The 251,323-nt window shown below is 46.8% G+C and overlaps 16 protein-coding genes across 26 annotated transcripts; 5 read left to right on the plus strand and 11 right to left on the minus strand.

Moving 5' to 3' along the window:
- The first annotated feature begins 8,479 nt into the window (after positions 1 to 8,479).
- Positions 8,480 to 24,386, plus strand: LOC308119515 (putative carboxypeptidase X1). Its single transcript, XM_080479560.1, has 13 exons — positions 8,480 to 8,953; positions 9,831 to 9,940; positions 11,499 to 11,638; positions 11,854 to 11,938; positions 13,215 to 13,365; positions 13,510 to 13,598; positions 13,955 to 14,078; positions 14,521 to 14,717; positions 15,177 to 15,356; positions 19,726 to 20,020; positions 20,662 to 20,801; positions 20,875 to 20,977; positions 22,380 to 24,386. The coding sequence occupies exons 1-13, from the start codon at positions 8,587 to 8,589 to the stop codon at positions 22,757 to 22,759; spliced, it is 2,361 nt and encodes a 786-aa protein (XP_080335686.1). The 5' UTR covers positions 8,480 to 8,586; the 3' UTR covers positions 22,760 to 24,386.
- On the minus strand, positions 24,118 to 32,874 carry wdr32 (WD repeat domain 32). The gene is made up of 7 exons (XM_080479561.1): positions 32,168 to 32,874; positions 30,191 to 30,304; positions 29,911 to 30,108; positions 29,207 to 29,409; positions 28,126 to 28,206; positions 27,894 to 28,039; positions 24,118 to 25,609 (listed from the first exon to the last, which is right to left on the minus strand). Exons 1-7 carry the CDS (start codon positions 32,548 to 32,550, stop codon positions 25,238 to 25,240), a joined length of 1,497 nt encoding a protein of 498 aa, XP_080335687.1. The 5' UTR covers positions 32,551 to 32,874; the 3' UTR covers positions 24,118 to 25,237.
- A 2,246-nt stretch (positions 32,875 to 35,120) lies between these two features.
- hhipl2 (HHIP-like 2) lies at positions 35,121 to 48,083 on the plus strand. The gene is made up of 9 exons (XM_080480449.1): positions 35,121 to 35,648; positions 36,591 to 37,243; positions 38,890 to 39,033; positions 42,715 to 43,046; positions 43,189 to 43,315; positions 44,421 to 44,566; positions 44,635 to 44,716; positions 45,723 to 45,805; positions 46,526 to 48,083. Exons 1-9 carry the CDS (start codon positions 35,307 to 35,309, stop codon positions 47,626 to 47,628), a joined length of 3,012 nt encoding a protein of 1,003 aa, XP_080336575.1. The 5' UTR covers positions 35,121 to 35,306; the 3' UTR covers positions 47,629 to 48,083.
- Positions 48,084 to 52,133: 4,050 nt separating this feature from the next.
- Positions 52,134 to 60,501, minus strand: marc1 (mitochondrial amidoxime reducing component 1). The gene is made up of 7 exons (XM_080479441.1): positions 60,163 to 60,501; positions 58,543 to 58,725; positions 56,927 to 57,089; positions 56,262 to 56,402; positions 56,039 to 56,100; positions 55,168 to 55,239; positions 52,134 to 53,107 (listed from the first exon to the last, which is right to left on the minus strand). Exons 1-7 carry the CDS (start codon positions 60,408 to 60,410, stop codon positions 52,981 to 52,983), a joined length of 996 nt encoding a protein of 331 aa, XP_080335567.1. The 5' UTR covers positions 60,411 to 60,501; the 3' UTR covers positions 52,134 to 52,980.
- A 5,461-nt stretch (positions 60,502 to 65,962) lies between these two features.
- kcnk3b (potassium channel, subfamily K, member 3b) lies at positions 65,963 to 69,587 on the minus strand (the record flags this gene model as incomplete). The annotated part of the gene is made up of 2 exons (XM_080479722.1): positions 65,963 to 66,849; positions 69,305 to 69,587. 2 exons carry the CDS (start codon positions 69,585 to 69,587, stop codon positions 65,963 to 65,965), a joined length of 1,170 nt encoding a protein of 389 aa, XP_080335848.1.
- Positions 69,588 to 73,623: 4,036 nt separating this feature from the next.
- On the minus strand, positions 73,624 to 92,029 carry ezra (ezrin a). Its single transcript, XM_080479723.1, has 13 exons — positions 91,912 to 92,029; positions 89,951 to 90,034; positions 86,640 to 86,735; positions 85,671 to 85,945; positions 84,574 to 84,657; positions 83,529 to 83,675; positions 81,898 to 81,994; positions 77,914 to 78,077; positions 77,717 to 77,847; positions 76,113 to 76,273; positions 75,939 to 76,031; positions 75,335 to 75,616; positions 73,624 to 74,283 (listed from the first exon to the last, which is right to left on the minus strand). The coding sequence occupies exons 1-13, from the start codon at positions 91,921 to 91,923 to the stop codon at positions 74,119 to 74,121; spliced, it is 1,791 nt and encodes a 596-aa protein (XP_080335849.1). The 5' UTR covers positions 91,924 to 92,029; the 3' UTR covers positions 73,624 to 74,118.
- A 2,699-nt stretch (positions 92,030 to 94,728) lies between these two features.
- On the minus strand, positions 94,729 to 97,710 carry nenf (neudesin neurotrophic factor). The gene is made up of 4 exons (XM_080479354.1): positions 97,576 to 97,710; positions 96,821 to 96,881; positions 96,232 to 96,335; positions 94,729 to 95,691 (listed from the first exon to the last, which is right to left on the minus strand). Exons 1-4 carry the CDS (start codon positions 97,702 to 97,704, stop codon positions 95,515 to 95,517), a joined length of 471 nt encoding a protein of 156 aa, XP_080335480.1. The 5' UTR covers positions 97,705 to 97,710; the 3' UTR covers positions 94,729 to 95,514.
- Positions 97,711 to 97,966: 256 nt separating this feature from the next.
- Positions 97,967 to 107,829, plus strand: pacc1 (proton activated chloride channel 1). Its single transcript, XM_080479353.1, has 8 exons — positions 97,967 to 98,438; positions 99,000 to 99,177; positions 99,428 to 99,637; positions 100,897 to 101,051; positions 101,972 to 102,114; positions 104,686 to 104,827; positions 106,945 to 107,052; positions 107,124 to 107,829. Exons 1-8 carry the CDS (start codon positions 98,331 to 98,333, stop codon positions 107,283 to 107,285), a joined length of 1,206 nt encoding a protein of 401 aa, XP_080335479.1. The 5' UTR covers positions 97,967 to 98,330; the 3' UTR covers positions 107,286 to 107,829.
- Positions 107,830 to 109,436: 1,607 nt separating this feature from the next.
- znf106a (zinc finger protein 106a) lies at positions 109,437 to 130,854 on the plus strand. The gene is made up of 22 exons (XM_080479940.1): positions 109,437 to 109,533; positions 112,409 to 112,491; positions 113,648 to 113,709; positions 115,863 to 116,057; positions 118,695 to 120,470; positions 120,565 to 121,030; positions 121,721 to 121,790; positions 121,881 to 122,035; positions 124,393 to 124,453; positions 124,551 to 125,024; positions 125,588 to 126,254; positions 126,435 to 126,475; positions 126,692 to 126,837; positions 126,911 to 127,045; positions 127,153 to 127,269; positions 127,671 to 127,862; positions 127,950 to 128,012; positions 128,087 to 128,206; positions 128,792 to 128,863; positions 128,940 to 129,011; positions 129,096 to 129,239; positions 129,715 to 130,854. Exons 2-22 carry the CDS (start codon positions 112,438 to 112,440, stop codon positions 129,769 to 129,771), a joined length of 5,139 nt encoding a protein of 1,712 aa, XP_080336066.1. The 5' UTR covers positions 109,437 to 109,533; positions 112,409 to 112,437; the 3' UTR covers positions 129,772 to 130,854.
- A 10,332-nt stretch (positions 130,855 to 141,186) lies between these two features.
- capn3a (calpain 3a, (p94)) lies at positions 141,187 to 161,221 on the minus strand (the record flags this gene model as incomplete). Its single annotated transcript, XM_080480601.1, has 20 exons — positions 141,187 to 141,213; positions 143,713 to 143,771; positions 144,707 to 144,823; positions 147,389 to 147,467; positions 148,139 to 148,207; positions 150,105 to 150,169; positions 150,257 to 150,314; positions 150,876 to 150,953; positions 151,130 to 151,166; positions 154,335 to 154,543; positions 154,698 to 154,709; positions 156,146 to 156,315; positions 156,407 to 156,726; positions 156,825 to 156,919; positions 157,593 to 157,676; positions 157,747 to 157,915; positions 158,955 to 159,088; positions 159,276 to 159,394; positions 160,676 to 160,745; positions 160,970 to 161,221. 20 exons carry the CDS (start codon positions 161,219 to 161,221, stop codon positions 141,187 to 141,189), a joined length of 2,223 nt encoding a protein of 740 aa, XP_080336727.1.
- Positions 161,222 to 162,127: 906 nt separating this feature from the next.
- Positions 162,128 to 175,821, minus strand: ganc (glucosidase, alpha; neutral C). Its single transcript, XM_080480524.1, is given in 25 exon segments — positions 162,128 to 163,134; positions 163,304 to 163,407; positions 163,517 to 163,629; positions 163,828 to 163,941; positions 164,021 to 164,095; positions 164,162 to 164,238; positions 164,330 to 164,394; positions 164,513 to 164,581; positions 165,341 to 165,515; positions 165,933 to 166,034; positions 166,108 to 166,204; positions 166,299 to 166,442; positions 167,459 to 167,538; positions 167,615 to 167,741; positions 167,815 to 168,050; positions 168,190 to 168,334; positions 168,502 to 168,685; positions 169,257 to 169,353; positions 169,780 to 169,830; positions 169,998 to 170,015; positions 170,018 to 170,193; positions 170,788 to 170,912; positions 173,352 to 173,454; positions 175,154 to 175,216; positions 175,650 to 175,821. Coding segments are annotated over 25 exon segments (2,685 nt in total). The 5' UTR covers positions 175,676 to 175,821; the 3' UTR covers positions 162,128 to 163,015.
- A 63-nt stretch (positions 175,822 to 175,884) lies between these two features.
- Positions 175,885 to 178,329, plus strand: mrps26 (mitochondrial ribosomal protein S26). The gene is made up of 4 exons (XM_080479736.1): positions 175,885 to 176,362; positions 176,865 to 177,011; positions 177,107 to 177,230; positions 177,609 to 178,329. Exons 1-4 carry the CDS (start codon positions 176,142 to 176,144, stop codon positions 177,738 to 177,740), a joined length of 624 nt encoding a protein of 207 aa, XP_080335862.1. The 5' UTR covers positions 175,885 to 176,141; the 3' UTR covers positions 177,741 to 178,329.
- On the minus strand, positions 178,077 to 208,724 carry loxl3b (lysyl oxidase-like 3b). Of its 11 annotated transcripts, none has more exons than XM_080479730.1 (16): positions 208,478 to 208,724; positions 201,998 to 202,342; positions 201,372 to 201,535; positions 198,015 to 198,229; positions 196,118 to 196,183; positions 192,120 to 192,176; positions 190,111 to 190,318; positions 189,835 to 190,015; positions 186,809 to 186,963; positions 182,063 to 182,218; positions 181,528 to 181,687; positions 180,949 to 181,192; positions 179,957 to 180,072; positions 179,681 to 179,817; positions 179,293 to 179,404; positions 178,077 to 178,724 (listed from the first exon to the last, which is right to left on the minus strand). In XM_080479730.1, the coding sequence occupies exons 2-16, from the start codon at positions 202,332 to 202,334 to the stop codon at positions 178,651 to 178,653; spliced, it is 2,382 nt and encodes a 793-aa protein (XP_080335856.1). In that variant the 5' UTR covers positions 202,335 to 202,342; positions 208,478 to 208,724; the 3' UTR covers positions 178,077 to 178,650. The 11 variants fall into 11 exon arrangements, with proteins under 11 accessions (XP_080335856.1, XP_080335850.1, XP_080335855.1 ...); XM_080479724.1 differs by lacking the exon at positions 182,063 to 182,218 and adding an exon at positions 185,548 to 185,718; XM_080479729.1 differs by lacking the exon at positions 182,063 to 182,218 and adding an exon at positions 185,548 to 185,718 and having other exon boundaries at positions 201,998 to 202,339; positions 208,478 to 208,684.
- Positions 208,725 to 209,545: 821 nt separating this feature from the next.
- Positions 209,546 to 216,286, minus strand: pank2 (pantothenate kinase 2). Its single transcript, XM_080480435.1, has 7 exons — positions 215,947 to 216,286; positions 215,175 to 215,527; positions 213,199 to 213,452; positions 212,308 to 212,484; positions 211,400 to 211,523; positions 210,737 to 210,862; positions 209,546 to 210,650 (listed from the first exon to the last, which is right to left on the minus strand). The coding sequence occupies exons 1-7, from the start codon at positions 216,137 to 216,139 to the stop codon at positions 210,600 to 210,602; spliced, it is 1,278 nt and encodes a 425-aa protein (XP_080336561.1). The 5' UTR covers positions 216,140 to 216,286; the 3' UTR covers positions 209,546 to 210,599.
- Positions 216,287 to 216,868: 582 nt separating this feature from the next.
- Positions 216,869 to 223,652, minus strand: mavs (mitochondrial antiviral signaling protein). The gene is made up of 5 exons (XM_080479457.1): positions 223,566 to 223,652; positions 222,063 to 222,185; positions 221,749 to 221,929; positions 219,864 to 220,480; positions 216,869 to 218,876 (listed from the first exon to the last, which is right to left on the minus strand). The coding sequence occupies exons 2-5, from the start codon at positions 222,183 to 222,185 to the stop codon at positions 218,259 to 218,261; spliced, it is 1,539 nt and encodes a 512-aa protein (XP_080335583.1). The 5' UTR covers positions 223,566 to 223,652; the 3' UTR covers positions 216,869 to 218,258.
- A 13,721-nt stretch (positions 223,653 to 237,373) lies between these two features.
- On the minus strand, positions 237,374 to 239,134 carry LOC308119373 (G-protein coupled receptor 151). The gene has a single exon (XM_080479334.1). The coding sequence runs from the start codon at positions 238,978 to 238,980 to the stop codon at positions 237,664 to 237,666; it is 1,317 nt and encodes a 438-aa protein (XP_080335460.1). The 5' UTR covers positions 238,981 to 239,134; the 3' UTR covers positions 237,374 to 237,663.
- Between the last annotated feature and the right edge of the window lie 12,189 nt (positions 239,135 to 251,323).

The following is a 251,323-nucleotide window of genomic DNA, read 5'->3' on the forward strand; positions in this document are numbered from 1 at the left end:
GATACGGTTTAGTATATTTTTACTTTATGCCTGTAAATCCTGAAAACAGCGCAACACCAGTTCGACCTGGACCTGGAACCGTGACAGAACCTCAGCCCTGGATCAGAACCTCATCCCAGGATCAGAACCTCAGCCTAGGATCAGAACCTCAGCAATGGATCAGAACCTCAGCCTAGGATCAGAACCTTAGACCAGGATCAGAATCTCAGACCAGGATCAGAACCTCAGCCTAGGATCAGAACCTCAGCCCTGGATCAGAACCTTGTCCCAGGATCAGAACCTCAGCTCTGGATCAGAACCTCAGACCAGGATCAGAACCTCAGCCTAGGATCAGAACCTCAGCCCTGGATAAAAACCTCAGACCAGGATCAGAACCTTATCCCAGGATCAGAACCTCAGCTCTGGATCAGAACCTTAGACCAGGATCAGAACCTCAGCCCAGGATCAGAACCTCAGACCAGGATCAGAACCTCAGCCTAGGATCAGAACCTCAGCCCTGGATAAAAACCTCAGACCAGGATCAGAACCTTATCCCAGGATCAGAACCTCAGACCTGGATCAGAACCGGAGTCAAATACTTCCGACCAGTTTCTTGTAGGAAACTCAAGTTTTCTGCTTCTGATGAGAAGAAAGTTCAGTAGAGAAGCTTTTTGAGTTTTTATTTTTCTAAAGTTCATGTTTGTTTTTATACAACAACAACAACAACAACAACAACAACAACAACAACAACAGAGGTTGTCGTTGTTTCACAGTCAAAGTTGTTCAAAACCTTCAGTTTGTTGTTTAAAACCTAAAACTGTCCGATGAGGACGTCTTGATCTGATGGACAGTTTCTATGCTGACGACTCCACGTCACTGGTAAATTTGACCAACGAGCCTGAAATGCAGACAAAGCTGCTGATTGATGAGAGGAACTGATAGTTTCCAGCCTGAGTCCCAGCAGCTCGCTAACGCACCTCGTCCATACGATGTGAGGTTACGCCCGGCGTCCACGTGGCTTCAGGGCGACGCCGTGATCCTGACGCCACGACGGGAAATTATCAAGAAGACTTAACTTCTCACGATCGGGTCGATAGCGTGACGCAAGAACATCGTGAGAACGGTGGACGAATGATGGAAATGTTAACGAGTGAAACTGAAACCATAGAAATGTTCCTGTTGCGGGTCTGCGTGGTTCTGCTCTCCTGAGCAGACGTCAGGACTCACACAAGTTCCTTCCTCAGGTGAGTTCGGTCTGGAACCACGCAGACGAACCGCAGTCCATCAAAACCTCCAAAACAAAACCAAGAGAACAGAATTTGTTCTGAGGCGCGCGCGTGTGTGTGTGTGTGTGTGTGTGTGTGTGTGTGTGTGTGTGTGTGTGTGTGTGTGTGTGTGTGTGTGTGTGTGTGTGTGTGTGTGTGTGTCACCTGTCGTCCTTCACAGTGTAAAGCCCATCACAGGAACATGGACGCCTCTGGAGACCTCCTGGTTTGAAGTCACGCTCGCTGCTGCATGAAAATGGAAATCAAGTGACCGCTGCAGCGTAACGGCTGAGATAAACAGAGCTAATGTGATTTGCGGAGACATGTGAAGCGGATATCATGAGCAGAGCCTGACTCGGTGTGAAGCCGCCTGAGATGATGTGCTGCTCAGGAGATAAACATCAGACTCGGTGACACGGCGACTGTCAGTTTGTCGTCCGAACAGAGACATGGAGACCGCTTGGACCCTCCGAGTTGTTCTGATTAAATGTTTGCAGCGAAGCTAAATGGCTGCTGACTTTAGTCTAAAGACGACGTGAAACATGCGAGAGCCGCGACTAATCACTCTTCTAAAGGTCAGTAAAGAGCAAATAATCACTTTTCCCATGGAAAAGATGCAGAAACGTCTTCGTGACGTTGATTTATCACCTTCTACTGCTGGAAGTTCTGCTTCAGCTGAGACACTGAACACTCCCAGGATCCACCGATCCAAACCGATCAGTGATCAATCATTGACTCAGACAGGTTTCAATGAAACCGATCAGATATTAAACAATCCACATTGGATCATTGTGGGTTTATATTCTGCTACAGAGGCAGCGTGGTGTTGAATGAGGCTTCTGAGATTAACTCTGCTGTGGATTCACTTTGTCTTCAATGCAACAGTAACAGACACAATCAATACAGGATCAATAATCTGTACAGCTTCAATAATCTCTCCAGGATCAATAATCTGTACAGCTTCAATAATCTCTCCAGGATCAATAATCTGTACATCTTCAATAATCTGTAGGATCAATACATGTTTGGTGGTTGGGGGCTGACAGATGAGAGGAAGCAGCAGAGTCTCTCAGTGTTTCCAGATGTTGAACCTCTGCAGCAGCTCAGTGGAAACATCGACCTCCTGACCGTCGTCCATGTTAATCTCATCAGGTCGTCGCTGCTGTTTTAGGAACTTCAGCACAAAGTTAATGGTTGAATTGATGAGAGTCACAACTCAGTAACTGGAAACAGCTGATGTTTACAGTCGCTGCTCATCCCGGGGGGGTCGATTCAACCTGGGGGGGCCGCATCAGTGAGTCAGCACCGCAGTTTCTAGACGAAATGCAGAGGAACCAGTACCAGGAGAACCAGTGCCAGGAGAACTGGTACCAGGAGAACCAGTACCAGGAGAACCGGTACCATGTAATTCCACCAGGAGTGTAAGTTTAAGCTTTGTTGGTTTAAAATGGAAGTTTTGTCTTGATGACTCCTCCTGAAGAGGATACTGACCGTCAGGCAGGAGAACCTCTGCTGGACGGTTTGATACTTCTACTTTAACAATCCTGCAGGAACAGAAAAACACTCCTGAAAAGTTCCTGATAAGTTCCTGAAATTCTCCTGATACGCGCCTAAAAATTCCCTGAAAATTCCTGAAATGCTCCTGAAAGTTCCTGAAATGCTCCTCAAATGCGCTTGAAGAGTTCCTGAAAGTTCCTGAAACGCTCCTGAAAAGTTCCTGGACAGTTCCTGGAAAGTTCCTAAAATGCTCTTGAAGAGTTCCAGATAAGTTCCTGAAAAGTTCCTGAAAGTTCCTGAAAGTTCCTGAAAGTTCCTGAAAAGTTTCTGAAAAGTTTCTGAAAAGTTTCTGAAAAGTTCCTGGAAAGTCCCTAAAATGCTCTTGAAGAGTTCCTGAAATGCTCCTGAAATGCGCTTGAAGAGTTCCTGAAAGTTCCTGAAACGCTTCTGAAAAGTTCCTGGACAGTTCCTGGAAAGTTCCTAAAATGCTCTTGAAGAGTTCCAGATAAGTTCCTGAAAAGTTCCTGAAAAGTTTCTGAAAAGTTTCTGAAAAGTTCCTGGAAAGTCCCTAAAATGCTCTTGAAGAGTTCCTGAAATGCTCCTGAAATGCTCCTGAAATGCGCTTGAAGAGTTCCTGAAAGTTCCTGAAACGCTCCTGGAAAGTTCCTGGAAAGTTCCTGGAAAGTTCCTGGAAAGTTCCTAACATGCTCTTGAAAAGCCCCTGAAAGTTCCCGAAAAGCTCATGGAAAGTTCCTGAAAAGTTCCTGAAAAGTATCTGGAAAGTCCCTAAAATGCTCTTGAAGAGTTCCTGAAAGCTCCTGATAAGTTCGTAAAAATCTCCTGAAAGGTACCCGAAATTCTCCTGAAAAGTTCCTAAAATGCTCTTGAAAAGTTCCTGAAAGTTCCTGAAACGTTTGTGAAATGCTCCTGATAAGTTCCTAAAATGGTCTTGAAGAGTTCCTGAAAGTTCCTTAAATGCTCCCGAAAAGCTCCGGCTCCTCCACTGATGAAACGACCTGGTTACGTAACAGACTCAGTGTCGTATGGAAAGTAGAGCAAACATAAACACGGCCTCCGTCCTGAGCTCATTTCCAGGCTGAGGTTCTAAATACTTAGTTTGTTTCATGAAACTCTGATTCTCACTGAAGTTAGATTTAACATTCAGCAACTCATCGGGGATTAAACAAGCCCAACATCTCAATCTTCTAACGGGTTGAAGTTCTAACAGGGCCCAGTTGTTCAAAACTGGGTTATCATTTAACCAGCCATTATCTTTAACAGCACTGTTATCTTGTTGCTCAAAACTGGGTTAACTTTAACCAGGTTAGTTATCTTGATGTTGAAGTTAACCTCCACTAACTGTTTACCAGTGGTTAACTCTCACCATGGCGTTCATGATACCAGTTGAACAAAGGAAGGACAGGGTGGAGCGAAGACTGAACTCTGATAGAGTCGATACTGGAATGAAGAGTTACGCCTCTATGGAGCCCCGGAGTGGACATAGAGAAAAAGTATCTATTAATAATAAAAAATATATATATATATATAAAAAAAAAATATATATATATATATATATATTTTTTTTTTTTTCTTCCCTTCACCAATGCCGCCACCATCCCGTCATATTTGCTGCTCTGGAGCTTTAAGAGCCTCGTTTCCACGGAGCTCATTAGATCTTGGTGTTTTCTAACTAAACATGTGAAGTCCAGACGAGTTAAACTCTCCTTGGTCCAGAAAGAGAAGATCTAATTCTCATGTCTCCTCTTTATCAGGAAGAAATGATCTTGGGTCTTATTTTTCACCATTCCAACATTCCATAGTGACTTTCTGCTCCTTTCACTTTATTTCTGGACGTGTCTGAATCAAAAGCTTCAACATGGAGGAATGGAGGTGTAGAATGATAGAACGCTGCTCTACAGCCGTTTCCATGGTAACCTTGGTAAACACTCTGATTAAAGTTCTCTTTCACATGAAGCCATTAAAAGGCTCATTTTAGCTCTAAAAACTCCAAGTTTTCATTTCCAGTAGTTTGTAGTTTGTTTAGTAGTTCCTGAGGAACCAAAAGTCTGGTTCATTATAAAGACGTTCTGTGGAGCGTCTCATAGCGGAGCGCCCCCTGCTGCCTCATGCAGACCTCAGCCTTCGTCAATCCAGAGATTAAATGATCTGGTTCCCTCGTTCTTATTATTTGTCTCTCTGGCCACTCAGTCCACTTTCTAGATGGTTCTCTCTAGATGGTTCTCTTTCTAGATGGTTCTCTCTAGATGGCTCTCTCTCTAGATGGTTCTCTCTCTAGATGGTTCTCTCTAGATGGTTCTCTCTAGATGGTTCTCTTTCTTGATGGTTCTCTCTAGATGGTTCTCTCTAGATGGCTCTCTCTCTAGATGGTTCTCTTTCTTGATGGTTCTCTCTAGATGGTTCTCTCTAGATGGTTCTCTTTCTTGATGGTTCTCTCTAGATGGTTCTCTCTAGATGGTTCTCTCTCTAGATGGTTCTCTCTAGATGGTTCTCTCTAGATGGTTCTCTTTCTTGATGGTTCTCTCTAGATGGTTCTCTCTAGATGGTTCTCTCTGGTCAAATTAAAAAAGAAGAGGCACCATGATGCCGTCGATCATCCAGCTCAGTTTTCATCTTCCACTTTAACATCCTGGTAGTTTGTCATGTTTTAGTAGTTTTATAGAGCAGATTGAAACACTGGCTGCCTCCACCACTATGTTCAAGATATAACATGGAAAAACGGAGACTTGAAAGTGGGTGGAGCCTTGGGTGGAGCCTTGGGCGGAGCCTTTGGCAGAGTGGCATCAGGGAGGCTAACCACTGTTGTTAACCTCACTGTTAACTTTGATGGCCACGTTAACTAACAGGATTACTAACCATGTTTTAAACTACCCATTTTTAACAGTTGGTTAGCTGATGGTGGGTTAAGGATTTAACCGGCAGTTAGGGCTTAACCAGTAGTTAAAATAACCCAGTTTAGAACAACTGGGCCCAGCTTGTTATAGCAGGTTGTTCTAACAGGTTGAAGTTCTAACAGGTTGAAGTTCTACCAGGTTGTTCTAACAGATGTTCTACCAGGTTGTTCTAACAGCTTGAAGTTCTAACAGGTTGAAGTTCTACCAGGTTGTTCTAACAGATGTTCTAACAGGTTGTTCTAACAGCTTGAAGTTCTAACAGGTTGAAGTTCTACCAGGTTGTTCTAACAGATGTTCTAACAGGTTGTTCTAACAGCTTGAAGTTCTAACAGGTTGAAGTTCTACCAGGTTGTTCTAACAGATGTTCTACCAGGTTGTTCTAACAGCTTGAAGTTCTAACAGGTTGAAGTTCTACCAGGTTGTTCTAACAGATGTTCTAACAGGTTGAAGTTCTAACAGGTTGAAGTTCTACCAGGTTGTTCTAACAGATGTTCTAACAGGTTGAGGTTCTAACAGGTTGAAGTTCTAACAGGTTGAAGTTCTAACAGGTTGTTCTAACAGATGTTCTACCAGGTTGTTCTAACAGGTTGAAGTTCTAACAGGTTGAAGTTCTAACAGGTTGTTCTAACAGATGTTCTAACAGGTTGATGTTGTAACAGGTTGAAGTTCTACCAGGTTGTTCTAACAGATGTTCTAACAGGTTGAAGTTCTAACAGGTTGAAGTTCTACCAGGTTGTTCTAACAGATGTTCTAACAGGTTGAAGTTCTACCAGGTTGTTCTAACAGATGTTCTACCAGGTTGAAGTTCTACCAGGTTGTTCTATCAGATGTTCTAACAGGTTGAAGTTCTAACAGGTTGAAGTTCTGCCAGGTTGTTCTAACAGGTTGAAGTTCTACCAGGTTGAAGTTCTAACAGGTTGTTCTAACAGATGTTCTACCAGGTTGTTCTAACAGGTTGAAGTTCTAACAGGTTGAAGTTCTAACAGGTTGTTCTAACAGATGTTCTAACAGGTTGATGTTGTAACAGGTTGAAGTTCTACCAGGTTGTTCTAACAGATGTTCTAACAGGTTGAAGTTCTAACAGGTTGAAGTTCTACCAGGTTGTTCTAACAGATGTTCTAACAGGTTGAAGTTCTACCAGGTTGTTCTAACAGATGTTCTACCAGGTTGAAGTTCTACCAGGTTGTTCTATCAGATGTTCTAACAGGTTGAAGTTCTAACAGGTTGAAGTTCTGCCAGGTTGTTCTAACAGGTTGAAGTTCTACCAGGTTGAAGTTCTACCAGGTTGTTCTAACAGGTTGAAGTCAGTTCCCTTCCAGCAGCTCTCTTCAGTTATGTAACGTGTTTTGAAGCAGCAGTTGGACGCCGGCCGATGTGTCACAAGATGTGAAGGGTCATGAGATGAATCCTGACACACAAACTTTGTGGAAAAGTGGTTTAACTGAAACGACAAGGTTTAAAGGTTTCTTCAGTGTTGTGGCACAAAAAACACTCACAGCTCTGACAAGCTGTGAACTGTCCCTTTAACAAATCAATAAGAACAACGTTCAATATCAATATATACTGGAACAAAAACTGAAAGCACTGGTGTACTAATACACACAAACATTCCAAATGTAAAGCTGGAAGCTAAACGTTCCAGACGGTAGAAGAGCTGAGGTCTTCATGGAGATCGACGTCTCAACTCAGCCCTTCACAAGCTTTCTGATTGTGGCCTGAACCAAGACGATGTGACTCTGAGGGTCAGGATGTTAAACTGAACAGTGAACGTGGTTCAACCTGAACTTCTCCTGAGATCAAATCTGTGGCGCCATCTAGTGGTGAAGCAGCTGCTTACAGACTGACAGTTTCCAACATGCAGTTTCATTACTCTCATGAGTAAAGTAACTAAAACAGTGCAAACACTTCGGATGTGAAGCAGCATGAAGGTGAAGGTGAAGAGACTGATGAAGGAGAAGAGACTGATGAAGGTGAAGAGACTGATGAAGGAGAAGAGACAGCTCCACCGTGTGGCCTTTAGAGGGAATCCTCTCTGCTGTGTTCAGGAGCTTCAGCTGGGTGGATGAGCTCCCTGGTGTTGGAATGGAAATGTCTCTGGGTCCGTTTGTGTACATCTCAGTGTGCAGTTTGCACCTTCTCCCTGTGCACGACTTCCTTTCACCGTCTGAATATGTGACCTGAAGTCTCTGGTTGTCCTATCAGTGTCTTTGTATGAACCTTGTGATGGAGTGATGTCCTGTTGGCTGAGCTGGGCCTGGAACTGTAACGTCAGCAGGATAAAGTGGTGCATAAGGTGGACGGATGGACACTGACTGACATGGGCAGAGAAAAACCTCCTCCAGAAATGGGAAGTTGTGAATCTGAAGTCTTCAAGGACTAATGTAGGAAGACATTAGAGACACTGGGGACAGTAAAGACACTGGAGACAGTAGAGACACTGGGGGCAGTAGAGACACTGGGGACAGTAGAGACACTGGGGGCAGTAAAGACACTGGAGACACTTGAGAGCGTCTGTTTGACAACAGGAAGTGGATTTAAGTGTTTTTAAGGGAGCCGTTGCAGACTGTGTAGTTAGAAGCTCATGAAGCCGCGGCGTGTTCAAACTCAACTGTTTGTTCTTGTTCCAGGTTTTCCTGTGGGAATCAGGCTGGAATTCTGTCGGGAGGGAGGGATAGAGGGAGGGAGGGAGGGACAGAGGGAGGGAGGGAGGGACAGAGGGAGGGATAGAGGGAGGGAGGGTGGGAGGGACAGAGGGAGGGAGGGAGGGAGAGACAGAGGGAGGGAGGCTGGAGGAGAGGGGAGGGAGAGAGGGAGAGGGGTGGGAGGGCCGGAAGGAGGGCCGGGGGAGGAGGGTAGGATGGAGGTCTGGTCTGTCAGCTCCACCAAGCAGCAGTTTTCCTTCCTCTCACTCTGCAGCACAAACAAAGAGTGAGATGGAAACGGTTGTTCTGACTGCAGCTCTTCTTCTGGGAGTCGTTTCTCTCGGAGCTGAAGAGGAGATCAACCATCCAGCCCCCGAGCTTTCCCTCAGCTCCACCACCCTGATGGAGACGAGCACCCAGGCCTTCAGGCTGGAGGACCAAGCCGGAGACCCAGCCTGGTCCTCCAACTGCACCTCCAGAGACCCAGCCTGGTCCTCCAACTGCACCGCCAGAGACCCAGCCTGGTCCTCCAACTGCACCGCCAGAGACCCAGCCTGGTTCTCCAACTGCACCGCCAGAGCCCGAGGAACGGACAGCACAGACTCCAGGGCAGAGGAAGAGGAGAAGCTGCAGCCTGAGGAGAAGAAGCCTGAGCTGGGTGAGGAGAAACGTTTCGCTGCTGGTTTATTGATCAGTTGATCAGAGTGAAAGGAGAATTGAGTGCGTGATGCCTTCAGGGACACTCCGGGACTGGAACTTCACACTTCGGTTGTTTTCACCACAAGATGAGTAGAAATATTCAAGTTACTCGAGAAGGAAACTGTTCTTTAAGGTCAAACTACAAGAATAAGCTTCTCCTCTGGTGTCTCTGGTAGAAAGGGTTAAAAGTGAGGCTTCACACATTCAGGCACGTCAGCATGATGTTTAGAATATTTCCAAAATGTGTCAGACACAGTTTTTATTAATAATAGATCATTATGAGTAAAGTTCCAAACCTGAAGAATGTGAGTTTCTTCAGCGACGTAGAACATGATGGAAGAGGACTCGTGTCTTTCTTCAGGCTCTGGACTTTATTGATTGAGTCCTAAAGCTCCGTCTTTGTTCCACTCAGAACTCAATGACACAGTGAAGAGATTCGTTCAGAATAAAAGCAGTTTGGATCCTTCGTCCATCGTTCTCACTGTTATTGATCAATCCTGATTACTCAGATTCATGAGGTCAGAGGTCAGAGGTCAGAAATCCCAAACTATAACAAACTCTCACTTAACTTTCATGAAACCTACAATCACTCTGGATTACAGTTTCTGGATTACAGACGTCTCAGAGCCATAGACTCTGCTTCACACGACCTCCGGTCCCCAGCTCGGCTCATGTTACATACTCAGATTACTTTGAGTCCTCCTGCAGGAGGAGGAACCCAGGACCTCCCAGTGAGCCAAGCCGAGCCGATTTAAGACAGAACCACTGGACCGGCTGTGAGGAGAGTTTAACCCTTCGCTGTCTCTGACGGCGTGGTTTCTGCTCGCTCCCCCCAGACTGTCCTCCCCTCGGCCTGGAGTCGCTGCGGGTCGACGACAGCCAGATCCAGGCGTCGTCGTACGAGCGGATGGGTCTGGGTCCTCACCGAGGGAGGCTGAACATCCAGGTCAGATCAGCGGACCCACGCTAACCTTTCTATCAAACCAGTAATCTGATTCCAAACTAACAGCAGCATTAACAATCCTCCAATCTAATCCTCCAGTTTAAACTACTGGAACGTTTCCAAATGTAAATCTGACATGTGACTCAGGCCATGTTTCCACGTACCATGGTATTTAAAAAAACTGTGATATTTCTCTGCGTTTCTTACATTTAAACATAAACCAGCTACGACAAACGATGATTCCTGAAAACTCTGGCCACCGTGGAGATCTGGATAAACTCCATGTCTCTAGTTACGTCTGAAGAGGGGAGGCAGATATTCACCTCAGAATTCGTGATGTTGTGTTTTTTTCCAGGATTCTGATTGGCTATCATGGCTTCATGCTTCTCGTTACTGCCCCCTACAGGTCTGGCTGCTCATAGCAGCTCTGAACCAGGTGGACATGCAGGTCCATCTCAATGGAGATTTTTATTTTTGAACGTAGAAGGGAAATATCAGTTTTTGTAAAAACCCGGAAAGCGTGTAAACGTGGCCTGAAAGGTGTGGATCATTTGAGCTTTCAAACAACAAAGATTCCATCTACGTTGTGTGACGTGAAAAACTGTTTCAATAAAATCTGTATTATTTGTAATACTTAATATATTTATGACTATTGCTCTTTCAAGTCGCTGTATGTTTCCTTCATGTTCAGGTAATCCACAGTATTTTGTTGTTTACTTTATTTACCTTCGCCAACCAACGTTGGGGCGAAGGTTTTGTTTATGTTTTTGACCCCGTGTATTTATTGGTTTGTATGTATGTATTTTGCAAACGTTTCTCAAAAACTAGTCACCCGAATTGCATTAAATCTTCCGAGACGATTTGTCATCATCTAAGGACCAATCCATTCGATTTTGGCACGTTAACGACCAACCGATTCCAAATGAATCCCAGTAAACTGCGAAAAAATGTCCCGTACAAAGCAGATGGGAGGGGCATCACATGGAGGAGATCAAAAGAGATTAGAGGAGATCAGCATCTGTTGCCATGGAGACGCACTGGAGAGCTGCAGCGCTCTACCGAGTGTAGCTCTAGTTTGACATGTTGGTTCGAGATGCAGCATCTTTTCAGTGCAACTGGAACCAAAAACAGTTCAGACTTTGGTTCTGATTGGTTCCCATTCAGCAACTCGATCACTGCAGTGTCCTTCCAATATGCTTGTCCTGCTTGTAATTTGACCCCAGCCTCAAGTCCTGCTCAGACTGTAGTAAGTCTGACCTTTGACCCCAGAGAGAGAAAGTTTCTGTCCTGATCCTCCTGCTTCCTTCAGGTTTTGTCAGCAGGTCAAATATCGAACAAGCAGAAGATTCTTCTGAAGTATTGTCTTTGTCGATCACAGTTGTTTTCCTGGAAATGGAGAATCAAGTGTTTCAGAGTTTGTTCTTTATCGCAGCCACGCAGTCGTGATGTCACACCAGGTCAGAGTTCACACGGAGGAACTTCCTGGGGCTTCCACGGCTCCTCTGCCGGATTCTGCTGCAGAACACAGACTCTGTAATGAGTTCTGCCTCTGTTTCCTCAGTCTGGCATCGAGGACGGCGACCTGTACGACGGAGCCTGGTGCGCTCAGTTCAAGGACCGCCACCAGTGGCTGGAGGTCGACGCCCTCCACCCGACTCTGTTCACCGGGGTCATCCTGCAGGGCCGCAACTCCATCTGGAGGTGAGGGAGTATCCACATTACTCTCCACTGCACACACAAACTATGAAAGCTGAGAAATCTGTTAGAAAGCAGTTAAAGATCTTCTGCTGTGCTGACAGGGCGATTGACTGGTGATTGACTGAATGAATGAATGAATGAATGAATGAATGAATGAATGAATGAATGAATGAATGAATGAATGAATGAATGACTGTGGCTCCTCTGCTCTGTTCCAGTTGGGACTGGGTTGAAACCTACAGAGTTCAGCTGAGTAACGACTCGGTGAGATGGCAGACCTGCATGAACGGCACCAAAGAAGCGGTGAGAAACTTTTCTGCTGAAAGAACTTTTTGCAAAAAGAAAAACAACAAAGTCCAAATAAAACAGTTCCAGCTGTTGAGCTGGAATTTGTTCTTGACTCTACAAGATGAAACTGCTTCTGTTAGTCCCAGGAATACTTCTCCATATCCGCCGGCGATCTGTTGTGAAAGAAAGCTGCACTTTGCAGTTTGAATTGAACTAAAGTTCAGTTTGAGGAGAACTTTCAGCTCAGATTTCCACATGTTTTGGTTTGAATGAATCTCGTCCCCTTCAGGGAACCAGAGCAAACGTCTGTTTGATTTTACCAGCCGCCAGCTGAGGACCATGGAAAGTGACATCTCTCCTGCCATATTCTGTCTCTCATGCGACTGGGAGCCGTCTGAAGTTTGACCTTCTTCTCAGGAACATATATACAGAAGGGTTTTCAAAGTAACAACAAACTAAACACATCATGAGAGAGTACAACTCTTGTACTTTCCAGACAGATGTTACTTTTTATCAGGATATAATTTTTTTACCCAGAAAGTGTTAGTTTTGTTTCATGTAGTTTCCCTTTCTTTTGTAAGAATGAAACAAGACCATTTTCATTGGGCTGCTGGCACTATAGCGCCCACTACTGGTTTGGCATATATCATGGTAGCTTGTGTCCATGGCAAGCAAAATAAGTTTTGTTTTAACTCATCAGAAGGATCACATATGCAAAGTTTCACTGAAATCCGCTGACCTGGACTTTCCTCAGTCGGCAGCTCTAAAGCTTCTTGTTGGTATAAATGGATTCAGTTTGCATTTGCTGAATATTCTCACTTGTTACGAAATGTTTGTATTTCAGAGACGCAGTTTATATTCACATGTTCATATGTAGGTGAGACATTAAAGTCTAACTGAGCTGCGTCGATCAATAAAGACGCTCCAGGCCAGTGGGTCAAAGTTCAGGCGACACAGAAATCAAAGACTGAGACCTGAGGTGACGACAGGAGTCCAGGAGACGCTTCAGATGAGATTCAGTTCTTCTGTGATGAAGTCCAGGTGAACACTGAAGGTCTGGACGGTGTTTGAACCCACAGCACCCTCACTGTGAGGCCACAGAGCTGACCACTGCTCCACCGTGCACACCGTCCTGGTGCATCCCTCCGTTATTGCTTGTAGATCAACACTGATCATTAAATCTGGAAAAGTAAAATAATCCTGAAAACTAGTTTTTACCTTCAGATCGTTTAATGTTTGAGCTTTCAGGACTCTTGTCTCTTTGTAATCTTCTCTCATGAACCTGGAGCAGATATTTGCCGGGAACCAGAACCCGGAGACTCCGGTTCTGGGGATGCTGCCGGTTCCCACGGTGGCCCGGTTCATCCGGATCAACCCTCAGACATGGTACTCCAACGGAACCGTGTGCCTGCGGGCCGAGATCCTGGGCTGCCGGGTCAGAGGTCAGCCTTTGTGTGTGTGTGTGTGTGTGTGTGTGTGTGTGTGTGTGTGTGTGTGTGTGTGTGTGTGTGTGTGTGTGTGTGTGTGTGTGTGTGTGTGTGTGTGTGTGTGTGTGTGTGTTGACTGTGTGTATTGTGTTCTTGTAGATCCAGATGATCTTTACTCCTCGGAGCAGGAACCAGGTTCTAAAGATGATCTGGACTTCAGACAACACGACTACAAAGAGATGAGAAAGGTTGGAGCGACGCACCACGAGGGACATGGCTTCCTGTAAACAAATCCACTGTTATTACTCACACACACACACACACACACACACACACACACACACACACACACACACACACACACACACACACACACACACACACACACACACACACACACACACACAAGCTCGTGCTAAATCTGGCATATTTACAGTAACCTGGTGAAGTTAATTAACATATTCTATTAATGTGCTCTTTATATGGCTTGTTCATTAATAGCACTGTCCCGTCCACATAAACTACTAAATGAAACTAAAACAGTTTTTGCACGTCACAGATTTAGTCCTCTGAGCTTTTCACTCTGTTTCTTTGTGACTTGAAGCTCATGAAGTCAGTGGCTGACAAGTGTCCTGACATCACCCGGATCTACACCATCGGGAGGAGCTACATGGGCCTCAAGCTTTACGTCATGGAGATCTCCGACAACCCCGGCAAGCACGAGCTAGGTGAGACCGGTTCCACTGGGGGCGCTCGTACAGAAAGCCTCTGGTTCTTGTGTGTGTGTGTGTGTGGGGGGGGGGGGGGGGGTCAGAGGGGGCAGAAAGCCAACACGGTATAAACACCCTGCACACACTTGGATCAGTGTGTTTCTTTGTTCTCTCATTCGGTTCGGGCTCAGAGGACCAACTCTGTGAACACATGAAGTGATTCGGCTTTTTCTCAGACAAAATAACAAACACATTGTAGAAGTGAATCAGCTTCAGCAGCTGCTAATACCTCCAGTGGGTTTAGTGGCAGAGGAAGAGGAGCAGACAGGCGTGAGAGGTGAACGTTCACAGTAACGTTCACCTCTCTGGTCTCCAGGGGATTCGTGTTGAGCGTGACCACTGAGAAATTCCTCCACATGTGCAACGTGACAAACGGTAACCCAGGTCTCTGGTCCTCCAGGCGAGCCGGAGTTCCGCTACGTGGCCGGGATGCACGGGAACGAGGCGCTGGGCCGGGAGCTGGTGCTCAACCTCATGCAGTACCTGTGCAGGGAGTTCCTGAAGGGGAACCAGAGAGTCGTCCGGCTGGTCACCGACACCAGGATCCACCTGCTGCCCTCCATGAACCCCGACGGCTACGAGGAGGCACACCGCAAGGTCGGTCTGGTTCTGATGGTTCTGGTGTTTCTGGTTGTCAGGTCCAACCTCTGAACATTTATTAAATCTGCAAGACAGAACACACACAAGTTAAGATTTGGTTTTACTCATGAGGAGAAACGGACAGAGAGATGTTTCAGGTACAAATCTCCAACCCGCTCTGAAAAACCTCTGCCGTTTCCTCTCCATTTATTAGGGTTCCTCCCATCTGAAAACACAACACTTCACCATTTGCTGACCACTTCTCCTTATCATAATAGATCACAGGGGTCCTCTTATCTTATTACAAGGACTTCCCATCTGCAGACCATATTCCTCCTTACCATAATAGATCACAGTAGAGAAATACAAGTCGTAGCAGATGAGAAAGAATGTTAGTACAATGAATGTGATAACTTTTGTAAGATTATTCCAACGCTGGTTCTGGTGGTGTTGATTGTTCTGGTTCTGTTGGTAAAGGGATCAGAGCTGGCGGGCTGGGCTGATGGACGCTACAGCGTCGAAGGAATTGACCTGAACCACAACTTTCCAGACCTGAACAACATCATGTGGGACGCTCAGGAGGCGGCGGGAGACCGGACCAAGACCCCCAACCACTACATCACCATGCCGGAGTACTACACTCAGGAGGATGCCATGGTGAGGACCCTGACCCTGACCCTGACCCTGACCCTGACCCTGACCCTGACCCTGACTTCAGAGTTAAATAAATACATAAATGGGTTTTTGTATTTCTCAGTGATGCTTTGTAATTCCCCCGAACTCATAAAGTTAAAGTGAAAACAGCTGTTGGCCTCGCTACACACACACACACACACACACACACACACACACACACACACACACACACACACACACACACACACACACACACACACACACACACACACACACAGTGATTTAAAACACCTGGATGAGAACGAAGTACTTAAACAAATATAAAGTAACATAATGAAAGGAGGTCCCGGCCAGCTCAGTAGGTAGAGCATGAGGTTTTTAGTATCACAGTTCAGCTGTTACACAAGTAGACTTTAATCTGCCTCCAAACCTCCTCCTGAGTCCTGACCCACTGACGGACTCACACCACAACATTCTGCACGTCAGCGTTTTAAACACTTTCCACACTAAGTTTTGAAACGTGATCACAGTGAGCAGCGGATCCATACGACTGGAAACACGGCACGTGTGTGTGTGTGTGTATGTGTGTGTGTGTGTGTGTGTGTGTGTGTGTGTGTGTGTGTGTGTGTGTGTGTGTGTGTGTGCGTGCGCGTGTGTGTGCTTGTGTGTGTGTGTGTGTGTGTGTGTGTGTGCGTGCGCGTGCGTGTGCGTGTGCTTGTGTGTGTGTGCGTGTGTCAAGCGAGGCCAACAGCTGTTTTCTCTTTAACTTCAGGAGTTCGGGGGAATTACAAAGCATCACTGAGAAATGTGTATATATTTTAGTGTATATTTCTGTGTGTGTGTGTGTGTGTGTGTGTGTGTGTGTGTGTGTGTGTGTGTGTGTGTGTGTGTGTGTGTGTGTGTGTGTGTGTGTGTGTGTGTGTGTGTGTGTGTGTGTGTGTGTGTGTGTGTGTTGTATCTCTCAGGTTTTGTCAAAGATAGTTGGGGTTAATGGCCTCAGCTCTGGCGGTGGTTCCAATGGGACGCCTGCATATGAAAGGAATGCAATGCTGGGTTGCTTCCCACAGGCTGGACCAACACCATCATGGCTCTCACAAGGTGCAAGTCACTGTGACCTGCGCTGCAGCATTAATCCCATGGAGAAGCGTGACACTTCCTCACTCAGGGAGTGCCAATGGGGGTTATTCTGTGCAGGAAGGTGGTCACAACGGACGCGTCCCTGTTGGGCTGGGGGGGGGGGGGGGGGGGGGGGGGGGCTTGTTCGAAGGGAGAACAGTGAATGGGACCTGGGATCCCCACATGCGCTCATCCCACATAAATGATCTAGAGTTGCTGGCTGTTCAGCTGAAACACTTCCTCCCTCTTCTGATGACAGATTCCTGTACCCATTTCCCCCCAATGCCTCTGATTTCTCCAACCCTCACCAGGGTGAGGGCGGAGGGTCCCACGATGATCCTTATAGCCCCTTGCTGGCCTGCAAAGCACTGGTTGGCAGAAATAACCCAGCTCCTTTACCAGGAGCCATTAGCTCTGCCAATACGCAGGACCTGTTGTCTCAGGGGAGGGAAGAAATATTTCATCCCCATGCAGAGAGGCTGGCACATGAGTGGTTCAACCAGAGGACTGTGGGTCTTCCTCTGAATGGAATTGACACCACCCAGAATGCTCGGGCTCCTTCAACGAGGACCCTGTATAAGACCAAATGGTACATTTTTGAAAATGGCGCTCAAAGTTACAACAAATTCCCTTCCAGTGCTCGGTGGGCGGGATCTCTTCTTTCCTACAAGACATGGTCGATAAAAGAAGAACTTTATTTGGCAGCAATCTCAGCTTGACATGTTGGCTTTGAAGGGACGACTGTAGGACAACATCCCTTGATCTGCCAGTTTATGAGGGGTACTCCCAAGGTGCTTGACGCCGTCTCTGGTCCACCTTTCGAACCACTAGAACAGGTGGACTTGAAAATGGTGACCATGAAGACAGCTTTACTATTGTCTCTGGCTTCAGCTAAACGTGTGGGGGAGATTCATGCTCTGTCACGACATCAAACATGTATGAGGTTTTCCTCAGGGAACTTAAGGGTGACCTTACAACCTAATCCAGCATTTATGCCTAAGGTGCTGGGGTCATGTTCCCAGATTGACCTTGTGTCATTTAATCCCCCCAGAGGAGCAAAAGCAGTTACATATGTTGTGCCCGGTGAAGGCCTTAAGTGTCTATATGAACAGAACAAAAAGCTGTAGGAAAAGTGACCAGCTATTTGTGTCCTGGGCTAAGAACTGCTTGGGGAAGCCGGTCTCGAAGCAGCGGCTCTCCTATTGGATTGTTGGAGTTATTGCTTTGGCTTATAGCTCCAAGGGGCTGCAGCCGCCAGAGGGGCTACGTGCACATTCGACCAGGGTCTCACTACTTCTTGGGCCCTTTTCAGAGGGATCTCCATTGAGGAGATTTGTGCTGCAGCAAGCTGGACATCTTCACACACCTTCGCCAGGTTCTACAGGCTTGATGTTACAGCCCCTACATTAGCCCATTCGGTGCTGAGTGTGGTGTGTCCCGGTGAGGCTCGTTTTAAGCCAGTTGACCCCAGAGTAACATCTGCCCAGCAAACCGGGAGTCAGGATTTCCCAATGTGAGACACGAAACGAATGCGAAGAGGTGTGCATTTGTTTTGAACGACAGACAGCGCAGTGTCAAGCCCTTTTATAGGGGAAGGGGCTCCACCCCCTGGACACCGACACGCTTGATTCCAGCCAATAATGGCTGGCAGAATATAATAGGAGCTTCTGATGTGGTCACGCTGTAGGTGTTCCCCAATGTGAGACCCTCACTCATGCTACTCAGAGAACCTGGGTTATGCCAGTTACCTAAAGCTTCGGCGTGTGTGTGACGGTGTGTGTGTGATGGTGTGTGTTTCGGTGTGTGTATGTGATTCGGTGTATGTGTGACAGTATGTGTTTCGGTGTGTGTGTTTCGGTGTGTGTGTGACGTGTGTGTTTTGGTGTGTGTGTGACGATGTGCGTGTGACGGTGTGTGTCTGTGACGGTGTGTGTGTGATGGTGTGTGTGTGTTTGTGTGACAGTGTGTGCTTCAGTGTGTGTGTGATAGTTTGTGTGTGACGGTGTGTGTGTGTGTGTGACGGTGTGTGCTTCGGTGTGTGTGTGTGTGTGTGTGCGTGCGTGCGTGCGTGTGTGTGTGTGTGTGTGTGTGTGTGTGTGTGTGTGTGTGTGTGTGTGTGTGTGTGTGTGTGTGTGTGTGTGTGTGTGTGTGTGTGTGTGTGTGTGTGTGTGTGTGTGTGTGTGTGTGTGTGTGTGTGTGTGTGTGTGTAGCGAGGCCAACAGCTGTTTTCACTTTAACATCAGGAGTTCGGGGGAATTACAAAGCATCACTGAGAAATGTGTATATATTTTGGGGTATATTTCTGTGTGTGTGTGTGTGTGTGTGTGTGTGTGTGTGTGTGTGTGTGTGTGTGTGTGTGTGTGTGTGTGTGTGTGTGTGTGTGTGTGTGTGTGTGTGTGTGTGTGTGTGTGTGTGTGTGTGTGTGTGCGTGTGTGTGTGTGTGTATGTGTATGTGTGTGTGTGTGTTGTATCTCTCAGGTTTTGTCAAAGATAGTTGGGGTTAATGGCCTCAGCTCTGGCGGTGGTTCCAATGGGACGCCTGCATATGAAAGGAATGCAATGCTGGGTTGCTTCCCACAGGCTGGACCAACACCATCATGGCTCTCACAAGGTGCAAGTCACTGTGACCTGCGCTGCAGCATTAATCCCATGGAGAAGCGTGACACTTCCTCACTCAAGGAGTGCCAATGGGGGTTATTCTGTGCAGGAAGGTGGTCACAACGGACGCGTCCCTGTTGGGCTGGGGGGGGGGGGGGGGGGGGGGGGGGGGGGTGGGGCTTGTTCGAAGGGAGAACAGTGAATGGGACCTGGGATCCCCACATGCGCTCATCCCACATAAATGATCTAGAGTTGCTGGCTGTTCAGCTGAAACACTTCCTCCCTCTTCTGATGACAGACGGTGTGTGTGTGTGATGGTGTGACGGTGTGTGTGTGACAGTGTGTGTGTGTGACCGTCTGTGTTTGTGTGTATCTGTGGCGGTGTGTGTGTGACAGTGTGTGTTTCTGTGTGTGTGTGACAGTGTGTGTGTGTGACCGAATGTGTTTGTGTGTATCTGTGACGGTGTGTGTGTGTGATGGTGTGTGTTTGTATGTGTCTGTGGCGGTGTGTGTGTGACAGTGTGTGTGACGGTGTGTGTGTGACAGTGTGTGTGACGGTGTGTGTGTGACAGTGTGTGTGACGGTGTGTGTGTGACGATGTGTGTTTGTATGTGTCTGTGACGGTGTGTGTGTTTCTGTGTGTGTGTGACGTGTGTGTTTCGGTGTGTGTGTGCAGGTTGCCCCGGAGACGCGTGCGGTCATCAACTGGATGCAGGACGTTCCCTTTGTGTTGAGTGCGAACCTCCACGGCGGCGAGCTGGTGGTCACCTACCCGTTTGACTGCACGCGGGACTGGGCGCCGCAGGAAGACACGCCCACCGCGGACGACGCCTTCTTCCGTTGGCTGGCCGCCGTCTACGCCTCCACCAACCTGGTCCTGTCCAACCCCAACCGCCGCCACTGCCACTATGAGGACTTCCAGGCCCACAACAACATCATCAATGGAGGAGCCTGGCACACCGTGCCCGGCAGTGAGTCCAGGTCCAGTCCAGGGTCTGGGGTCCAATCCAGGGTCCAGTCCAGGGTACACTCCAGGGTCCAGTCTCGGGTCCAGTCCACAGTCCAGTCCAGGTTCCAGTTCACAGTCCAGTCCAGGGTCCAGTCCAGGTCTAATCCAGGGTCTAGTCTAGGTCCAGGGTCCAGGGTCCAGGGTCCAGGGTCCAGGGTCCAGGGTACAGGGTCCAGGGTCAAGGGTCCAGGGTCCAGGGTCCAGGGTCTAGTCCAGGTCCAGTCCAGGGTCCAGTCCAGGTCTAGTCCAGAGTCTAGTCTAGTCTAGGTCTTGTCCAGGCCCAGTCCAGGGTCCAGTCCTGTTTAATATATGATCAATAGATGATCAATATGTAGGGCGGCATAGAGCGGTCGTCTCCCAATAGGAAGGTTGCAGGTTCAATTCCCACCTCTGCTATCTCTGCCTGCCCACATGCCAAAGTGTCCTTGGGCAAGACACTGAACCCCAAACTGCCCCCAATGGCGTGACAGCGCCTTGCATGGCTGCAGCCTCCAATGGTGTGTGAATGTGTGTGTGAATGGATGAATGTGATGACCCATGTAAAGCCCTCGGGTTCTGCTGTCAGCGAACAGGTGAGTCCATCTATCGTTTTATATGTTCCAGGTATGAACGACTTCAGTTATCTTCACACCAACTGCTTCGAAGTGACAGTGGAACTTTCCTGTGACAAGTTTCCTCACGTCAGTGAACTTCCTGTGGAGTGGGAAAACAACAAGGAGTCCCTGCTGGTCTACATGGAGCAGGTCAGGGTCTACCCAGGACTCTCCAGGTCCAGGTCCAGGTCCAGGTCCATTTTCAGCCTGTCTCTCCCTTCAGGTCCATCGGGGGATCAAAGGTGTCGTCAGAGACAGAACCACCAGACAAGGAATCTCTGAGGCAGTGATCAAGGTGGAGGATCACGACCACGACATCCGATCAGGTGATTGATCATCAGGACAGCTGTGGATCTGAAATATTCCAATAATCCCACACACTCAGAGAATCGATCCTGAAGATTAATAATCCCACACACTCAGAGATTAGATCCTGAAGATCAATAATCCCACACACTCAGAGATTAGATCCTGAAGATCAATAATCCCACACACTCAGAGATTAGATCCTGAAGATCAATAATCCCACACACTCAGAGATTAGATCCTGAAGATCAATAATCCCACACACTCAGAGATTAGATCCTGAAGTTTCCAGACGAGCGGCAGCGTCAAAATGAAACCTGGTGAAGAGTTTCAGCCGTTAATCTCAGTTTTCACTATGATGACTCGTTTATGACTGAACGCTGGTGATGCTTAATAAACTGTTAATTAATGCTTTAATACACTGTTAATAAAATAAACTTAATAAATTGTTTATTAACTCTTAATACACTGTTAGTAAAATAAAATTAAGAAATTGTTAAAGTCTTTATAAATTCTTAATAAAATAAACTTAAACTCTCAATATATTGTTAATATAGTGTTAATAAACTTAATGAACTCTTAATGAAATAAACCCTTAATAACTACTACTAAACTTGAGCTCCACCTGGTAGAGCGAAGACATTCACCAACGCCACATTTGTCACCATGGAAACCAGTGGATTACCTGGTTAATTGATCCATGACTCCTTCCATCATTTGTCCTGGTCGTTAGACCTTGACCTTTGACTTAATCGCTTTCAAAAATTAATGGGACTGTCCTTGTTATCCTTGTTAATTTTCATGCAATTCGGGTCAATAATTTTTGTGAAAAGTTGCTAAAATACATAAAAACCAATAAATAATAAATGCTGGCAGACAAAAACTACCTTCGTTTCAACGTTCAAAAGAAAGAATCTGTTAAAACTCGATAGAAACCTGAGTCACTGAACACAACATAAAGTTGGTCTCTGTCTGGTCTGTTTCTGTCTGAGCTCCACCTGACCTCCACCTGAGCTCCACCTGACCTCCACCTGACCTCCACCTGAGCTCCGCCTGACCTCCACCTGAGCTCCGCCTGACCTCCACCTGACCTCCGTCTGACCTCCACCTTACATCCACCTGACCTTCGCCTGACCTCTGCCTGACCTCCACCTGACCTCCGCCTGACCTCCGCCTGACCTACACCTGACCTTCGCCTTACATCCACCTGACCTTCGCCTGACTTCCGCCTGACCTCCGCTTTACATCCACCTGACCTTCACCTGACCTACACCTGACCTTCGCCTGACCTCCACCTGACCTTCGCCTGACCTCCACCTGACCTCCACCTGACCTTCGCCTTACATCCACCTGACCTCCGGCTGACCTTTGCCTGACCTCAACCTGACCTCCGTCTGACCTCCACCTGACTTCTGCCTGCAGCTGCTGATGGTGACTACTGGCGCCTCCTGAACCCGGGTGAGTACCGGGTGGTGGCGGTGGCGGCGGGCTACCTCCCCTCCGTGCGGCGCTGCAGTGTGGGCTCGGAGCCTCGGCCCACCATCTGTGACTTCATGCTGACCAAGACCCCGGTCCAGAGGCTGAAGGAGATCCGGGCCAGAGGTGGCCAGGTCCCGCAGGACCTCCAGCTGAGGCTCAGAGCGCTCAGGCTCCGCAAGCTGAGGGCCAGCACCAAGGCCATCAATCAGCGCCGGGGGGGCCAGGGGAGGGCAAGGAGAGCCCGGGGGACCAGGAGGGACCAGAGGACAAGGAGGACCAGTAGAGACCAGAGGATGAGGAGAGACCAGGAGGAGCTGGACTGAGGACCAGAGAGGACCTGGACTACCTGTAGAAGTGAACCAGTTCAGGGTTGCTAATAGAAGATCAATACATTCGATTCCTGAAGTGACGAGCAGAAGGTTTTTGGTCAAAACGTTTGGAACGGCAGTTTCCTCCAGTGTGACTGAAGTCATTGTCAAAGGTCAAAAGGTCACACAGACATCCAGCTCCAATCAGTGACGTCAGCTGGCCTGATGTTTGTTTTCCAATGTTGATATTGTTTGTTGACGTGTCCTTCAGGACAGCAACTCTCAAATAAATATTTGTTGTCGAGAGCTACAACTTTTTAATGTGAAACGTTCACACCTGAAGCAACGTTCTGTTTTCCTGAAATGAGCTTTTCCAAAGTGTCTTCCTACTCAAACGGTTTGACGGCTGGCAGCTGGTTGAAACAAAAGATCTATAGAAACAATCGATTGATCCAGGATGTGATCAGAACCTCTGCAGCTCCGGAAGAATCAGGTTCAACCTGCGGCTCAGAGAAAATTAGATATCAGATATAGATATAAGAGCTACAGAGTGTCTGTTGGTTTGACTGCCATCTAGTGGCCAGTTATGTATAACTAGTTACTGTATAATCACAATGGGAACTCTGTGTGTGTCTGTGTGTGTTGTGGGGGGGGTGCTTCATGTTGTAACACAAACTATTGGAAACAAATGGAACATTTCTGAAATGATTTCTGTGTAGTTCACAATAAGAAAGTCTTTCGCCTTTAAAGGGTCATAATGTGCTAAATCCACTTCCTAAAGGTTCTCCAGCAGTACGAAGTGAAGACAGTCTGTCCTCTCTGTCCCTGGCTGGTTTCAGGTTTTAAAAAGTGTGTTGCTCCAACCAGCCAATCAGAAATCAAACCCTATATAGTGTCATCGGGGGTTTAACCAATCCCAGTCAAGGTAGGCCCTCCCTTTGACTCCTCCCACAATCAGGCAGCTCTGCTCTGGCACATGGCACCACGAGAGGAAGTACTTCCTCCTCTTCCCAAGATGGGCATGTGTGGGCGGAGCCAGTCCAGCTCACACAGACACAGCAGATTCTGAATGCAGCTCCTATGATCCAATATTCAAATGGAGGAAAATCAAGGAGGAGCTAGAAACTTAGAATACTGAAGGTTTCTGGACCGACCAGACCAGGAGGAGGAGGAGAACAGGAGGAAGAGGAGAACTTTAATGTTAAACATATCAAACATTATATCGTCACTGTAACACGAAGAGGACGAGCCGAGCTTTTCTGAACTGGACACACACACACACACACACACACACTTGTGTTTGATGAAAAAATCAACAGACAACTTGAAGTTGAAATATTGAGAAACGAGACAAAATATCAAAGGAGCCAAACTGTCAGAAATGTTTGATTTTATTAATACATGTTCACCAGATTTAAAAAGTTTTCCTCCAGATGTGTTTCTGTCCTTAACATGAATCACTTGTTTTTTTTCAGTTTGACTGAACAACTTTATTTGTCGTGTTTCTATATTAACAGGAACAAAAGCAAAGTGAATCCAGCATCAGAAGCTGGAGTTTCAAACTGTTTAGTTCTCTGCTCACTGAAGTTCAACTGTTTTGGCATCAATAAACCTCCAGAGAAGGAGAATCTTCATCAAGGCCAGTCTGCATAGTCACATCGGCTCCTCGCTTCTTGTTTCTCACAGCGGAACATAAAACCTTTCTAACAACAATGAACGACATGTGACACAAAGGGGAGGAGAGGTCCAGAAGCAGAAAAGCATCTAATATTATAGACGCAGCAATAATAAATAACACTGAGGCAGTTTGAGTTCAAAAGAGAAGAGACTGTTCTCACAAAGACTAAACCCCGTGAAGCTAAGTTCATAGACGCCAGTCAGAAAACTTTAAATGGTTAAACGGTTATTACTTCACTAAAACTAATTAAATGTGCTCCCGTTAGAAAAAAGGTTAAAGCCTGTAAGAAATCAGCTGCTCAGGAGGAAACCTGGTTTCTCTTTTGTGGAAAAAGAGGGTGAAAGTTTCATTGACAGCAACAAACTGTGGAGGTGGAGGAGGAGGAGGAGGAGGTGGAGGAGGAGGTGGAGGTGGAGAAGAACTCAAATATCGCAAGCGGGAGGAACCAGGGGTCAAAGGTCAGATTGTATGAGCAGACAAGCAGCACCGGTGGGAAAAGGCATGAGCAGAGCGGCAGAAACTCCGTCAGCATCGTCAGCCTCCGTCAGCCGAGACAAAACCTCCGTCGGACAAAAGTTCATATGAAAACATGTCAAACCGGTTTGGACCAGTTCCAGTCAGTTTAGTGTTCAGGGTCGGAGGGGATCCAAGCTTCAGTCCCTCCGAGCCCGCCCCGCAGATCTACAGCAACCCCCCCCAGGACTGGGGCTGGTAGAGCACCCCCCCTCCTAGAACTGGGGCAGGTAGAACTCCCCACCCCCACCCCACCCCCCCAACACGAGAACTGGGGCAGGTAGAAATCCCCCCTTCCCCTCCTAGAACTGGGGCTGGTAGAGCGCCACACGTCCGCTGAGGCAGCCGGAGGCGAGCTGGCAGTGGGTGGGGGAGAACTTGGTGGTGAGGACCACGTCACTGTGGGAGTAGATGGAGCGGATCTCCCGCAGGACGCTGGTCTGGACCGGCACGCAGTCCGCCAGCTCGCCGCAGCGCTCGTCAAACGCCAGCAGCCGCACGCCGTAGCCGTACGGCGAGCAGATCAGACGGCCGTCCGGACTGAAGCACAGCTCCTTGATGTAGCCCCGCCCCACATTGGCCTCCTCGATGTAGTGGGTGAGGCGGAGCGAGCAGCGGGGCGACACCAGGGGCCGGGGGGGCGCCCCCTCCTGGAACTCATACACACACGTCCACTGGTTGGGGGAAGAAATTAAAACAGTTTGACACTTTCTCTCACCTGAATGTTTCTAAAACACGGAAAAATGTCGACTCTGATTGCTGCCCCCTGCAGGTTCCTAAGTTTACTACAGAACATTTGGTTCTCAGTGCCCCCTGCAGGTTCCTAAGTTTACTACAGAACATTTGTTTCTCAGTGCCCCCTGCAGGTTCCTAAGTTTACTACAGAACATTTGGTTCTCAGTGCCCCCTGCAGGTTCCTAAGTTTACTACAGAACATTTGGTTCTCAGTGCCCCCTGCGGGTTCCTAAGTTTACTACAGAACATTTGGTTCTCAGTGCCCCCTGCGGGTTCCTAAGTTTACTACAGAACATTTGTTTCTCAGTGCCCCCTGCGGGTTCCTAAGTTTACTACAGAACATTTGGTTCTCAGTGCCCCCTGCGGGTTCCTAGGTTTACTACAGAACATTTGGTTCTCAGTGCCCCCTGCGGGTTCCTAAGTTTACTACAGAACATTTGGTTCTCAGTGCCCCCTGCGGGTTCCTAGGTTTACTACAGAACATTTGGTTCTCAGTGCCCCCTGCAGGTTCCTAAGTTTACCACAGAACATTTGGTTCTCAGTGCCCCCTGCAGGTTCCTAGGTTTACTACAGAACATTTGGTTCTCAGTGCCCCCTGCAGGTTCCTAGGTTTACTACAGAACATTTGGTTCTCAGTGCCCCCTGCAGGTTCCTAAGTTTACTACAGAACATTTGTTTCTCAGTGCCCCCTGCAGGTTCCTGGGTTTGCTACCAGTAAAATGGAGGTGGAGCTTTCAGCTCCCAGCTTCTCGAAGAGGAAGTCATCAGTTCTAATGAACAGTGGCGCCGCCAGCAGCAATCCTGTACAATTTTTTTAAAGACGTGAAAAAGAAAATGTTAAAAGGCAGTGGCGGGTGTCAGGGCCTGCCAGGCCTTCTCTGCAGGCCTAAGAAAAAGATCTGATTATATTTGCTGATTATATTTTATCCATGTATGCTGCTTAAATAATGATCCGTCTGCTTCCTCTCATAGCTTCTCCCCTGACGGCTGCTTCCAGACTGAACTTCCATATTAAAGCTTTGAACCAATCACAGTTCAGCCATCACCTGTTGCCGGGTAAAGAAATCTGCCTGAGGCCTTCAGATTCAATTCTGTAGACGTCTGCAGCGTAAAATAAGTCTCGGTCGCTGCTGCTTCAACCAATCAGATTTTGATATTGGCGACTCAGGACCTTCTAGAAGGCTGAGGGATACGTCAATATATTCAAGCCCTCTGATTGGCTCGTCAGAGAGTTCACTCTCCAGCTGGCTGACTGCATCTGTAGCAGCTACATGAACAAAAATATAGTTGTGTTGATTTAATAGCAGTTTTATCAACCTACAATGGCTGAAGGAGAAGATAAAGACATTTGGTTGAAGATTTATTGTCAAAACCATTTTGAAGACAGACTTTTCCAAGAGGTCATTAAACGCACCGCAGCACTCCAAGCGCATGGAGGTCGGGTGCAATTTACCTGCGCTCACTACAACTTCCCTGGCAGGATTCAGGATTATGTTATTTGCCATTTTATGTTTAAGACCACGAAAAGCTGCCGTTTGTCACCGTCCTCGACCCCCAGAAGTTTTGGTAATAGCAGCTGCTTCTTTATGCAGCTGCAGCAGAAGGTGAGACAGGAACTCTGATTTTTTCCATCAGTAAAGGTATTTATTCTGGCTACACGAGTATATATCTGTGATGCAAAGGCTTTTATACTGCATTTCTGCATGGTAACGTGGTTTTTGGAGCCATAAATAAAGTCATTGAGGGGTGAACTGAGTGTCTGTGCGTACTATGAAATTGAATCCTGGTGGCGCCACTGCTAATGAAAACTTGTTTGTCTGTGATTTGATCCGTATGTTGGACGTAGTCAGATCAGTACTTTTTGCTTGCATCTCCCAGCAAGACACGACCAGATTCAGGATGGTGAAGTGGTCTCTGGTTCTGGTTCTAGCTCCCAGCAGAACACTGAGCTGCTTTCATTATCTGAGAGGATTTTCCTCTCTGCTTTGATTCTCTACATTAATGTGAGCGATGAGATGACCTGCTGTTATGACTTCACCCTGGGCCTGCATGTTCTCCCCCTGCTTCTTCTCCCGCTGCATGTTCTCCCCCTGCATGTTCTCCCACTGCTTCTTCTCCCCCTGCTTGTTCCCCCCCTGCTTGTTCCCCCCCTGCTTGTTCCCCCCCTGCTTGTTCCCCCCCTGCATGCTCTCCCCCTGCATGTTCTCCCGCTGCTCCTCTCACCTCCTGGTCGTCCATGTTGCTGGAGCAGCGGATCAAAGTGGCCCAGCCTTTCGGGTGGAGCTGCAGAGACGTGATGCAGTTCCCTCGGTCTCGTTCTCCAGGAATCTCCGGAGTCAGAACTTCCAGACTGTTCCTGGGAGAAAGTCCTGCAGGGACAGCGTCTGGTTAGACTTCACACTTCAACAGCCCTGGGTGAGCCGGTACAGGGATTCATGCAGGACCAGAGTCTCACCTTCTCTGTGAGGGTGAATCTTGCTGGAGTCGTTTCCCTGGCGAGGAGTGTTGGCAGGCCTGGAAGACGACGTGCCGCCGTCTGAAATGACACAGCAGCATCGTCAAGCTTCTAATCAGCTTCTTTAAAATAGGTTTAGCAGCAGGTCGAACTGGGTTCAGTTCAGGAGCCAAAACAGAACGACGTCATCCTGAGTGGGTCGGACTGGTGAAATAGTGAAATAATGACCGAGAGTTTTTCTTGTTGTGGTTCAGAGAAGACCTGATGAAAACATCAATGTCTTCACAAAAACTAAACAATTACTACAGAAAATGAGTCCAATCTCAACATAAACCAGTTTTAATGAAACCTTCTGCTGTAAAATCCAGTGAAATGTCCAGGAACCTCTCTGGCTGTTGCATTCTGTCCAAAACTCAACAATCAGTTTTGAGATTTGAAGAACCCGCAGGGTGGGTCTTTAATGTTTGACCCCTCAGACCTGAACTGGACTAAAAAGTTTGATCTGACGTTACTTCAGTGTGCAGGAGGACGTTCTCTCTGGTCTGACGAAACAGACGGATCTTTAAAGGGAAGCTACTCTTCCTGCTTTCCAAGCAAAACTCGTAACGTTTTACATGGTTACAACTGATTAGGTGATCGGAGCGTCACAGAAAAGTGACTGATCAGATGTATGAAACAAGTCTGAACACAAAAAAACACTAAATCACACCAAACACAGTGATTGAAGTCAAAGTCAGCCTGCTAGTTTAGAACAAAGGGTTTGTAACGACAGAGCACTGACCGACTGGTCTGGTCCGCAGGGTCAGGGGTCAGAGTGAGGGGTCAGAGTGAGAAGTCAGGAGTCAGAGTGAGACGTCAGGGTGAGAGGTCAGGGGTCAGAGTGAGAAGTCAGGAGTCAGAGTGAGAGGTCAGGACTCAGAGGCAGGTCAGGGTGAGAGGTCAGGGGTCAGAGTGAGGAGTCAGAGTGAGACGTCAGGGTGAGAGGTCAGGAGTCACAGTAAGAGGTCAGGGTGAGAGGTCAGAGTGAGAAATCAGGAGTCAGAGTGAGAGGTCAGGAGTCAGAGTGAGAGATCAGGGTTACCTGAGGAGAGGGGCGTCCGGCGGGCTCGCAGCATGCGGTAGCTGCCCACCTCCAGTGACTGCGTCAGGTCCAGGTCGTGCAGGATGAGCAGATACCCCGAGGACGTGGAGATCAGCATCTTGGAGCAGTCGGGCGTCAGACGCATCCTCATCAGGTAGCGAGTGTGGAAGAACTTTTTGTGAGGGCAGCCGTCTTCTGTGAACCTGCAGAGCAACGCAACCCGATGAGGGCCGGCCAATCACAATCATGTAAAGCTGCTGACGGCCAATAAAGCCTCAGACTCCTGGTCAAGGTCACCAGAGTCCATAAAGCTCCAGCTCGTCAGGAACATTCATACAAAGGGTTTCAGGCTTGAATTAAAGTCAGAAGCTGTAAATACGTTATTAAATTGCATGAAGGAGAAAACATTGTGAGTTTGTACAATAATAATAAACTTCATGTTTGCAGCGGTGAAGTGACGAGAACGTCCGGACATCAGTGTTTATTGATTATAAGACCAAAGAAATCGATGGATCTGATCATTTCAATGACCTCAAGGTGACTAGATGTTGGTTTTATCGTTGTTTATATATTTTTATTATCGGACTGAGTTTTACTAAAGAAGGAAACGTCAGTGTCCTCGCTTTTAATGTCATCGGGTTTCAGTGAATTGTTCATATCGATCCCGGCATTATTGACGACTCAGCATGCCGCCGCAGACTGACCTGTTGGTGTCCCAGGTGATGACGTTGCCGTCGAAGCCGGAGGTGACCAGGAGGCGCGTGTTGGTGTCGTACTCGATGTTCTTCACCCAGCTGGCGTGGCCGTGCAGCGAGCACACCTTGGAGTTCAGCTTGCGGAGATCCCACAATGCAATGGTGGTGTCGTCGGAGCAGGTGGCGAACAAACGGTTGTCTAGAAACCTGCAGACGGGGACAGACGTCACGGCGTTGAACCGTCGCGTCACGACTCGACCTGCCAGATGCTGGGAGGAAATGGTCGGACCTGATGTTGTTGACGCAGTCCTCGTGGGCCTCCGTCAGAGTCTTGATGTGTCGGGACGACACGGGATCGAACAGCAGCACCTCGGTTTGCTCACAGGCGACCGTCAGCACAGACCTGAGAGAGAGAGGCTCCACCTCGTTCATCACCTCGCCCACCAGACAAGTTAAAACGCCACCGGCTCACTGGTGGTGTTTTAACTTCCTACATTTCATCACATTCAATCTGAGCGGAGCTGAGATCAGTTTCTCTGGAGCGTCTCCACTGCAGCAGGTCACTGCAGGTCACACACTCAACCCAGATTAGAGCTTGACCCCGTCAGTCTGCAGGATCCTGACGAGTCAGCGCGACTGTCTGGAGGAGCTGGACGGCTTTCAAATCACTTAATCACTTCTTCACTACGGACTTTACTTTACTATGTACTTCACTACAAACGTTACCGCACTACGTACAAAGAGTTTCCCTCTGGGATTAATAAAGCCTCTTCTACTCTATTAAATCAACCCAGTTGGATGTTGCCATGACAACAGCAGTTCCAAATGTTGAGGTGTTTTATGGATGAAATCCTGGTGGAAGAGCTTCAATGATCTTTAATAAACATCAATGTATACCACCAGACGCCTCCACCAGAACCCTTCCAGACCCCCCAGACCCCCAAAACAACCACCAGACGCCCAAAACAACCACCAGACGCCTCCACCAGAACCCTTACAGACCCCCCAGACCTCCACCAGAACCCTTCCAGACCCCCCAGACTACCTCCAGACCCCTCCACCAGAACCCTTCCAGACCCCCCAGACCCCCAAAACAACCACCAGACGCCTCCACCAGAACCCTTACAGACCCCCCAGACCTCCACCAGAACCCTTCCAGACCCCCCAGACTACCTCCAGACCCAACAGACCTCCACCAGAACCCATCCAGATCCTCCAGACCGCCACCAGAACCCCAGACCTCCATCCGAAGCCCTCCAGACCTCCATTGGGACCCATCCAGACCCCCACCAGAACCCCAGACCTCCACCCAAACCCCTTCAGACCTCCACCAGAACCCAGCTGGACCCCCCATACCGCCACCAAAACCCCTCCAGACCCCCTAGACAACCTCCAGACCTCCGCCAGAACCCCTATACACCCCCCCAGACGACCCCCAGACCTCCACCAGAACCCAGCTGGACCCCCCATACCGCCACCAAAACCCCCCCAGACACCCTAGACAACCTCCAGACCTCTGCCAGAACCCCTATACACACCCCAGACGACCTCCAGACCCAACAGACCTCCACCAGAACCCTTCCAGACCCCCCAGACTACCTCCAAACCCAACAGACCTCCACCCGAACCCCTCCATACCTCCACCAGAACCCATCCAGACCCCCAGACGTCCACCACAACCCATTAAGACCCTCCAGACCTCCACCAGAACCCATCCAGACCTCCCAGACCTCCACCAGAACCCCAGGCCTCCACCCGAAGCCCTCCAGACCTCGACCAGAACCCATCCAGACCCCCAGGCCTCCACCACAACCCATTCAGACCCCCGAGACCTCCACCAGAAACCCTCTAGACACCCCAGACCTCCACCAGAACCCCAGAGCTCCACCAGAACCCATTTCGACCCCCCCAGACCTCCACCAGAACCCCTCCAGACTCCCCTAGACAACCTCCAGACCTCCGCATGAACCCCTATACACCCCCCCCCCAGACGACCTCCAGACCCCCAGACCTCCACCAGAACCCCTCCAAACCTCCAACAGAACCCATCCAGACCCTCCAGACCTCCACCAAATCCCATCCGAACCCCTCATACCGCCACCAAAACCCCTCCAGACCCCCTAGATAACCTCCAGACCTTCGCCAGAACCCCTATATAACCCCTCAGACCTCCACCAGAACCCCTCCAGACCTCCACCAGAACCCCTCTAGACACCCCCGACCTCCACCAGAACCCCTCCACACCCCCCAGGGCCCCGTGGCTCACCCGTCCGGGGAGTACTCCAGGTTGAACACGGCTCCGTGGGTCTGGGTGCTGAGGTTGACGGACTCCACCGCGGGGTTCATGGAGCAGTACAGGCTGGTCATGGTCCTGAAGTTGTCCCGGGCGGGGTCCACAAACACCCCCCGTCTGATAGTCCTGCTCTGCAGCCAGGAGAACAGGCTGGGTCCCCGGCAAGCCTCGGTGCTTCCAGCCGGCGGAGCCGCGGAGGGCTGGCTCCCGGGGTCCTGCTGCTGAGAGGCGGCGGGCTGCTCCGGGCCGAGCTGCCCCCGGCTCCCCGGGCCCTCCCGGGCCATGTCCTCGTCCTGGTCCGAGTCGTCGCAGTCGCCGTGCGGCCTGTCCTGCGGCTCGTCGGCGTCCTCGCTCATCGAGTCTCCTCCGGCGGCTCCACGCCGAGCTCTGCGGGGAAAAGAGGACCGAGTCCGGTCACCTGCTGCGCATGAACCCGCTTCTCCGTCCGCCCTGCTAGGCTGCCATGGCCGGGGTGAAGTCGCCTTGTCCGGGGGCTTTTATCTGCCTCCACCGGGACTTTTATCTGCCACCACCGGGGCTGTCGGCTCCTCTACCGGGGCTTTCAGCTGCCGCAGCCCGGGGGTTTAACCGCCTTGGCCGTGGACTCCCCGGGGACTTCGGGGATGTTTGGACCGGGTCGGGTTGCCAGGTTCGGACGCCTTATCCGCGCCAGTCAAAGCAAACAGCAATAGCCAGGATCCGACCGGAAGAGAAGCTCCGCCTTCAGAGTAAGAGTCGACGTTTTCCTCAGGACAAACAGCGCGCCCGCCTGATGATTAATATAGGTTCCTTATGGTTCTTCTAACCGCATTTCATCACTACTTTTATTCTCTAATCAGTCTCGTGAGTCATTTATCCAACCTGTTATCTCTTAAATATAAATCCAAATCCACTGGGTCGTGAACCGTTAACCGGATGTTTTACATTGAAAATCATTAACTTCACCTGCGTCTTTCTCACCAAAACAAATGAAACGTAAAGAATTGAAGAGTTTACGTTTCCGGTTACTATCATTGCCTCTTTACATCGATTGCTGCCACCTGGTGGACAAACCCTGCAAGTCTCTTTAAATATCAAACTTTACTCACCCCCCCCCCGCGAAGTTCCCGTTTACCGCAATTTCTAATCCTGTTTCTAGGACGCGGACGTGCAGCATGCAAACAAATGCTCAGCAATAAAGTATTTCTATTCTATTCTATTCTATAATTCTCCATTCCACATTTGTTTTAAATAGTCTGTTAAACTTCAAATACTCTGGAAGTCTGAAGCAAAAGATCCAGACGGATTTGAAGGCGTCTGGGTCTGGATCAGCGTCCTGGTCCAAACAAGTCCGGGAGCGGTTTGATGATTCTAGGTGATTCAAACGGTTCCAGATCTAATTTCAAAAATCCTCTTTAATTTAACCCAGATTAGTTTTAAAGAGTCCTGATCATGTCTGGCATTAACCTGTGGAATCAAATCCAGTCCAGTTACAGTCTGAGTCCTGGTTCCAGTTGAAGGAGTCTGGACCGGTATACACACACACATATATATATATATATATATATATATATATATACAAGGAGGAATATTTAAAACATTGACCTGATTGTTGACACAGAAAACGGTTTGATTATTTCTAAAAAGGTGGGGATCAATCAAAGAATTCCGGTGTTGAGGTGAACATGACATGTGTTGCTGTACGTTTACAAGGCGCCTCGCCCAGTTGTCTCTCTTCTTTCTTGGCACGAGCGCAACATGTCGACAGAAATCTCTCACTGCATTCAAATGAAGGTGAACATGCTGGGACAGCTGCTCACACACACACGAAGAAACCACAACACACACTGTAATTTAATGTGAGTAACACGCCTGCTGCAGGCTGGTATGTGTGTGTACTGTGTACCGTATACAGTACACATTACATACAGTACATATTATCCACCCTGATGGATCAATAGAGGAAGAGGAGGAGCTTCTTCCCTCAGGCTGCTCGCCTGTACACCTTGTACAAACTGTTTATTTGCACTATTGAACACCAGTCTACCTTTATTTATCTTTTATATTTTATATTTTGTGTGCCTTAATTGACTTTATTATCATTGATGTCATGTAGAGTGTTATTTTTATTATTGAGCCTTCGAGATTATTTTTTATTCTTCCATCCCATAAACAGTGTTGTCTCAGTGCAGAACATGTACTTAAAACATTTCCCTGTACATTATACGATGTAAAACTGTTGTGTGTGACGAATAAAGCCCTTGACTTGACTTGTACATACGTTGAAATGTCAATGAAGTTTACTTCACTCGTTTTCTTTGGTTTGCTCTGTTTTGTCAAGAGCAGAAACATTTTCAGTGAATTGTGGAGCAAACAACCCTGGAGAATAGAGACAGAGGTGAGCGGAGTTCAGAGGGAGGATTGTCTCTCAGTACTCAGCTGCCTTGAAAGTGATGAGCCCGGACCCTGCTGTTCTCCTCGTCCGGCTTCATGTTGGGGCCATAATCCAACATATTCTTAGAACTTGTTTTAAACCAGTTAAACAAGAACAGTGAGCCACAGCTGTAATTTGGATCCTCTCTGCCTTCATCTGATCCACTTTGGTCCAGAATTCAGTTTCCTCCACAGTGGGCGATGTTCGGCTTCATTTCTCCGGGATAGAATTCATCCCTGGAGTTTGAATTCGACTCAACATTCATGTCTACCAGCCGACATGAGGCGCAGACCTGCGCCAAAGCAGGTGAGCGCAGAGCTTTCAAAGCAGGTAGTTCACCATGAGTGGGACTGTCCCAACAAGTGTGGTTGCGCAAAGTGTGTTTATGGCCGTGTAGGTGCGCGCGCCAGAGCGCGTGAAACTGGAAGATAATTGCAAGTGTTGCTGCCAACTCCTCTGTGGTTTCCCCCCACAAAGCCGCGGCAAGCAGCGGGACACAAAGCACGAGCTCCCAGTACCGTTTTTCCTTGAATTAGTACTCATTAGTGTGAAGTGACTTTTCACCTGCTGCCACGGAGAAGCAGCGAGGACGCGCGTTCAACCAAAGACTTTTACGCACGCGGGCGCGCCCATGCTCCCGCTCGCAGCGGACACAAAGAAGAGCCGACAGCTGAAGGCTTTCGGGAGCAGAAGGCAGAAATGACCAGTCGGCGGGATGCTGCGCTCCATCCGGGCGCGTTCCGCGCGGCGTTCCGCGCGGCTGCAGGTCCGAGCCTCCCGGTGCCGGAGCTTCTCCTGCTCGGTGCAGTGATGCTGCTCGTCCCGCTGCAGCCCGCAGCAGCTCATCCTCAGTGCCTGGACTTTCAGCCGCCGTTCAAGCCTCAGTGGCACCTGGAGTTCTGCACGCAGTACGAGCAGTTCGGCTGCTGCGACCAGAAGACGGACAACATGGTGGCGGAGAGATACTGGGACATCATCGACCAGCTGGAGGCAGAAGGTCATGACCTCTGTGCCGACAGGCTGAAGGAAATCATGTGCCAGGTGAAGGCTCATTTCTCATTTCTGATTCATTTCAAGGATTATGTGCGTTTATTGTTTACAAGGGAGATGGATTTAAGGCTATAAATTGAATATTAAACATTAAGTCATGTGTTTGATGACGCTACAAACCAGATTAACTTTTTAACTGAGTTTAGTAGTGAATTATCCAAGACAATGTGAAATGTAAAGTTACTTTGTGACTTCTGATGAAACCTATAATCCATAAAACACTTCAATCACGATCTTAATCAATAAGATCAGTTTAGTAAAGAATTCATTCAGCTCTAATTAGTAATGATAATTTGAAAAAATTAAACTTCAGGTAACTTGAACATCCAGAACCACAAACATCCAGATTATAGAGCATCTCCCTCCTAACATCAGATTATAGAGCATTTCATCCCCTAACATCCAGATTATAGAGAATCTTCCATCTCTAACACCATATTATAGAAAATCTTCCTCCTAACATCCAGATTATAGAGCATCTTCCCCCTCTAACACCAGATTATAGAGAATCTTCCTCCTAACACCAGATTATAGAGAATCTTCCAGATTATAGAGCATCTTCTTCCTCTAACACTAGATTATAGAGCATATTCCTCCTAACATCCAGATTATAGAGCATCTTCCACCTAACACCAGATTATAGAGACTCTTCCTCCTAACATCCAGATTATAGAGCATCTTCCACCTAACACCAGATTATAGAGACTCTTCCTCCTAACATCCAGATTATAGAGCATCTTCCACCTAACACCAGATTATAGAGACTCTTCCTCCTAACATCCAGATTATAGAGCATCTTCCTCCTAACACCTGATTATAGAGAATCTTTCTCCTCTAACAACAGAATATAGAGCATCTTCCTCCTCTAACATCCAGATTATAGGGCGTCGTCCTTCTAACACCAGATTATAGAGCATCTCCCTCCTGTCCCAGGAGTGCTCTCCGTACGCTGCCCACCTGTACGATGCTGAAGACCCCTACACGCCGGTCAGAGAGCTTCCTGGGATGTGCTTCGGTTTCTGCTCTCAGTTTCATCATCAATGCCGCCACGTGCTGAAGTACCTGACGGAGAACCAGGCGCTGCAGCAAACCTCTGCGCGAGACGTGACCACCTTCTGCACCATGGTGGACCTGCCGGACCAGGACTACTGCTACCCCAACGTCCTCAAGAGCCTGGACCTCAACAGCAACCTGGGCCGGGTGGCGGAGGACCCCCGGGGGTGTCTGCAGCTGTGCCTGACGGAGGTGGCCAATAGCCTGAGGAACCCGGTGCTGATGCTGCACAGCGGCGACGGCACTCACCGGATGTTCATCGCCGAGCAGGTGGGCTTCGTCTGGGTGTACCTGCCAGACGGCAGCCGGCTGGAGCGGCCCTTCCTGGACCTGAGCGGCCAGGTGCTGACCACGCCCTGGCTGGGGGACGAGAGGGGCTTCCTGGGCATGGCCTTCCACCCCAAGTACCGCCACAACGGCCGCTTCTTCATCTACTACTCCATCCGGTCCAACGGGCAGGTGGAGAAAATCAGAATCAGCGAGATGAAGGCGTCTGCGTCCGACATGAACATGGCCGACCCGTCCTCAGAGAGGTACGCCGGCCTCCTCCGCTCTGTTTACAGCTCGCAGGTTCTCCTGAGGGTCCGGCTCTGCACTACCTGCATGTTGACAGACGTACGGGTCTGTATCGTCACTCACCCAAAGGCACGGAGCTCCACAGCCTGCAAGTACATGTCAGCGCTCGGGGAAAACTTTCTGCTGCAATAAAACATCGACGTCATCCTGAATAGTGAGAAACAATTAAAAAGTCCAAATGTAGAATAAGTCCATAAAATAATACCTGGAAATATTCCATCACTGTAACGGTTTGCTAAATTACAGCTTCAGATTCGACCAACTTTATCAAGACAATAAAACGATTCCACACGTTTGGGGTTTGTCAAAGTGAAGCACAGAGCATCTTCAGACCTGCTGCTCCAGGCTGCTCCAGGCTGCTCCAGGCTGGGTGTGTCCCTCTTAACTTTAATGTGTGGGGTGTGACAGACCCTCGGGGGGGGGAGTGGGGGGGCAGCCAATCAGAAACATTCCATCTTGACACGTTCATGTCAGATTGTCTGCACACGTTTCCATGACACTCTGGGTGTGCGAGGACCCGTTTAACGCTTCAATATGTCCCTTGTTTCTCTTTTGTAATCAGACTTCCTGTGTTCAGACTTCCTGTGTTCAGTCTTCCCGTGTTCAGACTTCCTGTGTTCAGTCTTCCCGTGTTCAGTCTTCCCGTGTTCAGTCTTCCCGTGTTCAGACTTCCTGTGTTCAGTCTTCCCGTGTTCAGACTTCCCGTGTTCAGTCTTCCCGTGTTCAGACTTCCTGTGTTCAGTCTTCCCGTGTTCAGTCTTCCCGTGTTCAGACTTCCTGTGTTCAGACTTCCCGTGTTCAGTCTTCCCGTGTTCAGACTTCCTGTGTTCAGTCTTCCCGTGTTCAGTCTTCCCGTGTTCAGTCTTCCCGTGTTCAGACTTCCTGTGTTCAGTCTTCCCGTGTTCAGTCTTCCCGTGTTCAGTCTTCCCGTGTTCAGACTTCCCGTGTTCAGTCTTCCCGTGTTCAGTCTTCCCGTGTTCAGACTTCCCGTGTTCAGTCTTCCCGTGTTCAGTCTTCGCGTGTTCAGACTTCCGGTGTTCAGTCTTCTCGTGTTCAGACTTCCTGTGTTCAGTCTTCCTGTGTTCAGACTTCCCGTGTTCAGTCTTCCCGTGTTCAGTCTTCCCGTGTTCAGACTTCCCGTGTTCAGTCTTCCTGTGTTCAGACTTCCTGTGTTCAGTCTTCCCGTGTTCAGTCTTCCCGTGTTCAGTCTTCCCGTGTTCAGACTTCCCGTGTTCAGTCTTCCCGTGTTCAGTCTTCCCGTGTTCAGACTTCCCGTGTTCAGTCTTCCCGTGTTCAGTCTTCCCGTGTTCAGACTTCCTGTGTTCAGTCTTCCTGTGTTCAGACTTCCTGTGTTCAGTCTTCCTGTGTTCAGACTTCCCGTGTTCAGTCTTCCCGTGTTCAGTCTTCCCGTGTTCAGTCTTCCCGTGTTCAGTCTTCCTGTGTTCAGACTTCCTGTGTTCAGTCTTCCTGTGTTCAGTCTTCCGTCCAGACCTGGGTTAAAGAGGTTTTCTTACCGCGGCCGGATCGATTCAGAGACGAGTGTCGTTTGTCTGAAACATCAGACTCTCATGTTTGTACCGAGCTGCTTTCTTCTCCTCTTCAGGGTCATTCTGGAGATCGAGGAGCCGGCGGCGAATCACAACGGAGGCCAGCTGCTCTTCGGCCTGGACGGGTTTCTCTACATCTTCACGGGGGACGGAGGGAAAGCTGGAGACCCGTTCGGGGAGCACGGCAACGCCCAAAACAAGTGAGGCTTCCTGTTTTCATCCCCGGTTGGTTCTCCCGGACCTCAGAGACGAGGTCAGACTCTCTCCACTGGAGCAGCACAGCTGGTTCTGTTCCTCTGAGGCGCTCCGGCGTTTCTACCTGATAAATCCAACCCGGGCTTTTTCTCTGTGAGGAGGCGGAGCGCTCCACTTCCCCACTGCTTCAGAGCGTTCACACGTTTTCCACCAATTCCTCTATTTTATTTTGAATTACAGTTTCAAATGGTCATAAAACCACTTTCAGAGAAGTTCTACCTCCTTCTGATCATTCCGGTTCAGATTTACATTGGATCTATTTGATAACGTAGGTATTAGTTAAACCACATTTATATCCATTATTAATAAATACTAAAGTCACCCTCAGAAATATTCTCATACTGCAACAGGCAGTTGGAGTGTTTGTCTCTGAAACGATCAGTCGTCATTGAAAGACTTTAAAAAACATTTTAACATGTTTTTCAGTATGACTGTGGCTTCCAGTCCAGAGGTTGCTGGTTCAACCCCCCCCACTCCAGTTTCCTTGGACTGACTGTGTGAAGGACTGCGTGAATACACGGATGTACTGCGTGAATACACGGATGTACTGCGTGAATACACGGATGTACTGTGTGAAGGGCTGAAAGCCAAAGTGGTCAAATTGAAGTTATAAAAAGTCCATTTGTTTGAGACGTGACAGATTAAGAAATAATCCGGCTGGAGGACGATCAGCTGGTCGTTTGCTCTGTCGTCTCCCAGCAGGTGAAATGTGATTTAGGAATTATTTAAACGTGTATTTCCTCCAGGACGTCGGCAGCTTTCTGAGCAGTTTGAGTTCCTCTGGATTGTTCTCACATCCCAGAAATGTGTTTCTAACAGTTCTAGAGTTTCATCTGGTGGTCAGTAAATTAACTTTACTTCTAAATACATCAGACGCTCCGGCAGAGTCAGTGTCAGGATTATGTTTGGTCCTGTCCACCAGTGGCGATGGTTCCCAAGCCATGAGCTGGACCATCGTTGTGGAGCCTGATGTCTTGCCCAAGGGCACTTCCACATGTAGTCAGGGTGAAATGGGGAATTGAACCACAGCCGACCTCCCGTCACTGTGACCCAGTCGTTCTTCTGCTTTGGCCCCATGGTGTCCAGACTCCTTCCTGCCCGCCGTCAGGCTGGACGAAGCAGTGGAGGAGACGGGGGTCATTCCTCAGATCGTTTTAAAGGACACGTCCGTCCATCATGTGTCAGGAGTCCTGACGCTCTCCTCGCTCTGTTTGAAGGAGTCCTGACGCTCTCCTCGCTCTGTCTGAAGGAGTCCTGACGCTCTCCTCGCTCTGTTTGAAGGAGTCCTGACGCTCTCCTCGCTCTGTCTGAAGGAGTCCTGACGCTCTCCTCGCTCTGTTTGAAGGAGTCCTGACGCTCTCCTCGCTCTGTCTGAAGGAGTCCTGACGCTCTCCTCGCTCTGTTTGAAGGAGTCCTGACGCTCTCCTCGCTCTGTTTGAAGGAGTCCTGAGGCTGACGCTCTCCTCGCTCTGTTTGAAGGAGTCCTGACGCTCTCCTCACTCTGTTTGAAGGAGTCCTGACGCTCTCCTCGCTCTGTTTGAAGGAGTCCTGACGCTCTCCTCACTCTGTTTGAAGGAGTCCTGACGCTCTCCTTGCTCTGTTTGAAGGAGTCCTGACGCTCTCCTCACTCTGTTTGAAGGAGTCCTGACGCTCTCCTCGCTCTGTTTGAAGGAGTCCTGACGCTCTCTTCACTCTGTTTGAAGGAGTCCTGACGCTCTCCTCGCTCTGTTTGAAGGAGTCCTGAGGCTGACGCTCTCCTCGCTCTGTTTGAAGGAGTCCTGACGCTCTCTTCGCTCTGTTTGAAGGAGTCCTGACGCTCTCCTCGCTCTGTTTGAAGGAGTCCTGAGGCTGACGCTCTCCTCGCTATGTTTGAAGGAGTCCTGACGCTCTCCTCGCTCTGTTTGAAGGAGTCCTGAGGCTGACGCTCTCCTCACTCTGTTTGAAGGAGTCCTGACGCTCTCCTCGCTCTGTTTGAAGGAGTCCTGAGGCTCTCCTCGCTCTGTTTGAAGGAGTCCTGACGCTCTCCTCGCTCTGTTTGAAGGAGTCCTGAGGCTGACGCTCTCCTCGCTCTGTTTGAAGGAGTCCTGACGCTCTCCTCGCTCTGTTTGAAGGAGTCCTGACGCTCTCCTCGCTCTGTTTGAAGGAGTCCTGACGCTCTCTTCGCTCTGTTTGAAGGAGTCCTGACGCTCTCCTCGCTCTGTTTGAAGGAGTCCTGAGGCTGACGCTCTCCTCGCTATGTTTGAAGGAGTCCTGACGCTCTCCTCGCTCTGTTTGAAGGAGTCCTGAGGCTGACGCTCTCCTCACTCTGTTTGAAGGAGTCCTGACGCTCTCCTCGCTCTGTCTGAAGGAGTCCTGACGCTCTCCTCGCTCTGTTTGAAGGAGTCCTGACGCTCTCCTCGCTCTGTCTGAAGGAGTCCTGACGCTCTCCTCGCTCTGTTTGAAGGAGTCCTGACGCTCTCCTCGCTCTGTTTGAAGGAGTCCTGAGGCTGACGCTCTCCTCGCTCTGTTTGAAGGAGTCCTGACGCTCTCCTCACTCTGTTTGAAGGAGTCCTGACGCTCTCCTCGCTCTGTTTGAAGGAGTCCTGACGCTCTCCTCACTCTGTTTGAAGGAGTCCTGACGCTCTCCTTGCTCTGTTTGAAGGAGTCCTGACGCTCTCCTCACTCTGTTTGAAGGAGTCCTGACGCTCTCCTCGCTCTGTTTGAAGGAGTCCTGACGCTCTCTTCACTCTGTTTGAAGGAGTCCTGACGCTCTCCTCGCTCTGTTTGAAGGAGTCCTGAGGCTGACGCTCTCCTCGCTCTGTTTGAAGGAGTCCTGACGCTCTCTTCGCTCTGTTTGAAGGAGTCCTGACGCTCTCCTCGCTCTGTTTGAAGGAGTCCTGAGGCTGACGCTCTCCTCGCTATGTTTGAAGGAGTCCTGACGCTCTCCTCGCTCTGTTTGAAGGAGTCCTGAGGCTGACGCTCTCCTCACTCTGTTTGAAGGAGTCCTGACGCTCTCCTCGCTCTGTTTGAAGGAGTCCTGAGGCTCTCCTCGCTCTGTTTGAAGGAGTCCTGACGCTCTCCTCGCTCTGTTTGAAGGAGTCCTGAGGCTGACGCTCTCCTCGCTCTGTTTGAAGGAGTCCTGACGCTCTCCTCGCTCTGTTTGAAGGAGTCCTGACGCTCTCCTCGCTCTGTTTGAAGGAGTCCTGACGCTCTCTTCGCTCTGTTTGAAGGAGTCCTGACGCTCTCCTCGCTCTGTTTGAAGGAGTCCTGAGGCTGACGCTCTCCTCGCTATGTTTGAAGGAGTCCTGACGCTCTCCTCGCTCTGTTTGAAGGAGTCCTGAGGCTGACGCTCTCCTCACTCTGTTTGAAGGAGTCCTGACGCTCTCCTCGCTCTGTTTGAAGGAGTCCTGAGGCTCTCCTCGCTCTGTTTGAAGGAGTCCTGACGCTCTCCTCGCTCTGTTTGAAGGAGTCCTGACGCTCTCCTCGCTCTGTTTGAAGGAGTCCTGAGGCTCTCCTCGCTCTGTTTGAAGGAGTCCTGAGGCTGACGCTCTCCTCGCTCTGTTTGAAGGAGTCCTGACGCTCTCCTCGCTCTGTCTGAAGGAGTCCTGAGGCTCTCCTCGCTCTGTTGAATGTGTTTTGCTGTGAAGGAGTGCTCTGTTGGGGAAGGTGCTTCGCATTGACGTCGATGGCGGCGACTCCGACGGGACGGCCTACTGGATCCCTGCTGATAATCCGTTTGTGGGCGAGCGCGACGCCCGGCCCGAGGTGTTTGCCTACGGGGTCCGGAACATGTGGCGCTGCTCGGTGGATCGCGGCGACCCGCTGAGCCGCTATGGCCGCGGCCGGATATTCTGCGGGGACGTCGGCCAGAACCGCTACGAGGAGATCGACATCATCGAGAGAGGGGGAAACTACGGCTGGCGAGCCAAGGAGGGCTTCGAGTGTTATGACATGAAACTCTGCCAGAACCCGTCCCTGAGTGAGTCGCCTCTCCTCATGTCTAACTTCCCTGCTGACCACGATAAAGAGACGTTTTCTGTCTTTCAGAAACTTTCACCGCCTGCTTATTGCTTCACATCTAATTTTAACACGGGAGACTCTGCGCCTCTCTGCCTCAACAGATGACATCCTCCCGATATTCGCGTACGGCCATCATGTTGGGAAGTCTGTGACGGGGGGATTTGTGTACAGAGGATGTGAATCACCCAATCTCAACGGCCTGTACATTTTTGGAGACTTTATGAGTGGGTAAGATCGTGCTTCTGTTGGCCACGACAGAAAAAAGAAACCTCTATTTTCTGCCAGCTTTTTTAGGAGAGAAAGAAACGAGCGCCTTGTTTTCTCAACGTGTTTATTTAGCTGCTGTGTTTTAGATTTACTGAGGAACCCGAAATAAACGAACATGACTGGAGACACCAGTCGCACATTTGAATGTTGTCAGCAGAATTTAACCAGCTCAACTCACTAGAACCAGAACCAGAGCCAGAACCAGAACCAGAACCAGAACCAGAGAAAGTTTAGAAACCAACACTGTGTTTTCGAACTACACACATACAAGATGTTGTAAATCCATAACTGATTGGCTTTAATGTCTGAACACGAAGATGCAGGATTTCTACCTTTGGCTTCACCGTCGCCTGAATCAACCAAAGAGAAAAACCCAAGCTGTTTCCAGCTCGTCATTCTGGCGTCAGATTTATGAAAACACGTTTCCAATGGACAGATGTCTTTAATACCAGGATCCTCAGCTGCAGATGGACTCGACTGAGCCATAAGAAACAGCTCTGAACAGATCCACCAGGTTTAAACCGGTTTGGTCTCATTACGCAAGTTCAGAGTTCAGTTGGCACATGTTGGAGTAAAGCAGGGCCGGTTCCTCGTTGCTCCACGGGTAGCATTAGCATGGGCATTAGCTTGTACCCACCGTAGCTCGAAAACATCCGCGAAGAAACGTCAGTTTCCCTGGATTAGGATGATCTGCTGATGTTGCTGCTTCAGTTCAGTCACTTTGATTCCAGATTTAACAGAACATCAGAGATCGACTTGTCTTTTATTAGCAGGAACTAGTAAAGTAATGAGAAATTAGTATGTTTATTGAAGAGCATCACCTCCACTTCCACCAATCAATCAATCAATCAATCAATCAATCAATCAATCAATCAATCAATCAATCAATCAATCAATCAATCAATCAATCACACAGCACTGTTCAGTGAAATACAGCACATGGTGCGTTCCAGGTTCAAACCAGAGCCCCTCCTCCCACGATTAAAATGACTCAGTGAGACTTGTGGCTCATCGCTGGTTAGTCCAGTTAAACCTCGTGTGATTGGTTGATTCCTGTGACCTGCAGCCGCATCATGGCGCTGGAAGAAGACCGGCCCACCGGGACCTGGAGGGAGAGGAGTGTGTGCATGGGCGACACAAAGACTTGTTCGTTCCCGGGACTCATCAACCATCACCACAGGTTCATCATCTCCTTCGCCGAAGACGAAGCAGGTGAGTTTCTGCTTTTCTCGTCTTTTAACTCCGAACTGAAGCGGCTGACGTCTGCCGTCGTTCTGCAGGAGAAGTTTACCTCCTGGCAACGTCGTACCCGAGCAGCACGTCTCCTTATGGAACCGTCTTCAAGTTCATGGATCCTTCCAGGTGCTCGTCTTCCAGATTATATCCTCCTAAAACATCTGATTATAGAGCATCGTCCTCCTCTAACATCAGATTATAGAGCATCGTCCTCCTCTAACATCGTCCTCCTCTAACATCAGATTATAGAGCATAGTCCTCCTCTAACATCAGATTATAGAGCATCGTCCTCCTCTAACATCGTCCTCCTCTAACATCAGATTATAGAGCATCGTCCTCCTCTAACATCATCCTCTTCTAACATCAGATTATAGAGCAACGTCCTCCTCTAACATCGTCCTCCTCTAACATCAGATTATAGAGCATAGTCCTCCTCTAACATCGTCCTCCTCTAACATCAGATTATAGAGCATAGTCCTCCTCCAACATCGTCCTCCTCTAACATCAGATTATAGAGCATAGTCCTCCTCTAACATCGTCCTCCTACTAACATCAGATTATAGAGCAACGTCCTCCTCTAACATCAGATTATAGAGCATAGTCCTCCTCTAACATCGTCCTCCTCTAACATCAGATTATAGAGCATAGTCCTCCTCCAACATCGTCCTCTTCTAACATCAGATTATAGAGCATCGTCCTCCTCTAACATCAGATTATAGAGCATCGTCCTCTTCTAACATCGTCCTCCTCTAACATCAGATTATAGAGCATCGTCCTCCTCTAACATCAGATTATAGAGCATCGCCCTCCTCTAACATCAGATTATAGAGCATCGTCCTCTTCTAACATCGTCCTCCTCTAACATCAGATTATAGAGCATCGTCCTCCTCTAACATCGTCCTCCTACTAACATCAGATTATAGAGCATCGTCCTCCTAAAACATCAGATTATAGAGCATCATCCTCCTCAGCATCAACATCCAGACCAAACCAGCAACACACTGATCTCTCAACTGCCGATAATGGATGGATGTGAGCACGTTGTATGGCAGCTGACATCGTGTGCGTGTGCGTGTGCGTGTGCGTGTGCGTGTGCGTGTGCGTGTGCGTGTGCGTGTGCGTGTGCGTGTAGGAGAGCTCCTCCTGGGAAGTGTAAGCAGAAGCCGCTGCCGGTCGATGTCCGAGGGAAAACGTTTCCGTTTGTGCCCCGAGAGAGTAAGTCTCTGCTTCGCCTCCACGATTGAACATTTTTACGTTTCAGCCGTCTAAAGCAGAGGTTCTCCTCTCCGGTCCTGGAGCGCCGGTGTCCCGCTCGTTCTAGCTCTCCCAGCTTCAGCACACCTCGATCTGATGCTGATGTCATCGTCTAGCTTGTAAAAAAGTAACGAGGCCTTCTTGGATTCAGGTGTGTTGCACCTGGGAGAACCCTAAAAGATGCACCGGTCCTCCAGGCCCGGAGTGGAGAACCCCTGTTCTAACGCGTTAGTTTCTCTGTGAGCTGGTCGGACCCTGTCGACTCCTCACATTGCACTTCAAACAGAAGCATAACGAGATTATATAGAGGAGAAATCAATTGAAGCTGTCAAGCTATGGGAAATATATCAACATATAAAAGTATGTGGTATCGTTCTGCTGTTTCAGGTTGCAGGTTCTTTCAGTGTCCCGGCCGGCACATGTCCTCCACCCGTCAGCCTCCTTTGTCCTCAACAAACCTCTTTCTCTACATTTCATGTTGACATGCTGCCAGATTGTATAATCACACTGGTGTTCGACATAAAACTATAAAAAGTTGTTTCCCATTTTACTTCAAACAGGTTCAGAATAGAAAGCAGCAAGTATTTCAAACATTCAGAGTTTCCAGAGCGACTCGTTTATAGAAGCGTGGCTGTGAAACGTGGTTAGAAATGGAACTTTACTGACTTTGTGTCGTTTCAGCGACTGTGATGGAGACGACTGAGAAACCCACCAGGCCACCGCCCAGAACATTCAAACTCACCGGCGGACCGCAGGACAAAGCAACCGCGGCCGGACAGACCAGCACCACTATGGCCAACAGGACCAGCACCACCATGGCCAACCGGACTGGCACCATGAACAACCAGACCAGCACTACCATAGCCAACCGGACCAGCACCACCATGGCCAACCGGACCAGCACTACCATAGCCAACCGGACCAGCACCGCCATGGCCAACCGGACCAGCACCACCTTGGCCAACCGGACCAGCACTACCATAGCCAACCGGACCAGCACCGCCATGGCCAACTGGACCAGCACCACCTTGGCCAACCAGACTGGCACCATGGCCAACCGGACCAGCACCATGAACAACCCAACCAGCACCACCATGGCCAACCGGACCAGCACCACCATGAACAACCGGACCAGCACCACCATGGCCAACCGGACCAGCACCACCACGCCGAAGCCCCGATGGAAAACATCTGAGCAGGAGGCCAAGCAGAAGATGCGTCTGAAGCCGTGGCAGAGAAAAAAACTGCTGAGCAAGCAGAAATCTACAGGACAGACCAAGAAAACGACTGTGAGAAAACCGGTCACTGCTGAAGAAGCAAAAACAAAGAAATTCAACGCCGTGAAATCCTCCAACGGCCTCCGAGACAACAAGGTCCACACGGAGAGGAAGAGCCTTCAGAAGATCCCTCCACCTGCTCAGAAGAGGATCCCTCCACCTGCTCAGAAGATCCCTCCACCTGCTCAGAAGAGGATCCCTCCACCTGCTCAGAAGATCCCTCCACCTGCTCAGAAGATCCCTCCACCTGCTCAGAAGAGGATCCCTCCACCTGCTCAGAAGAGGATCACTACACCTGCTCAGAAGAGGATCACTACACCTGCTCAGAAGAGGATCCCTCCACCTGCTCAGAAGAAGATCCCTCCACCTGCTCAGAAGAGGATCCCTCCACCTGCTCAGAAGAAGATCCCTCCACCTGCTCAGAAGAAGATCCCTCCACCTGCTCAGAAGAAGATCCCTCCACCTGCAGAAAACCAACACAAGAAAAGAATAAATCCAGTCAGCTGAGGCGCCGCTGTACTTTAACCTTGCTGACAAACACTCCGACGGTGTGAAATACACTCGTTACTTTCTTTTTAAAGATACTTTGAAATGTTTTACTATGTGCTTGGTGGTTTGGAGGACTGGAGACTCTGGTTACTGTCCTGATGTTTGACGCCTCCACTTATGTGACTCTGAGTCCTTTTATTTCCTAAAACATCGGCAAACATTAAAATATCGTGTTTTTATTGTGCGTCACTTTTAAGACAAACACAGAATTTATATATTAACATGTTTGATAATCTGCCATTGTTTACTTTTACTTCAGTAAAGTAACTAAATGAAAAGTTATTCCACAAAGAAGAAGAAGATTCTCCTTCTTCGTAACGTTTCCACCTCAGGTACAATCCCAGTATATTGATTTAAACTGTAAAAACCAATAAAGACAGTCAATCATGGAGACGATCACTTTGAAATAACTTACTTCTGTATTTATTGGTCATTTTTTCAAATTTGAACTCTTCTCAAGTTTCAAAATGGATCATTACAATTTATTTTTCTCTCCTAAATGTTTTTATTTGTTGTTGTTGTGGCAGAAAAATGAACGAAAAGTGAATCCAGTTACTTTCTTCTCGGATTGTGGCTCAAACTCTCCAAACACCTGAGCCTCAAACTCAAGGCCTCTTCAGACTCAATAAGAACAAGACGAAAGTTCGGCAATGCGGGGTCCTGCAGAACAAAATGACGTCATTTCCTTCTCCCAGCTCCCTAGATGCCGAAGAAATTTGTTTCGGCTGTGCCAACCGCCCTGGCCGAACTATGTGGGAGCCGCACTGCCGAAACTTCTGCACTGCCGTCTGCTGCGCATGCGTTCCAGTTCCAGTTCGCTCATGACTGTCAGTCATATTTAGCTTGTAACATCGCTACTGTACGAGCGCCGCAGCTCGTTAAAATGTCGGAGTGGAGGCTTTTACGTGATGCACCTGAACGCATCACGAACAGCTGTCAGCTCCTGTAGTTAAAACCGGACCAACATGGCGCTCGGACAAAAACTCTTTTATTACTGAATCAGTTCAGAGAAATGTATTTCTGAAAGCACTGGAGGCGAGAAATAAACGGTGTAGCTGAAAAGTTTAAACGCCGCATCACAGACGTGTGGCTGCTGCGAGGGGGCGTGGCCTCCGACTTTGGCAGCTTCTTATCGGAGTATGAACAGTCCTGCAGAAAAAGCTTTTTTTTCAGCAGCTGGCTGACGTCACTGCCGAATTTTCTTCTTGTTCTTATGGGTTTAAAAAGAGAGTATGCAGGGGCCTTCAGTCTGCTGGCCGGGCTACTTCTGCCCGCCAATCAGATCAATACCCTCTGATCGGCCGGTTCGGTGAACACCCTCCGCATGTCGCTCCGGTTCCACACGTTTCCCGTCCCGACGCTGGTTTGAAGCTGAAGTGAGTCGCTGCCGTCGGACTTCAGAAGGAATCAAAACCTCTAAATATTCTGCAAACAGAGAAAAACTCCACAAGCTGCAGGGTCGTTAAATTGCTCTAATTTTACAGCGAGTGTCAAAAATAAACATTAAGAACGTGTGTGTCTGTAATTAAACTGCTGCTGCTGCTGCAAACCGCTGCAGGGAGCGGAAACTGCTTCTGACTTAAAACGCTGGAGTTTCCAGAATCTCATCATCCAGCTGCGTTAAGTCGTCTATCATTCCCGAGGCTCAAATTACTTTTTATCAGATGTTTATATTATATATCAGATGTTTATATTATATATCAGATGTTTATATTATATATCAGATCGCTCATCATAAACCTTCAGCCCTTCACTTTGACATAAACACAATAAACAAACGGTTATTTATTTTAAATATTTTGAAAAAAAAAACAAACGTTTGCAGATAAACTGAAGGAAAAGCTGGAAAACGACGATTCAGTTAAAAATGAATAGACGCTGAGATTTAAGAGATTCTCTCTGGTCTGGAGGAAAATAAACCACAAACTTTTATTGTCCAACGGCGGCCATTTTTAAAAACCCTGACCAGACGACCTCCTGTAGACCTCCTCTAGATATTATGTAGACCTTCTCTAGACCTCACGTAGACCTCCTCTAGATCGCATGTAGACCTTCTCTAGATCTCATGTAGACCTCCTCTAGATACTATGTAGACCTCACGTAGACCTCGTCTAGATCTCATGTAGACCTCCTCTAGATTTCATGTGGACCTCCTCTAGATCTCACATAGACATCATGTAGACCTCCTCTCGATCTCACGTAGACCTCCTCTAGATCTCACGTAGACCACCTCTAGACCTCATGTAGACCTCCTCTAGATCTCATGTAGACCTCACGTAGACCTCCTCTAGATCTCACGTAGACCTTCTCTAGATCTCATGTAGACCTCCTCTAGATATTATGTAGACCTCACATAGACCTCGTCTTGATCTCACGTAGACCTCCTCTAGACCTCATGTCGACCTCCTCTAGATCTCACGTTGATCTCATGTAGACCTCCTCTAGATCTCACGTAGACCTCCTCTAGATCTCATGTAGACTTCCTCTAGATCTCATGTGGACCTCACGTAGACCTCTAGACCTCCTCTAGACCTCATGTAGACCTCCTCTAGACCTCATGTAGACTTCCTCTAGATCTCATGTATACCTCACGTAGACCTCCTCTAGACCTCATGTAGACCTCCTCTAGATCTCATGTAGACCTCACGTAGACCTCCTCTAGATCTCACGTAGACCTTCTCTAGATCTCACGTAGACCTCTAGATATTATGTAGACCTCACATAGACCTCGTCTTGATCTCACGTAGACCTCCTCTAGACCTCATGTAGACCTCCTCTAGATCTCACGTAGACCTCCTCTAGATCTCATGTAGACCTCCTCTAGATCTCACGTAGACCTCCTCTGGATCTCATGTAGACTTCCTCTAGACCTCACGTAGACCTCCTCTAGACCTCATGTAGACTTCCTCTAGATCTCATGTATACCTCACGTAGACCTCCTCTAGACCTCATGTAGACTTCCTCTAGATCTCATGTGGACCTCATGTAGACGTCAGGTGATGGAGGGGTGAAGGAGAAGAAGTGATAAAGTATTTTTTTTTATTATCCTTTATTAAATCAGGAGAACCACATTGAGATTAATAATCTCTTTTTACAAGTGTGTCCTGAGGAACCGAGGGTCTTGCTCAGGGACCCCCGGTGGAGGTTTTTGGACAGCGGGGGAAACCGGAGTACCCGGAGGAAACCCGCACGCACAGGGACAACATGCACACTCCACACAGAAAGGCCTATATTTGAACCCACAACCTTCTTGCTGTAAGGCGAGAAAGCTAACCACTGCTCCATCATGCTGGCCAAGTGATGGAGAAGAAGTGATGGAGAAGGGGAGAATGAAGAAGTGATGGAGAAGTGAAGAAGTGATGGAGAAGTGAAGAAGTGATGAAAAGAAGTGATGGAGGAGTGAAGAAGTGATGGAGAAGTAGTGATGAGAAAAAGTGATGGAGGAGTGATGGAGAAGTGAAGAAGTGATGGAGGAGTGATGAAGTGGAGAAGAAGTGATGGAGAAGTGATGGAGGAGTGATGGAGAAGTGGAGAAGTAGTGATGGAGGAGTGAAGAAGTGATGGAGGAGTGATGAAGTGGAGAAGTAGTGATGAGAAGAAGTGATGGAGAAGTAGTGATGAGAAAAATTGATGGAGGAGTGAAGAAGTGATGGAGGAGTGATGAAGTGGAGAAGTGATGGAGAAGTGGAGAAGAAGTGATGGAGAAGTGATGGAGGAGTGATGGAGAAGTGGAGAAGTAGTGATGAGAAAAAGTGATGGAGGAGTGATGGAGAAGAAGTGAAGTAGTAGTGATGGAGAAGTGAAGAAATGATGGAGTGATGGAGGAGTGGAGAAGAAGTGACGGAGAAGAAGTGATGGAGGAGTGGAGAAGAAGTGACGGAGAAGAAGTGATGGAGGAGTGGAGAAGAAGTGATGGAGAAACTCCAGCATGTATAATTCCACACAATAGAAGACATTTCTTCGTCTCACTGTCTTGACATTAAGTGACGTCACTGATCCATGAATCAAAGCAGGAAGAGGAATGAGACGGACGGAACTTCCCAGGAGGTCCAACAGAACCTCGGATCAGTATTTCACTTGGTTGGCCACTGGAACATGAAATCATAATTCACACTTCAGACGGTCACCGTGTCCTCGTGAAGCACCTCAGTGGAATCGTCCAGAGCGTCTCTGCAGCTCCAGGATCACAGTGGAGTCTAGAACGGAATGTGACACACACACACACACACACACACACACACACACACACACACACACACACACACACACACACACACACACACACACACACACACACACACACACACACACACACACACACACACACACACACACACACACACACACACCTCACCTGTCCAGGTGAACCAGCCTCAGTTTGTGGGTGGATGTGATCTGGTGACGTAGCAACTCCACAAGACATTTAAACATGTTTTTTCTAAATTTACAAAAATAAAGACATAGACTTTGTAGTTAATTTAATAATCCTAACTGGGAAATTTCACGTTCACAAATACAGATTAGCAAAGATCTACACTGAATTTAAAGAACTCATTAAAAGACTGTGGAACATGACCACAAAGAAATCAGGAGATCTGTCAAGACGCTTTAAGAACTTTTCCAAACACAAGCAGGCCCTCTGCTTCCCGGGTCCCTTTTGTAGTTGTTTGGTTTATTATTATACTATCCTCGTCAAAAAAATTAAAAAAAAGTCATTCTTATTTGTATTTGTTCTAGATACAAACTCTATAGATCCCCGTCATAAAGCTTAAGATCATATAAATGTATTATTAGTCTGTTAGTTGTTTTTGTTGTTTGATGTTTCCTATTTGTGCAGTAAAGTAAAATAAATTAATAGTTTCTAAATTTACAGATTTATACTTTGAACCAGAAATACTGAAAGTAATTAATTAAATGCCACAGACTAATCAAAGAAAGACATGAATAGTGAAGTACTGTGAAGGTAAACTGAGTTTATTTTCATTAATGAACAAACAATCAATATATTCTGATTCTTAGTTACTGATTGTTTAGTTACTTGTTACCGTCAGCGCGTCCGTCCTGTTTATTCTAGAAACCTTTACACTGAAAATCTTTGTTCTGTGGAGTAACACTCAGCTTTGATCAGCAGCTCAGTGTTAAATCGTTAAAGTTATTGATTAGTGTTGAAGACGAAGCCACAGATCAACATAAAGCAGCTGATTTCCTGTATTTCACACTGGTTGTGCACCAATCAGCTGATTTGTCTCTTCGGTTCTGTTTGACGTGTTTGATCGTCGCTCCTCCCGCTGACGCTCCGGACCGAACGCCTCAGCGGCTGACTTTATAGACGGCGTCGCCGACCTGCAGCCGCCCCTCCTGCTGCACCTTGAGCACCTGGCCGAAGAGCGGAGACGACTTGTAGATGTGCCTCTCGGACGGCTCGCACAGGCGGTAGCTGTGGACGAGACGCCGGCGCCAGTCAGACAGATTGTCCTGCACGGCGTCGCCGTATTTCCGAGGCCCCGTTTACACCACAACGTTTCCCATGACAACACCCCATCAGCCTTGAAACAAAGTGGTGCGGTTACACTGACAGGGGTGTCGTTAGTCTGCCAGGCCACAGGAGGGCGCTGTTGCTCGTTTGTTTTTTCAGACGTACAACAGTGGTCATCTCTCACATGGAATAAAGTTGTTACAGTAGAACCAAACCATCAATCCAATGTGCATCAGAGGGCCGGTCCCCCTCCCCCATTGAAACTCATTCACTCACAACGTTTCACACCACAAACGACACCGTGGACAAGATGATCCAAAGTCAGAAAAGGTAAATAATTAAAAGAAAAGAAGAAAAAAAGGGGAGAAGAAAAATAATAAATAAATTCATTATTATTGTTATTATTATTAATAAATAAATTCATTATTATTATTAATAATAATAATAAATAAATGGGGAAAAGAAAAAGTAATAAATGAAATGAATGAAATAATTAAGAATATAAGAAATAATGATAAATAAATTCATTATTATTGTTATTATTAATAATAATAATAAATAAATAAATAAATAAATAAATGGGGAAAAGAAAAAGTAATAAATGAAAAGAATGAAATAATTAAGAATATAATGATGATAAATAGACAGAATGAACGGCTCCGTTCACTGTTTTCCAGCTCCGGAGTGTAAGGTCTCCAGATGAAGGAGGAAAGGTCTCCAGATGAAGGAGGAAAGGTCTCCAGATGAAGGAGGAAAGGTCTCCAGATGAAGGAGGAAAGGTCTCCAGATGAAGGAGGAAAGGTCTCCAGATGAAGGAGGAAAGGTTACCAGAGTTGATAAAAGGCCTGGAGGAACCGTTCAGGGACAATCTGAGTTCCTCAAGTCTCACGCATTGAAAACGGTCCTGAATCCATCTGGGACGTGTCGGTGGGGTCGCGTGTGTCCATGTGAGGACAACGAGCGTCCTCACAAGCACGGTGGTGGAAGAGACCACCTGCTGGGACGTTCTGGACCAACTGAGTGATGGGGGCATTCCAAAAAGAGCCACAAGGGGGTCAAGTGTCACTGTGAGACAGAGACAGACTGTCCCAACGTTTGGGGCACGACCAAGACCATGTGACCAGCTGGTCCGAGTGTCCCTCTGCTCCAGGAGTCCGCTCTACCTGGGTCGGGCTGAGCTCACCTTGAATTAGTGAAGTGGCTCCTGGTAAGATCCTGTACTGAAGGAGTTGGTGTCTAGAACATACTGAGGATGTGAGAACAACATGGAGGACCCGGCCCCATTGTTCCTCACATAGGGTTATCTGGAGGGCTCCGTCCCAGACGGCTCTAAGGGAGTGCAGGGAGGTCGGGTTCATCCTAGAAATCAAATCATACAAGAGCAAGAGGAGAGAATCCATCAAGGTCTCGGGGCGATTAGGAACGTGAGGGGATTGATCTGGAAGAAAAGGAATAAATGAGAAGAAAATGGAGAGAACCCGACATCCGTATGGACCGATGAGGAATCAGGGACTCAACTATTAAACTACTGACCTGGAGGATCAAACTAGAATACGGACGGCGAGTCGTCCCTCAGCCGGAGCAGCAGCACAACAAGCCCAGACACATTCACACATTCACACATTCACACATTCACACACACTGACGGAGCTCAGTCCGTCCACTGGGGTCAGGTTGGGCTTCAGCGTCTTGCTGGAGATGGGGAGTCGAACCAGCAACCCTCTGATTGGACCTACCGAGGCTCCGACTCTCATTGTTTTGTATTAAAGTTTATTTTAGAATTTTACTGAATCTGAATCTTTTACACTTGAAGGTTTTAAAGAATGTTGACGATCACACAGGAATAGTTTCTGTCGTCATGATTTATCAGTTATTTTAACCCCTTCCTCCCCCGACGTGTGAAATAAGACTTGTTTTTGTTGGTTGAGGATCAGATTGTTATTTTGGATGTGGGACGTACCTGGACCACATAGATGGTTTGGTTTTGACTCATGAATGAATGAAAGCTGTGAATGTTTTACCTCTTCAGGGTGTCCAGAGGCTCCTTTCTGTTCAGGATTCCTGTTTCTGGGTCCACGGTGGTGAAGATGCACCTGAAGACAAATCAAACCCTGGATGACCTGGTGAGTGTCCTCGTCACAAGGTGAGTGTCCTCGTCACAAGGTGAGTGTCCTCGTCACAAGGTGAGTGTCCTCGTCACAAGGTGAGTGTCCTCGTCACAAGGTGTGTGTCCTCGTCACAAGGTGAGTGTCCTCGTCACAAGGTGAGTGTCCTCGTCACAAGGTGTGTGTCCTCGTCACAAGGTGAGTGTCCTCGTCACAAGGTGAGTGTCCTCGTCACAAGGTGAGTGTCCTCGTCACAAGGTGTGTGTCCTCGTCACAAAGTGTGTGTCCTCGTCACAAGGTGTGTGTCCTCGTCACAAAGTGTGTGTCCTCATCACAAAGTGTGTGTCCTCATCACAAAGTGTGTGTCCTCATCACAAAGTGTGTGTCCTCGTCACAAAGTGTGTGTCCTCATCACAAAGTGTGTGTCCTCATCACAAAGTGTGTGTCCTCATCACAAAGTGTGTGTCCTCATCACAAAGTGTGTGTCCTCATCACAAGGTGAGTGTCCTCGTCACAAGGTGAGTGTCCTCATCACAAGGTGTGTGTCCTCGTCACAAGGTGTGTGTCCTCGTCACAAGGTGTGTGTCCTCATCACAAGGTGAGTGTCCTCATCACAAGGTGTGTGTCCTCATCACAAGGTGTGTGTCCTCGTCACAAGGTGTGTGTCCTCATCACAAGGTGTGTGTCCTCGTCACAAGGTGTGTGTCCTCGTCACAAGGTGTGTGTCCTCATCACAAGGTGTGTGTCCTCATCACAAGGTGAGTGTCCTCATCACAAGGTGTGTTACCTTCCACATGACAAGACGCGCTGCAGCCGCACGCTGCCGATCTGGAGCTCCTCCCACGAGTCCTGGACGGCCAGAGTGTGGAGATAAATTCAGTTTGCAGTGAAAAAGATGAGACAGGGGAAGAGAGCGGGCAGAACCCAGCAGAACCGGGCAGAACCGGGAAGAACTGGGCCACCCGTCTGGAGGTGCCTCAGAGTTCAGGGGAAGCGAGGTTCAGGCTCACCTCGTCGAAGGCTTCACACTCGCCGACCACGATGTTGGGACGGAAACGCTCCACCGTCACCTCCTTCTCCAGCCGGCCGCTCAGATCCTCCACAGACGCCTCGGACAGCAGCATCACCGGGCCGAGGTCCGGGTACGCCACCTGCAGGCCACAGCAGGAAACGCCACATGATTGTATTCGGGCAGAGATCAGGGTCAAAGGTCAGGTATCAGGGAGCTCGTGTTCATGCCCTGCAGATGAAGTTCTACCTGCAATAAACAAACTTTAAACTTATTGTTTCATCAAAACGTCCCTTTCTGTCTCCACGAGTCTCTCAAGGTCAAAGTGCAATCATGACCTCACTGATGTAGAATGAGGTCAGAGGTCAGACACAATACAGCCGTCCATAACCGATATATCCCATCCCTACCTCTGACCTTGACCCTACCTCTGACCTTGACCCTACCTCTGACCGTCACAGCTACAGCAAGTCTTTGACCTTGACCCTTCACACCTGAAAACTCTCTCACACACACACACACACACACACACACACACACACACACACACACACACACACACACACACACACACACACACACACACACACACACACACACACACACACACACACACACACACACACACACACACACACACACACACACACACACACACACACACACCTCAAACTGAGGGAACTGCGGCTCCGTCTCCATTGGTCGCCTGCCTTTCATCTGAGGCTCAAAATGAACCAATCGGAAGGTTTTCTGGGCTGCGAGGAACGAAGTGAACCACCGAGACGCTTCGTCGCCACAGTCCCGACCCTGGACGTCCAGACCAAACACTCTGGACACGACACACACAACACAACACAGCACAACACAACACAACACAACACGACACGACACGACACGACACGACACGACACACACAACACGACACGACACACACAACACAACACAACACAACACGACATACACAACACACCACGACACACAACACAACACACCACGACACAACACACACAACACCACACACACAACACGACACACAGAAACACCACACACACACAGAAACACCACACACACAACACCACACACACAACACGACACACACAACACGACACACACACACAGAAACACCACACACACAACACGACACACAGAAACACCACACACACACAGAAACACCACACACACAACACGACACACACACAGAAACACCACACAACACAACACCACACACACAACACGACACACAGAAAGAATTGTAGTTAATGTTTCTAAAGTCACATTTTACAGATTTTACAGCTAAAATTCTATTTTCAAACTGATCAATCGATTTGTTCAGATACTTTTTTAAGTCAACACACAGATTTACTGTCCTCACAGTTTGTTGGTTTCTGTTTTATTATTTTATCATTAATTATAACGTGATGTTTAATCAGCTGCTTTGATTTGATCTGTAATCATCACTGACATATTTTAGATTTTTGTAAATATGTTTTTAAAATGACAAACAAGCTTCCAGTGATGAAGAACCATCTTTTTAATCTCACGTCTAGTTTCTATCTTCAGTCAGTAGTTATAACACTTCAGTCAGTAGTTATAACACTTCAGTCAGTCAGTCAGTAGTTATAACACTTCAGTCAGTCAGTTAGTAGTTATAACACTTCAGTCAGTCAGTAGTTATAACACTTCAGTCAGTCAGTAGTTATAACACTTCAGTCAGTCAGTTAGTAGTTATAACACTTCAGTCAGTCAGTAGTTATAACACTTCAGTCAGTCAGTTAGTAGTTATAACACTTCAGTCAGTCAGTAGTTATAACACTTCAGTCAGTCAGTTAGTAGTTATAACACTTCAGTCAGTCAGTAGTTATAACACTTCAGTCAGTCAGTCAGTAGTTATAACACTTCAGTCAGTAGTTATAACACTTCAGTCAGTCAGTCAGTAGTTATAACACTTCAGTCAGTAGTTATAACACTTCAGTCAGTCAGTAGTTAAAACTGAAAGAATTAAAAAGTCATTAAAACTAAAGAACTTAAACTAAAATCATCAGCTGACTGATTTCAGTGAAATAAAGTCACTGAACGTTTGGATCAATCTGATTGATTTGATGTAGAGAAGCTCAAGATTGTTTATTGATCAGCTGGTTTCATGGGGATTTTGAAACCAATCAGGTCTGACCAATAATCTTTACAATGTTCTGAAACAGTCTGAGCTGAGTAAAGGTGTAGCTGAGTAAGGGTGTAGCTGAGTAAGGGTGTAGCTGAGTTGAAGCAGAGGAAGGTGGAGAGACCTGCAGTCCAGGACACGGTTCTCTGCCTGGTCGATGGGAAACCGCAGCTCCTCCATGTCGGGTCCTCGCAGACAGACTCCACCTCCGCCTTCGCCTCCATCACACGTCAAGGACACCAGAACCAGACGAGGCTCCTGTCGAGCCGTCACCATGTGACCGTCCTCCGTCACCACCAGCCAGTGTCTGCACCACAACAACAACCTCCGTCACCACCAGCCAGTGTCTGCACACCAACAACCTCCATCACCACCATCCAGTGTCTGCACCACAATAACAACAACCTCCGTCACTATCAGCCAGTGTCTGCACCACAACAACAAAGACCTCCGTCACTATCAGCCTGAATCTGCACCATCACAACCTCCGTCACCACCATCCAGTGTCTGCACAACAACCTCAGTCACCACCAGCCAGTGTCTGCACCACAACAACAACCTCCGTCACCACCAGTCAGTGTCTGCACAACAACAACCTCCGTCACCACCAGCCAGTGTCTGCACCACAACAACAGCCTCGGTCATCACCAGTCAGTGTCTGCACAACAACAACCTCCGTCAGCATCAGCCAGTGTCTGCACCACAACAACAACCTCCGTCACCACGAGCCAGTGTCTGCTCCACCACCACCAATCAGTGTCTGCACCACCACCAGTCAGTGTCTGCAGCACAATAACCTCCGTCACCACTAGCCAGTGTCTGCACCACCACCTCCGTCACCATCAGCTAGTGTCTGCAACACAACAACAACCTCCGTCAACACCAGCCAGTGACTGCGTCACCATCAGCTAGTGTCTGCAACACAACAACCTCCGTCACCACCATCCAATATCTGCACCACAACAACATCCGTCACCACCAGCCAGTGTCTGCGCCACAACAACAACCTCTGTCACCATTAGCCAGAGTCTGCACCACAACAACCTCCGTCACCACCAGCCAGTGTCTGCACCACCACCACCACCACCACCACCTCCGCCACCATCAGCCAGTGTCTGCACCACAACAACAACCTCCGTCACTATCAGCCAGAGTCTGCACCACAACAACCTCATTACAGGTGAGACTGGTCCAGGATCACCTTCATTTGTAATACTTCAGGTCAGGGGGTAATACTCCAGGTCAGGGGGTAATACTTCAGGTCAGGGGGTAATACTTTAGGTCAGGGGGTAATACTCCAGGTCAGGGGGTAATACTTCAGGTCAGGGGGTAATACTTTAGGTCAGGGGGTAATACTCCAGGTCAGGGGGTAATACTTCAGGTCAGGGGGTAATACTTCAGGTCAGGGGGTAATACTCCAGGTCAGGGGGTAATACTTCAGGTCAGGGGGTAATACTTTAGGTCAGGGGGTAATACTCCAGGTCAGGGGGTAATACTTCAGGTCAGGGGGTAATACTCCAGGTCAGGGGGTAATACTTTAGGTCAGGGGGTAATACTCCAGGTCAGGGGGTAATACTTCAGGTCAGGGGGTAATACTCCAGGTCAGGGGGTAATACTTTAGGTCAGGGGGTAATACTCCAGGTCAGGGGGTAATACTTTAGGTCAGGGGGTAATACTTCGGGGAGGGGGGAATTCAGCCCCAGGGTAATAATTCAGCCTGGGGTAACTGTGGCTCCACACTCACCGGTCCCGCAGCTCCCCGGACTTGAGGCCGACCTGCAGACACTCTGCGGCGGACACACTGAGCGCCTTTCCGGACTTCAGCGGGTGGATGAGGATCCGCGACACGACGCCGACTCGCTTCACTTTCTCCTTCTTCCGCAGGACCTTCATCCAGAGGCCGAGACCCAGCAGGGCTCCGGCTGCTCCGAGCAGGAGAGCGGCTTTCTTCTGCTGGGCCAGCCCGCCGACGAACTGCTGCCTCGGATCCATGATGGCTCCTCCAGCCTGCTGCTCCACTCGCTCGGATCTATTCGAACTTTGTTGTTTTCGGACTTTGGACTTTCTTAAAGAGACCGCGACCCCGCGTGAGACGTTCAGGGACACTCTGTGAACTTCACACACAGCTTCACCAGCCAGACAGGAGAGAGAAAATTAAAAACAGCTATAAACGTTGGTTGATTAAGTTACCTTCTTCTTTTTGGAGATTTCATAGAAGCAACCTTGAATGAAACTCGAAGGAAAGGCTCATGAAATGTGTTTTTAAGGGTCAAAATTCTATTTAATGTCGTTAAGAGGTCTGAAACTCAGGAGCTGGAGCCCACTGGAGTCACAGTGAATTACTGGAGGTCACTGGAGACTACTTGAAGTCACTTGAGGCAGTTGGAAGTCACTTAAGGTCACTGGAGGTCACTGGGGGGTACTGGAAGTCACTGGGGGGCTACTGAAGGTCACTGGAGGTCACCAGAAGTCACTGGGTCCTACTGGAAGTCACTGGAGTTCACTGGAATCTACTAGAGGTCACTGGAGGTCAATGGATGCTGTTGGAGGTCACTAGAGGTCACTGGAGGATACTGGAAGTCACTGCAAATCACAGGAGGTCACTTCAGGTCACTGCAGGTCACTGGAAGCCACTAGAGGTCACTGGAGGTCATTGGAGGTCATTGGAGGCAGGTAGAGGTCACTGGAGGTCACTGGCGATAACTAGAGGTCACTGGAAGTCACTGGAGGCAACTGGAGGTCACTGGAGATAACTAGAGTGTCACTGGAAGTCACTGGAGGCAACTGGAGGTAACTAGAGGTCACTGGAGGTCATTGGAGGTCACTGGCGATAACTACAGGTCACTGAAGGTAACTACAGGTCACTGAAGGTAACTATAGGTCACTGGAGGTAACTGGAGGTCACTGGAGGTAACTAGAGGTAACTGGAGGTCACTGGAGGTCACTGGAGGTCACTGGAGGTGACACACCATCTTTCATTATAATTCAGTTGGTGTGTAAAAGTGATTTGTCATTTTAAAGAGTTCTGAAATTTATTTGATGTAAATTTAGTTTGCAGGACAGATTTTCTATAACTTCCATTAGATTAACAGAGAAAAGCCTCATGCCAAGGAGAAACAGGTAAACTCCACTCAGGATGATTCTCTCTTTAATCCGCCTCAGTTCTCCTGCTTTGGTCACAATAAAGGTCTAAAGTCAGCGTTTCTGGAGCCTCACTTTGTTATTTCATCATCAACACGGACCAGAAACATCTTTCCATGGAACAGGTATTTCAACAAACAGAACATTTTAATGTGAAATGAGACTCATGAACACGTGAATCGGTTCCGGAACAGAAGAATGGTCGTGACGTAGAATCTCCGCTGACCTTCTCAGGAACTATTTTGGTCTTTGACACAGATACTCAGGTCCGAGGCCAAAGCAGAGAACGGCAGATGCTCCCTCCACGGGGCGTCGATTCAGGGATTTGTTGAACGGTTACTCCTTCTGGTGCCGCTCGGTTCTTTGTGTGTAATTCTAGAGGCAGATTCTTGGGCTCGGCGCCAGCAGAACGAGCTGCGGTCGTTCAGCAAGAATATCATCACCACACGCTCCTGATTACTGCCACACACTCAAACGTTCTCACTGCAGTGTGCTCCTGTTCAGACACACGGAACACAAATAACAGCTTAATGAATCCAACAAGGAAGCAGAAACTAACCAAACATGTCTTTACCTGAATCATCTGAAACATCTGGTTCATCCAGACCAGGAGGGTCAAATAGTTTCATCTCAGGTTAAGCTCATGTTCAAGAATTCCAAACCAAAATATGAAATCAACGTGTTTAATCTAAATGAAACACAATCGTGAAAATCTCCTGTTTTATTCAATCATATCAACTAAGACTTTTTACTTCGTGTGCTGATGTGGGCAGCGTGGCTCGGTCGGTGGCGTGGGCGTCTCCCAATCAGACGGTCGCAGGATCAATTCCCATCTCTACCTGACCACATGCCAAAGTGTCCTGGGGCAAGACACTGAACCCCAAACTGCCTGGTTGAATGCAGAGAGAGTGTGAGAGAGTGAGAGTGAGTGGTTGGTGGTGGTCAGAATGTCAGCCTCACCTCCGTCAGTCTGAAAGCTGAGCTTCGTCACCTGAAAAGCTCATGAACAGACTTTAGAATCAGGTTGTTCTACATTTCATGGCATCTTGTCCAACGTTTTCCCAGAAGCTGCAAAAGGCTGGAAGGTAAACGCTACAAAAGCTCAATGAAAAATAAAGATAAAATATCATTTCTTTAAGGTGAGGCTCAAATTTAAATCACTTTCACTCTCCTATTGATGCACAAAGTGTTTTTTATGTTCTGATTTGAAATCCTTTCAATGATTTTGACCTGAAACACACGAACTGCTGCAGAGAATGAAAGGTTTGGCTGCAGTGGGACTGGGAGGCGATATAAAGACACGACTCCGGCCTGCTGTAGGATAACCTGGACCACAGTCAGACTTCACACTGAGCCAAACCATCTGGAGGCTTTTCTATACGTTCAGGCTTTTCTCACGCAGACAGAAAGAACAGTGAGCACAGGAAACACGGCGACGGACCCAGAACAAACACCCAGATTCACTTCAACAATAAATACGTGTTTCCAGTGATCTCAGTGAAAATGAGTCCAAAAGGTAACATATCCAAACGTTCATCTCTAATATGGTTTAACAAATATATGTTTTCTGAGTTTTCACAGGCAAGGATCCAAATCAAAAACACACGTTCATGTTTCTTGATCCCACTGAGAGATTCTGCCTGAAACCTTTTTATTTTCTGACACACAAACAAGTAAACAGCTCAGATAGTCACACTTTTATTGTTCATCTCCCTTTAAAATAGCACGATGTTGTGAACAGATTGATTGGGATTAAATAATCTCAGCTGAGCAAAGAATCCTTGGCAAGTTACAAAAAAACTATTTACAATCTTCAAGTACTTTTTGAGTATTCAAGTACTTTTTCTGCTTGTCTTCTTTAAAAGCCGTTTGTAGTGCAACATGGCGTCCTGCTGATACAGTACTGATGAAATACAGCCGCTCCTCATTCCTCTCATTATTGTGCGTTTGAATGATTTTAACAGAAACAAACTCACTGATGCATCTTCAAAAACTGCAATATCATTGAAAGTGAATTGTTGATTACATATAAACTCATTTTGATACGTTGTTCTTCAAGACAAATGCATCAGATTTAGTTCTACATATTCAGTATTTTAAGATGATTTATTTAAGTTTTATTAAAACAAAAGGTTGATGTGTAATAAATCAGATGAAAGTGGGGTTGTTGAAGCACCATAAACACCACGTCAGCTGGTTCTCTCTCTCTTGCTGTTCAGGTTTAAATAAAGAGACGCGACGCCTGAACCCAGCGCGGCTCATGAGAACAGCTCAGTTCTGTTGATCACTCACTCTGACTGTTGTGGCAGAGTTTCTCTGTTTCTCTGGGACAGACAGCCAGCCTGATATCCACTGTACCAACATAGACCCCCCCCATAACCCCCCCCCCCCCCCCCCCCCCCCCCCCCTCCACCACCACCATCTGTCACTCCAAACTAAAATATTTAACGTCTCCAGAGGTGGTTTGGATTAATGTTCATGCTTCATTTCATTGTGCGTGTGTGTGTGTGTGTGTGTGTGTGTGTGTGTGTGTGTGTGTGTGTGTGTGTGTGTGTGTGTGTGTGTGTGTGTGTGTGTGTGTGTGTGTGTGTGTGTGTGTGTGTGTGTGTGTGTGTGTGTGTGTGTTTGGAAGAGTTCTGAAGCTCATGTGCATCCTGATTGGTCCTGATGGAGGATTAGTGACGAGGCAGAAGGCATGCTGGGAAGTGTTCAGACTGTTATTTGTCGGTAACATGAGTGATGATTTGATTAATTCTGCGTTGGAAAACCCTGTTGACATATTCTGAGTTGATAAATAATGGAAGTGTGTTTTCATGTGTTCATCTTCTTTCGGGGTGGTGGATTCATCACGTTAGAAGCAGGAGACCCAGTGGACGGTGTGGAGTCACTGCTGCTGGGCTGAAGCTGCTGAGCTTTCCCTCTGAATTCTCCACCCGTCCTTTACATAACGGTGATGAAGCAGCAGCAGCTTGGACAGAAACAACGGGCAGCGACACGCGTGAGTCACGTCGACGTGCGTCAGTCTGAATCACAACGTTTCTTAAAGTTTCTAATGTCACTCGTATGATACAGTGACAGGAGCTCTGGAGGGAAACGACCAGCTGACATCGTGAAGTGACTAGAGCTGAACGCTGCTCTGCGGCTCTGCTGCTCCTCTGCGGCTCTGCTGCTGCTCTGCTGTTCTGCTGCTGCCCTGCTACAGCACCGACTGCTCTGTTGCTGCTCTGTTGCTGCTCTGCTGCTGCTCTGCTGCTCTGCTGCTGCTCTGCTGTTCTGCTGCTGGTCTGCTGCTGCCCTGGTGCAGCACCGACTGCTCTGCCGCTGCTCTGCTGTTCTGCTGCTGTTCTGCTGCTGCCCTGCTACAGCACCGACTGCTCTGCTGCTCTGTTGCTAGTCTGTTGCTGCTCTGTTGCTGCTCTGCTGCAGCACTGAGTCCTCTGCTGCTGTTCCGCTGCTGCTCTGTTGTTCTGCTGCTGCTCTGCTGTTCTGCTGCTGTTCTGCTGCTGCCCTGCTACAGCACCGACTGCTCTGCTGCTGCTCTGTTGCTGCTCTGCTGCAGCACCGAGTCCTCTGCTGCTGTTCCGCTGCTGCTCTGCTGTTCCGCTGCTGCTTTGCTGTTCTGCTGCTGTTTGACTGTTGCTGCTCTGCTGTTCCACTGCTGCTGCTCTACTGCTCTGCTGCAGCACCAAGTGCTCTGCTGCTGTTCCACTGCTGCTCTGCTGTTCTGCTGCTGTTCCACTGCAGCTGCTCTGCTGCTCTTCTGTTCTGCTGTTCTGCTGCTGCTTTGCTGTTCTGCTGCTGTTTGACTGTTGCTGCTCTGCTGTTCCACTGCTGCTGCTCTGCTGCTGTTCCGCTGCTGCTCTGCTGTTCTGCTGCTGTTCCACTGCAGCTGCTCTGCTGCTCTTCTGTTCTGCTGCTCTGCTGTTCTGCTGCTGCTCTGCTGCTGTTCCGCTGCTGTTATGCTGTTCTGCTGTTCCACTGCTGCTGCTCTGCTGCTGCTCTTGACATGTGAAGTGACCCTGCTGACTCCATCAGCTACACCTCCAGTTCATTACATGAGTGAGTAAGAGTCATTTACAGTACTATATGTGCTTTTCCCTTTGGTGTATTACACGGTTGGATTCCAGGAAACACGGTTGGATTCCAGGAAACACGGTTGGATTCCAGGTAACACGGTTGGATTCCAGGAAACACGGCTGGATTCCAGGAAACACGGTTGGATTCCAGGAAACACGGTTGGATTCCAGGAAACACGGTTGGATTCCAGGAAACACGGTTGGATTCCTGGATTATAGCACCACAAACATGTACCTGCAGTCATGTCTTTGCTGGGAGGGTTGCCAGGTTGGTCCGTCCATGTGGCAGAACGTAGACGTCTGGAGTGAAGTGGTGATGGAGGAAGGCTACACGGAGCTGCGTCTCTTAAACACCCTGAAGGGGGAGAGGATGTGTAGGCCCGTTGTTATGGAGCTGATGCTGGCGCACTGACGTGGACTGCAGACGCAGCCTGTTGATCCGGGCTCCATGTAGTGAGCACAGTCACTGTTCTGCTGCAAGTAGGCATCGGAGAAGGTCAGCTCCTGAGGGATCATGGTGGAGCTCTGCAGCTTCTCCTTGCTCCTGTACCACAAGCAAGAGCAGATAGTCTGGAAATGCAGCACCTCGGTGTAGACGCCTCTCAAGTCTTTGGCTCTCGCCGTGTCGTGTGCTGCGGGGGTGGAGGACATGGAGGCGGAGACGGGCAGCAGGCGGGCTACCTCTCCTCTGGGCTTGGTGATGGACAGCAGAGCCTTCTGCTTGGCGTCTCTCCGCTCGTCCTCGGTGTTCATGGTCAGGAAGCGAAGCACCACCAGGTTGAGGAACGCACCGATCACCGTCAGGCCCATGAGGATGTACACGAAGCAGAACGCCACGTAGCGGGGGTCGTTCATCAGGGCGTTGTCCTTCTGCAGAGCCACGTAGTCTCCGAACCCAATGGTGGTGAGCGTGATGAAGCAGTAGTAGAAGGCGTGGAGGAAGCTCCACCCCTCACTGTGGGAGAAGGCCAGGGCCCCCACGCACAGCGTGCTCATGCAGGAGAAGAAGCCCACCGTCACCATGTTGGCCATGGACACCTCGGTCTGACGCAGGCCCAGGCACTTCTTGGCCTGGTGTAGCAGGTACCGGACCAGCGTGTTGATCCGCTCGCCCAGACTCTGGAACATGACCAGCGTCAGCGGGATCCCCAAGAGGGCGTAGAACATGCAGAACACCTTCCCCGAGTCGGTGCTGGGCGCCGCGTGGCCGTAACCTGGGCCAAGACATCACAGGGTTACACGTCTGTGCACACAACAGCACAGGACATCACATGACATCACCTGGAATTACCTGATATCACCTGGAATCACCTGGAATCACCTACCATCACCTGGAATCACCTGACATCCCCTGACATCACATGACATTACCTGAAATCACCTGGAATTACCTGATATCACCAGACATCACCTGGAATCACCTGGAAACACCTGACATCACCTGGAATTACCTGATATCACTTGACATCACCTGGAATCTTTGATATCACCTAACTTCACCTGGAATCACCTGGACTCACCTGGAATCACCTGACATCACCTGACACCACATTACATCACATTACATCACATGAAATCACCTGGAATCACCTGGAATCACCTGGAATCACCTGACATTTGCTAGAATCACCTGACATCACATGACATCACATGACATCACCTGGGATCACCTGACATTTCCTAGAATCACCTGACATCACATGACATCAAATGGAATCACCTGACATCACATGACCTCACCTGGAATCACCTGGAATCAAATGACATCACCTGGAATCACCTGACATCACATGGAATCACCTGACATCACCTGACACCACATGACATCACCTGGAATCACAGGACATCACCTGGAATCACCTGACATCACATGACATCACCTGAGATTCACATGACATCACCTGGAATCACCTGACATCACATGACATCACCTGACATCACATGACATCACCTGAGATTCACATGACATCACCTGGAATCACCTGACATCACATGACATCAAATGGAATCACCTGACATCACCTGACATCACATGACATCACCTGGAATCACCTGGAATCACCTGACATCACCTGACATCACATGACATCACCTGGAATCACATCAGTGTTTATAGTTTCTATAGTAATTCACAAAGTAAACGACACTAAACTTCTCTCCTACTGTGATTCTTTTTCTTCACAAACAACGTCCTCAGTCACTCCCACTGAATCCTGCCGTTAACAGAAACCAGCTTCACTACTGAGCTCGTCATTCTGCCAATAGCAGCCATTTATTTTAAGCACTTTGAGATATACTATGGTAAAGTGCAATACAAATAACTATTCTAACATTATTATTATAACTCCCATCTTCAACAGAATCCACCCTGAAATGTTCCCGACCTTGATGATGGCTGCGTGTGCTGTGTGGGATTCACAGGGTTTCACACTTTCATCTGACATCTGCTGTTTTCTGACTCAGTAAGAGAGAAATTCATGCAGTCACTGTCTGGCCACATCACCAGGTTCAATCTGAAGATCAGTTCGGCTGCTCTGAGCTTAAATCTGCTCACTGAGGGAATCACGCAGCTCCACTTCGATCCAGCTTGTAGTTTCACTCATGGAAGCACAGGACGAACATGCAAACGCCAAACAGAGGCCCTCGGCTCAAACGTGGGATTTTGAGAGTTTTAATCAGCAGGTCACTGCAGAAGTGTAGTTTTTCTTTCCCGTCGACCCACAGTGGATTCCTGAACGTTGCTACACTTCTGATAATAACATCCTACAGCCTGGCTCACAAACCCTAACACATAAAATAATACATTTATTATTTAACATCAATAACATTTAAGCCTGTCGGCCTGTTTCAAGCAAAACTGAACATTTTGAATAATTTAAAACAAAATTGTTTCAGCTTCTTTTCCTCATTCACACACTGAAGCTGCAGGCGAGTCTGGACCATGGGATAAGTGGGGATTGAACCGGCAACCTCTGGACTGAGAGAACAAGCTGAACCACACACTGGTGGCTCACCTGAGTAGAGCAAAGAAATAGACTGTAGCTCCCCAGTTTACCTACACTTACAGTATAAGAATAATAATCCTCCTAATATTTCTGTTAGTTTTTCATTAATTTCTTCAAAGATTTAATTGTACGCAAGAACAGATTTTTATTCTTATTTCAAAATGAAACATTTTGGGCGACAATGAGTCTCATTCAAACAGAAATATCTTGTGAATTGAGAGAAACAATGACTTATTTTAGACTAAGTTGTTATTCAAATTTCTTGTGGATCTTCATCTCAAATCGTTTTTGTTAAAAACGATTGTCTAATCAGAAAAAACATTTTCTTCCCAGTATTTTATTCCATACAACGTTTTTCAATTTTATACGATCTTTTTTGTCTTAATAGCGCCGTGTTGATCCCCAGAGGGGAAATCCCTTCTCGAATTGACGCATCGACAGCAGCCGCACAGAGCGCAGCTCAGGGGGGCTGGGGCCCCTGGGGGCCCGAGGGTCTTGCTCATGTCCCCACGACATTTTGACTGAAAAGTTTAAAAAAATCTTCCTGTTATTTATTTTAACCTTTAAATCTAAAATCTAATGAGGAGACTGAAGAGTCTCTGGAGGAGTCTGCGCGTCAGAGGAAGGCAGCTCCGGTTCACCTGTCGGAGGGAGACTTGCTCACCTATGGTGGTGATCACAGTGATGGCGAAGTAGAAGGAGCCAGCGAACCTCCACTGGACTCCTGCTTTGTGAGGTTTGAGCTGCAGGACCACGAGCTCCAGCTCCTCGAAGTTCTCTTTGGTCAAGTTCAGTTTACGCATCAGTTCGTACTTCCTGACGTCGAGCTTCCGCCGGTGACTTTTCTCCGGTTTGGACTCCAGCGTCTCGAAGACAGCCGCTCCGACCACCAGGTAGGTGAGGATGCTGACGATGAGGGCGAGAGTCCGAGCGTTTTGCCTCTTCATGGTCCCGAGGAGGAGGAGGAGAGGAGGAAGAGGAGGAGCAGGAGCAGGAGCAGGAGGAGGAGGAGGAGCAGGAGGAGGAGGAAGAGAAGTGAAGCGCAGGTGAGAGCTGCGGCTCTCTCCGACCTTCTCCTGACGGACTCGGGATCCAACAGAGGGACTTTGGAGACGGAGCTGCTCTCGCGGCGCCGCCCCCACATCACAGTTGGGTTGCTACTGTATTTGGACTATTTGTCACCGACTTATATTTAGATTCTCACAGAAAAAAAAAACTCAGGGCAATCCCACAGGCTGTCAGAGGCGGAGCGCACACCGACCGAGGAGGCAGGGCGCACACCGGGCTTGGCACACACTGGGCAGGCAGGGTGCAAGCCCATCAGGGCGCACACCCATCAGAGCGCGCACCCATTAGAGCGCGCACCCATCAGGGCGCACACCGGGCAGGGCACACATTGGGCAGGCAACGCGCACACCCATCAGGGCGCACACCCATCAGAGCGCGCACCCATCAGGGCACACACCCATCAGGGCGCGCACCGGGCAGGCAGCGCGCACACCCATCAGCGCGCACACCCATCAGGGCGCACACCCATCAGGGCGCACACCCAGCGCACCTTTGGGGAACTTTTGCCCATTCGTGCGTGAGCGAGGCGCCCAAACTGCACCGGTTGGTCTGAGGCACGCTCCTCAGATGGCGCCAATAAAAAGTGTGCTGACAGTTATGAGCTGAGCTGTAGGATCCATGTGTTCACTCCAGTAAAATATTTACTCTGCATCTCTTTAAACAGACCGCAGAGAAGATCTACCGGCTTCACACCGTAACTATGGCAACGACAGAGAGAGAGAGAGAGAGAGAGAGAGAGAGAGAGAGAGAGAGAGAGAGAGAGAGAGAGAGAGAGATTCTTCCATAACATGATCTAACAGGTTCCAATGGATTTTCAAATAATTGATGGTTTGATCAACTTCAGGCTCTTTAGTTTTAACTTGTTTTGGATCTTTGTTACACTAAAATGAACAAATTAACAATTGCAGCTTTCTACAGGCTCAGTGGATAATTTACCTCCATCTCATTGTCCTCCTCCTCCTCTCACTTCTTCTCTCCCTCTTCCTTCTCCTCTCCCTCCTCCTCCTAAAACTGCATTAAAACTACTAAAGAAAACAGCTTATGAAGCAGCCAAACTGCTGAATGTCATGAAAGTTTCAAATTAAAGGAGCAGGCCACCAAAAGCAATGTGCAAACCAGCGGATCTCCATTCATCTTAACTGCTTCATTCTCTTCTGGACGCAGGTGACCCTCCCGACCAGCGACGATGCACTGTAGAAATCCAGAATCAGAAACTATCTGACATAATTGTTTTTGGACTTTGGGAGCCAGCCTGCCTTCTGGGAGGAGACCCACATGCAGGCAGAACATGCAAACTCCACACTGAGGCCCTGTTTACACGACAACGTTTCACGTGACAACACCTAATCCGCTAAAAATAAGGAGTGTGTTTCCACTGCAGCAGCGGACACAGAGACAACGATGTAGTTAGTATGCCGGGCCAATGGAGGGCGCTGTTGCTTGATTTTGTTATGAAACTACACAGACGTGTGCAGAGAACAAAACACTATAAATGTGAGGTGATGATGCATCTGATGCTATCAGTTGTGAGTCTCCACTATTAAACTACTGATCTGGACGATAAAACTAGAATATGGACTACGGGTCGTACCACTACGGGTCGTACCACTACGGGTCGTACCACTACGGGTCGTACCACTACGGGTCGTACCACTACGCAGCCGCCATGTTTGTTTACAACTGGAGAGCAGGAGGGAGGGGGAGATGCTCAGTAACAGGCTCTGTAGCCTTCATCAGTCTCCGCAGGAGGGATTTGCCCCATGAAAGAATCTTTCCACTTTGGGAGCCGGATTAAAAACTTTGTGGATACAGTGGATCAGAACACTGGTGCCGTGTAAACGGACCCCCCAAAACTGAAGAAAGTTTTGCGGATACACTCGAATTCATTATCGTGTAAACGGGGCCTGAAAGGCCTGGCCAATGACAGAGTGAACAATCACACCTTAAACCTTCGTTTCACTGAGACAGTTGGCTTTAAAAAGACAGTTCACCATCTGTGTGAGCCTTGTTCCTGTGAAGAGCTGGCTTTGGTTCAGGAGACGCCACCGCCGGTGAATAAATGTTGCTGAAGCACAGAAGATGAAAGTATGGCAGATGAACATGGAGCTGCTGATTCAGCAGTAATGTCTCACTACAGAAACATCTAGAACACTGCAGCTTGGCTGTTTATGATTACATGGATCAATTAGTCTGATATTTGAAGATGATAAATGTATGAGATGAATTTGGCTTCAATTCTCCACCTCACCATCAGCACCACCAGGTTCCTCGACTCTAAAATGTGCTGCTCAAGGGCAAACTTTGTTCTTTCAGGACCTGTTTTGTGCTTCAGCAACCTTTATAAATGAGGCCCCTGGTCTGTGAAGAAGTTGGAGCTCATTGGTGGATTAGACCCAGTGTGACGGAGCACTCGTGAACGCACCGTCATGCCCGGAGCGGTGTGCCTTTCCTCTCTCCGCTGGCCGGAGAGTGCCGGCGCTGGGGGCAGTTTGGGAAGGTTGTTGAGAGGACCCCGCGACACCCAGACACACACACAGGCGCTCGCATGCGAGCCCCAACCCCAGGCCTAGCTCCAGGGTGAGGCCCCGGCTGCGCCTCGCCGGGCGACGTCACTTTCCTCTTTTGTTGTATTTTCATAGGGGGCTTGTTGAACTGCTTTTGGTCTGACTCGTCACCTAGAACCAGTTTGCCTTGGGAGATCCTACTGGGGGGCAAGCCCCCCGACAACGTAGCTCCTAGGATCATTCGGGTACTCAAACTCCCCCACCGCGATAAGGTGGCAGTTCAAGGGGGAGACAGTGAACCTCAGTCCCTGGGGCGAGGGAAGTCTGGGCTTCCTTGCTTAGACTGCTGCCCCCGCGACCCGGCCCCGGATAAGCGGAAGAAAATGGATGGATGGATGGATGGAGGTTCACTGTGTCACCAGAATAAGGTGACTGATATTCACTGTGTCACCACATTAACCTGACTGATATTCACTATATCACAAGAATGCCTGCAGCTTCACTTGTTCACACTCCAGCAGTTGGTCTGACAGTGAGAGGTGGTTTGGAGTGTCCGTCTTCACTGTGGTAGAGGTTTTACAATTTTGCAGACAGTCCCTCAACTTTAGTGTGGCTGAGGGTGAAATTATTCCTGTTAACTTAAATTCCCTCCTTGTGACAGCTTAACCTTTGTGGAGTTGAACTCATTTCTTTCTCCTTCGTCTCCTTCAGCCTGAAGTTCACTGCAGCAGGGTTTAAACATTTCGGATTTTAAAGTGATTCTCAGGAATTTAGAAGAAATTTGTTTAAATTGTGGTTTAGAAGGTGACGGTCCTTTCGTCTGTAATGATTTATTTTGTACTGTCTGTACATGACCTCTCTCTTGAAGTTGACCTTTGACCTCGGTCTAATAACTAAAACCAGCAGCAGCGTTGGATCCTGGTGTTTGTGAGAGAATCATGAAGTGATGTTCTGCTGCTTCCAGCAGAGCGACTCCAGGAGCTTCACACGTTTCCTCTCGGCTCATTTCACACGTCTTCTATTTACCCATGAAGGAATTTGACCTCCTGAATAACGTCCTGACATCAACTGGACCAGGTGAGACGTCCTGGAGGTCTGAAGGTCTCTGTGTGAAACAGTTCTGCTGTCACGACTCCACACCCTCACATAAAACCATAAAGCTCATGAATGTTTAACGCGGCGAGATTAGAAGAACACTGAAACAGAGACGCATTGAACAGGATGGAAGAGCTGAACTAACAAAGTTTAGTTGATTTTTGAATTAAACTGAATTGAAACGTTTATTTTGGACACGTGGGCAGAAATGAAATTATACCAAAAAAAAACACACAGAAAAAAATCTCACTAAAAAAACTAAAAACAAATATAACAGAGCAGAAAATAAGTAAATAAATAATTAATGCCACAAAATATCTGAAAAGCAGGAGCATGAAGCCGACTCCGATTTTATTGTGGTGACAATAAAGTTTTCTGATTTCTGAATGAAACCAAGGCGGCGTCGAACTCTCCGACAGAGGAATAACAACCGGAGCAGGGTTGAGTTTGTCTCTTTTATTACACACAGGCAGATCAGGAATGAGACACGGAGCTCGTTCAGACAAACTGGTGGAATATTCTAGAATATCTGCTGCATCATTAAATACACGGAAATTAACGCCTTCAGTTTGACACATTAAAAACATCTCAAAGTCAAATGAGTTGATTTTATTTCTTCATGTTTTCTTTCTTGACACTGAAACGGTGCTAAAGGATGAAACACCTTTCAGTGCTACGAGAACTAAAATCAAGGCATCGCTGCTTTGGGCCGCTGAGTCGAGACTCGTGCAGACGAGTCGGGTGTCTGAGGTGGTGGAGGTGGTGGAGGTCACGTGGAGTGGAGACCCCGCTGCTCTGCAGGTCCGGGTTTTTACAAGGCCTCGAACTCGTCGACCCTCTGCTTGGTGTTGCCCAGGCGGATCTGACGGAGCGTCTTGTACTTGTCCCGGCCCACCCGGACGTTCTCGGCGTGCAGCAGGTCGTTCTTGGTCTTCATGCTGTCGTCTCGGGCGCCGGCCAGCTCCGAGCTCAGGGCCTGTGGACGAGCCGGGGTCAGAGAGAAGACTGGACTGCTTCCTGTCACTACTGCTCACCAGGTCATCACTTTATCAAACAACACGATGGACTAAAGTCGTCGATAAGAATGTGAAACCGAGGAGCAGAAGGAACCGAGCAACTGAAACTTCAGGAAATATCCGATTGTTTTCTGAGAAATGTGGCCGGCCTTCGTCCACACAAAGAAGAAATCTGGTTTTAAAGGAGGAAGACAAACTGCTGCTGCTACAGCTGGAGATGAACACTGGAGAGAAGAGGGTGGAGAGGGAGGAGTGGGTGGAGCAGGTGGAGAGGGAGGAGTTGGTGAAGAGGGAAGAATGATTGGAGAGGGTGGAGCAGGTGGACAGAGAGAAGTTGGTGGAGCAAGTGGAGAGGGAGGAGCAGGTGGAGAGGGAGGAGAAGGTGGAGCAGGTGGAGAGGGAGGAGAAGGTGGAGCAGGTGGAGAGGGAGGAGCAGGTAGAGAGGGAGGAGGGGGTGGAGAGGGAAGAATGAGTGGAGAGGGAAAAGTGGGTGGAGCAGATAGACAGGGAGAAGTTGGTGGAGCAAGTGAGAGGGAGGAGTTGATGGAGAGGGAACAGTGGGTGGAGAGGAAAGAGTGGGTGGAGCAGATGAACAGGGGGAAGTTGGTGGAACAAGTGAAAGGGAGGTGTTGGTGGAGAGGGAGGAGCAGGTAGAGAGGGAGGAGTGGAAGGAGTGGGTGAATCGTGTGGAGACCCTGGACCCTGGACCCTGGAGCTCGACCCTGGACCTAGACCCTAGACCTAGACTCTAGAGCTAGACCCTGGTTCTAGACCCTGGATCTTGGAACTAGTCCCTGGAGCTAGACCCTGGACCTAGACCTTGGAGCTAGACCCTGGACCCTGGATCTAGACCCTGGACCCTGAAGCTACACCCTGGAGCTAGACCCTGGTCCTAGACCCTGAGGCTCAGGGCGAGAGGCAGTTGAAGATGGAGGGGTAGGAAAAGAAGAGCAGAGCTGGTGAAGGAGGTTCAGTGTGAAGCAGAGAAAGGTGGAGTGACCCTGAACGCACCAGGAGCTGCCTCTGCAGGCGCTCGTTCTTCTCGGCCTCCGTCAGACGCTCCTCCTCCAGCCGGTGGTCGCCGATGCCCTGCGACTGCAGCTCGGCGCTGTAGGTGCTGTTCTCCTCGCTGTGCTCATGGTCGCTGTGCTCATGGTCGCTCTCGCTGTCCGAGGATGAGGACGAGGATGAGGAAGCGCCGGACTCATGAGTAGCAACATCCGAGACGGAGGACGTCTTCACCGTGTAGAGCTCTTCCTTTGTCCTCTCCAGACTCTCCTCCACACTGATGGCCTGGGGGGGGGGGGGGGGGGGGGTATTATCAGATTCGAAACTGGCTGCAGGTTTGTTGTGTGTAGTGTGTGTATTGTAGTGTAGTGTGTGTAGAGTGTGTGTGTGTGTGTGTAGTGTGTAATGTGTGTAGTGAGGGTAGTGTAGTGTGTGTAATGTGTGTAGTGTAGTGTAGTGTGTGTGTGGTGTGTGTGTGGTGTGTGTGTAGTGTGTGTAATGTGTGTGTCTCTGTCCAGGGCTCAGCAGCTCTTCACTAGTGTGTGTTGTGTTTCACCACTAGAGGCTCCAGGACTAGTGGACTGGTTCTGGGGGTCCAGAGACTCACCTTGCTGTGCCAGGTGTCAGCCTCCGCCTCCTTGACCCGGTTCTCCTCCTCCAGCAGGGTGATCTTGGCGCTGTACTCTGCCAGTTCTGCAGCCTGGAGGCGAGACACAGAGGTTAGTCAGGTACCAGACCTGCTGCCAGCAGAACCAACCAGAACATTTCCTCTGCTGCCCACCAGCTGTTCCTGGCCCTTCATCTGCTCCTCCGCCTGCCGAGTCAACTCCTCCTTGGCCATGATGGCCTCCATCCTCTCTGCTTCCAACCGGGCCGCCTCCTGCTCCGCCCTCCTCCTCTCCTCCTCCAGCCTCATGGCCCGGTCCAGCTGCTCCTGAAGCTCTGCGGGACAATGGAACGTCAACCAGCGCCGTGGTTCCCTACGTCAGAGGCTCCTTCAGCCAATAAACTACAAACACCGTCAACAGTCAGTGGAACACAGTCAGTGGAACACAGTCGGTGGAACACAATCAGTGGAACACAAACAGTCAGTGGAACACAGTCAGTCAGTGGAACACAAACAATCAGTGGAACACAGTCAGTCAGTGGAACACAAACAATCAGTGGAACACAAACAATCAGTAGAACACAGTCAGTCAGTGGAACACAAACAATCAGTGGAACACAAAGTCAGTGGAACACAAACAATCAGTAGAACACAAACAATCAGTGGAACACAAACAGTCAGTGGAACACAAACAATCAGTGGAACACAAACAATCAGTAGAACACAAACAGTCAGTGGAACACAAAGAGTCAGTAGAACACAAAGTTAGTAGAACACAAACAGTCAGTAGAACACAAACAATCAGTGGAACACAAACAGTCAGTAGAACACAAAGTTAGTAGAACACAAACAATCAGTAGAACACAAACAATCAGTGAAACACAAACAGTCAGTAGAACACAAAGTTAGTAGAACACAAACAATCAGTGGAACACAAAGTCAGTGGAACACAAAGTTAGTAGAACACAAACAATCAGTGGAACACAAAGTCAGTGGAACACAAAGTTAGTAGAACACAAACAATCAGTGGAACACAAAGTCAGTGGAACACAAAGTTAGTAGAACACAAACAATCAGTGGAACACAAAGTCAGTGGAACACAAAGTTAGTAGAACACAAACAATCAGTAGAACACAAACAATCAGTGGAACACAAACAGTCAGTAGAACACAAACAGTCAGTAGAACACAAACAATCAGTGGAACACAAACAGTCAGTGGAACAAACATCAGTGGAACAAACAGTCAGTAGAACACAAACAGTCAGTGGAACAAACATCAGAGGAACAAACAGTCAGTGGAACATGACCCTGTCTTCTCGACCTCCTGATGGTCACCAACACTCGTCCTGCTGAAACCCTGCAGATTATTAAAGGTGTAAAAAAGCGATAAAAGCCATTTTTTGATAAAAGTAACTGTCATTAGAGAAATTCATGAAAAGATATAAAGTCTGAACGAAGTCAACAGAAATAAACTAAACTAACTTCTGAACTCTTGGCCTGGTCAGTAAAGTAAAGTAAAGTAAAGTAAAGTAAAGTAAAGTAAAGTAAAGTAAAGTAAAGTAAAGTAAAGTAAGGTAAAGTAAACCGTCCATCACAGCATGACGCCCCTCTTTAATAGAAACATTAGAATTTATGAGTGAAAACTGAAACCTGCAGAAAACTCACAGCTTGAGAAGGATGGTTAGGTGTGTGTGTGTGTGTGTGTGTGTGTGTGTGTGTGTGTGTGTGTGTGTGTGTGTGTGTGTGTGTGTGTGTGTGTGTGTGTGTGTGTGTGTACCTCTCTCTGCTCTCTTGGTGGACTCTTCGAACTCGTACAGCTTCATCACCAGCTCCTGCTTCTCCCTCTCCATCAGCTCCTTCTCTCTCTCCATGGCCTCCCTCTTCCTCTTCTCGCTCTCCAGATGATCCCTGCAGACACAGGCTCATGTTCCCACTGTTGGTGTGGATGAAGAGTTGATGCCTTGTGCTTCGTACCTCTCCAGCTTCTTCTGCAGCCGCTCCTCTTTGGCCTGAGCCTTCATCTGCTGCACCTCGATGCTGTCAGGTTTGCGGCGCCGCGTGTAGAGTTCATGGTTCCCGATGCACAGCTGCAGGATGCGTTTGTTCACCCGCAGCCGAGGAGCGTAAAATATGAACTCCTGCAGGGAAACAACACCTCAGCTTTCTCTTCTGCTCCTCTCTCAAGGTTTCTCTGTGAAGCCTCTCTACATGTGAACAAACACACACCAATGTTTTTACTCTATTCTACCTGAAAGAATTAGGTAAGTTGCTGTGTGACTGACTGTGCAACCTGTAAACATAAACACACAGTGATGAAACTTATTTTGGGACTTTGCTTCATAAATTAAAATAATAAGTCAATGTATTTAATAAATAATAGGCAAAATAAATATGACATTTTAACACATTATATTTAATCCATCCATCCATCCATCCATCCATCCATCCATCCATCCATCCATCCATCCATCCATCTTCTCCCTCTTATCCGTTTCCGGGTGGTGGGGGTGTCAGTCTGAGCACCGTCACCCAGATCACATTGCACCATTAAGAAACTTCCTGCAGGTGGAGAGCCCACAGGAAGGTGGTGCCCGGCGTGGGACACGAACCCTCTACCTTGAGATTGAGAGTCTCATGCTCTACCAACTGAGCTGGCCGGGGGCTCTAATATATCCCTATAATCTATTAATATATCCCTATTATCTATTGACAGACTGCTGTGTTTTTGTATTTACGGAAACATGGTGTAACAACAACGTTCCGGACCGGGCCATTCAGCTCGAGCGGCTAACAAGCTGCTGAGCAGACAGAGTTCTCGTTAAAGGAGATGAGACCCGCGGCGGGGGACTCTGTGTTTACATCAATGAGGCCTGGTGCCGGGACGCTGTTATGGTTCACAAGCACTGCTCACCGTTACTGGAGTGTATGGTTATTCTATCTGCCGAGGGAGTTTACAGCAGTTATGATCGTCGTTGTTTACATCCTTCTGAGCTCCAATAACAACAGCAAGACTGAGGCACTACATGAACTCTATCTGCACATCAGTGAGCAGCAGCAGCCCACTGTCAGATTATGTTAACTTGAATCCTTCTATGTAGTCTGCCATTTTAGCTTCACTGTTAGAGACAATGGGATTACATCCTCCCATGTGTGCAGCTGACCATGTGGTGAGAATGTCTTTGTTTAATAAATAATTCTGTTAATACTTAACTCTCTCAGATCTGTTGCTTCCTTAAGTCAGCCACAGTTTTAGGAACATGCAGAATCTAGAGAATTTAGATCAAATTAAATCTAACACCACCTTTTTTCATCTTGGCGGGTGATTTCAACCCTGCGAACCCAAAGACTGTTCCCAGAACTGCAAAAACACATAGACTTTCCTACACGGGGAAACAATACGCTGGACCAGGCGATCACGCCGTCGAAGGACAATTTGAGGACAACACTCCGCAGGATCAACGCCCGCAAAGCTCCAGGTCCTGACAAAATACCTGGCCGGGTGCTGAGAGACTGTGCGGGCGAACTCACTGATGTCCTCGCAGACATCTTCAACATCTCGCTGAGTCAGGCTATTGTCCCCACATGCCTCAGAGTCACCACCTTCATCCCGGTCCCAAAGAAGTCGCCAACCATCCTGCCTCAACGACTACCGCCCGGTTGCACTCACCCCCATCCTCATGAAGGGCTTCGAATGGTTAGTTATGGAAAACATGAAGGCTGTCCTCCCCCCTCCCTGGATCCTTTCCAGTTTGCATATCGGTCAAACTGCTCAACAGATGACGCCATCGCCACCACCCTTCACACGGCTTTAAGACATCTGGACTAAAAAGACTCTTATGTTCGAATGCTGTTCATTGACTTCAGTTCAACATTCTACACAATCATCCCCCAGCAGCTGATCGCCAAACTGGACCGGCTGGGTCTGAACACGACGCTGTGCTACTGGCTACTGGACTTCCTGACTGGGAGACCACAAGCAGCACGGGTCGGCAGCAACACATCAAGCACCATCATTCTGAACACGATGTGTGCTGAGCCCCCTCCTCTTCACCCTGCTGACCCATCACTGCACACCGTCTCACAGCTGCAACCTCTTCATCAAGTTTGCGGACGACACGACCGTGGGGGGTCTCATCAGCAACGGCGATGAGACGAACTACAGGACTGAGGCGAGCCGCCTGGCAAAGTGGTGCAGCCACAACAATCTCTTCCTGAAGGTGGAGAAGACGAAGTAGATGGTTGTGGACTTCAGGAGAGCGTGGACCCAGCACTCCCCTCTGTCCATCAACGGTGCTGCTGTGGAGAGGGTGAGCAGCACCAAGGTCCTGGGTGTTCACATCACAGAGGACCTCTCCTGGACCATCAACACCACATCCCTGGCCAAGAAAGCTCACCAGCACCTCTCCTTCCTCCGCAAGCTGAGAAGAGCCAGAGCCCCGCCCCCCATCATGTGCACCTTCTACAGAGGCACCATCGAGTCACTCATGACCAGCTGCATCACGGTGTGGCACGGCACCGGCACCGCATCCTGCCGCAGAACCCTCCAGCGCATCGTGAGAGCAGCTGAGAAGATCACTGGCGCCTCTCTCCCCGCCCTCCATGACATCTACGCCACCCGCCTCACCCGCGAGGCCCTCGGCATCGCAGGTGACCCCACCCACCCGTTACACAGCCTATTCAGCCTGCTGCCATCGGGGAGGAGACTGTGGAGCCTCCAAGCCAGGACCAGCCCACTGAGGGACAGCTTCGTCCACCAGGCTGTCAGGACACTCAACTCCCTCCCGGCTCTGCCCCCACTGCCTCGCTCACACAAAGCTGGATCCTGACACACACACACACACACACACACACACACACACACACACACACACACACACACACACACACACACACACACACACACACACACACACACACACACACACACACACACACACACACACACACACACACACACACACACACAAACCCACACACACACACACACATTGAACTCCCCCAAATACCCACCATCCATCTTCCTACACTGAACCCTACCAGCCTCTTTTAGTTGGGAAATTAAGTCAGGGACCTGTTTTTATGTCTTTCTGTTTGCTGTTTTTATTTTCCTGTTTATATTTATTTTTATTTACTTTTTATACTTTTATGTTTACACCATGGGCCAGAGAGAAACGCCATTTCAAAACTCTGTATGTCCTGTACATATTGTAGTATTGATAATAAATTTGACTTTGACTTCTGAGTTTGACTTAATCTAGCCCTATAATCTATTAATTAACCCCATAATCTATTAATCTAACCCTATAATCTATTAATCTATCCCTATAATTTATTAATCTATCCCTATAATCTATGCATTAACCCCATAATCTATTAATCTAACCCTATAATCTATTAATTAACCCCATAATCTATTAATCTAACCCTATAATCTATTGATATAACCCTATAATCGAATGATCTATTTCTATAATCTATCCCTATAATCTATTAATCTATCCCTATAATCTATTAATTAACCCCATAATCTATTAATCTAACCCTATAATCTATCCCTACAATCTATGAATCTATCCCTGTAATCTATTAATCTATCACTATAATCTATCCATTCAATCTGACTGTATAATCTAATCCTAGAAAGGATCAATTGACTTGCTTTAGTGTTTCTTTGTAAAGTTGTGAATTGTCTTGAGTCTGAACAGAAGCTGGTGAAATACAATTGTGTTCTATGAATTTGAAATGAATTTGAGTTTATTGAATTTTAGCTTCAAGTTCAGAATGAATCAGAATCTGAATCCGATTTATTGCAGGTCGTTTTCACACGACGAGGAATTTGTTCTTATTATCAGGTTTGGTTCTACTGCTGGCAGAGGAAATGTGTGTGAACAGGATTCGACTGCTGTAGAGGTTTTTGTTAAACTGACGTTTTGGAACAAAGCGACTATCAACACTTACAGGTGATTTCTTGTCGATGGGCTTGATGAGGAACCTTTTGTCACTGAAGGAAATGTTTCGGATCTCGCTCCAGGGGAATCCGATCTTCGGAGAAAGTCTGAGGGGAAACAACAGACGGGTCAGAGCTGCGCTGAGCTCCAACGCTACAAGAACCAGGTCGACGACCTTCTGGAAACTACATGAGTAGCTATTAAAAGAATGGAGGTCGATGACTGAGTCCTGACCGGCCGGACGTTCCCCTCCAGTCCACTCCGGTCATCTGGTCACTTCACCTGCGTGATATCAGCTGGGGGCGGAGCTTTAGACAGAGTAACTGACAGACTAGAGCTGAACATCAGCAATGTGGAGGGAACAACAGAACAACACTGTGGAGAGAACAACACCGTGGAGAGAACAACAGAACAACACTGTGGAGAGAACAACAGAACAACACTGTGGAGAGAACAACAGAACAACACTGTGGAGAGAACAACAGAACAACATCGTGGAGAGGACAACAGAACAACACCGTGGAGAGAACAGAACAGAACAACACCGTGGAGAGAACAACAGAATAACAGAACAACAGAACAACACAGTGGAGAGAACAACACCGTGGAGAGAACAACAGAACAACACTGTGGAGAGAACAACAGAACAACATCGTGGAGAGGACAACAGAACAACACTGTGGAGAGAACAACAGAACAACATCGTGGAGAGAACAGAACAGAACAACACTGTGGAGAGGACAACAGAACAACATCGTGGAGAGAACAACAGAACAACACTGTGGAGAGAACAACAGAACAACATCGTGGAGAGAACAACAGAACAACACTGTGGAGAGAACAACAGAACAACACTGTGGAGAGAACAACAGAACAACACTGTGGAGAGAACAACGGAACAACACTGTGGAGAGAACAACACTGTGGAGAGAACAACGGAACAACACCGTGGAGAGAACAGAACAGAACAACACAGTGGAGAGAACAACAGAACAACACTGTGGAGAGAACAACGGAACAACACTGTGGAGAGAACAACACTGTGGAGAGAACAACGGAACAACACCGTGGAGAGAACAGAACAGAACAACACAGTGGAGAGAACAACAGAACAACACTGTGGAGAGAACAACAGAACAACACAGTGGAGAGAACAACAGAACAATACAGTGGAGAGAACAACAGAACAACACAGTGGAGAGAACAACAGAACAATACAGTGGAGAGAACAACACAGTGGAGAGAACAACAGAATAACAGAACAACAGAACAACACAGTGGAGAGAACAACAGAACAACACAGTGGAGAGAACAACAGAACAATACAGTGGAGAGAACAACAGAACAACACTGTGGAGAGAACAACGGAACAACACAGTGGAGAGAACAACAGAACAATACAGTGGAGAGAACAACAGAACAACACAGTGGAGAGAACAACAGAACAATACAGTGGAGAGAACAACACAGTGGAGAGAACAACAGAACAACACAGTGGAGAGAACAACAGAACAACACAGTGGAGAGAACAACAGAACAATACAGTGGAGAGAACAACACAGTGGAGAGAACAACAGAACAACACAGTGGAGAGAACAACAAAACAACACAGTGGAGAGAACAACAGAATAACAGACGTACTTGTCCTCCTTCTCGTAGATGTTGAGTCCCAGAGCGTCGACGCCCAGCCACAGTTCGGAGCCCTTCTTGTTCTTGATCTCAAAGAAGTTGACGCCGTACATCTCCAGGTCCTGACCGATCTTCAAGAACTCCATCATGGCGTCCTCCCTGATTGGATCCGACAGTGGAGAAGATCATTTCCAGGGAAAAACTTCATCTACTGCTAAAGGTTTATTAAAACCCCTGATATGAAAAGACCTTCCTTCCTGAGTGTCCTCTGTCCAGGACGTCAGTCTGTCTGTCACTGTTTTCATCCTTCATCCTCATCATCATCATATCCACTTTACAAGTAAACAAAGCAACAAGTTGGAGCTGATTCCAGCTCAATGAGGCAAAAGCCCATATCTACCCTGACAGACCACCGCAGAACAAACAGAAAGACACCTGACAGACCACCGCTGGACAAACAGAAACACACCTGACAGACCACCGCTGGACAAACAGAAACACACCTGACAGACCACCGCTGGACAAACAGAAACACACCTGACAGACCACCACAGGACAAACAGAAAGACACCAGACAGACCACCGCTGGACAAACAGAAAGACACTTGACAGACCACCACAGGACAAACAGAAACACCCCTGACAGACCACCACAGGACAAACAGAAAGACACCTGACAGACCACCACAGGACAAACAGAAAGACACCTGACAGACCACCACAGGACAAACAGAAACACACCTGACAGACCACCACAGGACAAACAGAAAGACACCTGACAGACCACCACAGGACAAACAGAAACACCCCTGACAGACCACCGCCCCTCCATGTCAGTTTACCGTGGTGTTGGAACCTGGTTGGCCGGTTGTGTCTGAACCTCCATCAGTGGCTCGTTTGCTCCAGTTCAACTCTTTATTAAATCCTCGTTTCACACTTGGTCTGAACTTTCCAGGTGTAATTTGACACCTGGAAAGTTCAGACTTGAAGCTAATATTTGTCTGTTTGTTGCCATAAACACTGTGGAGGAGGTTTCCACCAATCAGAGGTCACGTACTTGAGCATGGTGCCGTGCTCGGCGTGCCAGATCTGGATGCGATCCTCCCACTGCTCCTTGCTCAGTTTGTGTTGTTCCAGCACCCTGGAGGAGAGACGAGCCGTCAGAAACAGGAAACACTCTCTTCCTGCCGCCGCTGCTCTTCACTGCATTCAGCTGTTCTCTGGCTGATCCAATAGTTTACAGACTGAACTTCAACACTCTGATGGTAAACCCTCTTTTTATGTGGAATCACTTGAAATTTTAAATCCATCAAACCTTTATTGAAATAGTTAATTTAGTTATTTTAATGTCTTTTCTTCATTCAGATTCAGAAAAAAAGCCCTTTGAGTTTCATGCTGTAATGCAACAGTGACGGAGAGAAACGGCCTCAGATCCTCGTTTCACTGATCGAGTGCTCCGAGAAGGATTTATAAATGTTGTTTTTATTTTATTCACAGTCTTGAAGGAGAAGATTTATGCGTCTAATCTGATTGGTTGCAGTCCTCCTACACGAAATACAAAGTCATTAACAAACATTTTCACAGTTTGAATTCACTGTGAGTCAGCAGCTCGATCTGAACTCAACGTTTGTTTTACTTCCTGGTTCAAAGTGGAGAAACAGGAAGAGGCTTCAGTCAGCCACTGACTCCCAGGCAGGAGTCCGGCCGCTGCATGAGAAGGGAAGTTACATGAACTTTGCTCCTGTCGAGGAGGATGAAGTCTGTTCTCTGTTTGAACACATCGGATTCATTTCGGAGACCTTTTCTTGAATCATGTATTTATTTGTAGCCGCAGAGTGTTTGTGCTTCTGATGTCAGCAGAGTCACTTTACAGTCAGTTACAATCAGCTTCATTGAGGCTTCTTCATATCTTTTTTAAATTTATGTTGGAGCGTTTTTATACTAGTTTCATACTGAACTGTTGTTTTTTTTAACAATGGAACTGCTGCTCAAAGACTGGCCGACAAAGTTTCGTTGTTTTAATGGCAGTGACAATAAAGTTCCAGATTGTGATGAGATGAACGTCAGGGGCAGCTTCCCTCTCACGGTCGACACACTAACTAACCCTAACTAACCCTCCAGGACGGTCGTCACTGTGAGGGCAGCACGGCTCACCTCTTGGGCAGCAGGCGCTCAGACGACAGGTAGCCCGAGTTGTGCGTGAACTTGTTGTACTCTCCGTACTTGGCCTGCACGGCGTAGGAGGCCAGCAGCACGGCCGTCTCGGGGGGGCAGTACACCTCCTCCTGCAGGAGGTCCTCCTTCACCTGCAGGAAGAACAGCTTCCGGGTGACGTCCTGGATCAGCTCCTCCGTCACGTCCTCGGGGTAGAACTTGACCTTCAGCTTGAACTGCAGGGGCGTCTCTCGCCTCATGTCCTGAGACATCACCTGCACAGGTGAGCAGGAGCAGCAGGAGGTCAGTGGAGGAGGTGAGGAGAGATGCAGCGGGCGGCGGCCAGATAAACTCACAACGAAAACACATTGCAATAAAATAGAACGCCACAGTGGAGGCTCATTACAGCGGAGCAGCGCCGAGGAGAAGAAAAGAAAAACAAACAGAATGTGGAAGAAACTAATTGGGTCTAACTTTCACTTGATCTCATGACTGAAATGCAACAAACATAAACATTTATGTATAAAAGCTAAAAAAGATAAATAAACTAATCTTAAAACATGTATCCCAGAGTCTGACACTGTCTGACAACCTGTTATTGTCTATTGTTCTTATGACACAGTCGTACAGTTTCTGTGTTAAATGTTTCTTGATATTCAGTCTTAAATTAACATTGGATTTGCTCTTGGTGGCCGACTTTGGGCTGGATTTCTTATGGAAAATCTGTTTATAGACAGGATTTTTATAAATAATGATAACATATGACTTTAGGGAAGTCCTGTTCATTTATCAAGTGAACGAGTTCATGTCTGATTTCATTTTCACAATCACAAACTTACTTAAATGTCACAGAAAATATCTGCCAGTGGGAGAAGATTTTAAAACCATTTCAGCATTTTCTAGGTTTATTATAATAATAATAATAATAATAAATAAATAAATAAATAAAAAATACTACTAATAAATTACCTTCTTGTCAGAGTTCAACCATGTGTAGAAGCCTTTGTTGTCCAGAAACAGCAGCCCGAAGAACCAGGTCTCCCGCAGGCCGATGGTCCGGGCCACCTGAAGAGAGCCTCAACATTACAACCTGCTTCTTCACTTCTTCATCTCTCTTCATCATCATCATCATCATCATCATCACACACACATTCTGGAAGACTTCCCATCAAATCTCTCTGTGAGGAGTTTGCATGTTCTCCCTGTGCACGGGGGCGTGTGTGTGTGTGTGTGTGTGTGTGTGTGTGTGTGTGTGTGTGTGTGTGTGTGTGTGTGTGTGTGTGTGTGTGTGTGTGTGTTAGTCTCCACCTCCCTGCTTCCCTATGTTAAATAGGAGAAATGATGAATCATCAGTTTCCTCTGTATCTGTCTAGAATAACATTAATCGAAGGTCGACTCCTTCATGCAGGTTCAGGGGTGCGACGCGGTGGTTCAGTGGTTTGCACTGCAGCACTGCTGCCTTTTGGAGGGGACCTGTTTATGTTGAGTTCATGTCCAATTGGCTTTTCTCACATTAAATTCGAGAAAAAGGGCTGAAGTTAAAGATTGCGGAGACATTTGGTGGCAGCAGGTTCTGGTGGTTTGGTCCTGGTTTTTCTGGACCACTCTCTGATCCATCTGACCTCTGGTTCTGGTTCTTCTGGACCACTCTCTGATCTCTCTAACCTCTGGTTCTGGTTCTTCTGGACCACTCCCTGACCTTTGGTTCTGCCCCTCACAGTCTCAGGATTACCAGGCTTTGGGATTTATTAGGGATTACTGGTGTTTTAAAACTGTTTACATGCCATAACTGAGGAAACGTTTAGTGTTTGTCTAAATGGAGAAATGTCTGATAAGGAAACCTGGCCCGTGGAGCACCTCAGGGATCTGTTCTGGGTCCAATTTTCTTCTTACTCTATATTATCAGATGTTACCATACTATTTCTTATCTTCTCTACGCTGACGACAAACATCCAGAGAAGTGAACCTGCAGACATCAGACGAGACCTTTATGTTCAGATAAATCCAGGCTCAGAACTGTTGGTTCTGTTAGACGTTGATGTGGTTTGAGCTTCACTCCAAACTGCTGGTTAGAAACCAGAGAACTCTGAACTCAACCCAGGATTTGATCTCCTCTAAACCAAAGGATTATTATCACGGTTGTTGAACTTCGGAGTGTCTTCAGACGGGACAACACGCTGCAGAAATATTTTGAACCAGAAGAAGATCTCATGTTGCTCCAGTCTGACCCGGTCTTCAGTCGATACCTGGAAATTTTATTAATTTTTCAATTTTGATCTTAACTTTTTGATCCTGACAAGGTGAAGCAGCAAAACATCTCTGACCTGCTGAAACCACGTTTTCTTCTGCTCTGAGGGCAACAGGTCAAAGGTCAGGGACTCAAATTGTCCAAATTGTCCCTCCTGTCTCCTTCTCTACCGACTTCTCCTGAACCCCAGAACTGTTCTGTGTGGCGGCCATGATAAGGACTGTCTGAATTCTCAATAAGCAAAGGAAAGGAGGCTCGTTGCTTCCTTTAGAACCTCCTTTAGCCTAGAAACCGCTGATGCTTCCTTTAGATCCTCCTTTAGCCTAGGAACAACTGATGTTTCCTTTAGAACCTCCTTTAGCCTAGGAACAACTGATGCTTCCTTTAGAACCTCCTTTAGCCTAGGAACCACTGATGCTTCCTTTAGAACCTCCTTTAGCTGAGGAACCACTGATGCTTCCTTTAGAACCTCCTTTAGCCTAGGAACCACTGGTGGTTCCTTTAGAACCTCCTTTAGTATAGGAACCACTGATGCTTCCTTTAGAACCTCCTTTAGCCTAGGGACCACTGATGCTTCCTTTAGAACCTCCTTCAGCCTAGAAAACACTGATGCTTCCTTTAGAACCTCCTTTAGCCTAGGAACCACTTATGCTTCCTTTAGAACCTCCTTTAGCATAGAAACCACTGATGCTTCCTTTACCAAAGGAGACCAGCTCATGTTCCCCCACAATTCCTTGCGGCGACAACATTTAAAAGAACCCGCTCATCGGCGCGTTCAGGGAAACTCAGGATGACTGAAAAAGGAGCAGATCATGTAAGTTACCAAAGTAATAATCTGCCTAGAACAACTTGAAATCATCTAGAACCCAGATGAACTTTTTGTAGTTCATTTTCAGAAACTTGTAGTTTTTTCCCACCATGGCAAACGTCACTAACTTGAGCCGCCGTCGCATTATTATGACGTCACTAAGTGAAAGCGCTGTCTGACTGCCTCACCACCGTGATCTCCTTCACTAACTCCTTTAGGAAGCCTCCTAACACCTTTCACTAACTCCTTTAGGAAGCCTCCTAACACCTTTCACTAACTTCTTTAGGAAGCCTCTTAACTCCTTTAGGAAGCCTCCTAACTCCTTTCACTAACTCCTTTAGGAAGTCTCCTAACACCTTTCCTTAACTCCTTTAGGAAGTCCCCTAACTCCTTTCATTAACTCCTTTAGGAAGTCTCCTAACACCTTTCCTTAACTCCTTTAGGAAGTCCCCTAACTCCTTTCATTAACTCCTTTAGGAAGCCTCCTAACTCCTTTCACTAACTCCTTTAGGAAGTCTCCTAACTCCTTTCACTAACTCCTTTAGGAAGCCTCCTAACACCTTTCACTAACTCCTTTAGGAAGCCTCCTAACACCTTTCACTAACTCCTTTAGGAAGTCCCCTAACTCCTTTCATTAACTCCTTTAGGGAGCCTCCTAACTCCTTTCACTAACTCCTTTAGGAAGCCTCCTAACACCTTTCACTAACTCCTTTAGGAAGCCTCCAAACACCTTTCACTAACTCCTTTAGGAAGTCTCCTAACACCTTTCACTAACCCCATGATGTCATCCAGGGGTTAAGGTAAAGTCCATAGATAAGGAGATAGGAGGGACAAGTCGGACGTACCCTTGGTTTATAAGGGCAACAGGTCAAAGATCACCGTCAGTCCCAGGGACTCGGTTCAGAACTAAAGATCACCACACATCATGAGTCACAGTGTCTCCAGGCTGCATGTTCTGCCTGAGCTTCAGTGGAAGTGTTTGTAGAGTGAGCTGGTGACTCGAGACTGTGTGTGTGTGTGTGTGTGTGTGTGTGTGTGTGTGTGTGTGTGTGTGTGTGTGTGTGTGTGTGTGTGTGTGTGTGTGTGTGTGTGTGTGTGTGTGTGTGTGTGTGTGTGTTGGTTTATCTAACATGTTGTTCCAGCCCCCAGCCTTCCCCTGCTGGTACATCCCCACAGTTCCTTTGGTCTCTGTGATGCAGAACCAGAGCCCGAGGTGAAGCAGACCTGGTCATACAGCTGCTTCCCGGTGGTGTTGGGATGGAAGGAGAACTCCAGCTCCGCGTCCATGGTGGTGACGCGCACGTTAACCTGCAGCAGAAGGTCACATGATCAATCTCCTTCATTCAGTTGGACCGAAGCATCTCGTCTCCGTCATCGTTTCTCCCTGAAAGCAGAAAAACTGGGCCTGCAGGTGAAACGACTGTTTGTGTTGTTAAAGCTGCTGTGAAGCAGAATCAGGAGGTGGATGATTCATCAACTGTAATTACTCTCTATCTGCTCAGACTTTGAACTGTGGGGGAGCCGCAAGGCTGCAGGTTCAAACACTCTGCTGCCCACTCGCCTTTACACCTGGGTCTGCAGGTCCTCACCTGGGTCTGCAGGTCCTGACCTGGGTCTGCTCAGCAGGAAAAACAGGTCCTGACCTGGGTCTGCAGGTATTCACCTGGGTCTGCAGAGCAGGACAAACAGGTCCTGACCTGGGTCTGCAGGTCTTGACCTGGGTCTGCAGAGCAGGACAAACAGGTCGTGACCTGGGTCTACAGAGCAGGACAAACAGGTCGTGACCTGGGTCTGCAGGTCACATCAGCCCTTCAGCAGTTACTCAACCGTTTTATGAAGTTCTTCCAGAGTACGCCCGGCGTCGTAAAGATAAACTGGAACGTCATCAAGCCTGAGAGTTTCTGAACCCTGACGCACATCTGGAGCTGCACAGTGTGAGGGAACATCTGGAGCTGCACAGTGTGAGGGAACATCTGGAGCTCTGCAGTGTGAGTGAACATCTGGAGCTCCGCAGTGTGAGGGAACATCTGGAGCTCTGCAGTGTGAGTGAACATCTGGAGCTCTGCACTGTGAGGGAACATCTGGAGCTGCACAGTGTGAGGGAACATCTGGAGCGCCGCAGTGTGAGGGAACATCTGGAACTCAGCAGTGTGAGGGAACATCTGGAGCTCTGCAGTGTGAGGGAACATCTGGGGCTGCACAGTGTGAGGGAACATCTGGAGCTGCACAGTGTGAGGGAACATCTGGAGCGCCGCAGTGTGAGGGAACATCTGGGGCTGCACAGTGTGAGGGAACATCTGGAGCTCAGCAGTGTGAGGGAACATCTGGAGCTCAGCAGTGTGAGGGAACATCTGGAGCGCCGCAGTGTGAGGGAACATCTGGAGCTTTGTAGTGTGAGGGAACATCTGGAGCTCCTGATTTGCTGCTGAGGCCTCTCATCACTGACTGCTGGCGTCACCACCACAGAAGAAGAAGCATTTCTTTCTTTAACTCTACATTTGGAGGAAAACGTCTCCAAACTGGAGCCAGACGTTCTCTGAAGCTCAGTACAAGTCTGAAGCTGCTGCTGTGACTCAGGCTGATATGTGACGACTTGTGAAAGAAGCCAAGGTGGTCTCCTCACAGAGCTGCTGGAGCGAAGCTCCGGCTGCTACTTCTTATCAGTTTCAGGGAAATGATGCAGAATATCAAAGTCACTCGGAATATTCAGTCCTTCACAGCGACATGAACAGCCTCCTCCTTTCTCCAGCAGAGATCTGTGGCTGGTAACTGAAGCCAAGAGTAAGAAGGAAGCGAGAGTCCTGAGTCAGCGCTGGACATATGGACTGCAGGCTGATGTGTAGTGAGGGGGCTGGGTGGAGTTAGACAACTTTATCCTGGATATTTCTGTCAGGAATGTGAGGAGCATGGGTCAAACTCTACCTTTGGTTAATGAGTAAATGTCAAATCAGATCTGTGCCTCGAGGAAAAAAGCCTCCGAGGCTTGAACAAAGAAGCAAGACGTTCAATCAGTGACTAAAGCTCCAGGTAGAGCAGCAGGGACTCCTCACCGTTTTGTTCCTGCTTATCGGAGCAAAACATCTGAAGACTTTCTAACCGGCTGAATCTTTTATATCAGAACGGAGGACAAACAAGCCAGAGGCCGATCGTTTGGTGTTATTTGATGGAAACAGAGGTTTTCCTACCGTTTTAGGCATCTTGGCTCAGGCGGTGGACGAGCTCCAGCAGAGTGCTTCCAGGCGTCGAGGTGCAGTGGCGACTCGCAGCTCGACCTCCACCTGATAAAGAAAGTGTTGCTCTGTCAGGAGCAGCAAAGGGCGGAGCTGCTGCCCTTTGAACCCAGCAGGCGTCACGTGGGAGGCTGGAATATGACGGCTTCACCTGCAGTGTGTCACCGGGCAGGTGACGGAGCAGCTCCACCCAGAGACAATGACCTGCAGGTTGACGGAGCAGCTCCACCCAGATGGAGCAGCTCCACCCAGATGAAGCAGCTCCACCCTGAGGGAACTGCTCCACCCAGAGACAATCACATGCAGGGTGGCGGAGAAGCTCATCCCAGATGAAGCAGCTCCACCCAGAGGGAGCAGCTCCACCCAGAGACAATTACCTGCAGAGTGATGGAGCAGCTCGACCCAGATGAAGCAGCTCCACCCTGAGGGAGCAGCTCCACCCAGACACAATTACCTGCAGAGTGATGGAGCAGCTCGACCCAGATGAAGCAGCTCCACCCTGAGGGAACAGCTCCACCCAGAGACAATCACCAGCAGGGTGGCGGAGAAGCTCCACCCAGATGAAGCAGCTCCACCCAGAGGGAGCAGCTCCACCCAGAGACAATTACCTGCAGAGTGATGGAGCAGCTCCACCCAGAAGGAGCGGCTCCTCCCTGAGGGAACAGCTCCACCCAGAGACAATCACCTGCAGGGTGGCAGAGCAGCTCCACCCAGAGACAATCATCTGTCGAGTGGCAGAGCAGCTCCACCCTGAGGGAACAGCTCCACCCAGAGACAATCAACTGTCGGGTGGCAGAGCAGCTCCACCCTGAGGGAACAGCTCCACCCAGAGACAATCACCTGCAGGGTGGCAGAGCAGCTCCACCCTGAGGGAACAGCTCCACCCAGAGACAATCATCTGTCGAGTGGCAGAGCAGCTCCACACTGAGGGAACAGCTCCACCCAGAGAAAATCCCCTGCAGGGTGGCAGAGCAGCTCCACCCTGAGGGAACAGCTCCACCCAGAGACAATCACCTGTCGGGTGGCAGAGCAGCTCCACCCTGAGGGAACAGCTCCACCCAGAGACAATCACCTGCAGGGTGGCAGAGCAGCTCCACCCTGAGGGAACAGCTCCACCCAGAGACAATCATCTATCGGGTGGCAGAGCAGCTCCACCCTGAGGGAACAGCTCCACCCAGAGACAATCATCTGTCGAGTGGCACAGCAGCTCCACCCTGAGGGAACAGCTCCACCCAGAGACAATCACCTGCAGGGTGGCAGAGCACCTCCACCCTGAGGGAACAGCTCCACCCAGAGACAATCATCTGTCGGGTGGCAGAGCAGCTCCACCCTGAGGGAACAGCTCCACCCAGAGACAATCACCTGTCGGGTGGCAGAGCAGCTCCACCCTGAGGGAACAGCTCCACCCAGAGACAATCACCTGCAGGGTGGCAGAGCAGCTCCACCCTGAGGGAACAGCTCCACCCAGAGACAATCATCTATCGGGTGGCAGAGCAGCTCCACCCTGAGGGAACAGCTCCACCCAGAGACAATCATCTGTCGAGTGGCACAGCAGCTCCACCCTGAGGGAACAGCTCCACCCAGAGACAATCATCTGTCGGGTGGCAGAGCAGCTCCACCCTGAGGGAACAGCTCCACCCAGAGACAATCATCTGTCGAGTGGCAGAGCAGCTCCACCCTGAGGGAACAGCTCCACCCAGAGACAATCACCTGCCTCAGCAGCTGCCCAGGTGTGACCTTTGCTCGGACCACACCGGGGTATTTATGCCGGAGGATTATTTCTGTTGGCAGCCGGCGCCGGAGTGGTGAAACGTGTAACGGCTGTTTCTGATTGTAGGAATGATAAATGTACATGTGGTTTTAGAAATGCTGCTCTTTTACTACTTTTTCAGGGTTTTGGTTTTTTCTCACATGAGAGAGAGAAACTCAGTTTCTGCTTTAATGAAACGGTTTCCTGTGAAGGATCAATAACGCCTCCATTTCCCTCTCCTGGACACAGCCCAAAACATTTCATCTAATTATTCATTCTGAAACCAAAGATTTAAATGAAAGTAACACACTCTGGGTTTTTAAGTTTTAGTTTAGTTGTTTGAGCTGAACACCACGACAGTTTGACTATTTCAGAGCAAACATTAGCGTCCCGGCCTCTCCCGGTTATCTAAGCACAATAAAACAATTTATCTGAGTTATCAGGAAAACAATCTTCCATCGCAAACCTGATCCAACCCGTTAAAGGATGTTTTACTTTTTAATGATTGATACTTCCACTCTAATCCACTTTTATTTGTGTAACATGGATCAAAAACTGTATTCAAGCCTGCACTGCAGCGATAATGTACGCCGATCAGCCACAACATTGTGACCACTGACAGACGGAGCTAACATTGTGGAGCATGTGTGTGTGTGTGTTAATATTATAATTAATATTATTATCGAAATGATGGAGTGAAGGAACAGGGGTTAACTTGAGCTGAGGCTGCAGTTTGTTGCATACAGAAGCAAAAGAAGACTTTTAAAGTATTAATTTCCACGTTACTGCTATTTGCTGGACGTCCTATAAAACAACATCTGATTCCACGTAGAAAAAGATTCAAAGAACTCTGGAACTCGATTCAATCAGGTGAACGGAGCTTCTGTGTGTGTGTGTGTGTGTGTGTGTGTGTGTGTGTGTGTGTGTGTGTGTGTGTGTGTGTGTGTGTGTGTGTGTGTGTGTGTGTGTGTGTGTGTGTGTGTGTTGTGTGTGTGTGTGTGTGAGGCGCAGGACGATTCACTCACAGACATTCTAGTTTTAATTAGAACAAAATGTTTGGTGTTAGACGGTGAACATCAGGTCATTCTGGGGGGATTGTGAACAAATCGCTGCTCTCAGGAGACGAAAGGCAGAAGAGTTGTGGAGGAAGCAGGTCCGATACGAAGTACAAGTTCCTTTGTACTGACGCACATCCTGTGGTCACATCTAAAGCAGTAGTGGACGAGCTCTACGCAGACGGGAGCGTCGGAACGAGGCTCAGGAGATTGTTAACCACGGGAATATTAGTGCACATGATGCGTCCAGTGAACGAGCTCTTCATTCCTCCACTGCAGCTCACTGGCTTCCACTGCATGGACACGTTCCTGTGGGAGTCCACGTCACCTGACCAAACACTCATCAGAACCGGACGATGGCTCAGACCTGCAGCGGACCCGGTTATAGTCCATCGATCCACCGATTGCAGAGTGAACAGATTGAATGTTTTAAGTTGTGTAGTTATGAGGCCGAATGTGTTCTGTGTTGATATTCTTCGTCAGCTGAGCAGAAGCACAGAGGAGTGTTCTGGATCACAACCCTCAGCCTTTCTAACCAAACAGTGGGAATGAGAATCAGTAAAGTCGGAGGTTCACGTTTCCCAGTGAGACACAGAAAAACTGCATCATCTCAGTTCGTAGTTTAACAAACCGAAACCAGACAAATGTCTTTTCATCACTGCGAGCTAACACACACTCCGACCTTCAGTCCAGGTGGACCGGGTCACGGGTTTATGAGATGGAGGTTTTGACAGAGATCTTCCAGAGTAACACTTAAAGCTCTTCTCTGCTCTGCGGAGGAGGCTGCTGCTCCGGTTGGAGGTCCTGGTTGGGACTCCCGTCCCGCTGGAGGATCCCAGACGCCGTGCGACCCACGACGGGATACTTGGCTTTGTATGTGCCTTCAAATATCCTGTCCAGAGCGTCCAGCTGCTCCTCGCTCAGGCCCGACTGTGGACGACATCACATGACGTTTAATCACTGACCACTAATTACAGCTCATGTCGATATGAATCCCAATATGAAATATGACAGTCAGCTTTTCCTCCGATGGCCACTGTGACGTCACGCTGCCGCCGGAGGAGAGCAGTACAGAATTTCACTGGATTGACAATACCATAATTTAATCTTATCTAATCTGAAACACATTCTTATAAAACCCAGAATACGATCATCTTCTAATGGATCATGTATGTTCAGCACTGCTCTTTACTTTTCGTTCCACTGATCCACGACCTGAATGATGACCTGATCATTTTGATCTTGAAATACACTCAATACTACTGCTCTCACTACACAGTAATACCACCGTGCTGAAGAGCTTCGACCGACAGGATGTGAAACTGGACGTTTCAGAGAAACGTTGTTCAGCTGAGGAGCAAAGTCCCGCCGAGTCCGGTGTGTCATGTATTTATTTATCTGTGTTCTCCACCCATGGGAGTCGGCCAGGGCTATGGCGGGGCGCCGGGTGGGGGCGGGGCAGGAACTCACGGTGTCTGACGTGAGGTCTGCGGGGTCCAGGGACATTGTGGCCACAGCTCGGGTGCAGTCCTTCCCAGCCAGCGAGTTATACGGAGCATCTTTCCCATAAAACTCTGCAACGACAGTCAGGTCTGGCAACTGGAATCAGTTGGTCAATTTACATTTATATGAAATTATTAATTCACTGAGACCTAGAAAACATACAGTCGTTTAATGTCCCTCCTTGTGTTCAGAACACTCTTCCAGGAATAAATAGAGAAGTTTATGAAAAGGAACCGTGTCCTTGACAGACAGAAGACACAGGTTATATGAGCAGAGTCCACAGAGAAACTCCCAGCAGGCCTCATTATACTATATATTTATACATGTAGTTCATTAACTCTCTCTCTCTCTCTCTCTCTCTCTCTCTCTCTCTCTCTCTCTCTCTCTCTCTCTCTCTCTCTCTCTCTCTCTCTCTCTCTCTCTCTCTCTCTCTCTCTCTCTCTCTCTCTCTCTCTCTCTCTCTCTCTCTCTCTCTCTCTCTCTCTCTCTCTCTCTCTCTCTCTCTCTCTCTCTCTCTCTCTCTCTCTCTCTCAGATTGAAGTAGCAGATCTTCTACCTTTCCCCTCGGTGACGTCGAACACAACTCCTTTCACTGCTAGGAGGATGGGCAGGTCGTCCTGCAGGACAAGAGACAGAGAGAGTGGAGGTCTTTAGGGCCATGCACCTGCTGCACACATCAGACTCTGGGTCTCACCTCATGGTCTAACCTGCTCGGGGTCTCACCTGTGTGGGGTCTCACCTGCCGGGGGTCTCACCTCACGGTCTCACCTGTCTTGGGTCTCACCTCCCGGGGGTCTCACCTCATGGTCTCACCTGTCTTGGGTCTCACCTCCCGGGCATCTCACCTCATGGTCTCACCTGTCTTGGGTCTCACCTCCCGGGCATCTCACCTCACGGTCTCACCTGTCTTGGGTCTCACCTCCCGGGGGTCTCACCTCATGGTCTCACCTGTCTTGGGTCTCACCTCCCGGGCATCTCACCTCATGGTCTCACCTGTCTTGGGTCTCACCTCCCGGGCATCTCACCTCATGGTCTCACCTGTCTTGGGTCTCACCTGCCGGGGGTCTCACCTCACAGTCTCACCTGTCTTGGGTCTCACCTCCCGTGGGTCTCACCTCATGGTCTCACCTGTCTTGGGTCTCACCTCCCGGGCGTCTCACCTCATGGTCTCACCTGTCTTGGGTCTCACCTCCCGTGGGTCTCACCTCACGGTCTAACTTGCCCGGGGTCTCACCTGTCTAGGGTCTCACCTCACGGTCTCACCTGCCGGGGGTCTCACCTGCCCGGGGTCTCACCTGTCCGGGGTCTCACCTGTCTGCCGTCGTGTCTCCGCAGCTGCTCGTCGGTGAATAAACGCACCGGTTGCGGATCTTCTGACCGAATCACTGAGAACAGACGCAGCAGAAGCAGGACGAGGACACAGAGAGGACCGGAGGCCATGACAGAACCAGTCCGGATCAGTTGAATCACTTCCCTGTTGGGTCCCGCTGCGATGCGTTCACGGTCTGTGGGAAACAGCAGCACTAAGCCTCTGTTTGGATTATTTTATGAAACTATATAATCTGCACTTTACTGTTGTTTGACATTAATGTCTTTTCTTAAAGTCTCTTATAGTTAAAGGTCCACCGCAGAGTCAGTGTTCCTCCTGGTGGTCTGGATTTAACTTCACACCATCAAATGAAAAATAGATCAACACAAACGTCTTTATTGCTTTAAGTATGTTTCTTTTTCACATTTTACAGTTTTTTTTATGTGATTTTCTTACAGATTCAATTGTTTTACTTGGTTCCGCCTCATTATCATTTATTAATATCCTCACCTGTCCAGGATGGATGGATGGTTGAGCACGTAACCGCAGCACAGATCTCTGGTAGTAGGATGGACCTTAAGTGGGCGGGGCTTCTGTGTGTGTGTGTGTGTGTGTGTGTGTGTGTGTGTGTGTGTGTGTGTGTGTGTGTGTGTGTGTGTGTGTGTGTGTGTGTGTGTGTGTGTGTGTGTGTGTGTCGTCTGGGTTGAAGGATTGTTTTCTTTTCCAGCGGAAGCAGAACGGGTGTCCGGGTGTGTGAATGACTCTCAGTCCTCAGAAACAGAAACATGTGGGATTCTTCAGAAGAGTGTTTGAGCAGAGAGCTGCGCTGAGTTTCAAGAAGAGAATGAACAGGACATACCAGGAGGTGAGTGTGTGTGTGTGTGTGTGTGTGTGTGTGTGTGTGTGTGTGTGTGTGCGTGTGCGTGTGCGTGTGCGTGTGCGTGTGTGTGTGCGTGTGTGAACTGGTTTCATATTAAAGGGAAGCAGCAGTTTAAAGTTGCAGTCCTCAGCCGTCCTGTCACATGATGTTTCTCTCACACACACACACACACACACACACACACACACACACACACACACACACACACACACACACACACACACACACACACACACACACACGTATGTTTGGTTTACATGGCTGTCTTGGTCTCTGTGCCACCCACATGGTTCCTGGACTGTCTGGACCAGGTCCAGGACCGGTCAGTACCCACTGAAGCCTGCTCCTGTTACTTTGTTTATTCTCCTCCTCAAGCAGAAGTAGTGACATACTGTTCATCGTTAAACAATCCATGTAATTACAAAGTAAATCTGCTTGAAGAGCTTTTAAACCTCCAGAACCTCTTGAACACTTCGTGTTTTCTGTTCCGTTGTTCTACAAACAGATTTTCAGTTTGACACTAAACGTTGTTTCTGAACCGTACAGTTCAGCGATGATGACGGTGATGAAGATGGTGACGCTGACGGACAGTCCGCAAGGTTTTTTGACGATACTACTGAAGGCATGGAGCCGGAGGACCCGGAGGAGCTGGAGGACCCGGAGGAGCTGGAGGAGCCGGAGGAGCCGGAGGAGCTGGAGGAGCCCGGCGGCAGCGTCACACCAGGTATCAGGAACGTTCCTGTTTGCGTCACTGGAACATTCTGACGGTAGTTCCTCGGATGTCTGGTGGCTTCAGGACGCCGCTGCTCTGCCTTTTTATGTCTCTTTAAGACCAAACTGACCAGAAGTGGACGATTTCTGTCTCGGGGGAGTTTTCACAGTTTTGTTGAAGTCTTTTGTGATCCAGGGGGCGCCGACACGCCGGTGCCTGGTTTGGCTTCGCTGACCTCTCCCCTCCTTCTGTGTTGCTCCAGACGAGGACGCCTGGAGCTCCACCCCGTCCAGGAGATTCAGTAAATCCTGTGTGAAGAACGTCTTCACGGTGGTGCTCATCGTGGTCTACCTAATGCTGACGGCGGTGGCCATGTTCCTGGCATACCAGACCATCTCCGACTTCCTGGTCAAGGTCAACCAGCCCGTCATGTCGGTCACCTACAAAGAGGTCGACTCCTTCTTGGCCCCCGGTTGGTAGAAATGAACCACAGCAGAGCTCTCAGGTTCATCCACCACTGACCCTCTGGACCCTCCAGACCTCCAGACCACTGACCCTCTAGACCTCCAGACCTCTGATCCTCCAGACCACCAGATGACTGACCCTCTGGACCCTCCAGACCTCCAGACCTCTGATCCTCCAGACCACCAGATGACTGACCCTCTTGGCCTCAAGACCTCTGACCCTCTGGACCACTGACCCTCCAGACCTCCAGACCATTAACCCTCTAGAGTCTAGACCTCCAGACCACTGTCTGCTCCTGTCACTCCTGCTCTCTCTGAGCTCTCGTTTCTTTGAAAGGTCATATTATTCAAACTTCACTTTCTAAAGGACTCCAGCAGTACTAATCGTCCCCATACCTGGACTGACGTCCCAGAAGTGAAGACAGTCTGTCCTCTCTCTCCCTGGCTTGTTTTTAAAAAGTGTGTTGCTCCAACCAGCCAATCAGAAATCAAACCCTATATAGTGTCATTGGGGGTTTAGCCAATCCCATTCAAGGTAGGCCCTCCCGTTGACTCCTCCCACAATTAGGCAGCTCTGCTCTGGCACATCAAGATGGGCATGTGTGGGCGGAGCCAGTCCAGCTCACACAGACACAGCAGATTCTGAATGCAGCTCCTATGATCCAATATTCAAATGAGGAAAATCAAGGAGAAGTTAGAAACTTAGAATACTGAAGGTTTCTGGACCGACCAGACCAGGAGGAGGAGGAGAACAGGAGGAGGACAGGAGAACTTTAAAATATGTCATCAGTTTCGCTTCAAGCCATTTTATTATACACATATTACATTTAATTATATATAATTATATTAACTTGGTGAAAATATAATTATCAGGAGCCATTTTTCATCGTATGTGTCGTAAACAACCTGTGCTGAGTTCATGTGTGTTGCAATGAGTGTAAAGACATGAAGAGACCATATAAAGTCCTCTGCAGATGTTCAACATGTGTTTCACCTCCTGGCTGCTCACGCTTTGGTTTCCAGCCTCACAGAGACAAAACAGACAATAAGTGTCCACCTGAAGACATAAATATGAAAACAATACAATCAGGAGGGCAACCACAACCCTCACCTTTTTAAGAAGGAAGGAGTCGGACCAGTTGGAGCAGAATGAATGAAGCAGTGAGATAGAAACGACCTGCAGACTCTGGTCAGATGAAGCACAACAGAAAGTAAAGTGTTTTTCTCTCAACACGTCTTCTTCTGTGTCCCTGGCTGTGGTGAGCAGGCATCGCTCTGTTCCCTGGGAAAGCTCTGCTGCTGAGCTGCAAACATCACGACCACGACTTCATCCCGCCGCTGGTGGAGCCTGGGAAACCTCAGCCTGGAGACTGTGACATCATCCATGTGGCGTACAGCGGGCCCTTCAGCAACCACACCCAGGTAGACGCCACAGCATTAACTGTGATGAGCATTAGACTGTGATGAGCATTAGACTATGATGAGCATTAGGCTGTGATGAGCATTAGGTGGTGATTAGTATTAGACTATGATAAGCATTAGGCTATGATGAACATTAGACTATGATGAGCATTAGGCTGTGATGAGCATTAGGTGGTGATGAGCATTAGACTGTGATGAACATTAAGCTGTGATTAGCATTAGGCTATGATGAGCATTGGACTATGATGAGCATTAGACTGTGATGAACATTAAGCTGTGATTAGCATTAGGCTATGATGAGCATTGGACTATGATGAGCATTAGGCTCTGATGAGCATTAGGCTGTGATGAGCATTAGACCATGATGAGCATTAGACTGTGATGAGAATTAGACTATGATGAGCATTAGACTGTGATGAGCATTAGGCTGTGATTAGTATTAGACTATGCTGGGCATTAGACTGTGATGAGCATTAGACTATGATGAGCATTAGACCATGATGAGCATTAGACTGTGATGAGAATTAGACTATGATGAGCATTAGACTGTGATGAGCATTAGGCTGTGATGAGCATTAGGCTGTGATGAGCATTAGCAATAAATAAGCATTACTTGCTCTCAAGACTCCAGCTTATCGATCTGTTGATGCTTCAGTAATAATGAGGCTTTATTATCAGGCAGTTTAATCCAATATAAAGTAACTAGTTACTTATTTGGCAGCCTCCATTGGAGTAACTTTTCTTTCAGAAGTCGTTAATAACTGAAGTAATTGATCTGTAAGTTGCATTGTGACGTCAGCAGCTCCAGAATTGAACAAGTTTTAATGACTGTATTCTTTTGAACACGTTCCATCTGAAGAGTTGAACCTGGAAGCTCCTTCTCAGGTGATTTATTGTGACGTTCCTCTGCTGTGGTGCAGAAACGAGCGGTGGTGGTCCGCGGTCCCACCGACGTCCGGAGCAGGGAGCTCATCTTCATGCAGTTCAGTCACAACCAGACGGAGGAGGACTTCAGCGCCATCACTTACATGCTTTTCTCCAAGTTCAGCGACCTGGCGGACAGGTGAGTGCAGACGGCGAACACCTCTGACAGACAGGTGAGGGCAGACGGACAGGTGAGTGCAGACGGACAGGTGAGTACAGACGGCGAACACCTCTGACATACAGGTGAGTGCAGACAGACAGGTGAGTGCAGACGGTGAACACCTCTGACATACAGGTGAGTGCAGACAGACAGGTGAGTGCAGACGGCGAACACCTCTGACAGACAGGTGAGGGCAGACGGACAGGTGAGTGCAGACAGACAGGTGAGTGCAGACGGACAGGTGAGTGCAGACGGCGAACACCTCTGACAGACAGGTGAGTGCAGACGGACAGGTGAGTGCAGATGGTGAACACCTCTGACATACAGGTGAGTGCAGACAGACAGGTGAGTGCAGATGGTGAACACCTCTGACATACAGGTGAGTGCAGACGGACAGGTGAGTGCAGACAGACAGGTGAGTGCAGATGGTGAACACCTCTGACATACAGGTGAGTGCAGACGGACAGGTGAGTGCAGATGGTGAACACCTCTGACATACAGGTGAGTGCAGACAGACAGGTGAGTGCAGATGGTGAACACCTCTGACATACAGGTGAGTGCAGACAGACAGGTGAGTGCAGATGGTGAACACCTCTGACATACAGGTGAGTGCAGACGGACAGGTGAGTGCAGACAGACAGGTGAGTGCAGATGGTGAACACCTCTGACATACAGGTGAGTGCAGACGGACAGGTGAGTGCAGACAGACAGGTGAGTGCAGACAGACAGGTGAGTGCAGACGGCGAACACCTGCGCCGTCCAGCTGAACCTTCCCTTCACGTCTGCTCAGGTTCCTCAGACTCTAGAAAATAATTATTAGAATATTAAATAAAGCTTCATGTCAAGAAACCACTAATAAACTATTCATATAATCTAGCACCGTAAAATTGGTCGATATTGTTTACTTAAAAACATTACAGACATTATTTTGAGTGAAAAATAAAAGCCTTTTTACTGGTTTGCAATTATTTTTACATCAAGAAAAAACATTATAATTTAAGAGGACTGAGTGTGTTTGAAAGAGGTAGTGTGAGAAATAATGTTCAATGTAGAGGTTTCATTCTGGGAATCATATTATGGGATGGACTCAGCGACAAATTGAAATTGTGTAAATCTCAGTTGCGCTTTTAAAAAACTAAACAAAAACAACTCTGAGCTGTTCTTCGGTTCAGATTTCAGTCATTTTACCTTTCAGAGTTGTTTTTGTTTAGTTTTCCTGTTTTCCTGTTCAGAGAAACTTTATGGATTTTAAAGGAGAATCAGGCGAGACCATTTCACAACATTCAAATTCTGTACTGCAAAACTGAAATAAAGCATAAAGTCATTCATCATTATTTCATCATTTCATCAGAGCAGTTTGCTGGTCAGTGACACTGTAATCACATTACTTCCTGCATCATAAGGTTCTAGGATCCCAGCGTGTCGTAATGGACGACATTCCAGTTTGATTCGTTTCTTTCTCTCCGTTCAAGACAAGTGAAGGTCTGATGATGAAGGTCTGATGATGAAGGTCAGATGATGAAGGTCTGATGTTGAAGGTCCGATGATGAAGGTCCGATGATGAAGGTCTGATGATGAAGCTTTGATGATGAAGGTCAGATGATGAAGCTCTGATGATGAAGGTCAGATGATGAAGGTCTGATGATGAAGGTCAGATGATGAAGGTCTGATGTTGAAGGTGCGATGATGAAGGTCCGATGATGAAGGTCCGATGATGAAGCTCTGAGGATGAAGGTCTGATGATGAAGGTCAGATGATGAAGGTCAGATGATGAAGGTCTGATGATGAAGGTCCGATGATGAAGGTCCGATGATGAAGGTCCGATGATGAAGGTCAGATGATGAAGGTCTGATGATGAAGGTCTGATGATGAAGGTCTGATGATGAAGGTCTGATGAAGGTCAGATGATGAAGGTCTGATGATGAAGGTCTGATGTTGAAGGTGTGATGATGAAGCTCTGATGATGAAGGTCAGATGATGAAGCTCTGATGATGAAGGTCAGATGATGAAGGTCTGATGATGAAGGTCTGATGATGAAGGTCTGATGATGAAGGTCTGATGAGGAAGGTCTGATGATGAAGGTCTGATGAGGAAGGTCTGTTGAAGGTGTGATGATGAAGCTCTGATGATGAAGGTCAGATGATGAAGCTCTGATGATGAAGGTCAGATGATGAAGGTCTGATGATGAAGGTCTGATGATGAAGCTCTGATGATGAAGGTCTGATGATGAAGCTCTGATGATGAAGGTCTGATGATGAAGGTCTGATGATGAAGGTCTGATAATGAAGGTCAGATGATGAAGGTCTGATGATGAAGGTCAGATGATGAAGGTCTGATGATGAAGGTCTGATGTTGAAGGTGTGATGATGAAGCTCTGATGATGAAGGTCTGATGATGAAGGTCAGATGATGAACGTCTGATGATGAAGGTCTGATGATGAAGCTCTGATGATGAAGCTCTGATGGTGAAGGTCTGATGATGAAGGCGTGATGATGAAGGTGCGATGATGAAGGTGTGATGATGAAGGTGTGATGTTGTGTGACTCCTCAGTGTGAATCAGTCGGCCTTCATGAGGGACTGTGAGAGGAACTACTCCATGAGGACCTTCTCTGGAGGATTCAGGACCTGGGTCAAGATGTCTCTGGTGAAGTCTTCTGGGAAAAGCAGCGAAGCTGTGGAGTTTCGTCAAGAGGTGTGATGGTGCAGCCCGATTCTCCGACACTGATGGAACATGAATTAACCGTCTCATCGCTGGGATCCTACTGCTGCTGCTTGTTTGGTTTCATGGCTCCAGCGCTGTCAGAAACATGTGGCCAGCGAGCGCCGCCGTCCCGCCGCCCCGCCGCCCCGCCGTCCCGCCGTCCCGCCGCCCCGCCGCCCCGCCATCCCGCCGTCCCGCCGTCCACCACTACTTCATGATCACCGAGTGTTTCTGATTGGCTGTTACACGTTGCTGGGAGCAACATAATGAGTTCTCCTGTCCTCCTGTTCATCTCCTCCTGTTCATCTCCTCCTCCTGTTCATCTCCTCCTGTTCATCTCCTCCTCCCGTTCACCTCCTCCTCCCGTTCACCTCCTCCTGTTCACCTCCTCCTGTTCATCTCCTCCTCCTGTTCATCTCCTCCACCTGTTCATCTCCTCCTCCCGTTCACCTCCTCCTCCTGTTCATCTCCTCCACCTGTTCACCTCCTCCTCCTGTTCACCTCCTCCTGTTCACCTCCTCCTCCTGTTCTCCTCCTCCTCCTGTTCACCTCCTCCTCCTGTTCTCCTCCTCCTCCTGGTCTGGTCGCTCCAGAAACCTTCAGTATTCTAAGTTTCTAGCTCTTCCTTGATTTTCCTCATTTGAATATTGGATCATAGGAGCTGCATTCAGAATCTGCTGTGTCTGTGTGAGCTGGACTGGCTCCGCCCACACATGCCCATCTTGGGAAGTGAAGTTTGAATAATGTGACCTTTTAAAGGGGACATATCATGCTAAATCCACTTTTTTAGCCCTTAAATGCATTTTGTTGTATATTTAGAGTGTTTAGAAGTACAGAAAAGTTCAAAGTAGTCTCTTCAGGTGCTCCGTTGATATCTTTATATTCTGTTTTGGTCATATTTTGCGATCCGTTTCGATTTTTCTATTCTCTATTACGTTTTTTGAACAATGACGTCACAGTATTCTCAGCGGAACTGCCAAATTAGGACATCGACATTTCGAGCAATCCGCCATTTTTGTTTCTCGCTGCGATTTTGTAGTCCAACCGAAGTTACGAGAGGATAAGTCGAAATGTTCGGTTGTTGGATGTAGTAACCCACAAGCTTCGTTACACCGTCTCCCAGCATCAGAACCTTTTCCAAGTGCCTGGTTGAGTTTTATTTTTCACAGAAATGTACCCACATCTGTGGGTAAGGTCATTTTTGTGTGCGCGAATCACTTTAAGGACGACTGCTTCAGCAACCTCCGCCAGTATAAAGAAGGATTTGCCGAAAGACTTGGTCTGATTGAGCGGTCAGTTCCTTCTATCTATGGAGACGACGAACAGAGCACTTCGGTAAGCTGTATATAACGCTAAAAAGTGTGATGATAAGACGTCCCTGTCATTGTTTTGTTAGCATTAGCAGTTGCACCGTCTTCATATGTTAGCGCTGTGTGCTCGTTTTAGATTATAATGTAACTTCTGTGTTAAATAGTCGTTGTAATACAGGCAGTATTGTAGTAGTGGGCATGGATGGAGAAGTTAGTGTAAATATAGTAACACACCATTGCGTTACATCCATATGAAGACGTTGTTCTGAAGGTGCATCATCGTCATTTTCATCTGGCTCCGCCGGGTCCGACTCTGGCTCCAACATGTATGGCTGGATGGACAAATCTTCCCTTGTTGACATTTTGTAAATAATGTGTGAATATAAAGTTTCTGCGCCGCTAGATAATTGTATCTGTTCTATCAAACTACAAAGATGGCCGAACAGGGTGGCGTTGAACCGAGTGTCACCTCTGCAACCTGGAGAGGAGGCGGGGTTTGAAGAGACCGCCCCAAAACGAGTTGCTCTCAGAAGCACATCAGAAAAGGGGTAGAAAAGGGGCCTGTGGAGCTCTAATATTGAGGAATTCAGACCCAAGCATTGCAGTTTCGCGTTGTATAGACCACAACTGTATGATTTATATGTAAAAAGGAAGGATTTAAAAGCATGATATGTCTCCTTTAAAAGATGCAGCCAAAGCTGGTTCTCTGCAGTCTGGTGGAAAACTGAAGAATCCATCAGAAGGTTGAGGTTCTAAAGGTCAAGCAGCCACGATGTGATGCTCTCTGTTCTCTCTTAGTCTGCGGTGGTGAAATTCAATGACAAAAGGCCTGAAGCAGAAAGAAACAACCAACTCTTCTTCGCTGTGTTTCAATGGCGTGATCCTTTCATTCAGGAGATCCGACTGGTGAGCTCCCTCACACCGTCCAGCCTCACCGACACGCCGACCTGATCACCACAGACGTGTTCTCCCCACAGGTGGTGACGGCCAACCCGTTTAGCGCCATGGCCATCCTCTGTGGCGTCTTCATGGCGCTGTTCAAAGCTGCTAATTTTGCCAAGCTGACGATTCAGTGGATCATCAGGATGAGAAAGAGACACCGGAGGAATAAACTGCGGGAACTGAACCAGATAAGCTGAAAGCCTCTGCAGGAGGACCGACGGCAGCTTCACCGCTTCACCGCTTCAGCTTTACTGCTCTTTCTAATCACTGGTCAGATTCATTGATCCATCCTGACGTTTCACGATGGGATTACCACTGCTGGATCCACCACCTTTCTGTGAATTTCATCGTTTTAAACACAGAAAAAGTTGCTTAAAGCTGAAACTTTACAATGTCATTTTGAAGTTGTGTTTCAGGTGCAAAACTGAGAAAATGTGAACTTTGATGAACAATGTTGCTGGATTTTAAACTGCTTCTCAAAGTAATACTATGACTTCAAAGGGAGTATTGTTGCAGCGGTAGTGTACTGTTGTTACTGAAATGTCCCTAAGCACTGTTATTACATTTATAAATCCAAAGAGATGTTTTATTCTGCTTCTTTTCATGATATAACTATGATCTTGCAGAACCGCTGCTGTGATTTAATTTTAGAATTCATGTTTTCAATTTGCTTGAAATTCACATCTCCTGTGCTCTGACTGAATCTTTAGGAGAAATAAATCCTGTTCTCTTTCATCCCTGAACGTCTATGAAGTTATTTACCAGATATAAAGAGATACGCTGTGATCGCTCACTTTCAATCCATCCACTAATCCATCCAATAATCCACCCACTATTCCATCCATTAATCCATCCACTAATCCATCCAATAATCCATCCACTAATCCATCCAATAATCCATCCAATAATCTATCCACTAATCCATCCAATAATCCATCCACTAATTCATCCAATAATCCATCCAATAATCCACCCACTATTCCATCCATTAATCCATCCACTAATCCATCCAATAATCCATCCACTAATCCATCCAATAATCCATCCATTAATCCATCCACTAATCCATCCAATAATCCATCCACTAATCCATCCACTAATCCATCCATTAATCCATCCAATAATCCATCCACTAATCCATCCAATAATCCATCCAATAATCCAGCTTCCGTCATGAATTCTGCTTCGTCAGCGTTTGTCAAGTGGAATATATGCTGGGGTTGGACGACCATGAAACTCATTGACGCATATTGAACTAGAGCTACACATCGAACTAGAGCTACACATTGAACTAGAGCTACACATTGAACTAGAGCTACACATTGAACTAGAGCTACACTCGGTAGAACGCAGATCTTTGCCAACACCACATGTGTTAGTGAACCGAGTTAGCATCACTAGCATGATAGCCGTTAGCTCGGCGATGCTAACTAGGTAGCTCAGGTAGCTACATCAAGCTATTTGGGTCAGTAGTTTTTGTGAAAAATGTGTAAATCACATACATACAAAGCAATAAATGAATCAATCTGTGCAGAGGAATGGCTCAGCCACCAGGTTAGGGAGGTGCTGCAAGGCTTTCTGGGAGAGGTTTTGGTGCATTTAGTACTAAAACATTTCTAAAGAAATGTAGTGTGATGAGATGAATGGGACATTTTTTATTTAGGTTTTTTGGATTTTTTTGGAAACTGTTAGCCGTTAACATCCCATAATCAAATCGATCGGTCCTTGGATGATGACAAATCATCCAATCAACCAATCATGTTATTCAGGTGGGTGGTTTCTGCAGAAAGTTGGTAAAATACATACACACAAAGCAACATATAAATAAAGACACGCAGACGAACACATAACCTTCTCAGACAGCTTTGTTGGTCTCCCAACTTTCATTGGGGAAGGTAATGAAAGCGACACCAGAGAGGTGAAACTATCTATCAACCTATTTCTCTATCGATGCTGCAGGCTGTGGACCCTCGATGTGGTCGGTCCCTTAGGATGGTGTTTTCTCTCCACGCACATCAGTTTATATATTTTGATACGAGCAGTTGGGGTTGATAGTGGCAGGTGGGCGGGTGTTTTATTTCTCTTTTCAAAAGTATGTGACGCACTTTGTGCTACAAAAACAGTTTGACAAGTGCAACATAAACAAAGTTTGATTTTATCTATCTATCTATCTATCTATCTATCTATCTATCTATCTATCTATCTATCTATCTATCTATCTATCTATCTATCTATCTGGTGCAGTACTTCCCAGTACACGGTGCATTACTCCACGGGACCTCGAGGTGTCCCCAGGTGATAAACGCTGTCTCTCCTGATGCTCTGGTTTCCCACGCAGGGCGGTGTCCGTGAACGCAGCGCGGCTGAGGTCAGAGGTCATGTTGTTGTTAGCTGCAGCGATGGAGCAGGAAAAGCGGTAAATCTGCACGTTGGGGAGCTGTGAAGGTATCTAACAGTCCAGTCTCAGTACACACACTTTGTAGAAGCTGCACGGGCCCGCTAAACTCCCTCGTTATTTTATAATGAGATATTTATTTAGGTTTTTGGGAGAAACGCTGCTGTTGCCAGTTAGCATGTTCGCCTTAGCAGCGAGCAGCCCCCAGCTGGGAGTGAGAATTAGAACATTTCGGAAAAACTAGAGAAATATAATCCTTGACATTCAAGAGAGTCTGTAAAATCGTAATCAGTCTGGTTTCCTTTGTGTTTGCGGATTATCTGGTTTAATCTGTTTCGTCCATCTGAATCAGTGCTAGTTAAAGAGCTAGCTGCAGCTAGGCTAACAACAACCACACCTCTTCAAAGTTTTTTATCTCAATAACTCAACTATCTTCTCCTCAAACACCTTAAAGCACGGATTAGTTAGCTGAGATACAATTCGTCAGTTCACTGTCACTCTCATTCAGAAAACTTTTCAAGAAGAATAGAAAATAGTTTATTAATCCCGGAGATTAGAGGGATTCTACTCTGGATTTATGAACTAGGTCAATCATTCAAGTCTGCAAACTTCAGGGCCAGATTAATTATTTAGTTTCTTAATGAAACACTCAGAAAAACATCCTTATGTGTACGTTAACCTAATATAAATCTACTTTAAGTGTAATTCGTGGTTGTGAGAGTAACTATGACGATGAGCTCAGATCCTCTGATGTTCTGGGAAGAGAGTGATTTTATCAGCAGCTGCTCTCTGGAGCTTTTTACAGAAGTGATAAGTGCTGAAGAAGCATGTTGGCCATTGTTGTTCTAGTATAAACAGATATTTTATTTACTGCCAGCATGTTGGAGGGAAACTTTTCCTCCAGAAGATTTATCAGCGTAAACTTTCCAAGTTTCTGAAGTTATTTCCCAAAGTTTAAAGACCTGTGATTTAACCGTCGTCACATTACTGCTGCTGGGAGGTTGGAGAAGATGAATCTGTTTTCTGAACGTCAGTCTTTTATTATTAAATCTTTACTTTTCTGATTTGTGCTTTGCACAGATGTGTTTGATGTTACAGATGTTTTGAACCCAGAGTATTTCTGTAGCAGTAAATATTTGTTGTTCTGACTTTGGCAGGTTTTTTGTTTCATCTTCATGTTTTGGGACTTTGGAACTTTTACCAACCAGATTGATTTGGTCCTCTCGCTTTGAAGTAAAAAGGAATAAATCAGATTTCTCTGCAGCAAACTTCATGAAGTTTTGAAAACAATAAAACCCAATCACATCATTTTCCAGTTATGGTGACACCGAAATGCCCTTGAATGTTTAAAAAAAACAACTTGAATAAAGAAAGAACCTCAGAGGTGATCGTGATTGACTTTATCATTAACATTTCTTGAATTGTGTCCGTCCTCTGCTGGAGTTCACTTCTTCTTCCAGCTGAGCCAAACCTCAGCTTCCGAGCAGTTCTGAGGATTTCCCTCCTTTTCTTTCCTGAGGATTGTGTTTTAAAGACGCTGGCCGTCTCCACAGAGTCTCTGGCCAGCAGGTAGTTTCTGCCTGCCCCTAGTTTCTCACCCAGTTTGTGGCCGGTAGCATGACCGGATGTTACCCTAGAAGCTGCCCCGCTGCTGCCCCGCTGGCTGCAGATTTGCCCCGTCAGCAGACTGGAATTAGACGAGTCTCCAGGTGGAACTCTGCTGGTATTTGCACTGTGGGCCTGAGACATGTTGAATATTGAGGTGTGGTTGTGACGCGAGCGCTCGGCTCTCAACAGTTAATGTAGTTCTACTTCCACAAATGATCTGCCGCCATGATATTCAGCAATGGTTGAAAACAAGCAATATTTTTTACACACACACACACACACACACACACACACACACACACACACACACACACACACACACACACACACACACACACACACACACACACACATATATTTACTGCAGGATCTCCTTGGTTATTATAGGACGTGTTGATTGTAATAATTAGTTTCACCCTTTAAAGCTGAAGGACTTTAGTTTATCTGGTTAATCTTTGGTTGGAGTTGGTTTGGAGCTTGTTTTGTCCATATTTTTGTTTTCCTGTTTAATCTGATGTAACAGTGAGTCTCCCCACTTCATTACTGCATTGCTTTGTGTCTTTTGTTGCAGAGTTTGACTCCACACACTGTTTTTAAAGCGAAGCAGCCCATTTTAACCTGTAGTACCACTCTGTACCACAAGATGGTGCAGAGAGTCACAACCAGTTATCTTACCTTCAGTACAAACACAGAAGAAGAATAGAATAGAATAGAATAGAATAGAATACAACTTTACTAGTCTTTGTGATAAAATCAACGAAGCAGAAGATTCAGGTGTAGGTACCTCAATACTGCCACCCAGAGCACAAACAAAGCATTACTCTACATTCTGTACCTTCAATGGATCAGTGTGTTTTGTATATAAATATTAATACTCAATAATTAATCAATATGCAATAATAGGTAAAAGTACCGAGTACAAGTTAGAAGAAATCTGCTTCAATAATGACAAGAGGGATTATTTTAACTTTCATTAACATACAAGGAGGCAAAATCAGTTAACGAATGACTGAAATATGTTTCTGTCACCTTTTATACCGGCGATCAATACAAAGCATCCAAGAATCAATGAAGACGTGATCGTGACTATTAAAATCAACTCTAATGCTTAATGGATTAAACAACATTGACGTAAAGGAATAGAAATGATAAAACTTTAAAAAACAAATTGGAGTCGAGTGAAGATCAACAAACTTATACTGCTGAAAAACTTTAATATGATTTATATGGACATAGAAAACCCCACAAAACTCAAAGTTTATTTATTTGATTGTTTATTTGTCTATAATCTGTTTGTGTTTGTGTCTCTCTCCTCAGGGATGGGCTGAAATCCTCCAGAATCCAAAATGGCCAAAGACAGGAAGTGTATCCTGTGTGAAACGGTGTGTTCGTCCAAACGGGTAAATAAAGGCTGAGCGTCTGCTGCTGAACGCCTCCACCCACACCCACACCCACACCCACACCCACACCCACACCCACACACACACCCACACACACACACACCCACACACACCCCCCCACACCAACACCCCCACCCACACCTACACACACACCCACACCCACACACACACCCACACCCACACACACACCCCCACACCCACACACACACCCACACACACACCCACACCCACACACACACACACACCCACACACACACCCACACACACACACACACACCCACACCCACACACCTACACCCACACACACCCACACCCCCACCCACACACACCCCCCCACACCCACACCCACCCCCACCCACACACACACCCCCACACCCACACCCCCACCCACACCCACACCCACCCCCACCCACACCCACACCCACACCCACCCCCACACCCACACCCACACCCACACCCACACAATTACTTCTAACAACTTGATCCTCGCGGGTTTGCTGCTGTTTTGTCATTATTTCACTGCAGTATAAGTTGTGGTTGTCAGCCTTTATGTTGTATAATAATCTATTATTATAATTAATTTACTTTCCTCTGCTTTCTGGAGCAATTTAAAAAATAAAATCAACTTTCCTAATTCAAGCGACGACATTTCTCAAATCCAAATATGTATAATTATTAAACCTGTACTGAATATTACACGCTGACTGAACATTTTTACTTCATTGCTGATTTTACTTTTGATGATTATTAATGATTACAACCAGCTAATTATAACAACAGAAACATCCCAACATAAACTTGGATGCTTTCATGTTTCTATTAATATTATTTGTTTGATAATCAAACGAATATTGTAACACACACACACACACACACACACACACACACACACACACACACACACACACACACACACACACACACACACACACACACACACACACACACACACACACACACACACACACACACACACAGTGTTATACTTTGAGGTAGATTCATGAGGCCCGTTTGCTTTCATCACTGTTAATTTGTGACACTCTGGAAAAGGAAATTCTCCCTTTAGAGATAAAAGATGAGGCGAGAGAAGACGTGTGTGTGTGACAGTGTTTGTGTGTTTGTGTGTTTGTGTGTTTGTGTTGCCGACGTTGTGCAGGAGATGGAGGAGCACATCAGAAGTATGCTTCATCACCGCGAGCTGGAGAAGCTCAAAGGAAGGTCAGTTATTATCCACAAATCACCTTCACATCATCTTTTCATTATTACTGCAAACACGTTCAACTTTACTGCAAAGGTGCGTTTGTTTGAGTATTACATGTTGGTCTTTCTTTATTCTGTCAGTGACTCACGTTTCTATTCATCTATTTCTGTGGGCGTTATTAAAAACCATCAAACCATCTTCAGCCACTGGATATTTGTGATTTGACAAACACGATGTGCTTAACTTGTGTTTAAGGTTGTAAAATGTCCGAGGAGGAAATAAAACTAAACCAAATCCACAAGAAAAGAGTCCAGTGGTTTTAGGGTTTCATATTGCCGGCTCCACGGCAGGACTCGCACTGTGTTTGTCTTGAATTGAACATTTCTAAAGGAAATGTTCGCATCAATCCTCAGAGTTGAACGTAGTTTCCAGAGTTTTGTCTGGAAGTATTTGGGTCAGGGGGAACGTGAGCAGGCGGGCACGTGCCTCCGGTCGGGGTAAGCAGATACTCTGGCAGCTGCTTCCACTGCAGCTCGTATATTTAGACACAATCTCCCCGGAACAACAGGCGCGACCGTTGGAGAGCAACTGCTATCTGGTGACGGAGATTACTGAGGGTATGAGAGTATGAGCCCCCGTGGCTGCAGCCTGCAGTCCTGCTCCCACAGACCCGCTCCTACAGACCCAAGGGGAAAACATGAGCAGCTTTACAGCAGAATCATCCATGAAGATGAGCAGAGGATCGGGGTTCCTCTCTGCAGAAAGGTGGCACTTCCACAGAAGTGTGCAGCGATTCAGAAAAGGAGCCCTGAGAATAAATCCTCCTGCTGTAAACTGGTTAATGACTGCTGGATTATCTGCTGGATGGTTGTGGTCATGTGCCATTCATTTATCTTAACGTAATGAGCAGAGTGTGTGATTGGAGCACCACCGTCACAGAAAGTCTAGAAGCAGCAGTCAGATCAGTGATGGAGGATGGGCCTTCTGCAGATCAATAAATCATCTGCAGGTTGTTGTTGGACTCTGTCAGGACCGCAACCTGAGATAAATACAAGATATACTGCAATAATCAATAAATACATTTTGTTCTTTTTTATAAGTGTGCAAACATATTTTATATCCTGACTTTTTTAAAACCTCGACCAAAGAGAAAAGGCTGTTTGTGTCTAATATTCACACTTTGTGTTTGATTCTTTCAATTCTCACACAAACACTTTCTGTTTCCCTTTTATTTCTAACATCCTGAAGTTTTGAACCCTTTGCTGCTGCTGCTGCTGCTGCTGCTGCTGCCGCTGCTGCTTCTGCTGCTGCTGCTGCTGCTGCTGCTGCTGCTGCTGCTGCTGCTGCTGCTGCTGCTGCTGCTGCTGCTGCTGCTGCTTCCAGTTTGTAACTTGGTTTGAGATCATTGTTCTTGTGCAGCAGCAGCAGCAGATATTAGTGAGTGTCACTGCAGCCTAGAAACGGTGTGAGAGAAACGCGATGGTATTGATGGAGTGAGTGGCAGCTGCACGAGAGGTCAGAGAATGGCACGGGGCCGTGACACAGATCGCAAGTCGGCACGCCGGGCAGCTGCAGGCGGCTCCGGTTTCTCAGGCCCGGTCTGGGATTGGTCAGCGGTTCTGATAACGGAGCAGAGCCTGTGTGTGTGTGTGTGTGTGGAGGGGGGCGGGGGTCCTGGCTCTGGCAGGGCGTCAGGTCAAATACAGACATTTCCTTGTGCGGTGGTCAAAGCACAGCAGACGCCACCATGAAGGCGCAGTAGGCTGAGCTCGGCCCGTCCCGGCGCTGCTGCACATGAGGGGAGACGGTAGCTCGTCGCCTGCGTCCCGCCCGGCCGCTCCTCCTGCTCTCGCCGCCACACTCATGGCCTGCTGAAGGACCGCGATCAAACTGGATCAGGATGATTTCAAATTCAAGTTTTTTGAAGCAGAGAAAATTCTAAGTTAGCAACCTCCTGATCTGTTGAAGATAGAGAATTTGGACTAAGTATTTCCCAAGGATTGTCGAGTACTCTCCTCTCCTTGCTGTCTTTTTAAAGACTTTGAAGCAACAGAAAGTAGAGCCCGAGCCCGTTGTTACAGGCTCTGCAGGCAGCAGAACCAGACCAGAACCAGAACCAGACCATGCCTGAAGGGACGATTGAACGGCCGCTCTCTCCCTCCCTCCCCAGGGACTGTGGACACGAGTGCCGGGTGTGCAAGGTGAAGGTGGTGAGCCTGACCGACTACGCCAGCCACATTTCTGGTCCTTCGCACAAGCAGAAGGTGGAGGCGGCTGATCGAAAGCCGGCCGGGAACAACGGTGACCAGGACTACTTCGACCAGGCCTTGGTGGACCTGATCCACAAGAGGAAGGAACACATCAGGTGACACACACACACACACACACACACACACACACACACACACACACACACACACACACACACACACACACACACACACACACACACACACACACACACACACACACACACACACACACACATATACAGGTCGATCAAACAGACGATCTAATCTCCTGCAAAGTGATAATCTCATTTCTATTTTAAACAATCCCTCAATTTATTTCAGTTCAATTGTATTTCTATGGCACCACAAACCACTCGGTCATCTCAGGACACTTTTTACAGAGAAAAACTAACAATTCATGAACAAGTAGAAGAGACAGGAACAAACCTGCAGAACCAGATTTTTTGATTGTAAAACACAGATTTGAGGGAAACGGATCAATGACTAACTAAGCAGATCCTTTCCTTAACACTTTGCTGTTATACTGCCTGTTTATATTCATATTGATTAGATTTTTCTTTTCATATTCGGTTGTGTTTTTCATCCTCTGTCACTGGTGCCACTGTCAGGTTGACAAACAGGATTTCATTGTATTTCATGTACATTGACAATGAAGGAATGTTAATCCTGATATTAATGGTCCAGTCACATCATGTCTCACTGGACCAGACTACCCGTACACACTCTCATCAATATCTTTCTAGTCTTTTTTACATCTACACATGGAAGTTGTCAATTTGTCCAAATTGTTCATTGAAAAGGTTATTATATCTTTCACCTGCTATTGTACAGAAGTTTACTCTAACTTTTAAAACAAAGCTGTAATAAAGACGACATGTGAATGTAGTAATTTTAATTGTGGCAACAATCTTCATTCTAAAAAAAGTAGTTTTAATTCTTCCTCACTCAGAAAAACAAGTTCAACTAATCACCAATTTAGTGTATTTCTTCACACTGTCAGTTTTAGTGTTTTTATTATGAATTATTTATGAAGCATGTATAAAAGGAAGAATTAAGAAAATCTAAAAAGGATTGAAGATATGCCTGTATTTAGATTTCCAGCTCCATATCGATATATTTATTCTGAGTCGACACTCATCAAGTCAGCATAGTTCAACTGCAGTAAAGTGTCACACACACCATTAAAAACAATCACACACAGTGTGAAGTTTAATTAAAAACAAGTTAAAAATGGACTCCTTAATTGCTGCTGTGTTTCCTGATGGAAACTTGTGGCTGATGGCGCACGGAGCTGTGGTCTGTGCTCTTCTTCCATGTTTAGCCTCACATTGCTGAGCCGAGCTCTCGGGCCTGTTTTAGCTTCACTTTGACCCGTGGAGGGAGTCGGATGTCAGGACTGCGGCTAAAAACGAGCATGATCGCACCTCGTGTCTGTCCTCCGCCGCTGCTGAGGCTTAGTTCCATCATGTGAACCCAGCAGCGCCGCGAATCAAGAAGACTTCGTCTTCATGAAGAGCTTCAGCGACTGAGTGGCAGCGGACCGGAGCTGTACAGTTTGTGGAGATAAAGCGGAGTTGTGCCCCCTGCAGGCCAACACTGCAGTTCATCAGCTCCAAGCAATCTGAGCACAGCTCATTACATGATGATGTTTATTTAGCTGCACTATCATTTTCGATCTACTGCCTGCAAGAGCAGCCGAACATCTCGTTAACGATAAATTCCACTTTCATAGTGACTTTCTAACATTTTGCTCTTTTGTCATTGCTGTAAAACGTATAAATGACCCATGCCTTAACCTTTTGGGGCCACTTGTCAGCAAAAGCAGCTTAAAAAGACAACTTTGATTCACATTTTTCTTTATTGATAAAATTGACCAATTGGAAATGTTTGTGCTTTCTTTCACATTCAGTAAATAAAAATATGTTCATTCAATTGAACTCATGTTTTGAAATCTAGATAAATGTGAGACTTTGCTCTGTTTTCTTCCCCACCGCCTGGATCATTTACGTGCTTCCTGCTTCGCTCAGTTTACAGATCTCTACCAGATTATAATCTGGAAATAATTCACATCAATGTCATGAAATGATGGTAATCGCTGAAATAAAGCCTCAAATCAAATGAGATTTGTGTATTTTTTGGTCATCTCCTTGTTTGGTTATATGAAAATTCAGTTATTGTTTTTTGTTTCTTCATACTCTTGATTTCTTATTTGTTTCTTTGGGGCTCCAATATTAATGGTTCATTGATGTTCCTAAAAGTCACCACCAGTCATTGTTAAGGTCACTGTTCCACTAATATACTCTTATTTGTGTCCGCATGCACCGCACCGCACCAAGATAAAAAACTTCTCTTTGACTGTCCACAAATTGTTCAACACACGGAAACTTAAAAAGTCCATTAATTAAAATTTTTAAGTCAGATTATCTGCAGCATTTAAAATCATTAGAGTTAAAATGTAGGGAAAAAATAGACTCACATCAAAACTCTAAACATTTCAGGTTGTTGCTGTAGAATTAATGAAAGATGATCATTTATAACACAAGTTGTCAAAGTAACAAAGACAACAAACAAGAAAACGGTCGACACCCAAAGATTATAAGAATGAGAACAAATTGGTATCATAATGAATATTTGATTTCTACCGTCAACAAGATTAAGACAAATTTATAAAAACTGTTTATCAGCTCAACCTGACCTCATGAATGTGAGTTTCCATGTTTGTTTAATGTTGATACAACTTTTGTTCGTAGAAAAGAGAAAGAAGCTGCTGCAGCCCAGCTGGCAAAGGAGGAAGAGGAGAGGAAACGAAAGGAGGCGTTCCAGCAGAGGCTGAAGGAAGCTAAAGATCATTACCGCAGGGAGTGCGGCTGGCAGCAGCCATCACACAGGTTTGGAGGATCCGCTCACCACAACAACTGGTACAACCGAGATAACGGCGGTCCAGCGGAGCAGCCGTGGCACCACAGCAATCAGGGACGGAGCGCCACATGGCACGCTCAGGAGCCCCCCAACCTCCAGCGATGGGCTTCTAGAGAGTTCAGGAACAACCAGGAGTGGAGGGGCAACAGGACCTGGGGTCAGGGTTCATTTCCTCAAAATCCCCAAAGTCGGCTTCCGTGGCTCAGCAGTGGAGGCAGCAGTAACGGGCTGTACGGCAGAAACAACGTTTCCCAGTTGGCTCCAAGGGGTTCGCCCATGAACTTCTCAGGTGGTCCTTCCATGGGTCCACCATGGCCAAATTTAGTTTTTAATAATTTCCAAAATGGTGGAAATGGTCATCGTGATCAGCAGAGAGCTCGACCTCAGAACAGGGACGGACAATCAGTGGAGTCTGACCATAGACCACAAAGCTCCATCACTTCTGGTACCAGTCCAAAGCCTGACAAAGCCTGTCGCTGGTCACCTTATTCTGTTACAAAAGGTCCTGAGTCGGTACCCGACAACGATGCCAACCAGAACCTCCCAGACAAGCAACTCAACGTCTCCAGACACCAGCAGCAAGAGAAAGAACCAGAACCCAGTGGCTCTGACAGGCAGTCCCGACCTGAACAGAAACCAGAACACACAACCTCAAGTCGGCCAAGTATTGAAGACATGCGAAAGGAGCAGCCAAAGCCCACGACCAAACCCAGAGATAGCAGTAGCAGTAGCAGTACAAGCAGCAGTTCACAGAAGGATCGCCCCCAGATTCCTCCAGCTCTTCTTCAGAAAACCAAGAAGCCATCTCCTCAAACGGAGCGGAAGATTTCCTCCGTTCCTGATTTGAGTGCAGCTCAACTTGGCAAAGCCTCCAGTCAAGCTTCAACCAAATTCACCGGGACGCCGAGTTCTATTAAGTCTTCATGTTCTGGACCTCTGAAGCAGTCAAGCTCAGAACGGCAGCTCCAAACATCCCTGAAGAAAGCCGCCAAGCAGTTGATGTTGGAAAAGAAAAGCTCTCTGGACAGTCACAACAGGAAGGAAACAGCAGAGGAGCAGCAGAAGGACCAGAGTCACGTCGGAGTGAACAAAGAAAACAGCTGCCGGCAGAAACGGGCAGGGAAATCCTCCGACTGCAGCCAGAATCTGCAGTCCCTGCAGGTGAGCACCTCCACCAGCGAGACCTGCGAGGCTCCAGGCAGGGTGGACCAGAGGAACAGGAAAACACAGACCTGCTCCGAGGCGCCCGATGAGGCCATGCAGGTGGTGGAGGCGGGACAGAGCTCAGAGAGCGATGCCGCAAAAAGTCGCGAGGCGCTGGCGGTCCCAGGTCTCTCCAGACTGGACCTGCCTCCCGTCCTCAAGCGTGACCTCACCAAACACATCAGCTCCAAAAGCAAAGCTATCGGCCATGAGCCCAACCTGAACATTGCCCGCCGCGTGCGCAACCTAAGCGAGTCGCGCCGGAGCGACTCTGAGAAGGACTCGGGGCTCAAGCCGACGGTTCGGCAGCTCATCAGCTCCTCTGGGTCTCGACGCAACGTCAACTGGGAGCAGGTTTACCAGGAGGTCCGGAAGAAGCAGGACAAGGGAAAAGGCATGCCACGGTGACGTTTAGATTTCATGTTCAAGCTTTTGATTACAAGAGTTTTCAGGTCCGTTGTTGAGGCTCATGTTTGTCTCGTCTCTGCTGCTGTCCAGGTTCGGTATCGAGATGGTGCCATGTGAGCAGGAGTACCACAGCCTGGAGGAGGACGACATTCCCCTGCTGGAGGGCTTCCAATGGGAGTCCTTGATGGACGTGTCTTCCCAGGGCACCTCCCGAAAACGCTCCCTCTCCGAGAGCAGCCTCGCTCCAGCGCTAACCCCCTCCTTGTTTTTAGCCCCCGAGTCCAAAGACACCCCGAAAGAGCTCGGCGCCGAGCAGCAGCCATCTGCTCCACCTTCCAACCACCGACCTGCTCTGGCAGGTCAAACCAAAGAGCTACGTCCAGTGGTACATCCAGAGCTCCGGCCGCCCGATGCCACGGCACACAAGCAGCCTGATAAAGCCTTGTCCTGGACCGTGAAGGTCCTCCAGAGGTCGGATTCGGTGCTGGGAGACAGCAGCTCAGGGGCAGAGCAGCCCGATGGCCAGGGAGCAGCAAAGAGACGGAGAGCAGCACTGGTGAGTCCTGTTTTCACACACTCAACAAGTCAGGCCTTCAATAATGGAGACAGAGATGATAATCTCTCACTATTGGAAGAACCTCAGGGTCTCACCAACACCGGAAAACCAGTCAGTTCTCCAGTTTGTCATCAGAAGAGATGAATCTGCAGATCTGACAGTGAACAAACATTTATCTGGGCTATTTTTGTCTTTGCAGTTTAGTAGTACTAGATAGAAGATGTAGATTTTGGAGCTAAAGTCAGAAGACTTTTCCATGAATATGAGCAGCAACATAAAGACAATCACAGAGACAGGGTAAGAGTTAGGGTTAGGGTCATTCTGCAGGGGAGAACCGGCTCTTTCTTAGTCAGTCAGCTCAGAACGTCGTCCTCACCACTCACTGCTGGTCTACGTCTTCAATGGTCTGGACTGAAAGATATTCTGCCCTGGTTTAAACCTGCTTCCTGCTCCCAGACTCACAACTAAACCAACTAAAACATGGAGCTTGAGCCCTTTTAAAATTAGGCTGCTTTAAATGCAAACAATCATCTTAAGCTTCAACTATTGTAATGAACTGCCCGTTCAGCTGGATTAGGCTGTTTCTATCCACTTTAAGATGATTGTTCACTTATTTATTCTGTATTTGTTGCTGCGGAGCTCCGTCACGGGCCTGGAGCTGCGGGTCAGATAAAGTCTTTGTCTCTGCAGGATCTTGCAGCTGCAGAATCATCTTGTTTGGAGCACAACAGCAAAAGAAGGAAAGTCAAATGTAAAAAAGGTTAGTGTCACCATGCACATGGGTTATGTGTGTGAACCCGGTTCAGTTTGTGTCATGGAGGCCTGACCTGATGCGTGTTGGTCCCTGCAGAGCGTCTCCAGATCGACCAGCTGCTGTCGGTGTCTCTGCGTGAGGACGAGCTCAGTCGCGCCCTGCAGACCGTGGACACCAACCTAGTCCAGGCCCAGGCAGCGCTGGAGGCCGCCTACCTGGAGGTGCAGCGCCTCATAGTGGTCAAACAGCAGGTATGTCTGACAGCAGCAAGGCACTGGGCTCTAACCTGGTCCAGGAGAGCACTGGTCCCGGTCCGGATCCTGCAGGACTCTGGTCCTGGTTCTGGTGGGCCCTGGTCCTGATCCTGGAGGACTCTGGTCCTGGTTCTGGAAGGCCCTGGGCCTCATTCATATAACCTTGCGTAAGATAGCTACTAAAAATGTAAGTTTCCCCCAAAAGCATGAAATGGCGTGCGCCCAAACAAATTTGGATCTATAAAACCGTGCGTACGCACTTCTGCACACACTCTCCTTTTATAGATCCGGTCCACCTAGAAAGTTGTGCAGCTCATCTCCCGCCCTCAACACGCCCACTTTCTACCATAAATGCTCAATGTAAAGTGCCTCGTCAATATTTTTGCATCTCATTCAGCCTGTTGATCGTCGGCATTTGATGCTCAGTCCTGAGAGAAAAGACGAAGAAAAGGAATTTTACAAAGAGAGAAATAGTGATGGAGGAGGTGGAGGTCAGGAGAATGTGTTTGGTGTTACAGTAGTGGAATCGCTAATAAAAGAAAAAAGAAGTGATCAGCAGCTCGTCGTCACTCCTGGAAATAGTGTGAGAGTCACAGAGAGATCAGTGACTGCAGAGGTGGAGGAGAAGAGTCTGATGTGAAGGGGGAGGTCAGAGGAGAGTGACATCATAGAGGAGAGTGACATCATGGAGAGAGGAGTGTGACATCATAAAGGAGAGTGACATCATGGAGAGAGGAGAGTGACATCATGGAGAGAGGAGAGTGACATCATGGAGAGAGGAGAGTGACATCATAGAGGAGAGTGACATCATGGAGAGAGGAGTGTGACATCATAAAGGAGAGTGACATCATGGAGAGAGGAGAGTGACATCATGGAGAGAGGAGTGTGACATCATAAAGGAGAGTGACATCATGGAGGAGAGTGACATCATGGAGAGAGGAGAGTGACATCATAGAGGAGAGTGACATCATGGAGAGCAGCACCAGAGCTCACTGCTGGACACCATAACAGCCTCATGAGTGTCGGAGAGGAAGGAGACATTTTGTTGGGGACGCAGCAGAACGATCAAGTTCAGTTTTATCTGTTTATTAAATGTATAAATTAAATATTTGAAGAGGGACGGTGAAAAGACTCAGTGGACTTTGTGTTTTATTATCAGTCGGTGGAGGTGGAGGTGGAGGGTGACGGAGGTCGTCTGTCTCCAGCAGCAGTGCGTCCAGAGCGCATGACCGTACGGCGAGTGGCTTTTCTCAGGATTTACAGCCATAATGTAAAAATCTACTAAACTGTATCACGTATGTCTGATCATAAAATCAGCAATATAAAATCTATAATTTCTTTATTTTACATGGAACCAGTGGTAAATCTTCTCAACTGCAGTTTTGCATGAGACTTTCCCAGAGACTCACTTTGTTACCGTGTTCATACACGTTAGTATATTTGTACCTTAAAGCTGTAAATCCTGATAAAAGCAGCTGGAACAGAACAGACGTCCCCAGAGACTGGAGACAGAGTCAGTGTCCTCCTGAGGACAGAATCAGTTTTTACACTGGAACATCCAAACTGCAGCTTTACTCACGACTGTCATCGCTTTATTTCTGTGTTTAATCTGGAATTAGACTGGTTGTTACTCACTTTGTCACAATTGATAATCAATCAGTTCTGTCCTCTGGATCATTAATAATCAATCAGTTCTATCCTCTGGATCATTAATAATCAATCAGTTCTGTCCTCTGGATCATTAATAATCAATCAGTTCTATCCTCTGGATCATTTGAAGATGAAAGTTTGACGTATGAACATGGTTCTGCTGATTCAGCAGTAACGTTCCACTAAAGAAACATCTAGAACTCTGCAGCTCGGCTGTTTCGGATCAATAAGTGATATTTGAAGAGAATAAACATATGAGATGAATATGGTTCAATTCTCCACCTCACCATCAGCACCACCAGGTTCCTCGTCTCCAGAACGTGCTGCTCAAGGTTCTAAGTTTGCGTACCGGTACGCACTTTCTCCTGCAAAGTTAATTTTTATAGATCACAACCTTTGTGTGGGAGGTGACGTACGTATCTTTCAGGACCTGTGATCTGGCTAAGCAAGCTTTATGAATGAGGCCCCTGGTCCTCCTGTTTCCCATGACTGTGATCAGATGGATGAATAAATGGTATTAAATGAAATAAAACGGATCTTTTCATGTAATTTCTTACAGAATTATTATTTAGTATGTTTATTTAAAGAAAATTTGTTCTTTTGCTTTTCATTACGACTGAAACTGAAGCCAGAAATCAAAACAGTTTGAGTTGCTCTAATTATAAAAACGCTCATGATTTATTGCTTCCTTTGGTTTTTCCCAGATGTCTGAAGAGATGAGCGCTCTGAGAAACAGACGCATTGAGTTGCTGCAGGGGATGCGAGGTGAGAACATTTAGTCAAAGAAAGGACATTCTCCTGCTGGTGTGATGTAAACAGCTGTCAGCAGCTGGACAGACGTTAAGGTGAGTTTTCTATACAGACGCGGGGAAGGAGGCGCCTCAGGTGAAGCTCGAAGAAGAAAAGCTGGACTCAGTGAACTCTGAGTCTCTCGTACCAACGAACGGAGCTGCACAGTGCGTCACACCCCCCTCCTCTAGCGTCACCCCTCCTCCCTCCAGCGTCATCCCTCCCTCCTCCAGCATCATCCCTCCCTCCTCCAGCGTCATCCCCCCCTCCTCCAGCATCATCCCCCCCTCCTCCAGCGTCACCCCACCCTCCTCCAGCGTCACACCCCCCTCCTCCAGCGTCACACCCCCCTCCTCCAGCGTCACCCCCCCCTCCTCCAGCGTCATCCCCCCCTCCTCCAGCGTCACCCCCCCCTCCTCCAGCTTCACCCCCCTGGTCATCAAAGAAGAGCCCAGCTCTCCGGTTTACATCAACTCCGAGATGAACCCTGCAGACTGGGCTCACAGCACCACACCGGAGCTGCCGGGCGCTGCAGTCTCCAGGCCAGGTAACTCCACCCTCCTCATCCTCACCCTCTCTTATCTTCCTCACCCTCTCCACCCTCTCCATCCTCTCCACCCTCTCTATCCTCCTCAGTGCAGCATGTTAACCATGTTAATGCAAATAGAAACAAGAGATGGAAAGGATGAATACTGCATCAGATGAAAGAAACCAGCTTCATGATTATGATACAAACACTGTTATTTAAAAGGAACTGGATCTTACTGAGTACATTTGTATTCAGAAATCACTGTGACATCCTGTAAAGTCATTTTGTGAGAGTTTCTACCAGAGCTGTTGAACACTTGACATCAAGGTCTGCCTTCATGATTCTTTTAGGACTGTGATGAAGTCAGTCTGACAGAAATCAATAAATATTGACATAATGGAAATGAACCAGAAACAGTGATAAGTATCATTTATTAAAACAAATTTTCAAACAATGTAATCAGCAAATTCATAAAATAGCAAAAAGATCAGAAAGAAGGAAAGTTCCTGTTGGAAGCTTTGTGGAAACGAAGAGTTTGAAGGATCCTGGTGAAGCGTGTGATCGCCTCCCACTGTTTGCAGAGTCTGTTCTGAGCGTCCCGTCGTCTCCTCAAAGTAAAGCTGAGCTGAACCAAGGCATCGCCGGAGAACCTGCCCACTGCAAAGAGGCGCCGCAAGAGCTGGCGGCGAGTGCCGAGAGAGTCGGAGAGAGCGCAGAGAGAGGCGTGGTGACGGAGAACACCAGCCTGAGCTCTGTTCCAGACTCCAAGTCCTCCATCCAGCTCCTGTCGGCCAGCCGGAGAGACAGTGGAGACCTGCAGACCTTCCAGAGTCCCGCTGCGCCCCTCAACTTGCCCACCTCCCCCGCCGACCTGAAGACTGCCAAGAAAGTGAGGAAGCTGAAGAAGAGGAAGACGCTGAAGAAGGCTCCGGGGCTGGAGCAGCTTGAGAGCACCGACACCGAGCTGGACGAAGAGGCTTCGCGGCCTCGCTGGCTGCGATCCCGCCGCAGAGCCAGTGGAGCGTCTCAGGTCAGCACCTCCAGCCTGCACTCTGAGGACGGCCACATGAAGCCCCCCCAGCTGCACCCCTCTCCGCTCCACCCCCCCCAGCCTCCACCAGACAAGATGGAGTTCACCACTCAAGCACAGGCTTCAGTCCCGGACAGCACCAGACCCGAGGCCCAGAGCCTGGCCTGCAACGAGGTGTCCTCCACCAGCGACATGGATCTGTGCAAATCCTCCGAGAGGTGAGCTCTGCTTCATTCCTCACACGTTCACTCTGCTGGTGGAGGTTCTGAAGGTGGGTTAGGAGAACCTCTGGACTTTCAGCTCCACCAATGAATCCGACTCTGAAGGTCCCAGTTTGTATCAGGATACTTCTCGATCCACTAATGGCAGATTAACAGAATGAAACTTTCTGTCCACAGCGAAATGCCGTCAACCATCAAGCTCCCCAAGAATTCATTAGGTATGTTCTCCTCCTCCCTCTCTTCATCTCCGCCTCCTCCTCTTCCTCTCTTCATCTCCTCTTCCTATTATTATTTTAAAGCGTCATGGGGAAGAACAACGATCATGATAATGCTCATCGAGCAGACTCAAAATATAGTGCAAGTTTTAAAAAGTGCTGTGAAGAGGTGGGACTTCTGGAGCAGCTGTAAGGCGGGTTTCTATGTTTGGTTTCCAGACCCCTCCTCCGACCACGGTGAGGACGACCTGCCCTCCCAGGGGGCTTTTGAAGGCCACCAGGAGGCAGTGAACGCCTTGCAGATCCATGACGGGCTACTGTACACATGCTCTGGAGATCGAACTGTCAAAGTCTTCGACCTGGTGGTGAGTGACGACCAGACACCCACTGCTGCTGGTTTTAACCCCTTCACTGACCCCTGCTCTCGTTGGGCTGCAGAGTCGCCAGTGTGTGGGAGTGTTTGAGGGTCACAGCTCCAAGGTGAGCTGCCTGTTCGTGTCTGCGACTCCGAGTCTTCATCATCGTCTTTACTCTGGCTCCAGCGATCAGACCGTCCGCTGCTACAACCTCAAGGTAGACATACTCGGCTGTCGGTATTCCAGAAGAGCAAAACACAGTTTCAAACTGGAATCATGACTCTAGATGACACGATTTCCTTCTCTGAACCTGAACTAAACCAGACCCGAGAGCTGGAGCAGCTCTTCCCTCTGCCGGATCGAGTCCTGTGTCTGCACAGTCGCTGGAGGACTCTGTTCGCTGGCCTGGCAAACGGCAGCGTGGTGACCTTTAACCTCAAGGTGAGCTGTGGTGACCTTTAATGTCAAGGTGAGCGGTGGTGACCTGTAACCTCAAGGTGAGCTGTGGTGACCTGTAACCTCAAGGTGAGCGGTGGTGACCTTTAACCTCAAGGTGAGCTGTGGTGACCTTTAACCTCAAGGTGAGCTGTGGTGACCTGTAACCTCAAGGTGAGCTGTGGTGACCTGTAACCTCAAGGTGAGCTGTGGTGACCTGTAACCTCAAGGTGAGGGTTCGAGCCTCACTGTGGAAGCAACGCGGACATGTTCCAGTGTTTTAAGAAACTTGAGCTGCAGACAATGATTATTGGCTCCATTATTCGGTCGATTAATCACATCTGAAATAAATATTTCAACTCCTGTTGGTGTAACTCATCAGCGCGTGTGTTTTACTGTTTGTTCAGACCAACAGGCAGATGGATGTGTTTGAGTGCCACGGGCCTCGAGCCGTGAGCTGCCTGGCCTCGTCGCAGGAAGGCGCTCGCCGCCTGCTGCTGGTTGGCTCCTACGACAACACCATCAGCGTGAGAGACGCCAGGAACGGGCTGCTGCTCCGCCTCCTGGAGGGTCACAGCAAGACGGTGCTCTGCATGAAGGTCGGTCTCACTGTTGCTGCCACTTCGTGTCCATTGGTTAAGCTTGCGGGGGGTTGAAACGCTGGCGGTCTCTGCTTCCTCCCCCAGGTGGTGAATGATCTGGTCTTCAGTGGATCCAGTGATCAGTGTGTTCACACACACAACATCCATGTGAGTTCACCTCCCCGTCTTTAAATCTGGTTTTGTTCTTTTGCTGGTTTCTTACGGAGTTTCCTGCTCAACAGACCGGGGAGCTGGTGCGGGTCTCTAAGGGCCACAGCCACGCTGTCACCGTGGTGTCCGTCCTGGGGAAGGTCATGGTGACGGCCTGCCTGGACAAACTGGTCCGAGTCTACGATCTGCAGGTCTGTCGTCTTCAGCATTAGTCTGTTGATGCTCTGCTCGTTGGCCAAACCCAACAGAAGAAATACCTACGTTTTCAAAAGATTATTCAATTCTTTATAATAATACAAACTTATATAGCGCTATTTTATACACTCAAGATGCTTTACATCGCAAAAACTAAAAATAACAATGAAAATAAAATAAGAGTTTGGGGTTTCAGGAGTGTTTAAAAGTTCAGTAATGAGTCGGTGTTCCTGAGGGGTTGCGGGAGTGAGTTCCAGAGGGCGACGGCGGCGAAGGCTCGGTCCTCCTCCTCCTCTTTACTTCTGAAACTATCCTGGAAGTGTAACTTTGTTTTTCTCTCTGGAGAAAACTGACTGGAAATGCCTTTATATTGTTAACTTCATCCGTTTCTACTGAACCTGTATCTTTACGTATGTTTTTTGAGAGCTGGTGGCGGTGATAACACGACACTCTTCACTGTTTAGTGAGTAAAATAAAACCAGGAGCAGGAAATGGTTGTGAGGAATGTGAAGCTCCCGGCTGTGTTTGCAGTACGAGCTGTGTCTGTGTGAACAGGAAGCTGACAGGTTGTTGTGTTCCAGTCTCACGAGCAGCTGCAGGTCTACAGTGGACACACCGACATGGTGATGTGCATGGCCGTCCACAAGAACATGGTGAGAAACCTCGTTTGGTTCAGTTGAAACTTCAGGCTTCAATGATTCAATACTGACGGTCGACGCCTCCTCTCAGATCTACACCGGCTGCTACGACGGCAGCGTTCAGGCCGTCAAGCTCAACCTGATGCAGAGCTTCCGCTGCTGGGTAAATACGACCGGACGGACCGAGGCGCCGCGCCGCCGCGCCTCCAGCCGCCTCACTGTGTGTGTGTGTGTGTGTGTGTGTCAGTGGCAGGGCTGCTCGCTGGTGTTCGGGGTGACGGATCATCTGCAGCAGCACCTTGTCAACGACCATGGCAGCTCCAACCCGACGCTGAAGTGCCGCTGGAAGAACTGTGAAGAGTTCCTGGGTTCTCGCTGCAGCAGCAAGCAGGTGAAGCTCGTCCGGTTCCTCTCACCTGCTGCTCCTGTCAACACGTCCACTGTGTTCAGAAACCTGAGAACAACCTTCAGTCACGTCAGCAACAGCAACTTATGGGATATTTTGGTCTTAATAAACTTAATAAACTGTAGAAGAAATACCAAGAAACCCTTTAGATTCTTAATCCACAGGTAACCAGATTATTTACATTTCTGCCGTTCACCAACAGAAGAAGCAGAATTGATATAAGGAGCCGAGTTTTAACATGAAATTATCTTCATCCAGAAGTGTTTTTATCTCGTTTGTCTTTGGTCTGTTGACATTGTGACTCACTTCTGTTTTCACATGTGGACAAGGAAACCAGGAAACAGATTACTGTCAATGTAGTCCGCATGGTGGCTTAAATACTCTGATTACTGCAGGAACCTGGTGACTGGATATTGATGGTGCAGACGATGGAGTGTTGACTGCAGGCTGTGTGTTGCAGGGGGCGCTGCTGCTGCACATGCAGAGACACACTGTGGAGGAGACTCGGGTGGAGTAGAGGACCCCCCCCCCCCCCCCCCCCGTCTTCACCCGGCTGACCTCCCATATTGGGGGGGCTCTATTTTCCTGGCGCGTGGTGTGAGCGCAGCGCTCAGACTCCATCCTTCCTGTCCGGTGTTGGAATCCAATCACACAGTGGAGAGTTTGCTTGTTTCCGTTTTCGTTCCTTCCTGTGAAGCTCTGCGTCCACAGTTCACTGACCAAAGTAACACCAAGAAACTTTTGATTGTTGAAGAAACTCCAGCGTCGCCGCCGTCCGAGGACTCGTCCTGCTTCTGTGTTTTGGTTGGAAGTGCACAGATTTAATGTGGCATGGGGCTGAGAGGCGTTTTTACTGTTGTGGTGACGTTTCATGTTGAGCAACCGATATTTCTTTTATTTTGTCTTCTGGGTTTTTACCCAGAAGACACCGCGACTGTTCAACAGTGTGATTCTCTGTTCAACAGGAACTTTGTCAAGATTTATTTGGGTTCTTGGTTTGGTTTCATTTCAGGAAAAAATGTTTTTAAACAATCATTGAAGTTTTTTTCCTGTTTTTTGTTTTTCGTTGCTCATTCAGGTGATATTTAGAGTGAAGGGATGAAGTTTCCATTTGCAGTGGTAAAGAAGCCAGGAGTGGACATGTGTGTGTGTGTGTGTGTGTCTGTGTGTTAATCTGTGTGGATTTAATCCTGGTGTGCGGGTGAGATTGTGCTTTTCCTGTTGTTTTTCTCTCTGGAGTGTCCGAATGTTTCCACAGTGAAGCCAGTTTAGTGGAGCCGTGTGTCGGAGGTGAAGGAAGTTTAGAGGAGGTGTTTGATGGAAGATGTTGAAGGGATTAGATTAATCTCCCATGCCATACCTCACCCTCTGAAAGAAACACCTTTTAATGGTCAACTCACCCACTCTTCACCAGCGCCAGTTAAAGCCCAGCTCAAGTTTGCGTCGTTATTTTGAGGAGTCGTTTTCCTCCCATTTATTAAAAGCGTTCAGTCCTCCGGCCGGCGTTCCTGAGTTTCTTCATGTTTTTCAGTTGTGACGAGACCTTTTTTAAGAAGTGCAATTAAAGACGTTCGTAATAAAAACTATTTGTAACATCGGAACCCTTTGCCCTGTCTTCTCTTTCCATGATGACTTTGAATTAGCAGCTCAGTGGCGTTTATGATCATCTCTCATGACTCCAGTAAATCCTCCAGATTGTGACATCACTTCCTGTTTCACCTGGTAATAGCGCACGCACACACACACACACACACACACACACACACTAATATTTGGATCACAATCCACAGTTGAGGAAACTTTCATTTGACGTGTGTAAATATAAAATGAATATAAATACTATAAAACACTGAATGGGGCACCCCCGGCTCGCTCAGTAGGTAGAGCATGAGACTCTCAGTCTCAAGGTAGAGGGTTCATGTCCCACGCCGGGCGCCACCTTCCTGTGGGCTCTCCACCTTCCTGTGGGCTCACCACCTGCAGGAAGGTTCTTAATGGTGCATTTAATCTGGGTGACGGTGCTCAGACTGACACCACCACCACCCGGGAACGGATAAGAGGGAGAAAATGGATGGATGGATGGATGGACTTACTGGGGAAGTTTAACATTTTAAGACAATACACTAATTAATTTCAATTAAAATAATCTCAAAATTGCTTCACTGAAGGATTCTCTAAAGTCATATTTTAATTTAAAATGTAGTAAACTGAGTATTGAGATAAATACTCCACATAATCGGAAGAAACCGTGTGTGTGTGTGTGTGTGTGTGTGTGTGTGTGTGTGTGTGTGTGTGTAGACTTTTCACATCTGTATTATTTTGACGTGTCCTTTACAGAACAGCTTCTCTAAAGCCGTCAGTCACATTAGCCAGAGTTTGCAGTGAGTGTGGGACTTCATTTCTACAGTGGAGTGATAATATTGCACGAGACATAGTGACATTTGCGCACGGTGGAGCAGTGGCTAGCGCTCTGTCCTCACAGCGAGAAGTTTGCGGGTTCAAGTACGGCCCGGGGCCGTTCTGTGTGGTTTGCATGTTCTCATGGTGTGTGTGTGTGTGTGTGTGTGGAATTCCTCCCACAGTCCAAAAACCTGCATGTGAGGTCAATTGGTGAAGCTAAATTGCCCCGAAGTGTGTGTGTGTGTGTGTGTGTGTGTGTGTGTGTGTGTGTGTGTGTGTGTGTGTTTTCTCTATGACAGACAAGCGACCTGTCCAGGTGTATACTGTCCTCCCCTGTCCAGGAGCATCCTGTCCTCCCCTGTCCAGGTGTATACTGTCCTCCCCTGTCCAGGAGCATCCTGTCCTCCCCTGTCCAGGAGCATCCTGTCCTCCCCCACAGTAGGCTGGGATTGGCTCTAGTGCCCCTGAAACAGGATAAATGGTATAAAGTATTCATGGCATTTTATTTTTAAATACTGTAGAACCTCTGGCGAGTGGACGACTCGGCGTGCACGGACACGTTTTAACCGTTAACACCTTAATGAGGGACAACTGATGAGCCGTTGTTGGTAAACAGAGCTGATCAGCCAATCATATTATCCAGGTCACATGATCCAGGCACACCAGACATTGTTGACATTGTTTTACCAAGAACACCTCATTTAGTCCTAAGATGTTTTAATAGGTATTAGAAGTAGAATCATCCCTTCTTAACATCAGTGGAACGTGTTCACCGGCCAGATTAGCAGCTTGAGTTCATGGATTTCTCATTTCACCACGACGGCGGCGGCCCAGAGCGCTCGAGTTTCTCAGGAAATTAAACCGACTGTCTCAGAGAGCTCAATGAAACTTGGTCAGTTTTTAAGTTGAAACATTATTCGACATCTCAACTTAACTTCCCATATGTAACACTCAGGACTGATTGACAGTAGAATGTGACATAAATGTTCAATCAAGTTGATCAACATGAAAAACCTGACCGATCTGACAAATTTGAAACGAAGGCGAGAGCTGGGGATTCCCTCTGGGTCATAGTGAGGATTCCTGCAGGATACCCGGCGCAAAGAAAATGACCGCAGCTGAATGCGTGTTCTGTCACATACCGAGATTCAATGGAGGACGGTAGAGTCGTCGTCACAGAGGAGCAGGTTTCAGCCGGCCAGAGAAACAGAAGTCTACAGCCCAAACTCCATCATCCCGTCCAGCTCCGCCGGAAGCATCAACGCTGTCGTCACTCCAAATACTCATCATGACTTCACGGTCTCTCAATCCAGCACAATGTCACAAGACGTTGTAGGAAGAAAGGACTTATCCAAAGGAACGAAATGCTTGAAGAGGGAGAACTTCAGCTTACTGGTCCTGACCCGTCCAGAAACCCAGAGACTGTCGCCAGACATGCTGCTGAAGAAGGCAAGGCACATTTATTTATAGAGCACCATTCAAACACAGAGCAGTTCACAGTGCTTTACAGAGACATGAAGGAAATACATTAAAGCTTCACAAAGAAATGAAAGAATTACATTAAAGCAACCAATGAAGAATCTTATTCTCCAGATCTTTGAGTATTTTACTGAGTGTTTGCCTCAGGCTCTGACCAGACGCTCGCTCTGGGACCACGGAGATTCGTCAATCAGTTTGAAGGCGCCAATGAACCAGGAAGTGCCACCCTGCATCCACTTACTTTACTCTGTGCTTTTCCCAAATCACCCACAGATACTACGTCCTCCCGTCACACTGTTCCAAGTTCCTTCGCCAACAATGGACTCTACCAACATGGAAATAATCCATTTCTACACGAGCAGAGGAATCCACACGCTGAGCGTGAGGAAGTTGTGCAGAAAGCTGCACAGCATCACTTCAAGGATGAATCTGCCATTAATGTGAAGGAGACATTTTCAAATCAACCACTGTTTAAATGAGAGTTGAAGGGATTTCAATACAGCATGAAAAGCAGAATAAATAAGGTAAAGAGATTTATTAAGATGAATGTAATAAAGTAAGACTATTGTTTTTTGGAAGGCCTGTGCAAATAAGAAAGTTATAAGTGCTGAACCTGTGGGCGTGGTGCCGCCTGCCGCCGTCACAGAGATCCCCCTCCCTCCTGTACAGCGAGGGCTCAGGCGGTGGAGGTGATCTCAGAGATCAGGATCAAGCCCAGGACCAAGAAGTTCAAAAACTACACAACAAAAACTCTGCGGGCCGTTTTGTTGCGGAGCTGCTTTCAAAACTCTCCAGAGGAGCAAAGCTGCAGTGGGATGAAGACACTGCCAGTTCAGTCAATCGGCGTCTGTTTGAGAAACTCTGGCCGACAATCAGGGACACAGACGTCCCGGAGAAAAAGTTTCAAGACCTCAGCGTTGAAGCAGCTGGTGAAGACGCAAGTCTCCGGAGGAGCTGCTGACTCACCTGCTGACGGAGGCTCCTCTACTCCACCAGCTTTTCATCCTCACTGTTCCAGAACTCCTCATGAAGCCACCAAAGAAATCTGGCAGATTCTTCCACTCGGTTGGTGGTCGACTTCGCCGCCTGTGGTGCTCCGCCTCCCGTCCATGAAGACACTGATCAGCAGACCTGCAGCCTCCAGATCCCATCATCATCATCATCATCATCATCATCATCAACACACTGTTACGTTACATGTGGAAATAATCCAGTTTCATATTATACATATAATCCAGTTTTCTGCTCCTTTGATTCGGTTCATCCTCCGTCAACACCACGGTGCTTTGTAAAGCACAGCTGCTTTTTACTACTGAGCTTTCTGGTTCGTCATTTCAGTTAGAGAAATATTCTGGAACACAAATGAAATTCTGCTGAATCCCTCTGAACAATGAACACAACACGCAGGCTGCCTCAGTGGAACATGATGAATGGAGACGACACTGATGCCTCTGTGGCAAAACACATGCAGACAGCGCCACCTGGGGAATTTCACCACAGGAATGAGTTTTTAGACAATTAACTAATTAAAGCACACAGATTTCTTCACAGATAAGGTAGGGATGGGGACCGATCCGATCCCGTATGAGTATCAGGTTCCGATACCAACGTAATTCAACCTGCAGAGATTCCTGATCCATGATCCTGGTCTGATCCATGATCCTGGTCTGCTTCATGGTGCTGAAATGATCCACCGTGTTTCCCTGCTGCTGCTCTGCTCGCTGGCTGCAAACTGTGGACTGGATTCCCTGAAGGGAGGCGGGTCTCAATGAGACCAGGAGGAATGAGTCAGGAAATCCATTCCACAGTTTGCAGCCAGCGAGCAGGCGAGGGAAGTAGCACTGTGCTATCCAACTTTTCATGACAACGGCCATTTTCTAATTCTTAGAACGCCAGTGTGTACTCGCCTACATCCTGAGTAAGTGTGTACTCGCCTACATCCTGAGTAAGTGTGTACTCGCCTACATCCTGAGTAACTACTTCAGGCGTCCTCGGAAATGCGGAAATGCAAATTTAAGAGGACGCATCGGCGTTAATGGAGAATTGGAACACGAGTACTTGATGACGCAGTGGCTGTCATGGCTGGATGATGGACCCTGAAGCTGAGGAGGAGGAGGAGGAGGAAGAGGAGGAGGAGGAGGAGGAGGAAGCTGTTTCCTCTCTGGTTCAGTAGGAAGGTGATTTGTACCTGATATTTTATATGATGATCTAAACTTTAGAACATTATTGTAAAATAGCACCTTTTCTGTCACATACATGCTGTGTATATTAGTGTATTGTACTGTGTATAGTACAATGTACAGTACTGTGTATCGTACTGTATAGTACTATGTACAGTACTGTTTATAGTACAGTGTATAGTTCCATGTATAGTACAGTGTTACTATTACTTCTACCTCCTATACAGCATTTATTTTACTCTTCGTCTCCTTGGAGTTCAGTAATAATAAAAGCAGCTGATCAGAAATGTTCTACTAATACAAACAATTATTTTACTGTTTTACTGAAGATCCCTGATGTTTATTAAATAATTAACCAGCTTTTGTCACATACCTGCTGCTTGTTGTCATCCTTCTGCTCATATCATTAATATGTACTCTATTACGTTTGTCTAATATACATCCTACAGTTAAGTACTCCAATCATTAGCTCTAATAATTTCTCTTTAGAATAAATACATAAATGGCTTATACTGTGTGAGAGTAAATACATAAATACACACATCGCTTACACTGTCGAGCAAAGAAAGATATCAAGCAGAAGATAAAGGAAACTTTAGCCTCATCTGGCCAGTCACTTGATAAAGACCGACACGTCATCACAACCAGAGGACCCTCTGAGGAAGACTACAGATGAAGCTGAAACATGTCAGCGAGGTAGAATCTTCCCTGCATCTACCTGTCGTTAAAAAATACTCTATAATATATGAGGTTTATTGATGTGTACATTGGCAACTGGGGATCTGTGCAGGAAGCTCTTGTCCTGCACAGATCCTCCATGTGCCAGCAAGTACTGGTATCAGCTGGGTACTTTCTGTTGGGTGACGGAGGAAGTACTGTATCTACCAGGTACTTTCTGCTGGGTGACAGAGGAAGTACTGTATCTACCAGGTACTTTCTGCTGGGTGACAGAGGAAGTACTGTATCTACCAGGTACTTTCTGCTGGGTGACAGAGGAAGTACTGTATCTACCAGGTACTTTCTGCTGGCTGACAGAGGAAGTACTGTATCTACCAGGTACTTTCTGCTGGCTGACAGAGGAAGTACTGTACCCATGCCTGCAGTACACAGTTGTTATTATATCACTGTACTGACAACCTGCTTTATCTCAATAATCACAATCATGAACACGAAGGAAATAATAAATTCTGATTCACGATTACATCAAAATATATCAAATGTTTTCATGTGAATTTTAACTGACAGGCAGGATGAAACCCAACAGAACCAGGTCAAACCTGCTGGTGCTCCGTCTTTCTGAGAGCCGGGAGAGACGTCCTCTTGTTGCTGTCTGTCTGTGTGGCAGCGGGAGACATCATGGAGGTGGAGGAGGAAGGTCCAGGAAGGGAGAGGGAGGAAGGTCCAGGGAGGAAGAGGAATGTCCAGGGATGGAGGAGGTGGAAGGTCTAGGGAGGAGGAGGAAGGTCCAGGGATGATGATGGAGACGACCAGGTGACACTGAGGACGCCCAGAGGGACCTGGCAGGAAGTGATGTACGAGCGAGACTCACTGTCCAGCTACCTGCTCCTGAAGAACGACCAGCAGACCTCAGAGAGGAGAACCACATCTAGACAGGAAGCTCTCCTCGTGGACTCATGTTCTCTACTCATGTTCTCTGGTCATGTTCTCTACTCATGTTCTCTGGTCATGTTCTCTAGTCATGTTCTCTGGTCATGTTCTCTACTCATGTTCTCTGGTCATGTTCTCTAGTCATGTTCTCTACTCATGTTCTCTGGTCATGTTCTCTGGTCATGTTCTCTACTCATGTTCTCTACTCATGTTCTCTGCTCATGTTCTCTACTCATGTTCTCTACTCATGTTCTCTGCTCATGTTCTCTACTCATGTTCTCTGGTCATGTTCTCTGGTCATGTTCTCTACTCATGTTCTCTACTCATGTTCTCTGTTCATGTTCTCTACTCATGTTCTCTACTCATGTTCTCTGGTCATGTTCTCTAGTCATGTTCTCTGGTCATGTTCTCTGGTCATGTTCTCTACTCATGTTCTCTGCTCATGTTCTCTACTCATGTTCTCTGGTCATGTTCTCTAGTCATGTTCTCTACTCATGTTCTCTGGTCATGTTCTCTGGTCATGTTCTCTGGTCATGTTCTCTAGTCATGTTCTCTACTCATGTTCTCTGCTCATGTTCTCTGGTCATGTTCTCTGGTCATGTTCTCTGGTCATGTTCTCTACTCATGTTCTCTACTCATGTTCTCTGTTCATGTTCTCTACTCATGTTCTCTACTCATGTTCTCTGGTCATGTTCTCTAGTCATGTTCTCTGGTCATGTTCTCTGGTCATGTTCTCTACTCATGTTCTCTGCTCATGTTCTCTACTCATGTTCTCTGGTCATGTTCTCTAGTCATGTTCTCTACTCATGTTCTCTGGTCATGTTCTCTGGTCATGTTCTCTACTCATGTTCTCTACTCATGTTCTCTGGTCATGTTCTCTACTCATGTTTTCTACTCATGTTCTCTGGTCATGTTCTCTACTCATGTTCTCTACTCATGTTCTCTGCTCATGTTCTCTACTCATGTTCTCTACTCATGTTCTCTAGTCATGTTCTCTGGTCATGTTCTCTGGTCATGTTCTCTACTCATGTTCTCTGTTCATGTTCTCTACTCATGTTCTCTACTCATGTTCTCTGGTCATGTTCTCTAGTCATGTTCTCTGGTCATGTTCTCTACTCATGTTCTCTAGTCATGTTCTCTGGTCATGTTCTCTGGTCATGTTCTCTACTCATGTTCTCTGGTCATGTTCTCTGGTCATGTTCTCTAGTCATGTTCTCTACTCATGTTCTCTGGTCATGTTCTCTGGTCATGTTCTCTAGTCATGTTCTCTACTCATGTTCTCTGGTCATGTTCTCTACTCATGTTCTCTGGTCATGTTCTCTAGTCATGTTCTCTAGTCATGTTCTCTACTCATGTTCTCTGGTCATGTTCTCTAGTCATGTTCTCTAGTCATGTTCTCTACTCATGTTCTCTGGTCATGTTCTCTAGTCATGTTCTCTACTCATGTTCTCTGGTCATGTTCTCTAGTCATGTTCTGTACTCATGTTCTCTACTCATGTTCTCTGGTCATGTTCTCTAGTCATGTTCTCTACTCATGTTCTCTGGTCATGTTCTCTAGTCATGTTCTCTAGTCATGTTCTCTACTCATGTTCTCTGGTCATGTTCTCTAGTCATGTTCTCTACTCATGTTCTCTACTCATGTTCTCCAGTCATGTGTAAACATATGGAGATAGATGGATAAAGACAGATGTAAACATGTTATTCATCTTCTGTAACTCTGCTCTCCTCGCTTTGACTAATTTAACCATGTGACTGTAAATGATTGTTTATGACTGTAAAATATAGAACTTAACATTGTTCTCTGTTATTTGATAAACAATGTAATGTTGCTTTAAAGAAGAAATTGTCTCGGGTGAATTTCAATAATTATGAGGTCTATGAGGACATAAAACAAAAAGAATGACACACTACCAGTTCAGTAAGTTATTAACTCGTGTATGAATAAAATATATAAATATATACAATTTTTTTTCTTCAGTGGCCCTAAAACTCTCCCGTAAGAAAAAGTTGAAAATCAAAGTCGAGGTTTCTTTTTTCACAGAGACGTCTGTCCGTCCCTCTTCATCTGTCCGTCCCTCTTCATCTGTCTGTCCCTCTTCATCTGTCTGTCCCTCTTCATCTGTCTGTCCCTCACCATCTGTCCGTCCCTCTTCATCTGTCTGTCCCTCTTCATCTGTCCGTCCTTCTTCATCTGTCTGTCCCTCTTCATCTGTCCGTCCTTCTTCATCTGTCTGTCCCTCATCATCTGTCCGTCCTTCTTCATCTGTCTGTCCCTCATCATCTGTCCGTCCTTCTTCATCTGTCTGTCCCTCATCATCTGTCCGTCCCTCTTCATCTGTCCGTCCTTCTTCATCTGTCTGTCCCTCATCATCTGTCCGTCCCTCTTCATCTGTCCGTCCCTCATCATCTGTCCGTCCTTCTTCATCTGTCTGTCCCTCATCGTCTGTCCATAGATGTGAATTCACATTAAATCACTTAATTGTGACTATATCGGGTTTCTTACTGCTTATGGACGTGATTTTACACAGGATTTCCTTGATTCATAAGAACATTTAAATAAGCCCCCCGGGATCCGTGTCTTTGTCCTTCGTATTAGACGAACTTCCACGACAGAACCAGGCAGCAGGCTGCTCTGTCTCTTCTGGTCCTGATACTGATGATAACTGCTCCTTGTTTATGAGCTCCATTCTGTCCTGAAGCATCTTTTCACCAAAACTGTTTTTTCCACCGTGAAAAAAAAATCTCGACTTTGATTTTCAACTTTTTCTGAGTGCATGAAGGTTTTGGGGTTTTTTTAGTCTACGAATTTCTTTTTTCTTCAGTGGCCCTAAAACTCTTCCATAGCAGCAGTGTCTCAAGGCCGTTTAAATTAAAAATATTAACTATTAATGACAAAAAAAAATAACAGTGGAGGACCAAGCTCATCAGAGGAACTAATAATTGGTTGACATTATGTAGTTATAATAGTTATATAATAGTGACTGAAACATTCATGAAGACAATGACGATGAGACTCAACATTACATTTGTTCATAAGTAGACAGAAGGTGAATAAACACACTTTCTACAGAACGTCTCCTCCTCTGAGCCTGGTTCTGCAGGTTTCCAGGCCTAACCCATCTCTTCTACTTGCTCATGGTGAATTGTTGGTTTTTCTCTGTAAAGGTTTCTTGAAATGACCGAGTTATATCTGGAACTACATAGACACAGTTGACTTTAGACGTCTGCTGATGGAAGGATTGATGGACTGAGGACAAACTTGGTCTTTATGTGGTGAACAGTTCTCAGATGAGTCACAACTTGTCTGACAGTTTCTTCATTCCATCCATTGACTGAATGATGCATCGTGTTGTCACCACAACCATGGACGTGAAGTTGGACCTCCGCTTAGAACCACTGAAACACAACATCAGCTTCAATAACTGAGACACCGTGAGACCAATACCTACACAAGTATTTATTTGGTTAAAATGGTTAAAAATGCAGTACACTCATTTGACCGAAGCCTAAATATGAAATAACCACAAAAAGCTGCAGTCCAACCCATTTGCCTCGTTCTTTCAAATCCATATCTGAGCCTCCTGATCTTCATCTATCCACATACTGAGCTGAAGACTGTCAGACTGGACCGAAGAAGAAGTCCTGCTGGAGCAGAAGAAGTCCTGAGTGTGTCCATCAGGGAGCGCTGTCCTCAGCAGACGCGAGAGGGTGAAATGTGACTGATTCCCGGCCACAGCAGATCCAGGAGGATTGTAGTTGATATAAAACACGAGTGTCGTTTCCTCTCCACACTGCAGCTTGTAGTTTTCATTGTGAGGAATTGAACAGGTGAGGAAGTTAATTCACGAGATAATCCACAGTCCGGAGGTCACCGACTAACAGCAGTTTGTGAAATTCAACAGAAATGCTTTGAGGTATTGTGACAGAAAAAAAGAGGTTGTGTGTGTTTGCTGCCTGAGAGAAGTACGGTACATGTGCGACGCTGAAGGAGTCGGTAAAAGATCTGAGAGGAGATTGATGATCTGATGATCTGATGATCTGCTGCTGATCTGCTGATGATCTGCTGATGATCTGCTGATGGTGGGAGGACGAAGGAAGAGCAGGAAGGAGATGAAGATTCATCCACATGTCTGTGAGCTGCAGTGAGCTGCAGGGCCGAGGAGGAGGAAGAGGAGGAGCAGGGTGGATGAACGCCCACTGAGTCGGAGGTGAAGCCGGCAGCTCGGGTCCTGGACCGGAGCTCACCGGGGACAAGAGGAGCCCCTTCAGGCGTACATGGTCAACTGGAGCCACTGCACAAAACCGACAGAACAGACCAGAGCAGCACAACAATCGTGAAAAGAGTGAAACTCACCGGGGATTTGCTCCAACTTTATTCATAATCCCATAATCCTGAACGCTTCGCATGTTTTCACCTCCAGGTGGAGCCGTCACAGCTCCGTTAATGAGTGGGTGAGTGAGTGAGTGAGTGAGTGAGCGAGCGAGTGAGTGAGTGAGTGAGTGATCGAGTGAGCTATTCCAGCAGAAAGGTTCTAGTTCTGGTCCAGGTCCAGATTTAGCAGCAGTTCTTTGTCTTTCCACCACCAAAGCCCCGGCCTGTCAGGGGCTAAACTGGTGCTAAGCTGGCCCCACTTCGTTGCTAAGCCATAATAGGGCCAGAGCGTGGCCAGAGCGGGGCTAGAGCGGGGCTAGAGCAGAGCGGGGCTAGAGCGGAGCGGGGCTAGAGTGGAGCCAGAGCGGGGCTAGAGCCGAGCCAGAGCAGAGCGGGGCTAGAGTGAGCCAGTGCGGGGCTAGAGCGGGGAGGAAGAGATGCTGAACCTTTAGCTTTAGAACCTCCTTCAGCCTAGGAACCACTGATGTGTCCTTTAGAACTTCCTTTAGCCTAGGAACCACTGATGCTTCCTTTAGAACCTCCTTTAGCCTAGGAACCACTGATGTGTCCTTTAGAACTTCCTTTAGCCTCGGAACCACTGATGCTTCCTTTAGAACCTCCTTTAGCCTAGGAACCACTGATGCTTCATTTAGAACCTCCTTTAGCTTAGGAACCACTGATGCTTCCTTTAGAACCTCCTTTAGCCTAGGAACCACTGATTTGTCCTTTAGAACTTCCTTTAGCCTCGGAACCACGGATGCTTCCTTTACCAAAGTAGACCAGATCATGTTCCCCCACAATTCCTTGCGGCGACAACATTTAAAGGAACCCGCTCACCGGAGCGTTCAGGGAAACTCAGGATGACTGAAAAAGGAGCAGATCATGTAAGTTACCAAAGTAATAATCTGCATGCTAATTGTATATGCACATGCAATGTAGCCCCCGGCCAGCTCAGTAGGTAGAACATTAGACTCTCAATCTCAAGGTTCATGTCACACGCCGCTCGAGCTGAATGGGCCGGTCCGGAACGTTGTTGTTACACCATGTAATAGGGATATATTAGAGCCCCCGTCTCGCTCAGTAGGTAGAGCATGAGACTCTCAATCTCAAGGTAGAGGGTTCATGTCCCACGCCGGGCGCCACCTTCCTGTGGGCTCTCCACCTGCAGGAAGGTTCTTAATGGTGCAATGTGATCTGGGTGACGGTGCTCAGACTGACACCTCCACCACCCGGGAACAGAGAAGAGGGAGAAGATGGATGGATGGATGGATGGATGGATGGATGGATGGATGGATGGATGGATGGATGGATGGATGGATGGATGGATGTATATGCAATGTAATAATTTGGGGGGGAATTTGTAGTTTTTCCACCACGACAGACGTCACTAACCTTCGCCACCGTCTGATTAATATTGCGTCACCTCGTGGAAGTGTTGTCCGATTGCCACACCACCGTGATCACCTTTCCTTAACTCCTTTAGGAAGCCTCCTAACACCTTTCACTAACTCCTTTAGGAAGCCTCCTAACACCTTTCCTTAACTCCTTTAGGAAGCCTCCTAACACCTTTCACTAACTCCTTTAGGAAGCCTCCTAACACCTTTCACTAACTCCTTTAGGAAGCCTCCTAACACCTTTCCTTAACTCCTTTAGGAAGCCTCCTAACACCTTTCACTAACTCCTTTAGGAAGCCTCCTAACACCTTTCACTAACTCCTTTAGGAAGCCTCCTAACACCTTTCACTAACTCCTTTAGGAAGCCTCCTAACACCTTTCACTAACTCCTTTAGGAAGCCTCCTAACACCTTTCACTAACTCCTTTAGGAAGCCTCCTAACACCTTTCCTTAACTCCTTTAGGAAGCCTCCTAACACCTTTCACTAACTCCTTTAGGAAGCCTCCTAACACCTTTCACTAACTCCTTTAGGAAGCCTCCTAACACCTTTCACTAACTCCTTTAGGAAGCCTCCTAACACCTTTCACTAACTCCTTTAGGAAGCCTCCTAACACCTTTCCTTATCTCCTTTAGGAAGCCTCCTAAAACCTTTCCTTATCTCCTTTAGGAAGCCTCCTAACACCTTTCCTTATCTCCTTTAGGAAGCCTCCTAACACCTTTCCTTAACCCCGTGATGTCATCCAGGGGTTAAGGAAAAGAGGACAGGAAAGGAGGGACTATTTGGAAGCACCCCGTGTATTTAAACTCACATAAACACAAAATCCTCCAACTTCAGTGAGGAATCCCCTTTGGTTGAATTCATTGACAAAAAGCTGAAAAGCAAATTATGTTTGAGGGTTTAAATGTTGATGTTTCGGTTTTCTCTTTCTACGAAACAAACAACGTGAGAAACTCTGACTTTTAAGAAGTTGGACCGTCGTGACGCCGTGAGGAGAGAGTGACCATACGAATGTCTGCTGTCGTACCTCCAGGACGCTGAGTCTGATGGTGCCGTCTCCGTCCTGATCGAAGGCCTGGAACGCTCCTGGAAACAAACACTGTCATTTAACGCAGAGAAGAAATCCCACATTTCTAAAGACATTTTTACTCATATAGTATTTTACACACGTGTCTGTACACAGTGAGTAACGACTCGTGTCAGTACACAGTGAGTAACGACTAGTGTCAGTACAGAGAGTACTGTTGTCTCTGCAGATCATCAAAGTATTGAAACACGTTGGTAGTTTAAATGTTTCTCAGACTTTTACTGTCAAACCACAGAGACGACCCCATGACCCTGGAACTGGCATGGTTCCATACGCCACCCCCCAGCCTGCAGACCCCTCCAGCCTGCTGACCCCCTCCAGCCTGCTGATCCTCCAGCCTGCAGACCCCTCTAGCCTGCTGACCCCCTCCAGCCTGCTGACCCCTCTAGCCTGCTGACCCCTTTAGCCTCCTGACCCCCTCTAGCCTGCTGATCCTCCAGCCTGCAGACCCCTCCAGCCTGCAGACCCCTCCAGCCTGTAGACCCCTCCAGCCTGTAGACCCCTCCAGCCTGCTGACCCCTTTAGCCTCCTGACCCCCTCTAGCCTGCTGATCCTCCAGCCTGCAGACCCCTCCAGCCTGCAGACCCCTCCAGCCTGTAGACCCCTCCAGCCTGTAGACCCCTCCAGCCTGCTGACCCCTTTAGCCTCCTGACCCCCTCTAGCCTGCTGATCCTCCAGCCTGCAGACCCCTCCAGCCTGCTGACCCCCTCCAGCCTGCTGATCCTCCAGCCTGCAGACCCCTCTAGCCTGCAGACCCCTCCAGCCTGCTGACCCCTTTAGCCTGCTGACCCCCTCCAGCCTGCTGATCCTCCAGCCTGCAGACCCCTCCAGCCTGTAGACCCCTCCAGCCTGTAGACCCCTCCAGCCTGCTGCCCCTCCAGCCTGCAGACCCCTCCAGCCTGCTGATCCCCCAGCCTGAACAGTGTGGACTTACTGAACATGGCCTCCAGCCGCACCAAACAGCTGATGAAGCTGTCGAAGTCGATGTTCATGTTCTCGTTGGCGTATCTCATGGTGATGATGTCATAGAGCTGGTTGTTGAGACGGAAGCCTGAGCGGGACATAAGACACATGACTGTACAGTGACAAGGACAGGAAGAGTTCAGGCTGCGAGTCCTTACAACGTCAGCAAACAATCAGCCAAACAGAGTCACCGAGAGTTACTGAGAGTTACTGAGAGTTACTGAGAGTTACTGAGAGTTACTGAGAATCACTGAGTTACTTAGTCACTGAGAGTCACTGAGGCACTAATAGTTACTGAGTCACCAAGAGTCACTGAGTTACTGAGTTACTGAGTTATTGAGTTACAGAGTCCCTGAGATGCACTGAGATTTACTGAGAGTTACTGAGTCACTGAGAGTTACTGAGTTACTGAGAGTTACTGAGTCACTGAGAGTTACTGAGTCACTGAGAGTCACTGAGTCCCTGAGAGTTACTGAGTCACTGAGAGTCACTGAGTCCCTGAGAGTTACTGAGTCACTGAGTTACTGAGAGTTACTGAGTCACTGAGAGTTACTGAGTCCCTGAGAGTTACTGAGTCCCTGAGAGTTACTGAGTCACTGAGAGTTACTGAGTCACTGAGTTACTGAGAGTTACTGAGTCCCTGAGAGTTACTGAGTCCCTGAGAGTTACTGAGTCCCTGAGAGTCACTGAGTCCCTGAGAGTTACTGAGTCACTGAGTTACTGAGTCACTGAGAGTTACTGAGTCACTGAGTCACTGAGAGTTACTGAGTCCCTGAGAGTTACTGAGTCACTGAGAGTCACTGAGTCCCTGAGAGTTACTGAGTCACTGAGAGTCACTGAGTCACTGAGAGTCACTGAGTCCCTGAGAGTTACTGAGTCACTGAGAGTTACTGAGTCACTGAGTCCCTGAGAGTTACTGAGTCCCTGAGAGTCACTGAGTCCCTGAGAGTTACTGAGTCCCTGAGAGTCACTGAGTCCCTGAGAGTTACTGAGTCACTGAGTTACTGAGTCACTGAGTTACTGAGAGTTACTGAGTCACTGAGAGTTACAGAGTCCCTGAGAGTTACTGAGTCCCTGAGAGTTACTGAGTCCCTGAGAGTCACTGAGTCCCTGAGAGTTGCTGAGTCCCTGAGAGTTACTGAGTCCCTGAGATTTACTGAGTCACTGAGTTACTGAGAGTTACTGAGTCCCTGAGAGTTACTGAGTCACTGAGAGTTACTGAGTCACTGAGAGTCACTGAGTCCCTGAGAGTTACTGAGTCCCTGAGAGTCACTGAGTCACTGAGAGTTACTGAGTCACTGAGTTACTGAGAGTTACTGAGTCACTGAGTTACTGAGAGTTACAGAGTCCCTGAGAGTTACTGAGTCCCTGAGAGTCACTGAGTCCCTGAGAGTCACTGAGTCCCTGAGAGTTACTGAGTCCGAGAGTCACTGAGTCCCTGAGATTTACTGAGTCACTGAGTTACTGAGAGTTACTGAGTCCCTGAGAGTTACTGAGTCCCTGAGAGTCACTGAGTCCCTGAGATTTACTGAGTCCCTGAGAGTCACTGAGTCACTGAGATTTACTGAGTCACTGAGAGTTACTGAGTCCCTGAGAGTTACTGAGTCCCTGAGATTTACTGAGTCACTGAGAGTTACTGAGTCCCTGAGAGTTACTGAGTCCCTGAGAGTTACTGAGTCACTGAGAGTCACTGAGTCCCTGAGAGTTACTGAGTCCCTGAGAGTCACTGAGAGTTACTGAGTCACTGAGTTACTGAGTCACTGAGTTACTGAGAGTTACTGAGTCACTGAGTTACTGAGAGTTACAGAGTCCCTGAGAGTTACTGAGTCACTGTGTCCCTGAGAGTTACTGAGTCCCTGAGAGTCACTGAGTCCCTGAGAGTTACTGAGTCCGAGAGTCACTGAGTCCCTGAGATTTACTGAGTCACTGAGTTACTGAGAGTTACTGAGTCCCTGAGAGTTACTGAGTCCCTGAGAGTCACTGAGTCCCTGAGATTTACTGAGTCCCTGAGAGTCACTGAGTCACTGAGATTTACTGAGTCACTGAGAGTTACTGAGTCCCTGAGAGTCACTGAGTCACTGAGATTTACTGAGTCACTGAGAGTTACTGAGTCCCTGAGAGTTACTGAGTCCCTGAGATTTACTGAGTCCCTGAGATTTACTGAGTCCCTGAGAGTTACTGAGTCCCTGAGAGTCACTGAGTCCCTGAGAGTTACTGAGTCCCTGAGATTTACTGAGTCCCTGAGTCACTGAGATTTACTGAGTCACTGAGAGTTACTGAGTCCCTGAGATTTACTGAGTCCCTGAGAGTCACTGAGTCACTGAGATTTACTGAGTCACTGAGAGTTACTGAGTCCCTGAGAGTTACTGAGTCCCTGAGATTTACTGAGTCCCTGAGATTTACTGAGTCCCTGAGAGTTACTGAGTCCCTGAGAGTCACTGAGTCCCTGAGAGTTACTGAGTCCCTGAGATTTACTGAGTCCCTGAGAGTTACTGAGTCCCTGAGAGTTACTGAGTCCCTGAGATTTACTGAGTCACTGAGATTTACTGAGTTACTGAGTCACTGAGTTACTGAGTCACTGAGTTACTAATAGTTACTGAGTCACTGAGTTACTGAGTCCCATTATGTACATGAAGTATGACAGTTCTTTTACCTGCGTCATTGACAGCGTTTCTCATCTCGTAGCTGTTGATGCTGCCAGACTGGTCGGCGTTGTAATGTTTAAATATTCCCTGGAAGACAAGACGGAACAAATGAGAGAGAGAGAGAGAGAGAGAGAGAGCGAGAGAGAGAGAGGGATGGAGAGAAAGAGAGAGAGAGTGTGAGAGAGGGAGAGAGAGAGAGAGAGAGCGAGAGAGAGAGAGGGATGGAGAGAAAGAGAGAGAGAGTGTGAGAGAGGGAGAGAGAGAGAGAGAGAGAGAGAGAGAGAGAGAGAGAGAGAGAGTGTGTGAGAGGGGGAGAGAGGGATGGAGAGAAAGAGAGAGAGAGTGAGAGAGAGTGTGAGAGGGGGAGAGAGGGATGGAGAGAAAGAGAGAGAGAGAGAGTGCAAGAGGGGGAGAGAGGGATGGAGAGAAAGAGAGAGTGAGAGAGAGTGTGAGAGGGGGAGAGAGGGATGGAGAGAAAGAGAGAGAGAGAGTGTGAGAGAGGGAGAAAGAGAGCGACAGAGAGAGAGAGAGAGAGAAAGAGAGAGAGAGAGGGAGAAAGAGAGCGACAGAGAGAGAGAGAGAGAGAGAGAGAGAGAGAGAGAGAAAGAGAGAGAGAGAGAGAGTGTGAGGGGGAGAGAGGGATGGAGAGAGAGAGAGAGAGAGAGAGAGAGAGAGAGTGTGAGAGAGGGAGAAAGAGAGCGACAGAGAGAGAGAGAGAGAGAAAGAGAGAGAGAGAGAGAGAGGGGCGGTGCTCTGACCTGCCACTGTTTGATTTTATTCCACAGATGTCTGAACTCCTGCAGGTTGAGTCGACCGGTTCCGTCCATCTACACACAGTTAAGACTGAAACCAACAATCAACAACAACTAACAACCCACAACTAACAACAACAACTAACAATCCACAACTAACAACAACAACCAACAACAACTAACGACCCATAACAACAACAACAACAATAACCCACAACATCAAAACCCCACAACAACCAACAACAAGTAACAACCCACAACAAGTAACAACAAAAACAACAACCCACAACAACTAACAACTGACAACAACAACCAACAACGCAAACAACAACTAACAAGAACATCCAACAACAACTAACAACCCACAACAACTAACAACATACAATAACAACTATGAACCCACAACAACAACAACAACCAACAACAACTAACAACCCACAAAAACAACAACTAACAACAACTAACAACCCACAACAACAACCAACAACCCACAAAAACAACAACTAACAACAACTAAGAACCCACAACAACAACAACCCACAAAAACAACAACTAACAACCCACAACTAACAACAACAACCAACAACAACTAACAACCCATAACAACAACAACAACAACAACAATAACCCACAACAACAAAACCCCACAACAACCAACAACAAGTAACAACCCACAACAACTAACAACTGACAACAACAACCAACAACGCAAACAACAACTAACAAGAACATCCAACAACAACTAAGAACCCACAACAACTAACAACATACAATAACAACTATGAACCCACAACAACAACAACCAACAACAACTAACAACCCACAACAACAACCAACAACCCATAAAAACAACAACTAACAACAACTAAGAACCCACAACAACAACCCACAAAAACAACAACTAAGAACCCACAACAACAACAACAACCAACAACAACTAACAACAACAACCAACAACTATCAACCCACAACAACTATCAACTAACAACAACAACTAACAACAACAACCAACAACTAACAACCCATAACAACAACAAACATCGTCCCACAGAATTGTCATATTTGACTTCACTGTCCTCGACATGACGTAGTATGATAACATAAAGAGGAAGAACCTGCTCCACCTTTAATTCCCTCTTCATCATGTGATCTAAGCTTCTTATTGAAACGGACTGATTCACTTTCACATCCAGTTCTTTCATGTTTTTGACGCCTCCGTCGAGTTTCCTCGCTGGTTGTTGGACCTCAACGTCTCCTTCAGTCTCCCCGTGTGACTGTTTTCCATCTACTGTAGCTTTAATCCCACTTTGTGTTCATGGATCTGGGATCGACTCCAACAAGGTCTGATTGGACCAAATAATGTCTTTTTAAACAAACCAACCACTTTATCATGAAGGTAAGAGCAGTTTGGTCCTGAAACAAATCAATAAATCGATCACATGTTGATGAGTTCACTTGGAATTGGGTCTATTTTTCTTAGACTTGAAGGTTCAAAACTGCAATTTAAAAAATGTTATTATGTCTTATTATGCCTCGTTCTTTGAGGTTTAAGGGAAAACTAAACACTGCTTTTAATGTCAGTGTGAATATTCATATTCTTTGTCTGTTACTGTGTCACGTAATCAATAAGTTGATCTGACAATTTTTGTTGTTTTGTTATATCTGGTCTCTGTACGAGCTTTAAGTCAGCCTGAAAAAAGCGCTATATAAATCCAAGCCATTATTATTATGATGATGATGATGATGATGATTATCATCATCATTATTATTATTATTATTATTATATCTGTGAATCTGTTGCATCGCCATGTTTCCCTGTTTCCACTTCGTGTGGGGTAAAACCAGGGGGAGCTCCTGTGAGCCAGCGTCATCACTGACGATTGATCACTGATGATTGATCATTGATTGATCACTGATTGATCACGGCCCCCGGGGGGCGTCGGCAGCCCGCAGCACTTGATACAAAGGATACGTCCATGAGAGCAATCATGCTCCTGCAGCTCTCCAGGCTGAAGCCCTCCGTGTTCAGGTCCTTATCTGGAAAACCAATAAAGCAGCAGGCTGAAGTCTGAGTACTAATCAATCGTCACTCGGCCTTCATAACGTCTGTTGGACTGGACTCACGTTTGGTGATCACTCTGTTAAGAACGTTCTTCAGTTCGTTGGCTGAGATTTCCATTTCCTGCGAGAGACGGCAACATACTTTTCAAATGGTTTCACCTTTCCTGGACAGTCACTGTTTGAATTTCTTGGCAAATCTTTCTCACTTTAATTCACTTTGTATTTCACATAAATATTGTAAATTTGGCAAACAAACAGGCAGACGTTTGGATTTCAAAGAGGGCTGCAACAAAAGAAACAATCAGATGATTATATCTTCTGAAGGAGCTCACCAAGGTCTCGCTGAATATTTGTGAGAAAATTTAACATGAGTTCTTCTTCATGCCGTTTCTTTAGTTTCCTAGAGTCTCGTCCACTGGATGACAGACTGGAGTCTGTGCTGTGATCATCCAGCAGCATGTCAGTTCTCCCCCTGACTGAATCACCACCACGACCTGCGCTTCGCGGCAGTGACATAGCAGGGATTTCGAACTAGCAAACGTCTGGTCACCAGCGCACGATACCATCTGACAATGTTAAATGAGGCTTTCTGCAGTGGTGAGCAGTTTCTAAGAGTCTTCTGTAAACAGCAGCGATGGTTACGAGACCAGAGGTGAGCGGTGCAGGTTAGTAAAACACTCACATCGCCGGCTATTTCCTGAAAAATCGAGCGGAACTGCTGGTCGTCCTCGCTCTCTTCGCCCGCCGAGGCCGGCGCCGGCTGTTCGCCACCGAGGAGCAGAAAGACAGATGAGAGGCAAAGTACTGCTGCTGGTATGGAGATTCTGCGACGTCCAAGTCTCAGTTTTAACGTTTGACAGGAGAAGCTTCATGCTTCTACAGCTACAGGAGAGTCAGGTCAGTCTGCAAACTGTGTACGAGGAAGACGCCACTCACCACTGGATGATCGGCTTCGATCCTGTTCTCTATCTCCCTGAATGAAGACCAACAAACAGCAGTCACAACATCATCCTCACATCTGGGCCCAAACCTCTTCAGCTTCAAGAAGCATTCAAACTCCTACGAGGAACTTTGATTTTTATTCCCATACTCACGTTGCACCAAAAACAAGAAGGTTTTGCAGCTGTGAATAAAAGGTTAGTTTGATACCACCTGAGTCCAGAACGTCTTGATTGTAGGTTTGTTCTTCTTCTGAGACTTGATGGTAAAAGTCTAACCTACAGGAGCTATCAAAAGTATTGATCCCGCTTGAACCTTTCAACATCTTGTCACAATACAATTGTAAATTCCGGCTTTTATGTGACGACTAACACAACGGGAAGAGGGAGGAAAATGACTCGTGGTTTTAAAATGTTTTTAGAATTAAAAAACTGAAATGTCTTCTTTCCCCGTCCTCTGAGTATCTGAATTAAAATGGTGTGGCCTCCAGTAGGCTCTTCATCAGCACTGAAACACTGATGCTTCCTTTAGAACCTCCTTTAGTCTAGGAACCACTGATGCATCCTTTAGAACCTCCTTTAGTCTAGGAACCACTGATGCTTCCTTTAGAACCTCCTTTAGCCTAGGAAACACAGATGCTTCCTTTAGAACCTCCTTTAGTCTAGGAAACACAGATACTTTCTTTAGAACCTCCTTCAGCCGAGGAACCACTGATGCTTCCTTTAGAACCTCCTTTAGCCTAGGAAACACAGATGCTTCCTTTAGAACCTCCTTTAGTCTAGGAAACACAGATACTTTCTTTAGAACCTCCTTCAGCTGAGGAACCACTGATGCTTCCTTTAGAACCTACTTTAGCCTAGGAACCACTGATGCATCCTTTAGAACCTCCTTTAGTCTAGGAACCAATGATGCTTCCTTTAGAACCTCCTTTCGCCTAGGAACCACTGATGCATCCTTTAGAACCTCCTTTAGTCTAGGAAACACAGATACTTTCTTTAGAACCTCCTTCAGCCGAGGAACCACTGATGCTTCCTTTAGAACCTCTTTCAGCCTAGGAAACACTGATGCTTCCTTTAGAACCTCCTTTAGCATAGGAAACACTGATGCTTCCTTTAGAACCTCCTTTAGCATAGGGAACACTGATGCTTCCTTTAGAACCTCCTTCAGCCGAGGAACCACTGATGCTTCCTTTAGAACCTCCTTTAGCATAGGAACCACTGTTCCTGTGCTTTAGGAAGTTTCCTAACACCTTTCACTAACTCCTTTAGGAAGCCTCCTAACTCCTTCAGGTTAGATGATGTCACGGGGTTAAGGAAACATGCATAGGAAAGGAGAAAGGAGGGACTACTCGGATGTACCCCCTGAATCATTGTCCTTCCACTTCACGTTGTGTTGGTCTGTCACATGAAATCCAGTGAAAAATGTTTGTGGTTGTAATGTGACCGAATGTAGAAAAGTTCAAGAGGGTCAAGACTCTTTTTCAAGCCACAGCGTGTGATTATCTAGTCCTCGGCTTCTGAGGGACTAAAGGTCATATCTACTAATTCATAGTTCTTCAGACAAGGCCCAAGTCCCTGAGACCAGAGTCCTTCAGGTCCCAGTCCCTCAGCGTGCAGACGGGTTCTGCAGCGGGCTGGTCCTCCCGGGCAGCAGGGGGCGATGGTTGGTGGGAGGGAGGTGAGTGTTTGTAGAAGCAGCACTGAATGTTTAGAAAGTTTACCGGATCATGTCCAAAGTCGCTTGTCCTAAAAAAGATTCCATAACAGCTTCGAACTGGGGCCGATTTCTTCCAGCTCTACAAATCAAATCGCCGTTAAAATTGTTTGCTCTTGGTGGTTTGAGTCCCACCCACCAAACAGTGAGAACCCCCCCCACGTCACAGAAACACAAGCCCACAAGGAGGAATGACACTGAGGCTCATCGTGGCCTGTAGGGCTGGGTACTGTGAGGAGGATTACATTAATATATCATTAATTCAATAAAAAACGAAATCTAGAAAACCTCCAACACTGATGGATGAGTGCATCAAACTGCATCCAAAACTGAAATAATCATGGGAGACTTCGGATTCTGCTGGATTGAGGATTTAAACCAGGTCCAACACACTCAGGTCAGTGTGGTAAACCACGTTAAAAACTACAGCTACCGTAATTTCCGGACAATAAGCCGCTACTTTATTCACACACTTTGAACCCTGCGGCTTATAAAATGACGCAGCTAATTTATGGATTTTTATGGGTTAACAGGCTTCATGCCGCCAGATTCTAGATAAATTTCTGCTCTGGGGGACCTCGTTTCCATGGTCCAGAACTCCAGCAGCTGACAGCCGTGAGTGATGCGTTCAGGTGCATCACGTAAAGCCGCCCTGCTGGACTCCATGGATGAGAAATCTTCCTCCTCAGAGCCACAACCAGCAAAAAACTGATAAAATACTTTATCAACAGAGAAATAACCCTCACCACACACACACACACACAGACACACACACACACACACACACACACACACACACACACACACACACACACACACACACACACACACACACACACACACACACACACACACACACACACACACACACACACACACAGTGCTGTGTGCAGGAATTTCCAGCACAATGAAAGTATGAAAATATGAGCAATCCCCATGTTCCTGTAGTGAAATTCCTGCCCGGTTACAACCTGGACGCCTGCAGCTTATAGTGAAGTGTGTACAATATATGTACTTTTTTTTTTTTTTTTTTTTTTAATTTTGCGATGCGGTTTATATTCAGGTGCGCTCAATAGTCCGGAAAATACGGTAATTAATTTACATGGAGGGTTTCTGCTTGGACTAAAATGCACAAGGTTACTTTTGGGACTGTGAGAAAGTACTGGAACTAGTACAGGAAGTACGAAGCTGTGATTTTCAGCACAATTGATTTAAAATGTGATTCAGTGTGAAGTGGATCTCCTCATGTTCTGCTGAAGGAAACACATCAAACCTTCAGCGACTCTACGTGTGAATCAAACAGCTGATTGATGCGTGTTGATACCCAGCCCCACCGAGCCACGCCGAGCAGCCGTAACAGCTGGATTATTCCCGCTGCTCTGCGTGTTTCTCCTCCTGAAGCAGGTGTGTAGAAACAAGCAGAGCAGCGACAGTGGCTGCCCCCCACAGCTCGCCCCGCCCCACCCCGCCCCTTGCCCCGCCCACTCACTCTGAGGTGTTCCTCTTTTCAGAGAAGACCCGCAGGATGAACTCGCCCTCTTGGTGCGGCTCGTAGGTGGAGGGCACGATGACGTACTCCCCTGGGCTCAGGCGGAAGCGCTGCGTCACCTCCCGCAGGTTGATGTACGACTTGCAGCGAGCTTTGGAGGAGTTGAACAGGAAGAAGTCTTTCTGCATGTGCTGCTTGTTTCCGTGCATCTGCAGGAGACATCGCCACGACAACGGCAGGACGACACACATCAATAACTGGATCCTCCGTGGATCATTTTCAGGATTATTACTGGAAAAGTTGATGTGGATTTTATAAAGTGAGAGAGTTTGATGAACTTGCAGCTCCTCAGTGATTCCTCACCTCCTTCGGCACCTGAACAGACGCAGACGCAGAGTCAGCAGAGTGGAAAACATGTCTGACCAGTAATAATGATCAAAGAGGTCATATTATTCAGCTGTTCTCCTCCTCCTCCTGGTCCGGTCGCTCCAGAAACCTTCAGTATTCTACGTTTCTAGCTCCTCCTTGATTTTTCCTCATTTGAATATTGGATCATAGGAGCTGCATTCAGAATCTGCTGTGTCTGTGTGAGCTGGACTGGCTCCGCCTACACATGCCCATCTTGGGAAGAGGAGGAAGTACTTCCTCTCGTGGTGCCATGTGCCAGAGCAGAGCTGCCTAATTGTGGGAGGAGTCAAAGGGAGGAGCTACCTTGATTGGGATTGGTTAAACCCCCAATGACACTATATAGGGTTTGATTTCTGATTGGCTGGTTGGAGCAACACACTTTTTAAAAACTGAAACAAGCCAGGGACAGAGAGGACAGACTGTCTTCACTTCTGGGACGTCATTCCAGGTATGGGGACGATTAGTACTGCTGGAAAAATACCTTAGGAAGTGAAGTTTGAATAATATGACCCCCTTAAGAAAATTACAGGAAATTATCTTAACAATGAAGTCTTCATGTTAGTCTAATAAATTCATGCATCAAATAATAAATGCCAGCCCAGCACCTTTCATCATCATAATATGTCCTTTTGGATATTTTAGGCAGCCAAAGTTAAACACACTGGGTTTAGGTTAACACTATGCTACACTGTGCAGCTCATAAACAACAAACCAAGTAAATATAAGATACTTGATGAGTATTTACTATTTTAGCAAAAAGACTTGAATACCAATACTACAGATGAAATCCTTAAAAAAAAAAGAAGCAGGGTAAAGGCTAGATGATGTTTTGATGCTTTCTGTCAGAAGTTAAAAACAGAAAGATTTGACCGCAAAACGTTTTAGTGCTGAAAACAACTTCAGTGTAAGAAATGATGTAAATGACGTGTGAACATCAGTAAACATCAGTGAACATCAGTAAACATCAGTAAACATCAGTGAACATCAGTAAACATCAGTAAACATCAGTGAACATCAGTAAACATCAGTAAACATCAGTGAACATCAGTTAACATCAGTAAACATCAGTGAACATCAGTGAACATCAGTAAACATCAGTGAACATCAGTAAACATCAGTAAACATCAGTGAACATCAGTTAACATCAGTAAACATCAGTGAACATCAGTAAACATCAGTGAACATCAGTAAACATCAGTAAACATCAGTGAACATCAGTAAACATCAGTAAACATCAGTGAACATCAGTAAACATCAGTGAACATCAGTAAACATCAGTGAACATCAGTGAACATCAGTAAACATCAGTAAACATCAGTAAACATCAGCTGCAGGTTTCAAATGTTTGAAGCAGAAACTTGTGGAGGACATTTAAGAAGAAGAAGAAGGAGAAGATAGGAAACCTCGTAGATGGCGAATCCGATGGTGAAGAGGTTGGCTCCCATCTTGCGCTCTTTCCGTCGGTTCTTCTGCATCAGCGCCACCACGAAGGTGCAGCCCACCTCGTTGTCCTCGGGGTCGTCGTCCTCCTCCAGCAGGCGCAGGCGGTACTGAGGGTTCGTCCAGAAAGTATCTGAACAGCAGAGCAAATCTTTCTGATCAGTTCTGGAGGGACAAATGTCAACCTGATGGAGAGAAACAATATATGAGGGGGGGGGGGTTACCTGGGTAGTTCCTGCAGCCCCCGGCGGAGCAGCCCCTCACCCAGCGACCCTCGTTGACAGAAACCGTCCACTTGTGGATCTTGTCGTCCTCCAGGGCGTCGGGGGTCAGGTTACAGATCTCGATCTTGGTGTAGTTCTTCTTGAAGTCCTCGAACGACATCCTGAACAAGAACCAGCAGATCAGAACGGCGAGGCACACGCTGCTGAGTCGACAGGAAGCAGTGTGGAGGGCAGGAACCCACCAGAACTCTCCGTCCTCGGCGCTCTGGTGCTGCAGCTTCTCTTTCTCAGTCTTGGACAGCGTGGCCCACTCCTTGGAGCTGAGGAGGAACATCACAACACCACACACAAGCTTCAGATTACAGCTGGTTGATGCTCGGTGTTGAGCTCAACGTAAAGCAGTGAAATAAGAGTTCACTTGTCGCTCCAGGGACCGTTCCACTCCACTTGACCCCACGGGTTCCTCAGACGCACCAGACGGACTTTAGCCTCTTTGTGTTGAGACGCTTTGCACTGCAGGAGGAGAAACTTCACTGATTAATAACTTCATCAGCTGTTTCTGATGGAAACTTCAATATTTACTGCTGCAACGGAAGAACCACAGTGGAGGGATGGAGGGATGGATGGACGGAGAGACGGATGGATGAGTGGATGGATGGATGGATGGATGGATGGATGGATGGATGGATGGATGGATGGACAGATGGATGGATGGATGGATGGATGGATGGATGGATGGATGGATGGATGGATGGATGGAGGGATGGATGGATGGATGGACAGATGGATGGAGGGATGGATGGATGGATGATGGATGGATGGATGGATGGATGGATGGATGGATGGATGGATGGATGGATGGATGGATGGACAGATGGATGGATGGATGGATGGACAGATGGATGGAGGGATGGATGGACGGATGGACAGATGGATGAGTGGATGGATGGATGGATGGATGGATGGATGGATGGATGGATGGATGGATGGACAGATGAATGGAGGGATGGATGGATGGATGATGGATGGATGGATGGAGGGATGGATGGATGGATGGATGGATGGATGGATGGATGGATGGATGGATGGACGGACGGACGGATAGACAGATGGATGAGTGGATGGATGGAGGGATGACCTGGCTGATGGTAGGATGGATGGATGCATATTGTGGAGCGTGTCTCACCTCCTCCACCGCCGTCACGGAGTAGGCGTGGCCCTTGACGAGTCCGGTCACCGTTCGGGTCTCGAACCGAGCAGGAACCAGCGACTGGAGAGAAGAAGCGTCAGCAGCAGACAGACGAAGGTTTTCACTGAGGAGGTGATGGAGTTTCTCTCACGTCAATGGAGCAGCCCATGAGGGAGCCTCGCTCCAGAGCTTTCTTCATGATCTTGTAGAGCTCTTTAGGAGCTTCCTTCATCTCGTAGAACTCAGTGACTCCGCCGGTGAAGTCCTCCATGGCCTCGGTGGTGTTTCCTCCCTTCAGGGCTTCGTAAGAGCCGTGCAGCCTGAACACATGTCAGAGTGGATCAATCAGCCTCAATCAATCAGCCTTAACACGTCAGAGTGGATCAATCAGCCTCAATCAATCAGCCTTAACACATCAGAGTGGATCAATCAGCCTCAATCAATCAGCCTTAACACGTCAGAGTGGATCAATCAGCCTCAATCAATCAGCCTTAACACGTCAGAGTGGATCAATCAGCCTCAATCAATCAGCCTTAACACGTCAGAGTGGATCAATCAGCCTCAATCAATCAGTCTGAACGCGACAGAGTGGATCAATCAGCCTGAACACATGTTTTGAATCCAATTCTAAGCCAATGAGTGTGAAAGCTGTGAGGACTGTATTCTCCATCAGTATTAAAGAATCAGAAACGTCGTGTTCAAGCTCCAGATGATCATTAAGACTTTGCCTGTTTTAATAATTGTTGTCTGGGTGAGGTGGCGAACGCTTCAGCAGGGACTGGTTCAAGTTACTGTTCATACACTTCAGGTGAAACCAGACATGGAACCAAGTCACATGCAAGTCTCAAGTCATTTTGTTCTTGGGAGAATCAAGTCAAGTCAAGTCACCTTATTTTCCTGTACTCCTTGAACATATATTTATTACCTTCGCCAACGAAAGTTTGGCCGAAGGTAATGAAGGGCACGTTCGTCACACAGTAATGCAGTCAGGATAGGGAATCGAGAACATTTTGGTCTTGTTTTGACATCGATTGGATTCAAACTGACCACGTTTTTGTGACCTAGACCTTGACCTTTCACCCAATGGCTTTCCATCTATCCATCCCTCCATCTAACCATCCATCCATCCATCCATCCATCTCTCCATCCATACATACATACCAATGAACAAATAAATACACTCAAACAAAAACCTAAACTTTGTTGGTGAAGATAATAAATACACGTTAAAAGAAACATGGAAATGCAGTAACTTGACTTGAGAGCAGCTCTGGTTGGACGTGACTCGCTCCAGAGACCTGCAGGTGTGACTGCGGCTCCCGTCCAGGTGAAACACAGACAGAAAAGAGAAGCTCTCACTTGGCGTAGGCCTTCTCCAGCAGCGCGCTCCAGAACTCGTTCCTCTCCGCTGACTTGGTGAAGACCAGCTGGTTGTTGAACGTCGGGATGCGGTCGTCAATGACGACGTCGACCCAGTCGCCATAGCGCCAGAACTGATGCAGCCAAACACATCAGAGGTCAACCAATACAAACATTTCTTATCCACACATTTCTGACGCAGCAGCTTCACTTTCAGGACTGATTCTGGGAATAATGTTGGTTTTACAACGAATGTAAACTATTAATGTCCTCATGCTTGTTTCTTTTTAAAATCCAATACTAGTTGTAGCTGGTTGTGACCTGGAAGTGGAAGATTCCTCCGTAGCCTTCAGAGAAGCTCTGCTCCTGAGGAACGACTCGGTACAGAAGCTTCTCGTTCAGGGTGAGGCAGGCGATGGCGGCCAGCAGCCAGCAGTCACCTGGACACACCAAGACAGTCCACGACAGTTCTTCATACGTGGTGGTGAATTAGATCGAAATATGGGAGGAACAACCGTCTTCTCCACGGACAGAATCGTTCAGTATGGACACGAGGAGTTAATCACAACGTTTTCCAAAGATCAATACATGTTGAATCAGAAGCATTGTGGTTGTTTCTGTGGTTCCAGACACACACACACACACACACACACACACACACACACACACACACACACACACACACACACACACACACACACACACACACACACACACACACAGTGTAGCTTACAGTCATGGTGGCAAACCTTCCAATGAAAAACCAACTTCAAGAAAAACCTTTCAGTCACATGATTATATTTATGTAACTTTTTAAAACTCTAAGCATCTGTTCGTCATTACGTCCACTAATGTTGTAATAATATCATTGGAGTATATTTATCCGTATGTCTTTCAGCGAGAGTGTCAAGAGATTGTCCCCACAGATGGACATCAGGCCCTGGAAGGTTCCATTACATTTTGGAGGGGATACAGAATTCAGGTCAACCTTTGACGGACGTCAGAACTCTCTGATTGCTCTTGTTGTTTAATAATTCCAAAGTCAGTGATTTATATTGTGAAGCTTTTTATGAATGAATCTTGTGATTAATCTCTCCAGCCGCAGCCCGGCTTCAGGACTCTGAGTCCACTGCAGGGCCGCAGACCACACTTTGGGAAACACCAGTCGACACAATTAGCAGCTTGAACTTCTGAACTATCAAATGGAATCCCGGCGCTGCTGAAACACTCCAATGGACAGGATGCAACAAGCAGCCGCATGAATGTTTTCTCTGCTCAAACCAGATCAAAATGATTTGGAACAAAAGGGAGTGACTGAAACGCTCCAGGGAAAAGTAAAATAACTCATTAACAGAATGTTGTGGTGGAGCTGCTGATGTTTGTGCTTTCCGTTGGGAGACGGGGTGGGGGGGCGCTTCGGCTGGAACAATGTAAGTTTTTGAACAGGAGCTGTTAACAGTTGTCCACAGGACCTTTGTCCACTTGGCTCCCCTTTATTTTCTGTCTGAACACAGCAACAATGAGAAGTGCTGCTGGTTGGATTCCCTTCCAAAAGAGCGAGCACAATGTGCGGAGGCCTGGTGGGGGGGCTCCAGTCGCTGTGCACTGACCTAACAAACCTGCTCCCACCTGTTTGAAACACCTGAGGAGAGCTAATGCTCCTCCACATGACAGAGGATGTGCTGAGCATTAACACTATGAGCAGAACCAGCAGGACTCACCCAGGTCTCCTTGGCAGATGTCCGTCCTACTGGCTCCTCCAACAATGAACTGAGGGTTCTCACAGATCTCCTGCAGACAATAAACAAAAAGTTAAGATCCATTCGCACTGTCAGATCCTCTCATTGACGGCGTCACACAGCGATGGCTGCAAACAGGAAACATTAAAGCATCAGCGACTCTTCAGGTCCCTCCTGCAGGCCTGTGAGGAGAAGCTGCTCTGCAGCTCCCGATTAACCCTCAGCAACACGTCGACTCATCCTCCATCAGTCCTCCACCCGAGTGTCGAGCTTTACCTTGGGCCTCTTCCACACGATGTTCTTGACCTTGTTGGACTTGTGTCCGAGCTCCTTGAAGCCCAGAGACTCCACGGTGGCGGGGAAGGACTCATCCTCGAACAGGCTCTTCCTCTGGAGACACTCCTGCCGCAGGCTGCTGAAGTCCTGGCTGTTGAAGCGCAGCGGCTTGTTCAGGGAGCCCTCGCCGTCCCTCCGCTCTCGTTCCCGGATCAGCCGGTCGCAGAAAAAGCCGGACGGTGTGTAAGGCATCTCGTCTCAGCTGATTTTTTTTTTTTCTCCACTTGTACTAAAGTCTTACAAGCCAAAAGGCCCTGGCATAAATCCAAACAGCTAATATGTGATTGGCTCCTCCTCTGAGTGACGTGCTCGTCGCCTCCGTCACTGTGAAAGACGCATTCACCTAACCTGCATTCACCTTTCCACACACACACACACTCCACATACGTGTGTATCTGCTGCGTTCCCATTGGCCGGAGTGGACAATGGGCGGTGAGCTGTGTGGCGGTGGGCTGCCATCATTGTTGGGTGACACAAAGGGCAGCGGGCCGCGGTGGAGGGCATGTAAAGAGTGGCGGTTCAGCAGAAGGCATTCAGAAGCTTTAAACCTCTTCTCAATGGAGCTCAGCATCGAGCAGTCTCAGCAGAACACGGCAGCTCCACATCCACCGCCGCCACTCGGCGGAAACGTGCGACAACAAACTGCCTGCGAGGGACCGAAAGAAAAGTTTAAAATGCAATCAACACCAGCAAGCGTCAACACAAGGAAACCTCAACAGATAATCGAATGTTCCAGTGGGATTCACTCCTAATCTCATCCTGTGTCGCTTCACACCTCCATCCCACAGAGCAGTGGAGCAGCAGGGGAAACACTCATCCATCCATCCATCCTCTAAACTGCTTCAGGGGAAATGAACCCATCTTAAGAGACTTCCCGTCTGCTGACGAGGTGGAGACATTTCTCTACGTTTCCTGATTATATTGTGTGAGTTGTTTAGTTTCAGCTCTTCTTCATTTCCTGACGTGAAACTAAAATCAGGCTCATTCCAGCAGTTTCACCCTCAAGCGAGCAAAGGTCAGAGTTCAGGTCAGCTGAACAAAAGCAAGGCTTCGTCACTGTTTCAGTTCATCATTATGAAAAGAAAAAAGAAAAAACATCAGGAGCAGCAAAAGGTTTTATTTAGAGCAGAAAATGTCAAATTCCCTTCATCTGTGATACAAAGCTTCTTAAAGTCACAGTACAATGAGCCACGTTTGTTCCATTGATCATCTGATATCAACAACTGATCAATGTGTCTGAACACATTTTACACATGGACTGAAGAGGATAAAGACTTTTAATTCAATGTAAAGGACTAATTCTCTCCTTTTAATGATTCATCACATTTACCTGGAAGTGAACTCATCGACTCATTTCTGTTGATAAATGAAGTTAAAATGAGCCAAAATCATTAGAATGCATCATTGAAACGGACTGAATGTTTAGAAAGTCTCTCAGAGTGGGCGGAGTCTGATGTACATTCAGAAAAGTTTCTAAAAACAGGAGAGAGATAAAAAAAAACAAAAGATGAAGCAAGCGAAATGTAAAACGTGAAAATCTTATTTTCATTTCTTCTCTATTTTTTCTTCTTTGTTCAAACATCACACATTGTCGTAAACATGATCTTAACGTCAGAAACAACCTGAGACGTTAACGTGAGAAGCAACCTGAGACGTTAACGTGAGAAGCAACCTGTGACGTTAACGTGAGAAGCAACCTGTGACGTTAACGTGAGAAACAACCTGTGACGTTAACGTGAGAAGCAACCTGTGACGTTAATGTCAGAAACAACCTGTGACGTTAACGTGAGAAGCAACCTGTGACGTTAACGTGAGAAGCAACCTGTGACGTTAACGTGAGAAGCAACCTGTGACGTTAATGTCAGAAACAACCTGTGACGTTAACGTGAGAAGCAACCTGTGACGTTAACGTGAGAAACAACCTGTGACGTTAACGTGAGAAGCAACCTGTGACGTTAATGTCAGAAACAACCTGAGACGTTAACGTCAGAAACAACCTGTGACGTTAACGCTCCAGTCCGTCTCCACTCGGAGCTTCAGGCTCGTCACCGTCAACGTGCAGCTCGTCTCCGAGTAATCGAACGTCGCTGAAGATTCCTGCAAGTCTGCATGTTAAAGGAGAAGATATCAGGAGCAAGAAGTGTGCTCACGCACACACGCACACGCACACGCACACGCACACACACACGCACACACACACACACACACACACACACACACACACACACACACACACACACACACACACACACACACACACACACACACACTCACCTGGCTCACACACCGTCACAGACAAGGGTTTGTTCTTCACTCCGAGGATGACGACGGTCTGAACGAAGGTCTCGCTCTCTGGCGTTCCGTCTTCGCCGGCAGCCCTGAGACAAACCACAGGAGACGTCAGACCCTCCTGGGGGGGTTCATGTGTCCACTGACAGTCTGTGTTCTTCACACACACACACACCAGAAGAGGTGTGAGTAACCCACCGGCAGAGCAGACGGCCGGACAGCAGGTCCAGCCTGCGCAGGCAGAAGCACTTCCTGTCCCGGTACCTGAAGGAGTGGCCGTCGTCCAGGTACAGAACGCCACCAGCTGAACTCTGCAGAGAGGAGACCGCACCACCTCATTTATCATGTAGACATGAATCTCATCAACAAGAGACAAAACAGAATTTATTAATCTAGAGACATGATCTGTACTGGTAATCCAGAACACAAACATTTATAGTCCTTAAATAACGGTGGTCACTCCCACCACCCAGGTATTAATGTCTGCAGCTTTAAAGAAAAGCTGTTACCTGAGCGTCTAACGCCACGGTGACGGCGAGCGGGACGTGCTGCAGCTCGGCGGTACAGGAAGCGCTCCGAACCCGTCTGCAGACCACCGAACCGCCGCGCTGGAACACAGGAACCTGCACAAACATCTGAGCGTCAGGACCAGGGACCGTCTGAGTGTTCCAGGCTTCGGTATCAACACATGTGAAGACAAACCGTGTCCAAGGTGACGGGGAGAGTCACAGCGCCGCCGCCGCCGTACGCCTGCGCAGAGCCGACGTCATACCAGACCTGAAACAGAAGGACGGAGATTCTCAGAGTGAAGATCATCGGTGCATCTCAACACCTTGACTTTACCTCTGCAGGTCCAGGAAGTAAAACTTTGACCTCCTCAACACCCGGTTGTGTTATTGGACAGACCAGCAGCGCTTCTCCTGCAGGGAAACAAACAGTCCAGCAGAGGGAAGAGCAATAACGCCGAGCTGGAGTGTAAAATAATGTTAAATAAAAAACAGGATTGATCACCGATCATGTACTGATGGTCCACTGAGAAGCTGCTTGGATCACCGGAGAATTCCACCCACAGAGGTCTGCACAGGTCCAAGCAACATTGTGTCTCTATCTGTCCTCCATCATCCATCCATCCAGACCCACCCCTGCTCCACACTGACCTCTAGTGGTGGCAAAATGTTCAAAGAGAAAACCAACCTGAGAGGAGGTAACCCCGAGCGGTGAGCCTGGTAGAACAGAGTGTACCAGTAAGGCAGCAGCCGGTACCTGGAGACAGACCAGAAACACTCAGACTACAATCTGGATCAGTCTGCAGTGACCGCAGCAGAGCGGCAGACATGTCACTCCATAAACTCATAAACAGGAAGGTAGTTTGATTACATTAAATCACTGAACATGTTGAAATACAGTTGGTAAAGCAGGACACGAGACATGGATTTGATCATTTTCAAGACAAAACTTCAAACGCCATCTCAGATCCTCTTTTGTGCATGAAAATACTGAAAAAGGCCAAAGGATTTCTGTTTTAATTAAAAGGAGCTAATTGAACATAAAAAGGAATATTTAGTCGCTTATGGCTAAACTTTATTTTATGTTGTCATACTGTTAAATTTTAATCAGCGAGCTCAAAGTTGAATATTTTTCTTGGTTTGTTATTGATTACTGAGGGTCGGTCCTGAAACCATCTGATAAGCACGACTCTAAGATCTGTGTGAAACAATAATATAAACATTTATACTTACAAGATATCTTGAAAACCAGAATATTCACATATTTCTGCATGTTTAACCTCAAAAGGCCTCTAAGTTGAACTATTTGTGAGTGGATTCCTGTTAAAGTTTAACTGAACACCACAACCTCTAAACCATGTTCTACAAAGTACATTAAATAAAACCCCAACATTTATCAAAGTGTTTTAAGTTGATTAAATCTTTAAGTTAAATGCATGAATCAGGTGAACTGACTGGAAGAGAGAAATACACTTGTTGCCACACTTGTTCTAAAGTGAAATGACTGTTCCTGTACCGTTCCTGGATCGCAGTGCGTACAGCCGCAGTCACGTCCTCCCCGAAGAGCCACGGCTCTCGACGCTTCGTTCCTTTGGCAGAGTGACCGCGGAAGAAAGGCTGCAGAGCCGCTGCCTGGTACCAGCGCACCAACAGCTCCGGGTCTGGATCCTGAACAAAACCCCCGACGTCAGCTGGAACAGAAGAAGAGAAGCTGAGGAGCATCAGGAACAGAAGAAGGGAAGCTGAGGGGCATCAGGAACAGAAGAGAAGAAGAGAAGCATCAGGAACAGAAGAGAAGCTGAGGGGCATCAGGAACAGAAGAGAAGCTGAGGAGCATCAGGAACAGAAGAGAAGAAGAGAAGCATCAGGAACAGAAGAAGAGAAGCTGAGGAGCATCAGGAACAGAAGAAGAGAAGCTGAGGAGCATCAGGAACAGAAGAGAAGCTGAGGAGCATCAGGAACAGAAGAGAAGCTGAGGAGCATCAGGTGTGACATACAAGAACAGAGTCAATCATGTCACACTAAACTTGGGGAGATTTATTGTTTTTGTGACAAACGTCTGGATGTTGTGGCTCGTTGTAGTCAGTGTGTGAGCGGTGACCTCTGACCTCCACAGAAGGCGATGCCGGCCACGCTCAGTGACAGCAGCATGGGGATGGAGATCTGCAGATACTCCCAGCTCGCCACGTTGTCGCCCGTCCAGATGGCTCCTGCATCCAAACTGAGATCGTCAGGAGACCAATACAGACACGCTCTCACCGTTTGTCTTCTGCCGCCGCTCACCGAATCGCTGCGATCCGGCGAAGAAAGAGCGCGAGAGAACAAACGGCCGTTCTGAGCCGCCGGACCGAGTGACGAGACCGTCCGCCGTGGCCATGTGCTGCGAGGAGACAGAGCGCCATCACCAACAGCTGCTTGTTAAACGGAACCTTTTCCTCTGCTGCTCATCAGGAGCAGAACTCTCCTCCACTCGCCTGGTAGAAGCCGTACAGGTTGTGTACGTCTCGATGCTCCCAGCCCCCACAATGCACTGCGTCTTTGGGCATCGTCTGCTCCGGCCCGTGGAAAACGGAAGGTTCGTTCATGTCGTTCCACACGAACAGTGACGGAGTGGATCCCTGCCGGAGGAGGAAGAGATCTAGTGGAGATCTGAGTGGATCTTCAGTCTGAAGCAGTAAAACCACACGCTGAGGGTCAAAGGTCAAAAAACTAAAACTCAAGGTCATGACCCCTGCTAATTCTCAATGATCGCACTACACCTTCTCACCTTTAATGTGTTTTACACACTTTGAGTCAGACTGGTTCAGTTGGTAATGTGACTTTTACATCTAAAATATACAGCAAATACCCTCTGTGACCACCGGATGTCACTGTACGACCACAGAAAACTGCAACAGCACAAAAAACCTCTTGTACGACTGATTTTAACTGACAGCAAAAAAAATGTCTCCAAAAACTGCAGAATGGAAAGAAACACTAGAAAGAGTGTGTACCTGGTGAGTGTGTGTATCTGGTGAGTGTGTACCTGGTAAGTGTGTACCTGGTGTTTACCTGGTGAGTGTGTGTATCTAGTGAGTGTGTGTACCTAGTGAGTGTGTACCTGGTAAGTGTGTACCTGGTGTTTACCTGGTGAGTGTGTGTATCTAGTGAGTGTGTGTACCTAGTGAGTGTGTACCTGGTAAGTGTGTACCTGGTGTTTACCTGGTGAGTGTGTGTATCTGGTATGTGTTTACCTGGTGAGTGTGGCGTTTACCTGGTGCATGTGTACCTGGTGCGTGTGTACTTGGTGAGTGTGTGTACCCGGTGAGTGTGTGTGTGTACCTGGTGTTTACCTGTTGAGTGTCTGTACCTAGTGAGTGTGTACCTGGTGAGTGTGTGTGTGTGTGTGTGTGTGTGTGTGTGTGTGTGTGTGTGTGTGTGTGTGTGTGTGTGTGTGTGTGTGTGTGTGTGTGTGTGTGTGTGTGTGTGTACCTGGTGTGTGTGTACCTGGTGTGTGTGTACCTGGTGAGTGTGTGTACCTAGTGAGTGTGTGTACCTGGTGAGTGTGTACCTGGTGTTTACCTAGTGTGTGTGTACCTGGTGTGTGTGTACCTGGTGTTTACCTGGTGTGTGTGTACCTGGTGTGTGTGTGTACCTGGTATTTGCTGAAGCTGAAGCAGCCGGAGTACCAGGCCCGTGTGGCTTTGCTGCTGAAGTCCAGGTAAGATGACTCACCTGAGAGAATTCAACGTGTCACAGAGTCGATTGGTTGAGAGTTGCTGGTTTGTTTTCCCTGAAGCAGTTTGTTTACCTGGCCAGCAGGAGCCGCGGTAGACCAGCCCCTCCCGGTCCTTCACCAGGTGACCTCCGTCTCTGGCCTCACGGTAAAGCGACCAATCAGGGTCCACTTTGATGTGTGGGTCACTGATGACGACCAGCTGAAAGACAACATGTGAAGGTCAAAGAGCGCCACAGGAGAAGCCGCCGCTCCTCTCAGGACCAGGACCGGACCTTCCGGTGCTTCTGGTCCAGGTGGCGCTGCAGACCGGCCGGGTCCGGGAAGCGGTCCCGGTCCCAGGTGAAGTAGCGCTTCCCGTCCGTGTGCTCGATGTCCAGCCACATCACGTCGTACGGGATGTCATGGCGGTCGAACCCGCTGTCCACCGCCTTCACGTCGGCTTCGTCCTCGTAGTTCCAGCGGCACTGGTGGTAGCCCAGAGCGAAGAGCGGCGGCAGCGCCTGGAAGCCTGCAGGAGGAGGAGGAGGAGGAGGAGGAGGAGGAGGAGGAGGAGGAGGAGGAGGAGGAGGAGGAGGAGGCGGAGGAGGAGCCATTAACGCTCATGCTCGAGAATGAATGGATGAAATGAAGCGCTGCAGCAGCTTCACCTGTCAGCTGAGCATACTGCCTGAACAGCTGCTGCGGGCCGGGTCCCAGCAGAACCCTGCAGTCCAGCACGCCGCTCTCCGACAGCCAGCGGACGTCCGTGTGACGCTCCAACCGCCGTCGCTTCACCGCCGCAGTCCGCTGGTCCTGCAGCGTGACAGAGGGAACACGTGGAACGTGTTGCAATGAACATGTGAAACGTGACAGTGAACATCTGGAGTGTGACAGAGTGAACATGTGGAACGTGATAGAGTGAACATCTGGACCCGGGGTAGTTCAGAACATCTGGCAGAGTAACCAGCCGTCCAGGTTACCTGCTCTTCGCTGGGCGAATACTTTACATGGACGAAGGTCTCGGAGGCGTTGAGCCAGAAGAGCGCCAGCGTGCGGTCCGGCCGGTGAGCCAGGAGCAGCGGCACCGACCCGTACAGACCCAGACGGCTGGACAGCTCGTACGCAAACACGTCCAGGTTATACAGCCGGTAGGGTTCTCCATCACTGCAACACCAACACATCCAGGTTATACAGCCAGACCCCCGTGTGTATCGTGTATTAGTGTGTGTGTACTTTGTGTATTACTGTGTGTATATCTTGTGTATTAGTACAGAATGTGCGTACCTTGTGAATTAGTGTGCATGTATGTACTATTGTACCGGTGTGTGTACGTGTGTATCTTTGTGTACTTTGCGTACTGGTGTACTGGTGTGTGTACCTCGTGCACTTGTGTACCTGTGTGTACTAGTGTGTATCTTTGTAAATTTTGTGCACCAGTGTACCTGTGTGTGTAGTGTGTGTATCTTTGTGTACTTTGCGTACTAGTGTACTGGTGTGTGTACCTCGTGCACTAGTGTACCTGTGTGTACTAGTGTACCTGTGTGTGTGTAGTGTGTGTATCTTTGTGTACTTTGTGTACTAGTGTACTGGTGTGTGTACCTCGTGCACTTGTGTACCTGTGTGTACTAGTGTGTATCTTTGTGTATTTTGTGCACTAGTGTACCTGTGTGTATATCTGTGTGTACTAGTGTACCTGTGTGTGTAGTGTGTGTACCTGTGTGTGTACTGTGTGTACCTTGTGTCTCTGAGCTGCAGGCTGTCGCTGTGTAGCGGGAGGCCGTATGCGTGCGTGAAGCCGTGCAGACGGAGGTCGACTCCGACGCTGCTCGGACCTGAAATACCAAACATGGAATATTTTCATGTGTTTCACGTTTATTCTCCTCATTTTTAACAACAATAATAATAATAATACTAATTCTGCCGTCATCAGATGTGCTTTGAGGAAAACTGCAGACGCGGCAGAAACTTGTCAGCATGTCTTTCCTCTCTCACCATCCAGAAGAATTCCTGGAGTTCAAAGTTCAGTCTGGATGAAATCCTTCAAATGTCCTAGTTTTACTAACAAGTCAAGTGCAGTTCTTTGTCTGATTGGATTTCTTTGGGTAATAGAATTTAGTTTAGCCTAACCTGTAGTATGTCTGCAGTTTTCCTGCTCTGACGCCAGGAGCTTCTCAGTTTCCTCCAGGTTTGGTGCGACGGTGTTTTAAATGAGAATCCCTTCTAATCTCAGTCTGTAAATGATTTAATCTCAAACAAACCGTTGGCTTTGACATCCAGGAACTGTCTGAACGTTTCCCTCCATAATGAAGCTGCGTCGTCGTCCTGAAGCTGAAACAAGCAAAAGGTCCAGACTGAGCAGGTGAAGAGTGAAGACGGAGAATGAGTTGTCTCTTCTTACCTCACTGCCACCAGGAGACGCCGGGCAAAAAGAACAGAAGACATTAACGCCATAAGACGGAGAAGTGAACACATGAACTTTGACCTCTGACCCTCACCTGGGCGGTTCCTGCAGCCTCTCGAACCTCAGCTTGCCTCCGGCGTTGAAGGTGAGCATCACTTCCTGTTCACACAGGAGGTCCAGTCGGAAGGGGAAGCTGTGCAGGCGGACCTGGTGGCGTCCCGACGACCAGCCGAGGGTGAGACAGTCGTCTGTCTGCGAGTCCACTCTCATCCTGAACACAAACACCCCATCCGTCCTCACAATAAACAAACTACTGATCCCAAAGAGAGGAAACGTTCTGGGGCTTCGTTCTTTAAGCTCAGTGTGACAGGATACAAACCAGGGGTGTCAAACATAAGACCCGGGGGCCAAAACCGGCCAGCAAGACGCTCCGATCAGGTCAAACCAATGAAAACTGACTGTTTGAAACATTCCTTCAGAGTTCTAGACTCAACCTGACACTGACACCGAGCTGAGACCTGAAGCCAACATGAAGCTCAGAGCCGCGCTGTCAGGGGGAGTCTGGGAAAACTCCCACAATGCAACGGCTGCAGGAGAAGCTTCTGGACGTTTCCCCAAAAAGTTCCATTAAAATTGGCTTCATGTTGAGTTGGAGTCATTTTCTGTAGAAATTGTTTGGGTGAAATGTTGACGTTTCCATCACTGCACCACCACAACGACTAAACACTTTAAAGTTTAAATTCAAAGTTGTATTTCTTCCCGGTTCGGCCCGCTCAGGATGAAGCTGGGCCGTGACTGAAACGAGTTTGACCCGACGTAAAGGGTTAACAGGCGTCTGCTGGATGAAGGGGGACTCTCCTCTTACCGAACGCCGCGCAGCTCCTGAGTGACGTCTGAAACTCTGTACCGAGCTTTAAGAGGCTGCAGCTCCTCGATCAATATCCTCACCGTGTCTTGTTGGCAGGGACACAGAGAAAGAAGCAGTTTGGTCTGAGGACACAGAAGGAAGCAGTTTGGTCTGAGGACAGTTTGGCCTGAGGACAGTTTGGTCTGAGGACAGTTTGGCCTGAGGACAGTTTGGTCTGAGGACAGTTTGGTCTGAGGACACAGAGAAAGAAGCAGTTTGGTCTGAGGACATAGAAGGAAGCAGTTTGGTCTGAGGACAGTTTGGCCTGAGGACAGTTTGGTCTGAGGACAGTTTGGTCTGAGGACACAGAGAAAGAAGCAGTTTGGTCTGAGGACATAGAAGGAAGAAGCAGTTTGGTCTGAGGACATAGAAGGAAGCAGTTTGGCCTGAGGACAGTTTGGTCTGAGGACAGTTTGGTCTGAGGACAGTTTGGTCTGAGGACACAGAGAAAGAAGCAGTTTGGTCTGAGGACATAGAAGGAAGCAGCAGAGGAATAAGGTGAAGCTGCTCATGGAGTCAGTAAAGCTGAAGTCTGTTGATGAAACAATTCCATCATTTAAAGCTTTGAGCTGGTTTGATGTTTGATGTTTGATGTTTGGGGTGAAGGACTATGAAAACATTACAAACACACAGATTGAATGCATGTGGAGTAACACTGTAAATACACTGTAAATACACTGTAAATACACTGTAATAAGGACTGACGCCACCAAAGTGCAGTACAGAGCGTTACAGGAGATCCTTCAAATTACTGTTTAACTTTACTCTCTATTGATACTTTAACTTCTATTTATCCTGGCAGGAGCTATTAGAAGAAATGGGATTATTAAAGTATTTCTGTTCTGAAGAAAAACCTTCACAATACATTTTACATTTCCACAGTTAAATCAAATGTATTTTAGATATCATGGCAATAAAAACTCTCTGTGGTTATTCTCAAATCACTTTTATTTAACTTTACCACAGATCAGCCGTAGCTACAGACATCAGTCAGTATTTATTCATTTAGTTAACACAGTGTATATATAAAAGATATAAATTGATTTGCATTTTATTGAGTGAAAAAAGTATTTGATCTTCTGGCAAAACATGTCTTAGTACTTAGTACTAGGCCAGAGGTCTAGTGGTTGATTACCAGGTTTGAGGTGTATATCGGACCATATCAAGAGGAACCTTGGTCCTCTCTTCTCTGCCAATCATCTCCAAACCCTTGAGGTTTCCAGGCTGAGCTTCAGCTCCCTCCACAGGTTTTCTTTGGGATTAAGGTCCGGATACTGGCTCGGCCACTCCATTACCTTAATATTCTTCTTGAGCCGCTCCTTTGTGGCCTTGGCCGTGTGTTTTGGGTCATTGTCGTACTGGAAGACCCATCCACGACCCATACTCAGCGCCCTGGCGGGGGGAAGAAGGTTGTCACCCAGGATTTCACGGTACACGGCCCCGTCCATCTTTCCATCAATGCGGTGACGTCGTCCTGTCCCCCTTAGCAGAGAAACACCCCCACAGCATGATGTTTCCACCTCCATGCCTGACGGTGGGGACGGTGATCTTGGGGTCATAGTCAGTACTTTTCTTCCTCCAGACACGGCGAGTCCAGTTGATGCCAAAGAGCTCGATGTTGGTTTCAGCTGACCACAGCACTTTCTCCCAGGACTTCTCTGAATCATTCAGGTGACCGGACCTGTACCTGTGCCTTCTTGAGCCGGGGGACCGTGAGGGCACTGCAGGATTATAATCCATTGTGGCGTTAGTGCATTACCAATGGTTTCCTTGGTGGCTGTGGTCCCAGCTGCCTTGAGATCATTAGCAAGCTCCTCCCGTGTGGTTCTTGGCTGATTTCTCATCTTCCTCATGATCAGTGATACCCCCCCCCCCCCCCCAGATGAGATCTTACGTGGAGCCCAGAACGAGGTCGATTGGTGGTCATTTGTCTCCTTCCCAGCCAGCTTCCTGCCGATAGTCTTGTAGCCCAATCCAGCCTTGTGTAGGTCTACAAACTGGTCCCTGATGTCCTTAGAGAGCTCTTTGGTCTTGCCCATGGTGGAGAGGTTGGAGTGTGATTGATTGCATGGACAGGTGTCTTTAATACAGGTGACTGATGGACACAGGTGTGTTTGCTGCAGTAACAAGTAGGAGTATTTAAGCAGTCTGTAGGAGCCAGAATAGTTCATGGTTGCCAGAGGATCAAATACTTATTTCACTTCATGAAATGCAAATCAATTTATGTCTTTTATATAATGTGGTTTTCTGAATGTTCTTGATGATATTCTGTCTCTCATTGTTAAGAGGAACCTACCTTTAAAATTATAGACTGTTCACTTCTATGTCAGTGAGCAAACTAACAACAGTAGTGAGGGATCAAATAATTATTTCCTCCTCTGTAGATATTGTCAGGATTTACTTCATTTTACAGTCGATATCCTTCAATTGCAGCTAAATCAAACTCATATAGAATGGAGAACTAGATCTCCAGAGAGAAAAGTCAGGGAAAGAACAGAGTTGTGATGTTTGATGAGTCTGACCTGCGTCTGGACCTCCAGCAGGTGGAAACTGGCTCCTTCGTCACTGAGCTGCATCGTGTCCAGAAGAACTCGGTGCTGCAGGTCTGGACCCTCGGTCTGCCTCCTGACGGGTCAAATAAGACATCCAGCTGGGATTAATCCTAATCCCGGGATGAAACATCAACCTGGGAGTAATCATTATCCTGGGATTAATCCTAATCCCGGGATTAAACATCAATCTAGGATTAATCCTAATCCTGGGATTAACCATCCAGCTGGGATTAATCATTATCCAGGGATTAATCCTAATCTCTGGATGAAACATCAACCTGGGAGTGATCATTATCCTGGGATTAATCCTAATCCCGGGATGAAACATCAACCTGGGAGTGATCATTATCCTGGGATTAATCCTAATCCCTGGATTAAACATCAACCTGGGATTAATCCTAATCCCGGGATTAAACATCCAGCTGGGATTAATCATTATCCTGGGATTAATGGTCATCCTGGGATTAAACATCAACTCGACTCGTAGCTGCTTCATGTTAAATGAAAGAAACAGAGAAATATCATTTTTAAATACCTGGGTGCGTGGACACGTAGCCCGAGTCGACGGTACAGCCTTTTAAACTCTTTATGCTGTCACTGTTTAACCGTCACAAATATTATCTGACTTGTTTTGGCTCCGCTGTGCAAAACTAAATCTACGCTTAAAGTTAACTGGTTAACTTTTTTAAAAGTATTTTTACATGAAATGAATCTGAGAGCAAAGAAACGTCTCCATGTTTTACTGTGAAGGTAAATAAACAAAGATTTTCTGAATGATTCCAATTAAAATATGGTGTTGACAGTTCAGGACGGGTCCACTCTGGTCCTGGAGGGTCTCTGGAGGGCCTCCATCATGTCCTGGTTTCTGGTCCTGGAGGGTCTCTAGAGGGTCTCCATCATGTCTTGGTCTCTGGTCCTGGAGGGTCTCGGGTCCTGGAGGGTCTCCATCATGTCCTGGTCTCTGGTCCTGGAGGGTCTCTGGAGGGTCTCCATCATGTCCTGGTCTCTGGTCCTGGAGGGTCTCCATCCTGTCCTGGTCTCTGGTCCTGGAGGGTCTCTGGAGGGTCTCCATCATGTCCTGGTCTCTGGTCCTGGAGGGTCTCCATCCTGTCCTGGTCTCTGGTCCTGGAGGGTCTCTGGAGGGTCTCCATCATGTCCTGGTCTCTGGTCCTGGAGGGTCTCGGGTGCTGCAGGGTCTCCATCATGTCCTGGTCTCTGGTCCTGGAGGGTCTCCATCCTGTCCTGGTCTCTGGTCCTGGAGGGTCTCTGGAGGGTCTCCATCATGTCCTGGTCTCTGGTCCTGGAGGGACTCTGGAGGGTCTCCATCCTGTCCTGGAGGGTCTCGGGTCCTGGAGGGTCTCCATCTTGTCCTGGTCTCGGGTCCTGGAGGGTCTCTGGAGGGTCTCCATCCTGTCCTGGTCTCTGGTCCTGGAGGGTCTCTGGAGGGTCTCCATCATGTCCTGGTCTCTGGTCCTGGAGGGTCTCGGGTGCTGCAGGGTCTCCATCATGTCCTGGTCTCTGGTCCTGGAGGGTCTCCATCCTGTCCTGGTCTCTGGTCCTGGAGGGTCTCTGGAGGGTCTCCATCCTGTCCTGGTCTCTGGTCCTGCAGGTTTCAGACGTCTTCCCGCCTCAGTTTACATCAATAGTGACGTCATGTCCATAAACCTGGTGAAGAACAAGGAGCTCCTCACGGTCCTCAGGTGAGTCACTCAGACCTGCAGGATCCAGTCTGACCCGGTTCAAGATGGGATCCAAACTAATCCAGAACTCACCTGTAAAAGGCAACGTGCTCACTTGATTTGAACTTTTCTTTCCCCTCGTCGTCGGGGACGACGCTGAAGAAACACAAAGACACACAAGAAGTTTGAACGTTTTCAAAAGAAACTGGACAATAAAAAAAAAGGGAAATAAATAAATATATATGGACGTAACAAGAAAAATTAGTTTCTCTGGCAACATTCAGACAATTTACTGAACTTTACAAGGAAACACATTAAAATTGTTCATGAAGTAAAACGTTTCAAAAGATAAAGTTAATAAAATGTGTTTAATGGAAAGTCTGAGTAAATAATTGTGTTTAAGTCTTGATTTAAAAGAAGTGACAGTCACATTGTTTCCTTCTTAAGCAGAACCGTGAGGATGAATTTACAATAATAATGATGACAATAATGAGGAAGAGGAGGAGGAGGAGGAGGAAGAGGAGGAAGAGGAGGAAAAGGAGGAAGAGGAGGTGACATGTGTCCATGTGGAGCTCACGTGTGTTTGTACCTGTCAGGTTCTCTCTTTTCCTCCATGTCTGAACTTTGGTCAATTTTGCTCAATTTGTTGTCCTTAATGCGGGTTAACGAAGTTAAACGAAGTTTAAGTCATTAAATAACTTCACATTAAGGATCTGTTCTCCTTTACCCTGACTGAGGTCAGCTGATCACAGGCCGGAAGTGACGACATCATATCGCCGCGCGCAAGCGCGTGTAATATTCAGCTTTTTTTTCTCTCTTCATCTGTATTAAAATGAGCTTTTCATATGACATCACTGATTTAAAACAGTTTCTTTATATTAAAACGTTATTTATAGAGCAGTTCTCCGTTTGTCCAGCAGGGGACGCGAAGACGTGGGAAGACGTCACTTCCGAGGTCAGAGATGACAAAGATGGCTGCCTCCTTGTGTGTGTAGTGCTTCTCAAAGTTACCGTTGATCTCCCGGTTCTAGAGCCGCTCCGTGTTATTTAACGGAACATTTCGTGGCGAACTACCCGGATCATGTTCCAGGTGACTGGCGGGCGCAGCCTCCGGGCCGCCCGGCTGCTGGCGGGCCGCAGCCCGGTTCTGCTGGACTCTGTCCGGGGACGGAAGTCTCGAACCGACCCGGTGGCCAAGTCTAAGGAGGGCCGGATCAAAGTGCCTCCCCCGGTGGACCCGGTGGAGATGGTGGTCCTGAAGGAGCGGTTCTCCGAGTACCAGATGACCATGAGGGCGCTCCGGTACGTTACCCGGTGTCCCGGGAAGATCTGCGTCTATGTTAATCAGTGCCCGAGCATCAAGACTCCAAAAATGTTTGAACCCGTAATCTGAGGGATTAAATGTGTAAAAACGTGTAGTATTTTAATTAGTCTCTGTGGACCATTAAATCATTTATATGTATTATTTATACTGTGATCATCCTGCTTTACCAACAGTACCAGTTAATTTAAAATGTATTGAGTTACAAACAGAATAAATGTTTGATTACTGAAATAATCCATTATTATTTTGCTAAATGATTATTTGTTCAAAAAGCACCCACATGCTCATGGAGTGTTTTATTTATTTTCAATAAACTAAATGATTTTCTGATGTTTGCTAAATGAAGTCCATCGGTGAAGTTATTCAAATAAATTTCTCCGTAATATTACCGGTAATTCTCCTTTCTTTTCATTAGTCCAGGTGAAGCGTTTCTTCTTCATGTTTCAATGTAACATGTAGACCTTCATGTGCGCTGGTCAGGATGCAGTTTAAGGAGGATGTGTTGCGGAGGAAGTACGAGGAGGAGACGGGTTCTCAGGCTGAGGAGCGAGCGAGGCAGGAGGCCAAGGAGCACCGAGCGCTGATGGCCTGGAACGACGAGGAGAACCTGCGACAGCTCAACAACAGGTGAGGGGAACCTCGGAGGAGCGAGGGCCGCGTGCAGCACGGGTTCCTCCTGTGGGCCGTGAACATGAAGGCTCTACTTCTCCGGTGTGTCTCAGGATCCTGAGGATCCAAAAGGAGGAGGAAGAAGCTGAGCAGAGGAAAGTGGAAGCTGCTATTCAGCGTGAGCAGGAACAGCAAGAATTCATCCTGGAAAAAGAGAAGGAGATCCTCAAGCTGCAGGTAAGACTCTCTAACGCTCTGTATCAGTGTGAAAGTACAGATGTGGCTGCGCAGCATTTAGCAGATGAACAGATGAGGTGTTGGTTAAGCAAAACACTGAACTGCAATAAATATTTCTAAACGTGTCCAATCACATGGAGCCCTGCTGCCTGAAGGCCCCGCCCACTCCGGAGTGTGTGTGTGTGTGGGTGTGGAGCTCAGGAAGCTTCATGATGGTGGAAGAGACGAGGAAAACCTGGCAGAGCCAGAAGAACGTGGTGTTTTCTAGTTAACGCTGTAACCCTTTCCTCCATTCTGGCTGTCGGTTACACCACAATGGCCTTGACGAGCCGCTGGAGTGTGTCTGACATGTTTTCTGTTCCACGTTCATCTTCACAGGAGGACGCGAAGACCTTCATCACCTTGGAGAACCTGGACGAGCGAATCGAGCTGGCGCTGGACAATCCAAAGAACTACAACTTCGCCATCGATAAAGAAGGAAGAGTAGTGAAACAGACGGTGCTGCAGTGAGCAAGTTTCAATTAACCACCGACTCTGGATTCATGACACTGAAACTAACAGCTCAACTGGACTCCTTCCTTTATTTTTCTGGATTTTTATGTGTGTTGGACTGTTCATTTTATCATTACTGACTCTGTCAAGTCATATGAACGTCTGCAGTGGGGTTCTAACAAGGACACACTGGACAGGACGTCCATCCACCCCAGACCATCAACAGTCACATCGACGGGCCAATCAGAGTCCGTTCACCTCACCTGGAAACTCCTGGAAGAAGCTCCAGGCGGGATTCAAAGCCTCACGGAGAGAAAGGAACCTTTCAGATTGAATTCAAGCAGTCTTCTCGGATGAGGAAAGTTTTACGGTTTTATTTGGTTTGATTATATAAAAGAAATCTCTCGTTCTGTCGTTTCACAGGAATGTCTGTGTGGAACCTAAAATACTATCTAGACATATAAAAGTTACATACTGATCATTTCAAACTGCTTCCAAAGCACATCGACGCTCCATCGTCGTTATTGAACCTGTTTTTTTCTTCAAGGTCTTGAAGTTGACAATAAATACATTGAGGAAACATTCTCATCAAAACAAAGGTTTCAGGTAAAACAGTCTGTTCATTGTGATCTGGTTTCAGTTCCAGTCTTCAGCTCTTCAACACATTCAGTATGAGGATGCAAGCGGTCCAACACCAAACAGAAGCTCTTTATTTTCACATCAGACTGGAGACGAAGAACACTTGAATATTCAAGTGTAAAAACTCGATAAACATTCAGCAGAGAGATCTGCTCTTCAGGCAATAAACACCAGAGAAGTGAGCTGGAGGTCCATTTTAGCACCTAAACTGGAGGTTGGAGAGTGACTGAGGCGTATCGTTGTTTGTTGAAGCCTCCGGCTGGTTTCTGTGTCGTGGTTCAGTTTGTCATTAAGAGATTTTGTTGTTCAGCTGTCCGGGGTATTTCTCAAACCTCCTCTCTGCCTCCTCGCTGAAAGCATCACCTGCAGGGGAGAACAATCATCAATTCACCTGACGCGTGCAGTGAAACCATGCAGTGTCCACAGAAAGCCCCGGATTCAAACCCGCAACCTTCAGAGGCAAGAAAACTCACCACCATAACCACACACATATCCTGAGGCAGCAGCAGTTTTTCTAATTATCTAGTAGATTATAAATACTGATGATGAACTAACGGAAACTTAAAGAAAAATAACTTCAAATGAATTTAGTGTTTGTGAAACTTCATCTTTTATCCAGCAGCGGTGCAGTCCCGCTACCGTCCAACAGGGGGTGCTGGAGCACCGCTCCACTCCTGCAGGTCTGCAGGTTCACACATTGTTTTCTTATGTGTGTAACAAAGGAAGCCAGGATGGAGAAGATGAAGAGGAGGGAGGATGATGGTTTGAGGAAGACAAAGGTGATGGTGGTAATCAGACAGGAGACTCGGGAGGAGAGGAGAAGATGATCAACAGGAAAGTCTCAGAGATTAGATGTTCTAAAGCTTCAGTGCAAATCAATACAACCACAAAGTTACTAGAACTGATCCATTGTGTGACTGCGGCTGATTACCGATGTGGCAGTTATGGAACCAGATCCGGTGGCCGTCGTATTTGCAGTTACACTTCATGGCGTTGTTGGTGAAGTCGCTCTCGGCCACTTCGAAGTTTGGATTGATCACAATCTGAAGGTTGAAAATATGAAGGGAAACACGTTGATCACATCACGTTAAACCTTGTTTATCTCCGTTCAAACTTCAGTGGAGAGGAGAACGATGAAACAACTCAAACAGGTTTGTGTCTTATTTAAATCAAATGTATTTCTAAGTTCTTCCAGTTTGGTCAGAATCTTCACAACACAGAAGTGGGATTGATATAAAATGATGTCAAACTTGAAATGATTGTTGAGGTTTTGTGTTATATTGATGACTCAGAGTCGTGGGACGTTCACTTCCTGTCACCTGCATGATGTAGTTTCCTGGTTTGATGTCAGTGATGTCGATCCACTGACAGTCGATGTCGTGGCGGTACAGATCCCAGCAGCCCACCGTGATGCCCTGGTCGCCAAAGTTGGCACATTCATATCGTTTGGAAACACCTGAGAGTCAAAAAGCATCTCTGATTTGGAAAACGGCAGCCAGGGCTCGTGAATGCTCACAACACGAATTATAAAAGTAATTGAGAGTGTGAAGAAAGTAGAAATGTAAAGTTTATTTCAGTGAGTGTGTCAGACTCACCCTCCTGACAGTCGGTGTCCTCCAGGCAGAAGCTGGCTTTGTGTCCCTCTGCCACTTTGGTCCCGTTGGCGTTCAGCAGGTCATAGTGGGTGAAAATGTCCATGCTGTGGTAATGTCTGAAGAACAGGGAGAGAAAAGAGGCTTTCCTTTCTTTTATTCCAAAGACAAATGCCCCTGCTTCACCTGAGTAAATCACGTGGTGTTAGTCTCTGCTACAGTCACAGAGAAGTACAGACGAGTTGGAGCTGATGGCCGCCATCTTGGATGAGGATGCTCCAGTTTTTCACAGTTACACACAATAATTATAATTCAAGGATTTTCACCTGGTTTGGTTTTTTATGAACAGCAGAAAGTTGATTATGGTCCGAGATGCTTTTGTACAATAAAATGTGGCTTTTCCTGTCTGCTTCCTTACTCAATAGAAAGAAATGACAAAGACAAAGCAGAGACCCATCCAAGATGGCAGCCGCTCCAGTAGTTCTTGTCTCCTGTTGCTCGTTATCTGGTTAATGACAGTAGCAGAGCACATCTGCATGTTTATTTCGGTTCAATTAACCTGAGCAGCATTTAAATGTGCTTTATAAATAATGAGGAATATCAGCTGTGCCGACTGAAAGCACCTTTAAGACGATAGTTACTGACGTGAAGCCCCTGATGGTGGTTTTACATTCAGTTATTTCTTCATTTGAAATCATTGACAGAACGTTCAAGTTGTGTTTGGTCAATCTAAATGTTTTGGTTTTCAAACAAAAAGGCAGAATATATATATATATATATATATATATAAAATTTTATTTTTTTTTTATTTTTTTTTTAAACGGTTTTATCTAAAAGAAATACAATCATTTAAACGTTAGTTGCAGCTGTATTAACAAGTACAGATATGACATGACAATGGAATAACAGGAAGAAGAACATCGGGCAGAAAGATGCATAAAATCCCCAGTTTTCTTTTTGTTTTGTGGTTCTGCCTCTGATTCGGGCCAACTCACCCGTGACAGGCGTGCCAGACCCACGAGTGCCTCCCGGCTTTGGGCTTGAAGTCGGCCCGGCCGATGTTGTGGATCTGCGAGGAGAAGCGCAGCAGACGGCGGTGTCCGTACGGCCAGTTGGCCTTGGCAGCAGATTTGGACAGACAGTCCTCCTCTGCGGCGCAGTAGAGCATGTGAAGAGGACGGTCCTCGATGTAAACCGTCTGCTGGACCAGGGAGGCGTTCAGAACCAGGTCCGAGGCGGCTGGACGCAAAAGCAAAATGTCTTGGACTCAGTGGGAACTGACACTGATCTGAATCCAGTACCAGTATCTGCACAAGTATGGACACCACCAGCAGGGACGATATCTGTATCACTATCAGTAACAGTACCAGAAAATTACTAGCAACGGCATCAGCACCCATGCCAGTACCAGAAAGGGCACCAGTACCGGCACCAGTACTAAAACCGGCAACAGTACCACCACCAATACCAGCACCAGTACCAGTACCAGAAAATTACTGGCAACAGGATCAGTACCAGCACCTGTACCAGTAACAGAAACCTGTACCAGTACCAGCACCACCTGTGTTACTCACTCTCTGAGCAGATGACTCCTGCAGCGAACTTTGCAGCGGCTTTCTGGCAGCTGACGGTTTTGTGGTGCTGACAGTGACTCAGCGACATCTCACTTCCTGTGCACTTCACGCCGCTCATCACCATGTCTGTCACGTTGCTGCTGTCCCAGTACCATGTCTCCTTGGAGGAGGACGGACACACACACACACACACACACACACACACACACACACACACACACACACACACACACACACACACACACACACACACACACACACACACACACACACACACACACACACACACAGAGTATAGGGGTCAGTCTGGGTTCGGTCCCGGTGGGACGTCATATCGCTGCTCCGGGAAACGAGACGAGAAGTCGGTGTAACGTGGAGATTACCGTCACAGAAAGACTTTCCCCCAGAACCACGTGGCTCAATGATCACAACACTCGCTTCTGATGTGTGTATGAAGAGGAAGTGACTGATGAAGACCTTTAGTGTGTATTTGTGTGTGTGTGTGTTTTGTTCACAGTGTCATGGGTGTACTCACAGTGATGGCATGCATGGAGTAGCCCAGCCCTAGCTGCCTGCAAACCACCATGGCTTCCTTTGTGGTCCAGCCTGAGCTGCACACTGTGCCCCACCTGGAGCCAACCTGAACCTCCACCCGGCCCTCATAAGAGCTGCGGCCACCCACAATCCGGATCTGCAGAGACGTCCTGCTGGGAGTCAGTGAGGTGGGGGGGAGGGGGGGTTCCTGTCCTGTCCCTGACCCTCTGCAGCAGCAGCTGGTTAGTTGCTCTGGTTTCCAGCTCAGGTGGTTTAGTGGTGAGTTTGGTTAGAACCTTTCAATCAGCCTGTTTGAAGCGAGAAGCTTCGGTTCCATATGAAAATGTTAATCTACTGTCACTCTTTAATGCATCAACGTTCAACTGTCGTCCCTGAACGTTAACAAGAGGATTCAGTCACCAATGGATCACAATCTGCCCTCGAGTATCAACAGAGGAGAGACGGGATTACTGAGGGGAGGTAATAATGAGGCAGTATACAAGCGTGTCTCAAAAAATCAGAATATCATGAAAATGTTCACTATTTGTTCGTCACTCGTTTCAGAAAGTCAAATCCAGATATGATCTAGGCTCATGACACAGAGTGAAACATTTCAAGCCTTTTTTTCTTGAAATGTTGATGATGATGGCTTACAGAGTGAAAACCCCAAATTCAGAGTCTCAGAAAATGAGAATATTGTGGAAAAGTTGAGTTTTGTAAAGTCCTGGTGTCTCACGCTCATCAGCTGATGAAGTCCAAACCCCTGCAAAGGTTCCCTGAGCCTTTAAATGGTCTCAGTCTGGGTCAGGAGGCGACACGATCATGGGGAAGACTGCTGACTGGACAGATGTCCAGGAGACAGTCATTGACACCGTCCACTAGAGGTCCTTGCTAAAGAAGCTGCTTGTTCAGAGTGCTGGATCCAGCATGTTCAGAGAAGGTGGAGTGGGAGGAAAAGGTCCAGCAGCAAAAGGGAGGAGCGCAGCCTGGACAGGACTGTCCAGCAAAATGCTGGACAAGGACGGACTGAGGCTGGAGTCAGAGCATCAAGAGCCACTAGGCACTGACCAATCCTAGACATGGGATCCTAATGTGTCTTCCTGGGGTCAAGACACTCCTGAACAAGAGACCAGGTCAGAAGAGTCTCACCTGGACTGTGGAGGACAAGAACTGGACTGTTGCTCAGTGGTCCAACGTCCTTGTTTCACAGGAAAGAACATTTTGATCTCATTTGGAACTCCAGGTCCCAGAGGGTGGAGGAAGAGTGGACTCCAGGTCCCAGAGGGTGGAGGAAGAGTGGACTCCAGGTCCCAGAGGGTGGAGGAAGAGTGAACTCCAGGTCCCAGAGGGTGGTGGAAGAGTGGACTCCAGGTCCCAGAGGGTGGAGGAAGAGTGGACTCCAGGTCCCAGAGGGTGGAGGAAGAGTGAACTCCAGGTCCCAGAGGGTGGAGGAAGGGTGGAGAGGCTCAGAATCCACCTTGCTTGAAGTCCAGAGTGAATTTCCTCAGTCTGTGATGATTTGTCCTGCCATGTCCTCTGCTGCTGTCCCTCCACTGGGTCTTCTGAAGTCCACAGTCAAGGCAGCGTCCAGCAGGAAACTTTAGAGCTCTTCATGCTTCCTTCTGCTGACGAGCTTTATGGAGATGCTGAGTTCATGTTCCAGCAGGACTTGGCACCTGCCCACACTGCCAAAGGTACCAAAGGTACCAGAAGGTACCAGAAGGTACCAGAAGGTACCAGAAGGTACCAGAACCTGCTTCAATGACCCTGGTGTTACTGAGCTGGATTGGCCAGCAGACTGGCCTGAGCAGCACCCCAGAGACAATCTCTGGCTATTGTCCAGAGGACGGTAAGAGACACCAGATGTCCTGAAGGCTGCTATCAAAGCTACCTGGGCTTCATTCCACCTGAGCAGTACCACAGGTTAATGGTCTCCAGGCCACGCCGCTGAGACGCAGTACTTCATGGTAAAGGAGCAACCAAGTATTGAGTGCAGCGAGATGAACAGACTTTTCAGAAGTCTTACAGTTTGTTTAAAATATCCTTTTTCTCCTGATCTTAGGGGGAGGGTTAATCCTCTTCTAATTTTCTGAGACTCTGAATTTTGTGTTTTCACTCTCTGTACGCCATCATCATCAACATTTTAAGAAATAAAGGCTTGAAATATTTCACTCTCTGTGTCATGAGCCTAGATCATATCTGGGTTTGACTTTCTGAATTGAGTGACAACAAATAGTGAACATTTTAGTTCACTTATTCAAATTGTTTGAGATGTACCTGTAGAACACTGCCTGTGTGGAAGGGAAATGGATTAAAGATCAAGTTTACGAGCATAAAACCAAATGTAAAACCTCAAATGTCCTGAAAATAAGCTTGATTCTCTCCTTTATTTTCTTAATGAGTTTCTAATGTGTGAAAGAAAAAAAGAATGAGAGCAATAACACACCAATCAGCCCTAGATCTCCCAGTTGACATTATTTATTCTGTATTTTGATTTTAATCTTTTTGCTGGTTGCCTGAAATCATGTCATAGTTTTGAGCTAGAAAATGATAATATTGATGATAATAACTGCCCATAGTTCGTTCTTCACTTAGATTGATTGTTTGATGACTTTATATTCACCAACCAGCTCAAGGCTTGGATGACAATTGATTAATGTGACACTTTGGTATCGGAAGAATCTGGTTTCTAATCACTGGGTCTCATTTTGAATAACGTTTCAATGTAAAAAGTATATATAACATGTTTATTACAGCTTCCGTAACACAAAAAGATTTTTTTTACAGTATGAGCCTTGTTGATGCACTAAAATCAAGAACCATCCATTTGTGAATCAATGATCCAGTAACTAATGGACTGGTGTACAGGAGACGGTATAGTATTTTCATATAGACCATATGAAGGTGTACAGGTGACGGTATAGTATTTTCATATAGACCATATGAAGGTGTACAGGAGACGGTATAGTATTTTCATATAGACCATATGAAGGTGTATACAGGTGACGGTATAGTGTTTTCATATAGACCATATGAAGGTGTGTACAGGAGACGGTATAGTATTTTCATATAGACCATATGAAGGTGTACAGGAGACGGTATAGTATTTTCATATAGACCATATGAAGGTGTGTACAGGTGACGGTATAGTGTTTTCATATAGACCATATGAAGGTGTGTACAGGAGACGGTATAGTATTTTCATATAGACCATATGAAGGTGTACAGGAGACGGTATAGTATTTTCATATAGACCATATGAAGGTGTGTACAGGAGACGGTATAGTATTTTCATATAGACCATATGAAGGTGTGTACAGGTGACGGTATAGTATTTTCATATAGACCATATGAAGGTGTACAGGTGACGGTATAGTATTTTCATATAGGCCATATGAAGGTGTGTACAGGTGACAGTATAGTATTTTCATATAGACCATATGAAGGTGTGTACAGACCGCCGTCCTGGCGCTGGGCGTCACCTACTTTCAGGCCCTGGTTGGCGTAGCCCAGGCCCAGCTGCCTGCAGGCCACCATGGCCTCCTTGGTGGTCCAGGTCTCCCCACAGATCAGACCCCATCTCTGGGTCCCGTTGGCGTCAGTGCTCAGCACCTCCAGCCGGCCCTCGTAGCGGGTCCGCCCTCCTGTGATTCGGATCTGTGCGGGACCGCCAGGTTAGAACAGAGATACATGGCACGCCGAGTGTGACCCGGTCCAGTATCACCTGGTCCACTGTGACCCGGTCCACTGTGACGTGTTCCAGTGTGACCCGGTCCAGTGTCACCTGGTCCAGTGTGACACGGTCCAGTGTGACCCTGTCCAGTGTGACCCGGTCCAGTGTGACCCGGTCCACTGTGACGTGTTCCAGTGTGACCCGGTCCAGTGTCACCTGGTCCACTGTGACCCGGTCCACTGTCACTTGGTCCACTGTGACCTGTTCCAGTGTGACACGGTCCAGTGTGACCCTGTCCAGTGTGACCCGGTCCAGTGTGACCCGGTTCACTGTGACCCGGCGGCTCAGTGTATCGACAGCAAGCATTTAGTGAACTCTACAGGGAGGACCGTATATTCTGGGAAAACACTCCAGAAATACTCTGTTAGAGGGATTTACTGTTGTCAGAAAAACCCCAGATATTTTCACGGTGTTCGGGGAGCTGGAGCTCGTCTGAGCCAACTGAAGCTGATCTCCAGTAAAGCTTTCATAGTAAACTAAAAAAACAGATAAACTTTCAAATCTAACTAAAATACTTCTGTATATTATTATTATTATTGTTGTGTCCACCAACGATGTCAGGAATTCATCTATTATTAATATTATTATTATTGTTGTTGTTGTTATTAATGTTTTTTTAATTTATTTCTCATTAAATATTTTTGAGGGAGTTAATCAAGAAGAATAACATTTTGGACTTCCTGTCAATCCTCAAGAAGAAATAAAGTCTTTTTGTGACAACAGTAAATAACTATTCACTCCAGATGTGAGGCTTTTGCTGTAAAACTTCCATCCGGGTGCATAAAGAGACTGTTAGAGCAGCAACTCCAGAACAAGATGCACTGCTTCATAGAAAGTTAAGAAATAAGGTTAAGAAACTATCATGTAATACGATCTAAGATCGTATCGGTGTTAGAACTCCAATATTAAGAAATTAGTCTGAAAATCACTTTCCTGCATCTGCTATTAAACCTTCCAGACAAAACAGAACAAAGTGTTTGAGAGGGAAGCATTTGGAGGATGTGCAGGTCTGACCGTGTTCTCCAGGCCCAGGTGAGGTACGTTGCAGCGAACAGCAGCGTCCTCCAGGTGCTGACAATCCTCCGACGTGATGTTCTTGAACGGGCAGGTCCAGATCGACTTCTCCGTCCCGGCACACTTCACTTCGTTCATGTAGATCGGACCCATTCCTGGACACACACACACACACACACACACACACACACACACACACACACACACACACACACACACACACACACACACACACACACACACACACACACACACACACACACACACACACACACACTTGGTGTTAACACATTAATGATTAAAGGCATTTTGACTTCAGATCCTTTAGAGTCACTTGAAGCGTCAACATGCAGCTTCCAAATGTTTTCTGAGCGTCATTGCTCTCCCATCACGCGTCTGCTTGCTCTCCCTCCATAACTCCGTGTGCTCGCTCTCCCTACATCACTCCGTGTGCTTGCTCTCCCTCCATTGCTGTGCTCTCTCTCCCTCCATCAATCCGGGTGCTCACTCTCCCTCCCTCAATCCGGATGCTCACTCTCCCTCCCTCACTGTGCTACCTCTCCCTCCATTACTCCGTGTGCTTGCTCTCCCTCCCTCTCTCTCCCTCCATAAATCCAGGTGCTCACTCTCCCTGCCTCACTGTGCTACCTCTCCCTCCATCATTCCGTGTGCTCGCCCTCCCTCCCTTGCTCTGCTCACTCTCCCTCCATTGATGTGCTCTCTCTCACCCTCTCTCTCCCTCCATCACTCCGTGTGCTCGCTCTCCCTCCCTGGCTGTTCTTGCTCCACATGGTGGTTGAGTTGTGTAATCTCCATGAAAGGAATTCCTTCAGCTCCAGCGGTTCGTAGCTCCGCTCACGTTTTGGAATGTTTGTTTCATAAGGTGATCCAGGTGGAGGTGTGACGGAGCGGCTCGTCCGCAGCAGCTTTCATAACGTCCACAGAGCAGACGTCTCCACCCAGCGTTTCCACCAGGAGCCCTTCAAAAGGCCGCTTGTTCCTCTCACAGCGACTCTACTCATTCCTCTGTGGATTTACAGTTTTAGCTGCTTGAAGCCGTCAGTCAGCGACTAAAGACATGGAACCTTGTTCTGAACATTTCCAAGAAAGCCAGGGAACGTCTGTTCTAACATCAAAATACTGGTTGTCCTAGTCAGAGAACTGCAGGTTGAAGCACAGAACTTGAAATTGTGTGACTAAAAACCTTCAGTATGAAATAACCCCCCCAACCCCCACGCATTCCTTCACCTCTTCCTCAGGTGAGGATCATGTGTGACTGTTGGAAACGAGCTGATGGGGAACGAGGTGATGAAGACCTCAGAGAGGATCTTCATCAAGTTATCACACTGCAGACGATTATTACGAGCTGTTGTTTTACCGGTATGTGTGTATAAGGGAACCTTCATGCGTTCGCGTAATGTAAAAATCGTCATCTGCACCTTTGTGCGGGGTCCGCTGCGGCCCCACTGCGCCCCCACTGCGCCCCCGCTGCGCCCCCGCTGCGCCCCCACTGCGCACAATTTAAAAGCAAATAAAGATCCAGAGGCTCAGAACTCCTAAAGTGAAACATAAACTACTTTAGGAAAGGTGGAGAACCTGTGAACCCAGAGTGTAGTATGGACAGTGGCGTTTCTAGATGTAAATACATGTAAATACTTGGTGGGGCAAGATTTTATTCCAGGTCTAGTGACACCATCCATACATTTTCTCCCGCTTTTCCATTTCCGGGTGGTGTCAGTCTGAGCACCGTCACCCAGATCACATTGCACCATTAAGAACCTTCCTGCAGGTGGAGAGCCCACAGGAAGGTGGAGAGCCCACAGGAAGGTGGCGCCCGGCTTGGGACATGAACCCTCTACCTTGAGATTGAGAGTCTCATGCTCTACCTACTGAGCGAGCCGGGGGACATAGTGAAACTACTGAATTCCAAAGTAAAGTGTGCGCACAACCTTTTAGCCACAACATTAGAACCACCATATTGACAGGACTCAAACCAGGCATTGTTGATAGTCTGACGGAAGCTTAACCACTCAACCACCAGTGAGACTTTGATTTAATGAGACTTTAGAAACTTTTCCTCACCGTGTAATTCAGTCCACCACTAGTTACCTTCACTTTCTCCACTAAAGAAAGAGTTTCAAACTTGTACTCGTAAATAATCGACCTAACATTTTAGCTGCTAACAAGCTGGTATTTCTTCGACTCTCCAGTTCTGTGAAGCTCCGCCTCAATCAGCAGCAGCCAATCAGCTCTGAGCATCTAAATGATGTAGTTAGTGGAGCTTCGGGCTTCAAGCCCCACGAGGCGTCAAAATCACCTGAACTGAATGACAGGAACTACGTGCTATATAAGAGGAGGTTTTATTTACAGACAAGAAAATATTGTAGATAATCTTACTGCATACTTTGCATGCAGTCCTTCCTGATGACACCAGGTGGGGCTCAGCCTCACCTGGTGTCATCAGGACCTCACCTGCCCCTAATGACCAGTCGCCCCTGAGTATGAATACAATCATGTGTGCACCTGCGACCTGCGCAGAGTCAGCAGACGTACAATGCTCAAAGCATAGGGGCCTTAACATGGGGTGCCTTACAGTCACCACACACACACACACACACACACACACACACACACACACACACACACACACACACACACACACACACACACACACACACACACACACACACACACGCGCTCAGCATTCAAACGTCATCCTGAGCTCGTTTCACCTTCACAGGCACATTTAAGCACATTGACACAGAGATCACCACGGTCGTCTCCCAGTGCATGCTGGGTAATGACCCCTTTGTTTGGAACCAGGTTGGGTGGGTGGAGGAGGTGATGGTTTATATTATAGGCAGTAGGTAGATTAACAGATAAAACATTTCCAAAGATGCACTTATTTTGCCCATGACTACACTTAGAATCAGATAATCCAGAGAAGTAGAAAGTTCCTTGGCAACATGAAAGTGATGTCCTGACGGGTGGAGGTGCCTCCTGATGAAGCTGCTCCTCCTCCTCACCTTGGCCCATGCGGGCGCCGGTTAAAGCCTCCTTGGCGCTGCCGAAGCCGAGCTCCCTGCAGACCACGCTGGCCGACTGCAGGTTCCAGCGGTCGTCGCACACCGTCCCCCACTCGCCGTTCTTCAGCACCTCCACCCGACCTTCTCCCAGCCGGGCGCCGCCCTTCAGCCTCACGTTGCTCTGAAGGAGACAGGTGAGCCTTAAAAAGCCGCGCCCACCTCCAGCCAGCGGAAACTAACCTGGGTTGTAGAGGAAGGTCTGTGATGTCACGTTACCGAAGTCTTGAGTTTCTTTTTCAGGCCGCTGTTCTGCATGAAGAGCGGCCCCGGCATGCAGCTGACCACGGCCGGCATGCCGCCAGGGCAGGAGCTGGTGGAGTTCGGTTTGCTGAACTCCAGAGGGCAGGCGGCCAGGTGGACCTCCGTCCCCGTGCAGGCCACCGAGTGGATGTGGAAGAAGTTGTTCTGACGCTCCAGATACAACCTGGCGGGGGGGGTGGGTAGGGGAGGAGGGGGGGGCATGAACACACACATCAAGACGACCCAGGCCTCCAGACACACTGAAACTAAAGCTCCACATGAAGTTGAGGTCTTACAGGGTTCTAACAAACCACACTGAACTGGGAGCGTCCGTCAAACGCGCCACTCTATGATGTCACTGAGCTGCTCCACCCTTCAGATCAGTCATATCGATCTTATCAATCACCACCAGGATGAAGAACGTTTGGAGGCAGAGTCATTCTCACTTTGATGGATAAATCATAGCAGGAATAATGTGAGACTGTGGTGCCAGTGCAGTAATGACACTTGCCAGTGGCGGCAGTACTGAGCCACTGTCACACCAGTTTGTTTTTAAACGTTCATGTTCAAAAGCTCCAGCCTTAGTTGTCTTCATCTGATGAGCTGAGAACAGGCCGTCTGCTGGATTAATAATCCTAGAATCTTATTCGCTAACTTCAGTTTCAACACAGACGACGGCTGAGAAGCATTAACAATTTTTTTTTTTTTTTTAAAAAGGTTTTAAATGAAAAACTAAGATGTCCTGCACATTTCTGTCCTAAATACATTTTTTTTCAGAAAGATCATTTTAACCCATCCTGTGGTGAATTATTTAGAAAATAACCTGGTTAGAGGTGAGATTAGGATTACCCTGATATATAATCTGGCTGCTCTCTGGTTACATAGACTTTAGACTTTGTTTTATTAATCCCTTAGGACGACTCCGTCAGGGAAATTTAAGTTCCAGCAGCTTAATAGAAGAGGAGCAGCACACAGAGTATAATATAAACTCTTAACTAACCTTAACTTAACTAGATATAGAAGTGGCAAAAAGAATAAATAAAACTCCTACCAGAATTTAGTACAGAAAATAAAATAAACTCTTAACTAACCTTAACTTAACTAACATGATTGTAATTGCAAAAAGTGACAATCCATTTCTGATTTGAGCCTGTCAGACAGATCTGTGAAGAACTTTATTCACATTATAAAATACTTTTATTTTTGTGTTTCATATGTTCTGCTCCCTGAAAGAATTAAATTAACCATCATCCCAGTGAGACGGAGCAAAGTAACTTTATAAAGATGGACGATCGTTTTCCACCAACCATCAAAATACACAGAAAACTGCAGCATGGTTCTCGTCTAGTTTCTTGTGTCATCTTGAGATTTGCTGCTCCTTGACTTGACCTGCTGTGTCTGATTGCCGTTCGGCCCTGATGTGTTTCAGCTGAGTGTGTGACCGCGGTGTGTTTAAAGAGTCGTGTGTTTCTATGTGACTCAGTCTCAGTGTTTTTGTTTCCTGCTTCGCAGAGCCTCAGTTATTATCTCTCCAGCGGCGTTGTCCGGCATCTGGAGTCCTCTGAGCCCGACGCAACAGAACAAACCAGATAAAGACTTTATCTCTGCTGATCAGGCTCCGGCAGCTCATTTCATTAAGACCATGTTCCTTCTCCTCCAGGAGTCGCATCAACACTCCTGAAGGTTTCCAGGCCGAGTCTGAATAATCAGGCAACTAAAAACTCTGGATTTTAATCATCTAAATGTGAACTGTTCCACCAAATAGTGTATTAATGTGCCTGAGATGTGAACCTGGAATTCCTTTTCCTTTTCAGGTAATAAACTTCAGATAAAATTCAATGAATTTCTTTGACATTTCTATAAAAAAAACATTCCTAAATCATTAAGACTACGGATGGTTTGGACTATTAGTCTACAGATTTCTGACATGTGGTTCTGTTCAGACTTCCTGAATTCCCCCGCAGATGAGATCATCCTCAGATTACCTTCTGCCAGGGCTGCTGTGGTTAGACTTTGAGTTAGCTTTAGCTTTGGATGTCGGCCTGCAAGGTAAACAGGGGTTAGACTGCAACGCTCACAGACAAGGTGGAGAAAAAGCATGAAGACACAACAATGTTAAAACGTCGACCATGAACCTGAACAAACCAGGAATGAACCTGAGCAAACCGGGAATGAACCTGAACAAACTAGGAGTGAACCTGAACAAACCAGGAATGAACATGAACAAACCAGGAATGAACCTGAACAAACTAGGAGTGAACCTGAACAAACTAGAATTGAACCTGAACAAACCATGAATGAACCTGAACAAACCGGGAATGAACCTGAACAAACTAGGAGTGAACCTGAACAAACAAGGAATGAACCTGAACAAACTAGAATTGAACCTGAACAAACCAGGAATGAACTTGAACAAACCGGGAATGAACCTGAACAAACTAGGGGTGAACCTGAACAAACCATGAATGAACCTGAACAAACTAGGAATAAACCTGAACAAACTTGGAAGGACCCTGAACAAACTCGGAATGAACCTGAACAAACCAAGAAGTAAACCTGAACAAACCAGGAGTGAACCTGAACAAACAAGGAATGAACCTGAACAAACTAGAATTGAACCTGAACAAACCAGGAATGAACCTGAGCAAACCGGGAATGAACCTGAACAAACTAGGAGTGAACCTGAACAAACCAGGAATGAACCTGAACAAACCAGGAATGAACCTGAACAACCAGGAATGAACCTGAACAAACCAGGACCGAACCTGAACAAACCAGGAGTGACCCTGAACAAACTAGGAGTGAACTTGAACAAACCTGGAATGAACCTGAACAATCTAGGAATGAACCTGAACAATCTAGAAATGAACCTGAACAAACTGGGAATGACCCTGAACAAACCGGGAATGAGCCTGAACAAACTGGGAATTAACCTGAACAAACCAGGAGTGAACCTGAACAAACCAGGACCAAACCTGAACAAACTAGGAGTGAACCTGAACAAACCAGGACCAAACCTGAACAAACTAGGAATGAACCTGACCAAACCAGGAATGAACCTGAACAAACTAGAATTGAACCTGAACAAACCAGGAATGAACCTGAACAAACTAGGAGTGAACCTGAACAAACCAGGAATGAACCTGAACAAACTAGGAGTGAACCTGAACAAACTAGAATTGAACCTGAACAAACCAGGTATGAACCTGAACAAACCGGGAATGAACCTGAACAAACTAGGAGTGAACCTGAACAAACCATGAATGAACCTGAACAAACTCGGAATAAACCTGAACAAACTCGGAATGAACCTGAACAAACTCGGAATGAACCTGAACAAACCAAGAAGTAAACCTGAACAAACTAAGATTGAACCTGAACAAACCAGGACCGAACCTCAACAAACCGGGAATGAACCTGAACAAACCAGGAGTGAACCTGAACAAACAAGGAATGAACCTGAACAAACTAGGATTGAACCTGAACAAACCAGCAACGAACCTGAATGAACCTGAACAAACTAAGAATGAACCTGAACAAACCAAGAATGAACTTGAACAAACCAGGACCAAAACTGAACAAACTAGGAGTAAACCTGAACAAACCGTGAATGAACCTGAACAAACCGGGAATGAACCTGAACAAACTGGGAATGAACCTGAACAAACCAGGAATGAACCTGAACAAGCCGGGAATGAACCTGAACAAACTAGAGGTGAACCTGAACAAACCATGAATGAACCTGAACAAACTAGGAATAAACATGAACAAACTTGGAAGGACCCTGAACAAACTCGGAATGAACCTGAACAAACCAAGAAGTAAACCTGAACAAACCAGGAGTGAACCTGAACAAACAAGGAATGAACCTGAACAAACTAGAATTGAACCTGAACAAACCAGGAATGAACCTGAGCAAACCGGGAATGAACCTGAACAAACTAGGAGTGAACCTGAACAAACCAGGAATGAACCTGAACAAACCAGGAATGAACCTGAACAACCAGGAATGAACCTGAACAAACCAGGAGTGAACCTGAACAAACCAGGAGTGAACCTGAACAAACTAGGAGTGAACTTGAACAAACCTGGAATGAACCTGAACAATCTAGGAATGAACCTGAACAATCTAGGAATGAACCTGAACAAACTAGGAAGGAACCTGAACAAACCAGGAATGAACCTGAACAAACTAGGAATGAACCTGAACAACCTAGGAAGGAACCTGAACAAACCAGGATCCTCCTTTAATGCATAATAATACATGATTTAAAACTGTTTGGGGCCAATATTGACATCAGTAACAATTAATGTCGCTACTTGTACCTGTAATAACTTCTAAAGTGACCCAAAATACACAAAAACCAAACAAAATAATTTTCTATATGCTTGTAGTCTACTAGTACTACACATGTTTGTACATGAAGGCTGTTCCTGCTAAAATTCACTTTACGACTTTATGATATTCAACTACAACTAATTAATAAGCAAAGCAATATCGTAACATATAATCCCACCGTGTACTCAGATTAGTTTATAATGAGAAGTAATGAAACTGCCTGGAGATTTGAAAAGTGCTATTTACAGGCTCCAGAGATTTATAAGATCACACGTGTTTCGAACCATATTTCAGTGTAAACGGTAAAGACAGTCGCTCAAACCACACGAGTCAATAGAACCTGAATATAGATGATCAAAATTCACTCAGCAGATAAAACCTGATGGTTTCATCACACAAACATCAGCTGCTTGGATCAGACACGTTAACGGAAATAACCTGAAAACAACCTGGAAACACAGAAAGAAGTTCAATTCTTCTGTCTTCTGTTACATGGAAACAGGATTCCTGTGTTAGTAGAACTATGGTCCTGGGATGCAGTTAGGATTGCGGCCTGCTGCCGGTCTACACCTCTGTACGACGCTGCTCCATGTTCCAGAGGATTTACAGTAAATTCAGCCATGATAAGTGTTCAACTTCAGCCACTGACGACTTCGGTCTTTTTGGTGCCGGTCGTCAAGTTTAGTGGCTAAAATCTATTTTATAAGTTGTGAATTGGTGAGAAAGTTTGTGAAACAGCTTTTATTTTCCTGTGGACTCACACGGAGTCGCGTAGCTGCCAGACACACTTCTTTTTGAATTATCTGAACTGATCAGGGCTGATTTCTGTTTCACAACCCAGAAGGAACGTGTACTGACCTCCAAACATCGAGCCGCGACGAGGAAGGAAGAGTTTATCAGAAGGAATAATCCAGAACACACAGGACATTCCACAGATTGACACCATCAACAACTCTAATGCGTTTTCAAACAAAAGAAATGTGGTTTGGTTCAATAAATCATGCTAAAATGATCAATATTTTCTGTCAATGAAAATGAGAGAAGTTCAGCGTTTCTTCATGGAAATGACGGTATTTGGAAATTTTACTTTTTATTTTGTTGACGTCAAATTTTTCAGTGTAAACCGAAGAGAATCAGAGAAGATTATATTGACTATATAGACTATATATTATTATATATATTATATAGTCATGCAAAACTAAGAGATATATGAGCTGTTTCTAGAAAATACATTAAAGGGTTAAACAGCTGTGAATCAACAGTTTATAAAAGCTTTGACAGAAATCCAGGAGGAAAATTGTGTTTATTTAGATCAATATTGTACAATAAAAAACCTCATATTTACAATATCACAAAGTTTTAAGTCACTTTCCTGTTGAGAAGGAGTTAAATTGAATTGGTCCTGGAGTCAATCTGTGTAACTTCAGTAATGTTAGACAGAGAGAAGAGTTCACCTTGAAACCAGGCAAACGGTGGATGGATGAAAAATGAAACAACAAACATCCACATCATGTTAACATCAACCAGAAGCTGCAAGCAGGAGGAGAGGAGAAAACCCACTGTCAGTGTGTGTGTGTGTGTGTGTGTGTGTGTGTGTGTGTGTGTGTGTGTGTGTGTGTGGACGGTGGGTTTTCAGCAGTGTACCTTCCACCGGCTGAAACATTAACCTTTGGCTTGGAGACCTTCTCCACCGCTCGCTTTTTCAGACGTCTGCAACAGTGAGACATCCACATCCCATCACACACAGGAGAGAAAACACACACACACACACACACACACACACACACACACACACACACACACACACACACACACACACACACACACACACACACACACACACACACACACACACACACACACACACACACACACACACACACACACACACACACACACACACACACTAAGGTGCACCAGGTCAGAGCAGAGTAACATATTTGACATTCCCTGAGCCTCCATTATATCACGTTACAGACTTCAAGTCACCAGATTACAGAAGTATTCTAGTCATTTAGTATCTGTCTGATGCTGCAAAGCAAAATCTTACTACCCGACACTAAATTCAGAAGCCTAATTTTCTCATGTTAAAGTTCACTCTAATGTCATATAAAGAGGGAGGAGGAGGAGGAACACCTCAGTAATCTGCTCTGCTTCAGTCCTCCCAACAACATGATCCACGTCCCACTGCAGCCAAGATTAACCGAGGAAGCAGACCTCAGCGGGACCGTCACGGCTCCTGGACTTATTCTAGATTCACAAGCTTCATTGTGGCGTGTGAGTGGTGGGACGTGATGCTGGTGTCAAATCACCAATAACCCCCCCTTCAGTCTGCAGTGTGCTCTGATTTCTGTGCTCTACTGACGACCCTCCACTTCCTGGAATGTGTCTGTTGCGTAACAAAATGGTGGATTTGACTCCTCCCACACCGACGCGGTATAACGGGAAGGTTTGCAGGACACTGCTCAGACTGTTTCCGCACGGCGGGCAGGTTGCCCGACGCCTGCAGTCTGAGCGTTATGTGAGTCCGTCTTCACACTCGCCTGAGAGAAAACCAACACTTCCCCCGGTGCTGCTGTGGAGCCGCCAGCCGGACACCGACCCGGCGCTGAGGAAGAACTCTGCTCACCCTGACACATCTGGATGTTATTATCATTATTGTTATTAACAGACCAGCATCACAATCAAGACTAAATCATCCAGATTAAAACTCTCGGAATGTGGAAGGAAACTGCAGCAAACATCCGGAACAACTGGAAGTTTCTGAGGTTTAACGTCAAAAGTACTGAAACGTAACGAGACACAAGCTGCTTCATCTGACCTTCATGGGAGTGACGGCAGGAGAACCTCCTCGGCTTTCATTACTACATCCATCCAGCATTTATCCCTCCATCATTTATCCATCATCCATCCATCGATCCATATATCCATTCCTCCATCCCTCCATCATTAATCCATCCATTCATCATTAATCCATTATCCATCCATCCATCCATCCATCCTTAATCCATCCATCCATCCATTCATTCATCATTAATCCATCCATCAATCTATCCATCCATCCATCCATCCATCCATCCATCCATTCATCATGAATCCATCCATCCATCCATCCATCCATTCATTCATCATTAATCCATCCATCGATCCATCCATCCATCCTTAATCCATCCATCCATCCATTCATTCATCATTAATCCATCCATCCATCCATCCATCCATCCATCCATCTATCCATCCATCCATTCATTCATCATTAATCCATCCATCCATCGATCTATCCATCCATCCATCCATCCATCCATCCATCCATTCATTCATCATTAATCCATCCATCCATCCATCCATCCATCCATCCATCCATCCATCCATCCATCCATCCATTCATTCATCATTAATCCATCCATCCATCCATCCATCCATCCATCCATCCATCCATCCATCCCTCTATCCCTCCCTCCCTCCCTCCATCCCTCCATCCCTCCTGTTTAAGCTCTGGTTCTGTCCTGCAGGTTTGGTTGAACTGGGGCCGTTGACTTACTTGTAGAAGTTTTTGTTGACCTTCCTCTCATGAGGGAATCCCAGCATGCCGCAGACGACCCGGGTGTTCTTGATGCTCCACCCCAGGTCGCAGACCTGCGCCCAGCCGTCTTTGTACTTCACCTCCACCACACCTTCAGTGACGGGGTGCTTCTTCTTCGTGGCCACGACCGGTCGCAGTCGCACCTCCTCCACGCTGTTCTCATTGACGTGAGCCTGAAGGAGAGAAACGCTCTTCAATATGTCTTCATGGAATAAAGTACAGTAATACTACCAAACATTTAGATGGTATGAATAAATCCTCATCCTCAGGATGTTTAATTCATTTTAACTTAAACAGTTGAGCTGAGTAGACTGTAAGTGAAGATGTGTGGAGAGAATGCAGACAACACAGGAACCAAGTTCCTCTGAACACTCCTGTGTTTCTGCTCCTCGTATCTCCAGAACAGCTGTGAACACTGGGTTTCATTCCCTCCTCAGGGATTTAAAGATCTCAGAGTAAAACATGAACTCAGAAGGGAGGAAATCCTCAAAACTCAAAGTTTATTACATTTAAGATGCATCATTTTGTTTTATTAATTCATTTCAGGGATGTGGCATTTCAAACATTTTGTGCAATCACACACACACACACACACACACACACACACACACACACACACACACACACACACACACACACACACACACACACACACACACACACACACACACACCAACAATCAGCTGTGTATCGTCCCGTTTACAGTGTAAGAGACACCGTATAGTTTAGTCCCTGTACTTGTTTAAAACGAACGGTCTGAGGTTTTTCTTCGTCTCATATTATAATGAGACTTGTTTTCCTGCTTCAGTCTGACACATGCTGCCTGCAGAAACAGGCCAAACCACGTAGAATCAGAGACTGTAACTTGAGGTTGTCCAGCTGTAAACGTCTGGACGCTGACTCACTTCCGCTGTGGTTTGTTTGTAGAGAGAAGATTGAAGTCTGGGCATTTAACCGAGGCTCAGCCGAAGCAGCAGCATGAAAGAGGAACTGGAAATACACTCACGTTTCACTTTTCATGCAGTTGTGTGACTCGACTCTCCACGCTGACCCTGTTCACCTCCGACCGCTTCAACCTCAGCCGTCAGCTGGAACTAATCAACCACATTTCCTTGGAGAAAAGCCTTTAAACCTTCATTTAGCGACACCGTTTTAAGTGTTTCTGCCGTTTCCCTGGAAACTGGCATCGTTTTCAAAACTTTCCTGAAACGAAAACGCAAAAATGGTGCGTTTTCACTTGAACCGTTGTCGTGGAAACGGGGCCTCAACGTCACTAAATACAGTAAGACCGTATCTCATCTATCTCATGAGATCAGATGTTTTATTTGAAACTGGAGGAGGGAATAAACATAATTCCCAAACTTTAAGCTGCTAAATCTTCTCACACTCTGAACTCTGTGGCTTAAACAATGACGCGCGCTGCTTTATGGAATTTTAGTGTTAATAAGCGTCGTACCAGTGATACACCGGTGATGCGTTCAGGTGCATCACGTAACTCCGCCCTGCTGCGCTGCCTGGCGGACCAATCGTCCCCCTCAGAGGAAAATCTTTCTCTTCAGAATCACAATCAGCAAATAACCAATAAAATACTTTATCAACAGAGGTAAAACCCTCAGTGTTTGTATATTTTTGCCCAATTTCCCTTGCTTTCTCTCTCTCCCCCGTCCGCCACCCCACCAGGAAGCCGTCTTTAAAACTTGTATTTTCTTTTAAACAAAAACAAACAAAGAAAGAAAAAGTCACCGCACTCCTGCAGGGAAATTCCTGCCGTTACAACTTGTGGCAAATATAGGTACACTTTTTTTTTTTCCTTTTTAGATTTGGTGGGTGTACCTTATATTCAGGTTCACTCAACAGTCCAGAAATGACTGTATTTCAATCAAATTCTGAAATAAGTTGAGTGTACTCCTTGTACGCTCCACACACCAAGGTACATTTTCTTCTACTGAGGTAGTTTTGCTCTGCCAACAGATAAACGGGCTGTTTCATTGTCCCTCAGCTGTTGTGGCTGCGGTGACTCAGATGAGGTGGGACGCCTTTTCATTGCTTCCTCTGGAAGTGAAAATCAGTGACATGATTTAAACGAGTGTAAACGTCTGAGAACATAAACTCCCCAGTGTTTTGGTTGTTTGTTTGTTTTTACCCCCACTGTTCTCCCACTTGTTTGTGTTGTTGACCACCATCTGCACACTAAATTGGCCCTTTGGGTCTGAAGCTTTACGATGCGAGTCCAGAGCGTCGGCGCTCCGTCAGACTCGCCGCTAATTTGTCTCCAACTCAGCATGTGGATCGAAGCAGAAGCCAACCAGATGTGACTTCATCCATCACATTTATTTATTTGCGGCCCCTGGATGAGTGAACTTAGTTTATGTTTTAGGTGCTGAGGTGTTCAGCGGTTACTTCTACTTTATCGAAGGCCCCATTTGGACCATTCAAGTGAAAACGCATCGATTTTTGTTTCATAAAAGTTCAGAGAAATCCTGAAAATGATGTAGTTTTTCTGTAAGGCCTCTAGTGGGTGCTGTTTTTATGTAATATAAACCACCTATTGTATATGTGCATGCAGGGAACAGTACACTGTAAACCAATTTAAGTTGACTCTACTTAAACAATGGGAGGACACCGGTGGCCTTAAAAAAGAAAGTAAATTAAACGCTTAAACGTATTGAAATACACTAATGCCAAGTTGAGTTAACTTAAAATCATCTGTAATGTCAGTTGCTCTATACAGTGAATACACTGTTTTTTCAAGTTCAATAAACTAAATTCCAAGTTGATTAAACTTGAAATATTGTGAAAAACAAATTTTGAAAATTAGAAATAAAGAAATAAATCTGAAATAAGTTTGAGACTTGTTATTAGAAATGATCAGAACTCAGTTGATCGTTGGATTACATTCAGATGCTTCACGTATCACGACTGAGTGTGTCGCCTCATATAAAGGGATTACGATCGAATTAGACCTCAATCACACGGTTGAAAAAAGGTTTATTTGTTTGAATCTTTAAAAAAGATTCCAGTTTGTGGCTTTTAACTGATCAACTCAAACAGAGCAGAGAAAGCTCCCGGTTCAAACACTCCGTCACCTCAGGACGACACTCCGAGCTGCTTCCACGCCGGTTCAGTTAATCAGCTCCAGGTTTGCAGCAGCCGAGGCTAAATGTTTCCCATGTGGGTCCAGACTTACAGAGTCTATAGCGTGTGGTGAAGTCAGAGTGTTTATGAACTTATAAAAGCTCTCTAAGTGACAGTAAACATCACTTTCACCACAACAAAATCGTAAAACCGTCTCTTAAATGTATTTCGGTGCCTTACGTCGATCACGTTGAAGTCCACGAAGCCGGGGATCCTCTCGTCTTTGCAGACGACGCCGGCGTCTTCGTCGTGGGTGCAGTCGCTGTTGCCCCAGCCCCGAGACTTGCAGAGCTCGAAGCTCTTCTCGCCGCCGCTGCACAGGACGTTGTCCAGCCAGATTTTACCTGCACAGGCAGCAGAGTGTCAGTGAGGAGGCCTGCGGGAAGCGTTGAGGCCGGGCTGAGGAGGAACTGCTCCTGCTCAGGAAGTCGACGACGCGAAGCTCACGGGACGCTCCAAAAGAGAAGAGACACCTCAGGGCTAAACACCCAGCCTGACCCAGCCTCGTCTTGTCTTTATCACAAGAGTGAATAAAGTTTGTCTTCACCTCCACAGCGTTTAAACTGACTTCACCAGGACAAACGACATCAATAAAAACGATGTGAATCATCTCAATCACACCCGGTGGATAATCTCAGTGTGTTGAAGTGTGAAGGTTTGAGTGAGTTTAACAAATTCAGTCAACTTGTTCGGAGCAGAACTGCAGGTTAAAGTGTTTCAGCTCTTTCAAACATCCTGGAGGTGTGTGGACTGGGATCAGGGTACTAAACCCACTCTGACCCAGGAAGCAGCAGAAGCTCTCTCACCCTGGCCTTTGCCGTACTTGGCGCTGTGCGTCCATCCCGTGGCCTCCACGAAGCCCAGCTGGCGGCAGAGCACGTGAGCGTTGGCGATGGAGAAGTCGTCGTCGCAGACGGTGCCCCACTCCCCCTGGTGGAACAGCTCCACCCGCCCCTCATTGTGCTTCCGGGGGTATCCGGCCAGTCGGACCTTCAGCCGCTCCGTCTGAGCTGAGGGGGAGGGCGGCGGCGTGGGGGGCGGCGTGGCGCCAGTTGATGGCGTGGTTTGGGTCAAACAGCATGGTAAACACAAACCCAGCAGGAGGCCGAACACCAACGGACGTCTGAGTCCCGACTGCTTCATTGTTTCTGCTGCACGGGAAGGAAAAGACAAGATGGAAACTGATTTAAGCTCACGGTGAAGCTTCAACCCATCGAGCACAACTCAGGATGTAGACAGTGTTTAACCCGGACAGCACAGGATTTAACCCAAAACTGTAGAACTATAACTCCTAGACTTGGTCCTGGTCCTGGTCCTGGTCCTGCATGTTTTTTGTGTCCTGCTCCACAACACCTCAATAAATCATGATGAAGCTGCAACTTTCCAACTGAGAGACGAGATGACGGCTCTGCCAACGAGCCCAGGTACAATATAATAAACCCAGTTAAAATGGAATAATGGAGCGAAGCAGCAGCCACAGAGGTTCAGTATCGTAAATCGTATAACGTTCCTGCTGCAGCTCATCTTATTCAAATCAAATGTTAAATGATTTGAACTTCTATAGTGTTTTTCCACTGCGTCAGCATTCATCAAAGCTCTTCACACTGTTAATGCACCCATTCACACACCAATGGAGGCAAAGCTCCTCACTTCAACACAGCTGATAGTATTGATCAGTTGATAGTATCGATCAGCTCGTTATCAGACTTTCTGCAGCTTCATCAGGACTCAATCAGGTGTGTTGGAGCCAGGAACATTGAAGACATGGAGGACTGGTCCAGGACCAGGACCAGGACCAGGACCAGGACCAGGACCAGGACGGGCCACCCCTGGTTTAGGTCCTTTAACAATTCCAATCTTTACCGACCTGAAGGAGAAAACAGCAGCTCCTCGTAGTGGATGTGAATCTGGTTCTACTGAAATAAGAAATAATGAATAACAAAAACCTTCCTTATATTTTGATCTTCTTCTAATTCTGTTGGTAAAAGTAAACTTGATGTTCACAGATTTATATTATTGGTGTCCACAGGAAGAAGATCTTGCATCAACCAGAGAAGCTTGAAGTCAGCGATCAAACCCGAGGAGCTCGAACCTTTAAACGATGAAAACAAACGTTCTGGAAGCAGCTGGAAGCTGGCGGACCGACGTCACCGAGTCTGATCCAAACCATCTGGCTCGCTCCGTGTGTGTGTGTGTGTGTGTGTGTGTGTGTGTGTGTGTGTGTGTGTGTGTGTGTGTGTGTGTGTGTGTGTGTGTGTGTGTGTGTGTGTGTGTGTGGCTCTCCTTACGTTGTGGCCTCAGAATGTGATTTCATGTTTTCCAGAGCGACTCTGTGGTTTTAGTTGTCGTCCTGGTTGAGTTAAGTTTAGGTCAGTTTGGGGTTTTGGACTTCTTAGTTCAAACTAACAATATTAAGTTAATAAAACTCACACAGGACTCACGTTGTGGGATTTTAATGAATTTGTTTACAGAACAAAGCATGAAAACATCAGCTTTAAACGTCTCATATTGACATCATCCTGGATGATGGTGTATCCAGATGACACACACACACACACACACACACACACACACACACACACACACACACACACACACACACACACACACACACACACACACACACACACACACACACACACACACACACACACATTGAATATGGCCAAAAGCGTGATAAGAGTTGATTAAACTCAGGTAGTAGTCACACCTGTTGAACTGCTTGTTAATGCTAATTGCTCATCAGCCAATCAGAGGGCAGCAGCTCAGTTTCTTTCAGGATGTGGTTCAACAGGAAGTTCACATTACAGATGTTCAGTCCACCAATCTGCCAAAAATCTGTGACATTTCACATCAACATGGACCAGAACCTCTGAGGTACGTTTCCTGCATCTCGTTTTAATTCAGTTCTGAAGGTGAACGACGGTCCGACTGGTCGCAGTGAGGAACCTAATAAAGTGGATTTACCATTTAGAAACATTTTGAAGATATAAACGTCACTTTCCTCACAGAATTTTTAAAAACTAAATCACACATTACTTTTTTGTTGACTTGTAAAATTGCCTGATAATTATATTTACCTTTGAATAACAGTTCAAGAGTCCCTCAGGTTGAAAGTTGCTCTTTGTAAGTAATTTTTCTCCTTTGAAGGGTTAAAAGCTAAAAGATGGTCTGAAGTTAAAGTGACAGCTCTTCTTTGTTGTTTTCTGACCTGTATTGACCCTCATCAGTCTGTTCATGTCCAGACGCCCCAGTCTGTTGTCTGGGTTACAATCATTCATATTTCCCTGATATAGTGTGACATAATGGTATATAATGTGACATAATGGTATATAATGTGATATGATGGATTCTAATAATATATAATGGTATATAATGCGCTATAATGGTATATAATTTGATACAATGTGAGGTGATGGTATATAATGTGATGTAATGGTATATAAAGTGATATAATGGTATATAATGTGATGTAATGGTATATAATGGTATATAAAGTGATATAATGGTATATAATGTGATATAATGGTAGATAATGTGATGTAATGGTATATAAAGTGATATAATGGTATATAATGTGATGTAATGGTATATAATGGTATATAAAGTGATATAATGGTATATAATGTGATATAATGGTATATAATGTGATATAATGGTAGATAATGTGATATGATGGATTATAATAATATATAATGGCATATAAAGTGATATAATGTACATAAAGTGATATAAAGTGATATAATGGTATATAAAGTGATATGACAGTATATAATGATATATAATGTGCGGGAAACACACAGGCCCACTATTGATGAGCGAGAGCCTCCGGCTGGACCAGGCATTCCCTCGCAGACACAGACACTGCAGTGTGATCTGTTTGTACAGGAGCCACAAACTTTAGCTGCTCGTTCCAAAACATGAGCCGGACGACACACACACACACACACACACACACACACACACACACACACACACACACACACACACACACACACACACACACACACACACACACACACACACACACACACACACACACACACACACACACACACACACACACACACACACACACACAGAGCAGCAGCAGTAGACTGATCTTAACCGGACAATAGTTATTTGTTTTTTTTAAGTATCTGAGCGGAACAATTCTGCCGGGAAGATTGGCAGGAAATAATCAGAAAATGTCAGATTTCTTTAGATCTCCACCGAACTACAGAGCTTGAATGAAATAACAACAAAGATTGTATTGATCTGAAAACTTTCGGCTTTTCTCCATCGGATTCAAACCAACTGTTTCTGTTCCACCGTTCCAACACAAAGCAACTCACAGAGCTTCACAAAGAAATAAAAGAAATGAAAGAAATACAGAATAAAGAAATACATTAAAGCTTTAGAAGAAATGAAAGAAATGCATTAAAACAAATAATGAAGAAGAGTATACTAAATAAGGTAAGAGATTTATTAAGATAAGGTTAATAAAGTAAGCAAAATCTATTGTTTATTCTAAAGCCTGTACATCTAGGAATGTTTTAAGTCCTGATTTAAAAGAAGAGAGTGTGTCAGCAGTCTTCAGGTGTTCAGGAAGTTTGTTCCACAGGTGGGGAGGTAGGAACTAAAAGCTGCTTCACCTTGTTTCTTCTGACTGTAGGAACAGTGAGTCAACCTCTTCCTGATGACCTCAGAGGTCTGGAGCTTTGATCTTCTACAAGTCAATCTGGGATGATTTAGGCCGAGACCATTCAAAGCTTTCTAGAGCAGAAGGACCATTCTGAAGTTCATCCTTCGATACACAGGCAGCCAGTGGAGAGGGTGGAGCAGGGGGGATGAGCTCCACCCTCAGTGTGGTGGGGTAATGTGCTCCACCCATTCGGTTGGTGTAATGTGCTCCACCCTCAGTGTGTTGGTGAGGACTCTGACTGCAGCATTCTGGATGAGCTGTAGTTGTCTGACAGATTTTTTACTGATATGAGGCCTGTACAGACTCTTCATACCAATGTGCTCATGGTCTAACTCGACCCAAACAAGCAGACCCAACAGAACCACTCTGAACTTCCAGAACCGCTCCGACCAACCAGAACCACGCTGAACCTCCAGAACCTCTCAGACCAACCAGAACCATGCTGAACATCCAGAAACGCACCGACCAACCAGAACCACGCTGAACCTCCAGAACCATTAAACCTGTTCTGAACCACAACATTAGTTCTGAAACAAAGCAGCAGAATCTGATCTGAGACGCTGAACAAAACATTACCATTGATGTTTCCTGGATCGTCGCTTCCAGAGATCCGAGTTGAGAGAAACAAACTGGAGTGAAAGTTCCCGAGCAGCAACAAACACTTCCTGTCTGCCGTCGACCTCAGAGGAACTTTAACCTGGATCTCTGGACCAGCAGCATGAGCCACATCACAGTGACACGAACCGGTTCCAACCTGAGGTCCAGGATCCGTTCAGGGCCACAGGCAGGACCTGAGCTTGAGGGAAGCAAGACAAACCTCAGAGAAAGAAAACCAACAGCGAGCGGGTCAGTCCACCGGGGTTCAGCTTCCCCGGGATGGTTTAGGAGTCCAGAACCTGTCCCAGATCTTTGGGGCCTCCAGGGGGACAGACAAGGTCCGGAACCATCGTTAAAAATACAAGCCAAAGGAAAAGTTTGGTTTTAGCTCTGGTCGCCATGTTGGATCACTTTGGAGAAAAGGAAAGCTCCACAACAGAAAAATATTCCAGAAGGAACGAGAGCATTTGTTATGGGTTTGCTGGTTTCCTGGTTCAGACCAGGTTCAGAGGTACTGAAGGACTGGGGGACTGAGCCCAGTGATCTCAGTGGATTAACGTTCTTCCTCTTCCTGCACCTCCACTGTCATTTTTGTCAATATTGTAAAGCAAACTTTGCTTTTCAGCCACTTCCCTCAAACACTGATTCAATTTGCAGTCTTGGAATTCAGGAACGACAAAGACAATGTGAGCAGTAAAATCAGTGACCTTCTGTGGTGTTTGGTGGATAGTGCTTCATGTTACTGGACATCTGTCCTGAAGTTTCCTGGAGCTTCGTGATGACAAACTGTCTTCAGCCGCTTCGCCATCACGTTAGAGAAAGTTTGATTTTATGGTTTTTCACAGTTTGACTTCAAATGTCAAATTACGTGTGTGATGACTTCTAGTCTGTCGTGGAAAAGCGCCATATGTGATATTATCTCACACTGAACATTTATGAAAAAGAAAAGAAGCTAAAAAATAAAAAGTCGTGATGTGATTGGATGGATGTGTACGTGTTTCCCTGAAGGCGTGAAGCAACAGGAAAGACGGCAGGTTGAACCGTGAACACGACACCGTGGCTCTCGGTAATCACTAACTCATCGTACCAAAACTGTAGCGGACATTCGAAAGAGCTGCAGCTCAACCGGCCTCCTCACACACAACACTAACCTCTCAATGTCTCACACTTCCAGGAACTTTTAAAAAGGTTTGGACGTGTCGGATTCCGCTGAGTTTAGCTCCGCTGACGAGATTTGCTTGTTTCTGTCCTCAGTTCGGTTCTCGGAGGTTTGACCGTTCGTTGTGACGTTAAGGAGCTTCGGCCAAACGTCAACACATTCACTGGTGCTTTTTCTGAATGTGTTTACTGAAGTCTGAATAAATACTACACTGACTCACTACACCATCTTGTGGTAAGCAGAGGCATTACAGGGCTAGGTCAGCTTTAAAGGGTTGGTTGTTTCTGCTGAAAAAAATGCAAATTTCGACAAAAATAACTATTAAAGCTAAAAATTCAACAATTATTCAAGTCAAATCACTTGTTTGACAAAACTTTCATCCGTACAGTATTTTCAGTTATAAACAGATACTTAAACATTCTGATATTTGTACCAATACAGAATATTGTTGAGTTTTCTGCCCTTCCTGAAGGTAAAAAGGGTAAAACCCCTGAAAGCAGAATCTGACAGCAGGCTGGAGTCTCCACACACACACACACGCACGCACGCACGCACACACACACGCACACACACACGCAGACTTTTCCAGCTCACCTATTTATTTTTCCTGCTGCAGCATTCCTCACATTAACTCCGAGGCAGTGGGATTAATAATCCAGGGCTCTGAGAACATTCCTCACTGGGTTTTCAGGGGAAACGTCCACCGATTTGAGTTTCAAATAAAAGTTCGTTTCTTTTAAAAGAGCAGACAGAAGATCAGAAGAGAGTTTAACGACTCTCACGTGATTCCACTCGCTGATCTTTGGATTTTGGAGATTAAAAAGCCAATAAAGGCCGTTTTCTTACCTTGGAGCAGAGTAGAGGTTATAACGGTTCCAGTGGAGAAGAAGAGAAACTCTGACTCTCAAACTGACACAGACCGAGACACCTCCAGAAAAAACATTCAGAAATACTCGAGTACTCGCTCTAATTCATCTCCAAACAACGCGGGTCCAATCCGAGAGCAACAATCTGCCCCAGCAGCTGATTACTCCTCTCAGCGTTACTGCGAGTAAATTGCCAGCTGTACAGACTCACTGCAGAGGAAGAGGAGGGGGAGGGAGGAAGAAGAGGAGGGAGGAAAAAGAGGAGGAAAGAGGGATAAAGGGAAGGAGGAGGGAGGAAGAGGAGGGGGCGGAGGGATGAAGAGGAGGGAGGATGGGCAGGAGGGATGACGAGGAATAGTTGGAGGAGGAGGGAGGAGGAAGAGGAGGATAAAGGGAAAGAGGAGGGATGACGAAGAGGGTTGAGGCAGAGGAGGGGCAGGAGGGATGAAGCGAGGGGAGGAAGAGACGAGGAGGATGAGGAGAGAGGAATGAAGGGATGAACAGGAGGAGGGAGAAAGAGATGAGGACAAGGAGGAATGAGAGATAAAGAGGAACAGGGGAGGATGAGGGATGAAGAGAAGGGAGAGGAGAGGAGGATGAGAGAGGGATGAAGAAGAGGATGTGAAGAGGAGGAAGGAGGGATGAGAGAGGGACAAAGAAGAGGAGGAAGAATGTGAAGACTTGACTTTTAGGACCCGTCAATATTCAGACTGTCGGTTTCCCTCAGAAACACTTAAACAGTGAAGCTTCTATTCTAAAGTTTCACTGAAACTTTCCAACTGAAAAACATTGAAACTTTAAAGAGCAGAAACAAACGTCACGTCTTCCAAGTTCAGCCAAGAAACTTTCAACTAAAAATTGCTTTTATTAAGACCCCCCCCCCCCCCCCCCCACACACACACACACACACACACACACACACACACACACACACACACACACACACACACACACACACACACACACACACACACACACACACACACACACACACACACACACACACACACACCTATAAAAGAGGTTTAATTAAAGAAAGGAAGCAGTCGGATGCAAAGAGCTCAGATTTATTCGGGAAAGTCGATAGAAATGTGACAAACAGTACAAAGTGTTTGTGGTCAATAAAAACACGGCAGGCACTTGGTTTCAAACCGTTTCTCTGAGTTCATCCGTTCTTCGCGACGGTCCCGGGACTGAACCTGACGGATTGTCGGACGGAGGCGTCAGTCATCTCCACCCAGGGAGGAAACAGCCACGGCACAGGAAGTGTGTCTGGTAGGTCACTTCCTGTTAGCGTGCGTCCAGGGTTTTAAGGAACACGCATTTGTGGGATGAGCAGCAGAGTAAGTGGACTGCACACATGAAAGCTGTTGCAGATGGTGAATAAGAGCGTTTATTGGTCTCCACCCGCCTGCTGCTCATCCCACAAATGCAGCCTCCGGAGAAAAGCTGCAGGACGTGAAGCAGCAGGTTGCATTGAAGACATGAGCTTCTTACTTTGTTCCTCTTTGAATGGGGGACCTTTCAGGGATTACATCAATAAGTCGTGACAAACGTACTGGGAAAGTAACTGTAACTGTAATAGTAAGAGTACGACTGTTCACTGAAGCAGAAACAATCTAAACAGTAAGACGACTGTGAACGGTAAAATAGTTGAGGGTTCAGATCCCGTCAGAATGAAAAGCTGAACAGGAAGAGGAAACCTTCAGAGGGTCAGATTAACCCTTTACATTCTGAGCATCTCTTTATGTTCAGTGGGGGGAGGGGGGGGGGGGTAAAGTCTTTTTAATGACATCTTTTGTTTTCAAGTTTTTCAAATGACCCTCATGTTACACGTTGCTGCCCTCTGCTGGGTGAAGAACCATACCTGCCCAGGACCTGATGCCCCAGCAGCTGGAGAGTTTGATGTGAAGAGCAGGTTGGTCCACCAACTCCCCCTGATGTGAGGAGAAACTTCAGCTCCACTCCTCCTACAACCCAACAGTGACTACGGGGGTCAGGGGGGCCTTGGGGGCCTTGGGGGCCTGGGGGGTGGGTGGGTGTCCCACCTGTAAAGTGCTAAAGGTCTCTGCAGCAGATCGACAGCAGGTCCTCTGGACCAGTTAGTACGGATGCAGGAGCTCCAGCAGGGCGCCCACCGCCCCAAAGTAACCCTGAAACATCAGAGGAGAGTCGTCAGGACGTCGGCGAGACACAACGGAGGGACGGAGCAAGACGAGCCGACAGGCGGCGTGCTCACCTCGTGGCGGAGGAAGAGCGCCTTCAGCTGGCCTTTGGACCAGTAGTCCATCGCATAGGCCAGCAGCTTCATGGAGAGAGTGTTCACCCTCAGGAAGTTCCCCACAAACACCACGCGCTCGATGTTCTGACACAACCATCAGGGGGTGAAACGGCGGGGTAAAAAACAGCGGGGTGAGTAACTGGGGTAAAAGAGCAGGTTACAAAACTCTGGGGCGACGGGGTCAATCCTCTGGATCCATCATCCATCCATATGTGGACGTCAGTTTTAACGTGTTCAAACTTACTAGTGAATTTCATAATTAGTACTTATCTGTGTGTAATAACTGATGTGTGCTTTGTCTCATGTGGTGTTGTATTGAAGGAACCTGGACTTTAGCTCTTCTCTACGTTCTGAACATGTGAGGGACTTTCTGGGACCGTTTGTCGCTCCACTCGGTCCAGGCTGGCTGGACGCTCCTCCCCGCCTTCATAGCCCTGTACAATGCTGCTTGATCAAGACGGCACAAGGCAGCACCGTAAAGAGGCTGAAGGCAGACAGACGACGACACACGACTCGCTCCTCCTCAAAACACGACGGATCATCGGGATGTTCTAGATGAGTTTGACCTTTGACCCCCTTCAGATGAGCGGGATGACACCGTGTCCTCGGGACGTTACCCACCTCGTTGAGTGCACACATCCTGGTGATGGAGCCGATGTTGTTGGTGATGGTGACCAGTGTTGCTCGGGCCAGGTCCTCTTTGGACACGGACTCCCGCTTCTCTTTGGACATCATGTTTCCAAAACTGTCACAGAAAAAGACAACATGAGCGGAACTTGCTTCATGTTTCTGGAGGACGGAAAATAGTTTAAGTTCAGGGAAATTTAAGCTTAACAACTGAGTGAACTTCAGACAATCTCCTTTCAGAACCCTCATCTGAGACTCCTGGGAGCAGCAGAAGCAGTAGAAGTAGCAGCAGAAGCAGTAGAAGTAGCAGCAGCAGATGATGAAGTAGTAGAAGTAGCAGAAGCAGTAGAAGCAGCAACAGAAGCAGTAGAAGTAGCAGAAGCAGTAGAAGCAGCAACAGAAGCAGTAGAAGTAGCAGAAGCAGTAGAAGCAGCAGCAGAAGCAGATGAAGTAGTAGAAGTAGCAGAAGCAGCAGCAGAAGCAGTAGAAGTAGCAGAAGCGGTAGAAGCAGCAGCAGAAGCAGATGAAGTAGTAGAAGTAGCAGAAGCAGCAGCAGAAGCAGTAGAAGTAGCAGAAGCGGTAGAAGCAGCAGCAGAAGCAGATGAAGTAGTAGAAGTAGCAGAAGCAGTAGAATCAGTAGAAGTAGCAGCAGAAGTAGCAGAAGCAGTAGAAGTGGCAGAAGCAGTAGAAGTAGCAGCAGAAGCGGTAGAAGCAGTAGAAGTGGCAGAAGCAGTAGAAGCAGCAGCAGAAGCAGTAGAAGTAGCAGCAGAAGTAGCAGCAGAAGCAGTAGAAGTAGCAGAAGCAGTAGAAGCAGCAGCAGAAGCAGATGAAGTAGTAGAAGTAGTAGAAGCAGTAGAAGTAGAAGCAGCAGCAGAAGCAGTAGAAGCAGCAGCACATCTCACCTGGAGGCCACGGCCCAGCCCGGCAGGCCGAACCTCTCGTAGTCTCCTCCGTAGATGTCCCGGACCAGCTTGTCCACGCGGGTGCTCTCGCCCTGAGAGGCCATTTCCAGAGCTTCCTCGAAGGTGGAGCAGCCGGTGAGCAGACAGCAGAGACCCAGGAACGTCCCCCCGCCGAGGCTGCGACACACAAGCCATCAACTCAACCCAGTGTGAGAACCTGAGCTCCAACACAAACCTGTCTGCACGGCGCAAAGTCAACGTTTAGATACAACAGAACTTCTTCAGCACCGAGAAGCGACGGTCGATACGTGGAAGAAGAAACAAGAACGCACGAGTCAGTGTATTTCAAACTTAGGCGGCAGAGAGGGAAGACGACACTGAAGCAGCACAATGATCTTTACTGACGTTTGAACAACTTCAAAGTGTATTTGTCCTCAAAAAGCACAGAATTCAAACTCTTCAGGCTCAAACCTGCACGTTTGTGTTCATTAGAAAAAAAATTACTAAATTATTTCTCCGTTTCATCAAAACTCAAAAATCCTCGAATGCCTGAAAGTGTGAATTAACATTGTGACGTTTCATGTTTGTAGGCGGCTTCGAATAAATTATAGATGCTCCAGATGAGTTAAGAGTGAAGCGTTTAAGACCTGTGAAGACATGTGGCTTCTCCTGATGTTTGCACGATGAAGAGCAGCTCCTCTTCTCGAGAGAGCAACACAAACATCACAACATGTAGAGAAAAGTTACGACGCTAAACGTTACTGAACGGCTCAATAGGTTAAAGTTCAGAGGAGCTGTGGTGACCGCTGGGGGTTCCCCTGATGACAGATACTTTTCTACGTCCTGCACTCTGAGAGAGCAGCCGCTTGGCGCCACCACGCCGGTCGTTACCTGGTCCCAGTAACTCGTTTGTAGTTGTTCTCCGAGTAGACGGCCAGGATGCTGACCCCGGACCCGATGTTGACCAGCAGCAGAGGGTAAGGGTTCTCCAGTGTGTAGGGCCTCTGCACGCAGCGCTCCGGCTCCGTCGGGTTTTCAAAGTAGTAACACTCGGAGGGTCCGCCGGAGACCACCGAGTCGATGTACAGCACGCCGCGGATCAGACAGTCCAGCTCGTCCAGCTTGTGAAGCTGCAGGTCCGCCATCTGCTTGTGGGACAGACACAGTGAGCAGGGAGGACAGCGGGACAGAGGAGGAGGGGACGAATGGCGGCTAAAACACTTCATAAAGAGCTGCTCTGTCAATCCACTTCAACCACAAAAACATTCACTGAATTACAATATAACATAATATATCTCCTGAAATCCCTTTCATTAACTGGATCAGCTCCAAAAACATCCACACATCCTTTATCTGTACCGAGACCGCAGGACGCTGAGACCAGGTTCTCTTTCATATTGAAACATTCAGCTGAATCTTGACACTCTGGATGTTTCTTCACCTCTATAATAAAGATATACACAGACCCTTTCCATAAAATGTTAATATCATGGGAAAGTTTATTTATTCCCATAATGCCACTCAAAAAGTTAAACGTTCATAGATTACAGATTCAGGGCCCACGATTCAAACGATTTCAAGTATTTATTTATTTTGACATAATTTGGGCTTCCAGCTCATAAAACCCATGAAAACAGGAATTCAACAAACTAGAACACTGAAGAGAACCACCGTTTACTTCTCAGTTTTCCTGTGGCATTGCCCGGGAGTGCTGGAAGCCCAGAGTTCCTCGATGCTCGCTGTCAGCTCGTCTTTGTTTTTAGGTCTGGTGGCCCTCATGTTCCTCTTCATAATACCCCAGAGTCTCAGGGGGCTTCAGGTCTGGCCAGTCAAGCACTGTGATGGCACGGGGGCATCAAAGCAGGTTTTGGTGCTTCTGGCGGCAAGGGGCAGGGGCAGGGGCAGGGGCAGGGGCAGGGGCAGGGGCAGGGGCCAGGTCCTGCTGGAAGAGGAACTCTGCACCTCCATACAGATCCTCAGCAGAAGGAGTCATGAAGTCCTTTAAAACATCCTGCTAGACCGTTGCAGTGACCTTGGATTTAAGAAAGCAGAGTTGACCAACACCTGCACCGCACAATGGAGCCCAAACCATGACTGACTGTGGAGATTTCACACTTGACCTCAAGCAGCCTGGGTTCAGTTCCTCCAAACCCTTGGACCGTGATTCCCCATTGAAAGGCACACTCTATTTTCATGGTAAAAGAGGACCTTGGACAACTGACCAACAGTCCAGTCCTTCTTCTCCTTGGCCCAGTTGAGACGCTTGAGTCTGCAGTCTTCCCCATATTGAACCCAACTGAGACAAATGAACCAACCTGAAGCACTTTAAAGACACCTGGGGAAACCTGTGCAGGTGCTTTTAGATCAGTGTGACACTCAGTTCAAAACATTCATTCATGCCCTGCAAAATTTGGACTGATTTCTTCACAGTATTTACATTTTTTGAATTCCTGTTTTCACGGGTTTTATGAGCTGGAAGACCAAATTATGTCAAAATAAACAAATAAATACTTGAAATTGTTTGAATCTTGGGCCCTGAATCTGTAACTTATGAAACTTTTTGAATGGCATTAAGGAAATAAATAAACTTTTCCAGGACATTCTAATTTTTGGAGAGGGTCTGTAAATATTTCCTGGGATTTATCCTATTTGTAACTGTGTTGTTGTGAATGTTAGAACTGATTTGTTCCCATCCTCACAGGTCTTGCACCTGTAAACCTCCACCTGTAAGCCAGAGCTGTTTGTTAACCCAGTAGAGACGGACATTATGTCTGTTCTCCCTTTGTGTGCTTGTTCCTGTGCTGTAAACAATCAGGTACGATCATCACATCATTAAAGCAGCCAAACCGGAGAAGTTGCAGACGCACCGTACGGAAATCAGCCTCGAACTTGTAGGCGCCCCCACCTGTGGCACACAGGGTGGTGTGGAGGCTGGAGAAGTGCTTGTTGCGGCCCATCTGCAGGAAGACGGGCAGGTCGTGTGTGGGGAAGCGGATGAAGTGCAGGTTTCCAGTCCGGCCGCACAGCGTCAGGTCCGGCAGCTCCAGGTGAACGTCCCTGATGCCCGTCTTGCCGTAGGCAGTGTTGGAGGTCAGGTAGCGCCGGATGCTCTTCAGATTCTCCACCTCCTCCTGCTCCTCCTCGGCTGTGATGTCTTTGGGCTCAAAGTACACAAGCTTCACCAACGTGCCTCCAATGTCCATCCCAAACCAGGGAAACGCTGCAGTGTGGGAGATGAGACATGCAAAGTGCCGTTGACTGTGACATTAAAGCAGAGATGCATTAACTGAATGATAATGCTCATGATGTGATCTGTGACAGTGGGGACAGATGATGTCTCCTCTCTACAGTACAGTGTGTACCATCAACGCCATCTTGATGAAAAACACATTCTCTGGATTTACTGACTCTTCTGCAAAGCCACATTTTATTGAACATCAATGCAAACCTCTTGTCAGGAGCTGCATCCTGCTACGTTCCTGGAAACACCTTCATGTTTACATTTTCACGACATAAACCTCCCAGTTTTGACTTTTCTTTGTAAATCTGAGACTATTTATGGGTCCCGCCTCTGGTTTCTGTGTACATGCACACATCTTCTCCACACACAGTAAAAACTCCATCATCGCCAAAACCTACGCGGCCTTGTCTTCTTCACAGAGTCCTTCCGAAGCCTCGGCGTCGGGTTGGAGCTCGGCCGGTCGGATGTTGCTCTGGCTGCGGGCGCCGCGGTTTCACCGCCCGGCGGCTCCGCGCTGGACCGCGGCTGCTTCGAGGGCGTCTCGTCTGCGTCGAGCGGATCATCTTCGCGCTGGTGGCCATTAAACGCCATTGGAAGGACTAATTACCAACATACATGCGGGAGGTTGGTGTGAATTGAAGCCTTTATCGGAGGTGATTTATGAGGACAATAAAATCCGGGCTTAACAAGCTAATTTGGCTAATGTGGTTTCCGACGGCTCGGTCCTTTCATTTGGGGGCGGGGTTTGCGGGTGATTGACGGATGACAGGACCAATCACAGATCAACTCTGCGGGTCTGAACGCATCGCTTCAATCGCCGACGTCACTGTTTACTGTTGTTATCACGTGACAGTTAATGTGTATATGGAGATATAAAACTTTGTACAGACATCTGAATGGGATCTACTGTGTTTCTTCAGCTATAAAAGACATCCCTTCATCCACAGTTGCCATTGCATTGCACTTTGAGCCAAGATTTTTTAAGTGTCTTTAAATGATTTTCTTGTAACTACTGCATTGTATAGTTGATTATACATAGAATTTTTCATGACATTTTACACAACTGTAATAAAGATGACCATTCTTTTATCTGCAGCAAAAATTTTCTTTTAGAATGTGCAAGCATCTTCTAAAATCTGTCTCCTACCAAAAGTTCACTCACTTTGCAAATCATGAACATAAAATCTGAATTAAACCTACGTCCTGGTTTCTCCAAGATACTCTCACTTCTGTTCACGTGTGTTTTCCATCTGTTGTATTCGAAGTTTTTGCCCACATTGGGTTAAGTGAAGTAATAATAATAGAAAAAAAGACTTTGTTCAATTAAACTCTGAGAATAAAGTAGTTTATTAAAATTCATACATAATTCATTTCATTTGCAGGTGAGCAGTAAATCCCTAAGGGATTATAAACTGTTGAATTTCACGTTTCTAAAAAAAAAAAGAGAAAATTCTGGGGGAAGTTTTGTGTGCCTGCCTCTCACTGCTGATATCCTTTGATCTCAGCGTCTCCATGGCAACAGACTCTGATCTCCTTTGATCTCCATGAGGTGCCTCTCCCATCCGCTTTGTATGGGACATTCTTTCACAGTTTTTTGCGATAAAAAAAGCAAATGACGGTTAGCTGAATCATTAACAAAATTCTAACAACATATTTCCGAACGTTGCGAATGTTTTAATGTGCCTTTTGTGTCCGTGCTCTCAACAGTGTGGGACTAGTCACCCAAAGAAAAAAATGGCAGAAAAATAATAATAAAATAAACGGCCATCTATGATAGTGATCTTTGCGCCTTGCCACTAAGGCAGGCACAAGAAATATGTGCATAGTTTGAAGTGATGTAGAGTTTCAGAGACTCATTTTACACGACTATAATTATGACGACACACTCCATCAATGTCTCTTAAAATGTGCAAAGAAATCCTTTAAATCCATAAAGTTCTTATACTGACAAAGATATTTACATAAAAACCTCACTGTGTATCAACAGAAAATCTGAATTGAATCAACAATTTGAATCTTGAGCTTCAGCATATTTCACTTTAGATTGTGTGTTTGTGTTTTTGAAGCACAAAATCTGAACAAACCAAATTTATTTTAAGTTTCTCAATAAAGAGATTCAATCACAGAATAAATTTTCTGTCACATTGACGTAAATACTGTAGAGTGTAGAGTTACTCAATTAGGCTCCTAAAATGAGCAAAAATCCTCCTTTAAACCGAAACAAAACAAAACACCGAAAAGAAAAGAAGAAATCTATGAACATTTTTTTCTGATTTATAAATATTTAAGTGCTTTGGATCATCTCTGATTAATCTTTCTTAAAATATGTAATTCCATCGAACCGCTTTAAAGCATACATATGTACAAATAAATACAACTAGTGCATCAGGGATCCTTCACATCCTCGTGCAGAGGATTGCAGCTACTTTTTCTTTGACAGTCCAGATCCACAATGATCCATGTCCTCCATTATTCTCTCTTTTCTTTGGGTCAACAGTCTCATGTTGCTTCACAGACAAGACGATGTGAGAAGAATGTGCATTTAAAAGCCCCACATTCAAAACTAAAGATCGGGGTTTTATAATAAGGGTCCATTTGTTGTTGCTTTTAATGATCAGATGAGCGAAAGGGAAGCAGCTAAAACATTAAAATGATGAAAATGCAGCGACTCTAGTAAGGCACCGAACCCGAGGAAAAGCCTGGAGTCCTGTTAATTCCTGAACCTCCAGGCCACCAGCAGAGCACAGACTCCGACTCCGGCCGCGGTCAGGACGTACTTTGTGATCTGGGTCTGAGGAGCGGGACTCTGCAGCGCCTCGGCGGCGGCGCTGCTCTCCGAGCTCAGGTGTGACTGAGTGTTGGCTGACGACAGCTCTGGTGAAGGTGCGGCATCTTTGGCTACTTCACCGTTGATCTGAGCGTGTGAGCTGGACGTCTGGCCGTCTAGATTCAGGATGGAGGGCTCCTCGGACACTCGGACCACATTCACAAGCACCTCCTGCATGCTGAAGCTGGAGGTGGGAGAGTCGTAGTGGTTCTCCTCGGGTTCGCCGGGGCTGTGAGCGACGCCGTTCTCCTGACAGATGAGGGCGGAGCCTGCAGGAACCATGTCCGGCGCAGGCTGGCTGATCTCCAGACGGTCACTGCTCCCGGAGTAGGGCTGGGAGAGGCGGGACTGGGTTGGTGGCTGGACGGAGACGGTGGGAGCCGGCAGAGTGGGGCAGGACGGGTTTGGTGGCTGGATGCTGACGAGCTGATGAGGTTTGCTCAGACAGACACTGTCATCCTGGAGGCTCAGCCCTGGTTCATCAGGTCTGGTCCCAACAACCTGCAGGGCAGATATCAAGTTTAACATATTGAAAATATGGTTTCATGCTTAAAAGCTGCATCAGGTAGGGCTGGGCAAAAAAAATCGATTTAATAAATTTAATAAATTTGTGGCTAAAAACGATTTTTATTTTGCAAATTCAAGTTTTATTTCTCCTCCACAGTTTTTGCGTTCCCTTCTACCATTCCTTATGGGTTTCTGTAGTTGCTCCTGCACTTTGGCTTAAAGCTTGAATTTATTGAATGACTGAGCCTCATTTACATTTTGGGATTATTTATATGCATTTTAGCTATTAGAACAATCACAGCAAAAAAGTTGCACTTTTGACAATATACAGTATCTGATGTCATTAATTGGTGCATTGAGAAAAAAAAATTGAAAATCCAATCGAAACTCAACTTTTTCTTTAAAAACTCCCCTCCAACAATCCAAATGGGTTTTGGGTTAAGAATGGCTCCTGATTCATGATACGTGTGATTGTCTGCCTTCACCTGAACATCAGCTGGATTAACTTCAGCTCACTGCAGCCAAACCAAAGCAGAGTCAATGTTTCACTTAACTTTAAACTATGAACAACTCGCCTCAAACACGTTTTTGTAATATTGTCCTCATGCACGAGTCCTTCCTCATGTTTAGTTGAGTGTGTTCCCACTCTCAGACCAGAGCAACCCTAACCTGGAGCTCTGCAATGGACTTTGGTTTTACAATTTATGGACAGAAGAGCTGCAAAATGGACCAACGCACGCACACACGCACACACGCGCACACACACACACACACACACACACACACACACACACACACACACACACACACACACACACACACACACACACACACACACACACACCCCACACACACACACACACACACACACACACACACACACACACACACACACACACACACACACACACACACACACACACACACACACACACACACACACACACACACACACACACACACACACACACACACACTTGCCTGCTCGGTGGAGGGTTCAGACGTCTCCTCCGTCAGGACTTTGACCAGTGGAGGTGTGGTGTCCTGGACCGGAAGCTTCTCTGAGGTCACACAGAAAGCTGGGGGCGGAGGAGACGGAGGTCGCTGTGGCTGCTCCTCATCCTCTGGATGGTGCATTTTCACATTCTGATCCGAGTCTGACTCCGAGTCTGACTCCGAGTTCTCCTCCGGCTGCTGGTGAGGATTGGGGGTCTCCTGCCGGTGGGGGGTCTCAGGAGAAGGAGGAGGAGTTGAAGGAGGAGGCGGCACTTCAATCTGGGCTGCCTGCGGAGGCTGGAGGACGGGCTCAGGTGGGGAAACAGAGGGCTGGGCCTGGAGAGCCTCAGGAGCTTCAGCCTCAGGAGCTTCAGCCTCAGGAGCTTCAGCCTCAGGAGCTTCAGCCTCAGGAGCTTCAGCCTCAGGAGCTTCAGCCTCAGGAGCTTCAGCCGCACGAGCTTCAGCCTCAGGAGCTTCAGCCTCAGGAGCTTCAGCCGGCCTGGACACAGCAGCGCCGTTGGAAGCTGCAGAGGTTTGGCAGAAGGCGCTGGATGGACGTGGAGCCCTGACAACAGTTGTTGGAGGCGAACTGGAGCTGGAATCTAGAGCAAAGCAAACAGAACTCTTATTGGAATCTGTGAGAATCACTCAGGACTGTGAACATCCAACGTAGAACCATGAAGGATGTCTGGAGCTCGGAGGAGTCACAAGGTTAATGATCCACTCAACAAAAAACCACAGAGTCAGCAGAACATGAAGTCTGCTTTTATTCATATTAATTATCTTTCATATTTTATCATTGAAATGTAGATCTCTCTCTCTCTCTCTCTCTCTCTCTCTCTCTCTCTCTCTCTCTCTCTCTCTCTCTCTCTCTCTCTCTCTCCTCTCTCTCTCTCTCTCTCTCTCTCTCTCTCTCTCTCTCTCTCTCTCTCTCTCTCTCTCTCTCTCTCTCTCTCTCTCTCTCTCTCTCTCTCTCTCTCTCTCTCTCTCTCTCTCTCTCTCTCTCTCTCTCTCTCTCTCTCTCTCTCTCTCTCTCTCTCTCTCATTGTAAAATGAGCTTAAGCAGCACTGAGAAGTGAGGACAGAGATTATCAGACAGCCACACAACCAGAGTCAGAAATAGAAATAGACTTTAACTGCTGGTAGCATCTTTACAAACACTGTTTGCTGTCGGAGACGTCTGAATTAATGAAGTGTTTCATGAAAGTGATGCGGAGCCATCAGGAGGTCGGAGACAAACCATAACACACAACACCACAACACAACACAACAACAAAGATCTCCCGCTCTGAGAGGTTGAGCTGATATTTGCTTTTCAGAGCCCCAAGTCGACAGAGAAACTCGGCATTAGGAACATTTAGCGGAGAAACACACATGAACTTTGACCTCCAATAGATTACATGCAAGAAAAACTGCAGCCGATAACGTGATATAATAACGTATCCAACTTGTACAGCGCTTTTTTGTACACCCAAAGTGGCTTTACATAAGAGAAACTCAAGTAATGAAAAATGACAATCAATCAATCAATCAATCAATCAATCAATCAATAAAGCGAAGCGTTTAAGGATACTTCTGTGGTCCATTTATTTTTATTTAAAAGAATTTGGAGGGTTTTTGTTGCCGTATCTGATTCTGTTTGGTGCTAATGGAGCAGGAATGTTTTTTAAAGGCTGTAAAATGTGTTTGAGTGTCTTGAAAAGGGGCCTGATTATCTAATGTACATTTATTATTGTTATTATTAAGCGCAAACCTAAGAAAAAAAAAAAGGAATCAGTTTGAGGGTAAAAAAGTCCCTTAAAAGCAGTGAATGTATAGAGAGAAACGAGTCGGACAGCGCCACAGTCAGGTGAACGGGGAGCAGACTCACTGTCGAGGCCCATCAGAACGTTGTATTCCGCTCTGATCTCCTCTGCGATGGTCGTGTGTTCGCAGGCCTCCAGCGCCTGGATGAGCTGCTCGGGCCACTGCTCCCTCCTCTTCAGGCAGTCCAGCAGACACACCATCCCGTCGAACTTCCCTCGCGTCTCTGTCTTCGCCTGGATTACTTCCTGAAAGCACATTGTTATTGACAGTCAAATAATAATAAAGTATAAGAAGTCTTTAGTCCTCACTGACGACGCGGCACGCACGAAGAGAAAACAAACTTTTCATTAAAGAAAGTCCCTCGGAGGTGAAACTCACCCGGTCGTGGGCCGTCAGGCAGGGAAGATGCACCATGATCTCGATGGGCTTCACCCGGCTCACGATGGCCGCCATGTTCCTCCTCAAGTAGCCATTGTAGAGTTTGTCACTGACAAAGGCCATCTGGAAGATCACATTGTTCACAGTGTTTTCTCCTGAAACTGAGGCCCCAGACAGTGTGACGCTTTCCTTCGTGAAAGTACTTCATGTGTTGTAATCTGATCTTTACTGCCAATTCCAAAGTACTGAGACAATATTGGGGAATTTCCCCCAATGAAAGTGAAAGTGAAAGGAAAGAAAATGTGCTTCTGTTCTGTTTCTGGCTTAAAAAAAAAACTTGACTTCCTTTTCAGGAGTAAAGCCCTTCTCCTCCTCAAGGTTGTCCAGAGCGAGGAGGAGGTGAACAGGCTGGACTAGTCACTTATTAATCACCTTGGTTTAATATCTGAACTGTGCAGCAGTAAAGATTGAAACGCCTCCACGGCAGAAAGGGTGGGTTCTGTTTCTTGTGTTCAACACACTTTAAGCCCCTTCGTTTGTTTGTGCCCAAACAGTGAGGCTCAATAATCCCACGCCGTGTCTGAGGAGGACGAGCGGCGGTCAGCACCGCGGCAGGAAGTCAAGCAGCACGGCAAAGTTTAGTGTAAACCAGGAAGTCAAGCAGCACGGCAAAGTTTAGTGTAAACCTGCAGGACGACCGGCCTCCAACGCAGGAGAGAGCAAAGTCTCTCTCTCACACTCTCACACTCTCACACGCTCTCTCTCACACACACACACACACACACACACACACACACACACACACACACACACACACACACACACACACACACACACACACACACAGGAAGCTAACATTGCCGTCCTGAGGAATGTGCACGACCTGTAGAAGTGTGTGTGTATCTAAGTGTAAGGCGATGAGAGATTTCAGATTAGAAGGAGGGTGGAGGTGTGTGAAAGGGGGGAAGAGGAAAAGAGGCACCTTGACCAAGGTCAGGTTTAGCAGATGAATGACCTCTAAAGGGTCAAGTCACCACACACTCCTGAGGCTTCACTACACAGTGTCAAAGGTCAAATACACCAAAACAAAGGTCTAATCCACAAACCACAGGGACTCTCGCCGAGCTGACATGTCATGGAACAGTGTCAGTAGAAACCAGATTAACTAATTAACTGGACACAAGTCAAAAACACATTATGCTATCTGAAAAGCCATTAAAAACACAATATCTCAGCTACTTCTGGAGCTTAATTTAAGCGACTGAGACAACGAGACAGACTCAAAGCAGTTTCACACAAGGCAATAATAACACGAACACAGACTTTCGCCATTAAATTAAAGTATTTCACTGAAGTCGAGCAGAAAGAGAAGCTAATAGAAGTGAGCTGGAGGTGAACAGTCAGGAAATAACACATCACAGAGAAGCGTGAATTAAACGTTCCTTCTGCGCGATTCCACGTTTGATTTATGTTCTGATGAGAAGTGAAGAGAGTAAATCTCACCTTTAGAGCCGGTGTTTCGTGACTGTTGAGGTTTTATTCCTGCTCAGAAACCTGCCACTCCACTTCTCACACATCTGCGCAGCTCTCCCGCCCTCTGCTGCGTCCCGCGCTCCCATTGGCCCGCCAAGCCTGTCCATCAAACCGCGGGCCAATAGGCGGCCAGAACGCGTTTAATCCGGTCCTGTGCTCTGTATGGACAGTCACACTGGATCCCCACTTCTGGTTTACATCTGCCTCTAATCCCTAATCCTAATCCCTTCACATGGACACACAGGCAGAGGCACGAAGAGAAACACTAAAAATGTCTATACAGATTAAATACAGAGTCCATAAAAGTACAAATTGTTTGTCTAAAATTAGGACTGTGTTTAAAACAGGCTGAGGATATTTATGGTGGGAGGAGTTGATTCAGAACGTGCAGCTTCTTCATTAGTGGCTGCTACAAGTTTCATTTTACACTTTAATGTAATCCAGCAGTAGTTTAGGGTTCTTGATATGAGTGCTTCCATCCATCCATCATCCATCCATCCATCCATCCATCCATCCATCATCGGTCCATCTTCCATTCATCCATCTTCCATCCATCCATCTATCCATTCATCCAACCAGTGACATTGGCTGTCAGTTTAATCCGGAGAGAAAGCTTCATAACGGAACCTTTGTACACAGTCCCAGCAGGACCACGGAAATATTTAACTGCTGCACCGCCTAAAACATATAAAGAACAGGTAAATTATAATATCCAAGCATTTCCACACATTTCCACATAATGATATTAAACATTCCACGACTGTATATTTAGAGAAGTTAATTATGTGTAAGTGACATTATGTCATAATGATAGCCGTTAGGATCAATGTTTTTTTTTAGCATGTTATATGAGCTTCGCTAAAGTTTTCTCCAACTGGAGAAACGTTTTTTCGGGCTTCTTTTTACTCTTGAGAGCAGTTTAATTGAAGTGTGATGTCAATTAACTTGTCCAAAACTAGTAGTGATGTTTTTATGTTGTCGTGTGGTATTTAATGTCAAATATAACGAAAACAGAGCACTGATGTTATGGATTAACTGGTACCCATGTTCACTGGTCACCGACTTCCTGTACCGTTGTAATAACGTTTACAATAATAATGTAATTGCTTTAGTGCCATCATGGAGAGAGGAGAGTGACATCATGGAGAGAGGAGAGTGACATCATGGAGAGAGGAGAGTGACATCATAAAGGAGAGTGACATCATTGAGAGAGGAGAGTGACATCATAAAGGAGAGTGACATCATAGAGGAGAGTGACATCATAAAGGAGAGTGACATCATAGAGGAGAGTGACATCATTGAGAGAGGAGAGTGACATCATAAAGGAGAGTGACATCATGGAGAGAGGAGAGTGACATCATAAAGGAGAGTGACATCATAGAGGAGAGTGACATCATTGAGAGAGGAGAGTGACATCATAAAGGAGAGTGACATCATAGAGGAGAGTGACATCATAAAGGAGAGTGACATCATGGAGAGAGGAAAGTGACATCATAAAGGAGAGTGACATCATGGAGAGAGGAGAGTGACATCATAGAGGAGAGTGACATCATGGAGGAGAGTGATGGAGAGCAGCACCAGAGCTCACTACTGGACACCATAACAGCCTCATGGTTTTGACGCCACCGTGTGTCAGAGTGTCGGAGAGGAAGGAGACATTTTGTTGGAGACGCAGCAGAACGATCAAGTTCAGTTTTATCTGTTTATTAAATGTCTAAATTAAATATTTGAACAGGGACGGTGAAAAGACTCAGTGGACTTTGTGTTTTATCATCAGTCGGTGGAGGTGGAGGTGGAGGGTGACGGAGGTCGTCTGTCTCCAGCAGCAGTGCGCCCAGAGCGCATGACCGTACGGCGAGTGGCTTTTCTCAGGATTTACAGCCATAATGTAAAAATCTACTAAACTGTATCACGTATGTCTGATCATAAAATCAGCAACATAAAATCTATAATTTCTTTATTTTACATGGAACCAGTGGTAAATCTTCTCAACTGCAGTTTGTTTTGCATGAGACTTTCCCAGAGACTCACTTTGTTACCGTGTTCATACACGTTAGTATATTTGTACCTTAAAGCTGTAAATCCTGATAAAAGCAGCTGGAACAGAAGAGACGTCCCCAGAGACTGGAGACAGAGTCAGTGTCCTCCTGAGGACAGAATCAGTTTTTACACTGGAACATCCAAACTGCAGCTTTACTCACGACTGTCATCACTTTATTTCTGTGTTTAATCTGGAATTAGACTGGTTGTTACTCACTTTGTCACAATTGATAATCAATCAGTTCTGTCCTCTGGATCATTGATAATCAATCAGTTCTATCCTCTGGATCATTAATAATCAATCAGTTCTATCCTCTGGATCATTAATAATCAATCAGTTCTATCCTCTGGATCATTAATAATCAATCAGTTCTCTCCTCTGGATCATTTGAAGATGAAAGTTTGACGTATGAACATGGTTCTGCTGATTCAGCAGTAACGTTCCACTAAAGAAACATCTAGAACTCTGCAGCTCGGCTGTTTCTGATCACGCGGATCAATAAGTCTGATATTTGAGGATAATAAATGTATGAGATGAATCTGGCTTCAATTCTCCACCTCACCATCAGCACCACCAGGTTCCTCGTCTCCAGAACGTGCTGCTCAAGGTTCTAAGTTTGCGTACCGGTACGCACATTCTCCTGCAAAGTTAATTTTTATAGATCACAACCTTTGTGTGGGAGGTGACGTACGTATCTTTCAGGACCTGTGATCTGGCTAAGCAAGCTTTATGTTTTCTTCTCTGGAGTTTACATTTGGTGATCAGTGAAAGGTGATCAGTGAAAGGTGATCAATGAAAGGTGATCAGTGAAAGGTGATCAATGAAAGGTGATCAGTGAAAGGTGATCAGTGAAAGGTGATCAATGAAAGGTGATCAATGAAAGGTGATCAGTGAAAGGTGATCAGTGAAAGGTGATCAATGAAAGGTGATCAGTGAAAGGTGATCAGTGAAAGGTGATCAGTGCGGAGTGGCCAGGTGAGCCTCTGTGATGGAAGCAGGAGTGTCTTGGTGACAACAGGTCTTGCTTGGTTGCAGCAGATGTTGAGTTTGTGTTACTAAGTGTGACCATCATTTCTACTGCCTCAGAGTCATGAGGTCTGGAGTCTCATCCAACATCTTCAGGTGTATCATCATCATCCTCGTCCTGAGGAAACCTCATATCACTGGACTGAACGCCTGCAGACCTGCCGCCCTGACCTCTGTGTTATCTGAATAAAAGTAATGTTTTAATTAACGCCTCCCAAACAACTCAAAACGAATTCCTGGTACGCTGAACATACTTGGTAATAAACATCCTCCAGACTCTGATCCTGTTACAGTCCACAACTCAAATCTAGCAGAAAGAAAAAGTTTCATTTTAAACCCTGGAACACGTTCTGATGATCGGTACAACATGTTAACGCTGCTTTAATACAGTATCTAGTCTGAATTATCATGAATCAAAATGATTGAGTATTTTGCTGACATCAGGACATTTCTCATTATTTATCTCGATGAAGAGATGTGGATTAGTATGCAGCAGATTTTATGTAATCCACATTTAATCACAAATAATCTCTGTGTGACGACTACAACCAGCATCATGTGCAACATTTCAGTGTTCAAACCAAGCATGTCTCCTAACCTTCTCTAACGTTCTCCACAGTGAGCAGCAGCATGAACTCATGGTTCAACCTTCAATCTCAGGATGCAGATTGAGGCAGATTGATGCAGTTTGATGCAAATTGATCCAGACTCGTGCAGTTTGATGCAGATTGAGGCCGTTTGATGCAGTTTGTTGCAGATTGATGCAGTTAGATTTAGATTGATGCAGTATGATGGAATTTGAGGCAGTTTGATGCAGTTTGATGCAGTTTGATACAGATTGATGCAGATCAATGCAGTTTGATGCAGTTTGTTGCAGATTGATGCAGTTAGATTTAGATTGATGCAGTATGATGGAATTTGAGGCAGTTTGATGCAGTTTGATGCAGTTTGATGCAGTTAGATTTAGATTGATGCAGATTGATGCAGATTGATGCAGTTTGATGCAGATTGATGCAGTTTGATGCAGTTAGATTTAGATTGATGCAGTATGATGGAGTTTGAGGCAGTTTGATGCAGTTTGATGCAGTTAGATTTAGATTGATGCAGATCAATGCAGTTTGATGCAGTTTGATGCAGTTTGATGCAGATTGATGCAGATTGATACAGTTTGATGCAGTTTGATGCAGATTGATGCAGTTTGATGCAGTTTGATGCAGTTAGATTTAGATTGATGCAGATTGATGCAGATTGATGCAGTTTGATACAGTTTGATGCAGTTTGATGCAGATTGATGCAGTTTGATGCAGTTTGATGCAGTTAGATTTAGATTGATGCAGATTGGGGACCGTCCGTGGCTGGGGCGTCGTGGCTTTGGTGGTTGGTGGCTCTGTGGGCTCGGGGGTGTCCTGGCATCTATGCTGGGGGGCTACGGCCTGGCCTGGGGAGTCCTGGGCGGGGGTGTGGGGGGGGCTCTGCTCTGGGCCGGGGTCGGGCCCGCTGGGGTGGGATGGGGGGGCTGGGCGTCGGGCCCCGGCTGGGCTGTCGACTGGGGGGGGGTTGGGGGCGGGTTGTCCGGGCCCTGGGGGTGCGGGGCCTCCCCCTTCCCGGTGGGGGTGCCCGCTGCGGCGCTGGGGGTGGGTCCTCCCTCTGGCCCCCTCCCCCGGTGGGGCGGGTTGGCCCCTGCTGCCGCGCTCCGGGTCTGCCTCATTCCCGGATTGGGGGGAGCGGGGGACGGGGGGGGCTCCGGGTTCTGGATGGACGGTTAACTGAGAGTGACCTCCAGGGCCTGATAGGGGTGTGCGTGTGCGTGTGCGTGTGCGTGTGCGTGTGTGTGTGGGTTGGGGTGTGTGGGTTGGGGTGTGGGGCTGTGTGGAGTGGGCGAATGAGGGGGGGTGCCCTGGCCACTGGCCTCCGGCTGGGCTCGCACTGGGCCCTGCGGGTCTCGGACTCTGCTGTCTGGCCGTTGGGTGGGGTGGGGGCTCCCTGCCCGGGTCCCCTTGCGGCGCCTTGTTTGGGGGGGTGTGGCCCCCCGGGTCCTAGGCCGGCCGCTCGGGGGGTGGGGTGGGGCAGCGCGGGGGGTCCAGCTGGGCCAAGGTCCTAGCGACGGGGGGACCCCCTCCCTCAGAACCCTCCCTGCCTTACCTCACCTTATATTACCCCACAATAGGGAACAGTGGGGCGGTGCCTAGGTGGGGGGTCCAGGCTACTTAATTGCGGTCTGGGTCCTGTTCCCGGGGGGTGCGGTGGGACTCGCCGCCGGGGTTGGGGGGGCTCTCGGCCCGCTCGGCCCGGGGGCCCTGCTCCGGCCTCTTCTCGGCTTGGCGGCTTGGGTCGGGGCCTGGGGCCCTGTGCCCTTTGTCCTTCTCTTGTGGGCCCCTCTTGCCTGGGGGGGATTCCTCTCTGCATTCTCCGTCGGGTGCTTTTTGGGCGGGGGCGGGGCTCTCTGGGGTGGTTCGCTGGGGTCTCCCCGGGCCTGGGGGGCTTCTGTCTGCCGGGGTGGCGGTGTCCGGGCGCGGTGGCCTCGGACCCCGGGGTGTCACCACGGGTCCCCCCACAACAGTTCCGGCCACACCCAGTGGACAAGCCACACACACTCACACACACATACACGCACACACACACACACACACACTTCCACTCCTCACGAAAGGTGCTTCTGAAGTTGCTTGTTGTCTGTCATCATTTGCTCAAACTTTAAAAATCATGTTCCTCTTTTGTTGTTGCCTCTTTGTTATTTCATGTTCCTGCTTCACGTTACTGTCTAGATAGAGCTGCTCAGGCTGGTTAATCTAGAAAATCATCTTACTGTCTAGATAGAGCTGCTCAGGCTGGTTAATCTAGAAAATCATCTTACTGTTTAGATAGAGCTGCTCAGGCTGGTTCAATCTAATAACAGTTGGAAAGTATTTGGATGAGTGTGATTATTGCAAATAATATATGTAGCACAACAAGGACATTGTATGTTATCCCCTTCCCCCCTCCCCCCTCCCCCCTCACCCCTCCCCCCTCGACTTTCTTCTCTCTCTTCTCTTCTCTCTCTCTTTGTGCGTTCCCCCCCGGTCGTGTACGGCAGCCATGCCAACTTCTGACGGAGAAGGCAACAGGAGGAGACTCCAGGTCTCTCCCTGTTGCAAGACCAAAAACTGTTCTGACTCCGAAGGCTCTCAATCACATCATATTGTTGGCCCAAGCTGCCGAACAGGACAAGGGCAAAAAAAAAAAAAAAAAGATTGATGCAGTTTGATGCAGATTGATGCAGTTTGATGCAGTTTGATGCAGTTTGATGCAGTTTGATGCAGATTGATGCAGTTTGATGCAGTTTGATACAGTTTGATGCAGTTAGATTTAGATTGATGCAGATCAATGCAGTTTGATGCAGATTGATGCAGATTGATGCAGTTTGATACAGATTAATGCAGTTTGATGCAGATTGATGCAGATTGATGCAGTTTGATGCAGTTTGATGCAGATTGATGCAGTTTGATACAGTTTGATGCAGTTTGATGCAGACTCATGCAGACTCATGCAGTTTGATACAGTTTGATGCAGTTTGATGCAGATTGATGCAGATTGATACAGTAGTTTGAGTCGATGCGAGACAGATGAAAACTCAGTCGAAGGGCTGGTACAAGGTTCAAATCTTTTTTCTGACATTTATTTTATTATAGGATTATGGTTTGTGTTTGTTATTTTAAAAGGTTCTCGGTCTGATTCTCAGGTTATTTATATGCTTCACTTTGTGATTTTCACACGTTTTAAGCACAAGTGGAGGGTTTATTTATTATATCGCACATTTTGGATTAAAGTCCTGAAGGTAAAAACTCTGTCTGGGAAGGCGTGTTACTGGAAACCATGTGTGACTCTGGCAGGAAACAGATTCCTGACACCAGATGATCAGAATGATCCACGTTTTGGTAGACGCACTGTAAGACCAGAGGGTGGCGCCACTGCCCTGCACACTGTCAGGGCAGTGGACTACGTTTGACTGAATCCTCCTCCTGAGAAGAAGAGCAGCTTCTGTATTGACTGGAGGTTTTTCATCATTTTGGATTGAAGATGTTTGAGTCAGTGAACTTTTATCTTCGATAAATGCTCATAATCTTGAACACATATCTGCGGTTGCTTCATTTGCAATTGAATAAAGAATAATAATAAATAATGAATAAATAATAATAAGTAATAAAACTGCTTCTGTTACTAAGAAAACATTTATGACTGAATGTTTATGTTTTTCTTCCTCAGTTGATTTCAATATTTATTTCTGAAAACTGGTGTGATCCTAAAGAAATCACTTGTGTGTCTGTGTTTCATTGTTGTGCGTGTTGCTTGAGCCTCAGGGAGGGGCGAGGGGTTCATACCAATCTGCATGCTTTTGGGTATTCTTCCGTATTAGATAACACAATAACACCCCCACCACCACCACCACCCCCCCGCCAGTATGTTGGTGTCATTGACTAGATTTTTTACAAGAGCCACTTTGCCAGTTTCACACATGTGAACCCCCCCTGCTGGCGGGAGGCTGTTGGAACACTCCGGGGAGCTTCGTCACTCTGCTGGCACAGATGCAATTTTCTCACATTTGACTCGGAGGCTTTTGGTAACTTCAGAACAGAAAAAGAACCAGACACACAGCATTCAACCAACATTTCAACTCATCACTGGAAACAATCTTTCATCTCAAACTGTAATCAGATTACTGAGATCAATGATGTGAGATCAGCAGGTTGTGGAATTAGTATGAGAGCAGAGTGTACCAGAACATTCATTTTGAAGAGTAAATTAAAGCTCAGCTCTCAACTTTCCTTCAGTTTTGTCCCGTTCAGGGGATCTTAAAAGACTGTGTGTGTGTGTGTGTGTGTGTGTGTGTGTGTGTGTGTGTGTGTGTGTGTGTGTGTGTTGGCGGACTGCCTTTGTTTCCACGGAGTCGTATTGAATTCCTGCCTCTGCTTCAGGACATGCAGTTTGGACCGTCTCTCCTCTCATTCAGCCACAGGCTCATCCCAGTTTAAAGTGTCCATTTCAAGCAACTGGACTGTAAATAAGTAAAATAAACAGGCCACACACACAGAGCAGGAAAAGCTCTGGTGAGGAAAAGGAAATGTGTTGATTTAAGAATGTGACTGGTTGATTTCATGATATTCAAACTGAACTCAGCCACTCCTGGAGTGGACTTAAGATTCAATTAAGAGGGGAAACATGTACGTTTGCCCTATTTTCCACTTTACCACATGAAAACACTTCTACCCACCTCACAGGCTCATTTTACCTCAGTATTAGATCGCATGATGTTTCTACGAATATCAGTAGAAATCTAAAGACAAACTATGAAGCGACGAATGTTTGTGATGTGACTCCTTCTCTGCTGGTGATCCTATTTGAGTCAAAGCTTTCACGTCTCGGAGAGCAGGAGAACACAGGGAGGCCGACAAAGCGTCCGTCGGCGCCTCAGGCTGCAGCTCACATCCATCATGGCTGAGTGGGGAGAAAAAACTCCGCCGACACGAGCATAAAGGAGCAGGACGGGACTCTTTCAGAGCCCTTTAGCTGGGAAACTACAGAGTCCTGATCCAAGTGAGGCATGCAGCCAAGCAGGATTATCATGTGAGCATGTTTCAGCTGCGGCGCCGGGCGGCCGGAGGCTGGACGTCCCGAGTGGACCTCCTGCATCCCAACGCGTGGCGTTCACTCAGCCTTCACCGTGCAGCGCGGAGCAGCCGGAGTTCATGAGTTCAGTCTGACTCCCACTGGAGCAGAGGAGGCTGACCTTCCACCCAGATGTGAAGCAGCGTCCTGGCTGCGGGGTTCATCTCCTCCTCTGTGAAGCAGATATGTAAAGACCCTGAGCCAGACGTCAGCGAGCTGAGAGGGAATCCTGCTCTGAGTGCTCACAGGTCACTGCTGCCTGAACCCGCCGGGCTGCAGAGCTGCGACACCACCCAGCGAACGGGTCGCAGCTCACCTGGGGCTGGATCCGCACACAGTCTTCCATAGAGAGGCCGCTCGCCTCCCAACAAGTACCCCGCTGGGGTATTAGAGCGTGGAGGAGGCAGGCAGGACAACCGACTAATAATAGCAACAATGAAAGAATGAAACGACGCTCACAGCAACACTGACCTGCGTTTCCTTCTCCTCTCAGGACTCTGAGGGTCTGAGGTCTTCAATGATTGAAGCTCAGAAAGTTAAAAAGACGCTGGAATGTGACAAATTAGTAACAAAAGAGAGAAACAGTTCAAGAATGTGATGGAATTAATGTGTAGATTTCATCTTTATTTTGACTGAAGCTCTGAGAGGAAGCAGTCTGAGGGTAGACGTGTAGCGACGCGGCCTGTCGTCGATGAATAAATGATGTTTGAGCGCGATGATGCCGAAGAGCTTTAGAGGCTCGTTTCCTCCTCTTCAACCTGTAACCTTTCTTTTCACTCAGCGGACTAAAATGTCAAATCTGCCGGGCGTCGCAGCCACAGGCGGCTGGAAGCAGCTTCTTTGCTGAAAGGTTCAGCCCATCAGACCGAACCAACGACACCGACACCGTCGGCAACAAACCCCCGACCACCTTCAGCCGGGAAACACGTTTCTTCATTTCACATGAATGTCGTCTCTCTTCAAGTATAAAGACTCTCAACAGGGAGAGTTCAAACTATATCAAACATGTGAATTAGATATTCTTATATATTTATGATTATTATAATGTATGGAACTTTTTTACCATCTTATTTCTATAGAATAGAATAGAATAGAATAGAATACATCTACTGACACTTCATGTGTAGCATACTCATCAATGAATGTGACACGATAGTCTAAAGGTCAAAGTCAACAAATACATAATAAAGAAATAAATACAGATGTTTTTCTTCATTTCTACAGTTCAATGAAAGTAAGAAGTTCATATTAATTGTGAATAATATTCAGTATAATTATATTTCTTTTAAAGCAGTAATTTATCAGCAGTGTACAAGTCAATGAAAAGGATTGACTGATTATAATCAATCTGTGTTTCGCGCTGAAAGTCTGCGACTCTGGGAGCAAGTTAGGGTTTCTGGGTGAGAACAGCCAACAATGTGTTTTGCCCGCAGGACTTTACACATGGAGGCACATGCTCTGTGGCTTTTTTTCAATCGGTGCAACCCCCGCAGCGGCTGACACAGGACATGAACCTAACATGCAAACTCCCCGGAAGCTTACCCCACCTTCAAAGCCTTCTGGCTTTAAATGACTTTTTTGATTCATCTCAACGTGCGCAGCTTACGTGGTGGACATGGTGAGGATCTGGGTGAAACCAACCGATGAAACATGGTTAACAAAATCAGTTACTGATGAAGATATTAATATTACTGGATGCAGTGTTTTTCGTGCCGATAGACCAAAGAAAGGTGGGGGTGTCAAGAGTGTCTGGCTGCAGGACCTCCACTGTCAGGCTTCTCGGGGGTTTGATGCTCAGGTGATTCAGTCTGAATCAATTACCAAACAACTGGAATTTCTGGCAGCAAGCTTAGAAATGGGTAAGTACTTCAATTTAACAGTGGTCGGTTGTTATATCCCCATCTGCCATCAGCAATGTGTTGTTATCTAGACTAAATTATAATGAAATCGTCTTTACAGGTCAACTAAACTGGGATTGGCTCAAGCCAGTATCTGATGATTTTAAATCTATTTGTGACTCTGTCAGTCTGACCCCGTTGATTAATTCACCAACTCGCCATAATCATAAAAACCCTGAGAGATCGACCCTCATTGATTTGATCTTGACAAATGTTCCTCACAAAGTTTCAGCTGTTGGGGTTTTGTGTAAAGATTTGAATGACCATTGTGTGGCTGCTGCAAACAGAAACACTAAAATCCCTAAATCAAAACCCCGTGTACTTTTAAAGAGAGATCTAAAACATTTTAATGAACAGGGTTTATATGATCTGTTTTGTTTTAACTGGAGTAGAATAGAACTGATCCCTGATGTTCAGACGACATGGGCTTTTATTAATGATGGTTTTATCTACATTTTAAATAGACATGCGCCCTTCAGGAGATACAGAGTGAAGGGAAGTGATGACCCCTGCTTTTCTCATGAACTTGCAGAAACTATTCCTGCACGATATCTGGCCTGGGCAAAGGCAAGGGCCACAGGAAGTAATACTGACTGGAGTACTTTTAGAGAACTAAGATACTAATGTTCCTCGTCCATTAAGAAAGCCAAATCAGAGTATTATTTGTCTGTCACTACAAAAAATCTAAATGATCCAAGAAGATTTTGGAAAGTTATAAAATCACTTTCTGTCAGCAACAATTCTCCAGCTTTGCCTGCTTTAGTTATGAAGGATTCTGTTGCTCTTCATGACAAAATGGAATTAGTGAATTGTTTGAACAAGCATTTTGTTTCTTCTGGATCGCTATTCGATTCATCTTGCTCCATCGCCGTCAAACCAGGTTAGGATGTGTCGGTGTTTACCGGCCAGTCGTTCAGTTTTAAGCCCTTCTGTGTGCAGGATGTTGGTAAGGCCTTAAAGAAGCTCCATCCTAGAAATCGCTGCTGATTTTGGAGCAAAGCCACTTGCATATCTTTTTAACCTCACAGTGATTTCCAAGGAAATTCCAAGGATTTGGAAGTCTGCCTTTGTCCTCCCTTTACTGAAAGGGGGCGACCCGAGTAATTTAGAGTAGGCTATAGGCCTTTATCAAATCTGTCAGTTCTGGTTAAAATCCTTGAATCTCTTGTGAGTGATCAGTTTAAGGAGTTTTTAAACACTAATGACATTTTATCTCCTTTACGATCAGGTTTCAGAAAAAGGCAGAGCACTGTCACTGACACAGCTGCGCTGGAAGAGGTAAACAACCTTTCTGTAGCTCTTGACAAGAAACAGATCTGTCCAAAGCTTTGGACACTGTCGAGCATGATGTTTTAAATCTCAGACTTCTGAGCTCGGCTTTCTCAGAAGAAGCGGTTGCTTGGTTCTCTAATTATCTGAGCAGTTGGTCGCAGTGCATAAGATATGACGGGGTATGCTCAGATTTTATACCCGTCCACAAGGGTGTGCCGCAGGGCTCTGTGCTAGGTCCACTTTGATTTACAATTCATGTAAATAATCTCGGTCAAAATGTGTCAAATGCCACTTTACATTTTTACGCTGATGACACTATTGTGTCCTGCTGTGCTGCACAAGCTGTTGAAAATGTGCAAAATGCCTTTGTTGTCATTCAGAACACGCTGCTTGAATTGAAACTTGTTTTAAACGCAGATAAGTCGAAGCTTATGTTCTTCAGCAGGTCAAAGAGTGCTTCACAAAATGTTTGTATTGTCTCCTGTTGATGGAAAGGAGATTAAGGTTGTTCACTGTTACCAATACAAATCTATTTTACAAACAAAAACAAACTGTGTTTTTCTTTTAATGTAAAAAAGCGGCTTGTTGCTGCAACTTTTTTACCTGTTTTAGATGTTGGGGAACTTTTGTATATGAAGGCCTCTGCTCAGTGCCTCCATATGGCTGCTCACCATGCAGCCTTGAGGTTCACCACTGCTTGTAGAGCTCTGACTCACCACTGTCAGTGGTACTCCCGGGTTGGTTGGCCCTCTCTGGCGAGCCGTAGGCTCCTGCACTGCTACTCCTTTATTTTTAAGGCAATTCTTGATCTGCTTCCCTGTTATCTATGTGTTTTTATCAGGCAGAGAAGTACTGGACAGTATTCTTTGTGTTCCAGGACCTTTTTATGCTCTCTGTCCCAAATGCTCCGACTGGAATTGGGAAAAGCGCTTTTAGGTGTTCTGCACCTTCGGCCTGGAATCTGTTGCAGAACAACTTAAAGCTCATGGAGCTGGTGTCCTTAAAGGTTTTTAAATCTAAAATGAACGACTTGAAGCGGACTCTATAAGATGTCAATGTTTTAGCTCAGCTGTCTGAACACCCGACAACTTTTATGACTCGTAGATGGCTCTATTTTAATCCACGCTGCTGTGCTTCTGTAAATTGTACTTTTGTGTCTCTTTGTGTCTCCGTCTGTCGCTTTGTGTTTTTGCTGCTGCCTGTCTTGGCCAGGTCTCCCTTGGAAAAGAGGTTTTTAATCTCAATGGGACCAACCTGGTTAAATAAAGGTACAAAAAATTAAAAATTAAAAATGAATGGCTATAGATTTATATTTGTTCAACATGAAGAAAGTGTTGCATGTTTCTGCTCAGACGAGAGTATTAATGTTTGTTTGTTCATTAAAAAGCTTAAAATGTATTCAAGCATAAGTAAAATATGGACTGAATGTGAGGTGGTTTGTAATATAATCTACTATAAATAAAAGAGTCCAATGAGAACGAGATGTTTGACTTTTACACTCTAAGCAGGAAACTTCTAGTCTTCATGCAGAAATGTGTGTGTGTTTTATTTCCCTCTGTGTAACAGGAGTTGTATTGAATCTGAGAAAACAGGTTTCAGCTTCAGTGGCTGGTTAAAATCTCCCTGCTGTCGCTGAATGACGATTCCTGCTTTGACCTCGGTAATGCAGCTGGATTAGTTGTGATATTAATATGCAGAAATGATCCCTGTTTCACTGTGTGTGCATCTCCAAACCTTTGGAATTAAATGGGTCGGGTTATGTTCCATCAGTGATTAAAGTGAGTTTGGGGTTTCATTGTCTCCACATGAACAATCACTGTGACGTGGAGCTTCTAATCCATGTTCAGCCTCAGGCTGATAAAGAAGGTGAATGAATAGACAGAACAGTCCTCGTCTGGCAATAATTTAATATTCCTGTTTTATTCACACCGACACAATCACAACTTTCAGTGAATAATTAAAAACAAAACGTCTTTATTGTCCAGGTCTTCTCTGTTGAACGTGACAGTGAAGCCAAACTGCAGACAAGAACAGAAGAATAGAAACTTACATCAAAACATGAGAGTAGAAATGATCTGACATCTAATGAAGTTCACGACAGCAAAAAGCCACTAAAGTCTTTCCATGAGGGTCAGTGGGTCAACAAACGAGCTCAGCTCTTCTTCTAAAACGATTCGGTGGGATTTCTTTACAACATCTTCTCCTCTTTCTCCCACGGGACCGGATCCTGGTCCTCCTCCACGTGCGTGTTCCTGCGCCCTGTCCAGAAGTGCTCCACGTCCGGGATGCTCTTCTCCTTTTCCTGGGAGACGTCGTTGGCCACCAACGTGGCACCGACCTCCGCCCCGTTTCCTTCCGTTTTCGGACACGTTTTGCAGACTTGCTTCGTGCTCCTGCAGGTCCACACGAACCAGAGCGTGACCAGTCCCTGACGCACGTCGTCATACATTGTCATCAAGATGACCGGAGACAGCGAGCTGCACGCGTAAAGGAAGACCTGCGCAAAGATCATCAGACCCACGGGAGGCTTGTTGTAGCCCAGCCGGACCCAGGTGAAGGTGCCCCACTCCGGCAGGAGCATGAGCCCCAGAGCGCCGCTCAGACACAGAAGAACCAGGATGACTTTGCTCTGGTGGTGCGGGCTGGGTGCGTGGTTCACCGCACCGTGCAGCGCCTTGGTGTAGTAGGCGAGCGTGAAGGTGACGGGCACCACGAAGGCTGCGGTTGGATAAATCTTGTAGAATAGACCCATGAAGTCGGAGGCGCACACCGGCATCTCGGAGACACAGATGGTGTCGCGGCCGTGCGCCACCAAAGTGGAGAAAAGCATCTGCGGGATCGGAAACATCATGGACACGATCCAGATGGACGCCATGGCTCCGTGGATCCAGGTAGAGCTGTACAGGGGCCCGGCGGCGGGGCTGGGCACCAGCGTGTGTTTGGCTCTGGTGCTGGCTGCCAGAGTGAAAGTTTTAGCGAGCACGCAGGAGTGCTGGAACCAGTCCGTGGTGCTGCACACGAAACTCCCCAGCGTCCAGCTCTGCTTGTAGTAGGTGACGGCGCGCACCGGAGCGCACAGGACCAGGATCACCAGGTCCGTGGAGGCCAGGGAGGCGAGCAGGGCTTTCACCTCCGAGCCCCTCCCGTTTCTGAAGTCACGGAGGAAAATGAGCAGAACCAGCAAATTCCCCACTGCTCCGGACACACAGACCCCGATCAGGATGATCGGCATGGCCGTGCGGACCTCCTCCCCGCGGAGCAGCTGCACTCCTCCGACGAAATCAAAGAAGGAGACGTTTGCTGGTCGGTTAATATCCATGTCTTGAAAAGTTCTTCTCCTGGAAGTGACTTGAGAGGAAGGTGGTGTAAATCCTGGAGGGTGGAGCAGGTGGAGCTGTCCGGGCGCACCGCGGTGCTGAGGCGCAGCTGAAGCGCAGCTGAAGGCTCTGGACTCCGGAGTGGCTGAGCAGGATGGCAGGTAGTCTATTTCAAGTGCTGCTGCCATTTAGCGTCGTCAGGCTCTCACGTCATGTTTCCAGTGTGGCTCCGGGGGGCCGCGGGGCGCAGCGTGAAGTGATTTACATCCAGACCCTCCGAGGATCCGGCTGGCCTGCAGGCACATCCATCACACTGCTCTGCCTCCCTCACACATTCACACACTCACTGGACACACGACTCACAAGTGCTGCCGAATGATGATCATTCATCCTTTCGTCGTCTGACAGGATTGTTTTCAAATCAGACTGAGAAACTAAAGCTTCAGACTGAGAAACTAAAGCTTCACCATGAAACGTTGTCAGTCAGTCACAGAGTTGAAAACAGAGACAAACACTCACGTTCACACTCAGGCACTTCAAAAGTTCCCCCTCGTGTGTCTGATTTGTAAAGTGCACAAATGGAAAGAGTGAAAACTTTATATGGGAAAGTGGTGATGGTCACGTGTTACACGCAGCCATTCACCACATTAATGCTCTAATTTAACATTTAATCTGCATGTTTGGGGTGTAAAGCTTTGGACACTTGACCCGTATGAAATTAATTTTCTTTGTCCTGGGAATGGATGAATGGATGAATGGATGAATGGATGAATGGATGAATGGATGAATGGATGAATGGATGAATGGATGAATGGATGAAGTTTTATTCTGGTTGTTTCCATTCAACAATTACATTTTCCCTTCAACAACACAACCAATAAAGGGTTTGGACAGAAGCAATGCTTTTTTCCAGCCCACCCTGTACGTCACATCAGCTCAACAACAATAAACAAACTTTTGCCACTAAGCTCACATTCCTCCATAACCATTTGAAAATGTGTTTTCAAAGAAGGAACTGTACTGCACTGACTAGTCACATAACTGATTTGTATTAATCAGATTACATTCTAAAGATTTTCTTCTTAATCTGAAGAAGAATTGGATGCTCATGGGAAGGCTCCCGTTCACAGCATGAAACATCATTTCCAGCCATTTTAACTTAACTAAATCCATAAATTTGAATTGTTTGGATCTTATAAAGAGTCGATTTGTTGATTCCTGGAATCCAGTGTTGTTTATTATTCTAATCGCTCTTTTTGGTAGTTTAACGATTGGGTCTAGGTATGTGTTACAAGCATTCCCCCACATTTCTGAGCAACATAATCAGTAGGGCAGCACAAGAGAGGAGTACAATACATGCAGACATTTTATGTTCAGTAAAGTTTTGGTATTAACTTGTATATATATATATAGCAACGGTTTTTGATAGCTTAGACTGTACATGTGGTTTCCAACAAAGCTGATGGTCTCTTATTATCCCCCAAAACCTAGTTTCAGAAACTCGTTCTATTTCATTTTCATTCAAACAGTTTTATGTTACAGTTTTTCTCACGGGATCCAAAAATCCTAGCTTTAGTTTTCTGTTCATTTAGAGAGAACTTATCCAGATCAAAACATTTTTTAAAGCGATTCAGCTCAATTTTCCACTTTCGAAATGAACCGCTTGAGGTCCTGTCCTGAGCAGAATAAGGTTGTATCATCTGCAAAACTGACCATTTCCAATGTTTTTGGTTCACTACAAATATCATTCAAGTAAAGAATAAATAATTTGGGTCCTAGAACAGAACCTTGAGGGACGCCACAAGATAAAGTTTTTTGAAATGATACAGTTCTGTTCATCTGTACATATTGGAGTCTGTTATGTAAAGAGCTTTGTAGCCAATGATTGACCACATCCCTTATCCCATAGTACTGACATTTCTGTAAAAGTAAAGAATGATTGATGGTGTCCAACACTTTTCTCAGATCAATAAATATCCCAGTTGCACTTTCTCTGTTGTCGACAGCTGTTATGTTCTCAACCAAATCCATCCCTGCTAGAGAGGTCGACCCAGTGCTGGGAAACCCATACTGTTGATCATGTAGTATTTTATATTTGTCTAGGAAGTTATCCAAACAAACCATTTTTCTAATATTTTAGAAAATGGATGTAATAATGAGATCGGCCTGCAGTTTGTCACCAGCTGCTCGTTTCCATTCTTAAAGATCAGAAGTTCTTTAGCAGCTTCATTTTCTCTGGAAATGTCCCTGTTATAAAAGATCTATTGGAAATGTAAGTCAGAGGCTTAATTATACAATTAATAACTTGTTTGATTGATGATTTGTCAATGTTCTTACTACTGTAGACTCTTATTCTGACGTTTCCTGACTCTTCTAACACCTCACTCTCACACGCAGCTCCAAGAAACATTGAGTTTAGATTAATATTTATATCTTGATTGATCACTGCCACATGGGTTTGTTGTATTTCTTTTGCTGGATTAGAATCCACATTGACAAAAACATTGTTAAATTCATTTGCAGTTTGTACATTCTGAACTCTTACATCGTCCGTTTTAACAATATATGTTGGTCACGTTTGAAATGTTCTGATCAATCGCCTCTTTAATTACATTCCAAGTAGCTTTAATATTTTATGTTTTTCCAGCAGTGTACTATGATAATTTTGCTTTTGCTCTCTAATAATAGTTGTCAATCTGTTTTTATATTGTTTCTACTTATGTTCTTTCTCCTTGTTTCTGTGTTTTATAAAATCTTTGTATAACTGCTCCTTCTTTTTACAAGCTTTTTCCAGACCTTTTGTTTTCCACAAATTCTGCTTATTTTTCGGCTTTACATTAGTTTTTCGTCACTGGACGGTGGTAATCATACTCTGACATAAATATATCCAGGAATGCATTATAGGAATCATTTGTATCTTCAACATAAACATCTTTTCAATCATAATTACTAAGTGCAGCTTTAAAGGCCTTGGTTGCTTCTGGTGTTCTCACTCTGTAACTTAGAATTATCTTCTTTATCTGCTATCCTCAGCTTATGTTCAAACGCCACGTAAACGGGCAAATGATCACTTATATCTCTCAGTAGATCCACTTTTTACAGTCTTCTCAATCATATTAACAAAAATATTGTCAGTTAAAGTTGCAGTATCCTTAGTTATTCTGCTTGGTTCTGATATTAAGGGATTTAGTCCCGAACTAAACATATTGTTGATAAAATCTGTTATTTCATGAGCTCACATGATTTCAACAAATCAACCCAGAAGTCCCCGCATACCTAAAGACCCTTACTGTTTTGTTTAGAATATAACTGAGATGATCCTGTTAAACTGGTCAATGCATGAAGCAGGAGTTCTGTAGATGCAGCTTCACATATTCTTTGCTTGTTCATTTATGATTTCAACAGTAACACACTCCATCAGTCACCAGCAGTCATGATCATTTCTTGAATAATCTTGCAGTAGAAACTCTTTTTCACAAACAGATCAACTCCACCCCCCCTTCTGTTGACCCTATTAATAAATCTTCTAATTCAATGTCCCTTTTGTCATTACCGAGCCAAGTCTCTGAGATTGCTCCCACACTAAATTTAAACTTAAATTGTCATAAGCAATCATTGATTTTATCAAAGTTCTTGTCGAGGCTCCTGCTGTTGAAATGGATCGTAGAAAAATGTTCCTCTGTTCCTGTGATGCCCTCTTCAGAGTAACATCCACAGTCCAAATTGAGCTTCTCAGAAAGAAACCCATCAGGGTCAATGTCCTGTACTAACTCAGAGGGTTTAGAATCATAAGATTCTAAACCTGGTGGTGCGTCTTCGCCCTGCTTGTCCCCTGCTGCAGTCCTGCCATACAGTAGGCGCAGTGGGTTGTGGTCAGGCCGGTCATCACCAAGTCATCCATCCTTGTATATTGCTCAAGATCATCCAGTCTGTTTTCTAGTTCTTCAATCCTCTGATCCTTAGAGCTTCCCTCAGTTGCCACATTTCCTCAATCATCTTCAACAGGGCTTTTTGTTTAACCACAGAACTCAACTCTCCTGTCAGGAAGTTTAGTGACTTTTTCACTTCCTCAGAGGCAGAGGGTATCTCTGCCATCTTCTTTGCCATCTTCTCGTATTCTTTGGTCGAGTTATGTTGCTGAGTTATCAGACTTTGCTGGCTGCTAAGTACATGTCACAAGAGTAGCTCCTAGATTGACCGTTTGTCAGAATTGCCACAGATTCAATCCAATCCAATTTATTTATAAAGCACTATTAAAAACAACTCAGTTGACCAAAGTGCTGTACAACAATATAAAAATACAATTATAAATACAACAATACAGTGGCAGCACAGAATACACTTAGAGCAGTAAAAGTCAACTTCAACACTGGTTAAGAGCCAAAGAGAACATGCGTGTTTTGAGATGTGATTTAAAAACCTGAAGGGAGTCAGCCTGTCTAATGAACAGAGGAAGCTCATTCCACAGTTCAGCCTGTCTAATGAACAGAGGAAGCTCATTCCACAGTTTGGGACCAACCACAGAAAACGCTCCGTCTCCTCTTAGTTTGCGATGCGTCTGGGGGACCGAAAGCAACGCTTGATCAGCTGACCTGAGTGAACGTGCTGGGGAGTACGACACGAGCAGGTCGGACAGGTAACGAGGGGCAAGGTCATTAAGACATTTAAAAACAAATAACAGAATTTTAAAATCAATTCTAAATTGTACTGGGAGCCAGTGCAGAGAAGAGAGAATAGGTGAAACATGATTGAAGACAACACTTCACCTTGACTTACAAATGCTCAGCTGAAGGCTTGGATGGCCGCTCCTCTAGGAGATATTGGCTGGATTGTCAGAGCTGAGTGACCCAGCTTGTCTCAGCAGCAGCCTTCTTGTTCCTGTGAACACTGCTTTATTGTTTTCATCCTTCATTCTCATGCAGAAAATGTGAAACTTTAATTTGATTTTATAAAATGCTTTATAAATAAAATAAAAAAATCAGCACCCAACCTTTGGGGCAATCAGTGATTCTTAAATGTTTCAAGTGTTTCTCCTTGTATAGTTTATAAACGTTCCAACACAGTTTAAGTTTTCACATAAAGCTGTTCAGCGGAACAGTTCAGAATATGTGACACATGGATTCAGTCTAGGAAACTATAGAGTATTAAACTATAGAGCGGGAAACAGTGTGATTTGTGTGTTTGGTGTGTGTGTGATGTGTTTTGTGTTTGGTGCGTTTTGGGTTTGGTGTGTGTGATGTGTTTTGTGTTTGGTGTGTGTGTGGTGCGTTTGGTGTTTGGTGTGTGTGTGATGTGTTTTGTGTTTGGTGCGTTTTGGGTTTGGTGTGTGTGATGTGTTTTGTGTTTGGTGTGTGTGATGTGTTTTGTGTTTGGTGCGTTTTGGGTTTGGTGTGTGTGATGTGTTTTGTGTTTGGTGTGTGTGTGGTGTGTTTGGTGTTTGGTGTGTGTTTGGTGTTTGTTGTGTTTTGTGTGTGTGGTGTGTTTTGTGTTTGGTTTGTGTGGTGTGTTTGATGTTTGTTGTGTTTTGTGTGTGGTGAGCTTTGTGTTTTGTATTTGGTGTGTTTTGTGTGTGTGGTGTGTTTTGTGTTTGGTTTGTGTGGTGTGTTTGGTGTGTGGTGTGTTTTGTGTTTTGTGTGTGTGGTGTTTGTTGTGTTTTGTGTGGTGGTGTGTTTTGTGTGTGTGGTGTGTTTTGTGTTTTGTGCAGGTGAAGCAGTGATGATTATATTTTGAATTGACGACAATAGATTCCTGTTTCCACTGTGGAGCTTCAGAAAATCCCCTGAACCCTGAACGCACCACACTGGCTCCTCACTGCTCCTCCACTCACACTAAATGCAGAGAAAAGTCGGATGTATTAATTCAAGAAGATTCTTTCCAGGTTCATCACATGGTTCATCACTGCCCCTCCCAGCTGGTGGTCCGGAGGCTGTTCAGTGGGAGTTTAATTCGTCCTGTAGCCGTCACTCAGGAGGGAATGGTTGGGCTTCTCTCTCTGGAGTAATTGGAGGTGTTGACCTTCACACTCAGTGTGACCTGGTCACAGCAGGTCTGAGAGCGAATCGTCTTAATGAGGAGCAGATCAGGACTCCCTGTTAGTGATGGAGTGAATCCAGCTGAAAGGTCACAGGCTGTTACAGAGAGACAGTCACACACACAACGGTTAACCTACCGCACTGGTGAGGCCGTGGTAGGAACCAGCGCACACGTACAAAGGACGGCAGGGTCACATGAGATGGCACATCAACAACCAAAACATATTGGATGAACCATTTATACTTATTGTTGGCAGGTTATGTAGTTTATTTAGATATTTGGGGAGAAAACCCAGCAGCAGAACACACTCCTAGGTGTGCATCAGCAGTTACCTGCTCACATGTCACTCAGCCCTAACTGTAGCTTTAGTAAACAGAAAAGTCTTGAGTCTCATCTTAAAAGTAGAGCCTGTTTCAGCCTCCCTAACTGAAACTGGGATCTGGTTCCACATCAGAGGAACCTGAAAGCTGAAAGCTCTGCCTCCATTCTACTTATAGAAAACCTAGGAACCTCCAGTAAGCCAGCACTCTGAGAACCAAGTGTTCTTCTGGGGAGATCTGGGACCGTCAGTTCCTTAAGATATGATGGAACCTGGTTGTTAAGAGCGTTCTAAGTTAGAAGGAGGATTTTAAATTCTCTTCTAGATTGAACAGGGAGCCAATGAAGCGAGGTTAGTATTGGAGTGATGTGATCTCTGATGCTGGTTCTTGTCACGACTCTGGCTGCAGCATTTTGAATCAGTTGAAGACTTTTGAAGCAGTTATTGTTTCACCCTGATAATAGGGAGTTACAATAGTTACTCTGGAAGTAACTAATGATGGATTACTTTTTCAGCATCACTGAGTCAGCATGTTTCTAATGATGGAAATATTACGGAGGTGAAAAAAGGCAGTCCTGCAGATTTGTTTAATGTGGGAGTTGAAGGATAAATCCTGGTCCAAAAGAACTCCCAGGTTCCTCACAGTAGTTCTGGAGGACAAAGTAATACCATCTAGTGGTACTAGATATTTAGATCATTTCTCTCTCACATGTTTTGGGTCAAATATAATAATTTCAGTTTAATCCGAGTTCAGAAGCAGGAAATTACGGCTCATCCAGCCTTTATGTCTTCAAGACAAGCTTCTAGTTTAGAACGTTGGTTATTATTGTCTGGTTTCATAGATAAATAGATTTGTGTGTCATCTCCATAACAATGGAAGTTCATCGAATGTTTTTTAATTATATTCCCTACAGGAAGCATATACAAAGTGAAAAGTATAGGACCTAATACAGAACCCTGTGGAATTCCATGTTTAACTTCAGTCTGGACTGAAGAGTTATCGTGAACATGAATAAAGTGGAACCTGCCTGATAAATATGATCTGAACCAGTTTAGTGCTGTACCTTTAAGCCCGATGATGTGTTGTAGCCTCTGTAGTAGGATGTTCTGATCAATAGTATCAATGCAGCACTGAGATCTAACAGGACCAGAACAGAGACCAGTCCTTTGTCTGAGGCTACGAGAAGATCATTAGTAACTTTGACCAGAGAGTCTCTGTGCTATGATGAATCTAAAACCTGACTGGGAAGACTCAGATAGGTCATTTTTGCATAAATGGTCACATAACTGACTTGCAATCACTTTTCCTAGGATTTTAGAAATAAAGGGAAGGTTGGATATTGATACTCAGTGACTGAAGCTACTTCCTGTAGGATTTTAGAAATAAAGGGAAGGTTGGATATTGGCCTGTAACTTGCTAAGACACCTGGGTCAAGGTTAAGTTTTTTAAGAAGAGGTTTAACAACAGCAACCTTAAAGGCTTGTGGTACATAACCTGTTATTAAAGATATGTTGATCTGATCTAGTGTTGATGTACTAATCATTGGATCTAGCAGGCAAGTTGTTGGTTTAGATGAAGCCACGATTGAGGAGAACTCAAGGACTTCTATAGGGTGGAAGCTGGATAACTGGAAATCAGGCTCCACTAACAAGTCTGAAGATGTGGTTGATCGATCTGCGACTGCACTGGGCAGTGAGTCTTTAATTTGATCCCTAATAGTTAGAATTTAGTCATTAAAGAAGTTTATGAGGTCATTACTGCTCAAAGTTGAAGGGATATGAGGTTCTACAGAGCTGTGCCTTTTTGTCAGCCTGGCTATAGTACTGAAGAGAAATCTAGGATTGTTCTTGTTTTCTTCTATTAAGGAGGAGTAGTAGGTGTTTCGGGTTTTGCGAAGGGATTTTTTGTAGATTAACAATCTATCTCTCCAAGCTGTTTGAAATACTTCTGAGTTAGGTACCATTTCTTCTCTAATTTTCGTGCTGATTTCTTTAAAGTTCTCAAATGATCATTGTACCATGGAGCTATCCTCCTCTGAGTTTTTGCTTTTATCTTCAAGGGAGCAATGGAAAAGTGTGGAGCGAAGTAAGCCTGCTGTTCCATCTACAACCAAGTCAGCCTGAGTAGGGCTAAAGCTGTTTACTGCTGGATCCACGGATGGAACTGAAGTCAGTATTGATGGGAGTACTTCCATGAATTTGGCTACAGCATTGTCTGATTGATATCTCTTATATTTCAATTTATTTTCTGGGGCTATAAAGCCAGCTAATGTAAATTCAAATGATATCAGGAAGTGATCTGACAACAGAGGGTTGTGGGGAAGAACCATTAATTGATCAATGTCAAAACCATAAGTGAGGACAAGATCAAGCGTGTGATTAAGTTAATGAGTGAATTCATTCACCTTCTGTGAAAATCCAACTGTGTCCAGTAAAGAGCTGAATGCAATGTTAAGGCTCATTGTCAACATCTACATGAATGTTAAAGTCTCCCACTATAATGACTTTATCTGAGCTCAGTACTAAAGTAGAGAGAAAGTCTGAGAATTCAGACAGAAATTCAGAGTATGGTCCAGGAGGACGGTACACTAGGACAAGTAGAACTGCTGCTGGGTTTTCTGGTCAGAGTCATGAGATTCAAAGAGAGACTTTCAAAGGGTTCTGGTTAGTTTTAGTTCTGGGATCAATAAGAAGACTAGAGTTATAGATAGATGCTCCTCGTCCTCGTCCAGTTCCTCCAGGGATATGATGGTTAACATGAGTGGTGGGAGTTGCTTCATTTACGCTGAGATATTCGTCTCTTTTTAACCAGCTCTCAGTGAGGGGACAGAAATCACATTAGTCATCTATTATCAAATCACTTACAAGTAAAGATTTAGATGATAGAGAACGAATATTTAACAGTCCACATCTGATTGTTGTGGGATTTTGTTTACCTATGGAGGTATTTTAGATCTTTATCAGATTCCTATGATTAACTCCTCTCCTGTGGGATTCATCTGGTCTTAGATAAAATGGTGGTGGGACAGACACAGTCTCCACAGGAAGGCTTTGGTTGTTAGAGGATGAGGGGGCAGCAAGAAGAAAGTTTAGTTTTGAGAACACAGATGAGGATGTAGTTGACAGAAAAGGACAGTAGGGGATGCTGGTGTTGCCAACAGCAGCCTGAGGAGTCCACGAGGAAGGACACTCGGTGGCGTGTCCATGGAATGTAAACCGTCAGTCTGGAGGGGACGAATGTACCGTATGGAGCATATTAGCAGCTAATATGTGACTCCCCAGCATGCTGGGATGAAGTCCGTCAGGAGGAAGAAGGAGGGATGGTTCCAGAACAAGTTAAAGTTATCGACTAAACTTATATTGTGGTTCTGCAGGCGGAAGTCACGAACGTGTTCAGGCTTAACATTCTGCTGAAGCGAGCTGAGCCTCGAACAAGTGTGGGAATGGGCCCGGAGATAAAAACAGACTTTCCACAGTCACTTCAAAACTTAAAAAGCTCATTAAAGTCCTTCTTAGTCACTTTGGATTGCCGGCGGGCCGAATCATTAGTACCTACATGGACTAGAACTTGGTGGATGGAGGAGGAAGTGAGCGTAAAAGCTCCGGGAGTTTACCAGGATCACCGGGACCATGGTTCCGGGGTACAGAGCTGAAGGTGAGGGTGCCAAACTCTAAACACACACACCAGACACCACTGCCCCTGTCAGAGAGGTGAGGCAGCACACCTGATTCCTATCAGGGGCTTAATCACCTCTCTGCCACAAAAACCTTCCCTGTTCATCATTTTGTTTTTGTTTGCAGACGGACGGTAAACTGTGTGTTTTGTCTCTGTGTTGGTTCACTGCTGCTCCACCTGCAGTCGCGACGATACCTGGACACTGGAAGATTGAAGAACTGTCATTAACAGGCGTTTCTAATAAAGCTGGCAGCTGGAGATCAATAACATGTTCGGTGTGTCCTGTCGGGCTTCTCTGAATAATGAACTGTGAAGAACGTTAAGATTTGCTCTATAATAATATATCCGTCCGCAAGTGAAGACTAATCAGTCTTCGCTGCCCCACCCAGGCGAGGGGTTCAGGTTAAGGGGCAAAACACCCGAGACCCCGAGATCCCTGTTGATGATGTGGAAGGGTTCCAATAACGTGGATGCTCCAAGAAACGCCAGCTTGGAAGAAGATTTGCACCTTAGTTAGGGTCGTTCCTGCAGTAGCAGCTTGTAGCAAAGCATCTCTGATGTTTACTTCATCTCAACAAAAAGCAGTGTGTTGAATGGTTTTCCTAATTACTGCTAACAGCAACCAAAATAATCTGTTTTACCTTCAACTACAGTCAAAAACTAACCAGATTCTACACAAATGATTACTTTTCTATACCCAGATTATTATCTTTCTTTTCTGGAAGTGACCAAATATAGCGCCTTGTCCCATAAAGGGTTACGTATATCAAGAATTCACTAGTTTATTGTTGTTCTGAGGGATATTTTTCCTGGACTTCTGTCTCCATGTGTAATGTTGAGTATTGCAGCTGATGATGATTGGCTGGAATGGTGTGTTAGCTCTGCTGGCTGAGCCTGAAGCCACACAATGAAAAACTATCATTCACTCAAACTGAGAGGGAAGTACCGTAGTACTGTAGTACTGTAGCACAATCATCTCCACTCTTTAAAATGAGGTCATTTTTCAATGATGCTCTCTGTAGACGTCGCCTCGATGCAGGAAGTGGAGTTTCCATCAGCTTCCTGTGTGTCTTACAGGAATATGGACAAAAACAAAACAAAAACACAAACAATTGATCATGAAAGTCAAACTCTCCTGCATCACATGTTTCATCTCACATTAGATAAAACTTCTCCTGTGATTTTTGAATCTACAGATATTGTCAAGGGTTTTGATGGATGAAAAATAAAACTTCACTCTAGGAAAACTATTTTCGTTTGTCAACATAACCTTTTCCTACAATATACCGTTTTAAGTGTGTTTCAACAGAATAAATGTAGTTTTACTCTCACTTCCTCTCTTCCTCACCCCAATCAGTCAAAACAAAAAACAGCTCTCATTTTCATTTGATTTCATTTGATATGATTTGATTTCACGCACGCACGCACGCACGCACGCACGCACGCACGCACGCACGCACGCACGCACGCACGCACGCACGACTCATGAGCTAATAATGAAGCTTCACGTGGGATTTTTAACCCTTGACCTCCCACTGGGTCCTTGATTGAAGTGAGACTGGAAGATGAAAAGCAGGCTGGTACTCTGACCCCGACACGTCGCTGCGGCTGCTGCACACAGCGAGGTGTGTTTACTCCTCTTGAAGAGCATCTGGCTGGGGGGTGGGGTGTGTGTGTGTGTGTGTGTGTGTGTTGGAAGGTGGGGGGGTTGACGGTGCTCATCCAAATGCTGCCACCTCCTCTAAGAGCGCCGGTTGCTAGGAAACGGGTGCCACCGTTACAGCGTGGGGCTGGAGACGATGTGAGCAGTAGTGGTGGAGTGCGAGGTATAGACAGAGACGGAGAGAGAGGTAGTGCGAGGTATAGATGGAGAGAGAGGTAGTGTGAGGTATAGACAGAGCCAGAGAAAGGTAGTGTGAGGTATAGATGGAGAGAGAGGTAGTGCGAGGTATTGACAGAGACGGAGAGAGGTAGTGCGAGGTATAGATGGAGAGAGAGGTAGTGTGAGGTATAGATGGAGAGAGAGGTAGTGCGAGATATAGATGGCGAGAGAGGTAGTGCGAGGTATAGATGGAGAGAGGTAGTGCGAGGTATAGACAGCGAGAGAGGTAGTGTGAGGTAGAGATGAGAGAGAGGTAGTGCAAGGTATAGACGGCGAGAGAGGTAGTGTGAGGTATAGACAGAGACGGAGAGAGGTAGTGCGAGGTATAGATGGAGACAGAGGTAGTGTGAGATATAGATGGAGAGAGGTGGTGCGAGGTACAGCTGGAGGGAGGTAGTGTGAGGTATCGATGGAGAGAGGTAGTTTGAGGTATAGATGGAGAGAGGTAGTGTAAGGTATAGATGGAGAGAAGTGGTGCGAGGTACAGCTGGAGAGAGGTAGTTTGAGGTATAGATGGAGAGAAGTGGTGCGAGGTACAGCTGGAGGGAGGTAGTGTGAGGTATAGGCGGCGAGAGAGGTAGTATGAGGTATAGACTGAGACGGAGATGGGTAGTGCGAGGT

Source organism: Lipophrys pholis (assembly GCF_963383615.2).
Source record: "Lipophrys pholis genome assembly, chromosome: 14".
Lineage (NCBI taxonomy): Eukaryota > Metazoa > Chordata > Actinopteri > Blenniiformes > Blenniidae > Lipophrys > Lipophrys pholis.

Coding starts and splice junctions, on each gene's coding strand:
- marc1 (XM_080479441.1), bottom strand. CDS start 60,410: ATGGATCCGAGGCAGCAGTTCGTCGGCGGGCTGGCCCAGCAGAAGAAA. Junction 57,090..58,542: donor AACCGTGTCCTGGACTGCAG/GTCTCTCCACCT, acceptor TGTCGTGTCCAG/AGTGTTTGGTCTGGACGTCC. Junction 56,101..56,261: donor AGTGTGAAGCCTTCGACGAG/GTGAGCCTGAAC, acceptor CTGGCCGTCCAG/GACTCGTGGGAGGAGCTCCA.
- wdr32 (XM_080479561.1), bottom strand. CDS start 32,550: ATGAGCGAGGACGCCGACGAGCCGCAGGACAGGCCGCACGGCGACTGC. Junction 30,109..30,190: donor GACTGCGTCAACAACATCAG/GTCCGACCATTT, acceptor CCCCGTCTGCAG/GTTTCTAGACAACCGTTTGT. Junction 25,610..27,893: donor GCAACATGGACGACCAGGAG/GTGAGAGGAGCA, acceptor TCCCCCAACCAG/TGGACGTGTGTGTATGAGTT.
- nenf (XM_080479354.1), bottom strand. CDS start 97,704: ATGGCCTCCGGTCCTCTCTGTGTCCTCGTCCTGCTTCTGCTGCGTCTG. Junction 96,882..97,575: donor GGAGACACGACGGCAGACAG/GTGAGACCCCGG, acceptor CTTGTCCTGCAG/GACGACCTGCCCATCCTCCT. Junction 96,336..96,820: donor CGACGTCACCGAGGGGAAAG/GTAGAAGATCTG, acceptor CTGTCGTTGCAG/AGTTTTATGGGAAAGATGCT.
- mrps26 (XM_080479736.1), top strand. CDS start 176,142: ATGTTCCAGGTGACTGGCGGGCGCAGCCTCCGGGCCGCCCGGCTGCTG. Junction 177,012..177,106: donor CTGCGACAGCTCAACAACAG/GTGAGGGGAACC, acceptor GGTGTGTCTCAG/GATCCTGAGGATCCAAAAGG. Junction 177,231..177,608: donor AGGAGATCCTCAAGCTGCAG/GTAAGACTCTCT, acceptor TCATCTTCACAG/GAGGACGCGAAGACCTTCAT.
- znf106a (XM_080479940.1), top strand. CDS start 112,438: ATGGCCAAAGACAGGAAGTGTATCCTGTGTGAAACGGTGTGTTCGTCC. Junction 128,207..128,791: donor TCCGAGTCTACGATCTGCAG/GTCTGTCGTCTT, acceptor GTTGTGTTCCAG/TCTCACGAGCAGCTGCAGGT. Junction 129,012..129,095: donor TGCAGAGCTTCCGCTGCTGG/GTAAATACGACC, acceptor TGTGTGTGTCAG/TGGCAGGGCTGCTCGCTGGT.
- pank2 (XM_080480435.1), bottom strand. CDS start 216,139: ATGGCGTTTAATGGCCACCAGCGCGAAGATGATCCGCTCGACGCAGAC. Junction 213,453..215,174: donor TCGAGGCTGATTTCCGTACG/GTGCGTCTGCAA, acceptor TCCCACAAGCAG/ATGGCGGACCTGCAGCTTCA. Junction 210,863..211,399: donor GGATGTGTGCACTCAACGAG/GTGGGTAACGTC, acceptor TGGTTGTGTCAG/AACATCGAGCGCGTGGTGTT.
- ezra (XM_080479723.1), bottom strand. Junction 76,274..77,716: donor CACCAAGAGAGCAGAGAGAG/GTACACACACAC, acceptor ATTGTCCCGCAG/AGCTTCAGGAGCAGCTGGAC. Junction 75,617..75,938: donor CTGACACCTGGCACAGCAAG/GTGAGTCTCTGG, acceptor CCCCCCCCCCAG/GCCATCAGTGTGGAGGAGAG.
- LOC308119515 (XM_080479560.1), top strand. CDS start 8,587: ATGGAAACGGTTGTTCTGACTGCAGCTCTTCTTCTGGGAGTCGTTTCT. Junction 14,079..14,520: donor CCCCGGCAAGCACGAGCTAG/GTGAGACCGGTT, acceptor CTGGTCCTCCAG/GCGAGCCGGAGTTCCGCTAC. Junction 20,802..20,874: donor TGCTGGTCTACATGGAGCAG/GTCAGGGTCTAC, acceptor CTCTCCCTTCAG/GTCCATCGGGGGATCAAAGG.
- hhipl2 (XM_080480449.1), top strand. CDS start 35,307: ATGACCAGTCGGCGGGATGCTGCGCTCCATCCGGGCGCGTTCCGCGCG. Junction 39,034..42,714: donor CACGGCAACGCCCAAAACAA/GTGAGGCTTCCT, acceptor TTTGCTGTGAAG/GAGTGCTCTGTTGGGGAAGG. Junction 44,717..45,722: donor AAGTTCATGGATCCTTCCAG/GTGCTCGTCTTC, acceptor GTGTGCGTGTAG/GAGAGCTCCTCCTGGGAAGT.
- pacc1 (XM_080479353.1), top strand. CDS start 98,331: ATGACTCTCAGTCCTCAGAAACAGAAACATGTGGGATTCTTCAGAAGA. Junction 98,439..98,999: donor TGAACAGGACATACCAGGAG/GTGAGTGTGTGT, acceptor TGAACCGTACAG/TTCAGCGATGATGACGGTGA. Junction 99,178..99,427: donor CGGCGGCAGCGTCACACCAG/GTATCAGGAACG, acceptor GTGTTGCTCCAG/ACGAGGACGCCTGGAGCTCC.
- mavs (XM_080479457.1), bottom strand. CDS start 222,185: ATGGCCTTTGTCAGTGACAAACTCTACAATGGCTACTTGAGGAGGAAC. Junction 220,481..221,748: donor CGTTCTGATGGGCCTCGACA/GTGAGTCTGCTC, acceptor GCTTTGCTCTAG/ATTCCAGCTCCAGTTCGCCT. Junction 218,877..219,863: donor CTGAACCCTCCACCGAGCAG/GCAAGTGTGTGT, acceptor TCTGCCCTGCAG/GTTGTTGGGACCAGACCTGA.
- LOC308119373 (XM_080479334.1), bottom strand. CDS start 238,980: ATGGCAGCAGCACTTGAAATAGACTACCTGCCATCCTGCTCAGCCACT.
- loxl3b (XM_080479724.1), bottom strand. CDS start 202,334: ATGAAGCAGTCGGGACTCAGACGTCCGTTGGTGTTCGGCCTCCTGCTG. Junction 198,230..201,371: donor TGGACTTCAACGTGATCGAC/GTAAGGCACCGA, acceptor TCTCTCCTTCAG/GCTCACGTCAATGAGAACAG. Junction 196,184..198,014: donor GTCAACAAAAACTTCTACAA/GTAAGTCAACGG, acceptor TCACTGTTGCAG/ACGTCTGAAAAAGCGAGCGG.